Genomic DNA, 258,804 nt, shown 5'->3' on the forward strand with positions numbered 1-258,804 from the left:
GTTTCCTTGAATAAAGTCTTAAGGGAGAGAGAAAGGAACAAACAGGTGATCCTAAGCTTGAACAGGGGGTTCCTTAAGGTGTTGAGGACCAAACTGAGGTCCCAAGGAGGTGTGGGGTTTTGGATATGAGGAAACAAATTAGATAAACCCTTATGGAATCTGGCTGTGGTATGATGGGTGAAGACTAAAAGGCCCTCAATAGACAAATGGAAGGTTGTAATGGCTGCCAGGTGCACTTTAACAGAGCTCATTGATAGTCCCCGTGTTTTCAATTCCAAGAGGTAATCGAGGATTCTCAAGAGAGGAGCTCCAGAAGCGTACACAGAGTGACAGGAACATCAGGAAAGGCAGCATTTCCACTTTTGCAAGTAAGTTTTTTTTGTATGGTAGGCTTCCTACTATTTAGAAGTACAAACAGAATCTCAGCCGAGCAGTCAAATTATAAATTCAAGAACCATTGAGGAGCCAGACCTTGAGGTTCAGAGATATGGGCTGGGGAGGTTCATGATGCCTAATTTTTGTGTCAGAAGGTCCAAGCTAAGTGGGAGGCATCAAGGCAATGTTACAGAAAGGTGAAGAAGATCTGAGTACCAGATTTGTCTGGGCCAAGAAGGTGCTATTAAGATGAAACTGTTCCTGCTCAGTTTGAGTAATGTTTTGAAGATGAGCAGCATTGGAAGATTGGCACAGAGGAGAGCACAGGAGCAGGGAACTTGGGCGGGTGTCTCCTAAACACTGCAGCCTCATCCTCCCGGGAACAGAAGATTTGGCATTTTGTATTGTTTGGGGTTGCAAACAGATTTACTACGGTGAGGCTCGATGCTTTGCAGATGCTGTGAAAGATCAGGTTGTTGAGCTCCCATTTGTGGTCCTGACAGAAGTTTCTGCTATGATGTTCTGGAGGCCTGGCATGTAAACCGTGAAGAACTCTGTGTGGTGGGCAATGTACCAGTTCCTATTGTTTTAGGGACTCTGCGCATAAAGACTAAGATCTTGCTCTCCCTTTTCGATTTATACAGCACATCACTGCCCTGTGGCCTATCATTACTCTGACATGATGGTCCTGCATGTCTTGGAGAAAGTGCTGGCACCCGTAATGAACTGCTTTTAGTTCTGAGATGTTGATATGAAGCAACGTTTCCTGTTGGGATCACTTGCACTGTGCAGTTGAACTATGTAGGTGAGTCTCCTAGCCTAGAGGAGAGGAATCTGTTGTGATAATGCATGTTGGTGGTGGGTCTGAGAATGGGACTCCCACACAGACCATCAGGGGGTCTCTCCACCAGCTGAGGGAGTGTAGTACCCATGGGAGTAGGGAAACTCATTTGGCAAGGCTGTGTCTGTTTGGCATGTACATGGTTTTGAGACAGACTTGAAGACGACAGAGATGTAATCTCATGTGTGGTGTAATAAATATCAAGGCCAACATGTGACCTAGGAGCTGGAGGCCGGTTCTTACTATTGTCTGAGGACTCTGCTGTGAAAGAATGTAGGTGTTCAGATTCCTGAGGTTTAAAATTGACTTCCAGCCTCCATTTCTTTTGGGAAATGGGAAATATTTGAAATAAAACTCTCTTCCCAAAAATTTTACGGTAAACCAGTTCTATAGCCTCCTGATGCAGAAGGGATCAAGTCTCTTGCTTTAAAAGATCCTCATGAGAGGGGTCCCTGAAGAGGGAGGCAGGTTGAAGTATTTGTGTTCAGAGAGTCTGGGGCATCTTCTGGGTACACCACAAGCGGCGTAAAATGGTATAGGGAAGGCCCTTGTACTGAAATCTCAGAGTCTGAGGTGTCATCCCCGGAGTCCAAAGGCAGGGCTCTCATTATTGGTGCCAGGGTCAGTTCTGGGGGGCCAAGAAGGTGCCAGAGGAAGCAGAGGATGGGTGAATACCAGGAGCCCAGCTCCTGCTGTCAGATGGAAGGAGGTGGTAAGTGGGGGACATAATAGTACCAATGGGGAGCTTTTCTCTGTGCTCTTTTAGAGGGAAGACTCCGATTCCTCTCAGATGAGCAGATCCTCCTGTGAGAAGAACCTGGAGGATGCCAAAGGACTAAAGTAATAGCCAATCGGGACCAGGGGTGGTACTGGAGCTTTAGCTGCGGATGGGAAGGAAGTTGGAGTTGACAACGCTGCTGAAGTGGCAGCAGAAATGGTATCTCTGTGCTCCAAGTGCATGCGAACCAAGGATGATGGTACCAGAGAGAGCAGAGGCTTGAAAGGATTCCACGTTATTCTGAGAGGGTGTCTGTACCAATGCCTTAGACTTTCTTGAATCTTTAGATTCAAATGAGTCTTGATGCCTGGATGGTGCCTCTCAGCACTGTTCGCTGGCAGGTTGATCTTGGGATGTCTGCCTAGACAGTACTGATGCCTTGGTCCCGATGTCTGTTGGAGCCTCGGAGGAGTTTCAAGGACTTTCTTTTAAACCCAGTGCACTTGGACGGGATGTGAGAGTGTCCAAGCCACCTGAGACAGTCGAATGCCTGTTGCTCCAGGGGAAAAATCTACTGCAGGTCTGCCAAGGAATCAGTCCTGGAGAATGGGAAGGGTAAAAGTGAGGAACCCCCCTTGAGCAGAAACTTGTGCAAAATTAGAAGAAGACAACGACAACCAAATACTGAAAGAGAATACAGTAAATAAAACATGAAAAAAGCTTCTAAGAGGCAGTCTGTTTCAAGGTGCAGCTGGTTGACATGGATTCGGAATGGCGGGTCCACTCCTTTACATTCCCTGGTTCTGGAGCACGAGGTTGTGCAGTGCACCGGCATGGACCACAGATGCTGCTGATTCAAATCTCCGGTCAGGAGCACAGGGATGCGCACAAATCCCACAGTGGAACACCCATAGGGACATATACTCGAAGAAGTGCATAACATTAAAACATGAATAAGTTACAGAGCTGTTGTACAGTACATTATAAGCCTTACAGTCCAGGTAGTAGCTCATATATTGGAAGAAGAGCTTTGACCATAATAATAATCAGTGTTTCAATGCATCTGATGACATTTACTGTGGCTTTAGCTTGAGGTGATAGAAGATTCATTAATGCAAAAAAAAAAAAAAAACCCCAAAAACCCCATCCCTTCTTGAGAATGTAAATTGTCTGTTATGTTAATGCGGTTGGTGCCATTACAAAGAGAATGCCAATAATCCTTCAGCATATGCAAGCAAACGTGCAATGCTCCCAGCTCATTAAGCTAGCAAGGCATCTCTCTCTCGGCTAGCCCTGCATTCGCAGTCGGGTGACTCTGAGGCAGAGTTTATGTAATAGCCAAGGCTAGCACTAGATGACTTGGGGTGCTCTGCTGCTGCTGCCTGGCAGAGCTGAGGTCATGCCCTTAAAGGGTAGAACACATAAAGCTGTTTCGACTAGTTAGGAGCGGGCAGCTTGGCCAGATATGCTGTTCCACCCCAAACCACACAGTGTTCAGCCCTGGGTGCTGCTGGTGTAGGGCGACGATGCCCTGAAACAGATAGATTCTCTGAAGCTCTCCTTGATTGTGGGGCATGTCTGGGCTGGAGCCACTTTGGTGCAGTAGCTCTCAGAAGCAGATCTGACCCATCACTGATAGAAGTGTGCACTATATCTTTGGGAGGGGTGACACAGCTCTCACACCACAACAGCAGGTGGCTCTGGTAGGCACTACAGAGGACAGTCATTAATTACCACAATCTGGCCCTCTGGTTTGTTTGTGCTAAATCATTTTTCAGCATGTGTCTCGGTAAAGTCCGTTAGTATCCATTCACATGCTGCACACTTGGTCTCCAGTTGCCTTACCTAGCTCTCTTAGCTTGTCCACAACTGCTTCCTTCCTTAATATTGTAACTTCTAAGGTATCCCATGAAGAAGGGGAGACCTTTTACAATATTAATCCACATCTTTCCCATACTTTGAGCTCATCTATCCATAGATTACAAAGCCAGAAGGTACCACTATGATCATCTAGTCTGACCTTCTTCGCAACCCAGGCCATAGTTGTTCTTTGAATTAATTCCTGTTTGAACTAGAGCATGTCTTTTAGAAACACATCCAATTTGATTTAAAAATTGCCAGCGACAGAGAAGCCACTGCAGCCCTTGGTAAATTGTGCCAATGATTAAAAATGCACACCATATTTTTAATCTGAATTGGTCTAATTTCAATTTCCAGCCACTGGATCTTGTTATACTTTTGTCTGCTAGATTGAAGAGCCCATTATCACATTTTTGTTCTGTATGTAGGTGCTTATAAACAGTGTTCAAATCACTCTTTTAACCTCTTTGATAAGATAAATAGGTTGAGCTCCTTGAGTCTATCACTAAAAGGCATGTTTTCCAATTCTTTAATCATTCTTGTGGATCTTCTCTGAACCCTCTTCAATTTATCAACATTTTTCTTGAATTGTGGGCACCAGAACTAGACACAGCATTCCAGCAGTGGTTACACCAGTGCCTAATACAGGCATCACATAACCTCCCTACCCCTACTTGATATTTCCTTGTTTATACATCCAAGATCATATTTGCTCTTTTGGCCACAATGTCAATTATCGACCATGACCCCTCACCCAAGTCTTTTTCAGAGTCACTGCTTCCCAAGATTGATTTCCCATTGTGTTGTTCCAAGGTGTATGACTTTACATTTGGTTTGATTGCACCCACCACTTTTACCAGTACCCCAAGTGTATTTATTACAGTGTGGTTACCCTGCCTCTCTACTGGGAGGCTCACACCTGGCCACATGAACGACTCACACCTGGCCACATGAACTGTCAGGTGTATTGTCCCCACCAGCTCTCTGAAGCTGGATCTCTCCTTGCTTCCAGGAAATGGGTGAAGGGTCTCCCCCACACAGCATCCTGGGGATACTGTGAATGTCCTGCTGCTGGAGGTTCCTGGCTCAGTGCTGTTTTGGGGGTGGGTGGAAAGGGCTAGAGCAGGATACCGCTGACCCCGAGGAAGGAGGAGGAGGGAGATTGTTTTGCTAGACAGAGGGACAGGGCCATGATACTGGCTCTGGTCTCTGCACTCAACAATATCTTCAGGGCTGAGAGGCCTCTCTTCCTATGAACACCGCAGTGATCCAAACACTGGAGAGGATGGTTTGTAGGTAAACCATGCTGTGATGGGGTATTAAAATCTCACATTGGACCCAAAGGGTTAAAAGGCTACACCCCTGCCCCCTCCAGCCCTGCCAGGAATGCTCCAGCTGGAGGAGTGGGTCAAAAGAAGCTCAGAAGCCAGGCAAAGGGTGGTGGACAGGCTGCAAAACAGAGGAAGCCAGACGAACGGTTGAGCCTGCGAGGGGACCACAGAGCAGGTAAGACCCACAGGCAGAGCCTTCTCATACCACCACCCCCTTTGAGAACCTTCAGGGCCCTGATCCTTTGGCCTCATTTGGTTGTAAGGTGGTTGAGTGTTTGGACTATAGGGGATACACCCTGAAGTGCAGGGATCTATAGGTAGGAAGTAACCCAGGGAAGCAACTTAGACTCCTAGGGCAGACCCTGCTGCTGATGTGCACAGGGCCCTGGGCTGTGAATTGGTGGAGTGAGTGGCTCCCGGTCCCCCTTCCACACCGCTTCAAGTGCCTAGATCCAAATGTGGGTGGAAAGCTAAAGATCCCCAGTTTAAGGTCAGGAACAGGTACTTCTACCACCTTGTCAGAGAGGCCTGGGGCCAGAAGTTGGGTGCTCTAACCACAGGCCACCCAACCCTCTGAGCTCCCTATCACACATGCAGTTTCTCTGCCCACCCGTCCTGGGGGATTATTACATCCAGGCCTTTAGAGCTCAGGAGCCAGCTTCCACTGCTGGTCACATGAAGACCATCCAGCAGCACATTTGTCATGCAAAGGGGGCAGAGCAGTGCTCTGTGGTATCATCAGAGACTGTTACTCTGATTGTCTCTTGCTGCCTCTACCACCCATTCCATAAAGAATTTAAACTGGTGTGTTAACTGTAAAGAAGATAGGACTCTGGAGAAAATCAATTTATCTGTGAAAAGGATCTGATAGTCCTTAAATCCCGAAGATTATAAATGCCTCCAGGTGCTCAGGCAAAGTTTTAGCACTTTCACCCTTCCCCATAACACTATGAAAGTTTCCATGGCCAAAGGGATAAGACTGCATATAATATGACAACTGGAGTGCACATTTACTCCAAGAAAACTTCTACACTTCGGAATGCATGGATAATTTTTGTACTTTAGGCTGGCTTAGTGCCTTTAAGCAAATGCCAGCCATGCAAATAAAAGTACAGTTGATGGACGTACCCTGTACTCCACACCAAAAATGCATAATAGCATGTAACAACTTTTTCAACGGACTGCAGTTTCTATATGTACCAGACTGTCCTGTAGCAGAAATACGTTGAGCACAACTGAGGTAAGGAAGGGAAACATTTTTTAAAAATTGACCTTTTCTTGAAATCATAGAAATCAGTGATTACTGTGAAAGATGTAAATGGGCTCTAGTGCCCCCGGCACACCCTACACATGGGTGTGTAAGGAAGGCATTCACAGTGGGCTTATCTTGGAACCTTAGTGGGCAATACTAGAAGCACAAGCTCTGGCCTGATGAGGAGCATGTTATTGCATATAATATCATTACGAGTTGCCTGGGAGATGCCAGGAGGTGTTTGAGCAAAAATGATACACAGTGGACACTGAAGCTGCACAGCAATGCTTAGCTGCTACATAGCACTTTTCATCCCTAGATTTCAAAGCATTATGTAAAGGTGGGTAAATATCATTAGCCCCATTTTATAGATGGAAAAACTGAGGTGCAGACAAGTTAAGGTCCCAGTCTTCTAATCCTGGGTGCCTCCAGTTCTGGGTGTCCAACTTCAAACACCAAGGATGAATCCTGGCCCTACTAAAGACAATAGGAATTTTGCTTCAGTGGGGTCAGGATTTCATCCCAAGAGCCTGATTTTTCAAAATTGCAGAGCACAAACAATTCCAACTGTTGCTCAGAGCAGACAGTGTTGAGCACTTCTGAAAATTAGAGTCAGAGAAGGAGTGAGTTGAAAACTCATGAATTTCAAATATTTGGGTGGGGGAGGGATACATATTTCATGAACATCTGCTCAAAAATGTCCCTATTTATTTTAATCATATCTAGTAAAAAAAACCCCTCACACCCATGTAAATCAAGAGTAAGTCCACTGATTACAGTGGTGCTCCCATTAGATTTTAGCAGTGTAAGTGAGAAGAGACCCAGGTCCCATAAGTCAGAAAGTTGCATGGGTGTAAAACTGGTGTAAGTGTGAGACTCCAGTCCAACAGGCACCTAAAGAACTTTATGTGCACCTGCTCTAGTACCTAAGTGGAAGGTAGGTGCAGAAGTGACTTTCAAATGTAGGAATGGTGTGATAAGCATCTGCAGGACCTCTATGAAACCAGCATTAGCTGCACCCAAACTCTGAGCATTGTGGGTGGGTCCAAGGGACAAAGTGGGATTTTCAGTATGGATGGGGGGGCATGGGAGAGCAGTGCTTGGCTAGACCTGGGCACCCTGAATTTTGGCATGATCAGGAGATGCATAAGGCACAACTGGAGGAGGAAGCTTAATGATAGGCAATGTGTGTCAGGCACCCAGTGGGTTGGGGAGACAGAGAAGAGACACAGGCAGGGTTTGGATGGAGGAAGGAAGCAGGAGGCTAGCTGGCCACAGGAAGGAGGGTTGGGTTAGGGACGAAGGAAGATTGGGGAGTTCTACAGTCCTGAGGCAGCTGTGAGAGAGCGCATGCTCTTCACCCTCTACCAGTGCATAGCAGTTATGGTTGTGTTTCCTGGGGCTCACCGAGCTGGAGGCCAAGCATAGAAGCACAGACTCCATCCACTAGGATGGCATCCAAACCCTCTGTGGTGAGCTCAAGGACAACCTAGATACCAGGAGCCAGCAGAACCTATAAACTATCTGCGGCTGAGAATGTCACCATGGTCCTGGGCATCACGGCAACTGGCCTTTTTGCAGTTAACAATTGACCAGACTATGGCCATCAGCCAGACTGTGCTTTCTAATGGTAACAAGCTGCTCCAATTACCATCGTAAGCTGATGCTCACTTTCCTGTCTCGTGAATTTTTTTGTTTCACGTCACAGCTAAACCCCATTTATCTCCTTTATTCTTCTTTTATTGTTGGAGGAGGCAGTTTCCACTCCTGCTAACACACTGAGCTGCCAGTCATCATGCAGCCACTAATATTTCCTTATCCCAAAGCCATTAGCCATGTCTTGACAAATTACAAATTTGGATAAGCCTTGTTTTTTAAATAGATACTGCTGGTAAAAAAAATACTATGGACTTAACTGGGCAGAAAATTGGGGTGTTGAGAGAAATGATTTGCAGCTGTAGCACCAAAAAGATGAAATGACAAAAGTTTTGGCGGTAAAGCTCTTAAGCTGCAGTCCGTTAGTGATTTTTCAAGAAAGTCCCAATCCTATGAAACACAATGTAGGCCACTTTGGGAAGACACAGATTATCTGGGGAAAATCTGATCACTGAACCAAGGAGGGAGAGCTTAATTTCTGCTTTGATTGAGAGCTCTGCCTTCCCCACACTGGCAGGCTACTCCTGCCTTAAACTCAAAGTCAGTGCAAAGGGACCCTGGCTGATTTTATTCTACTAGGTCTCAGCATTGCAAGTGTTTCCCACTGAAGAGCTGGGCATCCCAGATGAATAAATGAAAGGGACAGCACAAAAGAAAAGGGGACTTGAAGGACATCCCTCAGGGAAGGGAACAGGCAGGAATAGAATTGGTTAGTTAAGACCCACCAATTGTCCCCATGTACCATGACCAATATGTTTCAAATTTAGGTGCCCCAAATCAGAAACCTAAATTCCATATACAGTGTCACCTAAGTAAGAAGACTATTTTTAAAAGTTGTTGGAACATCTGGAAATCAAGTCACTTTTAATAGATATTTAAAAATATATTTACGAGCCTAATGTTAGGAACCTACACATGAATATTTTGACCTACATGTTTCGAATGAAAGACTGGAAATGCAAAATATATATTAAAAACACAAACAAACAAAGAAGCATAAAAATCAAAGTGTGTAGCAATTTCTTTTCCCCACACATCTGTCAAAGTGATATGTCTCCATGGACCTGTCTTAGCCTCTCCATCCCCATGTCAAATAGCAGATTGCTTCTAAGACAAGGAAACAAAATGAGACTGCACTGGAACAGATGTGCCATAAATCTATTTAGGGCTGGTAGTGTCCCCACAAAATGAGACAGTGCTTCGGCAGAGAAATGAGGAATAGCATATGTTACTACATCAGACACGTTGCCAGCAACTAGTACAGGAGCACACTTTTGCTTTACTTACAGTACAATCAGCACAGAAAAATATCTATTTGTTGTTAATATTGAGCTGCTTTTATTGATAGTTTTCAAAATACTGTACTCTGGTGAGTAATTAGCATTATCCCCATTTCCCAGAGAGGGGAAACTGAGGCACAGAGCTGTGACATACTCAACACTGCATAGTGAATTGGTGGCAAACCTGAGATTTTCCCATCTGCAAGTCCAATGCCCAATCCACCAGACCATGCTCTCAACCCTTAAAGTCCTTTAGAATTTAACAGAGATGAAACCATTAAAATTCTTTAGAAACTGCTGTACTAACCTACTGATTTTAATAGAGTGAAGAGCCATACTATAGCAGGGATATAATGTCTATTCAATAAAATTCCATAGGATTTTTGATAAGGGAAATTTTTACCATCCAGGGACTAAAAAAACAATTTCTATTTCACTGAAATGAAATAAAATGTACTTATGGGACTTAGTTCTGATTTAAATTCTATGCCTTTATTCACTGAAAGATTATAGTACCACAGAGAACAGCATAACAATCAGTCAAATATGGCAAGAAACAGGCACAGTAAGATACATTGGGATTTTTTGACGAGGCAAAAGTTGGCGTAACAGCTGTTATACTGAAGTTCTGTACTCTGCTATTAACTTAATGCAGCATTTTTACATTACTCTAACTGATGGACTGTTTACATTACAATTTCAAACAAACTGATAATGTGTATTTTATAAAAGTACAATATGGCAAAAGTGCTTTTCCTCCACTAAATTTTATGTCTGACTGGAGGGCATATTTGTGTCCACTGCTTTAAACTGTATACAAGTTTGAGGCTTAGTTCTTTATATTGTTTAATATCCTCTCCAGCTGTACCTTTGATTGTGCAGCACCTTTCTGAGAGCTAGTGAGACTTTATCTAACACGAAATGAAAGCCACTGTGCAAAGTGACATTTTCCACTTTGAATTTTTTTTAAAGCAGTCAGTTAATATCCTGATGAATTCTGCACCACCTTTACACAAAAACTACTTTATCAACAGAAAAGCTACTTGCTGTCTGTAAGGAGGTGATGTTCACAATTTGGCCTGGACAGAATATACTCACATTTTATAAAGTACAAATTTAGGCCTCAATCCTACAATTGACAGTCTGCCCACATGATGTCAGATCCCAGATCTGAGTCTTACCTCCTTCCTGGAAGGTAACTTTATGGGTAACAAATATCAGTGAAAAACATACTTCAATCTATGCTGCTTTCATCCCCAAATTGGCTGTTCATGGGGTTTGCCCTGCAGATCTCATCTGTCCCAGCCACTCGTTCCTTCTATGTGAGGGAGAGGCTCCAACCCATCTTATATTTCTTGAATGGAACTAACTGGACCTCTTGTAACCTCAGAATGACTCAGTAAAAACACCTTGTCAGATATATGTACGGTCCAAGCATCTGACTCAAGATAATGCAGCAGAAAAGCCCTGGAATCTGTCACCGTTATGCCACCTTTCATTAGTCCTTCATTTGCAGCTGTCACATTATTTAGCATGGATAACATGAACAGTAGCCTACGACATAGAGGAAGGCTGCTTGAGTATCTGTTTGCACTGCTATAAAAAAAACCTAACCGGTTCTACTTACCATTGCAACAAACATACAGCTTCTCAGCCTAGCCCTTCCTATCATTTCTCATTCAGTATCAAGATGTTGGCTCCCACCGCCATCCTGAGCCCAGGATACCAGCCTCAATTGCCCACTTGTTAAATTTTCAAACAAGCACCTTTGTGTGTTCTCCCATGCTGCCCCTCATGTTTGGAGGCGCTCCCCAGAAACATCCACAGAACTACCTCCTCCTCCTCTTCCTCCTTCAAAACCCTCCTTAAACCTCTTCTTTGCTGGGATGACTATAAGAAACTTTACAACAGTTTATCAGTTTACAACAGTTTAGGCTGCAGGTATGCTGAGATCACTTCCTGTCATGCTGACCAGCATTGTCTCATTGTGTCCTTGTACTCCCCCATTGGTCTGTCTTTACCTGTTATCTCTTGTCTAATACTGACGTTGTAAGCTCTTTGGGGCAGAGATAGGGGTTTTTTGGTTCTGCATTTGTATTGTGCCTAGCATAATGGGTTTCTGGTCCGCGACTAGAGTGTCTAGGCCCTATGGTAATACAAATAATACAAAAATAGTAAGTTCAAGTAAAGTAATGGGTTGTATCAATAAAGTTTTATCTCAAGCAGGTTAAAAATAAAAGTAATAGGGATTATTCAGCTGGTTGTGGGTGGAGGTGCACACACAGGATCACCAAATATGTCATAAATGACCCTTTACTTGAAATGCATGCATTGCCTCCCGCCTTTCCCTAACCTATGCCGTTTGGCAGTCCTAGCCTCAAACAGAAGGTTACTGGTGGTAATCTATAAAACAAGGAGGTGGGAACTAGCAAACAATTGCTGGTAAAAACCTGGCAGCTGAGTTAAGGAGACAGACTGTGATTTGAAAGACGCCAAACATAACTTGGGCTATGACTACACTACATCATTTACAGAGGCGCAGCTGCACCGATGCCGCTGTAGTGCTTCTGGTGAAGACGCTCTAAGCCTATGGGAGAGAGCTCTCCCATCAGCTCAATAACTCCTGCCTCCTCGAGAGGTGGTAGCTATGTCAACGGGAGAAGCTCTCCTGTCGACATAGCGCTGTCTACACCGGCACTTAGGTCGGTGTAACTTATGTTGCTCAGCGGTTGTGGCTTATTCACACTCCTGAGCGATGTAAGTTATACTGAAGTAATTTGTAGTGTAGACATAACCTCAGTGAAGTAGCAGGTCCATAGAATATAGCTAGCTGGAATGACTGTGTTACAGAGGCATATAAGGCTATGAGAATCTGAAAATCATTAATATTACACACAAAACAACATATATAAAGTTGTCCTTAAATAAAGTATCTTTTCTTACAGTTTATCTTAAAACAAGTCTCAGAGGTATCGCTGGCAATAGAAAAATGATTATTCTTACACGTATTTAAGTACTAGTAACCAAGTGTCAAGTAACACACCCAAGTGTAATTTGTGAAACTGCATCTACTTTGGGTTCACTTGTATTTTGCAAAACTGTTGAATCTCTCATAAAATTACAAGTGTATTTTTTAAATTATATATAAAGAACTAGGGGTTTCCTTCTATTTTGCAACTGCATAATCAAGAACTAACTATGTGGCAGCAGAATCATTTGTTACTGAAAGAATTTCACTGTCCTGAAAGAGAGAATCGGAAAGAAAATTGATTGCACCTCTAGCCATCTGTTCCATCTAGGCACCCATTCCAGCTATCTAATCATGTACCCATCCTGTGCTCATCAAAGTGGTTTCTGAGCAATTTGGCAATTACAGCAAAGTGACAGCAATTCAGCTTTGTTTTTAATGCTATTTCTTTTTATTTATTCTTCATAACTATAAGGTTCGTTAGCAGAACAACCCTTATACCTAAGTGGAGTTAATATAATGCATCTTATTCTGATGACAGACAACAGTTGAATGATGTAGTGTAGTATTTCAGAATCTTTGGAAAAAGAGATTTTTCTCCTCTGAATCAGGATCCCTAAGCTGTGCACAAAATCTCCTCTTTTATCAGTTAGGTTTGTGCTGGTAGTCTGCAAAAAAGCAGTAAAGCTAAAAGTTGTAACGGAGGCACTTCAGATAAATATGGAACAGCAACAAGAGGCAATGCAAAAGCGGATACGCTCCCACTGTTGCCTCCTACTCAAAATCTTCCCAGAGGCCCTACATTATAATTGAACATACTTCTAAATCAGAGGTTCTCAAACTTCACTGCACCACGACCCCCTTCTGATAACAAGAATTACTACAGGTCCCCAGTTGGCGGGGCCGAAGCCTGAGCCCAAGCCCCACCACCCCGGGCGGGAGGCCAAAGCCCAAGGGCTTCAGCCCGAGGCAGGGGGCCTCTAACCCAGGGGTCTCAAACTCAAATGACCACAAGGACCACAAGAGGACTAGTACATTGGCCCAAGGGCCGCATCACAGACACCCCCCCCCGCTGCCCCTGGCCCTGCCCCCACTCCACCCCTTCCATGAGGCCCCGCCCCTGCCCTGCCTCTTCCCACCCCTTCCCTGTCCCCATTCCAACTCTTTCCCCGAAGTCCCCACCCCAACTCTGCCCCCTCCCTGCCCCCAGGGGGTGCAGGAGGAGTGCGGGGTGTGGTGGGGGCTCAGGGCAGGGGGTTGGGGTGCAGAAGGGAGGGTGGGGTGTGGCAGAGGGTTGGGGTGCAGGCAGGGGGCTTAGGGCAGGGGGTTGGGGTTACCTAGAGTGGCCCCGGGGTGGCAGCTCCCTGCCTGCCGGCCCCGGCCCCAGCCCCACTCCGCTCAGCAGCCAGAGCCATGTCCCTGCGGCCCAGGGGAGGGAGGGGTGTGGGCGAGGGCACAGGGCTCCGTGCGCTGCTTTTGCCACTCCTCCAGGTACCTCCCCCGAAGCTCCCATTGGCTGCGGTTCCCCGTGTCCGGCCAATGGGAACTGCGGGGGGCGGTGCCTGGAAGCCAGGGCAACGCACGGAGCCCTCTGCCCCTCCCCCCGGGCCGCAGGGACGTTGTGCCGGCCGCCTCGGGATTCGGCCCACGGGCTGTAGTTTGCTCACCCCTGGCCTGGAGTTGGGCCGGGGGGGGAGCACGGCCCGCAGGAAATGCGGCCCACGTGTTTGAGACCCCTGCTCTAACCTGAGCCCCTCCACCCAGGGCTGAAGCCCTCAGGCTTCGGCCCCAAGCCCCAGAAAGTCTAAGCCAGCCCTGGCGCCCCCACTCAAACAAGGTCGTGACTCACTTTGGGGTCCCGACCCACAGTCTGAGAACCATTGTTCTAAATCAAATCTAGCTGAAATGCAGCCAGTCTACTCATCTAGTATCCTCTGCTGGGCTATCCCTGGTGCAGCTCTGGCAGCAGGGCCAGTCTATTACCCTCTGTCTGACACAAAAGGTGCTGTGACTGCAATGCAGCTTCAGTTGGACCTGGAGGGAGGGGGAGACAGACACAGACTGGGGAAAAAAAACCCCAAAAAACTAAACAGCAAAAAGTTGACATTGTTATGAAATATAAAAAAATCCCTCCATTTCCAAAAATAAAGTTAGTTGCTCAAGTTACATTATCCTACAGTCATGAAGATATTTCTGTTAAACTAAGAATATCTGGGATGACTATGTAGAGGATGCCCTGTTACTGCACGATGCAGATTGTGGAGCTACAAAAGAATGTTTTTACAAACATACTGCATAAAAGTAGTAACACTTTAAAAAAAAAAATCTTGTCCAAAAAAACCAATAGAAAATATTTTTTTCTCTTCTCAGTTAAGAATTATTTCAAGGTAGATTGAAAAGTGTCTCAGGCAGTGACCTTGCTAAAATTCATCTCAATTTAAGGCATATCAACATGAACAGAGAAGGAGGCTATAAATATGGCCCATTAAGCATGCACAGGTAATACTGACACTGATACACGTTGAAATGTTGCTTCTCTAAATTGTGCATTAAGGCAAAGAGAGTGGAGACTTTTAGTCTTCAGTAAGAGTCCATTTTAATTCTTCTGTGTAGACAGCAGGTAAAAATCATCCCACCGCTCTGTGTTTAAAACAAAACAAAAATAGATTAGTGCACCACGTCAGTAGTGGATGGGAAACACTAATGCATTTTAGAAGATCTAATCCAATTTCCTTGAACCAAAAGAAATTTTTTAAAAGACCTTTTTATTTGCATAGTAATCAAATTTCCATTCAGTCAGATATGGATTTTGTTTTTCCATTAATACTGTATTGACAAACAGAACTCTAAAATGTCAACAACAACGATTCCTTATACAGAACAAAACGAGCTCTTATGATGCCTGATTTCTATGTCTGCCACAGGGGTGGACTTTAGGCCCAAGCTCACTGCACATCCAGGGGCCCTTCTTCCTGCTGCCAGACAATTGATGGCTCTGGTAAGGTACTGCTTGTTGACCTGCACCCCTGCAAGGTGCCGAGCACATCCTGGGAGGCTCTGAAAGCTACCACTCCCACTGAAGTCAATGCATCTCATCCTGCTGCCACTGTGAAGTCAGTGTGAGTGTCCCCATTGATTTTAGTGGGGGCAGCATTAGGGCTAACAGCTCAGTATCTCAGACCAGATTCATTGACCATCTGCTCTCCCAGCTCTCTTAGACCCCTGTTCCCTTCTCAGCTTCTTCCCATTCATCTGCACTCAGGACTGACACACACTGTGCTGGAAACCAGTCCTTCCCCCCTATACTTTGCTCACTGCACTCTGCTTCGGATCAGCCTTTGCCGTTGCTTGGCAGCTGGGGGATATTGTTGGTGTACGGAGGTCAGGAGTCCAGTCACAGGTAAAATGAGGCTGGATGGTGTCCTGCCTGTCCTACTTTGCCCAAAACACAGGTGCTGTCCTGCCCCCAATTTGCATGTCAGCTATTTCCTTTCAAAGTGGGACAAGAGAAGCACCAACCACCTAATCCTCGTCCCTCAACGTACGATTTCCGTTGGTGTTGGGAGTGGGGTGGGGGGGGGGAAGCTTACGGGATCAGGCCCTGTCAAGGAGAGCCAGGTTGACAGATTTCTCAAAGACAGCATCTGTGTCCTGACTGGAGTCCTTGGCATCCATCTCCTCCGCTGTTTTTTTCTTACCTTTGTCTTGTTTGTTACAGTAGGTTAATTTCTGGCAGCTATTTTTCCAGGCTCCAGCATGTTAACATCACCGTTCTATTTATAGTTCCCTGTGCTGCCACTTGGTAATGAAAATATATTTTCACGACTTATATGCAGTTCTCTGGCTTTCTCCTCCCCCCCACCCCCCCCGACCCTATTGCTTATTTCTTGGATGACTGAGACTTTTCATGCTGCCAGGCAAAATTAGATGAGAAGAAGAGTATTTCCAAGTTGAAAATGATTTAACCATCCCCCAAACCAGTCTCATTTAAATTTATGAGATCAATCTAATTGTTCCTTGAGCGCTGACCATATTATCAGAACTCTGGATATCTCCAGAGATGTAGATTAATAAAGAACCGCAGAGATTAGGCAAAAAAAAATCCCATTTCAAATCCAGATCTTGCTTGTGCTTTGACAGAACATATACAGAAGCCTAACCATAGCTAGGTTAGGCAGCTGGAACGTCATTCAGAGGAAAGTAGACACAGAATCTTGGTCTTGGAGCTTGGCAAAGGTGCAAATGATCTTTTATGCTTCAATGCATATCTGAGCTGTAAATCAGCCCAATGCAGAGGACCCAGTTCAGGCCACACCCACCACTTAAACCCATGTGGCCAAATTCTGATCCTGCTGACACTGATGACCTTGAGAATGGGACCTTGTGCTAAAGCACAAATGTGGGTCCCAGCACCTTTTCTCTGTAGCTAGGCCAGGCATAGGGCAGATGTGGGGGAGACGGGTGAGGAGTCTTCTTCCTCAGATTATGGGGCAGTTGAGGAGATGCTCCACAAAAGTGGCTTCGGTCTGATGGTCATGGTAGCCACCGTTGGGCCTTATGCAGTCCTCTGTGGGGCAAAGGACCAGAGGACCTGAACTGGGTGGGACTCTCTGGCCAGCCCATGCCTCGACCCTGCAGCGATGAGCACTGTGCTGAGCATGAAGTTTGCTCCTCTGGCATGGCTCACCCTCCCATTCCCCCCCTTCGCAACAGGACTCCATTACTCCCACTGCATGTGGCCAAGATCTCTACCCCATTATGCAGCACTTCAGTGATGTGGGGGCCCTGAAGTGGCTGCCTCTGCTCTGGGGCAAATTTCATCTTGAATGCTAGAGAATCTCAGCGAGTTTGCTCATTTGCTAAAGCAGGGCATTCGCCCTTTGAATGTGCATGTGGATCTGCTGTCACGTCCATTTTCTGCCTCAGCTGCTGTTACTAATAAGGCTTTGATGCACTGGGTCACATCTTGACTTAATTGCAGTCAGACTCTCTTGGCAGGTCATTTAAACAGAACATCTCCATGAAGCTGAAGCAGGTGCTTGTTTTCCAGGTCCGTGACAGGGGGGGCGGGGGCTGCAAAAGCTCTACAACCAATTCACAGACAAGACAGCTTATTACTAGTTTGACAGTGCAGAGTAAACACATAGGGCTTGATTCTCATTTACACCAAAGCCACTTTATACAGCTCTAGGAGTGGAAAGGGCCTTAGAGTGAGTGTAAATGTCATTTACTCCCCCTTTAAGGTCTCTCTGCGCTGTAGAGCAGCCTTTGTGTATACGAAAATCAGGCCCACAAACCTGAAAGCGCTGCTGGACTGCACGCAGAGGCTCGGCTCTAAACAGAAATAACAAAAAGACCTTTTTGTTGCAGGAGAGAGTTCAGACTGAGGTCCAGTCCTGGCAATCAGAGATGGCTCCACACACCCCGGGGTTGAAAAATGGCACACAACTGATTACTGCTGGTGCCATGGCTTCATTATTATTTGTATTGCAATGGCATCTACATGCTCCAGTGAAGGAGCAGGGGCCCATTGGGCTAGGCCCAGTACACACACATATAAGAGCTCACAATCTACATCTATGATGAGAGATGACAGGTGGATATAGCAAAGAGATGGGGAATACAAGTTAACAATGAGATGGCCATAATCTGATCCAGAGACCATTCAAATCAATGGAAAGACTCCAATTTACTTCAGTGGGCTTCGGATCTGTCCCCTCATGCACAGAAATCACCTTTGCATCTTTGGATGGGGAATGCCCCTTTTTTAGTTTTGCTTCCTCTCGAGGTCACTTCCAGTCCTATGATTCTGTGATGCCTGTTACCATCATGTATTACACATGCCCTGTGCCAAAGGCATCTGTGATACCTGCTGGGGATCCGACCACCTTGTCTGCTGCCTGACTCATTTTAAAACAACACCTTTATTGGCTCATTTTAAGTTCTGTAATTATCTGTGTGCAGGTCAGATTCCATGATGCTTTGGGGACTAGTCAGGATCTGACTCTCGTGCTGCCTGACTTTAACGGGTTATCACACTTTAATGAGCTCATCCATGCTGCTCTGTGGGCTGCTGAGTAAACAGGAACTGGGTGAGGATGTACTGCTTTCGAGATCAATTTTTGCAACTGAAAAAGGCAAAACCTGAAATTGTTCTCAAAACCTCAACTGCTTGAACTTCGAAGTCCATCTACCTCTTGTGTTATCAGCAACAATCAAAAGCACATTTGACGTGTGGCACTGTTTCTACTTGCAAGCAAAGAGGAAAGTTAATGCCAGAGGTGGGTTGAGCAATTATTATGTCACGTTTTTTTATACTAGGTAATGGTGCCCAATACGTGCCATAAGATGCTCGAGCCATCAGAGGCATTTTCGGGGAGGAAGTACCGTCTAACTGTTAGAGCAAGGATGATGAAGGGGAAGTTGAGCTAGAGGGAGAGAAGGCAGGCCGTTAGGAAGTTCTGAAGTGGTGGCGGTGGCAATAACAGCAGCGGTAGTGCAGTGGGAGTGGGACTGTGCAAACCACAACATCAGTCCAGGTTTGTTAACTACTTGTGACCCTTGGCTAATGTTCATGAACATATTAGAACAGAACATAAGAACGGCCATACTGGATCAGACCAATGGTTCATCTAGCCCAGTATCCTGTCTTCTGACAGTGGCGAATGCCAGGTGCCCCAGAGGGAATGAACAGAACAGGTAATCCTCAAGTGATCCATCTCCTGTTGCCCATTCCCAGCTTCTGGAAAACAAAGATTAGGGACGCCATTCCTGCCCATCCTGGCTAATAGCCATTGATGGACCTATCCTCCAGGAACTCTAGTTCTTTTTTGAACCCTATTCTAGTCTTGGCCTTCACAACATCCTCTGGCAAGGAGTTCCACAGGTTGACTGTGCGTTATGTGAAGAAATATTTCCTTTTGTTTGTTTTAAACCTGAAGCCTATTAAGCCTGGACTCCCCCTGCTTTTGAAGGGGGTCACTGGGAGTCTTTCCATTAACTTCAATATCCTATGTGAGTGTTTGTCTCTGTCCTATGAAGAATGCATTGCGCCGATAAGAATATGTGTCATTTGGAACAGGATAACTTTGATTCCTCTGGGCTTCCACTGGCTGAACTCCTTCTCCAGTCATATAAAATGCATCTTTAATATGCAGTCTTACCCTTTGCAGGTAGATTTAAGGTTCCCAATTCAGAAAACTCCCATCCCAACACAAGAGTTTCAGTACAAATTCTTCTTTAAATACCTCACTTTTTCCCTTTCCTCCTCTGAGTTTTATGTATGATTCCTAAACACATTTCTAGTATCCCTGCCCAACTGATCAAGATCAATCAGTAGGATACAACACTTAAAATTATCTGAAAAATATCAAGACATTATATTTATATTACTACTGACATTTCCAACTGGACCATGTCACTAAGGATGATTACAGGCCTTATTATTATTATTTACTCCCACTTTAAGGCCCCTTTATCCTGGCCAGAGGGGTGTGAAGGAGCCTTAGTGTTAATAAGAATCAAGCCTTATGGCAATTGCATGTAAAAGAAAAATTAAACTCATAGTAAAAGTTAGACAATTCCAGAAAATCTATTCCAGTTCTACTGACATCAAAAACATCATCAAATTAGTTCTGCTGGTAATTGAAGAGATTTTTTTCTTTGTTTAGGGCCTGATCCTGCAATGAGGAATCCTTACTTAAAAGAGTACAGTGGCCTTAAACGTTTGTAGGAACATAAAGTTGTATCCAGACCCCACTGAAGTTAATGGGTATTTTGATGCTGACTTCAATGGGATCAGGATTTCTCCCATTTGAACTGCCATACAAAATAAGCCCAATATTCTGTTGCTGACAGTAATTCCAAGGAAGATACAAGAAACTGTGAAATGGACAATTAAGGAATAACCAGCCCATAGGGAAAATTTATAAGCATGAAGGTTTATATCCCTTGTAATTTATTTTATCCTGTCTAATGTAATGGTGGTTCTTCTCATTATCTGTATAAACATCCAATCCTTTTTTTGGAATCCTGCTAAGCTCTTGTCCTTTGCAATTAGGTAACACTACTGCCGTAATACCTATAGCAAAAGGAATACTTGGAGAATTCTACTAACATTGCTATACTGTTAGTTAGCTACAAAAGCCATTCAAAAGTAAAAGGGAGCCACTGTAGGCCCATTGACTTCAGTGGAATTGCTCCTGTAAGGGTTGGTCTTGGAAGGGTAGGTTTGCAACATTAGGCCCTATGTTGTGTTTTACAAACATATAATAATCCTTAGTGCTTATTTGCTCTTACACAACTCCACAAAGGCAGACAAATCACATGCAAAGCCATTACAAGCTCTCCTTTCAGTTATAGGTTGTGCTGTGCAGAAAGAGCCAACAGCCTTTTACCAAGCATCCAAGAAAAACAAAAAGAATCATGCAAGATGGTCACAAGCCACAAGAGCATTCCCAGGCATGCATTTAAAAGAATAGCACACACACCGTACCATAGTAGGGGTAAAGAAGGCTAACCAGTCACATTACAGAATACGCATCTTCTTCCTCTTCCTCATAGAGAATATAGATAAAACAGGTGGTCAGGCCTGCACCAAGCAGCTAGTACACCATAAACAAAAACAGTCAGGAAAACAAGTTAGATTGGATTGGACAGATTAGCTCAGTGCAATAATGTCAAAGGATTGAACTAGCTGCCCCCAAGTCATTCCAAATTAGCACATGACACAATCTCTAATTTCCTCGCGACGAGGATTGGAGCTGACCACAGGAAAGTAGCAATTTGGGCTTTTCCTACACATAGCTGCATGTTTGGAAACAGAGAGATTGTCAAAAATTTTCACCCTTTGATGATAAAATAAGGAAATTAAAATAGCGAGCAACTGTTTCGATAGTTTAAATCATTCAGTCTTCAAAATGAATACAAATTCATTTACAGTTCAGCAGAACCACACAAAGGGTCCCATCCAGCAAAGCACTTGAACACGTACTTAACTTTAAGCACATGAATCATTGAATTGACTTCAATGGGACTGCTTGAGCAGCAAGCTGCTACTCAATGTGAGTAAGGGTATCAGAGGCTGGTTCTAATTTGCACAAGTCAGTTATTCACAACAGTGCAGTCGTTAGCACAAATGAGCAAGACTCTACTGTAATTGGGTTTTTGAAACTGTACAATATTATTTTTTTAAATCCTATTGCTTTCTCTGTAGATAAACTACTCCTCAGAGAGAACAGGGGGAACCTACACTGCCTGGGAGTTTTCTCTCACCTGACTACCCAAGATACAATCTTTGGCTTCTTTCTGCTATTTGAAAAATAAAAATTAAACATTGATTACATTTTATTTAACATCAGGAAAATAATTCCCTACTTGAGCAGAAGCTAGACAATGTTGAGATTCATGAAATCAAGTACTGTCTTTCTTGCAAGTTGTCTGGATAGACCTCATTTCTCCACTCCTCACTTGGCCTACTTAGTGCCACTTTCATGACTGCAATGTCTGCTATAGGTGAGGTAGGTACATAGACCTCATTTGAAGCCCATCATAGTTGATGGAAGGACTCCCATTATGGACTATACTGAGGGACCAGAGTGAATGCACCATTAAAGCAGCAACTGGCCTTGGAAAAGAGAGCTATGGCTGATTCATAAAAAATACCACACAAGTGCATTCACATTCAGCTTTGGCATCAAATGGGCAAAGAGCTTGTTTCTACCACACAAACCAACTCTTCCAGATTAACAAACTAGCGTGAATTTAGGCAGCTGGAAAGCAAAGCATGAGAAAACATCATCTGCTGCAAAACAAGTGTTTTGTGGGGACAAAGTGTAACCTTATAAAATGAATATTAAAACTGCATGAGAATTAAAACAGCATGGAATGCACCATCCTCCTAAATGATTGTTAGACATGCAGAATAAAAGAAACATGCATATCCGTGATAGAAGGAGGCAGTTCCTCTTACAATCTACAGCACTGATTTTGGATGTGAGCTTGAACTTTGAGAGGTCAACAACAGAAAGGCAGAAGCAGAGTGACACTGTATTATACAAGGCATTAAGTCTTTATTTAGACTTTGGTGGGGGGTGAAACTAAGGGATAAGTAAACCTCCTGTAGAGCTTGATTGTGCTTTGTATGCTTCCTTGTCTGTTGTTCATTCCTATCAGTTTGAGCACTTGTTTGTTGATTGGATTAGAAAAGCCATGGGTGTGCAGAGTGCACCGTAGCAGATATCAAGCTGTGAAAGACCTTATCCGTCATGCATGACAAATCAGAAGAGCTCCTGAAAACTCCCAGGTTTGCTGTCCATTGCATTTCTGGATGATAAGCCACTGGAGGGCAAGAGTGAGGTGGTTGAACTGAATTAGAATAAGAGCTAGACTATGACTTTCCCGTATAATTAGAGGTGTGCAAAATATTTGAAACAAGAAATGAGAAACATTAGCAATTTACAGGGTGGTTGTTTTTTTTTTTTAAAAAAAGAACTTGCTAGAAGTAGAGTGAGACTTATTTAATGGAGAAAAAGACTGTTTTTACTGTTCACAATGAAGCAGTGGGAAATGGTGGCCAACATTAACAACCAGTGTGTATATGGAGAACTTAAACCATGCATTTCACCCCAGTGTGTAAGTAGAGCATATGCTCGGTGCCACGAATAATTGAGCACATGGGACACATTCAGTAATACTTTGCCTGCACATTTTCAACACTGAAAAGTGAGCTTGGTTGCAAATCGGATCAGAAGGTCTGTAACTTTGCCACCACCTGAATTTATTATTTTGTTTTAGTCACACCCCTGACTGTGCATGAGCTGGGCCTAAGACATGAGAACATTAGTGCATCCTGGTAAGGAACAGGCCAGATTTGCTGCTGTTGCTGCTGCAGATGCTCTTCTGTATGTGCAATTGTGAATACATTTCTGCATCTAAACACTGACTGCTCTTTTACTCTGCCTTCTCCTGAGGTAAGTTCACCTCTTCTGATCTAGTCCCTGCTTGGCATAAACTCCACTGTAAACACTTCATGGCCCTCTTGCTTAATGAAAAGTTGGTTAAAAAAAAATGATGGCACTTCATTTATTGCTGTTCTCAATGGACACACAACACAACTTGATAAGGCTCAACATGGCTATGCAAGCAAGTAAGGGGGGGTGCATTTGTGTGGACTACCCATAGCACTAATTGAAGCAAGAGTGGGGAATCGAACTTCACAGAATGGCTACCTCTCCCCCTGCACAGATGGATAAGAGGGGCTGGGGACAATACAGAGCTTTGGCTCTAATGCTAATGTGCTTGCCTGTGTAGCTGGCCAACATACCAAGTATAGGCCTGATGCAATTTCTTTTTTCCTGGAAACAGAGGGGAGTCTGGGAGAGAGATTGTGACTCTTTAAGTCACACTTTTCCCCAGGTTGCTCGTGGGGCAGCAGAACAATATGCTGCAGGTCACAACGTGACAATCTAGCTCTAAATCTCAACAGGCATGTGGTCCAGGGGTCAAACCACTGGCTATTTATGGATGAGCATCGCTGGGTCAGCTTTGACAGAAGAAACTTGGGGAAGGGAGATGGGAGAGTCAGCAGTAGTCGTGCCATATATTTCACCCTGTCTTTCCTGCCCTCTTTCCTCACTTACAATGTACAAAAGAAAAAAAATCAGACAGCTACTATTCCATGGCTGCTGAAATTTCTGAGTGTGCAAACCAGACGCTCAATATTTTGCAGAGAAATGAATTTTCAGTGACACGAAACTGCGTGAAATGAAAATGGTAAAATTTTTAAACCAAAGCACCCCACCCCCACCTCTACTTTTGCACAGTTCTAGTTATCACCTAGGAAAGTAGAAGAAAATGAAGTTTGCCTTAGTATAAGGAAGTAAGCAGGTGAATGGCACTGATTTTTTTGCCTCCAGTGCATAAGAGGAAGGGAAGCACTCATTAAAGCTGAAAATGAGTGGATGAGTTACATAGCGATAAACAGGAAAAAACGAACACACAGATGGTCATACCAGAACAGATCCCAAATGCACTCCAATGTAAACAGGACTAATTCCTAAAAATGAAAGTAAATCCCAAACATAGGAGCATTAGTAGAGTGCTGTATTGACAGGAAACAATACACAAAAGTGCAGCAAAAACATGTTCAGTTCAACTAATACCTGATGAGCCGAAAGAGACCATAAAGAAGGTACATATACAAGATAAAGGTCTCAAAAGTGCCTAAGTCAAAGTTCCATTTTTAAAAGTGACTTAGGGTATGTCTCTATTGCAATTAAACACCTGTGGCTGGCAAATGCCAGCTGACTTCAGCTCGTGGGGTTCAGGCTAAGGAGCTGTTTAATGGTGGGGTAGACATTTGGGCTTGGGCTGGAGACCAAGCTCTAGGACCCTGCAGGGTTAACCAGACACTTTGCCTGAGCCCTGTGAGCCTGAGTCAGTTGGCACAGGCCAGTTGCAGGTTTTTAATTGCAGTACAGTCATACCCTTAGGGACTTGAGTCTAAGTCCCATTGAGTTTCAATGAGAATTAGCCTCCTAAGTACTTACGGTCAAGATTTTCAGAAGTAACTAGTGATTTTGGGTGCTGCCCACCCAATATCTAATCTAACCCCTTTAAGGTTTGAGCACCCAAATACTGAAGCTTGCAAAATCACTAGTCACTTCTGATTGTGTTGGTCTATGCCCAGAGGTAGGTATTTGTAGGATTTGGCTATAAAATGGTACCTTCTTGTACCTTCTTTGTCTATGGTTCACACTGGCTTCTATACTGACAGACATTTTTAGTACCTTGAGTCCTGCAGAGACTTTCCCTCAGCAGCATGATTAGCAGCTGAATTCTGATTGCAGGATCTTTATTACTGGAGATGGCTTCAGAGCCAGAACCACGAAGCTTGATTTTCAGATCAGGGAAACAAATCATGTAAATTTTAAATTGAGCAAATACTCTCCAAATCGTAAATATGTAAACCCTGAGAGACTAATGATAGTAGTTAATAATGACATGTATGGACCGGATGCAACATGTGCAATAACATGCTTAAGAACACACATGCGTATTAGACTCAGCTAAAAGGGAATACTACTACTACTATTTTTCACTTGCACATATGAAAGGCACAGTGTATCTCAGAGTAACTAATTGTGCTTTGAAGGCTGAGCCAAAGTCCACTGAATTAATGACTCTAATGGACCCTAAGACCCCATTGGAAGCGATTATCCCCATTTTACTGAGCAAACGGAGGCACAGAAATGTTACGTGACTTGCCCAAAGTCACATAAGCACAACCGTGGCAGAGGCAGGAATAGAATCCTGGAGTTCCACTTCCTGCTTCTTTGCTCTAGTTGCCTATTAGCATGATGCTGTATCTCAGGCAGACAAAAAATATTTGTGCAGAATGGACAGGACAGCAGACAATGGAGAGGCATAAATAAGAAAAGGAAACAAAGGTGGAGTAAAAGGTTAAGTGGAATGATCAGCATTTTACATTATGTGATTGGAAATCCCTCCAAGCTGCACACCCGATGAATTAAAAATACTGAAGGCACTTTCTATGTGCTGGGCAGCTTGTGGTTAGGCTGAGTGTGCAGAAGACTCTTACATCCCCGTGTTCTAGCGTCTCCTCCCATTTGTCCCAGTGGCCTGTCTACCATCACCAAGAAGACATTGATAAAGCTGTGTGTGCAGCACTGAAGTTCAGAGCAAGCTCCTGGGGGAATTTCACTGCCTAACTGTGGCTGAAACCTAACTGTTTCAAAAGAAGAACAACTAAAATTGGTTAATGGAGCAAGAAAAAGATTAAGAACCACAATCTCCATCATGCTGCTCCCTTCCACCTGCACGTGGGAGAAGGATGCCTCAGATCACACATTCAGCTGCTCCAACCAGGTTCAAGCTAGGGAAAGTAAGGAGACTTGTGGATAAGACCCAGGAATGGGACTCAGGAACAAGGCTGTCTGGAAAACAACAATTCTGTTTCATGAATGGTTTTGAGGTTTTGAATTTTGGTTTCTTTCTGCAGCAGAATGCGATTGTTTGAAATTTGTCACGGAAAAAAAAAAGGGTGAGAGACACTCTTCAGCCCAGAATAGCAGGGTGGGCAGGGCCCTCACTTAGGATGTAGAGAACTCAGGTTGAAGGCCCTGCTCCAAATCAGGCTGAGCAGGGAATAAAACCTGGGTCTCCCACATCCCAGGTGAAGGTCATGAGTTCAGGTCCCTGCTCTGCCTGACTTGAACCTAGGCCTCCCCACATCCCAAGTGAGTGCCCTACCTATAGGTTAGAGGTTCCAAAACTTTTCTTATTGTGTATCCCCTTCCAGATCTACCAGCTGCATGCATACTCCTACCCTTCTCATCACGATACTTTGGGTGTTCTTTTTAACACTACCTGCTTTTAGTCATCCATCCATATTTCACTGTTACATACAGATATAGTTACAGTGCGATGTATACAACTGAACACCCTCCCCCCCGCTCGCTAAGTTCTAAGCTCAGTTAGACTGAATACTTGCTGGGCAACTGAACCCACTCTGCATGAAGACTGGAGGTGAGGGCTCTCTACGTCAGCATCTTTGTGTATCTGTGTTCTCACTGGTACATGTTGAAGTAAATTATCATTTTTTAAATAACAAATTCCCACAGAGTTTTAAAGCTTCATCTGAGTAGCCTATTATGAAAATGCAATAAATAAAATAATCAATAAAATCCACCATTACACAATTTTGCCTGAGTACCCCCAGAGATGTCATGTGTACTACAGTGTGGGAACCCCTGTTTTGCTATTCAGGAGTCTCTTTCCATCTCTCTTCTCCTCCATTCTCACCGTCTTTCTCCCTCCTTCTGCAGTCTGGAATTGAGACACTTCCCAATGAAGTTTTCATCAAAACTTGTTTCCATGAAACATTTTGATTTAGACAAATTGGCATTTTTTTGACAGAAAAAAGTTTTGCTGGGCATTTTTCAACCAGCTCTACTCAAAAGAACAGGACTCTGTTTGTGGCTCTGTTCAAACCTGCAGCTGGGTGCCCTTGGGCAAGTCATGTAACCTATCCATGCTTCAGTTCCCCATCTGTAAAAGGTGGCGCGTGATGCTTCCCTTCCTCACAGAGGTGCTGTGGGGATAAATCCATTGTCTGTGAGGGGCTCCAAAACTGAACTGATGGGGCCATATAAACAAGTACATAGTAAGGAGAACTAGATCAAACACACAGCCTCAGAGGGGCATAAGCAGCATTTTATTTAATGATTGATTCTTATTAGAAGGCCTCTGTAGTTAACACACTGGAGTATAAGGAGGTGCTGTGAGACATGGCTCGTGGAAATGGAATTGAAATAAGATCACATAATTTACGTTCCTCTTAATCATCACCCCTAATGGCCTACACCTGATAATGCTTCCTTGGCACAATACCATAAGCCCTGTCTGACTGAGTTAACGTGTTTGGCAGCTGTAGGACTATACAGAGTATAGCACAGCATGTCAAAGGCCCACAGGCAGAGTCAGGGTTTATGTTATTTTATTTTAATCTGGGGTTAAAAGAAACCTGGGGAAATAATAAAGTAGCAATTTCAGCTTAAAGCCTTCATTTTTATTTTAAGATATAAGCCTGGCAGTTAGCTGCCAAAATCCCATTGAAAGTCCTTTAGAAATCCCCAGGGAGTTAGGCACCCAACTCTCACTGAATTTCAGTGGGATTTGGGCACCTCACTCATTTCGGTTCCTTTGAAAATCCCAGCCTCTGTATTCAGGGGTTTATGTGTAAACTGCTCAATACAAATAATCCAGTAAATTTCTAGCTCCAAGGCCCATTGCATCATCAAAGCACGTTTCTTCATGCAGGGCCACTACCATCTGTGACAACATTTATGTTCCAACCAGGGATGAGAGTGCTCCAACCGCCCCTCCCTGTGAGGTGGCAGGAGCTCATATAACTCCAATGGCTGTTTATTGCAAGCTAGCTGAGAGCCAGCCTTGAAATTTAAGCATCTGGCCTCCTGGTTAGTCAGTTATGCACCACCACTGACAAACAGTGTGGTCAGCTTTCCAAAATGACAATATGGCATGTGTGTCATGGTGAGCACACGAAAAGTATCAGTGGGGTCGTGGCATTAGGCACAAGAAGGGCTTGGCAGCCAGGGAGTAAGGGAAAGGGAAAAAAATGCACCCATTCCTCCTTCACCTTATCCTGTGTATTTGACTCTGGGGGTAGGATTTTAAAAAGCGCTCAGCTTTGATGTAACTCTTGCTCAATGGTAATCGATGACTTCAATGGGAGCAGAGTTAGGCCAACACTGAGTGCTTTAGAAAATCCCATACTAAGTGTATCGGGGGGACTTACTTGAGAACTTGTGTAGAGTAGCTGACTGGGAGGTGTCATGGCAGGTGGGAATGGGAAGTCACCAACACGTGACAGAGTTGGGGTGGAGGCTTCAAGCCACATATATGGAGAAGCCAGTCTATCATCACTTTCACCACGTCCCCTGGCTGGAGAGAGGGTGGCAGAACTGGGCTCATGGTATAGTATAAACATGTTGGCATTTTCTGAACATTAATAATGAATCCTCACCGTTATGTGTTAATTATCTCAGTGCTGTACAAGACACACAAATAAAGACAGGCCTGGCCCTACAGAGCTTAGAGTCTAAGTGACCTGCTCAAGGTTACAAAGAAGGTGAGTATCAGGGCCAGGTTAGAGCTCCTGACTCACAGTTCTTTAATCAGTCCACCAGGCAATGTTATCATGTAGTTTGCACAGGAGCAGAACAGCTGGCATTTCTTGTGGTCTCTTGTGACAAACAGGTTGATTGTTGGGATGCTCCACACTGCAAAACTGGACTACAAGATGCTGGCCTTCAGGGACCATTTGTGATTCAGGGAGAAATTTCTGCTGAGGTGATTTGCCACATGATTCTGGATCCTAGGCAAGTGATTGGCCACAGGGGCAATGTTTTTGCCAATGCAAAACTGCCAGAACTTGATCGCCTCCTGACACAGCACATTGAAATGTGCTCCCCACATTTGTTCACATAATACATCGTAGTGATATTGTCAGTAAGGATATGCACCTCCGAGTCCCTGATGTGATCTCAAAGGGCCTGACCAGCATTATAGATGGCATGAAGTTCCAGGACCACTAATATGCAGAGAAGCTTCCTGTTCCAACCACAGGCCTTGAGTCCACTTCCCAACCTATTAAGGAGACACTGGTGACAATCAATCCAGGTTGGTAGGGACTGCACAAAGGGAATGCCCTGGCACACATTGTCCTGAACCATCTATCTCTATAAAAGAGTCCAGGATCAGCAGAGGAAGTCAGATCATACTGTCCAAGGGATGATGATGCAGATGATAGATTCTGACTGTGGCATCCACCATAGCCAGAGCTAACAGCAATGAGGTTTTGGCCACTGTACAGTCTTCCGCACTAAATGCCTAGAGAGTTCTGGCAACTTGTCCACAAACTTATACCTGGCTGCCCAATTGATTGTCATATTTAGAGAGCAATACCAGCTGGTTTGCGATACACATTTGCAGGGAAGAGAAGGTATAAATCTTCCTCTCCATTAAATCCATCCTCTTGGATTCTTTGTTCTTAGGGGTGGACTAATACCTTCCCTGCTGTGCCCTGTCATTTGCTGCGGTTATCACCAGAGTTAGGGGCAGGGTGGGAGAAGTGACCCTCAAAACCCTGTATGGGAATGAAGTGCTGCTTCTCCAAATGTTTCACTGTGGGAGGCAATGCAGCTGGAGAATTCCACAGGGCCTTTGCAGGTCCCAAAAGAGCCTCATTTATTGGGAGGGCTATTCTTCCAGGAGCTCATGATTGGAGAATATCCAGTATCTTATGTGTATTCTCCTGCAGGGATTGTGCCTTTGGATATCCAAAGTAGTGACCCTATACCTCAGGAGGGCTGGATATGCCTTAAAGTCCTTAGGCACAGAGGGATAAAACAATTCCTGCATGGTAGAGTCAACTAGGGAGGAGGAGGAGGCGGTTTCCTGAGCAAGCTATGGGTCCTATTCAGGATTTAAATACTCATTGAGTATTTCCCAGAGCTCCCCATACCCCCCCTCCCATTTGGGGCTCTGGCCTCAGCTGCAGGTAGAGGGCTTCAGCCTTGCGGAGTCCTGTGGACCCCCTGCAACTGGCTCACAGCCCTCCAGAGGGCTGAGGACCTCTGGTTGAAAACCAACAGCATCAGGCTGGAGTCAAGGGAAAATATTTACCGGAGCATTGCTCTGAACAGCTCTGGCTGAATTTACGCCTATTCTTGCACTAGACTACAGGATCTGGTCTGAATACCCCTGGAGGTCCAGGAGGAATGGGCTCAGGGGTTGCTTGCAGCTAAGATGGTTTGGGAGAGGAAGTTACGGTCAGACCTGGTGATCTTGCTCTGGAGCGGATCAAGGAGTGAGACTGCAGGGACTGAGGAGCATCCTAAGGATTCCAAGGAGGTCACTGGCCATATGGATAAGGCATTGGTGGCCAGCTGGCACTGGGCCAGGAGTCCCTGTCCTGAATGCAGGACAGATGCTATTCTCAGTACTGATGGTACTGGGCCTTGTGCAAGCCTTGACTCCCCAGTCTGAGGCCTGGGTGGTGCGAGCTGCAGTGCACAACAGAGGATGAGGTGGTAGAAGTCATGGCACCAGTGAACTCTTGAACCAGTGGAGAGTCTGGGACTGAGAGGCAAAGCAGGTCTGATGCCTCCTGGTATGCTGCCAGCACGGAGACAGTTGGCATCGGTGTTGACGTCATCAGTACCAGACTCAACGGATGCCCCAGGGCCAGAACCGGAGTCGATGGTACGGGTTCTTGCTGCTCTCTGTGCAGTATTGGAAAATGGGTGGGGACAGACCTGCTCCTTCTCATGTGCCAAAGGGAGAACGGTACTGGTCAGCACTCCTCTTAGAAGATGAGAAATCTCCTCCAGCCTTGGAATGGTCCAGATTCATTTTATGGGACTTCTAAATTCCTGTACTAGAGGAAGGAGAATGACTCCTGAGCATGGTGACTGCCAATCAGACATGGACCTCTTGGACTGTTCCAGCAGGTCTGCTTCAGCCACAAGTCTCTTGCCACCTGAGTCCTCCTGGTGAGCGACTTGCATATGGAGCACTGCTTTTTAATGCATTCTTCACTGAGACACAACAAGCACCTTGTGTGGGGATCACTGTTGGGGATGACCCTCCGACACACAACAGACAATGCCTGACCCCTGGTGAAAGCATCGCACTGGGCAGCCAACTACTATTACTATACTAACACAACACTTAAACTAAGGTACTACTAACTACTGTCTCAGACCAAAAGCATGAGGAGGAAACCACCACATGGAGCTCTGACTCTAGCCATGGGCAGTGAGAAAGAATGGAGAGGATTGCAGCGGCAGCATCCTTATAGAGCCGGAGGAGGGGCTAGGGTGCAGGGCATGAGCATTGCCCCTCAGGTATTGCTAAGCAAAGTACTCTGGCTCTAGTGTGCTGGGTGTGCACACGCCTAAGTAGAGTATACGGCGGCATCTACTCAGTGAATAATAAATATGAATATTTTGGAAAACCCTGGCAAATAAACTTGCCTGATGCCTTACAGCTGGCTCTCTGCCCCAGTAAAGTTCTGTGGTAGCTATGCCATCAGAGTGACAGAATTGCGCTGGAGTGGAACCTGGATAGCAGTATGGAGCATGGACCTAAAAAAAGCAAGCCAAGTGAGCTTCTCGGTAATGTACTGAATGCCACCTTTATCCCAACTATTGGGAATATTCAGCACACTTTGGAAATTTAACCTGAGATTCTGAAAATGACCTAAGGGATTTGGATGCCCAATTCCCATTAAAATGAATGGGAAGTAGGTTTCCTAATCCTCTCATCTGAGATTTTCAAAACTGCCTTTCTGTAATAAGGCATTTCACGTTTGCTGGTGATCTTCAAAGATTTTAGCAATGGCTATAAAGAAAACCCTGTTAGGCGCAGGTTTAAAAGGGAACAGTTATTTCCACTGGGGTCTGCATCTCCTTACTGAGATCTTTGTCATTTATTACATGATAGCCTAGGTTTATTACATAGCCTAGGTTACTCCCAACTTTTTGAGACCAGAGACTCCATGCAAGGAATGAGGATTGGTTTGAATGGGTTATCCCAAGGCAAAATGAGTGTGGATTGAACTGCTTGGCTGTTGTGCTTAACACCAAGCACAAAATCTCTCTCTCTCTCTCTCTCCTTTCATTCTATTCTCTCTGTCTCTCTCTCCCACACAGACCCACAAACAGAAGTGTTTTTGAACGCTGTTTGTGACAGCCACACCCTGCATGTTATCCATCCACTGCAGAAAGGCAGCAAAGTCTATGGGCTGTGTACAGGACTGTGCTTCCGGCACTTTTGTGTTTTAATGACAGCTCTTCACTTGCCTCACTGTATAGTCTTGCAAAAAGTCACATATGACTAGTGACTGGGCTTCCATAGCTGTGCAGGGAGGGGTAGACAGAGTCTCCTTCATACCCTATACAAAGGCAAGTCAAAACAGAAGTACCGGCACTTGAGGGAGAGCAGAGACTGCTCCTTGTGAGCATGCCTGGAGAGTGCACATCACTAATGTAGGATGTGTGGACTTGTGGGGTGCCTCACATATGGACTGCAAACTTCTCCTATACACCAGGAAGCAGGGGTTAAATTGTGACTCCCTGAGCTTTCCCCTGGAGCAGTGTGGCTCTGCACCGCTCAAGGCTGAACCCTAACAGCTCCTGACCTTGGAGTGACTGTACCTGAAAGGCACAATTTAGCCCTTGACCTCTCTGGGTCTGATTTTCAAAAGTGCTGCGTACCCACAACTCCAAAGGAAGTCAGTGGGAGCCATTGGTATTCAGTACCGATGAAATCCAGGCCTTATGTATCTGTTCCCGTCTTTAAAATGGGGATAGGACTTACTTGCCTACAGATTTGTGTTAGGCTCCAAGAGCTATATTTGGCCAGAGCTTTGAAGATGTAAAGTGCTAAATATTATAATTAAGTTTAAAGGTGTCCCAAGAAAAGATAACGCCTATTCCGAACTACAGAATACCATACCTCATTTTGCCTGTCTGTGTTACACTTCGTTTTTCCTAATTTTAAACTAAAAAAAGAAAACATTAATAGGGAAGTGAAAATGTATGTCCAAGCAAAAAATTGCAAGGTATGAGAAACTGACGTAAGCTCATTGTGGCTGGCCAGGAGCTTGAAAATTCTGAGTATGGGGCCACCCAGAGCAGAGGGATTATAGTAGCTAATCAAGAGATTTTCATGTTCACACTATGGGAGAGAAATCTCTGTAGTATAATGTCTGTCAGCCAATCAGAGTGAAGGAATCTGCATACTGTAAAATGATGGAAATATAATTGTAAATGATTATGCAAAATCAGATACATATACCAATTAGAGTAAAGGAAACTGCATAACTGAGAAAAACAACAGCTGAGCATCCATAAATGTGTAAAATCCCTGAACTCTGATGGACTGAGTCAATCCCATGTCAGTACTGTTTTCCATAATACATTTTTATGACGAGAGAGTAATATGAGAGCGCTATGTAAATAAATGATAAAAAGAGATACAAAGGAGGGGTAAGTCTCAGTCTGAGAATAGCCACAACTGTAATATAAAAAGTAATGGTCTGTAGATAGAAAGGAACAAGTTTCACTTAGTGAGAAAGAAAAGCTCTCTGAAAAAGCAATTTGACAGTGGAACAGCTGCCATGAGAGGGCATTGAGGCTCCATCAGTGGAAATATTGAAAAACTAAACTCACTCTAGGCAACAGTGATACTAAAAAAGGGAGAGCTACATAAAATAGACTATATTGGTGAGTAAAATCAAATGTCATAAGGGAAGCCAGTTATGTTGTTAAAAGGAGATAGTGCCCTGCAGTGCCTAGATGGTGCAACAACTAGCAGCGGGAAGAGACAGTCTGCCTGTGTCTGTCTGTCTAAAGGCTGGTCTTGATATGGAGTTATTCAGGAAGAGTGTATACAAGTCCTAAGAAAGACTCTGTTGTCCAGCCTCTAGCATATAGATAAGGACTAGATGACGACCTGAGGTCCCTTCCAACCCTGATATTCTATGTTTGTCAGATATAGACAGATATGACATTAAGGGGCAGCAAAACCCATCTGTCAGTCTTCTATGTTGTCTTACAGCTATTTATTATTATGAGATTTTGCTGCTTTGGGACCTGAAAACCTGTGGAGTGTGACTCGTGTGGATTCAGTGTAGCAGAAAAATTCCCAGCCCTTGTATTGAAAGCCCTGTTGTGAAGCCAACATGCAAGAAGAAAGAATTAAAGTTGTTTAGAGAATCCAGCCTCCTGACTTTTATACAACTAAATCCTCACCTTCTGTGGTGCAGTAACACAATATTGTCTACAGTGAAATTCCCTAAAAGGAAAATGGGGATTTGCATGAAACCACTTCATAATAAGCTGAGTGTCACTGCATTGTCCCACCTACTGCCTCTCAACTCTCCCAAGCCAGAGGAGCAGCTCCACCATCTTTTCTCCACAGCCCCAACCCTTCAGAAGCACCAGCAGCTCTGTCCTCCCCTTCACTCCTTTGCTTTACCCTTCCTGCTGCGACTAGAGGAAGGTGTAAAGTGTCTTGCCAACGTCCTAAATGCTGTGAAAGCCACAAGGTTGACTTTTACAAGATGCCCCTCCTTAACAACTCCACTTGCACATGTTGGAAAATGTTCATTCTTAGATGGAAGCCGCAGCTGGCTAGATCGCCTCTCTCCAAAGATTACAACTGTGATTACATCCATCCTTCCCAACTGTGAGAAGCAAATGGCCAGTGGACTGTGCGAAGGATTAGTTGGGATAGATAACTTCTGATAAAGCACTCATAACCTACCTGATAAGTGCTGAACTTAACAATGTAACCCACTTACATGGCAAGCGGAGGAAAACTTCACTCTGGGACAAAATAATCGTGCAGTTTTTAGTTAGGGAAAATGCCCACAGAAGTCAAGTCCTACTCATTATTCTCTTAGCACTTTTAGCAATGGAAGGATTTTAGATCCCAGTATCCTGGCTAAATTCCAGCATGGGTAATTGCATTCTGCCTACTGAAAATTCCCAATAGTTGCTTTTTCTTGGTAATACAATCTTCATTTCTTAACTTAAAGCTTAGTTTATTATGTTGGGAATGCTTGCTCCTGGTTGCAGAATTCCACCCCAGAGGAATTTGCAATTTGGTGGTGGGTGAAGCAATGGCTACCTGTATATGCAGATGGTTGCAATCCTGTAAAGTGCTTTGGAGCTTGTGACTCTTATAATAATAACAATAATATTCAGAGATGGATCAGCTTAGAGGAAAACATGCCCTTCTTTTGATTTTAGGGAGGAGGGGAAAATCTCAACTAGCCAATATTACTAGTAAGCAACCTGTTTGTGCTAGGCAATACCACCTGAGTCTCTGGAACCCACCTGTTTCCTCAGCTTGTACTTGTAAAAATACCCTCAGATAACCTGGTGCACAATTCTGCCTATTTTTTGGGCAAGTCTCCAGAATTAACATATTTTGCATTATTAATTAATAAACTAAGAATTGAAATACTGAGCACTTTCATCCAACTATCTCAAAGTGCTTTATAAACACCAGTTAAGTCAAGCCCAGTGACAGTAGTATTCACTTTACAGATTTGTAAACCAAGGGACTGAGAGGCTAAGAGACTTGCCCAAGCCCATTTAGTAAGACAGCGACACAGCTCATGCTAGAACCCACGATTAAGATATCCAGAAATAGTTACCTAGAGTTAGGCTCCTAAATCCTTTTCTCAGTGCCTAAATATCTTGCCTGATTATCAAAGGGGTTGAGCACCCAGCAGCTCCCACAAAATTAATGGAGGAGCTGTTGTGTGTGCAGCACCTTTGAAAAATCAGGCATGATATTTAGGTAATGAAAAATGGATGCAGGAGCCTAACTGGGGGCATTTCTTAAAGTCTTGCCCAGGAGTCTTGACTCAAGGTTTCCTTCTTTAACCACTAGACAACATTCCCTCTTTTCATACATCTCTTCTGTGTTCACTGCACCAAGAGTCAGAAAGAACTCCTTTAAAGGAGCAATGACAAATCAATTCAATTTAGATGTGGGGGAAGATTATAAAGTAGCAATAGACTCCAATACAAGAAAAGCCATTTCACACAATTTGTTACCAAACTTACGGTTTCAGATCTATTTTTACAAGTAGAGAGTCGGATGACTTGAGAGAGCAAGTTAAAAATATCACATGGGGAGAAAATCACATGGAATGAGGAGATAAAGTGAAAATAAAATGCTGCTGCTTTCTTTTTTTTTTTTTTAGCATCTGTGTAAAGTGTTTGTCTTTCATTGAGTTACATGTTTACATGATTATATTGACATCTCCTGTCCTCCAAAATTGAATTTCAGGTTTAAATCTGTGAACCTTTCCCGCTATCACACACCAAATCAGTGTCTGAAAAGTGTCTGTGAAGCACTTATAAAATACAAGATGTGCAACTTTCTGATAATTTAGATTGTAATACACCTTGATCTATAAGGTCTCATGCCCTAGCATGACAGGATTTGACCTCAGAAAAAACAATTAAATAGAACAGTGAATTCAATAAGCCACATTAATGGAACATCACATTATAGATTTCAAACTCACAGGAGTCAGGCAATTGAGATTTAAGGTTCCTAGGGCAACCCAAACTCCCCTCTGTGCATGTACCGTATGCACTATGCTTATCTTTTCTTACAAGACTGACCAATACGGGGCAATGAGACATACTACTGGGCAAACGTGTTGTTAATGAAAAAACGGTAACTGTTGTTCTTCGAGATGTGTTGCTCAGGACCATTCCATTCTAAGTGTGCGTGCACCCACATGCGCTGCCATCAGAGATTTTTGCCTTAGCGGTACCCGTAGGGCCGGCTGTGGCGCCCTCTGGAGTGCCGCACTGATTCTGTGGTATATCAGGCACCACCAGCCCTACGCCCTCTCAGTTCCTTCTTGCCAACAACTCTAACAGAGGGGCAGGAGGGTGGGTAATGGAGTGGACATAAGCAACACATTTCGAAGAACAGCAGTTATGAAAGGTAGGTAACAGTTTTTTCGTCTTCGAGAGCTTGCTCATGTCACTTCTATTCTAGGTGACTCATAAGCAGAATCAATGGAGGTGGGCTCGGAGTTCAGAGTCTTGCAGCACTGCTCTGCCAAAGTCAGCATTGTCTCAAGCCTGCTGGGTCAGCGCGTAGTAGGACATGAATGTGTCGACGGACAACCAGGTTGCAGCCCGACAGAGCTCTTGGATTGGCGCCTGCGCCAGGAAGGCAGCTAATGACGCCTGCACTCTAGTTGAATGAGTCGTCATGATCGCTGGCGAGGGCACCCTTGCCAGCTCGTATCAGTAGCGGATGCAGGCCGTAATCCAAGATGAGATTCTCTGGGCTGGGCAACCTTTCATCCTGTCATCTACAGCAACGAACAACTGTGTTGACTTATGGAAGGCTTTCTTCTATTAATGTAGAAGGCCAGCACCCATCTGATGTCCAAGGTATGCAAGTATCTGCCTCTGTGCCAGGCACACTAGGTGTGGGGCAGGCAGGATCCAAGTGTGGGGCAGGCAGGATCCAAGTGTGGAGGGGCTCAGTGTGGGGGGATCCAGGTGTGAGTGAGAGGATTCTGTGTGGGACAATCTGGGTGCAGGCAACTCAGTGGGGGAATCTAGGTGTGGTGAGATCTGGATGCACAGAAGCTCATTGAGGGTGTGGTTCCAGGTGCAGGGGCAATGGGAGGCTGCAGGGGCTTCCAGGTGAAGGTAGTTGGGGCTCAGTGGAGGGTGTGGGGGTCTCAGCTGGGGAGTCTGAGGGAGTGGGGCTTGGTGGAGTGGGGGTCTGAGTGCAGCTAGTTGGGGGTCAGTAGTGTGGGTGTCTGGATGTGGGGGCTCAGGGTGGTGTGGGGGGTGGGTCTCATCAGGGTGGAGGTTTGAGTGCAGGGAGGCTCTAGATGCAGGGGTTGAGGTTCAGTAGGGTGGGGTTTGGGTATGGAGGGTTAGGGGGGTTCTGGGTCTACGGGGTGAGGCTTGGCAGAGGTGTTTGGGTATGGGAGGTCTAGATGCACGGGGGTTGGGAGGATGGGGGAGCAGCTCCTGCACAGTGACCCCTCCCCCCACAGCTGAGGAGTGATGGGGGCAGGAAGCAGGGGAGGATGCTGAGCTTCCTGTAGCTGGGGGAGATTTCTGGGAGTGGGTCTGACACAGCCACAGCCACTCCTTGCAGGGGAAGAGGACATCCCATCCTCTTCTGTCTCCAGCCCAGCCAGACTAGCAGCTTATCCTGGCTCAGGGTAGGAGCCACTGGCTGAGGTGTCCCTAGTCCCGTTGTGATTTACCTCTCCACCAGTTGCTTCAGATGCCTGAAACAATGTACCTGTGCTGCTAGGGAGTGCTGTGTGACTGCTCTTGCAGCTTCCTTTTGCTTCCCTATCAGAAAGTCATTTTTCTGCAGGGAAGCAAAGAAATCTGTGGGGGACATAGCATCATACCATCCCCTCCATAAACTTGTCGAGCTCAGTCTTGAAACAAGTTAGGTATTTTTTCCCCCACTACTCTCCTTGCAAGGCTGTTCCAGAACTTCACTCCTCTGATGGTTAAAAGCCTTCATCTAACTTCAAGCCTAAACTAATTGATGACCAGTTTATATCCATTTGTTCTTGTGCCCACACTGGCCTGTAACCTTAAATAACTTCTCTCCCTCCCTGATGTTTATCCCTCTGATGTATTTGTAGAGAGCAATCCTATCTCCCTCCTTTGTTTCATTAGGCTAAACAAGCCAAGCTCCTTAATTCTCCTCTCATAAGGCAGATTTTCCATTCTGCTGATCATCCTAATAGTCCTTCTCTGCACTTTTTCCATTTTAAATTCATCTTTATTAAACATGGGAGACAAGAATGCTCAGAGTATTCCAGATTTCCAGCTAGGGCCTGCCTCAAAGCCTACTGAAGTCATTAAGAGTCTTTCTATTCACTTCAGTGGGCTTTGGATCAGGCAAATACTGAGGTTAGCAAAAAGTTACAGAATACAGCCCAGTGATGCAGCGTGTGATTGTGTACTGAAAGGTCCTATTTCATCATATCTATGCCAGGGGTAGAGTTAAACTTGCCATAACAAGATGAACTCTGAATTTATTGGTTTATAAAGATTTAAATTATCATGTTTAACACTGAATTAATATATATGTGTGTGTGTGTGTGTGTGTGTTGAGTTGAGTTGGTGTTAAGGGAATATTACTGCTTTGCAATTGTTTTTCATAATCTTCTTTTCTCTGATCCTACCAAGCAACAGCAATGATTGACAGCAGGATGACCCCATCTACACCAAAAAGAAAGCAGGAGGCAAAAGAACTGAATCAGAGCTAATATGGAAGTGTCAGCCTCCCCACTTCAGCGTGAGATATTCAAAGCTGTATGACAATGCCTAGGTAGTGCACTCCCCAAGGGGAAGGAATATATTTGGATGTCGAAAGGTACTAGAGAAAACCACAGCAGACAGAAATACTGGTAAGCAGTTTTTCTTTGTCATCAGTCACTCCCTTCCTATTCTGCCTAGCAACATCAGTGAATGACATATGTATTAAGCAGAGACTCATGAGAAGTGTGTGTGAGAGGTGGGAGCGTTGTGTGTGCTTGAATCACTTTCTGACCTACAGTAGCAGTCAGGTCCAATGGGTTGCGCCAAACAGAGGGTATGGAGATGACCAAGTGGGAACAACAGGAAGAAAATATGGCCCAAAGATGGAACATAAGAAAACTCAAATGTTAGCTGGTATTGAGGAAGCCTAAGGGGTTGTAGTTCCACTTGCCTGAAATTAATGAACATTCTCTTTTCCCCTATAGGTAGCTGATCTCTCTTTCCCCTGTAGGTAAACCAGTCAAAGTGAGTGGAGATAGCTCTCCACCCAGAAGAGGCTCAAACAGGTGCTCACTTGTCTGTTCAGAGCTCTGCTCTCTAGTCTGGTAAAAAAATGATGGTTCTGAAGCAGGGGTCCCCAAGCTGGCTGGGCGAGGTGAATTGCTTGGAGTTCCGGGAGGCTGACGCTGAGACTGTGTTCCCAGGAGGAGTGGAAACCCTGGATGGGAAGATGACCATCCCAAGATACTAGCAATAATTAGGACACACAGATTGGGTTGCAGGGAGGAAAAAGCTGCAACGGCTGTTGCAACATAGGGTGAATGGCACCACTATGCAAGAGGCTCTCAATACCAATAGAGGGAATATTTGGCAGAAGAGAGGGAATTTTCTGGAGAGGATTGAGAGGTGTTGAAAGAAGACCCTGACTGGGACAGAGGAAGAAAAATGAGGCATAGCAAGTGATCCCTGAGTCTCCTAGCAGGGACAAATATGGGATTTCTACCATATGATTAGACCAGATACTGTAGTCCTTGTCCACTCACCACAAGCATTTTAGCAGGGAGGCCTGCGGAAGAGAAGGCAGGTGCCAGCCTAGGATAAGAAGAGTCAGATGCAGAGAGGGAAATAAGGTGCAGGCCTGAGGAAAAGGGGCCACAGATTTCCAAGTGGGGCCTAGATAAAGCCCTGTAAATCCTGTCTAAGAAGACTGGTCCCCAGAAGGGATGAAAGAGGAAGGCAGACCCATTTCCACTGAGAAAGTTACAGCAATGGAGAAGGCAGAAGTTTTCCCTTTGTGTGCAGAGGGGAATGATGCAAGCCAAACTGATTCAGGCAGCACCAGCGGAAACACCACCAGAGGGAAAGGAGCTGCTTAAAGCATTCTGGAGAAGGAGCTGAGGCTGAGAAAGCCAGAGGACGTCTACAGAAAGAGATGTGCCCATTATAGCAGGGCTTCCCTGACTCACTGGGAGCCAGGAAGCATCAAGGTGCTGCATCATCATCTTCTTTCTTGCCACTATTTGGGGTGACTTCTATAACCTTCTTCCAAAACTCATGATCATATGACAGGCTGCCATATAGATTGGTCTCTCTGAGGTCCACTGACATCCGGTCTCTGCACCAAGTCTTCAGTTTTCCTCTTGGTCATCTTCTGTCCACAGTCATCGCAAGTGCCATCCGACTGTTGTAGCTCTCTGGTCTCCACTGGATATTGGCCATACCCACATAGCCTAGACTCATTCGAGCTTCACTTGTCTTTTGTTGGAGCAACCTGCATTAGGCCCCTTAGAACCTCAATTTGTTTCCTATCACGGAGAGTCCAACCATTTGACCATCTCAACATCTTCATTTCTGTGGTGGAGAGCAGCCTGATTTCCTTTATTATGGCTGGCATGTCTGTTCTGTACATTAAGATAGGTCGAATGCCTTTACCTGTATTGGCATCTTGTCAGAGAACTGGGTTCAGCTTCCACATTTGCTCCACATAGCTTTAATACGATGTTGGGCATTATTCAGAAGGGCACTGATATAAGGTATTTAAATTTTTTCACTCTTCTAAGTTCTCTGACTGTGATAACCTTTTATGGTAAGTCCTCTTCCCTCAGTTATCCTAGCCTCATTTTACTCATGTTCACTCTTGGCCCAACCCACTCAAAACTATGTTGCCACTGCTCCAAGTTGGCTGGCAGGGTTTCACAGTCTTCCACTGATGACTTACTGCTAAGTGCGAACAGCATGTTCCGAGGCAGCTCCCTTTGTATATTCTCACATATCACATCCATGACAACTGTAAACAAAAAGGGGCTGAACACTGACCCCTGTTGCAGGCTAGCGTGCACTGGAAATTCTCTCTTGTAGCTCCATTTAGTTTGGGCTATGGAGTCATTCTGTCATACGTACCCCGGATAAGACAGACATATTCTTCTGGCACTCCTCTCTCATAAATTGCACTAAACTAGTTCTGTTGGTACACGCCCATTTTTAGGTCCACAAAAACCACCCAGTTGCCATCTCTTTTTTCTCTGAACTTCTCTATGAGGATTCATAGCGCAAATATGGCATCAAATGTGCTCCTTCCTGGCATGAATCCATACTGACCCTTCCAAATTTCAACCATTCTGTGCAGATGCTTTTCAATAAACTTCTCCCACACTTTCAGACATATGCCATCAGCTTAACTGGGTGATAATTAGCACACAGTGAACTAACTCCTTTATGTTTAAAAATAGGCACCACAAAGCTTTACGCCATTCACATGGCATTTTTTTCGTAAGTATATAATTGAACAAACTTGTAAGACATGTAATGCCTTCCCTTCCCAATGACTTCACAGCACCCACTGGTACTTCATCAGGCCCAGGTGCTTTTCTCCTTTTTCATTTTCCTAAGTGCCTCCGGAACCTCTGTCTTGTGTATGTAATCTTTCATGCTCTGGTTTGGTTTACACGTTCTTAATTCCTCCCTTGGATTCTTCTGATTCATCACTCTTTCAAAATAATCACACCAAACTTTGCTGATTGATTCAACATTCATTTGCAATATACCACATTCATTTGTAATATAAGCAAACACATTCACATCCTTTGTCATTTTCTCTCTTGCCTTGGCAAGTCTATCGATGGTATTCTCTCCTTCATGTCCTCCCCTACTCAATTATAGAGGACGCCATATTTTTAGCTGTTGCAACACTTCCTTTGGACTCCTTTTTTGCCTCTGTATGTGCCATCTTATCACAGCTCAAACCAATAGCCTGCCATTTTTGGAAAATTATCTTTTTTCCCCTTCAACGGATTCTTGAACTTGAGGATTCCACCACCAAGTTTCCCTTCTTATCCTTTTTGGCATCAGTTTCGTCGCTCCTTGGACTTCATGTATTGTTTCTAGAAAAGAGGACTTGAGTTTGGACCAACTGTCCTCCACACCTCTCTTGTGTTGTCAAGAAATCTACACATTATTCTTGGTTTGAAGTGTTTTTAATTCCTGTCTTTACATTTCCTCAACCTAGTCCTTTCTGGTGCCCAGAGGTTCAGGAGCTTCCAAAGTCTCTGCATTCTGAAGGCAGAAAGGCAAGGTCTGTGCTGTCTCCCAGTGCACTCATAGGATGTTACCTTACAATAGATTTTACATGATCGGTCTTTTTCTTATTAAAGGGAAACAGATTTCAGTCTTGTTTCCTCTAATTTTTCCCACGCATGTGTGGAATGAATTTTGTTATGCGCGCCAACATGGAGGTGTTGTGTCACACATCACCTCCATATTCGCAAAAAAGAAAAGGAGTACTTGTGGCACCTTAGAGACTAACAAATTTATTTGAGCATAAGCTTTCGTGAGCTACAGCTCACTTCATCAGATGCATCACGCTCACAAAAGCTTATGCTCAGATAAATTTGTTAGTCTCTAAGGTGCCACAAGCACTCCTTTTCTTTTTTGCGAATACAGACTAAAACGGCTGCTACTCTGACACGTCCATATTGATGCACATAACAAAATTCATGTCCTGGGGTAGGGCTGGGGGGTTTGGAGTGTGGGAGGCGGGCTCGGGATTGGGATGTGGTGGGGGATGCGGACTCTGGGGTGTGACCGGGGTTAAGGGGTTTGGGATGCAGGCTTCCCAGGGGCTCAGGCAGGGAGAGAGGATTCCCCACAGCAGCACCTGGTCTGGGTGGAGGGAGAGGCGCCTTTCCCCCAGCTGCGACAGGTCCGTGTTTGGGCTGGCGGGGAGAGGTGCCTCTCCCTGGAGTGGCGCCTCTCCCTGGAGTGGCAGATTTGGGGCTGGGGGAGAGGCATCTCTCCCCGCTGCAGCCCTGAGCCCCTGCACGGGGCTTAATAAGCGGTAGCGCAGCTTAGAGGGAACTCAGATCTTGTGTTCTTTATTGGCATAAGTAATGATATGGATTTCCCTCTTCTGAAAGTGTGTGCTTATGATCACTAAGCCAGACAAGTCGGTAGGGCGATTTCCTCCCCCCCCCCGCCTGCTACCCCCCCATAAGTTTCTGGTTCTAATGTCATGGTCTCCATGGACTATTTCATATCCAGCCTTTGCAGTTATTTTAGATCTGTTCTGATAATTATCTTCTTGTTGGACGGTATGTTTCCAATAAGGCACAACAACTCATCAAAAAAACTCCTCTTACCTGTGATGCATAGTCACTCACTATATGGATGTTACCTCTTCCCAGCACATTTTAACACATCATTTGGCCCAAACTTCTGGTAACCTCTATCATATGACTCTGCAAGGTTTCATCCAGAATAACTCCAACACTGTTTCGGGGCGGGGGGGATGTTGGAATTCCCTGAGTAGTAGATTTTGTAATCTTCCTCCAGCACCTTGGCATTTCAACCTTTCCATTTGGTCTCTTGTACACATTTACTCTTCTTCTCTTTAGGATCTCAGATAGCTCCTCCTTCTTCCAATCAGTGTGTGTGTCTGCCTCCACATCTGAGCTTACTCCGCTTACTCACTTGCTTCTTTACCTTCAGCGGCCCTTGCACAGTTACAACAGTCAGGTAAGCATGTTATACATTGTTTGCGGGGAACGCCCTACCCCTCTGGAATAGTTGTGACATGGCCACCAGTTCACAGGATTATTATCTGTTGGATGGGCTTTACAGGTTGGCTGTTCAAATTGGACTTTCCCCTCTCCTGAGTGAGCTGCCTGCCAAAGCTGACAAGCCCCACCTGCCCCAGCAAGACTTATTTTAAGACATTCTTTATTTGGCTTGACATCCTCATCATAGGGCCTAAGTGGTCTTTTATAGTGGTCTCTACACCACCAACTACTTCATCCCACCTTACTAAGAGATGCTTACAGTTGGTCTGCAACTGCTTTATTGAATATTCGCAGCTGTCCAGCATATCTGCAGGAAGTTCCCCTATCCACCACCCAGGGATGTACCTTATTGGAGTTGGTCACTTCTACACAAAAGAGCTGCAAGTCTAATATAAATGCCTCAGACAGAGAGGGGCTGGAGGTATTTGAATAGGAGAGCCAGCTGTTTGAGTGTAAGGGAGACAGGTCTCAATCTCAGAAACAGAACCCACTCTCCAAGCAAAAAAAGGTTTGATGTCTGGTTTCATCTGAGAAACAGAGGTGGGTGGAGGAGATATGTGACTAGATCCCTGGGTGATCCCTGCAGCACTGGATTCTTCACCCCCAGATGCAGGCTCTTGGACAGAGTACTGCTTCTCTTCCCCTGCCTTTTAATTCTCTTCTCACCAAGTCCTTCATTTTTCCTCTTCTGAGAGCTGACATTTCCAGGAGGCAGAGGTAAAGAGGAAGGCGCAGACCCTTTAAGGCATTTAGGCACCTAACTCCCATTGATTAGGAGTTAGGTGCCTAAATACTTTTGAGGATCTGGGCCAAAATGGGCAAGCTGAGGCTTATGTACCAGCATTGACTAAGGTTGGCATGCCTCCTTTTTTCCTGGTTGGTGGAGCTATAACTGCACCACTGCTGTTGGTCATTGCTGTTGCCAGTAAGAAAGCAATATATATATTTGACCAGCAATGCGGTGGATGCATTTGTCTGCACCCACACATCATTGCTAGCACGGTATGTTATAAAACAATGGCCTGGGGAATAACATCATGTCTCCCGCTAGTGCCTGGATCTGATGACTATAACAGCTTATTAATTTCCCCCGGCACCGTTCTCCATGGGCAGTGGGTCTAAAAGGCCAGGGGACGCTAAGCCGCCACCTTTGGAGGGTGCCCTGGCCGTGCTCCGCCCCGAGGTCCTGCTCCCACTTGTCCTCTTCCCCTTCAAGGCCCCTTCCTCCCTCTGCCTCTTCCCATCCCTGCTCTGCCTGCATGGGGCCCTCGGGGGAGGGGGTGAAGAGGCATGTGCGAGTGGTGAGCGGCCGGAGGGTGGGGGCAAGCAGGGCCAGGGGTGAAGCGTGGGCAGGGCTTCGGCAAGGAGGCTGAGTGGGGATGAGCCTTGGGCGGGGCCACGGTCTGGGCGTGCCCAGCCTCCCCAAATGGAGGATTCGCATGCCACCCATGCAGTTCTCCTGGAGACCAAGTGACACATGAGGTTTTAGTCCTGAAGATTCCTAGTTTGATTCTAGCTGAAGACCACAGTATTCATACGTAATATACGCTACCAAGGTTCATTATGGGTGGGATTTTCAAAAGCACACACCACTGACCTGTTGCTGATCCAGTGAAAATCAATGGGAGTTTCAACACTGATTTCAGGGCTAGGATAGCACTGAATGCTTTAAAGAATCCCGCCCCTATCTATACATATGTCCAGAGCTAATATGTTCTTTTTTTCAAACTGATGCTCTTAACTTTCTCACACTAGTGGTTTATATTCCCCCAGTTTTTAAACCTATCTAAATTTCCACTTGACCTACAGGAAAAGGAAGACACAACTTTAAAGAATAAAGGCTGTGACAGTGTCTTTCAAGAGATTTTGCTTTAAACAAAAAACTCTATTCATTAAAAAAGAAGCTGCTGCTAGTCAATGTCTGGGACAGGGGTAGACCGCCTTCAAATAGGCCTGGGGTGTATTCTGCTCATGCTGGTGACCCCGAATATCTGTGTTGCCTTCACAGCATGTCTAGTTAGTGTTGCAGCTTGCTCTTAGGTGAAGGGGCTAAAAGGAACGTTGCTGGAGATGTGTGTGCACTCGAATGAAGAAAATTCATCTCCAGGTTTTGCAGACTAAAGTTACTGGTACAGAAGTTACAAAATTTGCAGTCATAGGGAAGGATCATGGAACTGTTGGGCTGAAAGGACCTCAAAAGGTCATCTAGTCCATTTGCCCATGCAGATGCAGGGCCAAGTATACCTAGGCCATCCCTGACAGGTGTTTTTCTAGAATATTACAAAAAACCTCCAATGCCAGAGATTCCACAACCTCCTTAAGTAATCTGTTCTAGTGCTTAACTATCCTGATAGTTAAAAGATTTTCCAAATATGTAATCTAAATCTCCTTTGCTGAAAATTAAATTGATTACTTCCTGTCCTACTCTCAGTGAACATGGAGAAAAAAATGGTCCATAACTGTTGTCCTTCAAGATGTGTTGCTCATTTCCTTTCCATGTTAGGTATGCACGCGCTGCATGCACCATTGTCGGAGATTTTTCCCTTGTGCCAGTATACAGGGCACTGCAGGCCCTTCACCTTCTCTGTTCCTTCTTGCTGGCTAACTTCAACAGGTGGGTCATGGAATGGACATGAGCAACATATCTTGAAGAACAACAGTTACGGAAATGTTAGTAACTGTTTTTCTTGTTCAAGTGCTTGCTTATGTCTATTCCACATTAGGGGACTCAGAAACAGTACATCAGGAAGTGGGCTCAGAGTTCATGGACATGTAGATTGCAACAGTGCTCTCCCAAAACTGGTGTCATCTCGAGCCGGTTGGGTGACAGCATAGTGGGAGAAGAAGGTATGCACTGATGACCAAGTTGTGGCTCTGAAGATGTCTTGGATCAGGACCTGGGCCAGAAACACTGCTGAAGAGGCCTGAGCTCTCGTGGAATGAGGAGTCAAGACAGCAGGAGGTGGAACATTCACCTGTTCATAGCATGCCCGAATACAGGGGGTTATCCAGGATAAGATTATCTGGGCTGAAACCGGTAGGCCTTTCATCCTCTCTGCTACTGCCACAGAGTTGCCTGGATGCTGTTTGTCTTGACCAATGCCCTTGAAACATTTAGTAAATGACATGTTCAAGGATATCCTGGACCAATACACGATTATCTACCACGATTACATGCTGGAATTTTCTGAGAATCCAGAGCAGCACTACCATCATGTTGGGTGTGTCCTGGGGAGGCTACGGAAGCATGGGTTGTATGCCAAACTGAAAAAGTACACCTTTGAACAGGCCACCATTGAATTGTTGGGGACATCATCTCCCCAGAGGGAATCCAGATGGATCCACAGAAGGTGGCAGCCATCCATAACTGGACAACACCCTGGACTCTCTGGGAACTTCAGTGGCTCCTGGGCTTTGTGAATTTTTACAGGAGCTTCATTGCCAACTTCTCCCGATGAATAACTCCTCTGACCTCCCTCCTCTGCAAAGCCATGTAATTCACTTGGTCACCTGAAGCCCAGCTCGCTTTTGATTAGCTAAAGGCCACCTTCATTTTAAGGAACTGTTCGCCATAAAAAAAGGCCTTTGCAGAATGGCGTCACCACCTGGAGGGGGCTCGGCGCTCAGTACAGGTCTTCACCAATCATAAGAACCTCAAGTACCTCCGCAAAGCCCGAGTGTTGAACCAGAGGCAGCTAAGGTGTGCCTTGTTTTTTTCTTGGTTTGAGTTCACAATTACCTACCACCCAGGAAAGCAAAATTGGAAAGCCAATGCTCTATCATGGAAGGGATAATATTACTGGGGAAGTGAAGAACTGACTTCTGAACACCCCCACCTCTTCAGGCCCGGTAACTTTGCCAGAGCCACAATCCTGCGAGACCCGCTTTCTCTCATCTGGTCCTCCCCAAAGAAAGACCCGCTGGCCCAAGGGACACTGCTCCTGCCATTGGGGGCTAAGAGGTACCATTCCATGACAGATGGGGGTAATGTACTTAAACAAACACATATATGTGCTCCATGGTGCCCCTGACTGGAGGTGCTTCATCTGTGCCATGATGCTCCATTAGTGGGTCACTTTGGCCACTGAAAGATCTCTCACCTGGTTGCCCATTTTTTCTGGCAGCCCTGCATGCTGGTCAAGGCCCAAGAATATGTGGATTCCTGCAAGTGCTGTGCATGTACCAAGACACTCTGAACCCGACCTAAGCCAGACTCTGTATAGGTGCCTCCCACCTGTATAGGATATGTTAGACGCATCCAATTTTCTTGGAAAGAAAACGTTTGGGGTTTGTTTGTTTTTTGCTAGACTCTAAAAATCTATTGTCATTTTACTGTAATTTCTTTTTTCTGGAGACCACTCGAGTCAATATTCAGTGTGAAATACTTTCATTCTTGGTTCCAAATGAAAAGAATCATGCTGATTTATGGTGCAATTCCTTGTCACTTATGGAATCTGGAGGATTTCCAGGACAAGCTGTAATAACCCGGATTCTTCCTTTCTCTTTTCCATTCATTATAGTGCCCATATTGGAAGGGGACTGTGCAGTTGTTTAGCTGGCATTAGGAATACATCCTCCCATCTCTGCCAATAAGGAGTAATCAGAAATACTTTCCTTAACACGGCTGCTAAAATGACTAGAGATGGGGCAGGACCACACACCATTTCCTGGGGTGTATTGCGAGACACCAGCAGTACCTATTAGTAACCACTGAACGAGGGGAACAAACAAGCCTATTTCCCATTGTGACTTGAACAAGAGATGTCCACACCCAAAATCATTTCTATATCACACGTGCTGGGATCAGTTCCATAAATTCTGGGAAGACTCCTGCATATTTAACACCACAGAATCAGTAATATCTTGTGTTGAACAAAGAACTGAAGGAAAAAAATTTCTCCCAGGTGTCCCTACTTAGTAGCCACAGGCCTCTATATAGCAACAGATACTAAATTAGCTGTTCCAGGATTACATGGAATTTCTGATATTTCCCCTGACATCTACAAATATCTCAGATCTAAGGCAGACCTAAAACTTCCTGTCTTTTTTTTCTCTACTGAGTCTCCAGCTTGTGAAATATAAAAGGAAAGCTTTACTAGACCTCTGAGCAGAAAAGTACTTGTAGTTCTGCTATAAGAATCTGAGAGAAATGGAGTCTAACACCAATTTTTCAGAAGGGAGAAAACATTTTTAAAGGGAGCAGCATTGTCTAGTGGTTAAAACACAAGACAGAGAGACAGAAAATCATGCCTTATAGTGATTGACTCAAGGAACTCGATCTAGTTAGCTTAAGAGTATTAAGGGGTGACCTGATCACAGCCTACAATTACCTACATAGAAAACACATATTTGATAATGGGCGTCTCAATTTAACAGACAGAGGTATAATATTAACCAGTAGCTTGAAGCTGAACCTAGACACATTCAGACTGAAAATAAGGCGTGGATTTTTAACAAGGAGGGTCATTAACCACTGAAACAATTTATAGAGGGTTTTGGTAGATCTTCATCACCAGAAATTTGAAAATCGAGATTGGATTGGTTTTATTTTTTAATGATATGCTCCAGTTCAAAAGGAACTCTTTTAGGGAAGTTCTACGGCCTGTGTTATACAGGAGGTCAGACTAGAGGATCACAATGGTCCCCTTCTGGTCTTGAAATATATGCATCCATGAAAAAACAAAAGTCTGGGTTCTTTTGTCAGTGAGTCAGTGATTTACGGTGTGACCTTGGGGCAAGTTGTGAGGAAAAAGGTAAATTAAGAGGATAAAAGAATATTGCGGCCTCATTTCTACTAGAGCTGATCCCAGACAGCTTTCTTATTTTTTAAGATAATACAGCTACTTGACACTTGAATAGTGTAAACGGGTGCTATCCCTAGAGGTCTGAAATGATCTGTTATTCTCTCTCTGTTTCACTTAATTGTTCTGTTCACAGAGAGGGCTGGGGGAGCTTGTTTTCCAAACAAACTTTCCCATCCAGAGACAGGAAACATGTTGACCAAGGAATCTCCCATCCACCAAAATGATATTTTGTTCAAGACTGCCATCCATCCATCCAAATACATGGAGACTGAAGGAACTGTCTGTCATATTGACCTGTTCTCTGCTAGTCACCCATACATGCTGTTTTCATAGAGAAATATCTGCTACTGTATCTGCTCACTCTTTTAAAAAAACCCAAAACCTGAAAGTGGTTTAAGCCGGCCTCAAAAGCCACTCAGTCAGAAAAATTCTGTTCTAAGGTCACTGCCTGATTTATCATTTAATAAAACAAAAAACAAGAAAAACCAGGCAAATGCTGTTAGAAGAAACTATGGGCCAGAGCAGTATTAGAAGAAGCCTATGTTGCATCAGCCAGAAGTCCCAAATTTGAAATCCTTGTATCTCCTATTTATGCCAAGCACAGCTGTAGATATCAGCTATTAGACTAAGATCACACTGTTTAGAAAAGTGAGCTTTACATGTAAATCCAGATGATCTCGTGTGTAAGTGAAACCACAGCACTGGTTCCAAGGAACAAATGACAGAAAAGCACACTCAGGCCTTGTATACGCTAGACTTATTTTCCTCAAATTTCCTGCCGCTGCTGCTGTCAGCAGTTCAGCTTCACCAGTGGTAATGCGAAGTGCAGACAATATGCTGGTGCTGCTGGGATTCCAATCAACTGTGTCAAAGACCTGCTTTGACCATGGAAGATGGCACATTGGTTAAAACACTGGCTGGTCTACACTAGTGCTTCGCTAGTACAGCTATAGAGATGGTAGGGAATTTTAGTCAAGAAGGTACCCCTTAGATTGGAGGGTCTAGTGAGTTGGAAAAATATCCCAGCATTTGATGTGCTCGTGGGACTTACCTGAAGGCAAGCTACTCCTATGCCAACAGCTCCCATAATCAAAAGGTGATCTGCCAGGAACTGTTCCAGTTTTGTAATGCATCCTCCCTGCAAGCAAAATCATTGTGTTTACTATGAGGGATAATTCAACGATGTTGACAAGATTTAATCCCCATTTCCTCCCTCTCATACAGAGCTTTTATAGTTGTTACAGACAGGAAATAAAAGCTCATTAGTATGTATAGAGTTACAGCCTATAGCCTTAAAATCAACAGGAATGACAATGGGGGGAAAATTCTACAGTGACAGTAAAGCCAGGGAGGGTCAGTTCTGTTTGTTGTGATGGTTTTTAACTCTGCAGATGGTCAACAGCATGCCCAAACTTGAATCCCCTTTGTAAGTCTTGGTATTGGGATTTGCAGATTGTTAGCTGCCTAGTGGTCACAGCATCCTGGTGACTCAATGTGTGCTTTATAGGGAGTTTATTATTTTGTATGGCACTGCGTGTGTTTTGTGCTGTTAAAGAATAATCACATGCTAGGCTCTGAGCAAAGCATCTGTGTGTGTTACAGGTTTGACACTTACCAGGCAGAGATGGATTTACAGTAATACACAGGGAGCTCTGGCACAGGGCCCCCCGATGACAGGGGGCCCCAGGTCCAGGCAGCTGCAGGGGCAGAAGCCTGGTCCTGCTGGCTCCTGCTGCAGGCTCCCCACCCGCTGGCAGCCAAGCTCCCCGGCTCTTCCCCACCTCCTCCCCTGAGCATGCCACATTCCTGCCCCCCTGTCCCTCCCAGCGCTTTCCCCACCACCAAACCGCTGTTTGCCAGCACTCAGGTCACTCCAGGAGGGAGTGGGAGGAGCGGGGCTGCAGTGCACTCGGGGGAGGAGGTGGGGAAGAGGTAGGGACAGGGCCTTGGGGCAGGGGTGGGGGCAGGGGCAGGAGCAGGGGCAGGGGCAGGGGCGGGGCAGGGCGGAGCAAAGGCAGGGCCCTCACATTCCCCTTAAACATACACCCCCCCCAACCCCCTGCCGTGAGAGTACCTCCATGACCCCAGCCCCCTGCCCTGACTTCTGTACCCCCTTCACACACACCCCAACCCCCCCAGACTCCTGCACCCCCGACACATACCCAGCCTCCCCACACCCTCGCACCAAACTGGAGCTGCCCCAGGTAAGCGCTCCACACCCTGAGCCCCCTCCCGCACCCTAACTCCTGGCCAGACCCTGCACTCCACCCCCCAGCCTACTCCTGCACCCTAACTCTCTCACAGACCCTGCACCCCCAGCCCTGAACCCCCTCCCATACCCTGCACCCCAACTTTTTTTCCCTTTTTTTTTTATATAAAGTGTTCTTATCCAAAGAACTTTACAATAGTTAGCTAACGGTACAAACAATATTTGGAAAGATCATTAAATGATTTGCCAAGATCCCCAGCAATTTTCAAGTGGTCTGGGGAAAAATAAGTTAGACTACAAAAACAATCAAGGTATCTCACTTTATTTTCATTTACTTCCTATTACTTATAGGAAGAGGGTGAAGAAAAAAAATGAAAAATGGGGACAGGGAGGAGATAAGAGAGCATGTTCTTTTTCTTGGCTGGGTCCCAAGGAGGGGCCCCAAAAATGAAGCTGAGCACAGGGTCCAACTAACTCTAAATCCACCACTGTCACCAGGGGCATCCTGAGGGAGCTAAATGGCTCACGTCTTAGTGGGTGTCTAGGAGAGGGTGTTCCTAAGCTATGGGGGAGTCTGAAGGGTCATTACTGGGTTCAGCAGGGCAGCAGCTGGACAGCAGGTTCCAGCTTTCAGGAAGGGGTCCTAGACAGAGGGTCTTCACCCTGAGAATGTGCCTAGGAATTTCAAGAGTGGGGCAGTGGCTGGGCTCTGTTCAGGCTCCAGATTTAAAATGCTTGGGGAGCCAGCAGTTGAGTTCCCTACAGCAGTCTCAGAGTGGGGGTGGGGGGCTCAACTGAGATTTTTGACAGATTGGTATAGATACTAGAAAAAGGGTAGGTAGTCCACGGAAGCACAGGTATCTGTTTGAGGTGACAACAGCCTGGAGCGAATGTGTGGAAAACCCCACCCATGATCTCCACCAGAGAACTAAGCACTGACAAGAATCTCAGGGGAGGCACAATGCTACAGAAAGAAGGATGTAAAACCCCAGTGAAGCCATTTTTTCCTTGTTTACAGGTCATAGGCTTTTGCTGCCTTTCCACCAGGGAAGGGCAAAATATTGTCATTTACTCTTTTTAGCAACGTGTCACAAATCTGCTCACTTTTCCCTACAACATCTCTGCATGATTATTGAATACAAATATTGCAGGCATATATGCATGTCATGAACTTGTTCCAAATACTGTAACTGGGGCAAACATATTTTCATTCCACACTGGATGTCATTTTCACTATTTAAAATGGTCAGAATGGACAGCTTCTTGCTAAATCTAAGATGCTAGCGGTTGCCAGATAGAGCTACCATTTGGTTGGAACTCTCCCTGCGCTGGAGATTACGCTATTTTGTACCTTCAAACACACTTTCTTGTTAGTGAAGTTCCAGTAAGCTTATTTGGAACATCTACTGCAAGCAGCGATATGGAATTCTATGCTAGTAACAACAGAACAAAGGCTGAGAGCTGAATGTTCCCGAGCAACTGTGCAATAATAAAAACTGGAATGGCAGAGCTCATTTACAGCATACATACTGGAGAGAAAAAGAGAAAAATGACTGCATAAAAATGGCACTTTCCTAATTAACAGATCTCCTCTCCGTGTATATTTAGAATAATTTTTCACTCAAATCAGCAGCTGTTAGGAATTTACTACAGTTTTATTTGCATTAGTTCTGCACAACCAACACAGCTTGGAGAGAAGGAGCGGGAGTCTATTCTTCCCCAGCAACTCAATTCCAATTAGTGACACCCATGTAACCCCCCTGAAGCTAATGGATTTGCACTGGTGTCGTTGAGGGTATGCTTTGACCTGCAGAACCTTTATTTATTAGTAGTTGTACTGAGATAGCACCTACGGTACCCAGGCATGGCCCAGGACTCCACTGTGCTAGGCATTGTACAAAGTCCCTGCCCTGAGGTGCTTATAATCTACTTGTTCACATAAGAGACTTGATGCTTCTCTCACTTTCAATAGTGTAAATCAGGAGTAACTCCATTGAACTCAATGGAGTTATACCAGTTTAAGAGGAGCAGAACAGTCAAGCATAGCACAGGCAGTGGCATGGAAAGCGTTCCACACTTCTGCCCACCAGTGTGCCTCAGTCCCCTCACCATACAGGCCCCCTGGCTTTCTGTTTTACCTATGGTTATTTCATTCAACAGCATTGTGTAAATCACAATGATATCAATGCTGTTTTGAGGTTAGAGTAATCTCTAATACTTTTGGAATGTCTGTGTTACATAGAAACTCTCTTTTTTAGACTGCATGAAATTAAACTAGTAACTAGTCACAAATCACAGAATATTGGGGGTTCAAGTGAATTTTAATAGGTCCTCTGTCTACCCCCCTGCACTGTGGCACCTTGATTTTATTTTCCCTAACACATTCTTATTAGAAAAATCTCAATGGCACACATGCAAAGAACAGAGAATAATCTGTACACTTCAAAGTACAGTTTCACTCTGAAATGTGACTCTAATAATGGCATTGGGGGCAGGAGGGAGAGAGGTTTCAATATTATTGCCGGTCAGACTCCTGCTTAGTCATGCAAGTAAAAAGCTGTTAGCCCTTCAAACTCCACCTGGGCTCTGAGAGGCAAGCTGGACACGTTCATTCACACAAATCAGCAACTGTAACAGAGTCAATCCAACCCTTTTCACTAGCATTATATTCACTGTAGAGGTGACCTGAAAAGGAAAAGAAGGTTGGTCTGTTGCCTTTTTGGCTTCATTATAATGCAGAGAGAAGGCCTGAAAGGATTTAGATATGTTTGTTGTTTAAATGAGTAATGCAGGTCTTGTCTATCAAATTTATCATAGAAGACTCTGTGGATGCCTGAAGACCAAGTAGAATTAAGGCATTAAGGACACTAAGGATGTGAAACCTAAGCGCTTCAGCAGAGAAGTGATTTTTTACTCAAGCTGTTTTGTTCATTTTAAATTCATTTAACTCAAATGCCTGAAAAACAGTTGAGAGAAAAGTTCTCTTTGGTAAAGATTTAATATACCCACCCTATTGATTAAAGGCTGAGATAGCACCCAACCTACCAAGCCAATTCTCTGATTCCTTGAAGAAGCCCTCCAGCAAGAAACAGGGGAGAGCAGATTTGATGTTCCTGATATTTCTGAGACAAAAAATTAGCAGAAATAGCCCCTTTCTATTTATATGTTTTTGTAAAAACCCATGAGTCCTTCTTTATACATCACAGTGAACTGAAACACAGGCACATGTAATGTGAATGACTGACAACTGCTGTGATACCAAATCTAGAACTGACTCCATCTCTATGATTGGGTGGGGCAGTCTTAAAGCAGCTTCTGGACAGAGGGTGGTACAAACTAATGAGAACTGAATTTTGATTGGCCAACTCTCCCCCACCCAGAGAAGCACATCCATTACGGTAACTTTTTAAAGTGCTTATCTGTCAGTGTCAACCAATAAGCTAAGGACTCCCATTTTTTCTCCTCCAGTGTTTGGAAATGGGTTTTCATCCGTTAGTTCTGGAAGCAATAAACTGAATGTGTATTAAAAGGAATGTTTATAAAGTGACACTGTACTTTGTAGAAAGAAAAGGAGTACGTGTGGCACCTTAGAGACTAACAAATTTATTAGAGCATAAGCTTTCGTGAGCTACAGCTCACTTCATCGGATGCATTTGGTGGAAAAAACAGAGGAGAGATTTATATACACACACACAGAGAACATGAAACAATGAGTTTATCATACACACTGTAAGGAGAGTGATCACTTAAGATAAGCCATCACCAACAGCAGGGGGGGGAAGGAGGAAAACCTTTCATGGTGACAAGCAGGTAGGCTAATTCCAGCAGTTAACAAGAATATCAGAGGAACAGTGGGGGGTGGGGTGGGAGGGAGAAATACCATGGGGAAATAGTTTTACTTTGTGTAATGACTCATCCATTCCCAGTCTCTATTCAAGCCTAAGTTAATTGTATCCAGTTTGCAAATTAATTCCAATTCAGCAGTCTCTCGTTGGAGTCTGTTTTTGAAGCTTTTTTGTTGAAGTATAGCCACTCTTAGGTCTGTGATCGAGTGACCAGAGAGATTGAAGTGTTCTCCAACTGGTTTTTGAATGTTATAATTCTTGACGTCTGATTTGTGTCCATTCATTCTTTTACGTAGAGACTGTCCAGTTTGGCCAATGTACATGGCAGAGGGGCATTGCTGGCACATGATGGCATATATCACATTGGTAGATGCGCAGGTGAACGAGCCTCTGATAGTGTGGCTGATGTGATTAGGCCCTATGATGGTATCCCCTGAATAGATATGTGGACAGAGTTGGCAACGGGCTTTGTTGCAAGGATAGGTTCCTGGGTTAGTGGTTCTGTTGTGTGGTGTGTGGTTGCTGGTGAGTATTTGCTTCAGATTGGGGGGCTGTCTGTAAGCAAGGACTGGTCTGTCTCCCAAGATCTGAGAGAGCGATGGCTCGTCCTTCAGGATAGGTTGTAGATCCTTGATGATGCGTTGGAGGGGTTTTAGTTGGGGGCTGAAGGTGATGGCTAGTGGCGTTCTGTTGTTTTCTTTGTTGGGCCTGTCCTGTAGTAGGTGACTTCTGGGTACTCTTCTGGCTCTGTCAATCTGTTTCTTCACTTCAGCAGGTGGGTATTGTAGTTGTAGGAATGCATGATAGAGATCTTGTAGGTGTTTGTCTCTGTCTGAGGGGTTGGAGCAAATGCGGTTATATCGTAGCGCTTGGCTGTAGACAATGGATCGAGTGGTATGATCTGGATGAAAGCTAGAGGCATGTAGGTAGGAATAGCGGTCAGTAGGTTTCCGATATAGGGTGGTGTTTATGTGACCATCGCTTATTAGCACCGTAGTGTCCAGGAAGTGGATCTCTTGTGTGGACTGGTCCAGGCTGAGGTTGATGGTGGGATGGAAATTGTTGAAATCATGGTGGAATTCCTCAAGAGCTTCTTTTCCATGGGTCCAGATGATGAAGATGTCATCAATGTAGCGCAAGTAGAGTAGGGGCATTAGGGAACGAGAGCTGAGGAAGCGTTGTTCTAAGTCAGCCATAAAAATGTTGGCATACTGTGGGGCCATGTGGGTACCCATCGCAGTACTGTATTTTTCTGTTGCCACTTGTAATGCAAAACCAATACAAAATATTTATACACAAGGAGACAAAATATATGATCAGTGCATTACACTGAAGCAGAGAAAATCTTAGGAAGAATGATGCCTTCAGAATTTTAAAGGGCTTCTGAGCAAAGAATCAAGTTTTAAAATTAGTTTCTGCTGTTGGATGTAACACACACTGTGCCAAAAGAAACCAGCAATGTGAAACAGAGAGTGCTTCTGGTGTTAAAAGAAAGAGAGAAACCCTACCCCAGGAGGTAGTTATGTAATTTTCGTTGCTTCCGTCAATGCAAAGTACAGCAGGGACTTTAAAAAAAACAAACCCCCAAAGCAGCCTACACTTTAATACTTTCAAGTCCTTTATTGCCTCTCTCATGTTTATCATTAAACAACTGCAAATATTGGCACTGAATTTAAGATCAGTTGAATTTCAAGCCTGCAAGCAAAGACTGAAGCATGAATATCTCTGAACATCTGGCCAACATTCATAAAAAGACTTCTAAGGAGATACTTTAAAAAGATCTGTAGCTAGGTTTCTTTAATATCACTTTAAGAAGCCTGAGTCAGATCCACAAGGAGGTTTCTTGGTACTTGTTCATTTGGTAGTCAGTGCTGTTTAGCTGGGGAGGGTGTGTGGACTAGTGGGCAGAGCGCAGGACTAGGAGCGAGACCTCTTTCCCAAAATTTTCAAACCCATGTGCCTAAAGTTAGACTCCTAAATCCATGCTTAGAATCCTAAATATAAAGTGGCCTTATTTTCACAATTAAGGTAATGAGAGATGCAAGTGCTAAGCATGCCTGAAAATCAGGACATTTTTATTTGGGAGCCTAAATATGGATTTGGGAGTCCAACATTATGCTCTATCCCTGCCTCCTCAACTGACACACTGAGTGGCACTGGGGAAAGCCACTGATCCTGATCATGCCATCTATTCTCCATCTCTAAAAAGTGTTGAATCATGCCTGGAAAAATCTTTCAGCTAATGTAAGCAGCTTTCTCTGGGAAGTAGGGAGGAGGTAGGCCATCAATTGCTGCTGGATTTGAGCTTTTATTAAGAAAACAAGTTTCTACCCCTTACAGTTTTGATGATAACCTATAACCCAATGCAGCATGGTCTTCATTGGTTCATTGACAGACAGCCCCAGTGTCTCTCCTGCTGCTCACCACTGAGTGAAAGGAACATGACTGGTCAGATTCACAGCAGCTGTTTGAGACTCCTGTGGGCAGAACTAACAAAAAGCCTGACCATTTCACGCTGCGGCTTGGCTAAGCTACAGGCAGCAACAGAGGCAGGGACTGGAGTTACATCTGAGGCAAGTTGAAAGGGGGGGGGGGAGATTATGTGCTAAAAGCAGGAAGGGGAGAGCAGTATAGACCCAACTCAGCAGTGAGGAGGTTCTGAGGACAGGACGACAGAAGAACAGGCACAGAGAATTGCATCTCTCTCCTTGCAGATAGGAGCTCCAAATTTAGCAGACTTCTACTAGGTAGAGGCTGATGGAGCCCTGTAGAAGATTCCTTAACCTGCTAGCAGGAATCCAAGCACCCTCCCCCTATCTAGCAACTACAGGGATAAGCGTCTCACCAGGATGTCATCCCTGGATTTTGTTAGTGGCGTCTCTCCCATACCCAGCTTTCGGATCGGCCCCTTGCCTGTAGGTTTAATTTTTTAGCTAGTAGGTAATCAGTACATTTTCCAGTTCCTGGGGACAATAATGGATGGGAAGTGGCATCTCCATCATTAAGTTTGCTACCACCTGCCATTATAAAATCCAGTTTTTGTCCCCTCCCTCCCATCAGAATGGCTTGGGAAATGGGTTTGGCCTGAAAATGGCCAGATTTACTCTGAAAGCAAAGACAAACATTGGTACAAAGTTTGAATGAAATCCAACACAACATTTGAGATACAGTTCAGTAACAAAGGTCCCCAGTTTAAAATGTTGACTTGTTTCCTGTTTCTTTTCTTTCCTCCGATGTGAAAAGAAGCAATTTACTGTTTCTTCAAAGCTCCTTGAGAACTCATGCACCAGCAATATGAAAAGAAAATGGATTGTTAGTTACAATTTTTGTTGCAGCCGTGGGTCAAATTGTGCCCCGGGCCAAATTCTGCCCCCATTGATGGGAATGGGACTTTTTTCCTCCACTGAGCAGGACCATGTACTATGTCCAGAATTGTCAACAGTGGCCGCTGATTGTGGTTGCCTCCCCTTTGGGTATGCAGATTGAAATGCCCTGGACCTACTATAGCAGACCTTTTATCTATCATCTCTTGATCTCTATAAACTGTTATTTCCCTATTAGCCTTAATTTGATGTGACAATTTGGGGGATTTATCTGTGCTACTTGTGAACTCCAGTTTATGCTATGTCATTGTTATGGAACTGTTGTACCATGGAATAACTATATGCAGATGCGGAATCCACTATTTGCCGACAAGGACTGTATCACTACAATGGTGAATTGTTAGCGGTTAATGGCCACCTAATCAGGTGGAAGCACCTTGAGACAATGGGTTAGCTCAAGCTTTCCTCTTCCTTGTCTGCAGGGAGCTGACACTGGACGAGTGGAAAACACCAGCAGCAGAACAAAGGAACCACATGTTGGTAGGGAGATACATAAACTCAAGAGACTCACTGAGACAGGAATAGGAAGTTTTGGGCAAAAAAGAGAAGAAATGGGCAGGCTTTTGTAGAGGGGGTGGGATAGGAAGACCTGATCTACACTGCTGACCAGCAAAGGTCCGAGAGACAAAGCTTGGTAAAGAAAGCTCCATGTTTTTGAAGAGAAGTCATACAGCTGCAGGCAAAGAATCCTGGGCATCCTAAGGACTTTGACAAAGCCCAAAGAACTCTCCAAAGTGGCAAGAAACTGAGACAGGGAATTGCGTACAGGAGCATGTATTATTTTGTCTAGATATGTGTATCCCCCATGTTGTTAAGTAAAGAGCCATGGTGTTTTAGAATCCTGTGCAAGTCTGTCTGTGCGCCCCTGAAGAAGTAAACTGTACAACCAGAGCACCCACATATCTGGAGTTCTGGAAGAGGTGTATTTAAGCTACAAGAGAGTCTGAGCGGGTCAACACTGGCCCAAGGGTTAGGCAGTTGGACCACAGGGTCTCAGCTCTCAGAAGGGGGTGCTAGGCAGAGGATCTGCAACCTACAAGTATGTCTAGAGATTCTAAGTCTTGGACAATGCCTGGACTCTGTTCAGACTATGGAGGCTTAAAGCAGATGGGTTCCAGTGAGGGGCATCACCTCACAGCAGGATGGTGAGTGTCCAAGAGGGAAGCTCAACTAGATATGTGACACTTTTAAAAGAAAATATTAAAATATCGAAATCAAGATTGCAAAGATAGGAAATAAAATTCTCAACAATCCAAAGGTGAGGGTTAAGATTGTGATAAATGCATACTGTAGTTGTTAAGAATAATGTGTTTATTACGTGGGCAATGTAAGATTTATGAGGCCCTTAGCTATGCTTTTAGGTGCTCTAGTTCTGTAAGTGGTGTGGCAGGTATGTACTACACATTGTTGACAGTCAGCAACATTAGCTCATTTAAAACCCATTTTTAGTGTTTTAGAATAATTAAATTATTTAGAGATGCTCCAAGATTCCATTAATTGCTGTTTGCAATTCAATTTGAGATCTTCGGATGGAAGTTGTGGTAAGCTTTAAGGGCTGAGCTTCCCAAGATGGAGTGTGGGTGAGGTGCTGTGAAGCTCTTGTGTTATGCACAGCCAGATGGAACCAGTCACAGAATAAAGCAGATCTTTTGCAAACACCTGAAGCACTGAACATAACAGGGTACCAGAAGTATACAAGGACTAAGAAATACCCCGTGTAAAGAATGGAGCACTTAAAAGCCCCATCAGAGTGAAATTCCTTCAAAATGTGGGAAACAACTGGAAAAGGTTTACACAATGCTTCCCTCTGAATCTGCAAAGCAATGGATGCTAGCAAAAGAGAAAACTGTCAGAAAGTAGCTATTGTCAGAAATGAGGGTGTCTCTGAAGCACTTTATGTGTTTAACAGTTTTCAGTTAACTCAGGCAGAGGAGGTTAATTATGAAATTGTATTACAGAAATGTGTGGAGTACTGCACTCCACTGAAAAATGAATCACATGAGAGAGAGAGGTTTTTATGCAGTGGTGTAGCTTTGTTAGTCCCAGGATATAAGAGAGACAAGGTGGGTGAGATAATATCTTTTATTGGACCAACTTCTGTTGGTGAGAGAGACAAATCTTCCAGAAGAAGAGCTCTGTGTAAGTTTGAAAGCTTGTCTGTCTCATCAACAGAAACTAGTCCAATAAAAGATATTACCTCACCCACCTTGTCTCTCAAGAGATGTTTTTAAACAGTAGTGTAGAACAAAGGTAAAACCATAGAAGACTTTGTAACCGATCTAAGGCTGAAGAGCCAATCTTGCAATTTCTTGAGGGGTGGAGGATGGGGTCTGAGCCCCTGAATAAAAAAATAAAACAAACAAATTGCGACTGGGATCTAGAACAAAAAAAAAAAACTCAGAGAGACTATTGGGAAATCCAGAATTAACCCTTGACAAAACAACTGGAATTGACCAACCAACAGAAGTCACCCAAACTGGAATGAAGCTTATAGAGCATGGATGTAGAGATTTGACACTACAGACGTGATAGAGAATCCAAAATACCACAAGAAAAGTGACCTGAGGCAGAAAGGCACATGGCACACAAGTCAGAATCAAGCAAAAATAGCACATGGAGCTGCACATTCTGTGACATTTACCAAAAGTCAGGACAATGCCTGACATATAGGAAAAGATGCAAGAAATGTAATGCATTACATCACTTTGCAAGAACCAGCAGTGTGTGCACCCACTAGTTCATGTGAATTCATCTTTAGAGTGATGGACAACACTGCAGCAGCAGATGAATGGACTGCCAGCTTGCAAGCAAACGGGACGTATATTAATTTTAAGTTGGACACTGGTGCACAAGCCAAAGCATTTCCAGAAACAGTGATATTAACACTGTACAAAAGCCACTGGTATTGGAGAGTAAATGGATAAAATTCAGGGATTATAGTGGTGAGTTTATCCCCACTAAAGGCATGTGAACTAGATGTACAGGTAAATAAGTTCGAAAAGTTGCAATTTGTAATAATACCAGGGAAAAGAGTACCTGTTACTGAGTTAAAAGCATGTCAAATGCTTGGTCTCTTCAAGAGGGAGCACTCTGAGAGATAGAGAAACAAAACAATTGAGGAAGAGTTTGAGGAGGACTTCCAGAGGACAGAGAAGCTCTCAGCAGAGTACAGAATAAACCTGAAAAAGCCCAACTATCCAACAATTCACATCCCTAGGAAAGTTTCGCTTGCCTTAGGGCAGAGGTTAAAATAGGAGCTGGATTGGTTCGTTGCTCTGGGAATCATAGAACAAGTAGAGGAACCAACAGGGGTATGCTCATTGGTCACTGTAGAAAAATCAACAACAAACCTTCACTTATGTACAAACCCAAAAGAATTAAATAATTACATGAAAAGGGAATTTTCCCCACTACCTACAAGGGGAGAATTTTTGGAGGAGACGACTGGTGCCAAATATTTTTCATTGCTTGACATATCAGCAGGATTCTGGCAAGTGCCCTTAGAAAAACAGCATATTTGTGCACTATCAGCACCTGGTTGGGGAGACATTGTTTCTACAGACTGCTATTTGGGTTATATTCAGCATTCAAAGTGTTTCACTGGAAAATATAGCATGATTTTGATGGTCTAGAGGTTTACATAGATAATATTTTGATCTGGGGAAAAACAGTAGAAGAACAAGACCAGAGGCCCTCAGCAGTTCTGGAAAGAACCAGAGCAGCTGGCCTAAAGCTAAACAAAAAAACAGTTTGTAAATAGTTTGTAAACAAAAAAAAACCGTTACCTACCTTTTGTAACTGTTGTTCTTTTGAGATGTGTTGCTCATGTCCATTCCATTGTAGATGTGCGTGCCCCCATGTGCACAGTCGTCGGAGACTTTTGCCTTAGGGAGTGCCGCACTCATGGCATGGTATATCAGAAGCCGCTGTACCTGCGTCCTCTCAGTTCCTTCCTGCTGACAACTCCGACAGAGGGGCAGGAGGGCAGGTAATGGAATGGACACAAGCAACACATCTTGAAGAACAACAGTTATGAAAGGTAGGTAACCATTTTTTCTTCTTCCAGTGCTTGCTCACGTCACTTCCATTCTAGGTGACTCACAAGCAGAATCCTTTGAGGTGGGCTCGGAGTGCACAGCTTTGCAGATTGGAGCACTGCTCTGCCGAAACCCAGCATCATCTCAAGCCTGCTGGGTCAGCGCATAATGTGAAGCGAACGTGTGGACAGACGACCAAGTCACAGTCCGACAAATTTCTTGGATCAGCACTTAAGTGCGGAAGGCTGCCAAGGAAGGTTGCGCCCTAGTTGAGTAAGCCGTCATGACTGCTGGTGGGGGCACCTTCGCCAGCTCGTAGCAGTAGTGGACGCAGGCCATTTTTGATCCAGGACGGGAGTCTCTGGGCTGACACCGTGCAATCTTTCATCCTGTCAGCAACAGCCACGAACAACTGCGTTGACTTATGGAACAGCTTTGTTCTATCAATGTAGAAGGCCAGTGCCCGCCTGACATCCAGGGTATGCAGCCTGCGCTCTTCATCCATTGCATGAGGTTTCAGACATAGGACCGATAAGAAAATATCTTGGCCCATGTGGAATTGGGAAATGACCTTGGGCAGAAAGGCCGGGTGAGGATTCAGTTGGACCTTGTCCTTATAGAAGACCATATAAGGGGGCTCTGACCTGAGCGTCTTGATCTCAGACACCCGACGGGCCAAAGTTATAGCGACCAAGAAGGTGCCCTTCCAGGAGCAAAGAAAAAGGGAGCAGGACGCCAAGCCTCAAAGGGAGGGCCCATAAGCTTTGACAGCATGAGATTGAGGTCCCAAGGTGGGACCGGGTCCCTGACATGCGGGTAAAGGTGCTTCAGCCCTTTCAGGAACCATGCCATCATGGGATGGGCGCAGACCGACCTGCCTTGAAATAGAGGGTGGAACATGGAAATGGCTGCCAGGTGAACTTTGACCAAAAACAACAACAAGTCCTGGAGCTTGAGGTGGAGCAGATAGTCCAGGATGTCCTGCAGCGAGGCCTCCTCTGTATAAATGAGCTGATCCGAGGCCCAACATGTGAAGCATTTCCACTTCGCCACATAGGCAGCCCTGGTGGAGGGTTTTCTCATGCTCACAGAACTCACTGGACACCAGGAGCACTACTGCTTCTCCCCGCTCAGCCATGCAGCAGCCAGGCTGTCAAGTAAAGCGCCGTGAGGTCTGGGTGTAGCAGGCTGCTGTGGTTCTGGGACAGCAGACCTGGTCGAAGAGGTAGCTGCAGTGGGGTGGCTGCTGACAGGCTCAGCAGCATGCCAAACCAGGGTTGCAAAGGCCACTCTGGGGCAACAAGGATGATCATTGTGTTGTCTTGCTTCACCTTGAGCAGGACCCTGTGGATTAATGGCACCGGCAGAAAGGCGTACATCAACGCTCCCAACCACGGAATCAAGAAGGTGCCTGACAAGGAGCCCTGGTCCCTGCCCAGTGGAGAGCAGAACTTGTGGCACTTCCTGCTCTTCCAAGATGTGAACAGGTCTGCCTAGAGAGTCCCCCACTGGCAGAAGATTAAACTGGCCACTTCTGGATGGAGCGACCACTCATGGCGAGACGAGAAGGACCTGCTGAGGCGATCTGCCAGGACGTTCCTAGTTCCAGGCAGAAGGGCCACTACCAGGAAGACGATGTGCTGTACAAAGAAGTCACAGAAGCTGAGAGCATCCTGACAAAGGGTCGAGGACCCGGCACCGTCCTGCCTGTTGATGTAATACATCGTGGCCGTATTGTCCGTCAGGACCTGTACCACTTTGTCCTTCAGATGGGGTAAGAAAGCCTGGCAAGCCAGATGAACCTCTCCGAGTTCCCTGACTTGATGTGCAGGGCTTGGTCATGTTGCAGCCAAGGCCTTTGGGTGTTGAGCTCGCCAGGTGGGCCCTCCACCCTGTATCAGACACTTCCGAGACCAGGGTGAGCGAAGGGGACGGGGTCACGAAGGGAACCCCTCACAGCATCCGTTCGAGGTCCTGCCACCAGTCCAAAGACTGTAGGACATGGCTCAGCACCGTGACCACTCAGTCCAGGGGGTGCCTGCTGGGAATGTAACTGAGGCCAGTCACGTTTGCAGGGGCCTCATATGGAGTGGGGCATGGCTGACCATAGCTGTACATGCAGCCATGTGGCCCAGTCACAGGCATGTATGGGCCGTAGTGGGCCCTTATGCGGGAGATTAAGTCCGCCCTGGCCTGAAACCGTGCCTCTGGAAGGAAGGCCTTAGCTTGCGTGGAGTTGAGAACTATCCCTATAAACTCTATGTGTTGCACTGGTGTTAACGTGGACTTCTCCACGTTTATCAACAGGCACAGGCTGAAAAAGGTGGAGCAAACCAGACTGAAGTTTCTTTGCATCCACTCCAGAGACCTGACTTTGATGAGCCCAGTCATCGAGATACGGGAACAGGTGGACCCCACACCGCCTAAGGTAAGCTGCTACTGGCGCCATGCACTTGGTGAACACCCTTTGGGCTGACGATAGGCCAAAAGGGAGCACCGTGAACTAGAAATGCCATCCTACCACTATAAAACGGAGGAAATGCCTGTGTCCTGGGAATATGGAAACATGGAAATATGCGTCCTTCAGGTCGAGAGCGGCGTACCAGTCTCCCAGATCCAGGGAAGCGATGATGGAGGCCAGGAAAACCGGGTGGAGCCTCATCTTCTTGAGAGACTTGTTGAGGCGATGCAGGTCCAGAATGGGTCTGACCCTCAGGGTGTTTAGAGGGCCCAGGCTGTGCAGGTGAGTGGTCAGAATAGGGGTGACGCTGACTGAAGCTAATGTCCCTTCTTCTTACAGAACCTTGGTGGGGCTGCCAAGGTCTTGGCGGCGGGGCGGCCGGAAGGGCTTCCAAGCAGGCTGCAGCGTATGTATGCGCAGCGAACGAAGGGTGGCGTGGTGTCTGTCTGCTCAGAGAAGAGACCAACCCTGAGGTCTTGGACTGAAGTCTGCAGCTCCTGCGAGAGGCCTGCCATTTGTAGCCACGAGCTATGCCTCATCACCACTGCCTACGCGACTACCCGAGCCATAGAGTCTGCCGCATCTCAGGCCATTTGCAGGGAGCACCTGGCTGCCACTGTGCCGACCTCAACCAGGGTGCCAAACCCCTGGGCCAACCCTTGTGGGTGTGACTCCTGGAACTTGAGGAAGATATCCCACAAAGTTGTACCTTCCCAGGAGAGCAGTGGTTTGCCACCTGGAACTGTAGGCTGGCAGTTGAATACATCTTTCTCCCAAAGAGATCCAGGCTTTTGGCCTCTTTATTCTTGGGAGTGGAGGAGGTATGGAGCTGTTTTGTCCTTTTCATTGGCTGCGGAGACGACTAACGAGCCTGGAGGCGGATGGGTGTATAAAAGCTTGAACCCTTTAGCTAGGACAAAGTATTTTTTCCTCCACCCTTTTGGAAGTGTGAGGGATGGACGAGGAGGTTTGCCAAAGGGCCTTGGCAATCTTTAAGACACCTTTGTGGACTGGCAAGGCGAGGCGGGCCGGGGTGGAAGCGGAGAGGACATTGAACAATGAGTCCGTCTGCTCGGCCATGTCCTCTACCTCTAAGCCCAGATTGTCCGCCACTCTCTGGAGCAGAATCTGATGCTCCTTAAAGTCATTGGGAAGGCTAGCCCTCAAAGTCCTGCCACTGCCTTGTCTGGAGATGAAGAGGATGCCAGGGTTACTGGATGGGGATCCGTGGCTTCTTCCCCCCAAGGGGAGGGAGGTTTCGGGGTGGGTAGTGCTTCCTCCACCTCAGCCTTCAAGCGGTCGGCATGCACCGAGCCCAGTGCCATTGGGATCACCAGTGCCGCCCACACTGCTGGCACCATGTGGGACACTGGTGCCATCTGTTGTTTCACCAAGGCAGCTGCCGAAGATTGCTGGGAAGGGGGCATAGCCATTACTGGCATTCCCCACAAGCTCCAATAAGGCCACTGGGCTGGCCACTGTCCCTGGTGCCACAGCTGCCATGTTGTGGCTGATGCAATGTTGGGACCCGAGTCATGCCGGTGGGATCTAGGTGAGGGGCTAAACCAGGCCTCTAAGCCAGAGCAATCCCCTTCTGGTGACCATGGAGGAGCCATCAACACCTGGGTGCATCTGCTGACAGTCGCTGTCGGGGACCGGTGACCGGAGTGAGACAATCGATGACGGTATCGATGCGAACAGTAGCGACATGTAGGAGACTGGGGCCTGGATGGGGATTGTTCTCACGTGGCAGGCGATAGGGAACGGTGATACAATGTAGGAAGACGAGCGGAGGTACTACGGACACCGAAGCCGGTCTCTAGGCGAACCTCATTGAGGTAGCAGTGACCGCGAGCACAGCAGCTCCGGGGATTTGCGCTGCAGGGGAGAGAAGCTGTTTCCCCTCGTAGGATTGACTGCGCTCTGCAACTCCCCCCGAGGCCATAGCAGCTGGCTTGCCATCATGGGGAGTCTTTGCCGCTTCCTGTTGCCCCAGCTGCGCCGCCAATACCAGCGGAGGTCTCTGCTCCCTTCAAGCCAGGGAGGCCTCGGAAGGCGCCGGTGCCGATGGGGGCTTGGGTCCCGAACCGCTTGAGTCAGTGATGGAATTTTCAAGGGGCTCAGAGTTTCCGCCAGAAAGGTGTGCCCTCACGGCTCCAGGAGGGCCAGGCAGGCCGAACCAGGTCCCTTGCCCGAAGGCCCTTGGGCCTTTTTGCCTGGTACTGGGGAGCCGTACTTCTGGGCCTTCTTCTTAGGCACCAGGAAATTCTAACGGTGCCGGGCGGAGTCTGTTGCCGGAGGTGCACTACACACCAATGCCGAGGTACTTGCTGACTCCTGGCGGGAAGGCTTGGACGCCAGGCAAAGGACTGACTCCATGAGAAGAGCTTGGAGTCTAATATTCTGCTTCTTTCTGAGCTTGTGGCCGAAAGTTCTTAGAAATATGGCACTTCTCCTTGATGTGTGATTCACCCGAGCATTTGAGACAGCTGTGGGGATCACTAACAGGCATAGGCCTGCTATAGTCTGTGCAAGGTTTGAACCCAGGGGACTGGGGCATCACTCACCTGGGGCAAAGTCCCACTAAGACAGGGGCGGGCAAACTACGGCCCGTGGGCCACATCTGGCCCATCAGACCTGGAGCCTGCACCCCGAGCCCACCCCACCCCTCTCTGGAGCAGAGTCTGATGCTCCTTAAAGTCATCGGAAGGGCTAGCCCTCTAAGTCCTGCCACTGCCTCCTCTGGAGATGAAGAGGATGCCAGGGTTACTGGACGGGGATCTGTGGCCCAACCCTCTGCCCCCAACCCTGATCCCTCTCCTCCCTCTGAACCCCTCAGTTTCAGCCTGGAGCCCCCTCCTGCACCCCAAACCCCTCATCCCCAGAGCCCTCACCCCTCCACACACCAACCCGAAGCCCCCTTCTGCACCCTGAACTCCTCATTTCTGGCCCCATCCCAGAGCCTGCACCACTACCCGGAGCCCTCACCCCCTGCTGCACTCCTACCCCCACTTTCATGAGCATTCATACAATTTACATAGCCCGCCATACAATTTACATACCCCGATGTGGCCCTCAGGCCAAAAAGTTTGCCAACCCCTGCACGAGGAACTCTAACTATCAACTAACTACAAAGAAACAATTAAAACTATTTCATAGAATCATAGAATATCAGGGTTGGAAGGGACCTCAGGAGGTCATCTAGTCCAACCCCCTGCTCAAAGCAGGATCAATCCTCAACTAAATCATCCCAGCCAGGGCTTTGTCAAGCCTGACCTTAAAAACTGCTAAAGAAGGAGATTCCACAACCTCCCTAGGTAACCCATTCCCCTGCTTAACCACCCACCTAGTGAAAATGTTTTTCCTAATATCCAACCTAAACCTCCCCCACTGCAACATGAGACCATTACTCCTTGTTCTGTCATCTGCTACCACTGAGAACAATCTGGATCCATCCTCTTTGGAACCTGCTTTCAGGTAGTTGAAAGCAGCTATCAAATCCCCCCTCACTCTTCTCTTCTGCAGACTAAATAATCCCAGTCCCCTCAGCCTCTCCTCATAAATCCCCTCATCATTTTTGTTTCCCTCTGCTGGATGTTTTCCAATTTTTCCACATTCTTCTTGTAGTATGGGGCTCAAAACTGGACACAGTACTCCAGATGAGGCCTCACCAATGCCGAACAGAGGGGAATGATCACGTCCCTCGATCTGCTGGCAATGCTCCTACCTATACAGCCTAAAATGCTGTTAGCCTTCTTGGCAACAAGGGCATACTGTTGATTCATATCCAGCTTCTCGTCCACTGTAACCTCTAGGTCCTTTTCTGCAGAACTGCTGCCTAGCCAGTGGTCCCTAGTCTGTAGCAGTGCATGGGATTCATCCATCCTAAGTGCAGGACTCTTGTTGAACCTCATCAAATTTATTTTGGCCCAATCCTCTAATTTGTCTAGGGCCCTCTGTATCCTATCCCTACCCTCCAGCATATCTACCTCTCCTCCCAGTTTAGTGTCATCTGCAAACTTGCTGAGGGTGCAATCCCCACCATCCTCCAGATCATTAATAAAGATATTGAACAAAACCAGCCCCAGGCCTGACCCTTGGGGCATCCTGCCTGATACCGGCTGCCAACTAGACATGGAGCCATTGATCACTACCCTTTGAGCCTGATGATCTAGCCAGCTTTCTATCTACCTTATAGTCCATTCATCCAGCCCACACTTCTTTAACTTGCTGGCAAGAATACTGTGGGAGACCGTAATAAAAGCTTTGCTAAAGTCAAGGAATAACACGTCCACTGCTTTCCCCTCATCCACAGAGCCAGTTATCTCGTCATAGAAGGCAATTAGGTTTGTCAGGCACGACTTGCCCTTGGTGAATCTATGCTGACTCTTCCTGATCACTTTCCTCTCCTCTAAATGCTTCAGAATGGATTCCTTGAGGACCTGCTCCATGATTTTTCCAGGGACCGAGGTGAGGCAGCCTGGCTTGTACTTCCCTGGATCCTCCTTCTTCCCTTTTTTAAAGAAGGTCACTACATTAGCCTTCTTCCAGTCATCCGGGAGCTCCCCCAATTGCCATGAGTTTTCAAAGATAATGGCCAATAGCCCTGCAATCACATCCACCTTTAGCACCCTCGTATGCAGTGCATCCGGCCCCATGGACTTGTGCTCGTCCAACTTTTCTAAATAGTCCTGAACCACTTCTTTCTTCACAGAAGGCTGGTCACCTCCTCCCCATACTGTGCTGCCCAGTGCAGTAGTCTGGGAGCTGACCTTGTTTGTGAAGACAGAGGCAAAAAAAGCATTGAGTACCTTAGCTTTTTCCACATCCTCTGTCACTAGGTTGCCTCCCCCATTCAGTAAGGGTCCCACACTTTCCCTGACCTTCTTCTTGTTGCTAACATAGCTGGAGAAACCCTTCTTGTTACCCTTCACATCCCTTAATAGCTGCAACTCCAATTATGCCTTGGCCTTCCTGATTACACCCCTGCATGTCCTAGCAATATTTTTATACTCCTCTCTAGTCATCTGTCCAAATTTCCACTTCCTGTAAACTTCCTTTTTGAGTTTAAGCTCACCAAAGATTTCACTGTTAAGCCAAGCTGGTCACCTGCCATATTTGCTATTTTCTTCACTTTGGGATGGTTTGTTTCTGCTCCCTCAATAAGGCTTCTTTAAAATACAGCCAGCTCTCCTGGACTCCTTTTCCCCTAATGTTATTCTCCCAGGGGATCCTGCCCATCAGTTCCCTGAGGGAGTCAAAGTCTGCTATTCTGAAGTCCAGCATCCGTATTCTTTATTTATATTTACAAAGCCTTAAGACTGAAGAGCTCTTAATGAGTGAGAACAACCACTAAGCACTTGCGAAGCAAGGGAGAGAGACGCTCCGACTAACCACCAAGACGGTAAGAAGGAACTGAGGGCGCGACGCTCCAGGGGGCGCCACTGCCATCCCTACGGATATCACTAAGGCAGAAGTCTCTGACTACCGTGCATGTGGGCACACGCATACCTGCAATGGAATCGACATGAGCAAGCACTCGAAGAAGAAATATAAATTCCATGCAACATAAATAACATACTTGGGAGAGAAGTTAACACAGCAAGGTGTACAGGTAGAGGCCATCATCACCTACATGCCTGCCCCAGCAGAAAAGGAAGGGCTACAAAGATTCCTTGGAATGGTGAACTGTGTAGAGAAATATATGCCTAGTTGTGCAAGACAACAACCTAGGAGAGGAACTGTCCAAAGGACATGGGATGCAACTCTTAATAAAGAATTTGAGAAACTGAAAGCATTAATTAAAGAGGCCCCAGTCCTGAGTAAGAGTAAGCGCAAAAGTGAGCTGTCCACAGACACCTCCAAGGGGGGTGTTGTTGTGGTTGTCTTACAACAGTATGATCAAAACTGAAGATAAGTGGCATAAGCATCACAGGCGCTACCAAAAACAGAGAGTCAAGATGCCGAAATAGAGAAGGAGGCTTAGGCCTTAGTCCACAGCTGTAAAAAGTTTCATGGCTTTATTTATGGGAAACTAATCTTAGCTGAAACTGACCATAAACCACTTATTGCCGTTGCCAAGAGGGGCCTGGCAAACACCCCCTCAGAGAATAGAGATTATTTTTTCAGCTATAAAAGGTAGTATTTGCAAATTGAATGGGAGAGATTTGCTGGTTGCAGACACACTCCCTACAGCTTTCAGAGTAGCAGCTGCGTTAGTCTGTATCCACCAAAAGAAAAGGAGTACTTGTGGCATCTTGGAGACTAACAAATTTATTTGAGCATAAGCTCAGCTGTAGCTCACGAAAACTTATGCTCAAATAGATTTGTTAATCTCTAAGGTGCCACAAGTACTCCCTCCAGCATTTGACAAAAGTTCAGTGGAGCTAAGTAGGCACAGACTTGTTTATGTTAGTTGCAGAAAAGCTATGTACTTGTCCTAGACTATTATTCTCACTGAGATGGCTTTACTAGAAAATACTACAGCTAAATAGGTGATTAGATTTGACATGCACATTTATGCTAGACATGGTACACCTGATAAAAAGGGCCACAGTTTAGTGGGTATGAGTTTAAACTGTGAAGTACAGATTTAGACATGTAACTATTAGTCCCCATTAACCCCCATCTATTGAGTTGGTGAAAAATGGTGTCACAATAATGAAGTGCTTAGTAAAAAACGATGAAGAGTCAGGCTTTGATCCATGTTAAGCATTGTTAAATTACAGAACGGCACCAAGTGTCCAACTAAAACAAGAATGCCTGCACTGTTAGAAACTGATGTCTGAGTCACTGGGGACTTGCAGATATATAAAGAGACAAATAAGGCAAAAAAACAACAAGAAGAAACCAGTATGATTTGGGGTACCCGGAGCTGACACTTCATGAAAATGATGCTGTGAATACCTATGACGGAAACAAGAGTCCCACACACCAGTGGTGTCTTGAGAGGTAGCCCCATGGTTGTATGAGGTCATCACCCCATTCGGATGCATCCTACGAAGGAATAAATGATGCTTTCTTCAAATCCCAGGAGGGAGGGAGACAAGAGGCACAGAGCCTGACATTTGAATCAAGAGGGTCTCAGACAGGCAACAACCTCAGCAGGTTGAGACCACAGAGACCCAGGACTTGGAACAACCTGCCACCTTCTGACAGCAGTAGTGCTGATGTTATAGGGGAGCTGTATAGGTTCAAGTGACTGTTCCAAGCACCTCAAAATCTAACTGAGCACGTTTAGCAGTTTAGCTAATAGGTTGGTTAAAAGTATTTGTCTGTTGTGTTAATGTTGCTTTTTAAGTGTTCTAGTTATTAAGTTTTGGTTTGGAAGGGGAAAATGTACCATTGAGGACTGTGCCTTTAAGGGCTGGGTTCAACAGAGTCTGGGCTGGACACTGGGAAGCTCTTATGGTTACGCACAGGTCATCGGAACCGGACACAAAATAGAGCAGAACTCTTGCAGGCACCTTAAGGACTGAGTGATCACAGACCACTACACGTCATCATAAAAGTGCAATTATTACTGATACTTCCATCCATTTCCATCCCTTCATTTTTCTGTAAGATAACAATATTTATTCTTTGTTCAACAAACAGTAGGAAAAAACCCATACTGACAAAATGACATTTTACCTCCACCTTGTAAATGTTAGATGGATGATCCCTCTTCCCACATTTGAAGGTGACTGTTTTACAGCAGCTATCTGGTACCACTCGGCCACTGGACTCTACGGACAGGATATAGATACTGTGCTGCCAATCAGCAGAGCTATTGCTGCCACAGCACTTCAACTGCAATGGAAAGAAAATGCCGACATTCAGTGGATGGCATGACGTTATTCTCATGAGAAGACAACAAAGTAACGTTGAGCCACTTATCAATTAAAACGTACATCCCTTATCAGTTTGTAGATACACCAAGGGGATGGATGTGTTAGCTACTCAGTTTTGTCTCTGGCCATGTCAGTGATCACTCTCGGGGGCACACACTTAATCATGGGGCCCGATTCTGATCTCACACTGGTTTTACAATAGTTAAACTCCACTGGCTCCAGCAGTTACTCCTGATTGATACCAGTATAAATGAAATCAGAATCAGGCCCAGCGACCGTAACCGTTGCAAAAGCCAATTCAGTCAAATTTACAGACGTAATCACTGATTTGGAGTCGCCTCTGTTTTTGCATCTTGACTTTGAGAACAGTAAGGGTAGCTATCTGAAGACTCAGACTTTCAGATAAGCTTCTTTCAGAGGTTTGCCTGAACTTCTGTGGTCTGGGAATTAGAATCAAGCTCAGGCCATCTCATGAGATTTCCAGATTTAGTAATATTAAATGGAACATGAACTGGGACAAACAGCTAGGCAGCAGCAGTGTGAGAAACAGAAGGTTTCCTTACGTCTTGCTGCAGGCGATCGACAGAATGTGTGATGTGTGTTTTCCCAGGAAGAGCATAATTCTCAGTCAGGGTCTGGGTCAAGTGCTGTTTCAGCGCCTGGCTTAGCTGTACACCAATGAGAAAAGTCATAATGAATACATTCTAGAAGGAAATGTGCATTTTTGCTTTAGGTTTTAGATCCCTCCAAGGCATGATTCAGAAATTTCTTATTTCAGTGTAAATCAGGAATAAGTCCCCAGTGTCAGTGGAGTTACACTGGTGTAAAACTGGTGTGAAATTGGAATCAGGCCTGATATATTTATATATTAAAATCCTAAATTGGTGAAATCTGCTTTTAAAATGTGCTTAAAGTGACATACGCCCTAAACAAATAGGACAATCAAAGGCCCAGATGGGCCCAAGATCCTAAGTATCCATAGATAGAAAACAAAAAAAAATAAACAAGGTCAGACACCAAACCTTCTGTTCCCTGAACTATTGTTCTGTATCTTATCTTGTGTTTGCTTGATTCGTTAGGTTGCATAAGCTCTTCAGAGAAGAGATCACATATTAATCTAGATTTGCAAAATGCAGTGTTAAATTACAGTGCTATGTAAAATGATAATAATATAATAAACAGGAAATGAAAAATATAATTGATATTAAGACCAGATCATTAACTGTAATCTAAATTATTAAAATAAATTAAAGGCATGGGGGATGAGCAACATTATGAGGCTGGTAATAACTTCATAGAGCATTAATCCGATTGATGGGACTCTGGGTTCGTACTACAGGCCTTTGATTACTGTTTACTCAAAGTCAGTGTGAGCTGGCTCCTTATCTATGATTAGACTACTGGGATTTAAAATGTGAATAAAATAAAAAGTGTTTCAGAACAGACAATGAGCCTGATTCTGATCTCAGGAACGCTGGTTTAAAATAAGAGGTAACTCCTTTGAAGTCAGTGAAATTACACTGGTGTGAGATAAGAATCAGGCCTGAGATTTCCAGGACAGAAAAAATACACAGAGCGCATGGAGGGATTCTGCAGGATGGAACAGCAAAAGAACCCAAAATCGCCTTTCAAAGCAGAAAAATAATAGCTTCACTGTTGTATAACATGTGCAACACTGGCCAAAATATAATACTCCCTTCATGGTTTATGTGGGAGTATTTCTGGTGGGCGAATGGTGTTTTTTGGAAAGGCATCCACAATTAAAGTCAGCAAGTGAAACGTTGTATAATTCTACAAAATTAAACCCAATTCCCATTCATACAAATACGCTTTTTTTTTTAACTGATAAAATATACCAGCTAGTGGGAGGGAGAACTGCAGATTATGGCTTGGGAACTGGTCCCACACAATATGTGCCCCAGTTTAACGTTGCCTCTCTTCTAAACCAGGGTAAGGCTGTTGGCTTCAGAGATAGTTCAAGATAAATGAGATTAGAATCTTTACCTTTCTGAGCGCTTGTGTATATTTATAGCGCTGCAGCACTTAGTGAAGATGCTACCTGTGCCGAACAAGAGAGAGCTTCTCCTGTCGCCATAGCACTGTCTACATTGCGGGTTGGGTCAGCGTGGATTTGTAGAAGTGATGAGATCATGGAAAGTCCTCCCATGTTTCGTCACTACCAGTTCTTGGGGATGTAGGTTTCTCAACTGTCTGCTAGGTGCCATGCAGTTCAGAGAGTTGGAGAAACTACCCCATGGGGAGAGGGACAGAGGAGCTTGAACCCGATCTTTGAGCTAGATTTGTTTTGTTTTAAATGCAGTTCCCCAGGGCTAGCAGTGGAGATAGGGAGCTCAACTAGATTGCTGAAACTGTGCTATGGGGCATCCCTCTCCAGTTGGAACAGGGCTTCTAGGGGAGGAGGGAGCTTTCCTTTGTGTTGGAAGAGATGAGAGGTTTTCTACCCAGCAGTAACATTTTGTATGTGTTGGTGAGGCTCAGACCGTCATAGGCAGGACACTGGACTAGATGAACCAATGTTCTGAATTGGCTTATTTTCCAATTTATGCTATGAACAAGTTACAAACTTACCCAGCCTCAAGCACATTCCTTTGCACTGTTACAGTCTGCAGCGTTCTCAAGGGGTTCCCCCTTTTGTAAGACGAGGGCTGAAACCCAGCAGAAATGCCCAGAGGAGTCAGGCAGCAGCAACATCTAAAGGGCCACCATAAACCCCTTTTTGCTGAGCTCTGCCTCAGCGCCTCATCTGTAAAATGGGGAGAACAGTGCTTCTCTACCTCTTGGGGTGCTGAGAGCTGCTTAGATACTATAGTAATGGGGGCCAGTTAAGTAGCTAACACAGGGTCACATGGAGGGAAGATGGAATGGCCGATCAAAGCGTACACTGTACAAGTTGGCTTGCCCCAGAACTTGGGGAGAGGAAGAACTAGGGGTTGTATCTGCTGCTCTTCTCCCATATCCTATGGGGGAGGCAGAGCTAAACTAGATGGGACTGGGATTTGTGTTCCTCAGCCCAGCAATGTTTTCCTGTGGTTTAGAGCCTTGTTATGTGGCCTTGCTTTGTGCAACAGTATTTGGCCCTATGGATTTAAGAAAATACTTTGGATAACTTTTACAAAACACTAATATTTTCAATGAATTTCTATTGAGCTCTTATTAGAAGGAACTTTCTTAACCCAACCTTGCCAACAGATATTTATTGCTGTAACATCAAAAATATAGATAAAACAAACCTTCCAGCTTACCCTTTGATAGTAAACATAGGCAAGAACTCCAGCAACCAGCTCAATAAGGAAGATCAAAAGGAGCATGGAGAAATACTGCAAGGGGGAAAACAAAAAATAACCCCGGTTGTATCTCATTAGAAAAACTGGACAACATAGCTTCCCAAACGAAGTGAAAACATGTTCCTACAATGTCAGGAACTCTGACACTCTTATGTTTGAGAGATGGTAATTCCCTGAAGGTCTGAAGTAACTTTTCCACAAAGAAGCAAGTAGAGAAAGACAGTTCAAGGGCTAGGGGGCCAAGGACTTGGGAGATTTGGGTTCAAATTCCTTACTCAGCCACAGACTTCACGTGTGACCTTGGTCTCCCTGTGCCTCAGCGCCTCATCTGTAAAATGGGGAGAATAGTGCTTCTCTACCTCTTGGGGTGCTGAGAGCAACTTACACACTATAGTAATGGGGGCCACTTAAGTAGCTAACACTGATCAACAGAAACATGCTGAGCAGGAAATGAAGGAGTTTGGAACCAAAGAGAAGACTACCAAAAGAAGAGCAAGTGGGGATGAAAGGAAAAGATGGGAAGGCCATTGCCAATGGGGAGAACAAGGAGGAGGATGCTAATGAATTCCTTTATCAGAGACACTGGCTTTAACAAACATTTGTCTCCCTTGTTAAGAAATCATGGCTGGTTTGCACCAATTCATATGATTAGGAAGATCCTTTAGGAAGGTACCTAGCTGAGCATGCTTGTCTAGTGCATCTAAGGCTAACATCATAGTTTAGAACCTGCTTCAGCAAAGCACATACACATGGGCTTACATCCATACTTACTTAGCAAAGCAATTATGCACATACCTAGTAGCCAATGTGCTTAAGTGCTTTGATGAACTGGGGCCTTAAACATTAACGGCTTTTCACACTAAGCATGGCCCAAAGCAGATTTTATAAGTTCATAAGCCTATTTTGCAGCCATTTAAAAACAAAACCATAATAACAAAAGCAATCTAGCAAAGCAAATGTACACTGAGTAATCTGCACTTGGAAAATTTCAAGTTCAAGACTTTGGCTGGTTTCACGCTCGCTCTCTCCTACACCCTATTCATCGGTGGGGTGGGGGGGGAAGAAGGTTTTCTTAACAGTGGGAAAACTGCACTGTGTGTCTCACCCCTTTCACAGATTAAAAGCAGTGATTTCTAGAAAGATTAATGTCAGCATAGGCCAATCGTGAAATTTCAGCCCCAAAGATGACAAAAATCGCTAAAAATTATGAGCATCTACAAATTGGGATTAGAATGTAAACTGTTTTACAACCTTAATTAATGTATAATGATCAACATCTATGCCCACTGTAAAGAACCCAATCCTGGTCATTTATTGAATTTAATTTCTCAGTTTATTCCATTGCCTCTTTTTGACCTGTAAAAAATAATCCTGAGAGAGGCATTTTCCCATTACCCAGTATAGAATATAAGAATTAGAGGGTCTCAGAACCTGAGCTCCAGCCTGAGCATGAACACCTACCCTGTTATTTTTAGGTCTGGAGTGAGAGCCCTGCAAGGACGAGTCCTGTAAGTGTCAATGATGCTACTCATAGGCATAAAATTAGGCAGGCCTATAAGAGTTTGCAGGATCAGGACCCAACGTCTCGGCTTTGAGAATCAAGCTGGGTTCTCTCCTTGCACATCAATTGTAATGGGGATTCTGCAGGCTGAAGTATGTGCTCAGAGACACATGCATAAACATCATTGTCTTCAGTAAGTTTGCAAAAGTGCAACTAATTGGCCCTGTAACTGGAACCTAAAACAGTTCTGTTGTTGATGCTCAAGAAGGAATACAATCCAGGTCCCTCTCTGTGAGCTTTTCTGGTTTTGCAGCGCTAACATGCTGACCACCTGCTTGGCTCATCAGCAGGCGCTGAACCTGGGATCTTCAGCATGAGGCTTAATTGCTTGAGCTAAAGGAAAAACTCCTCTAGCTGGCCACCATAATAGAGTCTTATCCTCTTATGAGGACCAGCCTCTAGGGCTGGGGTAGTCAGCAAGCAAACTGCAATCTGGACTGCCAGATGCTTCTGAACAGACCCCAAAATCTTTTTATTTACTTATTATCATTATTGGGTTTTTTTAACTTTCTCTGGAGTCTGGACCTTTACTATAACTTGACCAAGAAATTTGGACCTTGACAAAAAATAATTGACTACATCTGCCCTAGGAGGGACAAAAACAACCATTGTACAAGTCAGGGTTACACTGACAAGAGTAAAAAGGAAAAAGAAATAATTTGTCACTAAGATTATGGCTCTGAATATACGTAGGCAGCAGATTTACAAAGGGTTGTTTTCAAGGTAGAACCAGAGTACAAAGAATTCATTGCTTTTATACCTTTGGATATTTGTTCTTCAAATTTACCTCCTTCTATACAAGTGTATGTGCTGTTCTATTACCAGCTGCAAGGCTAGATACCCACTTTTGAAAGGATGGTTGTTAGGGCCAAATGAACGTTTGTACCTTACCCTCTACCATACTGGGGTCTTCCCCTCCACCCCGGGTATGCATTTTAGCCATGACACTAATATAGTATCCTTAGGAGTAGTATTTTCACTTTAGGTTGTTGCTAACAAGGTGACCTCCTGTGTTTTTCTTGCATATCTCCCATTTAAGTATTGGCCAAACACAACTCTGCTTAACATACAAGGAGAGAAAAGAGCTCAACCAGAAACGTGACCACTGCAGGCTAAGGCAAACCTGACTGTATGACTGCCATCAGTGGCAGACTTGGAAACAGGGGAAATTTGTGGAAATTGACTTCAGTGGAGCTATGCTGAGTTATACCATCAAAGCATCTGGCCCTCCAACTGCAATTAAAGACTTACACCAGAGTAAGAGGGAAATCAGGGCCTAACTCCATTGACTTCAGTGGAGAGAATTCTGATTTACTCTAGTGTAAAACAGAGGAGAATGGGGACTTTGTTTTCAAAACATCACCCTGTTCATTTATATTGAGAACTATTGTTCACCTTCTTCACTTGCAGAGGACTGAGATGAGCAAAACTGGATACACTTTGCTCTTAATGATACTATGTGAAAGGAACTCCCTGCAGTTTTTTTCACAGCTATTAAAATAACTCTCAGAGTCAGAGCCATGTCAATATCAGCATTTTACCATGACTGCATTCTTTTTCTTAGTACATAGAATCCCAGTCAAAGAACACTGTCAGCTTGATTCTCCTCACTGTACGCTGGTGTAAACTGGGAGTAACTCTGTTGAGTCAATAGAGCAATATCAGGGTAAAATCAGAATCAGGCAATCTAAATGTTCACAAGGACCCATTATTAACGGAATGTTACAGTACACAAAGCACCACTGAAATGGTCTTTTTGTATAGCATTTATAGGAGGTCCATACTCATGGTATGACATTATGCATATTAAAAATTCTGGCTCAATGTAAATACTGTACATGCACTTAAATTGACTGTATTAGTGCTTTCTAGAACATAAAAGGACCAGTACTACATTATAAACCCATAGAGAGAAAATTTTCATTTTACAGTAATACTCCTCTATGTTTATGCAGCACCTGTCAACCCAGAGAACTCCCAGAGTGCTTTACCAATTACCTACCACTGAAACACGTGCTTCTGGGGAGAAACACAGCAGCTGTTTTAACAGAACAAAGCACAGAACGCACAGAGTCCAAGGGATGCCAAGTGAAGTGTACCATATCCAGTTAAAACTGCAGGAACATCAAGAAGGCAGAATGTAATTAACAGAACTGAAACGAATCCAAGGTGAGAAGGGTTAACAAATAATCCTACTTACATTAAGGTTACCATTCAGGACGTTGGTGTTATGACTCATTAAGCTCTCTGGAGCCAGGACCATCTCATTGTTATATGTCTGTATCGTACCTAGCACAATGGGGCCCTGGCCTCTAGGTGCTACCATAATTAAAATAAAATGAATAATAATAAATAAATATGTTGGCTAGAGAAATGCCAAGGAAGCCTGGAACCTTTCAATTGCTTTCTTTTGGAATTGGACAGCAACAAGGAAGCCAGGGATTCTGTAAGTTTTGAGGTGTCACTCCTGACCGCATCTGCAGAAGAAAGGATGAAAGGGCAGAATCCAACCTCCCCAACCCTATAGACGTATAAGAAAGAAACTCTTCAAGTTAAAACTCATGGAGTTTCTTCTCCCCTTTGTGGGTTATTCCAGCATCCAATGGACCCCTATAGTAACAAAAGTTAAAATAGTGAAACTAAATATAACCATGGCATTAAAGAGCTGTTCCTCTTTAGAAAGCACATGGAAAAAGTGCTGGGATGCTTTGTTTTAATACACCTATTTTACCCTTAAGAATACAAAGCAGCTTGCCAAAATCTGGGAAAATGTTAAAAATTATTCCTTTCCATTAATCTTTTTTTTTTTTGAGCTCTGGAGGTGGATCATTATGCTGGTAATTTTACAGTTGATGCATTTGTTACACGGGAATCTAAGAACAGTGATTAGAATGCTTGCCTCATTAACTTGTCACTTCTCCTGCTAACCTCCTCCATACCTGCGTGTCTTACATATTGAAAAATAGTAATGTTCTGAGAGTATTGTGAGAAATTAACATCCAATAACATCTAGGTCAAATGATGAGAATTAAATTTTCATGCTAGATTTTTTTGGAAAACCACAAGCTTACCAAAACCCATCTAGTTTCTCCGTTTCAGTCCCAAATTCATTTCTGACACCACCTGGGACATCAAATGCATATTGAAAAGTAGTACTTGTGGCACCTTAGAGACTAACAAATTTATTTAAGCATAATCTTTCGTTAGCTACAGCTCACTTCATCGGCTGCATGCAGTGGAAAGTACAGTGGAGAGATTTTATATACACAGAGAACATGAAACAATGGATGTTACCATACACACTGCAATGAGAGTGATCAGGTAAGGTGAGCTATTACCAGCAGAAGAGAAAAAAAACCTTTTGTAGTGATGATCAACGTGGGCCATTTCCAGCAGTTGACAAGAATGTGTGAGGAAGTGTGTGTGGGGGGGGGAGGTGGAAACAAACATGGGGAAATAGTTTTACTTTGTGTAATGACACATCAAATCCCAGTCTTTATTCAAGCCTAATGTAATGGTGTCCAGTTTGCAAATTAATTCCAATTCAGCAGTCTCTCGTTGGAGTCTGTTTTTGAAGTTTTTTTGTTGAAGAATTGCAACTTTTAGGTCTGTAATCGAGTGACCAGAGAGACTGAAGTGTTCTCAGACTGGTTTTAGAATGTTATAGGTTCCAAATACTCACCAGCAACCACACACCACACAACAAAACCACTAACTCAGGAACCTATCCTTGCAACAAAGCCTGTTACCAACTGTGTCTACATGTTTATTCAGGGGACACCATCATAGGGCCTAATCACATCAGCCACACTATCAGAGGCTCGTTCACCTGCACATCTACCAATGTGATATATGCCATCATGTGCCAGCAATGCCCCTCTGCCATGTACATTGGTCAAACTGGACAGTCTCTATGTAAAAGAATAAATGGACACAAATCAGACGTCAGGAATTATAACATTCTAAAACCAGTCGGAGAACACTTCAATCTCTCTGGTCACTCGATTACAGATCTAAAATTTGCAATTCTTCAACAAAAAAACTTCAAGAACAGACTCCAAGGAGAGACTGCTGAATTGGAATTAATTTGCAAACTGGACACCATTACATTAGGCTTGAATAAAGACTGGGAGTGGATGTGTCATTACACAAAGTAAAACTATTTCCCCATGTTTATTTCCACCTCTTTCTGTCCCCGTTCCCCCCCCCCCCCGCCCCGGTTCCTCACACGTTCTTGTCAACTGCTGGAAATGGCCCACCTTGATTATCACTACAAAAGGGGTTTTTTTTTTTCTTTCTCTCTCTCTCCTGCTGATAATAGCTCATCTTACCTGATCACTCTCGTTGCAGTGTGTACGGTAACACCCATTGTTTCATGTTCTCTGTGTATATAAAATCTCCCCACTGTATTTTCCACTGAATGCATCCGATGAAGTGAGCCGTAGCTCACAAAAGCTTATGCTCAAATAAATTTGTTAGTCTCTAAGGTGCCACAAGTACTCCTTTTCTTTTTGCGGATACAGACTAACATGGCTGCCACTCTGAAACCTGTCAAATGCATATTGCATTTTTTTTTAAAGGGGAATGTTAACGAAAGGATGGCTTCATTTTGTCAGCACCAATTCATGTGTCACTGAAACAGCATTACAAATACAACTCCAGGGTTCTCCTAAAAGAATATAATTGCTATGGTTGCTATTGAAGAGAAAAATTATACCTTCTTTTAATGGCAGTCTAAATTACTACATGCCATCACCTCACAGGGATTTTTAAAAAAATCAAGTTTTCTATTAATACTTAGTCAATTCATCAGAAATCTTTCTAGAAATGTAAAGAGTAAAAGAAATATCAGACAAAAGTGTCTTTTAAACGCCTCTTTCTTTCCTAGTAAATAAATGTGCCGAGGAAGCTAGTGGCACGCTCAGAATAAATACACTTGCCTCATGAGAAATGCTGTTTGTTTGGTGGTAAAAAATAAAGCCAGGCTATTTTTTTTCCAACAGCTCTTGAAGTTTCTTTCCCCATCAACACAGAGTTCTGATTCATTAGTTAAATGAGGATGGCAATTATGGCTCACACCTCAAGCCCAGCATCCAGTCTGATTAGTTTGGCTAGACTCTGATAGATATGCAGGGAGGTGGGGAAAGAAGATTCTGCTACAGAGCTGCTCACTAGACCTACTTCACCACTATGGAGGCTGACCTGGAGGCCTACTGAAGCCCTCTCTTGCCTGAGAGTGGGAAAAAAGGTGATGGGTGTGGGAAAGGATCATTACAGCAGCCCCTCTCACTAGCCTTGTACCTGACTCATGCCCGTGCATGCTGCCACACAGGGGCCTCACGCAGAGTGGGGTCGTGAATAGCACAGGTTCCATTGCAGAAGGACCCTCTGTCTATGGAGGAAGGAACTGGATTGCATCCAACTGATAAAGTATCAGAAAAGCCACTGCTGAACCAAGGCCTGATCTGCACACAGCCTTGTATCAATCTAGTTGCACATATACCTACACTTAAACGTGTCTCCCACTGACATAAGTGACCTGTTACAGAAACACAGTAACACCAAAAGAAAAGGAGTACTTGTGGCACCTTAGAGACTAACAATTTTATTTGAGCATAAGCTTTCGTGAGCCACAGCTCACTTCATCGGATGAAGTGAGCTGTAGCTCATGAAAGCTTATGCTCAAATAAAATTGTTAGTCTCTAAGGTGCCACAAGTACTCCTTTTCTTTTTGCAAATACAGACCAACACGGCTGCTACTCTGAAACAGTAACACCACTTCCCCAGTCATGTTGAGCCATGATCAATGTACAGAGATCGATACAGCATGAGTGTAGACACTACGTTACCAATGTTGACCCTTACAGTCCTCCGGCAGCTGTCCCACAATGCCTGACACTGACTGTTCTGGTCACAATTGTGAAATCTACTGCCCAGGGGGTCACGGAGACCAGAAAGCTTCCCTCTCCTTTAAAGCCCTGTGAAATGTCTTTTCCTGACTGTCCATCTTGGCAAGCACACCTAGCAGCTCTTCACTGTTGCATACAACTGTCCATGCGTACTACATGCTCCAGACTAACTCTGGCTTGTGACAGGAGATGTTGAATCTCCTGGGCCTGGGGGGAGAAGAGGCTGTGCAGGCACAGTTACGGACCAGCCATAGAAATGGGGACAACTACGAGCACATTGCACGGGGGATTCAGGAGAAGGGGGCACAACAGGGACCAAGAGCAGTGTGGCATGAAAGTGAAGGAACTGCGGTAGGCCTCCCTGACCTTCTGATATGCCTAACAGTCAATCCAGAGCCAAGCCATGGATCTGCCATTTTTACAAGGAGCTGTGCTGTGAGCCAGGATCCATTTGAGACTCAATCGCGATCCAGTCAGTCCCAGCAGTTGAGCATGGGCGAGCTCAATGCAAACGAAGGATTCTTGGGTAAGCGTGTAAATTTATTTCCGATTATAGTAATGGCACCCCCAACTTAACATGGCACAGCTATCGACTTTGCATTAATTTACTCGTACTAGAGGTGGCAGTGGTACAACAAAGAGAGGTAGTGCTGTTTGCATTTCATTCCCCTGTAGAGTCAGCCAAGGGGGCGCCATGCAGAACAGTTTGTTCATGTACACAGGGATGTTTCTTAAATCCTCCTCAGAGATCTGGATAACACTTTCATGGAGGCACTGTGCAATCCTCTCCCAAAAGCTTCCAGAGATGACAGCCTTATTTCTTTCTCTGCAGGAGGACACTTTCCCACACCAGTCAGTGATAACTTCAGCGGGCATCACTGCAGTACAGAGACTAGCAGCATATGGGCCTCGGCTGCTTCAGGACGAGGCTGCACCTGTGTTCTCTCTGCTTTTGTTACCCTCACAAATGAGGTATCAGCTAAAATAACCACCACTTGTGGAAAATGGTGCCAGTATTCAAGGCCATTGCCTAAAATACTCATAGCTTCATGCAACCGAGCAATTCCCTCTTCATTTCCCTCATCCCTGGTGGGCCAGGCTCAACATGGTTGGAGCTGTGAGTGGCACTGTGCACAAAACTCCAAAGCAGAAGTGTCAATAAGCAGGTCTTGTGCAAAACGTTAGGGTAGCAAGGGAGGGAATTCTGAACCTTAACATTTGATTTCTGTTGCAACTATACTGACAATGGTACCTCTGTGCATTTTATCTGCAGCTGCAGCAGCCTTGAGGGTTCCCCCTACACACTCATGGAATGCCAGAGCCAGATAAGGCGGAGAAAGAAGAGGACTTGGAAATGACATGTTCAATGAGATCCCGCAAGCCAGTGCTGCATCAGACTGTGAACAGAGGGCCTGGAGGGTGAACACTGAACACAGCCTGGAGAAGGAAAGAGCAGACTGGAGCAACGCCCAGGACTCCCAGCGGGGAAAGGAGACGGAGCTGCACAAGGATATAACGGGGCTTCTCCGGCAGCAAACACAGATGCTGCAGACTCTTGTGGACCTACAGGTTCAACAATCACGGGCTCATCTCTTTTTGCAATCCATGCAGCACCTCCCTACACCATTCCACGTCGAACTGGGGATCACAGACATACCCCTACCACTTCCCACCGGGGGACATTAAGGACAACTACAGCTTCACGTACATGACATGCGAAAACTAAACTAAACTGGATATGAGTATTCTTTCCCCTGGTCAAATTCTAGTCCATTAATATATTAAGTTTTTAATGTATTTGCTTTTAAATTGCACATAATTTTTTTGCACTTATTTTATTACTGAATAATTTTGAACATAATTCACCTTCATTAGTTCACATGTGCTGTAGAGTGTCCAGCAGTTCTGAAAGCACCTGTTTACTTATTCCTGTACAGTGTGACACAACTCATAGAATCAGTGACAAACAGTTTAATAATCACAAATGTACAAGTGCTGCACAATTCATATCAGGTCCCAAAACAGCAGGGTCAGGCAGAACATGGTACACTACAATGCATTACGATGGCTCATGGTAAAAATGTTCTTTCAAAGCCTCCCTGAGCAGCATAGCTCTACATTGAGCTAGGGCAGAGATACGTAAACTGCGACCCCCGGGCCACGTCTGGCCCATGGGCCATCCTGCCTGGCCCTTGAACTCCCGGCCAGGGAGACTAGCCCCCGGCCCCTCCCCTGCTGTCCCCCCTCCCCCGCAGCCTCAGCTCGCCATGCCAAGCTCTGCAGCTCTGGCCCGCTGCTCCTGCTGGGCAGTGCAGCTATGTGGCTGGCTCTGGCATGGTAAGGGGGCAGGCAGCGGTGGTTCCCGGGGGACAGTCAGGGGACAGGGAGCAGGGGGAGGTTGAATGGGTTGGGGGTTCTGGGGGAGAGGGGCGGTCAGAGAATGGAGGGGAAGGATAGGTGTGGGAGTCCCGGGGGGGCCTGTCAGGGGGCAGGGGTGGATAGGGGTCGGGGCAGTCAGGGGACAGGGAGCAGGGGGGGTTGGTAGGTCAGGGATTCTGGAGGGGATAGTCAGGGAACAGGGGTGTGGATAGCAGGCGGGACAGTCAGAGGACAGGGAGAAGGGGGAGTTGGATGGGGGTGGGGTCCTGGCGGGGCGGTCAGGGGACAAGGAGTGGGGTGGTGGGAGGGTTGGATGGGTCGGGGATTCTGAGGGGAGCAGGAAGTGGGATGGGGGCGGGGGCCAGGCTGTTTGGGGAGGCACAGCCTTCCCTACCCGGCCCTCCATATAGTTTTGCAACCCCGATGTGGGCCCCAGGCCAAAAAGTTTGCCCACCCCTGAGCTAGGGTGACCAGATGTCCCATTTTTAAAGGGACAGTCCTGTTTTTTGGAACTTTTTCTGATATAGGTGCCTATTACCCTCCACCCCGTCCTGTTTTTTCACAGTTGCTATCTGGTCACCCTACGTTGAGCTCTTCTCATAGCCCTTGTGTCCGACTGTTCAAACTCAGCAAACAGCCATCCTCCCTCCGCCCGAGCAGCCGCTTTTTCCGTTTGGTTCACAAATATTATGCCGGACATAACAGGCAGCTATAACCACTGGGATATTTTTTTCATTGCGATCCAGTTTTGTGAGTAAGCAATGCCATCATCCTTTCAATCTACCAAACACACTTTCAATTGTCATTCTGCACCTGCTGAGCCACTAGTTGAATTCTTCCATGGCACTGCCCAGCTGGCTGGCATACAGTTTCATGAGGCAGAGGAGCAAGAAATAGGCTGGGTTCCCCCATGATTACTACTGGCTTTTATGCATTGCTACTGGTAAACTACCATTTGGGAAAGAAGTGCCCTGTTTATAGCTTTCTGAATGGTCCTGTGTTCTTAAAGATGTAAGCATCATTCATGTTCCCTGGCCAGCCCTCACTGATGTCAGTGAAATGTTACCAGTGATCCAACAATGCTTGCATAGTGACAGAAAAGTAGCCCTTTCTGTTCATGTACTCTGTGGCAAGATAGTCGTGTGTCAAAATAGATGTGTGTGCTGTCTATTGCTCCACCGCAGTTCAGGAACCCTACTGCCGAAAATGCATCCACTATGTCCTGCACATTGTGCAGAGTCAGTCTTGCTTAGCAGGAGATGATTAATGGCCCTGCACACTTGCATGACAACAGCCCCCACAATGAATTTTCCAATTCCAAAATGATTTTCCACTGACTCAGCAATCCAACACTGCAAGTTTCCACAAATGCGATCGCCACTTGCTTCTCCACGATCAGTGCAGCTCTCACTCTGGTGTCCCTTGTGCTGGGGTGAGCTCGGCACACAGATCCAGGAACGTAGCCTTGTGCATCTGAAAGTTCTGCAGCCCCTCCTTGTCATCCCAAACCTGCATTATGATGTGAACCCACCAGTCAGTGCTCATTTCTTGAGCCCATAAGCAGCACTGCATGATTTGCAGCTGCTTTCTGAATGCCACCTGCAACCGCACGTCCCACAGCGATCTGTCCTCCATGAAACCATCATGTTCCATGCTGATTCGGTTCTTCTTATGGTAATGCAGATACCAGAATATTCTGCATTTGGTGCTTGCAAAGCTCAAGACAATTGTGCAGAGCTGTGCAGGCCCCATGCTTCTGTCAGAGATGGCAGACAGTGATGAGGGCCACGCAGGTTAGTGAGATTTTTTTTTTTAAAGTGCAAAAATTATGGGCTATAGATGACATTATGGGATGCAGACAGCTGCACACTGGGAAGTTAATTCCTTGCTCCCAGTCCCCGATTTGTGACTCATTTCTGCCCCATCAGGCATTGCCAACACTTCCCAAAAGACAGTGCACTGGATGGTGGTGGGTGGCCCACTGCGCTGTCCATCAACACAAGCACTCCTGAGGATGCACAAGTGACATATGAATTGCATGGCCAAATTATGGGGGCCATAGTTTGTAGTGCAGACATGGCCTCAGACTACTCACAAACACATGGAAGAGTTAAGAACAGCAGGTCAAATGCTGTTCAATTTACTTCAACTGAAGAGAATGAGGCTCCTTACATGAGTACAGTGAGAAGCAATGTAGAAGAGGACTGTGGCATACAATTAAAGCCTGGGTTAAAAAACAGTCCAAGGCACTGATCCCACAAGCAGCTCCACCAAGGCTGACCACACTGGGATCAGGACTCTTGCTCTAGGGTTACCACCGGTCCCAGTTTTCCCAGGATCAGCCTTTTATTATTAATTATTAATTAATTATTATTATTATTATTATTATTATTAAAGGTAGCTGTCCTGGGAAATCTGTAAGTCTTCCTGGGACACAAAGTCCCATTTTTGTTGGTCTTGCCCAATCTTGTTCCCCCAACCCCTAGTGACTGCACAGTGTGCATGGGGAAGGGTGAGGCAGTCAGCTCCTGCACAGATGGATCTCTAGCTCTCGAGGGTCTGGGAGCCGAGACGACGGGGGAATTCAGTGGATGGGACAGAGGGAGCGCGGCACCAGCAGCACCCAATCACCACCACACAGGTAACAGGGGTGGGTGTCACTGCCATGTGGGAGTGGGATAGATCTGGCTGGCACCAGGTCTTTCTTGGAGAAGTTGGTCACTGGGGCAGCCCCATGAGCAGGAACCCATAAGGGCTGCTGCCCTTTCCCGAGAGTGGGATGGGTGGATGTCTCAATATTCAAGAGGTGGCAAGCTCCATAGAATAGGGGATGAGGAGGCTGAGGTGGGAGCAGGGAGAGGAGGTGGTGGTGAAGGGACCCACTTAAGGAAGCACCCAGAGGTGCTTGGGGTTGAGCAACAATGATCCCCTCCCAGGGCCACAAGCTCCATCATACCAGCTGCCACTGCCCACTACAACATCAGGTTAGCTCCCCAACCTCTGTTCCCTTATATGCCCAAGTGCAGCACACACCACCATGCCCGGGTCAAGTCCGAGGGCATGGTTGCGCTTGCTGTCCTCCTTGGGGAAAAAGGCGGAGCTCACTCCAGTGACAGGCCAGGAATGCCCACACTGGGAATGGAGGGAAGCTTTCCTGAAGGGACAAGCCAAGACTATAGCCCAACTTTCCAGCCAGGATGTAACCTCAAGCACTGAAGCATGGAAGAGTAAAAGGAGAACTGAAGGGCTGGTTCACTTTTTGACTTCCTTTAAAAACACACACAATGCCTCCCAACTCCTCCCCCAAAAAATATGTTTGTTTTGTTTGTTGAATGTTATTTGTTTGTTAGTTAAGTTAGTTCTGATTCTCTGTTCTTTCCCTGGGGACTACATCTTCTCATGGTGGGAAAGCTTGTGTCTCCCAATGACCCTGGGAACTGTTGTTGTTGGAATTTTGTCTCCTGGTAGGGCCTCCCACGCTGGACATGTCAAAGGGTAGGAACCAGACGAAAAGCTATCCGCTAGTCCTTCAATTTGGGGGTTGAGCACTAGTCCAACAGCCTATCCCTGTAAAAGCATTAAGTTATAGAACATAACAAGGATTCAGATTCAGATGTTTTTCTGTTATTTGGTTGCTGCTCCACATTGTGTGTGTGTGTGGGGGGGGAGTCTTAGTCTCTCTTTTCCTCACACAATTCCTCCCGAATTACCTCCTCCCCAGTTCTAGCAAATTAAACACATCACAAACAGCAGCAATATTAGTTATGTCAGCATGCACACACCGAGTAAACCAAATGTGATGCAAAATCACTTGCTATTCCACATTATTTGGAATAAAAGTTAAAGAGGTGAGGTGTGGTTCTTTAGACAACTCCTCCCAACTCCCTCCCCCAACATCAGCTTAATCACAGCAGCAATATTTGTTCTGTGACTGCAGTGCCACACACAGAAAAGTAAAAAAAACCCTAAGATTATTATCAGAGGCTGTTAACAAGGGCAACTACTTGCTGCCCTTTCCACCTTATTTGGAAGAAGGTAAGTTAAAGGGCAGGAGAGAAGATGTATTCCCTCCAAAGTTACCTCTGCCTCCCACAGCACACCAACAATATATGTTCTGTGAACAGTCAGCACCACCCATAATAGTAAACAAAGACATTAAAGAGTAAAATCACTTGATCTTTATGCAGTATTTGGAATTCAAGACAGCTAAACGTGTGTGTGTGTGTGAGAGAGAGAGAGAGAGAAAGGTGTGTTTCCTCACACAACGCCTTCCAAATCCTTCCCCAGGCCTAAGGGGACCTAATACATGAACATCCCCTCAACAATATCCTCCTCCTTCACCTTTCCAGCCATGTCCTCAGGATCTTCCTGTAGGCTGCAACCTGGTGTCCTGTGTTACACTAAGGTTGTGTTCTAGGGGAAGACAGTGTCTATTTGTTTGGATGAATGAAAGCCTCTCCACATTCCCTGTAGAGCAAGATGTGTGCCTGTTGGAGACAAAAGCATCCGCTGCACTAAAGAGGTGCTCCAAATAGATGCTTGATGGTGGGCAGGAGAAGTAGGTGACAACCACCTGATGCAATGTTGGCCACACATCCTTCATCAGCTGCCAATAACAAAGAGGGTCTGAGTTAGTGGGTACCAGTATCACATCTTGAAAATATCCCTCCACCTTCCTCTCAGCAGCAGAGCATTCCTCCTCCTCAGGGTTGGACCAGGCAATGTGGACCCCTCCAAAGTTCTCCAGTCTGGGCCAAAGGGAGGAGGATTTTTTGCTCTCTGCCTCAGTAACATCCATGGTGGTATTCTCCTCCTGCTGCAGCATCTGCTATGGTATTAGGTCTTGGTGGTGAAGGTATTTTCAATGACCACAGGCAACAGCGTCAAGCCACAATGTCTGTCAGTGTCTTTTTCACCTGGATTGTTCTTGCCTCACTGTACCGTGCCTCACTTTTCCCAGGAAGGAAACCATGGTGCTTTTGAATCAGGTCTAGATATGTTGCCACCCAGTACTGCTCCTGCTCCTTGATGCCCTGGAGATGGCAATTTTCCAGACAGCATGACTCCCACCAGGGATTCCCCAGTGAAATCACTGTTACTGGAAGTGGGTCTGTATGCGTCTCAGTTCTCTCTCCAGCAGGCACAGCAAGAGAATTACTTGGCTGACCCTAGCATCATCCTCACTGACTGGCTGTGTGACTTCACAGTCCTGTAAGAGATTAACTTCTTCATAACCAGCCAATGGGCAGGTACAATTTGGAGGCTGGTGTGGAGCCATGGAGATAGAATGCTGCTACGGAGTCCCTGCGCATACAGACATGCCAGCATGTGAAAGGTGGAGTTCACCTGGTCACCATCGCCTGCATCACCTGGTGGCGTGGCAGTTTGTATGAGTCCTGCAGTTGTCTAAGTGTGCAGCACATTGCACAGGATCAGCTGAAGATGATGCAGAGCTTCCTGGCCATTGTCAGTAGTGTCTGCACCGGCGCATCATGATCTAGAAATTCCTTACTTACTGCCTCAGTCTGTCAAGGCAAGGGACATGCTGGAAACCACTATCCTGCATTATTTTGTGATTTTGCTCCAACATCCATTGGCACAAACCCAGCAGAGATGGTGTGGAGCCCAAGCCCTTCCTCTGTGAGAGCACACATTTTGTCCAAGATGTCACTAGAGGTGTGCTCTTTTTCACTCCCACACATGGAGGGTGGTGTGATGTTGAATGAGGGTGTACATGTTGCCAATGCTGTTGCTAACCCAGTGGTTCTGTAACAGACAGAGACCACATGTCAGTGGTCAGGTACACATTCCCGCCTTCACACTACCCAGCCCATGCTGTACTGCGCTTCTCACAGCAGGACACAGATCTGGCGCTGCCTTTTTAGCAAAATAGGAGAAGCTGCCTAGGGATTCGCCACCTGGCGCAGCTGCAGCCACAAAGCATCTGAACCCTTCACCTTCCACCTTCCGGGGAGAAAGGAAGCATGTCCACGGCCAGCATCCTCACACGTTCTGTAGCCAGTTTCACTGCCATAAGGGTCTTGCAATGATATTTTTGCCCGCTTCTGAAAAGACTCCACTGTGGTCTATGGAGCGATCCTGCCTGATTTAGCAGATGAGATCATGGAAAGTGTTGGTGGTGTCAGCCTCTCTGACCCAGTAGACCCAGTGCTTGTTTGCTTTCCTCCTGAACTAACATTTTGCGGCATGTTTGTGTTCCATATGTTAGCAGGCCCAGTGTCACCAGTCTTTTGGTTTCATGGACCAGATTGACTCTATATCGGTACAGGTGGCCAATGGCAGAGGCACTGTCCCCAGCATCAGGCTGGGAATGGTTCCAAACCCAGAAACTTGCCTGTTTGCCTTTGGCAGGAAGGGGTTGGGGTCTTATAGCTGGTGATGATTGCTGCTGAGTTAAATGCAGTGTAGAAGCATTGCCTACTTCCCCCTAAACAATGTCCAGCAGAGGTGGAGGCAGTGACCTGTTCCCCACCTATGGGCTGTGACTAACAATCACCTTTCCAGAACTGATTGAGCTGATGGTCTCTGGACAGTAGCCTGCTGCTGCTGTGCTGGCTCAAGAAAAAGAAACCTCATGTAGTGACAGACTAACCTCTTTTTTCTTCTCACTACTAGCATCAGCATTGCCTGTACATGGAGTGGTCCATTCTGCCCCAGGATCCTCTTCAGAGGAGCCTCATGCCTCTGGGAAAGTCAGATCTACTGGTTCCCCTACCATCATTTCTTGGAGTTCACACTGCAGCGCCAACACAACAGCTTCTCCACTGAGCAATATTCCAGAAGCAAAGGTCTTCCTTCCTCCTCCCCCTTCTGAATCACTGCACAAAAGAATCCTGCTTGTGAGAAGCCTCAAGCTATGGTCTCCTGGATCAACTAACACAGCTCTCAGACTGTGGCTGTAAGAGCAATGAGGAGACATTGCTGCTTGAACTGGCAGCGTTGTCAGAGACCGATCTTTTTCTTTGATGAGACTGAAATAACTGCTGCTTTACGGTCCCTGTTTTCATCTTGCAAAAAAGTGGGGGGAAGGCAGGCTTCATGGAAGTGAGGTGAAATCAAGGAATAGTTGCTGCTACACACAACAGTAGAACCATCAGCCAGCGCAGGTATAGGGTCAGAAAAAGAATACCTTACTGTCTGACTGCTGGGAGAATCTTCTCCAAAAGCTACGGCTTCCTGTATTTCTTTCCCCAAAGATGCAGTCTATTCTGCTGTGGAGCTCCAGGCAGAGCTTCAAACAAACTTCAGGTGGCTACACTGAACCGACTGGAGATAATGTGCCCTCACTCTATGAAAACATACGCACGGCAACACGTGACAGATGACACAGAAGTGGCATTTCCAACATCAGCTCGAAACAAAATGGGAAACTCACAACAAAAAGCTAAAGTCAAAATGAAACAGAAACTCAGAACAGAATGATAAAGCCAGAATGAAACAAATGAAAATTTCAGAATGAAATTCCAAAGTTGGAACAAAACAAAATGGTAACATCAAAACAATGTAAGACAGTTTACAAATTTCTCCAATTGCTCTGAAAATCTCTTGTTGAAAGTTTCGTTGAGGCCGATTCAAGTTTGCAAAAATATTCCTTTGATGAATTGATATCTTCTGATGTAAAATGCTTTCATCAGAAAATTCTGAACCAGCTCTCCACAGTACCTATGTGGCGCCTCACAGAAGTCAATGGGACTCTGTATCGATGCAGGAATCCGAGGGCATGGAGCAGTTTCTAAGATAAGGGCCTAAAACATGACGATGTGTATGAAGGAAAACTAGTAAAAGAAAACAGAACTCTATTCTGTATTTAATAATAATGGCCACAGGTCAGGTTTTTCCTGGCCATTAATAACAAGCTGGAGGAGTTGAGGCTAGAGGCAGGGCAGGTCTTGCTATCTTTTTCCTGTGGATTATGGCATGTAAAACAGGAGTTGCTGGTTGTTAAACAAACTGCTATTACCCTGTTCATTAAAAAATAAATAAAAAGACTATTCCTCTCCCAAACTCTCCAACTGTAAATTCCCACTGCAAGAATGATGAAATGCCAGATCTTAAATAAATAAAGCCAAGAAGTCACTGTTTCTTTTGGCAGACCAGAGATGAAGTAATGGGAAGATCTAAAGAGACAAAGAACAGTTAAATGTGACCCCAGATGTAAATTCTGTTTAAATAGATAAATAAATAGCTGTAATAAACTCTACGAAAACTGCATCAAAGTTTCCATGACATTAAACAACAAATAAGGAAACAGTTTAAAAAGAAAATAGACATCTCCCTCCAGCATTTGCAATGCAATTATCGCAACATAATGCAAGTGAATAACAACCTGAAAATATAAATGTCAGGACTGTTTTTGGTGATCAGGTAGAGAGAGAGTAATGATCAAAATAAACAGAGTCTCATCAGTGAAAACTAAATTACTTTTTAAAAAGTAGTTCCGTTTAACTTCCAAAAGGTGATGGCAGTAAAATAGAGATGGGAACTTTAAAAAAAAAAACTTAACTAAAAACAAAAAGTCACACTTGCAGTATAATAATCCTCTGCATTTACGCAACATCTTTCATTGAAAAAAATAAAAGTAAAAAAAAAAAATCACAAAGCACTCACTTGACCATCATTCTTATGCCCTATCTTGCTGTGTGCTTTACAGACACCTAATGAGAGACAGTCTTGCCCTAAAGCATTTACAATATAAATAGACAGGACAGACAAAGGGTGGGAGAAGAAACAGAGCCACAGAAAAACCAGGTGACCTGCCCAACATGATACATGGCCAGGAACAGAATTCAAGCCTCCCGACTCCCAAAGCAATGTCCTATGCACTACATGTGCTACCTCTCAGATTAACTGATTCAGCCCCATGGCATTCCTGAGATATAGAATAAGTATTTATTATACACATTTTACAGAGGAGGCACCTGAGACAGATGTTAGAATATGCGTTCAAGGTCACACCGTGGGGCAGTAGCAGAACTGGGAACAGAATCCAGATGTTTTGGGTTTCAGTCATCTGTTGCAGTTACAAGATACACTGCTCTCAAGTAAAAGACGATTTACTGGGGATATTCTTCAGCGTAACATCTGTGCTGGCAAAGCGAGGAGCTAAGTGGGGAGCAGCGCCTTTCCACTGGGACCCATCAGAAAGGTCTGAACCCAATGCACAGCATGGAAAATTCACTACCTTCGTTAGAGACCACCGGCGTTGCACACACACAAATAGGGAACTTGCTACGGTGGTGGAGATGACAATTCAACCAATAACTATTACCAATAAGTTTTAAAATGTCACATCACTCACTTCCCAACACAAACTTCCTGCTACCCAATTCTTTTCCGTAGCCAACAGAAAAACCCCATCAAACCTTTCTCTTCAACAAAAAATGAAAAGTCATTTCCTTTTTCTTCTGTAGTGAAACAATGCTTAAGAAAACTGCGAACTCTGTTCCACCTAGCTGATTTGCAGGCCTCTGTAGACACAAACTTGTTGTTGGTCCAGAATTTTCCCACTCCTTTGGCTGACATCAAAACAGAGCTGGAGAATGGGAATCCAGATGTTTGGCTTCACAGATTTCTGTAATTCAGCACTTAACCCACAAGGTCAGAACTCTTCCTGAGTTTGAAGCTACATTTCTGAGGTAGCAAGGTAAATAAATTAATCCAGGTTATAGAATCTCTCCTGTTTCTTAAAATCCTATGGGTAAAGACTCCGGGCCCGAGTCTCATTTACAGTAAGACTCTGGCAGTGTAAAGGAGTGTTAAAATGGCCATAATCTTTACACTGTGACATACCACCTCCTTTGCCTGTTGTGCTCAGTGTTCCCCCCTCTGGTGGTGGTGGGGACCTGGAGTAAATCAGCATCACTCTAGAGAGCTTTTATTCCTCGCTTGGGTTTCTTTTTCAGTATTAACAAGGTGGGCCTCAAGATGGGCCTCAGGAATACTCTTCAGCAAAACCAAAGAAACAAATTCATAACACACAAAAAAGGAATATCTTTCCCTGTCCCCTTTCTGGGGTGTTGTCTTGTTATGCATGGCCCGAGGTGCCAGTCCTTCCCCAAACAGGCAGTTATCTTAGTTGCTTTCCCTATAAGGAGGAGAGCAGCCTTCCACCTCTGAGCAACCTTTTCTCCCTGCTGCCTCTAGTCCTGCTACAGCTTGTCTCTCCTCCTCCTCTCTTACCAGAGAGGTGGTTTTAAAGGTCACAGGCAGCCCTTAACTGGACAGAGGTGTCCCTCGTTGACTGAGGTAACCGCTTTTCAGCTCATGGGGAAAGGGCCTTTATCATTCTAGGGCTGACATACCTGCCTCCCACCACTCTCTTAGAGCTGTCTGGCCGGACTTTGTCACAACACCCACTTTAATGTTTTTGTTCCCAGTCCAGCCACTGAACTAATAGTGATGAACAAGTCATGTAATCTCAGGTTCCTCATCTGTAACTTAGGTGCAATAAGGCCAGAACAGTGTAATGGGCCCTTAGTACAAATGAGGATCACACAATCTAGGTCTGAGTCTCATGTCGGGTGATCTTACTATACTGGTAAAAGTGCCGCTTTGCCAGTATAGCTGTGTCACACTACAGTGCTCTAGTACAGTGCTATTCTTATACCAGCAAAGTGCTCCTAATGCAGACATGGTCTTATGGACATATGAAAAGGATGAAAGGGCTTGTAGAGCTAAGCAGAGATGTGCAAGGATCTCAGGGCAGGAACTGGGGCAATTTCAGGATTGAGCCTATTGCAAAATTGGGACATATCTAAATCACCTTTGATTCACTTTTCTGTCACTCATGGCTGCATAATAAAGAAAGAGAAGAGAGTCTGGTGTCTTAGACAGGTTCCTAGGGCTACATACAGACCGCATTCCAAAATGTTACACATTTTAGGTCATTTGAGACTTTACTTGAATTCCTAATCATTGAAAAATTCAGGCTTTGCCCTAATGAGAGTCAGTCAACCCTCACAAAAATATTTCTGGGGGACATTTTGCAACAGAATGTGTCATTGGTTTCTTTACACTTGCCCAGATCTATTGTCAGCATGGGTAGTTTAAGAACAGCACTCCGGCAATTCTGCCTAATCTCACCAGTCTAGTTTGCCTAGTCTTAAGTGTCTTGGCAAGCACGTGGAAGCATTTAATGAGAGACTTCTACTGGAAAATACCCCCAAATAAACACTTTCATGAGGGTCAAACTGACTTTTGCAAGGGCACGTCCCAAGATGCCTTGGGAACAATTTCAATGTTACAGAGACATCTGGGAATTTGATCAAAGAACACAATCTTTGGGTCCATAAATGATCCTCGTACTAAGGGAACCTTATTGAACTAGAGATTGCTTTCTAATCCAGAAGGCAAATCCTGAATCCAGAAGTTCCTGGAAGTTTGGCTGTATAAGAATCTTTTGCAACACATGAGCCATTTAAAGGGCTTATAAGAGAAACTACACCCAGTCTCTTTTGGAACACAAATAGGGCCTGATTCTATTCTCACAATAGTTCTAAATCCAAGCAACTTTTATAACAGTATAAGTGAGAAGGACAATCATACCCATTGATTGTAGAAAATAGCATATGCTGGAAAATTATATTAGGTACACACCAATACCTGGGCTAGCCCATATATTAAAAAAAAATTCCCACATTTCTTGCTATTTTCATCACAAATATGACTTTTTCTAAAAACTTTTAAAAAAAATCACAGCCCTGATTATCTTACATTTTATCTAGATACGAGAGCAATTAATCAAGGTCTAATAAGAAGAACTTTAATTTCACTTAACAGAATGAGATCCGGAAAGCTGACATCCATCTTCCAATGTTAATCGTCTATGATAACAAAATGAGATTTGTCTTGGAAAAATGCAATGTAAAGCACATGGGGGGAAATAATCTGAAACTGGGACACTAAGAATGATAAGGAGGGACCTGGGGCGGGGGCAGTCGATGCAAATTGAAATATGCAAAAAAAGGCCAATGCAATGTTGACCAGCATACACAGAAGCATAATGTTATAGAGATGAGAGTTATGGGAAGACAATAGCAGGAACATGTGTTCCCTTCTGGGCTCCTGAATATTAAAAAGGTATTGAGAAATATCAAAGAACAGCAATAAAAAATTATCAGAGGGCTGGAGGGACTGATCCATGAAGAAAGATTAAGGCCCTGATCCTGCACTTTCCACCACACAGGCAGGCCCATGATGTGTCCCATTGTGGTGTGTCGAAGTCACTGTAGGTCAGCAAGGGAGCAGGAGTTTGCCCCCACATGACTTTTAATGCAGATTTCAAGGCCTAAAAGAGCTGAATTATGTTCATTATAGCTTGGCTAAGGGGAGAAAATTAGGATCTACAATGATACTAAGGATCTAAATGCTTAAAAGGCTGGATTGTAACCCTCCAATCCAGACCAAGCAAAGGGCACTACATAGCTGGGCTTTCCCAGGAGCAGGAAAAGAACCAGATGGTGACTCAGTCACAATATGGGGTGAAATCATAGCCCGAATGAAATCAATGGCAAAACTTCTATTGACTACAGTGAGGACAGTATTTCACTCCTGGTTCGTGGTCCCCCCTGGCTCCAGTGGTGAAGTAAGCTAATGAAAGGTACAGAGTTAATTCCCTTTCTGCAGTGGCTCTGATTCACTGGCTTGTGCCTTGGAGGCAGAACACTGATTTGCCCTCTCCCCACCGCTGCCTGTCCACTCCCTGCTCTCCCGCACAGGGAGTGGAGTAGCCAGCAGCTGCTCTAATCCTTCCCCTGCCAGGTTCCAGTACCATGGATAGCCCACAGAGCAGTAAAAGGGGATGCCTTACACCCCATTTTTCTCCCCCATGGGTACACTGGAGGGCTCACGATTGTGCCCTAAACAGGGAGAAGAATTATTTAGTGCAGTACAGCTGTGTATAACACTGAGCAATAGGATGAGATGAAGAAAGGAAATGTTTAAGATGAGTATCAGAAAGAAGTTCCCAACTGAAATTCAAGGCAGCAGGGGAAGCACTAGCATTTGGGCTTTCCAAAGTACACTGGCCAAAACACCAGAAAATGCATAGGAAACACATTGCCCTGGACCCAGGCAAAGGGCAAGGTAACCCACTATGTCTTTTCTATCTCTAACCCCTAGGACTGAATGAGAAGGACACTCTGCAGAAGCCTAGCAATGACAGAAACTCCTTTCTCTGCAACAAACCCTTCCCCAGTTACTCAATCAAAGGCCCAGTTATGGAACACAAATCCATGCTAAAGCTGTATCAACATGATTCAGAACTAATAAATTTAACTTGAAACATATGCTTCAATCTCTGTGACTTGATGTGCTTAAGAATCCTTCCTGAACAGGGCTTTTCTGAACTGGAGCTTATAAAAGTACTATGCTAGTGCATATGCACCAGACACTGGGCCTGATTCTCCTCTGACCCACACTTGTATAAATCCAGAGTAATTCTATTACAGACATTGGAATAAAACCAGTGTGAGTAGAGCATCAGATCCCCTGACTAGATATACAAGTGAAATAGATTAGTTCCACTGTCTATCACGAAAGGAGCACAGAATGCAAGCGAGCAGCATAGACAGTGGAAAGTAAATTATATATCTTAAAACTGTTTCACTATTCTAAAATATTATTCATAAACAGCAGGAAGGCTATTTGTTAAACTATGATTAAGTGTCCGGTTAACTACACCTGATCTTCATTTGGGTTTGGGGAGGTGAGTGCTTTAAAATTTTGCCTAATTCAGAAGACGTCAGTTTCAAAGGTTTCCAAAGAAAAAGCCCAGAGACAGAGGAAAGAGTGTGTAATGTACCACCAGTCTTGCCATTTTGATGTAGGAGGTAAATTTTCCTCTTCCAAGTTGCAACTGATGATCCAGATGATGCAGTCCTAAAGCTTCATATTTGCTTTAGTGAAGCACATTGTATGGCCAATGCACGTTAAGTGACTTGGTAACATAGCTATCTATTCTCTTCATGGAAAAAAAATACCAGAATCAGTGTGACTGGGTTAAATCAAAGAAATGCTGACAGGTCGCTTTCCACAATAATAAGATATCATATTCCAATTAGCAATGGAAAAATGCTCCCCTAGTGAGCCCACACATGCTGCAACATGGCCAAATTGTATGTGTAATTACTGAGGTTTATACACAGTTTGTCTGGAATTAAGTATTTCCATGGTTGTTCATATGGACCCTGATTCTCCGGTCCCTGTGTCTTAAGCTGCCTCTCATCAAGAAGCTACCCCACCCGACCCCCAGGGAGGGACAACTGCAGAGTAGTGAGCTCTCTACAGATGCTGGGTCCAGAGCAGTAGGCTCCCGTCCACCAGATAGAGCTATAAAGGGGCAGTGATGCAAGGTGCAAGGGGTAGGAGCAAATGCCTATGGCTTGAGATAGTCGGTGTGGCCCTGTACAAAGTGAGATATTAGTTATGGGAGTCAGGAAGCTTGTCTGATATTGGAGATAAAGGAGTCTCCACTTGTTTTAAAATGATTAATGTATTTTTGCTTTTTTTGGACCAATATTATTTGTACGTTGCAGGGAATCTATCCATCTAATCTGTTTATTAAGTGCCCAATCATGGTATAGCATCTAGGCTTGGGAATACAGACTGACTGATGTTGCCATTAGAGATATTAGATCTCTGTGCTTCCAGTTATTAATGGTTTTTAATTCAGGGTGGGTTTTTTTTCTATTCCCATAACCGTGTAAAGACGTTTACGTGAGAGAACTAAATCATGAATTTAAGATTTGTTTACTTACAAACAGTAGACTGTTATTCTGTCTCCCCTCAGCCCCTTCCCCGCCCCCCCCCCTTTCCACTTAGTGGTTGTTTAGCCAAGGTAGACATATTTATAAGCACTCTTTTATAATCTATTTTAGAAAATTAATTCCTCCAGCCCTGTAATAATTGTTGCTGTCTTTATCAAAATGCTTTTTGGATGACAATATCTGCCTTGCAGTGAGACCAGAAAACAATATTCCAGGTATATTTTTACCAGAACCATAGAAAGGAACCATAGCCTCCCTGCTATGGCATGACACTTCTGTTTACACAACCCCACATGGGGTTGGCCCTTTCTGCTGCCATCCTGCACTGCAAATTTGTCTGCTTTGTCACTTCTTAGCCTCTTTCACCATTACTGAGAATTGATACAGCTTCCCAAGTGTCTCCCAAAATATCTGGCTTTCAGATCATTTTCCCCCTCAAATTGCATTTCTCTGTTCCTATTCTTAACTTCTCACGGTCCCTCTGTATTATTTTTCTGTCTCCATGGCATTTGCAGCAACTCATAATTTATATTAACCTGTGAATTTAACAAAGGTTCTGTTCACCCTCTTTTCAGAGATCAGAGATCAAGAAAGGAAACAGCTTGGATTCTGGGGTTCTGGGTCACTCCTAGCTGTACTGTATTTTGGAGTTCTTGTTTTAGTGCCTAATTGTGACGGGGTGTCAGTTCCCTTTAAATGAAGCAGGTCAAGCTTACCTGTGCTAGAACTGGTGCTCTCAGTTTGGCCAATTAAGTGGGCAAGCCGTACTTGGGGCTATAAAGAGCCAGGCCCTCAGTAAGGAAGGGGAAGCAGGAGGTTCCCTGGGAGAGGCCTCCAGAGTTCCTGGGGGAGGGGAGGAAGCAAAGCAGTGGAAATCTGTGGCAGAAAAGGGGCCTTAAGGGAGAAAGTCCAGGGAGCTGGTGCTCAGTTAAAAGAGCATGGAAGAATCCTGCAGTTGGCCCTGAAACAGGAAGGACTGAGAGAGGCAAAGGGGAAAATCTCCTGGGAGCCGTAGTCCAGGGTGGGCTGAAGAACAGTTTTGTGTTTTGCTTATGTTTAGGAAATAAAATTGTACAGACGCTCCCCGGGTTATGCAAACCCAATTTATGCAAATCTGCACTTACAGAAAAAGTTCCGTAAGCTAGAAATAGGGTTTTTGGTTTTGCATAATTGTTGGAGATACGTTTCCGACTTATGCAAAATTCAAGTTACAAGACATTGCGGAACGGAACGCTTGTGTAAGTCGAGGAACGTCTGTACCTGGAAAGAGAACCTCGGTGTGGCAGTGGGGACCTTTCTGGGTTGGGGACAAGCCAATACCTTACACCCCTGTATTTTCTTCCCATATTGGGAGGCAAGGCCAGTTCTAGGGCAAGCAGGCTGGTTACTCTGGGCACTGTACTTCTTGGGAGGGGGGGGTTTGGGGGGAGGTTCTTTGCACTCTGATTGGTTGGCTTTTTTTTCGTTCAGACACGGAGTGGAGTTGAGGGTGCTGAAAATTGTTTCCATGCTCGCCAGCAAAGGCTAGAGCTGCTCCTGTTGGCAAGGTGTCCCCTAACCCACTGGTTCTGGTATGTGTACCCCTGGGGTACGCAGAGGTCTTCCAGGGGTTACATCAAATTCTTTAGGTATTTGCCTAGTTTTACAAGAGGCTACATAAAAAGCACTAGTGAAGTCAGTACAAACTAAAATTTCATAGAGACAATGACTTGTTTATACTTCTCTATATACTGATATACAAGTACAATATTTATATTCCAATTGATTTATTTTATAATTATGTGGCAAAAATGAGAAAGTAAGCAATTTTTCGGTAATGTGGTGTGATGCTTTTGTATTTTTATGTCTGATTTTGTAAGCAAGCAGTTTTTAAATGAAGTGAAACTTGGGGGTTCGCAAGACAAATCAGACTCCTGAAAGGGGTACAGTAGTTTGGCAAGGTTGAGAACCACTCCCCTAACCTGTCTTACAGGGTGTTTTGATAAATGAAAAGGGCTAAGAAAAATGAGGAAAAGTATGCCACCACCTGGAGAGCCTAAGCCTTTTGCTAAAGGAAAATGGTTTCCTCTGTCGGCCCTGGGTTCTACTGTTAGGGATATATTTGAAGCCCCAACTGTGGTTTGGCTGGATAACGAGGCGTGAACACAGCTTCCATCTCTGACTATGGTTTTACAAGAGTCACATGATGTATTGTGGCTGCTGTTTCCAAGTTACTGAACCTCATGATTTATGAGTCTGACTTTCCTTATGACCTCATAGGAGGTCATTTTACCAACAGATTTCACTCTGGGCTATTAAATGAAAAGAATACTTAGTCCCCAGGCTTTAAACACTTGCAATGCAGCTAGCTTGGTATCTGCTTGTGTGCTTTTATTGAGCACCAAGTAATTTCTCTTGTACAGAATGCCCAGGTGTGTCTAATCTCGCTCACAGTTTAAGCACATACTATAAAAATGTACTCTCCCACCCTTACCATGACAATGGAAAGAAAATCATTTTGCTTATATGTCAAAAAACATTACTCATCCCAGGTGCGTGGGTGAATAGGAGTTTTTAAGGCTGTATTAAAGTATGCTTCTGCTCTGAAAATGGTTATGTAAAAATAGCACTTTAGTACTCAACATCTGCTTCCCGAGTATGTTGAGAGTAACACTTATTCACTTTAGAGACCCTAATAAATTTTCACTCCTGATAGCCCTTCAGAGACAACACAGCTCAGAGAGATGGAGTTGGATTTTATTTTGGCCTCACAAACAGATTTGATAACCAAATTCCAATTCTAGTGCCAAATTCTGCCCTCATTTACACCCGCAAAATCCTATTAAAGATAATGGGGTGACATCGGTATAACTGAAGACAGAATTTGAAGACAACTAAGATTGTAAAGTGACTCCAGCATCTGGTCTGCAGAATCTTTTATTAATAGCGATGATGCTTGAGTCAGAAAGAACCCAGGCTTGACTTTCAGGGCTCAGGCTTGGGCTTCAGTTCTGGCTACTTTGCACAGTACCCAGAAAGCTGCCCTAAAGAGGGCAATGGAGATTTCCTCCTGTCATCTTGGCATAGAAGGCTTATCTGGGATGGGAAGGAATAGGGACAGGTGTGCCCATGTGGGGACAGGCAGGGTAAGCACACAGCAGGCTGCCAGATCCTCAGTCCCTGCGGTCTCTGGAGCAGGCAGCATAATTTACAGCAGCCCTGGAGCTGCTCTAAGTCAGGGTTTCTCAACCCATCGGTCAGAAGCCAAAATCAGATTGCCAGAATGTTTCAAAGGGGTGCGTGGCAGCTCCTGTCCCATGACTGGACTCACCTCCCTACTCTAGGCACTGCAACCTGTGGGGTCCCAGTGCCACTTAGGTTTGGCCCAGCTCTCGTGATGACAGGAGTCCAGATAAGCCAAATTTGAGTGGCTCTGCCACCCCATGAGCCAGGTTACAACTCCACTCACACAAATTTGGTCCAGTCAGGGAGGCGGAGCCAAAACTGAGCAGCACTGCAGCCCTGGAGGTTGCAACACCTGGAGTGGAAAGCCAAGCTCAGCCAGCCCCCCAGCACAGCAGCTGTAGGAGTTGCCACTGTGGGGTGAATGCTGAGCAGGATCCAAACCCCTGGAGGTCAGGATCCAAGCAGAACCACCTCAGGGCATCCACCCCCAAACTATTTACTGGTTCACAACAGGCCATAAACATTTATAAATGGACCGTGATCCCCAAAAGGTTGCGAACCACTAAGTTATATGAGGGCCATTTTGGTCCTCAGCCGCCCCTCTTTGTCAGTGTAAACTCGACATACTGGAGGACTGAGCCCTCAAATTTCAAGTAGAGAATGCTGAGTCTTGGAAAATAGTATTTGTGTTTTTAATCTGAGCAAATCTGATGAGGAATCAGTGAGACACAAAATGCTCAGAACTGCACAAAGCCATTTTCCACAACACAGCCACCCTTTTGGGGCCAGCCTGGAGACGGCTATACAATTAGTTTGTGTGTACAGTTAGCTGATGGGCATTGATGAAATAGCTTCCTGCATCCAGCGATGAAACACAGTCTTCCTTATGAGAGTGCAACTCATTAAAGCCATTGTCAAGTGTGCAAAAATCAAACAGATTACCCCATAACAGAAGCACATCATGCCAAACAAAGAGCAATTTCCTTACCCATTTCAAACAAGCTAATCAAATTAGACAATTAGACACATAGGCTTTCCGACGACATTTTCACACTCCTGGGGGATTAATTCATCTTTAAAGCCCCAAAACTACTGTGCACATCCATTACTGGAAAAAACATGTCACTTACTCCTAATTTGATTAACATGACCAATAAGCTAATTTCACATTGCTTCCAAATGGTTAGAGATGCACACACTATTTTATCATACAAAAATAAGTGATAGAACAATCTTTGGGATTGAGAGATAGCATAGCCACTAGCTTTGGAAGTCACTGATCATGGGTTTGTTTTAAACATTGAGTACATCGTATAATTAATAAACTACACACAAAGCATTAACTGGAAAAAATGGGAAACCAGTTTAAGCCACAACAGACACTAAGGGAGTGATTTTTAAAGGCACCTAAAGATGCAGAGATGTGTCTAATGGGATTTTTAAAAGGAGCCAAGCACGTATCCCCCACTGAAATCAATAGGGTCTTAGGCACTTTTGAAAATCCCACTTAGCACTTCCATGCATCTAAAATGAACATAAGAACGGCTACACTGGGTCAGACCAATGATCTAATCTAGCCCAGTATCCTGTTTTTTGACAGTGGCCAATGCCAGACGCTTCAAGGGGAATGAACTGACCAGAGTAATTATCAAGTGATCCATCCCCTGTCATCCAGTCCCAGCATCTGGCAGTCAGAGGCTTAGGGACATCCAGAGCATGGGGTTGCATCCCTGACCATCTTGGCTAATAGCCATTGATGGACCTATTCTACATGAACTTATCTTATGCTTTTTTGAAACCAGTTATACTTTTGGCCTTTACTAAAACCCCTGGCAGCGAGTTCCACAGGTTGACTGTGCACTGTGTGAAGAAGTACCTTCTTTTGTTTGTTTTAAAGCTGCCGCCTATTAATTTCATTGGGTAACCTCAGGTTCTTGTGTTATGAGAAGGAGTAAACAACACTTCCTTGTTCACTTTCTCCACGCCAGTCATGATTTTATAGACCTCTATCATATTCCCTCTTAGTCATCTCTTTTCCAGTCTTTTTAATCTTTCCTCATACGGAAGCTGTTCCATACCCCTAATAATTTCTGTTGACCTTTTCTGAACCGTTTACAATTCCAATATATCTTTTTTGAGATGGGGTAACCACATCTGCACTCAGTATTCAAGATGTGGGTGTACCATGGATTTATATACAGGCAATACAATATTTCCTGTCTTATTATCTATCCCTTTCTTAATGATTCCCAACATTCTGTTCACTTATATGGAAGCTGTTCCATACCCTTAATCATTTTTGTTGCTCATCTCTGTACTTTTTCCATTTCTAATATCTTTTTTGGGATGGGGTGACCGGAACTGCATGCGGTATTCAAGGTGTGGGTGTACACAGATTTATGTGTACATAAATTAAAACATATATTATGATATTTACTTCCTTATTATCTATCCCTTTCCTAATGGTTCCCAACACTGTTAGCTTTTTTGACCACTGCTGCACATGGAGTAGATGTTTTCAGAGAACTATCCACAATGACTCCAAGATCTCTTTTTTGAGCGGTAACAGCCAATTTAGACCATATCATTTTGTATATCTAGTTGGGATTATGTTTTCCAATGTGCATTACTTCACATTTATCAACATTGAATTTCATCTGCCATTTTGTTGCCCAGTCACCCAGTTTTGTGAGATCCCTTTGTAACTCTTCGCAGTCTGCTTTGGACTTAACTATCTTGAGTAATTTTGTACCATCTGCAATCTTTGCCACCTCAGTGTTTACCCCTTTTTCCAGATAATTTATGACTAATGCTGAACAACACTTGTGCCAATACAGATCCCTGGAGAAAACCACTATTTACCACTCTCCATTCTGAAAACAAACTTACCCTTTGTTTTCTGTCTTTTAACCAGTTAGTGATATGAGAGGACTTTCCCCTCTTATCCCATGATATCTTACTTTGTTTTAAAATACCTTTTGGTGAGGGACCTTGTCAAAGGCTTTCTGAAAATCCAAGTACACTATATCCACTGGATCACCCTTGTCCACATTTGTTGACCCCCTCAAAAAATTCTAATAGATTGGTGAAGCACTATTTCCCTTGCCTAAATATCTTTAAAATCTGGCCACTATTACCCACAGAAAAGGGTGTTCAAAAGCCTAAAGACATTTCATGTTAAAATATCCATCCAAAGAACCAGAATGTGCAGAAACAAGCCTGTAGAGTTTTGTTTTGTAGGATAGACACCCTCTGCTACCTTACATAGGCAGCAAGCACTCCTTGATTCATCCTGTCCATCTCTACAAGCACACTGCCACAAACAAATGAATAAAAAACAAAACGCTGAAGACTCAAAAGAAAAAACCAATCTAAGGGAAACCTTTCCGAAACTTCAACAAGAGTTCAAGAGCTGCTCCCACACCACCCGCAGCGGCTGGACAGCTGTGGGGGCCCTGGCTCAGAGCTCCAAGGGCCTCCATCTCACACATCGGATGGGAGCTGTGGGGTCCCCCCCGCAGCCCAGGGCAGCTGAGAGCTCGGGGCCCCTCTGTGGGTGGCAGGGGTACCCTGCAGTTCCCAGTCACTGCAGCCTGAAGTCACTGAGGTCTCTGGAAGTCACTGATTCCGTGACTCCTGCGACCTCCATGACAAAATCGTAGCCTTATTAATAAGATATTAAAAATGAACTCACGATAATTCTGGAAAACAACATACTTTTTTTTTCTTGATAAGATAAAACCAAAAGTCCCCAAGAGGCGTTCCACTCTCAAATGTGTAATCTCTGTTAACGGTCTCCACAGAAAGGCATACAAAAGAAACTGTAATATAAGGAACCAGTTTATCATTTGTATTTGGTTGTGTGTTGTTTTGTCTAATATTTTATTTTCCTTTCTTTAATAAAATAGCCATGGTTAATAATTGTGCTCCTTTTGCTCTGTCTTAACTACAGTGTTCCCTGTAACTAAATAGTGAGAGCCACACCTCTGAGTTGGCAGTAAGAGGAACAAATAGTAGAGCTGCCTGTCATTTCTTGTGTCTCTAAACATTTTAAAAACAAAATTACTTAGCGACCAACAATTTAAAACTAGCCTTTTCCACCTCACGGATTTCATCTCAGATATTACAATGCTCTGCTAATTTCCAAAAAGGGTGGACTCCGATTCGTGTCTGCATTTTGTCCTAGTAACATCTGGCCCTCGTACAAAACTGAGTACTTATACCTCTTCACAACAGGATTGTTGGTGCACTAGAGGCACTGCTTATACTTCCATTTGTGCCTCCAAATGAATTGCAAGTGCAAATATGAAGGTACTAATTAGAACTGGTAAAAAATTTCAGTGGGAAAATTGTGTTTTTGACAAAATGAGTTTTGAAAGTTGCTACTTGCAAAAAAAGCTTAAATGGAAACATTTTTGCCAGCCCTAATTAGTACCTTCATGATTGCACCTGCAATTCATTTGTAGGCAAATAGGCTAGTACTTCACACAAGCCCTAAATTCAGTAACAAACAGATGATTTTGGTGTAGCCATCCTCTTGTTTGACCCGCCAGAGGATTTGAGTCAGGTCTTGCATAGCTTAAAGCTGCAATTTATCTATTGGAAAAAGCTTCCTTTTTTTTGTTGTTGATAATCATTATGTGATGTTTGTTCGCTAGAGAAAATCCAGTGGAGGCAATTTGCTTTTATGTTCATTATGACTTTCATTTTAATAGTTATTCAGTGTAGTCTTGCAACAGGCTGAAATATAATTTGGCTCATTTAAGGTGAATACCCATCTCTCTCTCTGTTATAACAAATGCATAGGGATAATGAATGGCTCCATATGGCAGCCTTCTTGTACAATACATTACTCATATTAGTTATAGATTTTATCTTGGCTCAGAGCACGGCTGTGCAGCCAAGGTTTGTTCATCAGTTCATTTGCCTTTATAATATGCAGAGTGTCAGTAGTATGTTAGTGCTCAAATTTGAAACAAAAGTGAAGGAAAAGAAAATGAAATGAAAGATGACGACTTTTCTATGGAAGGATTTTTTGTGGGTTTTTTTAGGGCTGGGGAAATAAAAACAGCAATCAATTATTATTTAACTAAATAACTGTTACATACTGTGAAATACCTCTGCTCTTGTTTTTACATTTGAGAGTCACTTACACATACATTTTTGGTTTTGCAACGGATATAGTTCCTGATTGTTCCAGGGGTTTCAATACCTTTAAATATCTTTCTGGGATAGAGAGAATCTCAGTTTAGTGACTAGTAAAATAGGGCACAGGATTAGGAGTCAAAAAACTTGGGATCTATTCCCAGCTCTGACACTGACTTGCTGTGAAATCTTAGGAAAGTCAGTTCACTGTTCTGTGCCTCAGTTGCTCCGCCTTAAAAATGGGGATAATATACTCTGTGTCCCCCCCCCGCATACCCTTTGTGATGCACTTAGAGTTCTATGAATGCAAATTGCTAAAGAAGTACTAATGAATAAACTTTTATAAATAAAATAGTCTGCTGAAAATCCAGTTTGAGTGCAATTAGGTAAAAAGCATAATCTAAATCTTCCCTTAAGAACTTTCACCATTTTAGCAGACAAAATGTTTCAGATTTAGATTTAATTGTGTATCCGTAAGCAGTGACTCTACAAATTCTTGGGCCGCTGCTGCTATACAATCCTTCTTCTTAAGATAACCATATGTAAGCAAGCATGACTAATAGCCTTACAGTTAAAATAGTCACAGTATGACATATTTGGCTTGCACCATGCTTATTTTCAAGCTGTTATAGTGGACCCCCCTGTATCTAACTGAAGCCATTTCATGGGCGTAAGCAGAGGTCATGATCCTGAGAGTTTCTGAGCACTTTCAAACCCCAGTTCTTGTCAACCGCTGGAAATGGCCCACCTTGATTATCACTACAAAAGGTTCTCCCCCTCCCCCCGCTCTCCTGCTGGTAATAGCTCACCTTACCTGATCACTCTCATTACGGTGTGTATGGTAACACCCATTGTTTCATGTTCTCTGTGTATATAAATCTCCCCACTGAATACATCCAATGAAGTGAGCTGTAGCGCACGAAAGCTTATGCTCAAATACATTTGTTAGTCTCTAAGGTGCCACAAGTCCTTTTCTTTTTACTGAAATCAGTGAATCTAAACTAGAAGTCCTTACTCAGAACTTAATCACTCAAAGCTAGAGCTGGTCAACCTTTTTCAAACAAGAGTTAACAGCCACAGAAAGAATAGCTTATCGCTGTAGAGAGTAGTTATATGGAATTTGAAAAAAATTGGACCTCATTTCTAGATACATCGGGATGAAAAAAGTGGAAAGATAGCTCAAATAATGTGATACCCTCTATTCCTTCTAATGCCTCCCCTGTCCCCACTCCTTGTTCCCTTCTTTCCTCTTCTACTTATTCATGTGTCTTCTTCTATTTTATTACTGTTACCACCACTTCACACGTATCTGTATAGTGTTGTCCGGTTTTGTGTTGTCTGGTCTTGTAGATTCGGTAAGCTGTAAAATTGCATAATTGCACGGATATCTTGTGAAATGTGCAGTATTTGGAAACATTTACAAGCTGCAAGTTATTTACCTTTTTGTACTTTTCACTGTCTGTTATGTATGAAAATCAAAAAAAATTCATCAGAGAAAAATGGCTTTTTCTCAGAAATGATTTCCCCCAAATTTACATAGTTGACATTTTCCCCATGAACCATTTCTTTCCCCTTTCCCCACCAATTTTCTCCCTACAAATTCATTCAAACACCATTATCAAGATTATTGGTATTTTTCATTGTAGCAAACTTTATTTTTAGTATACAAAAATATCAATACTCATTTCAATATTATTTCTGATAATACTTTCAATAACATTTGGGGGGAAAGTGTCTTTAAAAAAGTCATAAAAATTGGGGGGGGAGGTGGGGGAGGGAATGAAAAATTTGTCAAGTGCAAACAACTTTGAAATTTCAAATTTTTTCACAAAAATAGTCTTTGGTGTTTCATGGAGTTTTATTTGAATAGGCATTTTAGAATTTGGCCCTAAGTTTAACTAAATAATGCAATAAAATTCAGAACAAAGTGTTAAAAAGCCCATGTGAATGGGAGATCTGGCACATTATAAGAGAGCCATTAACATCTTGTGGATAACTGAAGTTCATTCTGTTTATATGAGATCAAAGCAAAATTGTTCCTAATTTGCTGCACAGATGAACCCACATTTTCAAGACATCCCATGAGACATAAAATAAATAAGAAGTTGAATAATTAGAGTTAAGGATGAATTAGATCAGTTCCTGTTCATTTCTGACTCTGGAATTATATCCCAATTTTGGAGAGCTAGAATTAATATAACCACATTTTACTTGCATTTCCCTCCCATTTGTGATTATTTATATCTTGTAGAAGGGGCACCATGGTCTCCAGAGTATCCCCTTGCAGTGGAGTATGGCTCTAGTAGGGACTAATCAGCCTTAGGTCTCCTGGGTTGAGAGTTTCTTCTCCAACAGTCTCTGACTGGGGTAGGTAGGGGAACCCAGAAGCAAGCCTCCACTCGGTTCTAACTCAGGCCCTTGTTTGGAACACCCAGAACCAATCCCTCTCAGTCCCTTGCTGTTTTCTGAGCTACTTCCTACCTCTATAGTCTTCCCCAGCCTCCTGCCCTGTTTCTCCCTCTTTACAGACTCAGGGTATGTCTGCACTTAAGGACTACAGTGGCCCAGCTGCAGTAGCACCATCTATCCTGGGATTAGGTCGGCCTAACTACATCTCTCTGGGCTGTAGATTTTTCACACCCACCAGAGAGACCAGTATGCTGATGTAAGTTCCCATGTAGACCAGTTCTGAGTTTGCCTGGAACAGTCTCATCCATCTGTGGCAGGATCCTCTCTCTACAATCCCTTGTCTCTCCATCAACCACCTGTCTCCTCAGAAGCTTTTCCTCTAACTGACATCCTTACCGTTTTATCATTCCCAGGTGCTTCCTTGCCTAATTAACAGCCTCCCAGTTACTCAGTGAGTTAACTACTCCCAGGTGAACCTGAGCTGCCTCATTCTCCCTTCTGGAGCCCTGTCAGAGGTGGCTGGGCCCTGTCCTGATTCCTTCAGTGGGCCACTACCCTCTGACATACCTAATGAAAAGTCCCATATTCATTTCTTAAAACTTTATTTACTTCTGCTACTTGTTGCCTCCCTGAAGTCACAATACTCTTTGTTATAACACAAATGGTTACTCTGGAAATAAGAAATTTGTCTCCCAAGCCTGTAAATACCTCCTCTGGAGATAATGGATCTGATTCTCATTTACACTAAGGCCCCTTTACACTGTATGCAGTGAAAAGGGGTTGCGAAGCAAATGTAAGCGTAAAGGGGCCTTAGTGGAAATGAGAAGGAGGTCCAGCATGTCTGGCAGTCCTGGGATGTGGTAGTGAGAAGAGGGAAACTGAAAAGGAAGGATGTTGGGGGGAAGAGAAAAACTCACTACAATCCCAAGAAACTTCAGAAAATGGCAGAATGTTTAGGGGAAAGCCCTCTCAGCCACTCTAGAGGCAGGACTTTTGATGGTCTTCCAGCAGACAGGGCCTTAAGAGAGGAGAGGGCTCTGTGCTGGATTCATCTCTGCATGTACATGTGCAATATCTTTAAACCACGATTTAAGGACTTCAATAGCTCAAACATAGGTGAAGTTTTTCGCATGAGTGGGTGGGTGAGATTCTGTGGCCTGCGTTGTGCAGGAGGTCAGACTAGATGATCATAATGGTCCCTTCTGACCTTAGTATCTATGAATCTATTACTTTAGTAACGCTTTTGACAGTAAGAAAAGGAGTACTTGTGGCACCTTAGAGACTAACAAATTTATTAGAGCATAAGCTTTCGTGAGCTACAGCTCACTTCATCGGATGCATTTGGTGGAAAAAACAGAGGAGAGATTTATACACACACACAGAGAACATGAAACAATGGGTTTATCATACACACTGTAAGGAGAGTGATCACTTAAGATAAGCCATCACCAGCAGCAGGGGGGGGAAAAGGAGGAAAACCTTTCCTGGTGACAAGCAGGTAGGCTAATTCCAGCAGTTAACAAGAATATCAGAGGAACAGTGGGGGGTGGGGTGGGAGGGAGAAATACCATGGGGAAATAGTTTTACTTTGTGTATGACTCATCCATTCCCAGTCTCTATTCAAGCCTAAGTTAATTGTATCCAGTTTGCAAATTAATTCCAATTCAGCAGTCTCTCGTTGGAGTCTGTTTTTGAAGCTTTTTTGTTGAAGGATAGCCACTCTTAGGTCTGTGATCAAGTGACCAGAGAGATTGAAGTGTTCTCCAACTGGTTTTTGAATGTTATAATTCTTGACGTCTGATTTGTGTCCATTCATTCTTTTACGTAGAGACTGTCCAGTTTGGCCAATTTACATGGCAGAGGGGCATTGCTGGCACATGATGGCATATATCACATTGGTAGATGCGCAGGTGAACGAGCCTCTGATCGTGTGGCTGATGTGATTAGGCCCTATGATGGTATCCCCTGAATAGATATGTGGACAGAGTTGGCAACGGGCTTTGTTGCAAGGATAGGTTCCTGGGTTAGTGGTTCTGTTGTGTGGTGTGTGCTTGCTGGTGAGTATTTGCTTCAGATTGGGGGGCTGTCTGTAAGCAAGGACTGGTCTGTCTCCCAAGATCTGTGAGAGTGATGGGTCGTCCTTCAGGATAGGTTGTAGATCCTTGATGATGCGTTGGAGAGGTTTTAGTTGGGGGCTGAAGGTGATGGCTAGTGCGGTTCTGTTGTTTTCTTTGTTGGGCCTGTCCTGTAGTAGGTGACTTCTGGGTACTCTTCTGGCTCTGTCAATCTGTTTCTTCACTTCAGCAGGTGGGTATTGTAGTTGTAGGAATGCATGATAGAGATCTTGTAGGTGTTTGTCTCTGTCTGAGGGGTTGGAGCAAATGCAGTTATATCATAGCGCTTGGCTGTAGACAGACAATGGATCGAGTGGTATGATCTGGATGAAAGCTAGAGGCATGTAGATAGGAATAGCGGTCAGTAGGTTTCCGATATAGGGTGGTGTTTATGTGACCATCGCTTATTAGCACCGTAGTGTCCAGGAAGTGGATCTCTTGTGTGGACTGGTCCAGGCTGAGGTTGATGGTGGGATGGAAACTGTTGAAATCATGGTGGAATTCTTCAAGAGCTTCTTTTCCATGGGTCCAGATGATGAAGATGTCATCAATGTAGCGCAAGTAGAGTAGGGGCATTAGGGGACGAGAGCTGAGGAAGCGTTGTTCTAAGTCAGCCATAAAAATGTTGGCATACTGTGGGGCCATGCGGGTACCCATCGCAGTGCCGCTGATTTGAAGGTATACATTGTCACCAAATGTGAAATAGTTATGGGTCAGGACAAGTCACAAAGTTCAGCCACCAGGTTAGCCGTGACATTATCGGGGATACTGTTCCTGACGGCTTGTAGTCCATCTTTGTGTGGAATGTTGGTGTAGAGGGCTTCTACATCCATAGTGGCTAGGATGGTGTTTTTAGGAAGATCACCATTGGACTGTAGTTTCCTCAGGAAGTCAGTGGTGTCTCGAAGATAGCTGGGAGTGCTGGTAACGAAGGGCCTGAGGAGGGAGTCTACATAGCCAGACAATCCTGCTGTCAGGGTGCCAATGCCTGAGATGATGGGGCATCCAGGATTTCCAGGTTTATGGATCTTGGGTAGCAGATAGAATACCCCAGGTCGGGGCTCCAGGGGTGTGTCTGTGCGGATTTGTTCTTGTGCTTTTTCAGGGAGTTTCTTGAGCAAATGCTGTAGTTTCTTTTGGTAACTCTCAGTGGGATCAGAGGGTAATGGCTTGTAGAAAGTGGTGTTGGAGAGCTGCCTAGTAGCCTCTTGTCCATACTCCGACCTATTCATGATGACGACAGCACCTCCTTTGTCAGCCTTTTTGATTATGATGTCAGAGTTGTTTCTGAGGCTGTGGATGGCACTGTGTTCTGCATGGCTGAGGTTATGGGGTAAGCGATGCTGCTTTTCCACAATTTCAGCTCGTGCACGTCGGCGGAAGCAGTCTATGTAGAAATCCAGGCTGCTGTTTCGACCTTCAGGAGGAGTCCACCCAGAATCCTTCTTTTTGTAGTGTTGGCAGAAAGGTCTCTGTGGGTTAATATGTTGGTCAGAGGTGTATTGGAAATATTCCTTGAGTCTGAGACGTTGAAAATAGGATTCTAGGTCACCACAGAACTGTATCATATTCGTGGGGGTGGAGGGCAAAAGGAGAGGCCCCAAGATAGGACAGATTCTTCTGCTGGGCTAAGAGTATAGTTGGATAGATTAACAATATTGCTGGGTGGGTTACGGGAACCATTGTTGTGGCCCCTTGTGGCATATAGTAGTTTAGATAGCTTAGTGACAGTGTTTCACATAACCATCTCATAAACAAACTAGGGAATACAACCTAGATTGAGCTACTATAAGGTGGATGCATAAAAATCGTCCCCGGAGAGCAGTTATCAGTGGTTCACAGTCAAATTGGAAGGGCATATCAAGTGGGGACCTGCAGGGCTCAGTTCTGGGTCTGGTTCAGTTCAATATCTCATCAATGATTTAAATAATGGCATAGAGAGTACATTTACAAAGTTTATGGATTATACCAAGGTGGGAGGGGTTGCAAGTGCTTTGGAGGATACAATTAAAATTCAAAATGATCAGGACTAATTGGAGAAATTGTCTGAAGTAAATAGGATGAAATTCAACAACAACAAATACAAAGTACTCCACTTAGAAAGGAACAATCAGTTGCACACATACAAAATGGGAAGCGACTGCCTAGGAAGGAGTATTGCAGAAAGGGATCTGGGGGTTACAGTGGATCACAAGCTAAATATGAGTCAACAGTGTAACTCTGTTGAAAAAAAAAAAAGTGAACATCATTCTGGGATTTATCAGCAGGAGTGTTGTAAGCAAGACACAAGAAGTAGTTCTGCTCTGCTCTGCACTGATAAGACCTCAGCTGGAGTATTGTGTCCGGTTCTGGGCACCACATTTCAGGAAAGATGTGAACAAATTGGAGAAACTCCAGAGAAGAGCAACAAAATGATTAAAGGTCTAGAAAACATGACCTATGAGGAAAGATTGAAAAAACTGTGTTTGTTTAGTCTGGAGAAGAGAATATCAAGGAGGGAGGAACACGATAACAAGTTTCAAGTACATAAAAGGTTGTTACAAGAAAGAGGGAGAAAAACTATTCTCGCAGCCTCTGAGGATAGGACAAGAAGCAAATGGGCTTAAATTGCAGCAAGGAACATTTAAGTTGGACATTAAGAAAAACTTCCTGTCAGGGTAGTTAAGCACTGAAACAAATTGCCTAGGGAGGTTGTGGAATCTATGTCACTGGAGGTTTTTAAGAACAGGTTAGACAAACACCTGTCAGGAATGGTCTAGTTATTACTTAGTCCTGCCATGAGTGCAGGGGACTGCACTAAATGACCTCTCAAGGTCCTTTCCAATCCTACACTTCTATGATACTACTTCACAAACTGAATGGAGACTGCTGGACAAACTGCTACCAAAGAATTTTTCTTCTAGGTTGACATTCACCCTGTGCTTACAGCGAGCCCAAGGTCTATAAACCACTCAAGTCTGACTTGGTGTTTAATCACTTTTATAAACTGCTAATTTCCTTTTATACTCCTCCACCAGGAACATCAGCTCTTAAGCCATGGTTTATCTCTAAAAACTGACACTGCGACAATACCATTGCAGGGTGCCATGTTTCTGGTCTTTCGGTGACTCCAGGCAAATGTGCTCAGTTTGCAAGTAAAACGTAGTTTTTCTAACTACCAGCCCTGCAAACTCAGCCTGGGGTCTGACAATCAAGCTGGGATTTCTGTTTCTTCAACACTATCAGTAATAAAGATTCTGGTGGCTCAATTATGACTTCAATCAGGGGTGGTAGAACCGGGGGATAAGGAGGCAGCAAGCACTAGCCCACCATCAATGGAAATATCATGGGGGCTGATCTATGTTTCCTGCCCCTGTGAGTTGTTTTGCTACACATTCTGGGAAACAGTGCTCCCTGTAAACTGCATGTGTGTGTGTGGCAATCTTCCATACGCTTCACATACTCAGGCTGCTAAGGCAAGGTAGGGCTTTGCAGCTTCTTGAAGTAGAGGCAAGACCGGGATCCCAAGGGGCTGGATTGGCCACTGCAGTGTCTGGGATCAGGCCAGGTAGAAATTGGGGAGATGTGACTGGGCCGGGAGCAGCTAGCTACCCCGGCAAGAGGGACATGAAACACTGGGAACTCCCTTCCCAGTCTGGAGCTGGCCGATCTCCCTCCATCAAGTCTCAGGAGCTTCTCTTGCTTAGCATGCAGAGCGCCAACCCTTTCTTTCCCCTCTCTGCCCCGATTCTCCCCATTGCCTATGATTAGTACAGTGCTTTGTTTGTTTAGGTTTCATTATGTACCTCCGTCCCCCACTCAAAGAGAGCTTCCACTGCCTCTGACTTCAGTGAACATGTGCAACTCATTGTCTTCAGACCATGCCCTCAGTGAAACCTGTGCAGTTCCTCTAATGCCAATGGGTTTGCCCAGCTGTAATTGAATGGCCATTTAATTGGCATTTAGTTAATAATTGTGTCAATAATGAACAAGCCAGAATAGACTCCCCCTTCCTCCCTCTGAACTACATTGGCTCTGCATGGTGAACCGAATTAAAAAGCAAAACACACACTTTTGTTACGGAAGTTTTGGATAGAAATAGGAAGCAAGACAGATGAGAAAGGAGTTGCAATTTTTCTGCTGTCATTTAACACTGAGTTTGGATGTGGCAGTCAGCACTTTTCACTTTTGTGTCCATTTCACCAGTAATTTTAGAGCTTTTCTGAAACAACCTGGATTGGATAAAACTGCTAAAAGTTGCTTTAGCTGGTTTTATTTTATGGGTATCCAGTAATCGTTTCTCAATTGCATCACAAATACAAAAGAAAATGCTTGGCATAGTGGGAAGCTGCCCTCAAAAGATGTTGCTTGTTTGGTTAAGGATACACTTCCTCATGCCATATTCCACCTCCAGGCCAAGTAAAGGCACTAGCAGAATGTTGTACCTCCTCTTCTTTCTTCAACAGAGGGATTATTAGAGCCTTATTAGTAAGAGTCTGCTTCCGTTAAAGATAAAATCCAGTTACTTACTGCGGAAAGACAGCTCCTTTGCTCCCTGATGATTGCACAGAATCCCAGAAAACCTGTAATCACCACAAGACCTCCTGCAAAGATCAGGATGTATGCAGACACGGCAAATGTACTCGATGCCAGGATATTCAGATAGTCGCTTTTTTCAACTAGGGTCCATATGCCAACAGCCATCACTGCAGCACCACCCACCTGTGGCACACAAGGAGGAGGAAATGTACACGGTGAAGCCACACTTTGAAATATTTTAATCTGGCATTTAGAATTTGTATCTTGCTTAATCTCTTTTTCAGCTAACTGGGCAGCTCTAATAAATAATTAGGAGTCATCAGGTGGTGCTGTTACACAGTCTTCCAAGTTCTTAGTGTGCAAGCACGTTTTGACACTTAGGAAGACATTATGTGTTGCTGTTACTTTTCAGTTGTACAATGTTTTGTGCAGAGGCAATTTTGGGAGAGAGGGAGCTGTATGAGTAATAGGAGAGTTCGCCCTCTGCCCTGGGTTCTAATCAGAGACAATTCTTGAGGCAGAGTTGATCCCTGGGAATTGGCCACTGGTGTTATGCTAAAATTCCTGGAAGTGGGGACTGATTGGCACACTGTTTGACTACATCATTTCAGGGAAGGTATACATGTGTAAATAAAGTAAGTTAAGTGTAATATATAACCAGATTCCACGCCACTGATTTCTTCTCCACCACAAAGCTGACCTTCAAGGCCCTGGATTTCTGCTACTGATTAGCACAAGGGTGACGACACTTTCAGAATGGGACACTGATGTCAGAAAATGGCAAGAACATCAAAAGCACCACGACCAGATTAGAAGCCAATCCATTATTTCAATTCCTGCGTTGTTGGTAACAGCAATGTAGGAACTGACATAATGGCCCAGCACCTAATGTTATTTTTATTATTAGAGCTGGTCAAATAATTAAAAAGATTAATTAACAGACTTATTCTAATAATCTAATCTTGTTTTTAAATCCTGAATCCATATTGTAGTATCACAGCACCTATCTGTGGTATAGTTACGAATAAACAGAGTGTTTTCACTCTGCTGCTATTCTTTGCGTCATATAATAATATTCAAAGGACAACCAGCTCAGTATAAGAGTCATTAACTGATCCATCCTCACTTTGCTACAGAACCTCATTTCCCCCCCAGTACAATACCCCCTAGCCCAAATATGTGCTTCCCCACCAAGTTCAAGAAACTGGTTAGTCCCACTGATGTTTACTTACCAATCCACTAAAAGTTAAGCAGTTTGTTTTCCAAGCCACTTAAAACTATACAGTGCAGGTTTGACAACTGAGTGATTAAAATAATTAGAAGAGTGTTTATCACGAAATAGGTTTCAGAGTAGCAGCCATGTTTGTCTGTATTCGCAAAAAGAAAAGGAGTACTTGCGGCACCTTAGAGACTAACAAATTTATTTGAGCATAAGCTTTCGTGAGCTACAGCTCACTTCATCGGATGCATTTGGTGGAAAATACAGTGGGGAGATTTATATACACACACAGAGAACATGAAACAATGGGTTTTATCATACACACTGTAAGGAGAGTGATCACTTAAGATGAGCTATTACCAGCAGGAAGGAGGGGGGGGAAGGAGGAAAACCTTTTGTGGTGATAATCAAGGTGGGCCATTTCCAGCAGTTAACAAGAACGTCTGAGGAACAGTGGGGGGTGGGGTGGGGGGAGAAATAACATGGGGAAATAGTTTTACTTCATGTAATGACCCATCCACTCCCAGTCTCTATTCAAGTCTAAGTTAATTGTATCCAGTTTGCAAATTAATTCCAATTCAGCAGTCTCTCCTTGGAGTCTTCAAAAACAGACCTTCCCCCCCTCCTTCCTGCTCATCTTAAGTGATCACTCTCCTTACAGTGTGTATGATAAAACCCATTGTTTCATGTTCTCTGTGTGTGTATATAAATCTCCCCACTGTATTTTCCACCAAATGTATCCGATGAAGTGAGCTGTAGCTCACGAAAGCTTATGCTCAAATATATTTGTTAGTCTCTAAGGTGCCACAAGTACTCCTTTTCTTATCACGAAATAGTATTTAGGGTGTCGTCAGAAAGAAAACCTAACAACTGGGGAAACTATTCCATGAAACCCTGCACTGCAGAACAGACTGAAGTTCTACAAGACAAGCATGTCTTATACATGCAGCTCTAGGAAGCACAGTGTTGGCTAAAATTCATAAGCAACAACACAGTATATTTTGTTTTAATAATGCCAACTATCCACTCTCCCCACTGCAAATGTATTGTCTTTGCTATTGTATTTTAGCATTTTGCTGTCTGACAAATCATCTATTCAATCCCAGACAGAGAACAAGGTGCTAAAACAAATATCCTCCTTACCCTCAGCCCTCCACAGTTCCAATCAACTCTACCTGCTCCTCTTCCCCTCTCTATCCCCCGCTCCTCCATTCTCCCAGCAGCAGAAATCCAGGTCCCACATCCACACCCTCCTCAGTCTCCTTCTCCTCAAGTCTGGTGACATTTGCTCTATTCCTGGCTCTCCCCACCCTCTCCTCCTCCTACACCCATCCTTGCCACCACCTCCAGTCGTTTCATGGCACCATTCCTAACCTCAAATCTATTCCCCCCTTCTCTCCTTCTCTTGCTGTCTCTGGAACTCACACTCAATACCCAAAAAGATCAAAACAATCCATGACCTCCTCATATCTCACTCCCTCCAGCTTCCAACTCTCACAGAAACCTGGATCCCTTCGGCTGACACTGCCTTTGCAGCTGCACTCTTTTATGGAGTCCTCAGCCATGATGGCGTGTTGGGCTTATCTTCTGTTTCTCCTCTTTCGAACACCACTGCATCTGACTCTTCTCTCCACTCCCCACTCCATGTCCATCTCTACCATCTGCCCAGCTCCTCCTCATCCGCCTTCCTCTCTGATTTTGACTCATCTCCCCAGGACTCTTCTCCTTAACTTCTCATGCTTCTTTGGCTCTTTCCCCTCACAATACAAACATGCTTTAGTCTCTTCTATCTTACAAAGCGCCACCCTTTGCCCCATTTGCTTCTCCACCTACTGCTACATCTCCCTTTCCTCTCTTAGTTCATTGAATGTGCTGTTTGTATTTGTTATCTGGAGTTCCTCTCCTCCAATTCCATTCTAGACTCTCTCCAATCCAGTTTTCACCTCTTCCACTCCACTGAAACTGCCTTTCCCAAAGTCTCTAATGACCTCTTCCTAGCTAAGCTCAAAAGCAGTATCCCATTCTCATCCTCCTTGACTTCTCAGCTGTCTTCAACACCACTGACCATATTCTTCTTCTAAAAAAATAATCTCGTCCTCCCTTGGCATCCGTTACTCTGTTTCTTTCTTGGTTCTTCTCCTACCTCTGTAATCCTCCTCATTCTTTCTTCTTTCTGTGGTTGTTCCACAGGGCTTTGTCTTGGTCCCCTTCTCCCTCTACATCTTATCTCTGCATAATCTCATCCACAAACACAAATTCAGCTGCAATCTCTGTGCTGATGACTCACAGATTTCTAGACCTGTCTTCTTCTGTCCAAATTAACATCTCAGCCTGTCTCTTTGACAGCTTCTCATCAGCTCAAGCTCAACGTGGGTAGAACAGCTCAGTCTTCCTCTCCAAGCCCTCCTCACACCTCTTTTCTCAACCACTAAGGCCACCATCCTGCCTGTCACTCAGGCCCACAAAAATAACCTGGGTGTTATTTTCAACTCGGATCTCTCTCTAGGTCTGCATCCAAGTTATGTCTAAATCTTGTAGATTTTTTTCTACAAAAATCTCTAAAATATGGCCTTTTCTGGCCATCCACACAGCTAGAACTTTTGTCCCAGCCCTCATCATCTTATGTCTCAATTACGGCAACATCCTTTTATCTGGCTTCAACAAATGCAATCTTGTCCCACTCATATCCATTCAGGATGCTGCTGCAAAGATGATATCTCTAGCCCATGTCACCCCTTCCTTTGCATCCCATCATAACATACTTGTCTTCATTTTAAGGGCCCTTCATGATCTATCCCCATCCTACCTATCATCTCTCATTCATTACCAAAATGTCGGCTCTGCCTCCGATAGACCCAGGATGCCAGTCTTGTAAAATTCTCAAACCTGTATCTTTGTGTTTTCTCCCATGCTGCCTCACACACTTGGGAGGATCTCCTTGTAAACCTCTGCAAAGCAATATCATTATTCACCTTCAGATCCATCCTCAAAATTGTCCTTTGCCATGCTGGCAAAAAAAAAACCTGATAACGGTTAGGCTGCCGGTGTGCTGAGACCACTGTTTGTCATGCTGACCAATACTGTCTCCTTGTTTCCTTGTGCTCCCCCGTCTGCCTGTATCCATCTCTTGTCTACTGTATGACACTTAGATTATAAACTCTTGGAGGCAAGGACTTGTTTTTTGTTCTATGTTTGCATAGTGCCTAGCACAATAGGGTCCTGGTTCATGATTAGGGCTACTAAGTGCCACGATAAGCACAAACAACAAATTTAAAACTGTGCAACAGTGATGATGTTACCAAATTCTACTCTGGACCATAGGGTTCTGGAACTAGGAGTGCTACCGCACCCTCTGGCTTGAAGTTGCAAGAATAACCCAAATACATGGTTTCAGCCTTCAGCACCCCTACTATAAAAATTGGTCTGGCTCTCCTGCTCTGGACAGTTACATTCTGCTTCTCAAAACTCCCTCTGTAGTTCCAACTGGACACAGTAATTGGGCCTGATTCTCCTCTCACACCAATTTTACACTAGTTTAATTCCATGGACTTAAATGGATACGTGCAGATGATAATGGCCATGTGAGGTTTCCACAGAGGAGAAGAAACAAATCCCACCTGTTGATGCAAGGAGAGGAGAGGGATCTGTGGGAAGAAAATAATCCAGCAAGTTCTTCCTCTTCAGCCCCTCCTGTGACTGAGCTCACAATCATTAATAAGCATTTGTAGAAGCCTAGAGCAAAGCTGTCATGGAAATGAACTAATCCAGGAACAAAATCAACTTGCCTCTCCTTTGCCAGGTTGAGTGGAGTGATGTTAATGAGAAAAATCAGATATTTTACTCACGACCCACTCCCAAAAATAATTATGCCTCATCAAAAACAAAACACCAGAATGACTCACTCCGATCAAGTACAACTGTGCAAGATTGATCAAATGTAGCACCACAGCGTTGCATGTTCCTTTACAGAGATTAATAAAAGACACATTCCCTTCCACAAAGGCCTTGCAATATAATTAAGATAATAGACAAAGAAAGGGGCTAGAGAAAGAAGGAATGAGGGATAAAACAAGAAATAGAGAGAGCCATATCATAATTAGACAAAATTGTGTAAATTCTCATCTTTTAAAGAGGGGAGAAGTAGATAGCCCAGGAGTGGATTTCTAGAGTGGAATGCAAGACCAAGGGAGTGAGTTTTGAGCAGCAGTTTGCAAGAAGATGGGGCACAGGAAGCTATTGTATATCTACCTCATGGCTATTATTTACTTTTGTTTTTGTTACTCGGGTTTCGTTGAACTCGGGAGCAGCACTTTGCCAGAAGTAGAGGCTATTGGTTTTCCTGCCTCCTGAGGAGGACCTTTTAATTATTATTTGTACTACTTGAGGCACCAAGCAGAGATTAGGGCCCATTCTGCTTGGCACTGTATGCACCTGTAACAAAAAGTTTGTCCCTGCCCCAGAGATCTTACAATCCAACAATAAAATGAGACAATAAGTAGACAAGAATCAGAAGGGAGAAGCACAAGGTAACAGTGAGACAGATGTGAACAGCAAAATAAGCTGCAATCACCTCCCTCAACTGCCTAGCCAAGTGTTTTGTAGGCAACACGGCTTCGGTGGGTTTTAAGGAGAGATTTAAAGGAGGATAATGCAACTGTCTACAGCGGTAGCACATAAGACTGGGTAGGTTATACTCAGGTGTTGCATTATTCGGGGGTGTTTAAAGGGAAACTTTAATATGAAACAGTATTATTATGGTAGAAACCGATGAATTTGTAGTAAAAACCAGTAGATATTAACATTCAAAAGAAAAAAAAGATTAGCTTAAGCACCTGTGGTATTGTAGCCTTTATTATTAATTATTTTAATTACTGTTTATTTGTAGTGCTGTAGCACCTAGGAACCCCAGTCATGGATCAGCCTCCCTTTGTGCCCGGTGCTGTACAAACACAGAACAAAAAGACCGCCCTCTACCCAAAGAGTTTCCAATCTAACAGGTGGCTACAACATCCTGGTGGCTGCCATCTTTTAGGAGGGAGAGCAAACTGCGCTGTGTCTTATTCTCCCTTCTTTGCACTGGCCTGGACACCCCTCTCTCCTCCACCCAACTTTGGCAGCCAGTTACATATCACAGCTGATGCCTCCCCTTATTAGAATCCCAGGTAACTTCCTCCTGAGGGCCTGATCCTCCCACTGATTTCCATGGTATCATGGAATATATATTTGCTTGTATTCTGTGGAGGCAAAGGAAGACCTTTCAATCCTGTTAAGTAATCTCTCCCCTTGGAACTCCGCACGCACTTCGAGCGATGACTAGTATTCAAAATATTAACCTTTCTAACTGCTGTACTAACTATAGCTCAGCTCAATTTCCTGAGAGAGCATTATGCAAACTCCAGTAGCTTTAGCTCACACTGACCTCCCACACCAAGCATTCAGAGCAGATTTCCCTCAAGCACTGGAAATTTTATGTTGTTTTTCTCTGTAAACAGCATATTTGAGAACATTTGCCATGCTTCGCCCATACAAGAATTTTCATGGTCTCAAGTCTTGTGTCTCCCTGGATCTCTTTAATGCTGCTCTCAGTAATAGAACCCCAGATTTGCTGATGCTGCTCTTTCAGTGGGTCTCACTTTTCTGTTTGAAGTCTTAAGGACTTTTAGCTATATGCTTTCATGTTATAGATCTCTCCACTGTGCCTCCTGGGGGGATGCTCTGTCAAACCTACTGAAGGTCAAAACTTAAAACTTCGCCTATTTATGGCTGATAAATGCTTCCATAATGATCCACAGTTTCTAAAATGCACTGGTGTGAAAGGGCACTAGAAGTCAAATCCTCAGCACGAGTAGCTGGACTGGGCAGATAGGGTGAGGAGGGAGTCTCCCCACCAAAATGTGGCACGGCTCCATGGAGATTGCTTTAGCCCAAGAGCTGAAATACTCTTCTGCAGCCTCAATGTGCTACCCCCACAATGCACTTTGCAGAAGCAAGGATCTGGGGATCCACAATGCGCTGAATCTTCTGGCCCCACACTTTTCCCATCCCTATGTGCCTTTGTGTGATGCTGCATAAGGAGTCCCCAAAGAATAGGGCTTCACCACTTGCACAGCCTCCCAAAACTTATCCTCACCCTTTGCATAATAGATCTGCTCCTGGCATCCTTTTCATCTGCTGAAGAAGGGGGTAATTTACTCTGTAGGCAGCAAGTTTAAAAACTGCATTGTGATCCACTGGAAATGTCCCACCTTGATTATCACCACAAAAGGTTTTCCTCCTTCCCCCCCTCCTTCCTGCTGGTAATAGCTCATCTTAAGTGATCACTCTCCTTACAGTGTGTATGATAAAACCCATTGTTTCATGTTCTCTGTGTGTGTGTATATATAAATCTCCCCACTGTATTTTCCACCGAATGCATCTGATGAAGTGAGCTGTAGCTCACGAAAGCTTATGCTCAAATAAATTTGTTAGTCTCTAAGGTGCCACAAGTACTCCTTTTCTTTTTTGTGATCCACTGTAGTTACTCCACAAAGGCGGGGATGGTCCTGAACTATAGTATTGGGCCAGATCCTCAGCTGGTATAAACCTCACTGAAATCAATGCAATTGTTCACAGGGTTGAAGTTATGCACTTGCTTAAGTAACAGGCCATAGTCCATTGAGTATAAAGATGTACATTCTACAAAACAGCCCAAGTCATTTAACACAATATCAACTGCAACTCCATTTAATCTTTATGAATGCAGGCCAAAAGGGTGTGCTTTTTCATTGACAGACTAACTTTTTTACATAAACAGTCAATCTGAAGAGAAAATAATTGGCAAGGCTTAATAGGAAAATGCAAGATACTTTCATGACACTCTGAAACCGATGGAACCCAGTGTGAACAGAAAAGAGCTATTGATTATGTTAACACCACAAAATCCCAGCACTTTGCCAAAGCACTTTCAGGTAGATTAAAACTAATTAAGTAAAGACCCCTGAAATGCACCAAAAATTTGAAAAACATCTGCAGCTAGTTTTGAAATCATTGAACTTGCTACCAAACTATTACTCAAGTACTTATAACCCCACATATGAATTGATACCCTGTATATTTTCTAGAATGTTACTTGGATGATAACTTGAGGGTGTGTCCAGATAATGAAGTAATAATGGGAACCTGAGATCATCTAAATCTGAGACTGAAGCCCAAGGTATTTATAAGTTTCAACTCCAACAAATCCTGTGGGCCAGGTTGCCAAGGTTCCCTCCCCACTCTGAACTCTGGGGTACAGATGTGGGGACCCACATGAAAGGCCCCCTAAGATTAATTCTACCAGCTTAGGTTAAAAACTGCCCCAAGGCACAAATTCTTCCTTGTCCTTGGACGGTATTGCTGCCACAACCAAGTGAGTTAGACAAAGATTCAGGTAAAGGCCCACTTGGAGTTCCCGTTTCCCCAAAATATCCCCCACCCCAAACCCCTTTACCCCCTTTCCTGGGGAGGCTTGAGAATAATATACCAACCAAATAGGTAAACAAGGTGAGCACAGACCAGACCCGTGGGTTTTTAGGATACTAAAAACCAATTAGGTTTTTAAAAACAGAACTTTATTATAAAAAAAAGTAAAAGAAGCACCTCTGTAAAATCAGGATGGAAGGTAATTTTACAGGGTAATAAGATTTAAAACATAGAGGTGTCCCTCTAGGCAAAACTTTGAAGTTATAAAAAAAATGGAATAAACCTCCCTCTTAACAGAGGGAAAATTCACAAGCTAAAATAAAAGAATCTAATGCTTATTTCCTTGCTTTACTTACAATTTTTGTAATCTTGGAAGTTTATTTAGGAGATTGTTTTTCCTGCCCTGATCCCTCTCTGTCCCGGAGAGAACAACAAAAGACCACACAAACAAAACCTCCCCCCACAGATTGGAAAGGATCTTCTTCCCTTATTGGTCCTTTTGGTCAGGAGCCAACCTGGTTATTTGAGTTCTTAACCCCTTACAGGTAAAGGAGGGATTTTATGCTACCCTTAGCTATATGTTTATGACCCAGGTAATCTAGGAGAGTCACACATACAGCATAGTACGTATCCAATTAGAATGGCTAAAGCTATTTAAATTAATCCTCAAATTTGGAAATGTCCTTCAGATGTGACCAGAAGGACTAACTATCTCAGTAAGGAAAAAGGAGACATCCTAATCCCAAACTACGGTAGTGATTTCAGTGTTGGGAGTAAAACTGGTTGAGTTATTTGCTGGAAACAAATTTGTTCAGAGAATTTAGCACTTTTTTGCCTGTTTGTAAATTGGTCATGAAAAGACAATGATCTTTACAAAATGTATTCTTATTCAAAATGGTATGACAAAGCATTCATGAACGAATTTCAGCTCATGGATTACGTGAGCTTCACACTGAGTATTTGCTAGATTATTTGGATTTCATTATCAAAATTGTGTGATTGGTCATCTAAAATCACATGATATTGATTCCATCCCCTTCTGGATGACCTAATATAAATAAATACTCCTGAGGGCATTCTGCATCAAAAAATTTGCACACAGTATTTTAAAATTCTGCAAATTTTGTCAATAAATAAATGTGGCTCCAGCATGGCTGTGGGGAGCACAGGACACTGGCTGCACTGAGGTAGGAGATCATCCTAAAGCCCCCATCTCCCCTGATACAGGGACTCAGCAGTGAGGCTGCACCCAACCTTGACATATTGCAAGGGCTGGGCCTGCTCCAGAAATACTCCAGGGTCCTGCCCCTCTGCGCCAGGTGTGGCTGGGCAGGCTCAGCCCAGCAGCTTCCAAGTATGGAGGGACTTAGTGGGGGGGGGGGGAAATCCAGGTGTGGGGTGAGAGGGTTCTGTGTGGGCAGACTGGGTGTGGGAGACCTGGGCGCACAGTGGCTCACTGCGGGGTTCCAGGTGCAGGGGCAATGGGACTCTGCAGGGGATCCAGGTGAAAGTGGTTGAGGCTCAGCAGAGCGGGTCTGGGTGTGAGGGGCTTGTCAGGGGGGTCCAGGTATAGGGCTTGTCAGGGTGTGGGTTCGATGGGCCTGTGTAACAGGGGAGTCCCAGCTGCTGCCAAGGGGATGCCGCATACCAGACTCCCGCTTCCCCTATCCCCTTTTCTTCCCCATCTCATCCCCCTCCCCCCACTACCCCCTTTCTCTCCCCTCACTCCCACATTCCCTTCCCCCTGCCGTATTCCACCCCCCTTTCCTTCCCTACTGCCTCTTCTCTCCACCCCCACCCCTCCTCCTTCCCTCATTTCCCCCAGCCCCACTGCAGGCATTCACTGTTGCACACAAAACAGGAAGGCTCCCAGCACACAGATGGGGAGCACGACTGGCACTAGGACCCAGGAGGCGGCGTTCAGCTTCAGAATCAGTGGAGCCAAGACGCAGTCTCCTTCAGCTGGGCAGCTCTGCCCCTGCATAAATGAGTGGGGGCAGTGGAACAGAACCCTGGGAGCCCCGCCACCATGCCTCAGTTTGGGGGGGAAATACCCCCCAAAACTGCACCCATGTTCGTCCCCATGCCCCCTTCCCTCGCCTCTCGTGTGGCTTCCCATTTTCTGCAGGGAAGCAATGAAATTCTGCGGGGGGGGGGGACATTTTCTGCGGGTGCGCAGTACCGCAGGATTCCCTCAGGAGTAAAACAATTTTCATCTGTGCCCGAAATGCAAACCTTGACATTTGGTGAAGGGATGAATTTCCACTTTTGCAAAAGTGAACATTTGTTGCGTGAAGGAATGAGTTTCTGTGGGTTGGTGAGGGCCAGCATGACCTGAGTTAGCCCCAATACAAATACCGCAGTCCTTAATGCTATATTTGTATTCAAAGTAAGGTTCTGGTTCTGGTGCACGTGTAATGCCAATAGACCCCAGTCGTTGTCAGCTGGGATCAAACCTGGGACCTCTGGAGCCTCTACTGCATGAGGCCAAAAGACACAAGTCTTGTAGCCAAGGCTGTAGCAGACACATCAATCTCTAGCTGGTCTAGCTGCCACTTGGGGGCAGGGAGGAGGCACAGTGCCACACCAAGCAGGTGTGGGTTACATATGCATACCTTCAGAAGCTCCACAACCCCTCCACATTTTCAACACTCATCACCTCTTTTAATGTTCACTTTGACTTAAGTGTAAAAGAGTTCACTACATCCTGAGCCAGATCCAATGCTCACTGAAGTCATCAATGGGAGTCTTTCCATTGACTTCAGTAAGCAACAGATCAGGCCTCACGTCTACGTTTTTGTTAAATGAAATGGAAACACAAAAGTGTGCAGCAAGCTGTTAGACCAGTGGTTCCTAAACTTGTGCCGCTGCTTGTGCAGGGAAAGCCCCTGGTGGGCCGCGCCGGTTTGTTTACTTGCCGCGTCTGCGGGTTCGGCCGATTGTGGCTCCCAGTGACCGCGGTTCGCTGCTCTAGGCCAATGGGAGCTGTTGGAAGCGGCAGCCAGTACGTCCCTCAGCCTGCGCCGCTTCCCACAGTTCCCATTGGCCTAGAGCAGTGAACTGCAGCCAATGGGAGCCGCGATCGGCCGAACCTGCGGACGCAGCAGGTAAACAAACCGTCCCAGCCCACCAGGGGCTTTCCCTGCACAAGCGGCAGAACAAGTTTGGGAACCACTGTGTTAGATATTACTTCCAATAGTATTCCCCAGGCAGGTCTTTATTTTTCAAGGCTCCTTTCAGAGGTCTTTGGGAAGTCTCAGTACAAAACTGAGATGATATGGTTGACCAGATGGACTGCAGCCTCAGCAAGTCTGCAGATGACACTAAGCGGTGGGGAGAGGTAGATATGCTGGAGGGTAGGGATAGGGTCCAGAGTGACCTAGACAAATTGGAGGATTGAGCTAAAAGAAATCTGGTGACGTTTAAAGACAAGTGCAGAGTCCTGCACTTCAGATGGAAGAATCCCATGCACTGCTACAGGCTGGGGATTGACTGGCTAAGTGGCAGTTCTGCAGAAAAGGACCTGGGGATTATAGTGGACGAGAAGCTGGATATGAGTCAACAGTGTACCCTTGTTGCCAAGAAGGCTAACGGCATATTGGACTGCATTAGTAGGAGCATTGCCAGCAGATCAAGGGAAGTGATTATTCCCCTCTATTCAACACTGGTGAGGCCACATCTGGAGTACTGGATCCAGTTTTGGGCCCCCCACTACAGAAAGGATGTGGACAAATTGGAGAGAGTCCAGCGGACGGCAACGAAAATTATTAGGGGGTTGGGGCATATGACTTATGTGGATAGGCTGAGGGAACTGGGCTTATTTAGTCTGCAGAAGAGTGAGGGGCGATTTGATAGCAGCCTTCAACTACCTGAAGGGGGGTTCCAAAGAGGATGGAGCTCGGCAGTTCTCAGTGATGGCAGATGACAGAACAAAGAGCAATGATCTCAACTTGAAATGGGGGAGGTCTAGATTGGATATTAGGAAAAACTATTTCACTAGGAGGGTGGTGAAGCACTGGAATGAGTTACATAGGGAGGTGGTGGAATCTCCATCCTTAGAGGTTTTTAAGGCCTGGCTTAACAAAGCCCTGGCTGGGATGATTTAGTTGGGGTTACTCCTGCTTTGAGCAGGGAGTTGGACTAGATGATTTCCCAAGGTCTCTTCCAACCTTAATCTTCTATGAGTCTATGAAAACTGCTGCTAATCTAGCATAACTGCCAACTCTTACTCATAATAAATTTAAGGCCTGGACCTTCAGGTATTGCAGAGGAATTGGTATTTCAGCAGATGTTTCAACAGTGGATACTGCCAAAAGGATGAATGTTTTAGACCACATGGACCATGCAGTTCACCAGATGATTTATTAATAAATATTTTCATGGATTCTCTGTGATCAGGAAAAGGTTCTTCTCTCAATCCACTTTTTCCATCATGTGCATCTATTCCTGAAAAAGCGATTACAGCTGCCCCACAGAATAGAGTCTTCTTGTAACTGGAAGAGTAATTGAAGTTTAGTTGCTAAATAAATGAAAATTTCCTGGAAGCAATGACCAGAGGGAATGATGCCTGAGAATATATAATAAGTAGATTCCAAACAAAATGATAATGGAAGAGATATAGCAGCTCCTGCTCAGTGTGAACTAAGACTGGAGTATTAACAGTTACATTTTGGTGCCGAAGTGCTGTCTGTCTGAGAAGGACTGAATAAAGGCACTTACTAACAAAAATGGGGAAGATGGGCAGGGAGGAGAAAGATTTGCCTCTTCTAAACCTTTAAGAAAGCTTTTGACTCAGTCTGGTACCTAGGGCTATACTTAAAACTGGGACAAAACTGGAATTGGAGGGGGAAGACAAAACACATGACATGATTAAACCTATGTCCCTAGCCATCAGCCCTGCAGGACAAAAATCAAATAAGCAACAAGAAAGAGGAATAAGACACTGGAGGCATGATTGCAGCAGGCGTAGACATACCTGAGCTACCTTTAATCTAGTAGCTCGGATACCAATAGCAGTGAAGCCGCAGCACCACGGACTACAGTGTGGGCTAGTTGCCCACAGAAGTACCCTTGGTCCTAGGCAGACTTGTATAGCCTGCACTAAAGCCCATGATGCTGCAGCTAGATTAAAGCTAGCTTGGGTATGTCTCCACGTGCTGCAATCACACCTCCAACTGCAGTGTGTATACCCACAGATGAAGCCTCAGTCACGCCCTGTGAAATTTATACATCAATGACCCTTCCCGTAAACAGTTCCCAAATGCAGAACTAACATGAGACAATCTCAAAGCACAATGCTTGCTAAGTGCACACTACCCTGCAGTACCACTGCTCATCTATTTGACTGAGACATACTGCAGCACATACATCTTAAAATCAAGGAAAAAGCAATATAATCTTATGAAAAAGCTTCATAACAATCAGAAGTCAAACCAAATATTCCATTGCTGACACAGGACTAGACCATATTGAATGTAAACTATACAGGTATCAGCCTCACTATAAAACATTAGGAAGCTTCAGAAAGTCAACAAGACCACTCGGAGAAAGAGCATTGCATGCTTCCTACACCATAAACATCCCTCAAGATGCTCATTACTCCCCTATTACATTCATGCAATAACTATTCAACAGTACAGTCAAACTCACTCTGCTATACATGAGGGGAAACTCGGGGCCTAGCAATAATTGCAGACTACCATGGGACCTGTCAGAAACACAACAGAAATGCTGCATCTGCAATGCTGTGTACACATACACAGGAATTTCCCACCCGCAGCCATAGGGCAGACCTAGGACAATTCTCCTAACTTATCGCCATACAAAGAAAAGATGCTCTGCTTATGGTGCCATCTCCACCAAAGCAGCATCCCTAAGCAAGGGTTTGAAATATTTAAGACACTTGCTAGCTAGATGACAAAACCTATTAACTACAAGCAAGTATGGAAGACATGGAGGGGTGGGCACTGACAAGAGCCAGAGGCAGTGCCCTGGGGCAAGAAGCCTTCTATGATTCCCAATCTCAAGGAGAAGGGAGGCTGAGTTAACTGGGGTGACAGGGTGGGAGATGCCAGAAGCTGAGATGGCCATTTTTGTTATGGTCACAGGGATAGGAAGTTCCGAGATCAGTATCCAATCAATCAGAGCACAGGATTGAGAGGACGGCAAGAATGTAAGATTACAATAATAATTATTTAAAGCTGGTCCCTGTTAACTGAGTACTAAACGTACCCCAAGCTAATAAAGTTCTTAGCTAATAAATACTTCTGCCTCCAAGTTTATTTAGCCCCAGACAAGATTATTACCTTGCAAAGAAGAAGCACGCTCAAGTTGTTATTAAAATATTGTATAGATCATGTTGCATGTATACAAACAACATTATATATATATATATTATACACACACACATACACACACACACTGACAGGACAGAAATATAGAGAACCCAGAAGATTGTTAGTATGAAGACAAGAAAATATACATTTTGAAAGAAACCTGGAACACAATAGCTCTGCAAGGGAAGAAGTACTGATGAATTACTTCGGTTAGGATTTGTATTTTTAGTGATTAGGCATCCATTATCATCCCACATCTGAATGCCTGCAGAAAAATCTCACTATTAAAGACCACACAGCCAGGGCCACCCAGAGGATTCAGGGGGCCTGGGGTCTTCAGCGGCAAGAGTCCTTCCGCTCCAGGTCTTCGGGGCACTTCGCTGAAGACATGGAGCGGAAGGGCTCCCCACCGCTGAATTGCCTCTGGAGACTCTTGTGGGGGCCCCTGTGAGGCCCGGGGCAAATTGCCCCACTTGCCCCCTCCCTCTGGGCAGCCCTGCGCACAGCCTATCAACAAAGCTAACCGCTCTCCTCTCCTCCCAATGACATCATCATATTTGATTCAACATGGCTTGACTTTATAAAAGATTTTCTGGAATATTAACTACAGATTTCAAGTGCATTGCCTACAGCTAATTTCTATGTGTTGTATGCAACTGAAGTGAAAGAGAGCAGTTATGCATTAATTCATGTAAATGAGTTAGCAAGACAATTTTAGCAATACCAAAGGTGTCAGAAAGCCCAGAGATATAACCTAGATTTGAAAGATTTGCAGAAAATGAGAATTAAACTTATTCCACATTTTGTCCTGTGATTATTTTACTATAACCATTGGGGTAAATTGGCCAGTGATCCAAGTTGCACACCGAGTGTGTATTAGTCAGAAAATGAGTGTAAGTGGGGCCAAAGTGGTCTAAACTGCACCAATCTGGAAATCATTTGGCTGTGCAAAATGAATGCAACTCCATCAAGTCACTCCAAATTTCGAAATACATATGCATGAATGTGCACATGGGGGGAAAGAGGAGAATTATAGTTGAAAGTATGGCTAGTCAAGGAGGATGTACTGGGGGTATGTCAAGGGGAAAGACCTACTGTGGTTGCTCAGAGATGGTGTAAGCAGTTGAACAGTGGCTCGTTGGAGGGATCAAGATACAACAAATCCCCTGCCTCTAATAATCCTTGCAATATGAAGTCCACACAGCCTCCCTTCTGACAGTGTTGTACAAAAATGCTGTCTGTCCAAAGAGCTTTCAACATTGGCAAAGCCTGGGTGAGGTAAAAATTAGGGTTAGACATGCAAGCTAGCTTCCAAATAGATTTAATTTATTATTATAAAATATGCTCAAGGAGGTTTTCCCGATTATAACAAGTAAGAATCATAGAATCATAGAATCATAGAATATCAGGGTTGGAAGGGACCCCAGAAGGTCATCTAGTCCAACCCCCTGCTCAAAGCAGGACCAAGTCCCAGTTAAATCATCCCAGCTAGGGCTTTGTCAAGCCTGACCTTAAAAACCTCTAAGGAAGGAGATTCTACCACCTCCCTAGGTAACGCATTCCAGTGTTTCACCACCCTCTTAGTGAAAAAGTTTTTCCTAATATCCAATCTAAACCTCCCCCATTGCAACTTGAGACCATTACTCCTCGTTCTGTCATCTGCTACCATTGAGAACAGTCTAGAGCCATCCTCTTTGAAACCCCCTTTCAGGTAGTTGAAAGCAGCTATCAAATCCCCCCTCATTCTTCTCTTCTGCAGACTAAACAATCCCAGCTCCCTCAGCCTCTCCTCATAAGTCATGTGCTCTAGACCCCTAATCATTTTCGTTGCCCTTCGTTGTACTCTTTCCAATTTATCCACATCCTTCCTGTAGTGTGGGGCCCAAAACTGGACACAGTACTCCAGATGAGGCCTCACCAGTGTCGAATAGAGGGGAACGATCACGTCCCTCGATCTGCTCGCTATGCCCCTACTTATACATCCCAAAATGCCATTGGCCTTCTTGGCAACAGGGCACACTGCTGACTCATATCCAGCTTCTCGTCCACTGTCACCCCTAAGTCCTTTTCCGCAGAACTGCTGCCGAGCCATTCGGTCCCTAGTCTGTAGCGGTGCATTGGATTCTTCCATCCTAAGTGCAGGACCCTGCATTTATCCTTATTGAACCTCATTAGATTTCTTTTGGCCCAATCCTCCAATTTGTCTAGGTCCTTCTGTATCCTATCCCTCCCCTCCAGCGTATCTACCACTCCTCCCAGTTTAGTATCATCCGCAAATTTGCTGAGAGTGCAATCCACACCATCCTCCAGATCATTTATGAAGATATTGAACAAAACGGGCCCCAGGACCGACCCCTGGGGCACTCCACTTGACACCGGCTGCCAACTAGACATGGAGCCATTGATCACTACCCGTTGAGCCCGACAATCTAGCCAGCTTTCTACCCACCTTATAGTGCATTCATCCAGCCCATACTTCCTTAACTTGCTGACAAGAATGCTGTGGGAGACCGTGTCAAAAGCTTTGCTAAAGTCAAGAAACAATACATCCACTGCTTTCCCTTCATCCACAGAACCAGTGATCTCATCATAAAAGGCGATTAGATTAGTCAGGCATGACCTTCCCTTGGTGAATCCATGCTGACTGTTCCTGATCACTTTCCTCTCCTCTAAGTGCTTCAGGATTGATTCTTTGAGGACCTGCTCCATGATTTTTCCAGGGACTGAGGTGAGGCTGACCGGCCTGTAGTTCCCAGGATCCTCCTTCTTCCCTTTTTTAAAGATGGGCACTACATTAGCCTTTTTCCAGTCATCCGGGACTTCCCCCGTTTGCCACGAGTTGTAAGAATACAACTTGTCCAATAAAGTGATTAACAGCTAGGTTAGTGGCTCCCAGTGGGAACAGTGGATTGCTAATGATATGAGGAACAATTGGTGGTGACCTTAGAACTGTCAGGTCACATGGCACTGCCTCCTCCTCCTTCCTTCCATGTGGTTGTGCAAGCATCCAGGTTCTTTACTGCAACTTTTATTTTTAAAGGGTAAACAGTGCTTCACACTGAAGTTAAAAATCAGGCCAGATTCTGATTCCAGTTACTTTAGTGTAAATTGAGAGTAACCCCATGGACTTCAGTGAACTAAATCTGATGCAACAGAAATCAGAAACTGGCTCATCGTTTGTTTGGTTTTTTTTTTTATAAGTATTACTGCCGCCAGTGCCACAGAGATGTTGCCCAGTTGGAAATGGGAGAAGTCCATGTGATTGCACATGGAAGGAGATGTGTCCAGCAGGCAATCTCTGTTAAGACGTGGTCCAAACTCTATTAATATGTGCTTCAAAAGATGTGGTCCAATAAAAATAAAACTAAAAATCCCTGAGCTATGTGGATGGAACTAAAGATCTCTACTCTTTCCCATCCCCTAATACAGCAGTTCCCAAACTTTTGAGGGTCACATCCCCTCTTACCCCGAGCTGGGGCCGGAAGTGGGGCCGCTACAGGGGATGCGTCTGAGGCCGGGCGCAGGTCTGCAGCCAGAGGCTGAGGGTGGGGAGTGGAGCTACGCCAAGGCTGGCGACAGGGCCAGGCATGGTGCCGGGAGCCAGAGATGCGGCTGGGGGCAGGACCAGAGCAGAGCTGGGGGAGGGATTGAGTGGTGCTCCCTCTCCACCCCCATAAGGGCTAGGCTGGGCTTGCCATGCCCCCCTGACATTCCTCCATGGCTCCCTAGAGGGGCGCACCCTACTCTTTGTTGAACTCTGCCCTAAGAAACAAGAACACACTCAGAATGCTGAAAAAGTCATTGATCTCAAACGTTCAGCCACATAATTGATTTACTTTAGCATTATTCATATTGATGGAGTGTTGTTTAAGTGATGGATAAACTATAATATTACTGCCCATTATTCTTACAAAACAAAGTCCCATTAAAATCAAAATAAGTACTTTATGCATTTCAAAGAGAATCCGTAAATATAATACATAGTAAAACTACTGTACTACACTAGCTGCTTACTCAATAATATTTTTATCTCATAAGAAGCAGCAGCAGCCGCCATATTAGCCTTACTTTATAGTACGTTTTAACTTAGCATATCAGAACACAAAAGGAGAGCAATCATCAGCATGATGAAATACTTTGAAAGGCACATCGTGACCTTCACATGGAGCAGCAAGGACATACAATGAATTCTTCCTCAAGAGGAAACCTGATGGAACGTGCAGCTCTAATAACAGAACAGAAATTCCCCAGTGAAGATCAGAAGGGCTGTGTTTTAAACCACAAGTTCCTAAATTACACCTACAAAATTTGTGCACCCAGGCACACCCAGACGATTCTGCACATATAACATACATTTGCACGTACAGAATTCTTACCTATATGCATACATGTTTTACTGTTTTGCATACACCTTTACTAGTTTGCATGTGAGTGAAGGAATAATTTGGTGATGGAATTGACTTGGAGGCGCTGGAGTTTGAACATTTTAGCCCTGAATTGCTCAGATCCGTTTGTGACACCAGAAATATTATATGGAAGAAATATGAATTTTAAAATTCTGCATTTAAGACTATTTTGTATATGGACCTCACAATCTTTGTATTGTTCTCCAGATGTTTAAGGCAAACATTTCAAAGCAGTGTCGAAATTTGTAAATTCAAAGCTGTTGTGCTCCTCCATTCCCTAGCACAAAAACACTTATTCCTGGAAGCCAGTCAGGCATTTGCAAATCAAAATAATAGTGTGTCTAACTAGCCAGTTTGTGCAGCAAATGGACTTTCTAGATGCTGATGCAAGTGTTGAGGTTGTTTTGAAAACGTATCCCTTTTAGAACCATAGGAGATTTAAACAGATACGTGTAAAAATAATCACGACTAATACAGCTAATCTCGAGTTGTGACCTACTGCCTTTCATTATCAATCTCAAGTGTCAAAAATCATAGTCAGGACCCCAAAAATCATGATACTGGCTTACAAATCATGAGATTTCAAAACTAAATAAATAAATTGGGGTTCTTTTTGTATATCTCCGTTTTCTGAGCCTGTAGGGTGCACTAGGTTCATTTTTTCAACCTATTCTTCACAACAAGGGCTAGGGAAACTTTCTTGGGGGTGGGGTGGGGGAGTAACTGTTTCTCTTGCAATCTCTTGATTCCAGCAGCTGGGGCTTTAAGAAAGAACACCAAAGGTTGCATGACTTGTGATAAAAATAGCCTCTTAAATGGGGCACAAGCACTCAAAAGGGAAGACAGGCCTTTTATAAATAAAGATCTTATCCTGGCACAAGGAGGTAGAATAGCTTCAGAAGCATCTTGGTGCATAAGTGGACTGTTCACATTGCCTCCCCTTCTATGGAGTGCAGCATATTTCAGCTCCACTGGCCAGTACAATGGGGGATTGAGCTGTAGCTCCACATACCCTCTGTCCCTCCCTGCCCATCCCCACATCCTGGGGGGAGGTCTGAGGGAAGGGGTGGGGGAGCACACTGACCTGAGCACACAGACTGCAATTCTGTCCAGCCTTTTCATGAGTCACAGAACATTGGGGTGGAGAGAAAGGCTCCTTATTGCCCCCCCTCATTGTGCACCTAATGTAAGGGACTAGGTGAATCCATTCGAAAGTGAGCAGGTTACAAATATTGGAACTGGACAAAATTATTCTATTTTTAAAATATCATTAAATATACAGCAAATAATACTCAGCCATCTCTAACGTTAGTTGTCCAAGAGCAGACGTTAGCCATGCAGCAGTGCCTCACAAAAAGCTCCATTATACATTTCTGTCACCCAACACACCCAGGTACTTTGTTTTTACTTGACCCAGGAACTTTAGAAACACAAAGGGTCTAATATAAGCATGCGGCATTTTAGCAGGAAAACACAAAGAAAAGCCGTGTTACGAATGAGAGGAACACCAGATTGAACAGAGACACTGATTTATATGGTCAAAATGTTGTACTGCCAAAAAATTAAGCAAATGTCTCAATAAAACACTGCACTAGTTCCAGGGTGTACAGCACAATCTAATCATAAAGGCATATTAGAAAAAGGTCTCTGTATCAGGAAGAAGAAACGGCAAGCAGAATATACAGATCTAAAGTAAATCACACTGAATGGAAACACTCGTTTTCCATAAGTGCCAAACAGGTGGCAAAGCAGAAACGAGGGCAGTGATGAATTACTCAGGGCTAGAAAAGAAATAACCAATTAATTTTTCCTTGTAGTTGATTACACGGAAGTGAGTTTTAGCTAATGAATTTAAAAGTTCAGGGAGGAACTCACACATTCCTCAGTGCCATATTTATAATGCGCTCTACAGCCTGAGTAAGGTTTTTCTAAATGTTTCTTCCCACTGCATGGCTGTGAGATTCTGCCCTTCAAGGTATCCTCAATAGTTCATCTCTTGCTTGGTATCACACTAAGTTTCTATTCAAAGGTCATTTCCCTAAGTAAATAGGTTCTCAAGGTAATGCAGTACTACAAACTTTATCTCCTAGTATGTGCCAGTAAGATCTTATAGTCCACGCTTACTACGAACACTTACTACCAGGCTCAGGGCCTGATCCAAAGCCTACTGAAGTCAGTAAGAGCGGTTCCATTGATGTCAATGGACTTTGGATCAGGTCCACTTCTGAAATCCCACTAGCTGCCTATCTGCATCTTTATGCACTTAAATATCTTTGAAAATCAGGCAGGTCATGCTTACTATAAAACACGTCATTTTTAACCTGGTCTTTTAAGCACTGAAATATGCTGCAGCAATCAAAATATTCTGTGTTATTAAATTTGAAGAATTTTCTTAACAGGAAGAATTAAAAGCACAGATTTTTACCCTGCTTCTTGTTAGACATTCTTACCTCAGCAGGTTAATTAACTGTCAAAACATCAGCAGAAAGGCTTTTGCAATCCTTTTCCCTGTCCCAGGAAAATCTGCATTTGCACTGGATATGGAGACCATGCTAACAGCTGAATTTCATAACAAAACTTGATCTGCCCCAGGCTTTTACCAGACTTCATAATTAAGTAGAAAGGCCAGTAACTATAAATGCCAGCTACAGTGTCGGTATTACAGCAGCATCCACTCTGCAAAAACAATCTGCTGTTCTCTGATCCATTCTGACATGCTGTGGTTTGTTTCAAAATCACAATTGGTACTGTAGTAAACAAACATGAGTTTGTAAAAATTACCAACACTGTGCTTTGATTCACTGAGAAATTTTCCATCCCGTACACCAAGGATGACCAACACTGAAACTGGGTTGGAGGCAAGCTTTGTCACAAGGATCGAAAATTGCCTGAAGGATCAATTAATTCATACTGTGGAATGGAAAGCAAGAATGACCCTGGTCCAAAGGATATGGAAGGGGACTGGGACTCAGGAGAGCTGGGTTTTATTCTGGGCTCTGCAAGGGAAGTGCTCTGTGACCTTGGGCAAATCACTTCACCTCTCTGTTTCCTCACCCATCCTTGTCTCGTCCATTTTAATTGTAAGCTTTTCCAGGCAGAGACTGTACAGTGTCTGGTGCAATGGGTCCTTGATCTCATGTGGAGTCTCTACTTGCAACTGTAATACAAACAACAACAACAAGCATATACAGCAAAAAGTGTAAGGTGCTCAGACACTAACATGATGAGCATGTTATCAAGAAGATATCTGCCCAGACAGAGATGAGGTACTCAGTGATCAAAAGCAATGCATCATATCACAGTCAAATGTCTCTAATGACATGCTCCAGAGATTGTAATTGGGCCCTGTTTTATTTAACATTCATGATTTGGAGGGGAAAGTGGATAATCAGCACATAAATGAAATCCACAAAGGATAGGGGTCTTAAAAATAAATGAGACAATACATACTAGCTGAAAAAAGCTGGACATTAGGGGAGCAAAATAAGCTTCAAACTTGAAAAATGCAAGCTGGGGAAAACTCATCTAAAAAAAGAGCTATTTAGCTGGTTTTATTTGCTTCCATTTTAATAAGGATTGGTCTTATGTTTTTATTTTACCATAATTATTCCCTTAATATGTTGTTCAGCTCCCTTGACAGGGTTTGGAAGGAAATTAACAGGAGGAAGAAACTCAGAAAGTAATAATACCAAATGACATCTAAGGAGGGACAGTGGACAGCCAACAGCAAATTAGATGCAAACTTAAAATATGATGCGGCAGCTAAGGGGGAAAACCAGTGTGGTTTTGGGCTACATGTTCCAAAGCATCATTTCATAGACCTAAGTTTTGCTACTCCTCTATGGTCCTGATCCTGGCAAAGTACTTTAGCGCACGTCTGACTTTAAGCACCAGAATAGCCCCATTGATGAATCACATGTTTAAAGTTAAGTGCACACTTAAATATTTTGCTGGATCAGGCCTATATGGTCTTGTGTGATTATACCTAGAATACTGAGCTTCACTCTCTTTTCACATTAGTTTTAAACTGGTGTAAGTGAGATCAGAATCAAGTCCAGCGTGTACAGCCCAGGCACACTGAATGATGCCCATGCACTCACATTCTGCTGTGGGAGATAGAGAAACATAGCAGTCAGAACCAATTGTGATCCTGAGCAGATCGGTCACAAAGCTGATAAAGCTTTTAGCTGGGGCTGCTGTGCCACCTGCTGCTGTTCTCATCCCAATTCCTATTTCAAAGGAGGGCAAAAATCAAACAGAAATGTTGATACCAGGTTTGAAAGCAGACTCTCTACACTAGCCTGAGGTCTTTGAGCTTGTTCTGGAGTTCTGACACCAGGATAAACAGACAAGCAAATGACTCACTATAGTTGTTAACACTCATTGTAGTAGTCAGACCGGGTTGTTTGGGTATTGAGATATCTGAAAAATGCTGGAAGACAGAACGTATCTCATTAAAATATTCAAATGACTTACTAGGTAATAAGATGGCTGGGAAAACTTTATAACCACAACATTTTCAGTCAAGAAAAAGTGGAGAACATTATATTTGTCATTCTGGAAAAGTCCATTGGTCTAGCTAGTCCAATATCCTGCCTAGGACAATGACCAAACTGAAGAGGCTTATTCATATAAAAATGTACGCTTTTTTTGGGGGGGGTCTTACTCACCTATTTGCCAGAATTATATCTGGAGGCAGAGAGTTACACTGCTTGTAAGTTACACAAAAAGTATTTCCTTGTATCCCATGTCAGTTTTGCCTTTACATTCTGGAATAGGGTGAATGGCAGAGTTGGGCAATCTATTCATAGCAAACAATTTATTTGAGGCCTGATCCAAATATCACTGAAGTTAATTGAACAGCTCTGTTTAACTTCAATGGACACTGAATAGCTCATGGTGAATTTAGCATCATATTCTTCCTATGCCAGCTAACTGTGGCATGACTTTTAGGAACATCCACCATTTGGAGGTGTTTATTATTTCTAAAAGCTATTCATGAAAGAGCTTTTTTTTTCCCCCTTTTTTAAGCCCTATAAAAGCATTTCAATTTCTAGATAAAACCACCCATGAGTATTTATTTTCACTATTGTTCACAATGGTTTTGTTTTTTGCAAATGTTCTTGCACTAAATATTCATCAACAAAAAGAGTCACCAGCAAATGGAATCAGCTGGCTTCACTGGTGAGAATTCTGTTTTGCTACATTTCCCTAGCTCTAGTAAACAGGAACCCAAGTGTTCTTTTTATGTATATTAATTACAGTAACTACTGTAACTAGCTAATCTACTTTTATTCCTCCCACATAGACCTAGGACTTGTCTACATGGTGGGGTAATGCACAGTACAGGGGTGTGATTTCTAAAGCGCACTAACATGTTGCACATTAGTTGGTCCATGTAGACCCTGTTGGTGAGCACTAAAGGTTCCCTACTGTGCTTTAAAGTAGTACAAACAGCAGTATATTAAACCACATTAGCGAACCTTTAGTGTGCACCCGAAGGGTCTAAATCAGGATTCTCAAACTGGAGGTTGGGGCCCCTCAGGGAGTGGCGAGGATATTACATGGGGGTCATGAGCTGTCAGCTTCCACCGCAAAGCCCACTTTGCGTCCAGCATTTATAATAGTGTTAAATATATATATGAAAAGTGTTAATTTATATGGGGGGGTGTCACACTCAGAGGCTTGTTGTGTGAAAGTGGTCACCAGTACAAAAGTTTGAGAACCACTTATTTAAACAGACCAATTAACATGCAACTCATTAGTGAGCGTTAGAAATCACATCTCCGTGGTGTGCATTACCCCACTGTGTAGACAAGTCCCTAGTGTTTTAATCACTTCTTGTATAGCAGAACCCTTTACACTTCTACTCATTTTTATTGCATGCCTCTGGAACTCTTTTATATCTGTTATGTCTTGTAGGAGATTAACAGAGCATTGAAGGTTGGGACACACATTCCAGCTACTTATATTGTGACATAATGTTTTCTGTTACTCACAATAATATTCTTAAAATGGTCTAATATATGATTTCTTAATGCCCCTGCGCATCAAGAATATGTTTTCATTGAGCAGTCTGGCATTATGTTTATTTCCTCCCTCTCCCAGCCCCAAAAGCTTACTACTAATTTATATTCCATCATTATATATGAAGTTGTTTCTCGTAAGTGGTATGAGCTAGGTGAAATGACATGAAGGGTTGGGTTAACATCCCACTGAAATTGATAACTGAAGGGTGAGTTCACACCTAAAAAAAAAAAAGGTACACAAAAGCCTCCACCTAAGACAAAACCGAATGTGAGAGTCCTCCCAGAAGCTTTTGGCCGAGTTTGTGTGTGGGGGGGGGGGGGAGGGAAGGGTGTGTGTGTGTGAGAATGTGTACACAGATCAGACCAAAGACAACAACAGTCAAATGTGAAAAGGAAGGAAGCTGAGCAGTAGCCTGTGAACATAGTGTGACCCTGAAAAAAGCTAGAGAGAGCTTTTGGGTTTTTTGCGTAAAGAGGCTCGGGGATACAAGCTGCTCCATTTGTTCCTGGTTCCTTCTGCATTCAGAGAAGAACTTTGTACATTCCTTGTAAATAGACAAGATTTTGCACAAAATAAAATACCAGATTCCATCAATTTCTACTTTCAACTACTTCTACATCCCTAAGGCCCCAAATTTTGACTAGCTGTTCAGATAAAAAAAAAGGGGCAACATAAGAAATATTATAAAAGTACAGGCCTACATTTAATTTAATCTGCCATTGTTACCTAATTACCTAGTTTTGTATGAATTTGAATGACTTAATTTTTTTCCAGAAAACTTTGTACCTCATGATTCATCCCTGTTTCAGATCATAAATACAATGAAAAGTACAGATCCTAGTATTTATCCCCACATTTATAGTCCTACCTTTTACCCACATTTTAAAAAACCCATGACAGGTTTTTAATTTTTACCTGGTGGTTACCAATTTTCTGAAGGATTCAATCAAAAGCCTCTAGAAAGTCTAAATAAATCATTTGTTTATTATTTTTAGTGCATTTAAAACACTTCTCATCTAGCCTTTAGTTTGTTAATTCCAATAAGGCAGAGAAGCATGATTTAGTAAAAGCTGGGATGGTTTGATCCTACCAACTTTTACTCATCAACATGCTGTATAATTAGTAATCCTCTCAACTATATTTCCAGATACTGATTTGTAATGGCCTATATTGTTCACTGGTCTATCATGGCCCAAGTGCAGCTAGGGTACTACACCGGCACTTAGGAATGGACTTGAGTTCTATTTTTGCTCTGGCACTTGCTTGCTGGGTGCCCTTGATACTTCCCTCCTTTGTGAAGCATTTTGAGATCTAGAAAACGAAGAGCGCTATATTAAAACTATGCATTATTATTACTGACCTCTTTTAAAGCTTGTTTCCTGAGATACTGAACCCCCTCAACTCCAGCCTGCATCAGTGTGAGTTGAGGCAGCTCAGCACCTCATAGGATTAAGCCCTGAAAGATAGGTATAAAGTGCACCACACTCCTGGTGTCTTGCATAGTAGCTGTTTAAATATGACATTTTTGTTAGCAGCTGAGATGCTTCATTCTTTATTTCCTTAAGAATGCTCAGATGAATAGAATCCAGTCTTGATGACTGAATGCAATTTAATTGCCTGAGTTATTCCATCACTTCTTTCAACTTGTAAAGAATAACCCGAGGGGAGGTACTTCCCCATCATGCTGTGTTCTGAAGACCAGTGCAAAGAAATCATTTAGCTACTCTGTAATCTAGTCTCTGATTTTCCCCCTGCAGTCTAGTGTATCCACAGCCTCTCCTGCAGGCTTCTGATTCCTGATGTACTTTAAAATGTCTAATTATTGTCTTTATCTCTTTTGCTACTTCATCTGGTCCAAAGTTCCCTTTGCTCTCAGTGTTACATCTTACCTGTCAGAGTTTGTCTTCTGTTTTACCTTAGCATGGGCTGAATTTTACATTTTTAAAACATTACTCTAGGGTGTCAAGTACACTTTTATACCTTGCTATTTAGCCGTACTTTCCCCCCCGACAGACAAAACACTGTTGCACCATTTTTTTGTTCTGTGCTATGCATAACTTCTGTGATACTAATGAGGTATTCTTAATTAGCTACCATGCTATGGGGTTTAATTTTCTAGCTTTTTCCTTTCAGATTATTGAAAACATCCTGAATTCTTTAAAAATCTCCTTTTCCTTCTGTCTACTAATGTCACTGGTTCTGGCACTGTAACCAGTCAGTCAATCAGAAAATTTAATGGCAAGATTATTCTACATTATTCTCCACATTGGTTCCTCCTCCTCTTGCTTGAATCATTTGGGGCACTGCCCCAAGTCAGAAAAAAATAATAATAAAATAAATCAAAATAGAATACATTTACTTCCTCCAAATGAATCCTCCATTCACAGCTCTTAATTGAAGGGACTTTTTTGTCCAATTGAAGGAGCCATGCAAAGCAACTGTGTAGTGCCAATGTGTATATTTTAGTAGAAGGCTGCAGGAGCACTTCAGAGAACAAGCCTAGGAGCACAGCATAACGCTAAGGGTATATCTACACACAGGCTATCCTCCCCAAGCTAGCTTGAATCCAGCTAGTGCACTTAACGGCACTAGTGAAGACAGTGCAATGTGGGCTAGCAGGTAAAGCACGTACCCAGGGTTTGTGCCAGATTTGTATTAGGAACTTTCAAAAGTTCCCTTAAGTAATGAGAATGTGCAGAGCTAAAGGCAAGTGTTTCACCTAAAATTTTGACCTAGAGCAATCATTTCTCACCTTTCTCAGACAATCTGAGCTAGCACAATGTACCAAACGCAACTAAGAGACGCACAAAAGAGCATAAAATAAACACACACTTATATAACACTTTACATCCAATAGCTGCAAAGCGCTTTACGAAGGTGGGCATTATACCCCCATTTTGGAGATGAGGAAACTAAGGCCCAGAAAGGTTAAGACAAAACATTTTCATAAGCATCCACTGATTCTGGTTGTCTCCATTTTTGGTTGTTCAGTTTGAAATACCTAGGGCCTGATTTTCAGAAGCACTGAGCTCCCACAATTCCAAATGAAGTCAACAGCAGTTGTAGGTACTCGGCCCTTCCAAAAAAAAAACAAACAAACAGGCCCTAGGTGTTTCTAGTTGAACACCCAAAAATGGAGGTATCCAAAAGTAGGAGCCACTTTTGACAATGTTGGTCTAAATGATTTGCCCAACTTTGCACACAGTCAGTGGCAGAACTGAAAATAGAACCCAGATCTCTCAGGACCCATCTCCAACTCAAACCACCAGACACAGATCCTTCAGGGACCCATTCTGGGGCAAGCAGAAGTGTGTCCACACCAATGCCTTGAAACCATTCACACTGACAATATATCACTATTTGAGCCCTGTCTAAAACAAAACATGAATTTCTAATCCCACATGAGACTTTTAGAACCAGCTGGAAACATGATCTCACTCTTCAGAACAGCAAAGCTAAAATGCAAGGATGTTGGCAAGTGTGGAGAGATTTTGAGCTCATGTAATGCAGACTCCTGTGGTGAATGAATGTAGGATGATCCACACTTTTACAACAGGGCATTGCATCTGCCTTACAAATCCCACAGCTATACTCCCTCCTTGCATCCTTATTCCTTCCTCAGGAAGGAGTCACTAATCTAGTCAAATGAACTTTTGCTTTGGAAGGCAAATATTTATGGGCAGGGTCTGTTTTCTAATGTGGTTCTGTGTTTGTATGGTGCAGAGCATAATGGGGGTCCTGATCTATGATTGGTCCCCTATGTGCTACCGCAATACATATAATAACAATGTGCAAAGAGTTTAAATGCAGTTACAGTCTAGATGTCCTAAATGACAAACCATTTCCCCCCTTTCCGAAAGATGGGGGTTTTCTTCTTTTCTCTAGGTTTCATCAATTAGAAATTGGACTTTGAAAGCAAAGGCCTCTTAAATGAGCCTGTGGTACCATGTCCACTGACCTTAATCAAGTCTCCCACCTCTCTTTTTGTATTTATTCAGTCATCCCATATGCTGAAATCTGAACCGACTGAATGCAGCATTGTTAAAATTCCAACAAGGTTCGGGATTAATCCCTTTTTAAATAAATAAATAAATGCTTGGATACCAAATTCCTGCTCTGAAAATCCAATGGGTGCCAAAAAAAGTTTGAATAATGAGGCAGATACACCATTTTGTGGAAAATCAATAGAAAATTTATTTTAGCAGTGCTTTAAAAGCAAATTCTATTTAAAAATGTTACCACCTAGCCCATCTGTGCCAACTATTTCATAGTTTGCAATTTAAAAAAAAACAACCCACCACTGTAGAGATATACATTTGAGTAAAACTATATTAACAGCACCATTGCATTCATGTAGTGGGTCAAACCTGGCATCCTTATTCAGTGTTTACTCAGGAAAAGCTCAGTTGATTAAAAATAGAAACTGAGACAAGGCCCCAGGGTTTGACCCCTGAGAGTATGTAGCTACAACTTTGCCGTAATCGAAAAGCAGTTTGGTCTAGTGGATAGATCTGGGTTCTACTCAAGCTCTATTACTTACCTACTGTGTGTGACCTCTCACTCTTTATCTTCTCTATTGAAATTGCAAGCTATATTGGCTAGGGATTGTTTCTTACTACGTATCTATACCATTTAGCATAACGAGGTTCTGATCTTGGTTAGGGCCTATAGATAGCTCACTAATACAAATTCCTAATACTTGTGATGTTAATCATAAGGCCAACTTGCCAAATTCATTCCTGGTGTAAAAACAAGAATTTGACCCGTGGTCTCTAAACAATAGTATTATAAATGTATAAAATTTATCATTCAGTCTGAAGGAGAGGTAAAGTACATTATGTGCTTGAACTTCTGCATGTGATAAGTTACAGGTTTTTAAAAAACTAGCCTGTGTGTGTTTTCTGGCAGCAGCCTGGATCTGTGATGCGAGTAGAGATGGCTCTGCACAGGCAAAACAGTTCTCTGTAACATAGATGGTTGTTGTGGGGAAGACACTCTGAAGAATATGGTGCTTCTTCTTATCTCCTCCATGGCATGCTTCCTAGTATTCTACCTGCATACGTCTTCTTAGCTTTAACATTGCCTCAGCATGAAAGATGATCACTGTTCATCTGCTCCAACTATGTGGAATCTCAGACCTGGAATCTCATGCCGTCTCTTCTCCCCATTCTTCCTGCAAAAGGGGGAGATCTGTGCATATAAGGTATCCCCCACATGCAGATTAAGTGGACACGATCAGATCTTTAAGACCCAGTGGGGTAAGACTTTACTTATTGTGGTGAACACTTATTCACTCAAGTAGTCTCTCTGACTTCGGTGGGTTTACTCAACTCAGTAAGTTCTCATCAAGGGGAGTAAGGGTTGCACAACTGGTTACAGTGATTAAACTGACAAAAAGTAATAAATAGTGATAGTACCTAAATCTTATGTAGCACTTTACATCAGTAGATATGAAAGCACTTTACCAAAGAGGTCCATATTAGGGCTGTCAAGCGATTAAAAAAATTAATCGCGATTCATCACGCTGTTAAACAATAATAGAATACCATTTATTTAAATAGTTTGGGATATTTTCTACATTTTCCAATATATTGATTTCAATTACAACACAGAATACAAACTGTACAGTGCTCACTTTATATTTATTTTTGATTACAAATATTTGCACTGTAAAAAACAAAATAAATAGTATTTTTCAATTCACCTCATACAAGTACTGTAGTGTAATCTCTATCATGAAAGTTGAACTTACAAATGTAGAATTATGTACAAAAAAACCTGCATTCAAAAATAAAACAATGTAAAACTTTAGAGCCTACAAGTACATTCATTCTTACTTCCTCTTCAGCCAATCGCTCAGACAAAGAAGTTTGTTTACATTTGCAGGAAATAATGCTGCCTGCTTCTTGTTTACAATGTCACCTGAAAGTGAGAACAGACATTCCCATGGCACTGTCATAGCCAGCGGTGCAAGATATTTATGTACCAGATGCACTAAAGACTCATATGTCCCTTCATGCTTCAACCACCGTTCCAGAGGACATGCATCTATGCTGATAACGGGTTCTGCTCGATAGCCATCCAAAGCAGTGCAGATCAATGCATGTTCATTTTCATTATCTGAGTCAGATGCACCAGCAGAAAGGTTGATTTTCTTTTTTGGTAGTTCGGATTCTGTAGTTTCCACATAGAAGTGTTGCTCTTTTAAGACTTCTGAAAGGATGCTCCATACCTCGTCCCTCTCAGATTTTGGAAGGCACTTCAGACTATTAAACCTTGGGTTGAGTGCTGTAGCTATCTTTAGAAATTTCACATTGGTAACTTCTTTGTGTTCTGTCAGATCTGCAGCGAAAGTGTTCTTAAAATGAACACCGTGTGCTGGGTCATCATCCGAGACTGCTAGAACATTAAATATATGGCAGAATGCGCGTAAAATAGAGTAGGAGACATACAATTCTCCCCCAAGGAGTTCAGTACAAATGTAATTAATGCATTATTTTTTTAATAAGCGTCATCAGCATGGAAGCATGTCCTCTGGAATGATGGCCGAAGCATGAAGGGGCATAGGAATGTTTAGCATATCTGGAACGTAAATACCTTGCAAATGCTGGCTACAAAAGTGCCATGCAAACACCTGTTCTCACTTTCAGGTGACATTGTAAATAAGAAGTGGCCAGCATTATCTCCCGTAAATGTGAGCAACCTTGTTTCTCTTAGCGATTGGCTGAAGAAGTAGGACTGAGTGGATTTGTAGGCTCTAAAGTTTTACATTATTTTATTTTTGAGTGCAGTTATGTAATAAAAAAATCTACATTTGTAAGTTGCACTTACACGATAAAGAAATTGCATTATGGTACTTGTATGAGGTGAACTGAAAAATACTATTTCTTTTGTTTATCATTTTTACAGTGCAAATATTTGTAATAAAATAATATAAAGTGAGCACTGTCAACTTTGTATACTATGTTGTAATTGAAATAAATATATTTTAAAATGTAGAAAAACATCTAATATTTAATAAATATTTAATAAATTGCCATTAGTATTCTATTGTTTAACAGTGCAATTAATTTTTTAATCGCAATTAATATTCTTGAGTTAATCACGCGAGTTAAGTGCGATAAATGGACAGTCGTAGTTCGTATCATTATCTCTATTTTATAGATTGGGACACTGAGGTGAATGGAGAGGTGAAGAGACTTGCCCTAGGTCAGCCAGCAGGCAAATTTCAAAGAGAAAATTTTCAAAAAGAGAAAAATAAAACATACAGCAAAACTGACAAATTCTTCAGACACAGCTCTCAAAACATTTTCAGCCAATTCAGAAAGCTCCATACCAATAAAGTCTGAAGAGAAGAAAAAATAAAAAAGTAACAGGAGAAGAATGCTGTCCATGCTGGCTAAAAAGCAGTGCTGAGTTAATATACGTGAAATGGTACAGCAAAGCGTACTATACTATTGAAATCCAGAGGTAAAGAAGCTATTGTAGAATTGTTTTCTAGCCTATCTAGACTTTCGTTACTAGGTATTTCTATTTCAGCAGGTGAGACATTTAAAGGTTTACTAATCATTGCAGTTAAAAAAAAAAAAAAAAAAAAAATCAGAAGTTTCTTTCCATCTGTACCTGATGTTTGCATGCACTCTAAGTTATGCAGAAAGAAGCATTGATATAAACAAACTGATGCAAGCTCAGATTTTTAACACCAGTAGCTGTTTTTTTGTGATTCTATGGAGCACCATCAGGAGAGATGTTCAAAAGTGGCCTTTCATCAGAGGTGCCCATATTTTGACATGCCCAATTTGAAGGGCCTTACCCTCTCCCATTCAACTAGCGACATAAAAGTTGTTCTCCAAGTACAATATAAAACTTAATTAAAATGAGAAGTCTGAAAGGATCTAGAAGGCATCAGGAAAAAGATTAGTAATCTGCAATGATGGCTCAAATGTCTTCTCCAATATTGTTTCCAGAAACAAGAGGAACTTAACATGAACATCCAAACTATTTAAGTCTTGTACAAAACTATCCTTCTAATACTAAAAGCTTTTAAATATGATTTTCAAAAACCTCTTCTTTCATTTGATGTAGTGGATTGTCCTTTATTAGTACACCCACTAGTGTTCAAACTATCCGATATAATTTGCAGTTCATTAGTTTTCACACACAGCTTTTTAACACATTTTTCCAAAGAAATTGATATAAGAACCACTAAGTTCTATTTGGAGTCAAGTAGTTCAAAAGAAGATTCTAAAGCTTGAACAGCCGTTAAGATTAAATATAATGATGTACTAAGGGATAAGGTGAATAGAAGCAATAAGTATGAAAAGCCTCCAAGCAAGCTGTGGCTAAAGTGATTCTGAAAATAGTGAGGAAGCAAGGGAAGCCCTTCATTTAACCCCATAACTTTCAGGTCCTGTGAATCAGGAACTTTCTCAACCACCTGTTAGAAGGCATTTTTATGGAGCTGAACAGAGCACAAAGAAATCAAATGTTCTTTTTTAAACACAGCCCAGTAGAATTAGGAATAGTTTTTAGAAAATCTAAAAAGATATCGATTTTGCAAAGTGGGCCTTGATGCTGTATAATAAAAGGCAAACTACATAAATGTGGCAAATCCACCCTACACAAAACAACACATCAAAAATATAAATACAGCTAAAAGAGCAATTCATCAATTGCAACCATAAATAAAAAGTGTAAAGTCTCCTGTGACTAGGGCTTAAAAAAAAACAAAAAACAAAAAAAAAAAAAACACACCCCCAAACCACACACTCCTGTTCAGCCACTGTCATTATGGGTAAGTGAAGAAATAAAAGTCCAAGCAACAACAGTAGCTCCCTACCCTCATAAGGGGATTTTAAGGGTATATCTGCACTGCAATTGTGGGGTGTGATTGCAGCTCATGTAGATATACATGAGCTAGCTTTAATTTAGCCAGCTTGGGTCACAAAGCAATGAAACCACAGCAGCGTGTGCTTCAGCACAGGCTAGCCCTGTGAGTGACTATCCAGGGTTCCAAGTGGACTTGTATAGCCTGCACTGAAGCATGCACTGCCACACTTTCACTGCTTCAGGACCTGAGCTAGCTAGATGAAAGCTAGCTAAGGTACGTCTACTCCTGCAAACTACCGTACCCCTGATTGCAGGGTAGGCATACTCAGTCTTTGTTCACTCAGGGCACACACAGGACTGTGAATGGATGAGGGGTTTATTTGCTTAGGGCCAGACTGTGAACTTTTTGCTCACACTGGTGAGTAATTATTTACCGGAGAAGTCAGTGCTCACTAATATGAGCAAGGGGTTCACAATCTAAACCCCAGGGTATATCTACACCACAATTAAACACTGCGGCTGGCCTGAGTCAGCTGACTCGGGCTCGCATTTCGGGGTTGTTAACTGTGGTGTAGATATTCGGGCTCAGGCTGGAACCCAGGCCTTGGGACCCCACGACGGGGAGGCCCTCAGAGTCAGGGCTCCAGCCCAAGTGTCTACACGGCAATTAAACAGCCCAGTAGCCCAAGCCCCGAGAGCCTGAGTCAACTGACATAGGCTAGCTGCAGGTGTTTAACAGCACTGTAGACATACCCTAAGCAGCTATGCCACTAAAATGCTGAGTGCCTGAGGGAAAGTCACTTAGGATTAGTGGGATTTTCTTAAGTGCCTAAGCATATTAGGTGCCTAACTCCCATTGATATCAATTCAAAACATTTAAATATACACTTAAGTCCATATCTATTCAGCAAAGTACTTTAAGCATTAGCTTAAGTCCCACTGAAGTCAATGATTACGCACATGCCTAAAGTTAAGGATGCTTTGCTGAATAGAGATGACCTGCTGAATCAGGAGCAAAGAAAAAGTGTCTTTCTAACAAGTTTATTCCGTAGAATTACCAAGAAGTCACACTTACCCAGAAGAAGAAATTAAACACAAACAAGAGATACTTCAGATAAACAGTCATCCAGTCATCTTGCTCAGCTTTGTTGAAATGAGACATTGTTGGAATCTCTAGAAACAAAAACATATATTATAAAAATAAATAAAATACACACACACACACACACACACACACACACACACACACACACACACACACACACACACACCCATCCCTTAAATTTTCAAACAGATTATTCCTCCCCTAAAAACCCTGAGACATACCCTTTTCTTCTAGAACAGAATTTAAAGTGAGGTCCTACTCTGAAAAGTGACTTTAAAATGGCATTATGAGGCCCCAAATTTCAATGATTTCTGTATCAAATATGCTCAATTTGCAAATAAAAAAAGGAATTTTTTCTAACTCCCAGCCCTGCAAACATACGTTGAGCTCTTAGCATCAAGCTGGATGTTCTTTTCTTTTTGCGAAGTTTGTCACCTGTAATAAAGATTCTGCATGCAAATCTTTAGTGACCCCCATTGTTCTCAGCCACATACGTAAAACCCCCATTGCCTTCAGTGGGTTAAAACAACTGTAACTATAGTACAATTCTAGTTATCCAGCTTTCCTTTATCCAAAAATCCTAGTTATCCAAATCTACAACATGGTCCCCCATGTAGCCCTATGTTAGTTAATAGGGCTTCTGGTTATCTGCAAAACGAAAGTCTCCGAGGCAATTCAGATAACAGGAGTGTACCATACTCGGAATTCAGTCATCAGTTTTGTTGACGATACACAGGAAGGACTAGAATCCAGCTCCCTCTCTCTAAGCGTGTTGGCTCTGTAGGGTTAATTAGGTGTAAAATGCAATAAAATATATAATTAAAGTCAGAAGATTGAAATTAAGGAACAATTTGTGAAAGATCAATCATGTTAAATATATCTATTGGTCTAGATAGATGGGAAGTATTAATGTTCCCAGTAAAAACTTTGCTAACCGGAAGTTAAGGATTAAATTAAATGATGGATTCTTTCAACCACAAGAAATACCCTGAAGAGAACATGCAAATGTCAAGTTAAGATTCATCTTTATAAACTACACTGAACATTCCAAAGTATGGAAATGCTTGAATTAAAATTATCCAAGTAACCCATTGCACCACATTAGAAACACAAATTCTGAGACAACCTTATCTATTCCTTATATAGTTTCATCTATCTCAGGAATATCTCCAGCCTAAAAAAAGCTTTGGGAGAATGTGAATGAGAGGGAAATTTTAAAAGCTTGGTATCTCTGAAACTTTGTATGATTTGGTCCAAGCTTTCTAGAAACATTCTTTCCCAGGTTAAGATGTGCGATTGGAACTCTGAGGTGAATTGGTTTCATTCTGATGAGGTCAAGAGGTGATAAAATTAGATTTTACAAGAGGAAGATAACTGACCAGAACAACAGAAGGAATTTTCACTCCTCCAGAATGTCTGCATTTTCAGAAAGTTTTACACAATGTATTAATGTGTATACCAACAAAATATGGGTTAGCTCAGTGGTTCTCAACCAGGGGGATGTGTACCCCTGGGGGCACATTGAGGTTTTCTAGGGGGTACATCAACTCATCTACTTATTTGCCTAGTTTTACAACAGGCTATATAAAAAGCAATAGTGAAGTCAGAACAAAACTAAAATTTCATACCGACAATGACTTGTTTATACTGCTCAGTATACTATACACTGAAATGCAAGTACAATATTTATATTTCAATCGATTTATTTTACAATTATATGGTAAAAATGAGAAAGTAAGCAATTTTTCAGTAATAGTGTGCTGTGACACTTTTGTATTTTTATGTCTGATTTTGTAAGCAAGTAGTTTTTAAGTGAAATGAAAGTTGGGGGTACACAAGATAAATCAGACTCCTGAAAGAGGTACAGTAGTCTGGAAATATTGAGAGCCACCGAGTTAGGTAATACATTATTAAAATGGATTGGGGACTGATTAGTAGGTGGAAAACAGAATGGGAATTAAAGATATGTATTCTTTGTGGAATTTGGTGAGGCAGAGCATCATGGGGTTCTGTATTGGAACAGGTATTGCCAACTGACCAACAGGAACTGGTCTTGTATTTTTATTAATAATTCAAAGATACAATATGCAGATGATATCAAAATAGAGAAAATAATTAAGACTTAGAGGGATGGATTAGGCAAACAAACAGACTCCGAGGTGGAATACGAAATTTAATGTAAAATGATGCCCTTAGGTAGAAATAATGCCCAAAGTAAATACAGTTTTATATTACATCAAATGAATTAATGTGGCAGAGGAAAAGGCGCTGGGTGTACTGGTAGACTCAAACATTACATTTTTGGTTCACTGTAGCAAAGAAGGCAACAGAGTAATATTATATAAATCCAAGGATATTCTGCTAACATTGATAGCATGTCATTTTACATAGGACTGATTAGATAGTATTTGAAATGCAGCGTCCATTTCTGACCATCAAAGCAGAAGACAGTAAGCATAAGGCAAATAAATTGATAAGTTGAAAGGATGGATTTACCGATGAGATGAGATTGTTAAAAAAAAAAAGATTGGGGATACTTTGTTTTCAGAGAGGACGGGATTGAAGTACTTACATTCTCAAAAGATTATAAAACTGAACTTGATGATCTGAGGACATTGAGGAGACCAGAATTAGAGGAAACACAGGTTTAATTGAAGAGGCATTATAGGGAAGCAGAAATTAAAGTTGTATTATTTTAATGAGAACAGCAGGAATGAACATCCTACTTAGGTAGTGAAGTCAAATGGTACTAATGTATTTAAGCAAAAATTAGATGACTCTATGGAATTGGATAAGTTCTATTTTGAAAGTGATTATGTAAAAATTGCACCTTTCTCCCCATAGATCTGCTCTGTGTGCATTCAGAGTCAGATCTATTTACATGGAACATAAAAATAAGTTTTTACTACTTTTTATTCTGGTTATCCCTGCAGAGCCCACACAGTTCAGAAAGGGAGCTGGATTCCATTCCTTCTTGTGCATCATCACCAAAGTCGTATAGTAAGTTTCAATCAGTTACACCTGTGCTACAGGTTGGAACTTAGGCTACTACAGCAGTGGCCAACCTATGCCTCTGGAGCCAGATGCGGCTCTCAGAAGTTAATATGCATCTCCTTGTATAGGCACTGACTCCGGGGTTACAGGCACCAACTTTCCAATGTGCCGGGGGGTGCTCACTGCTCAACCCCTGGCTCTGTCACAGGTCCTGCCCCCTTTCCTTCCCCTCCCCTGAGCCTGCCGTGTCCTCGCTCCTCCCTCTTCTCCCCCCCCCCCCAGCCTCCTGCATGCCACGAAACAGCTGATTGGGAGGTGTGGGGGGGAGGTGCTGATTGGCGGGGCTGCTGGTGGGTGAGAGATGCTGGGGGGCTGCTGACATATTCCTGTGGCTCTTTGACAATGCACATTGGTAAATTCTGGCTCCTTCTCAGGCTGAGGTTGGCCACCCCTGGGCTACTGGGTAAAATTATATGGCCTGTGGTATGCAAGAGGTCAGCAAAGATTATCATAATGGTTTCTTCTGGCCCTAAAATGCATTGGTGAATCCTGGCACCATTGAAGTCAATGATTTTTACCACTGACTTCAATGGGGCCAGGATTTCATGCTATGAATCTAGGAAACTCCTTTAAGACATCATACATAGGTGTCACAAGAGGGAAACGACAAAAGACAATGGAGTTACATAGGTGTAACCAACAGCAGAATTTGGCCTCCAGTACTTTTATTTACTGGTGACAGTTAGGAAATAACCTAAACTTAGTCTCAGCGCTTAGGCTGAGTGGGCAGGGCTGATAATTAAAATCCTCCCACAACCCACCAGTTTATAGATGGGAAAACTGGATTCAGAAAATTGCGATGGTCACGGTCACACACTATCAGAACCAGGATTAGAACTCAAACTGATTTAATTTGCTTCTATTTGTGGCCAAAAATAGCTTCCAATAGATGAAATTTGAAACCACATTAGAGTATGAGGCTATTCAGATGACTACTTAGATTGTAAGTTATTCGGGGCAGGGACTTTCTGTTTTGCTTTGTGTTTGTACAGCACCTAGTACAATGGGGTCCTGGTCCATGACTGAGGCTCCTAGGCATTAACACAATACAAATAAATTCCCAAATGACAGTACCCTTTATAGTTTCTTCCCTTACTACAGATTCTTCACAGGAGCAGAGATTATAAAACGTAACCCTCCCCAGTTTTCCCTAACACACAGGAATATAAAAACTGATCCTATATTAAAATTAACACAATCCCTTCCCTTTTCATCATTCGGTGCTTGAATATTCCAATTGATCTGTGGCAACTGAAAATTAAAATCCTTGGTTATTACTGAAGTTGCTAATGATACATCCCCTAGCATCTCTGAAAATGCTTCATTACTCGCAAGTAAATATTTTCTATAAAGACACTTCAATGCCTTAGGTACTTCAATCTAAACTGATTGAACACTTTTATCATTTTAAAAATCTTTGCTATCTGCCACTTGACGTTTATCACTTCACTGCAAAGTTTCCTGAACCTCAGCAACAGTTGGCTTGGGTTCAATTTGCATCATATAAAATAAAACAAACCAAACCACCCCTTCCTATCCATCCAAATGCTTCAGAAAGTCCAAGCTTGCTGAGTTCTGAGACATCAGACACCTACCCTACCATCCACAAGAAAAGAGAAAAGATTCTATTAAAAGTGATCCTTTTCTTATGGGGAATTGTCAGTTACAATGTATGCTTTTCCGTAGTTTCTGCTTTGAAACAGCGGTACAGTAAGCCAATGCACACTAGGAAATTTTAGTGCATGGAAGCAAGGTCCACACAGTCATTCTGTACATAGCATGCTAGTGCACGGTAGATTAACATTCCAGCTTGCCACACACTAACTGCACATCTAGATAAGCCCTTAGCTTAAAAGAAAGTCCAATCACAATTGCATATTTGTGTAAAAAGCTGCCCTCTCCCAATTGGAAAGCCACATATAGGATGAAATTCACCCCTCTGTCAAGAGCCCCACATAAGACATATGCACCACTTAAGTCCTCAAAAAACGTCTTACTTGATGGTGCATGGGCCTCTGCTTGGCCTTCTGCTCCCAGTGAACAGGGTGCATGTTACATTTTCCAATGCCACTTAAGCCTACAGAGCATCTTGTCAGGACCCATAATGTGGGGGGTGTTACTTAGTGGTCAGAGCCTAGAATAGAGAGTCAGGGTTAGAAGCCACACCAAGGATCACAGCTGGAGTCACAGTTAGAAATCACGCCCAGGGTCAAGCTGGGGTCAGTAAATGGAGTCAGGGCCAGGAAGCAGAAACCAGGAACAAGGGGTTTTAACAGGAATAATGAGCAGGAACCAGGGGATGAGGCAGGGACTTGGTCTCCGGGGTCTGGCTAGCATCAGGTGTAGCAAATAGTTGCTCAAACAAGAGGTGTGGCAGGAACAAGCAGCTTTATGCTAGGAGGTATCCAATTAGCTGTCTGCTGCTAGTCAGCTGATCCCGCTGTGCCAATGGGTGCATCCTCTATTTGTGGGGCGTCGGCTGCAGTTTCTTTGTCTAGCCTCACAGGGCAGTGGCAGGGCGCAGAGGGTAAGGCTCTCGCTCAGCCAGTTTTGGGGACTTGCAACACATGACACTGCTACCAAATCAGGCCCAGTCTTGAAAGTGAGGTTGACTACACTCTCTGGAGGTGGGCACAGCCCAAAGTGTTGGCCAAAGCAGTCTCTAGGTTGCAAGGTTTTGTCACAACGTTCTTTCCCCGAGCACAGAAAAAGTACTCGGACCTTCCCAGGGAAGGGGATGGTGGGCATGGAAAATGCTTCTCTTGACAAAAATGAGTGCATTTTCATCCTATGTAAAGCTCAGTCTGTGAATTTCTCTTGCTTTCTGGGTCATCTTCGGTTTAAACGAAGCATCTCCTACTCAGTATTAAATATGTAGTACCGTTGTCTACATTTTCTAAATCCTCAGCCAAAAAAAAAAAAAAAAAAAAAAAAAAGCATTACCATGGAACACATTTACAGTGGTTTTGGACTTTCACTTCCATTCACTGTATTTCAGCTCCACTTATAGGCACCGACTGAGCAGTCCACACCTATTCAACAGTTACCTTTAGCACGTTTGACTACAATGGGATTTAAGCATAATGTTTAAAATTAAGGTGGAGATGACAGGATAGTCTCAAAAAGATTACAGATTACTCAGCATGGGCTAGTGTATGGCATCATGGAATAAAACAGATGGGGGTTTGCTTTTATAGTCAGAGTCAATGGATACTAGCTGGCCAATTTCACGCAGGCCAAAGTAAGTCTTGAGGAGGAACTTAAATGGGGAAAGGGTAGAAGCCTAAGTATCAATTTAGGAAAGGTGTTCCATATGCAGAGGGTGGCATGGAAGAAGCATGACGACATTTGTGGGAGAAGCAGACAGGGTATCAAGGCTAGAAGCATTGAGGGGTCAAGGGATGCAGTGATAAAACACAAGGTCAGCTAAGTGGGAAAACTGAGCTTTGGAAGGCTCTGAAAGACAGCACAAGAAGCTTGAACTGGATGTTATGGAGAAGGGGGAGCCAGTGGAAGGATTCAAAGGGGAAGGCAGATCTTAGGAGTAGAGTTTTGAATAGACAGAAGACAAGCAATATGGGTGTCAAGGAGCCAGACAGGAGGAGGCTGAAGTAGTCAAATCAGCAGATGATGAGGGCTCAAAACAGACAGACAGAAAAGTTGCTATCTTGGAGATGGTGTGGGGGAAGAAGTGGTAGGACTTGCATACAGCCTGGATGCGAAAGTTGAGAGTGAGGGAGGATCAAAGGTTACAGGCCTAGGTAACAGGGAAAGAGGTGGCATTTCATCCAGCAACAGAGAATGTTCATGTAACTTCTTTTGCAGAGGCTAGTGGTTGGAGGAGAGTAGGAATTGCATAAATCAGACAAAATTGCCACTATATCAGGCATTGAACAGGAAAGACTAAATTTTACCTTCATTTCACACATGGAATTCCCACTAATATCAAAAGGATACAGTCCTGATCCGGATTACAGCAACTTTACACCATATAATTCTATTTTCCATTGAGTCACTGTTGATACACACTTGTGTGAGATCAGGACCCAGGTCAAAGACAACAAAGAAGTTGTTCCTAAAGATGTTGCTCCTGAGAGCTCAGAAAAGCTCCAAAAAAGATATAGATGTGACAGGTTCGGTCACAGAGACCTCCTTGAGACTGTCACCTGACATGCTGAAATTACCTCTGAGCCCGTTTTCCCAGCTTGGGACTCCAGAACCTTGTCTTGTTGAGCCAGACATGCCCCCCTGCTGCAGCACAGACCCAGGGTCTGGGCCACACCCTCAAAGCTGCAGACTAAACTGGAAACAGCTCAGCAGGTTTACCTGTCTCCAGCACCCAGACACCCAGTTCCCAATGGGATCTAAACTCCAACTAAATCCAGTTTACTCTGTATAAAGCGTGTACAGGGTAAACTCATAAATTGTCTGTCCTCTATAACACTGATAGAGAGATATACACAGCTATTTGCTCCCCCAGGTATTAATCACTTACTCTGGGTTCATTAATAAACAAAAGTATAAAAAGTAGGATTTAAGTGGTTTCAAGTAATAACAGACAGAACAAAGTAAGTCACCAAGCAAAATACAGCAAAAACATGCATGTCTAAGCCTAATACATTAAGAAACTGATTACAGGTAACATCTCACCCTCAGAGATGTTCCAATAAGCTTCTTTCACAACTAGACTCCTTCCTAGTCTGGGCCCAATCTTTTCCCCTAGTACAGTCCTGGTTAGTTCCAGCAGACATCTTAGGTGGTAACTAGGGGTTTTCTCATGACTGGCAGCCCTTTGTCCTGCTCCACCCCCCTTTTATAGCTTTGGCACAAGGTGGGAATCTTGTGTCTCTCTGGGTCCCCACCCCTCCTTCTAAATGGAAAAGTACCAGAGTTAAGATGGATTTCATCATCAAGTGACATGGTCACATTTCCTGTGAGACCCCAGCCTCCATTCTTCCTGGGCTGGCCCACACGTACACAGGAAAGTTTGCAAGTAAACAGAGCCATTTACAGTTCATTGATTCTGAAGCACTCTTAATGGCTTCCATTTAGTATGTTTACAATAATAATACAAGTTTATATCTTATTCTCCTATTCTCTTTGCCCAGAGGTGGGCAAACTACAGCCTACGGGCCACATTCAGCCCGTGGGACCCTCCTGCCAGGCCCCTGAGCTCCTGGTCCAGGAGGCTAGCTCCCACCCTCTCCCCTGCTATTCCCCCTCCCACCGACGGTGCAATGCTCTGGGCGGTGGGACTGCGAGCTCTTGCTGGGCAGTGCAGCTGCAGAGCCGCAGCCTGACCCGGTACTTTCTGCTGCATGGTGGTGTGGCTGGCTCCAGCCAGGCAGTGCGGCTGCCTGTCCTGGTGCTCTGGGTGGCGTGGCTGTAGCACCACCAGCCACCGGTGCTCCAGGCAGCACGGTAAAGGGGCAGGGAGCAGGGGGAGTTGGATAGAGGGCAGGGAAGTTCAGGGTGGTGGTCGGGGGCAAGGGTGTGGATGGGGTCAAGCAAGCAGAGGGTGGGGAAAAGGGGGGGGTTGAATGGAGGCAGGGGTCCCGGGGGGGGCAGCTGGATACAGCAGCAGGGGGCAGTTAGGGGCAGGGTCCGGGTGGGATAGTGGGTGCGGGCCAGTCCGGTCCGGTCCGGGCCACACCACGCCTGGCTGTTTGGGGAAGCACAGCCTCCCCTAACCGGCCCTCCATACAATTTCAGAAACCCAATGTGGCCCTCAGGCCAAAAAGTTTGCCCGCCCCTGTCCTAACTCCAGACATACAAATAATAGATGCAAGCAAATAGGATGAACACACTCATAGGTTATAAGCTTTGTAATGATACCTTACAAAAGACCTTTTGCATAAAGCATTTTTCAATCATATCATATTCACATTCATAAGCATATTTTCATGAAACATATGGAGTACAACGTCACAGTAAGTTCTGGTTCAGAGACTGAAAACAAAATGGAGATTGGGCTGGCAATGTGTGTTTCAGCGTTGCTGTGAGCTCTGCATAAAGGCCAGCAGTGCAGATTAGTGTCAGAATAAAAAGTGGACTTGAGGAGTGAATCTTGTTTAGCAGGTGCCAACGTGATTTCTTTGTCCAACACAGATAAGGCCTGAACCATTTTTACAAACACTAGAGACTAGGGAGACCAATTTAAAACTGGTTCTTGCTAACGTAGTCCCAGCGGCAGCATAGACAAGACCATAATATAAGATTTTAATATTAATTAGTCAAAAGGAAATACAAAAAACTTACAGGCATGTTTACAGCAAAAATGAAAGAACTGAAGTTTTTCCAAGTGACGGTCACGAGTTTGCTCTAAGACTGTGAAGGGTTTTCACAAGGACATTACCTTTTATTTAATTCCACACAAATATGTTTGGATTTGTTTCCAAAAACTAAATTTAATTTCTTGACTTGTTTCCAGCACCACAATCTCTAAAAAAAAAAAAAAAAAAAAAAAAAAGCTTTCCTACCGCAAAAATCAAATAGTCACAATAGGAATAATTCTAAAGAAGACTGGAACTTTTGTTAAGTATCATTCAAGACTCATAGACTTTAAGGCCAGAAGGGACTATCATGATCATCTAGTCTGACCTCCTTCACATTGGAGGCCATAGAACCTCACCCACCCACTCCTGTAATAGACCCCTAACCTCTGGCTGAGTAACCGAAGTCCTCAGATCATGATTTAAAGACTTCGAGTTACAGTTTAAATCTTCTGTATTTCCAAAAATTTGCATTTAGAATGTTTTTGAAAAATTAGAGTACTTTAAAAACAAAAGAGTCCAAAAATTCCAACCAGATTTCTGGATCATCTGTCATCTGCTAACAAGGAAGTTTTATTTTCTGGATCAAAGCTAACAGCTCTGTCAGTAACTCTAGGGTAAGCGATATGGAGTTGGGAAGTTCTATTTACTAGTGGGCCACAAATCAGGAGACAAGTCCTGAGCCAGTAGAAGGGGCAGACCCTAAAACAAATGGCACCCTGCCTCCATTAAATTTTTGAATACCTTATTTTTTATTGCATTTGTAGCCCAGTTCACGACTTGGATGCATGATATGCATGCATGATTTGTCCCTGTCATATAAGACAACAAATTTGCACGCTAGAATCTGTAAATCTGTATTTATTCATGGCATATATAAGCAAATATTTTCCCCCTCTAATCTTATAGAAACTTTTTAAATTAAGAATCACTGAAATGTACAAACATCAAGAAATTGAACTGTGCACTAACATTGAGTGGACCAGTATTTAATAGTGTTACAGTAGGTGTCAGTCTTAGAATGTTAACCCTAGTCCTTTAGTTCAAAAGGTTGCTTTTCTTGCCTTTGCCCTTGCAAACTGAAGCACAGCATCAGAGAGATCCAAAGACTGGTCAGCGGCATTTTCAAGAGATAAAATAGCAACAATGTGAGTTTTTCCGTTGGCCATCGTCAATCAAAGATATGTTTTAATGAGCCTGAGCTTCGAAAAGCTGAACTCACCTTTTGCGACTGGGACCAGCAGTATGAACAGAATCCTCAAAGCTCTCCACACATTAGGAAAAGTGTCTTTCAGTTCTGCATCATGAATGAACTGGAATACTTGGAGTGGAGAGTGCTGCCCATGTCGCAAAATGTGACGGATATTGTCCAATTCGACAGAGGTCTTTATCACTGACATGCGAACATTCCCCATATGTCAGTGTCCGGTGAAGGTCTGTAAAATTGTTAAGAGTGTTTTCCTGTCTGCAACTTACTACGGTCATACAAATACCTCCAGGTCTTCTTGTGGTGCTTCATTTGTCCAAACCTTTCTTTGATGGACACTTGAGCAATGTCAACGAGGGAGCAAAAAAACTCCCTTTTGAATTTTTCTTCCAAGCTTCCCATCACCTCATCTCTAACCTCAGAACCGACTCCCCATCCCTCATATACACACGAGGGCATGGTTGACAACAGTCTAGGAGATTTGAGGAAAAATATAGTTCTCAGAAAGTCTGGAAGGTTCCACAAGATTCTACAAAGATTCAGAGCATTCTAGGAGTGAAAAATGAATACCTGAAACATTTTATTTCAAACATTCTATTTTGCCTTTTGTTGCTGATAACAAAAACAGCACCCCGAGCCTGGCACGCCCGCAAGCCTGGCATCCCAAGCAGGCGCCTCGATCACCTGCCCCTAAATCAGATCCTGCAGAAGTGGTGCTGCATTCAGACCTTTGCACCAAAAGGGAGATGGCCTTGGTCTGCTTTTTTTACAATGTAACAGAAGGAGCACAGTGTGTAATCCATATTTATTGAAGAATAGTATGAACTGTTGATGCCAACCTACAGAAGCGTGTATACAGCCCTGAAGAAGTAACTTCTGGTGAAGCTCTTAAGAGGCTAGTTGTTTAGAGAACAACCATAGTCCTTATTAACAGTCTGGTCAGTCAGCTCGCTCTACATCTGCTCAGACTTCTGGACACATCTAGTTCAGATATTCAGGCACACTCAGAGGCTTAACACAATTATTAATGTAGTCACTCCCATATTAAGATCACCTCATTAGCATAGTCACACAGGATTTGTTTCCTGTTCTTACAGATCTCTGTTAATGTCTCCTGGCCAGAAGAAAAATCTTCACAAGGACATTTAGAAAAGTAAAATAAAGCTCTCATGAAAGTGCAGACCCACCGAGAATACGACACTGTCTCATTCCCGTACTTCATGAACAGCTGGGTTCATACTATCTGGAATGATCGTAGTCTGTGCTGAATAAGGGAAAAGGCAAGTTCATCTATAGCATGGAATACTGATAGACAGTATCTGTGAGGTGTTGGGAAATGTTATGGTATGGGGGAAGGTGTTCAAGGGTTTGAAAAGAAAGATAGCAGCATATTTGGGGCCATTTTGTGACATCGCAAAGCAATTTTTTACTGAGCCAAATTCTGCTGTCACTTAAATGAGGGTAGAATTTAGCACGCTCTGACTCTTCCTCTCATTTTCAAGGTCCCAGTGAGAGAGACCAAACACCCTGCTTTCTTGATGCATGCAGTTTTGCAAGTCAGTTAGACAAGATGTGGGCCTGGATCCAACAGAGCACTTCAGCAAGTGTGCTTAAAGTTAAATAAATGCTTAAGTGCTTTGCTCAATTATTGGGGCACATTGGGCAAAGAGCTGGTTCTTGCAACTCTTTCTGAAAGATGCCAGGCTCATGCTTAATGGCATTTCCAGTAGCACAGACTGACTACCAAGAAAGCTCATCTAATGACTTAAGTAAGGGATCCTACAATTGAAGAAAAGTAACTTTCAAATCAGTTTTATGTCCTTTTACTCTTAGTTTTTGGGACATAAACCCACAACGGCCTAATTATTTAAACAGGTTTTACAGAGCCTCATTGAGATGTTTTATTATAAGGGTAGCCTTGCCTCAAAATAATGGGCCTGATTCTCCTCTCACTTCAGTCAGAATCAGGATCAAATCCATTGAAGTCAATGGAGTTACACCAGTGTAAAACTGGCATGAGGAAAATATGGCCAATGCAGTTCTGCTGCCAGTGAATCTTGATGATAAAAGCTTTTCCATATGTAAGGTCTTAGAACATAACATAAGAATGGCCATATTGGGTTAGACCAAAGGTCCATCTAACCCAGAATCTTGTCTTCCGACAGTGGACAGTGCCAGGTGCCCCAGAGGGAATGAACAGAACAGGTAATCAGCAAGTAATCCATCCCGTCACCCATTCTCAACTTCTGGCAAACAGAGGCTAAGGATAAAACTTTGAATGTGAATGAAATGAACCTCAAATCTTTTGAAATTCTGTTCTCCATTATTTTTGTTTTGCTTCATGACCCATTCTAAGAGAAGAAATGTCAGGAATTTGGGTCTTGGGTCAAGCTCCTAACTATTCATTTTGGGACATACAGCATCATGCATTTGCACTTGGTAGTTTAAAATCAGAATTTTAAACCATATTAACAATGAGATTTAAAATAGTCTCATAGACTTTAAGGCCAGAAGGGACCATCATGATCATCCAGTCTGACCTCCTGCACATTGCAGGCCACAGAACCTCACCCACCCACTCCTGTAATAGAACCTTAACCTCTGGCTGAGTTACTGAAGTCCTCAAATCATGATTTAAAGACTTCAAGCTACAGAGACTCCACCATTTACACTAGTTTAACCTGCAAGTGACCCATGCCACAGGCTGTAGAGGAAGGTGAAAACCCCCCAGGTCTCTGCCAATCTGACCCAGAGGAAAATTTCTTCCCAATCCCAAATATGGTTATCATTTAGATCCCGAGCATGTGGGCAACGCCCACCACCTCCCCGTCTAGTGTCCCAGTCATTTCTGGGAATTTTTTTGCTATTGTTCGCCTACTGACTGTAACACTGGTCAGCCTTCGTCAGACCCTTTGCTGACCCTAAACTAGATTTAAAAACAAAAACAAAAAACAGCAGCTCTTTACTAGCAATACAGCACTTACATTTTAATTAATCACATGTAAGTGAAAATCTAGAAGATAAAAATAAATCAAGTCTCCTTATCTGTAGATTTCTATATGCAGACTATCCAAAGGATCAAGGGATAATTAAAGAGTCCTCTTTGAGTCTCTGGGAGAAATGAATCTCTTCATTCCCAGCTCTGGGAAATAACACAAATTTAGCAAGCTCTATTTTAAGCGTTCATCTTAGAGACACCAGGCAAACCAATCCTATTGGCATGGATTGTCACTGGTGTAAGTGATTAAACTTTAACCTGGAATTTAGTAAACCATTTATTTGATATATGAAAGATCACAGAATCCAGCTCGCTCTCCCTGAGTTGGGCTGGCTCTGGAAGGTGAATGGGTTTGAAAAGAAGTAAAAAATGTACTTTAGTCACTAAAGTGAGGAGATGTGCCTCTGAACACACATGGGGAGCAGCAGGTCCGTTTGGTAACAAGATGCTATTTTTACATGGTCACTTGTCAGAACAGAATCACGCTTTAAAAAATCTAGAAAAACTCAAGTATTACAAAATTATGAAATCAATTAGAGATATTAATAACTCACATGCAATACCAAGCCTAGGTCATAAGAAAATTGTCCTCAGAGCAATTAGTTTATTAACTGACAGACAACTCTGTGCCATGATTTGTAATTTCAAATGTATTACACATTGTACAACATTTGGAATGATGTGAAGATTTCAGTATTTTTGATCAGCAGTTCTTCAATGGTGAAATCACAGGTTTTAAAGAGTAAAGAGACAGTGCAAAATATCCCCATCTGTGAATTAAGAGTTGCATGCTTTCATGACTGTATGAGAGAATGGGCAGTTATAAGAATCTGAAATAAAACGGGCAGCCTATTACAAAAGCCACTCAATTTACCTTTCCGAAGGAAGCTCAGTTAGAAAATTTACCTTTCAATCATGTTTAGCAAAGCAAGAATGGGATTCTGTTATACCAAGATTTAAGGCCCAAGCCCAGGAAGTGATAATTAGCCGAAAGGTTAATTCCTGGATGAGGTCATTCAAAGATGGCCAGTAGTTGGACTACTGACTTTTATCAGAAGTTGAAACTGTATACCAACTAAACAGTGCATGGGAGAACAAACAAGTATAATCAAACGAGTCAAAGAAGTTACATTGGCAGCTGAGATACTGCAGTACAGAGAGGTCAGTTTGCTGAGATAATACAGATTTCCTTTTAAATTAGAAAAAAAACCCAAAGATTTGGGATTAGATTTTGCTTCTTATCACAAATGTGTCTTGTGATTCTCTGTCCATTGATCACTGATTCTGTGTGACTAACCTGATGTTATTGTCAAATTTAAAAGTGAACAGAGTTCTTTTTCTAATATTTTGCAGTATAAAATTTTTATTTTTTCTTTTTAAAAAAGATTTTGAAACATATAGAACTGCATTGGGGCAAATAATGAATACTCATGAGGCAGGAATACAAACAGGTCAAAACACATAGGTATATGCACTGGGCCAAACAGTTAATATATGCAGAATTGTGTTGTTTTTATTAGTGCACAGAGTGGTATTAATTTCACATTTAACATAAATCAGAGTGGGGAAAAAAGTGTCCCCTATTTCAGATCACCAGAAAACAATCAATAGTTATTTATGTGGCTTTCTGCCAGCTGATCCCTTAAACCAACAGATACTCAAGGTGGGACATTACAGTACTACATATAGAGCACCATATTCTGTTTGAGGAAGCTGCATGCTTTACAGTTGCTGTAAAACTTGCAATTTTGGTTTTTTAAATTACCTTATAGAACGTTAGGTTTTATAAATCCCCAAAAAGCAAACAGCCCAGTTAAGACTTTACATACCTCTAATCATTAAGAATCATAAATGCAACAAATATGGAGTGCTTCATGTCAAGAAGAAATAAAAACAAAATGTTTACACCCTTTATAATAGAAACTGGTTGCTAGATTATTACAGAGAACAGTCTGGGTTGATATAACACTAAAATATCAAAACACTCTAACCTGTATTGTCTTTCATGTGTGGCTCTCTAAGCTTTTCAAAAACCGTGACTAATTAAGCTTTGAAGAACACTTGTGAAGTATTGCAATTCATTTTACAGATGGGCAAACTGAGGCACGAAGAAGTTAAGTGGCTTGACCAAAATCAAACATTGAGTTAGTGGCAGAGGGAGAGAAAGACTCTGCGAGGCCTAAATCCCACACCTCTGCTAACCAGCAGACTAAACTCCTTCCCCCACGGGGCAAAATAGGTGGCATGGCAAAAAGGAGACACTCAAATCCAATTTTTATTAAGAGTCTCCACTGCAAACTCTTTAAAAAGAGCTTGTCTTTTTAACGGAGTTTGTTTAGTCAGTATCTCTCCATTGATTAAAAGAAAACCTATCTTTCCCTAATCACATTTTAATTTTTCATGTAGCAAACACATATTCTTGTAGAGCAGTAACCAACGTGCTTTCCCTTTGTTTATACCCTTCTGCTTGCTGTAAGTATAAGTGGAGCTTGGTTGAGCACACTTGATTATCCAAAGCCTTGTTCTGATTGTCTGATGGTGCATGGCTGTAACATTACCAGGCAAGCTCTAACACCCAATGGTGTATAATGGGGACATCACCACAAAAAATACAAATCTCCATCCCTAGGTCCATTATTTTATATCATTTGAAAGGAAACAGGATGGAGACCTTTCTTATATGTTTCTCATAATATCATTTTAACCCATTTTCCATCATTTTCTGGTTTATTAAACTACTGTGCCCCTGACATTCAAGAAATTGAACCAGGAGCCTTAATGCAGGGACAATAACTCTGTTTATACAATGCTGAGCACAAATGGGCCCTGACCTTGCTAAGGCCTCTAGGTGCTATTGCAATATATATTCCTGGGGGTATTCTGCGACAAAAAAATAAAAATTCTGCACCCAAAAATTTAAAATTCTGCACACAATATTTTAAAATTCTGCAAATTTTATTTGTCAAAATAACACTACATAATAATGGCAGTTTCATTTATTTTGATAATTTATTTGAAAATACCTTTCAGCAAGTATGTCTGTAACAATACAGACACACACTAAAATTCCCCCAGGAATAGAGAGTTAAAGAAACCCCCATGACAACCCAGTTCCTGTTTCCTCTGCCCCCCATCTTCTCCCCCCACCCTGATTCCAGCCAGGGGGGCCAGACACCCACAACCCCTCCCGCGAGAGCCCAGCTGCAGGTGCCCCCCCCGGCCCAGATACCCGCATCCCCTCCCCCCCAGAACTCAGCCATGCCCCGCCCCCCAGCCCAGACCATCTCCCCCCTGAGCCCAGGGATCCAGAGAGAGAAACATGCAGGGCATGCGGGGAACTGCAGCTGACAGGAACCCCCTAGCTCCCTCCCCTTCTGCCGGGTGGTGTCTTCTATGTGCGAGCTGGGCTCTGCCAGGTTCAATGGCCCCTAGTGGCAGCCAGGAGCACTGCAGCCCATTTCTGTGGGGGAAAGGAAATTCTGCATACACGTTAATTTCTGCAAAATTCTGCATTGTGCAGTGGCGCAGAATTTCCCCGGGAGTAAATATAGCTGTTATATAAGAACAATGGGGCTTAAAGCAATTTGAAAAGGGCCAGAAAAGGCAGCTGCAGAGATAAGTTGCAAATATGTTTAAAAAAGGATCCCACAAAAAAGTCCCCTTATTAGCCTGTGCTATGCTGTGTTGGGGCAGAGATGTGGGCCTGAGGAATCGATTTCTTTTCCCATTTAAACACAAAGGGCGATAGCCTGACTCCACTGATGTCAGTGAAGCCCGAGTTTCACCCAAACACTGTCTCAAAAGCAGAACTAAGAAGTGAGACAACGCCACCCGGAAAACAACCCAAAACAACTGCCTATTCAGGGCACTCTGCTGGAAATGGTTACCACCACCGAACAGCACCATCGTGTACGTGAAGAACAAGAGCACATGTTTCAAGGGAAATCCAGGCAACATGCTCCACTGGGACATCTTTTTTTAAAAACACCAACTACCTGACATTCGATACATTCAAAGGCAAAACACTGGCTCTTCAGAATCAGTGTTAAGCCCCCTTTGGCAGGGAAGATCTAGTCATGTCCAGAAATGGGGTGATTCTACTGGAAGTGGGGGAATCACCCAATCTTCCCTTCCTTCTGATGGTGGAATATTAGAAAGAGGCTCTTGCAGTCTTCTCTCCCTACCTCCTCACCCCAGAGCTCTCTCCAGCACATCATGAGAGGGCTGGACTTATAGGAATAGAGGTAGAAAAGGGAAAAAAAGCACTTTAAAACTGCCACTCATCTTTCACAGAAGCCTTTCCTTGCTGCCTCCCCCTTCTCATCCGCCCCCTAAATTTGCCCTTTTCAATCAAGAAACTCAATTCAGAGCCTTAATACAGCTTCTAGTTCAGCTTCCTACACAAGACTACACTTAAGAGCCCAACAGATTGTCTAGTGGGGTGGCCTGGGCTGGAAAGCACCAGTTTGTCTTTTGAAGTGAAGTTCTAGCAAGCAGGACTTCAAACAGAAATAGCCATTTCCCCACGCATCTCGGCTGCAGCACTGACGGGAATTGACAGGAGAGCTCTATAGGGTCTCCTTACTGGAAGATGAACCGCAGGCTACATCAAGTCTCATTCCAAGTTTAGTTTCTTATTTGAAAAGGGCAGGTTTAGGTGGATGAGGGTGGGGAGGAAGCAACAGACAGGAATGGAGGGAGAGGACTTGGTTTGTGTGTCCCAGTTTTTCGTTGCCTTTTCCCTCCTTCTCCAACTTTATTCCATGAGCCCAGCTGCCCTTTCTAGCCATGATGGTGCAAGACAAACAGGCAAGGCTGGCGTCAAAGGTGGGGCGGTGCAGGGCTCTTTATGGGGAGACATTTCTATCAACACCTTAAATACCAAAGAACCTCATGTAATTTATGTGCTAAGATTCACAAGTGCAGCAAACCCCAAATCCACGCCTGGCTTGAATGGGTTCAGTGCAAATGTTTTGCACAGTTCTACCATGAACTGATCAACTAAATCTGGGTGCCAGTTATGGATTCCCACAAACAAAGCACAGATGTATTTCTCTAGCAAGATCCATTTTATTTCAGATTAAGAAAAACAACAATGATAAAAGAAAGAACAAATATGAAGTCAGCTGAAGAGAGACAGAGACTCACTCTGTAGCACTGTATATCTGAAATTAAATGCAAAATGACAGCTGCTTTATAGCAGCCTTTGCAGTAGGCACTGGCAAGGACAGGGTGGAAAGGAGACACTCCTCTATGTTTAAAGGAGCAGTAAACAGAAAACAGAATGACACCACTTTTCATTTGCATAACTCCATAAATCAAAAGTATCCAGCTGGAACACCAATGATGACAAAATTAAAATTTTACTCGCAGGTCCACTAAGCTCTCTATTGGGCATACAATAGTTTATTACTAAATGCCACCTGTCAAAAATTTTACAGTACACACAATTGCCACTTTTCCACAGGCCGGATGAATACATCTTTTTGAAAATGTAACCCTAAAATGAAGAGCCTGTGGGTTACAGAAAAGATTTTTTAAAGCAGCACATTGGATACATGGGTTTTGTACTGTACCTTCAACTTCCTTCCTACCACTCCAGAAATTTCTGTACAATAGTTGAGATATACGCATCTTAAGTTTGAACACACTGTCAGATCATAGCTTGTTCCATAAGGGTGAAATTCACCCACAAACTGCATTGGCTTGTAAGGTCCCAATTCAGCAAATAAAATACTTGAGCACATGCTTAATTTAAGCAAGTGACTTGCCCTAATGAATTCAATGGGTCTATTCACATGCTTAAAATGAAGCATGGGTTTAAGTAATTTGCTGAGTCAGAAAGGAGGAGCTAAAGTGATATGGAGGGGTCCATGCAGCCAGTCTGCATTGTGAGGTATTTCACCTTAAATTGTCATAGAGGGACAGCTAATATTTAAAATGGTTTTGATAAATCGCTCATTTTCTCTGCAGACAGCCCAGACACACAGCTCTAATTTTAACCCATGGAGCCTCAGAAACAGCATTTACTGTTCTTAACAAAACAAGATTCATTTACAGCAAGTCATACCGTCCACAATCTTTTTTACACTCATTTTATTTTAAATCATTCTGATTTCACTGCAAACGGGCTGGGGAAGGAATTTCCTGAGGCAACAGAAGCTCCCAGGAAGCAGGCAAGCACAGCTGGCTGACCCTACCACCCATTGCTTGCAGGCCAGGCTTAGGAGTGCTATACAGGGTTCCTCTGTGCTTATCCCTCATCCCTTTTTGTTATTCCTGTGCTCCTGCAACACTGCTGATGCAAATTCTCCCAGTATTGAGAAACATCTGATAATTGCATTGCAACATACAGTGGAAAACTAAGAAGTACTTTATCAGGATTTTATTAGTGTTCTGCCACTGACATCCAATTGATTGCTTTGGCCAGGAACACACAAGTATCAAGTTGATATCAAATACACCTGTAGTCTATCCTAGAGCTATAGATTTGAGAATACCAGAAACATTTAACTGCCATCAACAAGCTTAATTTATAGGATATCAGAGTGGGGGGAAATAGTTAGCATAGGAAACCAACCTTCTTTTATGGTAAAATTACCTTATTTTCTTAATTCAAAGAGGCACCATCAATTTGAAAGTCACATTTCAGCCTGAACATTGTCTACTTTCTATAATTCCAAGCAACACATAAAATGGCTCTAACTGAAAAGGTAGCAAAAATCATCATTTTAACACCCCTCTCCTGATTTGTTCACTTGACAGCACTCCACACATTGTCAAAATCACTGTTCTCTTGAATGGCCAGTTATTTAGAATCTAATCATGCAACTTTCTCTGCACACATGCAGAGACTGACCTGAACAGATTCATTTGCAGGATCAGGACCTGAGTCGGTTTCTCCCTTGCATCCGCAAGGAAACAGAAAATCTTTTATAAAGGACATTTCTTTTAATTGAATAACAATTGGTTATTTAACGGAAGCTTAAAATTAGTTATTTAAAAGAACATAGAATTTTTTTTAAAAAATTCTATTTATAAGAATATGTTGGCAGTGTCTCTTTAAAAAATAAATTTCGGATGAAGCAGTCACTGATGTTAAAAGGAAGTACTTGCTCCTCTCTCAATGTACCCCTACCTAAATCTAGTCTAAATCTATATTTTTAGACTGTATCATCATGGTACCCTATGAGCATGTGTGTGGGTAGAGAGGGGGGGGAAACAAAACATTCTCTCCTCTTTCTCTCCCAGCCCCCCTCCAAACACTACAGGCATAGCACCAATAGAATTGCTCTGCATTCACACCAGGATAAATGAGAGCCTACCCCTTAAAAAGGGCATGGGCCTAATGTTCATGCCAGGTGTGTGCCTCCACTGAAGTTAGTAGAGTCACATCAGTGCAAATGAGAAGACTTAATACTTTTATTTGGACATGCGGAAAGCTGAGCGTGTAAAACCCTGCAGACGGAGAGGAGAAACTAGCTTCTCGCATAGCCTTTAACTTCTAACAGAGCTTTGTAGTCCGTAATATTTAAAATGTTTCTAGTAAGACATCAACGAATGTCAGTTTTTAATGGCCTTTTGAAGTCAGCCACTACCAAATGGTGCTGAGGTACTGCCAGGATATCGACACCCTTTGGCTTTTCAAAGCCAGTCAGATTTAAGAATTCCTTCTAGACTTTTATCATAGGAAATATACATCTAAAGCATCAGGAGGTATGGAAACAGGAGCTGTATCCCCAAAGGAACATTAGACAGATAGAAAGTGAGATCACCAGTTAGCTGTATACATGAGAACTGCCAACTAACATCTCACTTACTGTCGGCACAATATTCAAAGTATGAAGAAAAATACAAGAGGATGAAGTGTTATAAGGCTGAAGCGCATTTTGAGGGGAGTAGACATGAAAGGTGGAGAACACTTACAAGACGAGACAGGGTACCTGGGTTTGGGAGCAGATCACAGGGGGAAGCTGGAAAACCAAAGGAACCTTTTTACTGCCTGAAAGGCAGGCTGGAGCTGGGGAGCAGAGCTGGGGGGTGGGGGGGAAGAAGCTGGGAAGAGCCTGTATTTGCAGCACTGGTCTGAAGGAGCAGAACAGAGGGGACACGGGATAAGGGAGAGCAAGGGGGACTCCTGTAATGCTGGGGAGCAGAGAATATACGGGAGAGTAGGGAGCTCACTCAAGGCTGCAGAGTTCTGCTTTAAGTTGGGGTTGGGGTGCTGGGATGGGCAGGCAGAGGGGACAGCAAGGATACTCAGTCTAGCCCAGGGAAGGGGGGGTTGGGGTGGGCAGGCAGAGGGGACAGCAAGGACACTCAGTCTAGCCCAGGGAAGGGGGGGTTGGGGTGCTGGGGTGGGCAGGCAGAGGGGACAGCAAGGATACTCAGTCTAGCCCAGGGAAGGGGGGGTTGGGGTGGGCAGGCAGAGGGGACAGCAAGGACACTCAGTCTAGCCCAGGGAAGGGGGGTTGGGGTGCTGGGGTGGGCAGGCAGAGGGGACAGCAAGGATACTCAGTCTAGCCCAGGGAAGGGGGGGTTGGGGTGCTGGGGTGGGCAGGCAGAGGGGACAGCAAGGACACTCAGTCTAGCCCAGGGAAGGGGGTGCTGGGGTGGGCAGGCAGAGGGGACAGCAAGGATACTCAGTCTAGCCCAGGGAAGGGGGTGCTGGGGTGGGCAGGCAGAGGGGACAGCAAGGATACTCAGTCTAGCCCAGGGAAGGGGGGGTTGGGGTGGGCAGGCAGAGGGGACAGCAAGGACACTCAGTCTAGCCCAGGGAAGGGGGGGTTGGGGTGCTGGGGTGGGCAGGCAGAGGGGACAGCAAGGACACTCAGTCTAGCCCAGGGAAGGGGGGGTTGGGGTGCTGGGGTGGGCAGGCAGAGGGGACAGCAAGGACACTCAGTCTAGCCCAGGGAAGGGGGTGCTGGGGTGGGCAGGCAGAGGGGACAGCAAGGATACTCAGTCTAGCCCAGGGAAGGGGGGGTTGGGGTGGGCAGGCAGAGGGGACAGCAAGGACACTCAGTCTAGCCCAGGGAAGGGGGGGTTGGGGTGCTGGGGTGGGCAGGCAGAGGGGACAGCAAGGACACTCAGTCTAGCCCAGGGAAGGGGGGGGGGGCGGTCGCAGAAGCAGCAGGGGGCACCGCACAGCCGGTCTCAGCAGCCCTTGCCGTAAGCTGCTCATCACACTTGCCTTCCTTCAGGTTTATTTCCCCCCCTGTCAGTCTTTCCTTTCCGCCCCCCGATGAACTGGGAAGAAAGTTCAGTCGCTCCTGGGCAGCTGCTGGCGTGTAAGATGGCCGCACAGCAGCCTCTGCTCTCCTCCGGCCACCTCTGGGCTAACCCGGCTGCTGCCCCCCACTCACTTACCCCGGCGCGGACCTCCCTGCAACTCCAGCCCCGGGAGCGCTGGCCACACTCAGCGGGCGCAGGGCGCGGGCACCCCCCGGGCAGGGATGCGATGGTTCCGGGAGCCCCCCTCCCCTCTGAGGCCACGTGTATGCAGCCTGGGCAGGAGCGTCTTAAAGAGGCAGAGCGCTTTAGAGCTGGGACGCTCCTCTAATATTTCAGCACGGGCCCGATTCTGCATCACTCCCCCCCCCGCCCCCGCGCGCGCCTTGTCTGCTCAGTCACACGCGCCCCCCCCCGTCTGAGTGCGCACCCCGCTGCACAAGGGTGAATCAGGCCCAGCGGCTCCGGGCGGAACGATGCGCTCTCAGATCTAGGCGGGGTAGGGTGACCAGACAGCAAGTGTGACCCCCCCCCCCCGGGGATAGGCGCTGATATAAGGCAAAATCCCAAATATTGGGACTGTCCCTATAAAATCGAGACATCTGGTCGCCCTCATGTGCGGTCAGATGAAGGAAGCAGAACAACGTTCAGGAGGGGAGGAAAGCAGTGAGATCTGGGACAAAAGCCCTAATTCTCTTCTAACTAACCCCAGGGTAATTCTTCCCGTTCCTCCTGATTTACAGTAGTGGAAGCAAGAGAGGCATCAGGCCTAAGTGCCTCCAATTCCTGTTGGGAAAAGGGCTTGTGAAGATCCAGAAGATCCCATGTGACATATTCTCAGTATACCAGCGAAGGAGGGAAATACGGTACAGCAGGTTTCATGGGCTCAATACTAAATACAATAAACCCTGTTTCAGAGTAGCAGCCGTGTTAGTCTATATTCACGAAAAGAAAAGGAGGACTTGTGGCACCTTAGAGACTAACAAATGTATTTGAGCATAAGCTTTCATGAGCTACAGCTCACTTCATCGGATGCTTATGCTCAAATAAATTTGTTAATCTCTAAGGTGCCACAAGTCCTCCTTTTCTTTTTGCGAATAAACCCTGTGTTTGGGACTTAAATACCCCACTCGCAATGTGCCAAATGTGTAGTTTAAGGTGTTGTGGGAGCCCTTTATTCCACCACCAAATGGGAGGTGAAGGCTGGGATGATTTTCTGCTTCTGTTAAAGGCATTCACCCTCTGTCTGGATACTGCTTGGTCTCCCCTGCTAGAGATAATTTATCCCTGGGTTTCATAGAAATACCACTAAACAACAGAATGTTGGGCTTTTCAGTGGACTATATGGAACCAGAGAACAGGTGCTCTGCAAACATTTCCTGGGGAAGATCCCTAACACTCCCCCACACACGCTCACTTCAAGATGACACTGCACATCTATTTACTTAGTACATATTGCAGGAACAAAGTATACTTTTCCCTCAACAAAACACACTTAATATAAGATTGTTTGTCCAGTTATTCTGCTTGCCTTCTTAAAGCCGATTATGAGAGAATCTTTTTATTTAGAGCAGGGGTGGGCAAACTATGGCCCGGGGGCCACATCCAGCCCTTCAGAAGTTTTAATCCGGTCCTCAAGCTCCTGCTGGGGAGCAGGGTCAGGGGTTGGCCCTGCTCTGTGCGTGCTGTGTCTCCACACGACTCCCAGAAGCAGGGGCATGTCCCCCCTCCGGCACCTACACGTAGGGGCAGTCAGGGGGCTCCACATGCTCCCTCCCCCGCAGGTCCCATTGGCCAGGAACCATGGCCAAAGAGAGCTGCGGGGGTGGCACCTGTGGACGGGGCAAAGCACAGAGTTGTCTGGCCACGCCTCTGCATAGGAGCCGGAGAGGGGCCATGCTGCTGCTTCCGGTAGCTGCTTGAGGTAAGCACTGCCCGGAACCTGCACCCTCGAGCCACCCCCAACTCCTCATCCCCAGCCCCACTCCAGAGCCCGCACCCCCAGCCAGAGCCCTCACCCCCTCCCACACCCCAACCCCCAATTTCATGAGCATTCATGGCCCATCATACAATTTTCATACCCAGATGTGGCCCTCAGGTGAATGCCTTTGTTTTAAATACGAAAACAGATGAATACAATGCCCATTTCTTCTCCCCCACAACACATGCTCTTGGTGGACATGGAGTTCATCACAGGCTAATAGGAACATAGAATTCCTATACTTGATTCACCTCACCCAGTATCAGATGCTTCAGAGGAAGATGCAAGAAACCCCAGAGTAACAATTATGGAATAACTTGCTTACAGGGGAAATTTCTGCCTCACCTACATCAGCTAGTGCATGGATTTGGCCTTGATGCATAATTTATCTGTTAATTTTTTTAACCCTATCAAATGTGAATGTTCTAATAATCAGTGGAGGATGGAGAATTTTTCCACAATTGAACAATCAAACTGCTTATAAATTAGATGGTTTGTTTTTGTTTTTTAAAAAGGTGTTTTTCATAATTATCAACTTCTAACACATTTCTGCAAGATACTAGCTAAAAAATGGAAACTAGAAGACAATTCAGATTAAGTTTACAGGATTCATTTAGCCAAACAGTAGAGCACAGGGCTGAATTTCTGAACTTTACAGTCAAATTTAGAATTATTATTAAATGTTGAACTAGGAATATTAGGTTGGCAGGTTGGGCTAGGATAACCTTCCAAAGGTTTCCTGGGAGGCTCTGATGAGGCTTAAGAAATTTGTCAGGGTCCTGGTGAGACTTACTAGCTTTGCCAGACCATTGATACTACATGCATGAGTGAGTACAGTACTACTACTTATCATGAGTGAGGGTGGCAGAATCCTAGCCTCAGGGGATGACAAAATGAGAAAGAACAAAAGTCAAGTCTCCATATGAGATCACAGAGAGAGAGTGTGTGTGTGTGTGGACTCTGAGTGCACTGAGCTCTGGGAACAAAATGGTTCTGAACTCTGCAGGGGTTCCCTTGTTCTGTGTCATTTTTATTATTTATTTGTACTATTGTAGCACTGCCCTGTGCCTGCATTCTGCGCAGGCATGTCTATTTGTGGGAACATAAAGGAAGCTTTAAGCTACCTTTTGCCATCCATAGTCTAGGGCTTTTCAGGACCCCGCCCTCCCCCACCCAATATAAATTAGAGCAGCCCGATGACTGCTCTAAATTATGCTCTACTTCTTATGCCTCCTATGGGCTGGGGGAAGTAGAGAAGAGCCAGAGTGCAGATTGCTCCGGCCATTCTCCGTCCCTCCACTTCAAACATCTCTTCCTGGCCTTTGCTTGCCCCCAATGCACCCCTCTACACCAGGAGGAGGGACGGTGTAGGGCCACTCAAGCAGCTCTAAATGGGTTGGGGAGCTCCCTTACACAGGGGCTATTCCTTAGGGGTAATTTACAACCTCTTTATGCCACTGGAGCAGCGTAAAGGGGCTGCAGCACAAGACAGAATCAGGCCCAGGGAGAGTTGCTTAGAAATATAAGGTGCAATACTCAGAAAATAAAAGACATCACAGTTGCATGCCATGCCCTCCCCTGCATCCCAGCCTGGATCAGCTGAGGAGAGAACGCTCTGCTCTCAGAGAGGTTGCCGGCTCCATCCCCTCCCTGCAGGGCTGCCCAAGGTGGGGAGCAGGACAGGAATGACACTTGTGTTTGCAGGCAGCCTCCTCACTCCTGGCTCAGGAAAGTGCATGGACAAAACTTCTGTAAGGGCAGCCACAAGAGCTGAATGGGCTTTGAAGCCTGAGCAGGAGAAGGTAGCTCTGCTGTTTCACCCAGGTTCCCCGAGGGAGAGGAAATACAGCCTCCTTTTGCCTGCCACTTCAATCACCATAAGTGACCCACCAGGCTATTACACTTGCAGGGTAGTAGCAACTGCAGTGGTTCCAAGCTGTGCTGAGTGGGCAGCAGGGAAGGAGCAAGCCCTAAACAGCGTCTCATCCGCTGTGCTGCACACACCCTGAGAGGTCATTGGAGGGGCAGCAGACCTAGGAGAAGAAATTCTCCAGCCAAACAGACCCCTCTCCTCACATTCTAGGGTGTGAGAGCGAAGGCAGCAAATGGGGAAGGGAGGCTGGGAATAACCAAATTTAGGAATGTATGGAAGTTATAATCAGCACTTGGAGAGCCTGTTATCAAACCTGTTGCTTGTAGCCTTCAAGCCAGTGATTTACATGGTGTGAGTGTTGGAGTGAAATCCCTCCTCTAAGTTATCTGTTTCTTGGCACCATATATTTATTGACTTTCCAATGCAAAAGAATGGCCTTTACCCTTGTCTGCGTGTGTCTCTGCAGCCCGGTTTCCCTCCCTCTATCATTCCCCCTCCAATTTAATATAATACATCATCACAATTTACCTCAGACTCTGGCATCAAGACCTTACTGTGGCTCTCCCTACCTCCTTTTCCCAGAGGAGGAGAGTAAGTCATTCTCTCCAGTCCCTGAACTAGCCCTACACCACTCTAGACCTTCCAAGTCTCATTTCCTTTGGAAGAGGGAGGCTCCCTCCTTTGCCATGCATTTTAAAGGATTTGGGCCACACTCCTGCCCACAGGTGCAGGTGATGTAATTTGCGGCCCAGGGAGGAATCACTCTGGGGATTCTACCCAGAGAGGGCAAGATTTCAGATCCAGCTGAGGCTCCTATGGAGTTCCATCAGCAAAAGCTACTGATGAGGTGTCACATTCTGGCATGTAATCCAAGCCAGTGAGGGGTTGTGTTGTTGCCTGCTCTATAATCCTGGGTGCCTTAAATGCTATGCTGCTGTAGCTCACAGCCTGGACACCAAAAGGCAGCAGACAAGTATGCACTGAGTGTCTGTGTGTTCAGCACTCTGATTCCAGTACCCAGCTTTTTCCACCCCAACCACACTCTGGTTTCTACCAGCCTTGGTTACTACTAGTCAAGTGACTCCATCATATTCCCAGTCACCTATTTTCCCCAAACCACATGCTCTGCAACGTCCAGCCCTTTCCTGGACCATTTAGAACAATATGAAGTTTTTTTCCACCTTTAAAGAATCAATACCCAGCATCTTGCCCCATTAACTGGAGTTAACAATCACTTCAATTCAAATACAGCCCTGGGTTGGTTCTCTCATCAGTCACTGTTTGTCCAACATCAATGGCTGTCTCGGAGTCAGGACCTTCCACAGAAGTACAGAGTGCTTGTCTTTCTACGTGAAAGATGACCTGAGGGTCCTTGCCCCTCTCTTTTATAGTCCAGTGAACCTTTAAAATGGGTTCTTCTGAAGGTAACACCTCAAAATAAAGTTCATTCAGACTGTGAGAAAGGAGACCTGGGGTCTCATGGTAAAGAAAGTTCCATGATAGTTTCATCCCTTGATGGTGTTTGCTAAAATGCTCTCTTCCTGCCCTCTGTGATGCAAATAGGGAATGGCCACTTGACATATCATTGCTAATTGATTCTGATGATACCTGACTGGAGGTGTCAGCTTGTCTTTTGTCTAAGAGAAACCTGATTATCCACTTTTCAGACTGGTCTGGTAAACACATTTTAGTTGCACATTTCCTTCCTATTTGTGTGGTCCCTGGGGTGTTTATTGTGTGTACATCGCACAAGAATATTAATGATCATTGTGTTATTAGTTTTCCAATGACACCTTACATGACATATCAGATACAATTTATGACAATAATAAATTGGGGCACACTGAACTGGTCAAGCCAGATGAAACTCGCTACCAGATACCAGAGAGTCCCTTTCCCTCTTGCATTGTGATGCAGTTAGGGTTACATGAGGGACACCAAATCAGCACATCTCCTGGCTGTCTGGGTCTTATTATTCCCATGGCCAGCCCAGTTAACTTACCATCAGGGCTGGCTGGGTCTGGGTCCCCCAGAAGATCAAGGACTGCTGCTGGGATCTGCAACCCTGTCCCTCTTATGCTTAAGAGGAGAGTTTAAAGCTTTGTTACAGCCATGCAGCTTCCTTATAGCTATGAATACTGTGTGCCATATTCTCCTCACATTTACCCTAGCTTTACACCACTGTAATTCCACTGACCTCAAAGGAGTTACTCCAATTTTATACCAAGGTGAAAGAATCATCAGAGCCTACATATGTAAGCCCCATATTGAAAAGAGAAACACAGCAAAGACTAAGAGAGAGGTGAAGGAAGCTAGCTTCCAGGCAGAGTTTCTTTACCATGCATAAAGCTTGCTATGGCATTAGTTTGAAGATTTCACATTTGTGATGGCAATATTTTATACTAAGCGGTAACTAGACAACACCAGGCTTGTGTGGGATGGAGGTAAATATGGATCTGAAGCAAGTGAAATACCTAGTGATGAAAAAATCTGTGTGATGACTGCGTCACTTCCATATGGCTGAGCTTTTGTAAGGTTTTTGGGGGGGGGGGGGAAATCTTAGTGAGATGAAAAAGAAGATTGTCCTCATCTTTTGTATTTTAGTACTTTTAGAGTCTCGGAAGTTAAGGTGCATTTTAACAGGCCTTTCTTCTGAAGTGAAGATTCTTAAAAGTGGGATTCTGCAATCACTCCTAATCATTTTAGAACACAAAGAGCCAGATTATACAGGTGAACTAGAGGGTGGAAGGTGCAAGGATCCATGCTGGGACTAGGTACAAAGGTAGTCCCTATGCTCTCCTGAGTGCAGGGATTGCTCCCTGCTAGGACCCCACGGGATAAAGGGACGCAGTTTACCTTTCCCACAGCCATGGAGTGATAATAGAAAGTAGGAGAAGGGAGGAAAGGAAGGAAAGAGAAGAAAAAAGGTTAAGAAGGGAAACAATAAAAGAAAATTCTCCAAGCAGCCTTGGGGGGAAGAAGGAAATAAGCTGTGGTGATTATCGTGTGTGTGTGTAAGTAAAAGAAACTGTGAAGCACGTGCTAGAAATGCCATTAGAAAGGGGAGTGTGGAAGACAGACAGGGCCCACCCTTACTGGGTTGCATTCTGTCTGGCCACAGATTGAGGCATATACTGTGCCTTCCTAAGGGACAGTGCAGTGGGAAGCTCTGGAAGGCAGTAAGCTACTCCCTGAGGCACAGGACCTCCTAGACTTCCCCCTTGGGTACTGCAGTGCCACGTTGCTCCCAGTGTGGACCTGTGCCTAATATAGGCACAATCTGGCTCTAAATACAAAGCTCCCTTATTATCACTGTGGATGAGGTCTCTGGGATCATCTACATTTTAAAAATAATCAAGTGTGGGAATAAATTCTGCGTTCCCTCTCAAAACCATGCTCTGCCCTGGCATTGACGTCAGCCTGTCAACTCAACTTGACTGCCCACCTGAACCATAGAAGGGGAAGGAACAATTTATTCAGCCAGAGAAAAGGATTCAAGGATGCCATCCGCCTCACTGCCAGATCCTCCTGCCAGAGCCATCTGTTCAAGAGACATCACAAATTGTTCCATTCTGCTCCAGTTTTACAAATTAAAGTGACAGGAATATACATTTTTTTTGCAGAGCAGGGTATTTTATTGGTGCTTCTGTTGTACTAGAAGTCGAGCATTTTAACTTTAGTAAAAAGCTAATTTTGTAAAAGAGAGATTCCCAGGGTTTCAGGAATCTGATTAGAATTCTACTCTGTCACTGGAAAAATGAAACAAGGGTTTCAATACTTCCCTCATTGCTAAAGAACTGAGCCAAAGCCCATAACTTTCAGCTATTACTCTTAGCTAAATTCTGCTTGCCTTTTTCACATGAGCAGTCTCATGGAAGTCTCCTGTTACATATACCAGTGTAACTACATTGATTTCAATGGAGTGGTTCTTGAATTAGACCAATGTCAGTGAGAAGTGGTTCAGTTCCAATTTGACTGTAAAGGGACAGGATTTGGGCCAGTATATGTATCAAGACCTTTGTGCTTGGTTAAGTCCTCTTTGCATCACTCAGCAGTATAAAGGGGACTTAACGTTGCCTTAATCAAGCAGCTGAGGATTTTCTCAGTAGGGGATTGTCCCAATATGCTAACTGGACTGATATCAAGGAGAGGGACTTTGTAGTGTCTTTGACTCCCCACTTCTATCCTTCTGGGCTGATTTGGAGGCAAAGGCCTTTATAGGGGTCAGCACTCTTGATTACTCAGTTTATGTCAAGGCTGTTTGCAAGTCATGGGCTTCTATGAGCTCACTGGCTCAGCACCTCTAGTTTGCAGGTCTGAAATGAAAGCACAGGTCTTTGTGAGATTACAGCAAATGGAGGAAGGGAAGGGAGACAAATTGTTTTAAGAAAGGGGAAGGAGGAGAAGTGCACAAGGGAAGCACAGCTTATTTTAAAAGAAAAAACTAGGACAGAAAATACTCTTTAAGGAAGGTCTCTAAGTATCTTTGACATTGTGGATGCAAGTATTGAAATGAATTCTGCACAAACTAATCACCTGGAAAAGGGAAATAATTGTGTACAACATTTCACACAATGAGCCAATGTGTAGTCTCAGTTATACACGGGACATGATTTTCATGGGTGCTGTAGCAGTATATCTAATAAAGAATATTTAAAAAAAATACCAAGTACTTCTATGGTACTTTTCATCTAAAGACCTCAGAGAGCTTTACAAGGTTGGGAATCAGTATCCCATTGTACAGGGAAGGCAGCAGAGGTACACAGTGATTTGCCCAAAGGCATAGCAAGCCTGCAGAACGGCCAGGATTAGAACGTAGATGTTGTTTTCCACTCCACTAACCTGCAATGCTCCATCTAGATGGAGAATATTCAAAATCAATCAGAACTGCCATTCAAAGAGAATTTTATTTGCAGTTGTAAAAAGAAACAGTTACCTCATCTAAAAAGGGATAAAGCAGCAGAAAGAAAACAACCCAAAGGAGTTATATATGTATAAAATATCACATTTAATGATCACTACAACAAAGCAAAGTGCAACTGCACAATCTCCTTCACCTTACCCAAGAGCTGCAGGATGCTTTACAATAAAATATTTAACACATGTCAGTGCTTACTTTTAAAAAAGTCTAAAGGAACAGCAAATAAAAGTCCCAACAGTGAGAATTCTGCAATCATTGGGCACGATACAAAGGTTCCTAATTCCCAAGGACTTAAGCTCAAAGGAAATTAAATATTACCTGCTCCAGTTGACCTCATTGAATGTGCAGGAACATATGGTGACAAAAGATCTATCAGGCACGTTAGGCTATGACTTATGACTACTGAATGCCTTAAAACTAAGTGGTAAAAACCTTAAAATCAAAACACAATTTTACTGGGTCATTGTAAAGATTGTAAAATAGAAGTGATATGTCCAAGCAGGTGAATGTTGGCACTAAGTATAGCACTAAAACACTACATATGGAGTAAATACCCCTAAACTTCATACCACTGTTAAACATGGCTAACACTCACTGCAGTACAAATGAAACTTTTCTACCTTTCTTGAACAATTTGCTTCCATGGATGCATTCCTTCCATTTCCCTTTTAGTTGACTGGTGAGGTACCTGTTTATAACTCACGTATTTGGACAGGTTGCCTACCTTAAAGCACTGATTTGCAACCATTAGGACATGTGCTAATACTGATACAGGTTTTGTGACTTAAAATTCCATCTACCCTGCAGGATGAATTCCAGTGAAAAAGACACTCCCCTCATATAGGTCAGGTGAAATTTCAAAAGTCCCATGTGTCCAATTCTGCACCCATTGAAAATAATGGTGATACTACCACAATCTTCAAACAAGTGAAGGATTGAGGCCCAGCACTGTGAATCAGACTTTTTAAATTGATACTCCAGACTTTCCCTCCTTTCTGTGGGGCCAGATCCAGCAAAAGCATCTCTTACAAGTTGTGGGCCAGTAACTTCCATTGAATTCAATGGGAATTGAGCACACTCGACATCTTGTAGGTTCAGGTCTCTGTGACGAGCCCTAATGTGCTGCTGATGGCCATCTCACAATCATTGGTGAAGACTGAACTGCTCTCACAATCAGACCACAGGGGTTGGAGCAGCCCAGGTTACATTACAGGCAAGTGCAGGTACAGATTGAAATAGATTGCACACATTGTTGGGTTGGTAACAGAGCTGTTGAATCATCCCCCCCCCCCCCCCCCGAGTCATTATTTCTGAAGATTTTAGGCAATTATAGTAGCAAAAAGCTGCCAGTAGCTCAGTTCTAGCAGGGACTGTCCAAGGTTTTGGAAACCCATGACAGATGTCCTGTCCTAGCCAGTCTTGCTAACTTTGCCTCTGCAGCCTGAGGCTTTGCTCTTATTGTTGTTGCAATGGTGTCATCCTGCCATGAGAGGCTGCTGTGCTGAGCACTCTCTCTGCCTACCTCAGCTGCTTTTCCTCAGCTGAACTTCCTGCTGTACAGACTAGCGGCCTTCAAATCCCCATCCCTTGAGCTGCATGCATGAGGGTGAGTGGCACACAGGATAGGGCCATATTTCATCACCTCCTAGGATCTGGGGAAAAATCAGTGAATTTAATGGGGAGCAAGCCTTTTTGGGGAGATGCAGAGAATCAATGGGGGACAGCATTACTGGGAGAAGGGGCAGGGAATCAAGAAGATAGCTACAGGCAGTGTGGAACAGAGGTTGTCGGTGGTGGATGGGGGGAGGAGGTGGGCCTGTGGGAAACATCCTTTGGTTCAGATAAGCATTCAGATTTTTTTATCCAACCCCCAAGCTTTTTTTTCCCCTGGTGTTCAGGTATTCTTATAAGATCACTTAGTGGTTCCATATGGGTGAGATCAGCTTTGATCCCCCAATAATTAAGATTTATAATTAAAAAAAAATAACCTAAAGGTTGCCAGGATGCACATATAAGCTCCCTGGTCACTGGGAACCTAAGTGCTCCCAAAATGTCAGCCTATTGGGTGAACAGTCCCTAGAACACTCTTCCCCTCTCCCCCTGCCCCAAATCCTGGCAACTGCACAAATAGCTTTGCAGTGATCTGCAGGATTGCTTTATATTATAAGCAGTCAGTGAAAATATCAGATGACAGCAAAGATCCCACACACACCAGATTTGGTGCCTAGATCTGTTCCCACCAAACCTCCTCTTGCCCCTCTCCAATTTGCTCCCCAACTATCAAGACCTTCTCCTGCAAACCCTGCTGCTCTTGCTAGTCTGTACTTCTGATAGCAAAATAGTCCCCATTATTTTTCTTCTTCAGGTGTTTTGAGCAACCCTCACAAGGATAATAAGAAAATGGAGAGGAGAAAAAGAAAGGGGAAAGAGGACTGAACAACTTCTGGAATTGGTAATGGGATACAGGACCCTTTAGGTTGCTGGTTAGAATTCATTTTCCACTCGCTAGCAACCAAACATTGGTGGCGGTTTAGTGGACCATGTAAAATAAGTTGCTATTCATTTTGGGAAGAGTGTTGACATGACGAAGTCACTATCATAATGGCACCCTTGTCTTCAGTCTCTCTTCGGAGCAGTCACAGGAGGAATGGGCCTAGAGATAGCCTCTCAAGGTAAAGGTGAAGGCACATTAACTTGAGGCAAGCGTGCACTCGTGCCCACGTTCAAGTGGTTCTGTGAATTAATGGATGGTTCTAGCTTGTAGGACTGTAGATATGTCATCTTTCACAGCACTAAGAGAGAGAGAAATGAGAGAGCGCCATTAAACAGGCTTCACTCTATGACAAGGAAAGAATAAGTACATGTGGAGATTCCTATAGTAGAAACAAATGCATCTAAACATAAGGCTACCTGCTGCAATGGATATTTTATACATTATACATCACTAAGTGGAGCTTGTGCTGCTATGAGACTCACTAGATAAAGTAAAGGCTGCTATGGGATTAGCACTGGGTTTTGTCCCCTTACAGGGTTTTATTGAACAACAATATTCAGAGAGCAAAGTGCCGAGGAGCCCAATCAAAAACTCGCTGAAGTTAATGGGAGGTTTTCCACTGATGTGAGTGGGCTTTGGATCAGGCCCTAGAAGAGAGCAGATCATGGGGCTCCATGAAACAAAATGAGATTTAATGCTAATAAATGAGGACTGATATGTCTCCTCTGGTATAGGGGAGTACATTTGGCTCCTCTCTGGGCCACTGAAGGCCACTGCTCCCAAGGAAGGGGGGGAGGGAGTGGGAATGTATTTGTCTGAGCACCTCACAAGTATCTTGTGTCTTAAGTGTCTCTCCCCCACCTGTTGTGAAACAGTGAGATACCCGGTCACGCTGATGTGCTGCGAGACCAAGTTCCACAGTTGGGAGGCAGCTGCCAAGAAAGTTCTTTCCCCCATACTCATGAGCATAAGTAGAAACGTAGTTTCCATAGACACTCATGGTTCTTTGGCCAATCCAGTGGAGAGCACTGAATGGTGAACCCAAACCCTTGGCTTTCATTCTGTATTTCATGTGGAGTCAACATATAAAGTGAAGCACTGGGCTGTCATGCCCATGGAGGTTGAATAGGAAGCTTCAGCATTCTGAACTAAATGGAGCTTTTCCAGGATTGGGCAATTGACTTTCATTCATAGGTATAATGAACTGCAATAATCCAGGGGAGGGAAGCTTTTGTCTCTGCTGTAATCTCTATAGTAGCTCCACATATAGAAGCTTTCAGGGATGTCTCTCATGGTCATGCAGCTCCCTCAGTCAGCACCATCCATTCTGGGGTTGCCTTGGCCAATCCCAGAAGAAGGGGAGGTTACAGGTACCTTGCTCTACTGCAGCCCCACCTTCTACTAGACTTTCTGCCACTGAGGTTTGCACAAGTGGCTCTGGTCATAAAATCATGTACCTATATAGCACATATCACTGGAGTCTCCGAGAGCCACCTAACAGCCCTCTGAGGTTAGGAGGTACGCAGATGGGGAATCGAGACAGATGTATCAGTGGCTTCCTCAAGGTCACACAAGAAGCTTCTCACTGAGCCAGGCGGTGAATGCAAGTCACCCTAGTCTCAGGCCAGTCTCTTATTCACTAGATCATCCTTTCTACCTCGGGAAGGGAAATAAACAGCACAAATACAAGTTGGGGAAGGGCTATCATGAAATCACTAAGTCTGGAAAAGAGCTAGAGGTAAACAGATCTTTGATTAAATGCGAGCTTGCAGGTGTGACAATATTGAAGAAAATAAGCAAATGCTATTTTTGGATTCACAGACCCAGAGGGCGGTAGTACAAGGAAGCAATGGTCTGATGTTGGGGGAAGGAAAAGCTTCGGCTAGACAGCAGGAAAAAGCTCTTAACAATAGTGGCTAGACAGCAGAACCAACACCAAGAGAAGAGGCTGAGGCTGTAGGATTTCACAGAGGTGAGAATCCATTAGATAAGACATTAGTGGGAACGACAAAGTGAACAGTCTTGTAAAATGCAGGGCTTCTCAGTGACTGATGAAAGAAGCAGGCTTTTGGGGCCCTACTGTCTATGATCACTTCACCACAAGGAACAGCAGTGCTTAATGGCTGTTATAATTAAGCTCAAGGAAAAGGGCTGGGTCAAGGAGAAAGCTGGACACTAGAGAAACAGCATAAGACAGGGAAGTGCAGTAAAAGGGGGAAAGAGCTGTGACAAGAGACAGAGACTTGCATGAAAGAAACAAACCCGCAAAGGAGCCGCGGCACACAGAGAGCCTGCGAAGGAGGGCTCCAATTTACAGAGCTTCTAAAATAGGAGCAGGGCCTACGATGGGGGTGAAATCCTGTGATCAGGAAATCAGACTCATCTATGAGCCTCTATAAAGGGCCAGGGCATTCACTCAGAGGCCTGGGGAATTCCTGTGCAGGGCCAGAGGCTCCCTAGTCACTCCTTGTCAGCTGTGGCAGCGTTACTTCTTCATGAAGGTTTGCTGGGCAATGCTCATGTGGCCAGCACCTTTTTCTCATATTTGCCCTCTCCCAGCCTGCCACATGTTTCTGAAGCTATATAGCTCCAAATGTGTGGAGTTTACACAGAGGGGTGTCTGTGGGGTGGAAGGGAGGGATGGTACTGGGTTGGCTCAAACCCCTCTCCCTCTGATAGAGAAATATTTACTGAATACCAGTTCTGTATTTGAAAAGAAGCAGGATGATATATTTCTGTCTTACAACAATCATGAAATACTGAAGGAATAGGAAGTAACTAGAGAGAATGTTAAACAGCAGATCCAGATAACCTGCACTCAAGAGTAAGGGCATACGAATGATAAAAATATCTGGCACGTAAATACCTTGCAATGCCAGCTACAACACTGCTATACGAATGCCTATTCTCACTTTCATGTGACATTGTAAATAAGAAATGGGCAGCATTATCTCCCGTAAGTATAAACAAACTTGTTTGTCCTAGTGATTGGCTGAACAAGAAATAAGACTGAGTTGACTTGTAGGCTCTAAAGTTTTGGATTTTATTTTTGAGTGCAGTTATGTAAAAAAAACAAAACAACAACTCTACATTTGTAAGGGAAGCTTCGAATTACAGACATGGGCCCCAAACCATCCTGGTTCAACAAAGAATTTAAATACATGCTTAACTTGAAGAGTGTGCTAAAATCCCATTGTAGTTAAGTATATGCTAAATCAGGGGCAGGCAAACTTTTTGGTTTGAGGCGGGCCTGGTACCACACCGCCCCTTTGTAGCGGCGGTGGGATTGGGTGTCAGAACCTCACCACTTCCAAGTTCACTTGCCTGTCTCTCTGTGGTCAGCTAGTTGCAGGCCTAATGGCCTCCTTCCCCACAATCACCCCTTGGTCAGAGTAGTGCAGCCTAGCAGCTGGAGTCTAGATTACTTACTCCAAGTGTCAGGGCAGTGTGGCCCAATGGCCAGGGTTCATATAAATCACTCCCCATGCTGGAGCAGTGCAGCCTAATGGCCAGAGTCTATACAATCCCCCTCACAAGCAGTGTAGTGCAGCCTAGCAGCCAGAGTCCATACTATTCCCGCAGTGTGTGTGTGTGTGTATGTGTGTGTGTGTGTGTGGGGTGGGGGGGGTGTAGGGGGATCTGGGTCCACCCTCTCCACCAGCTCCCAACTCAAGTAATGGCAAGCTCCCTTTGCCACTAGCTTGGCAGGGATCTGCCCGCAACACACAGAGTGTCCATGTAGCTCTAATGCCATTTGCCTCTAAAGTCCCACGGGTCACTTCCTACCATAAACACTGGGTTGTCTGCTTCGTGGGGTCCTCCATTCTCTTTCCCTCCTGTGACATCCTCTATCTGGGCATCCAGGTGCATCCCGGCTTGGCTAGCCTCCAGATCCTGGCATGCAGGCTGTCCCTCCTGAGGAGCTAGCAGGGTACCTCCTTCCCCTCTAGTGGTCAGTCCAGACCGAGCTGCTCTGCAGACTTTTATACCTGTTTTCCAGTTGGAGCATGCCCAGCAGAGCTTCCGGGGTAGGGCTTCCTCTGCTAGGAAGGAAGGGTTAACCCCCTGTGGTACCAGTGCGGGGCTGCTCTGCCCCATCACGGGGCCACATCAGGTTTCTAAAATTGTATGGAGGGCCGGTTAGGGGAGGCTGTGCCTCCCCAAACAGCCAGGCGTGGCCAGGCCCCTGCTCCCTATCCGATCCACCCTGCTTCTCACACCCTTACGGCCCCCCCAGGACTCCTGCCCCATCCAACCCCCACCATTCCCTGATGGTCCCCCCAGGACCCCTTCCCCATCCACACCCCCCCACTCTCTGTCCCCTTACCGCCCCCGGATCCCCCACCCCTAACTGCCCCCTGCCGCCCCATCCAACCCCCCCCTTCCTGACTGCCCCCCTGGGATCCCATCCAACCACCCTTTCTCCCTGACCGCCCCCAGAACCCCTGCTCCCATTCAACCCCCCCTGTTCCCTGCCCTCTGACCGCCCTGACCTCTATCCACACCCCCGGCCCCTGACCACCCCCTGAACTCCCCTGCCCTCTATTCAAGTCCCCTCCCCTGCTCCCTGCCCCCTTACTGTGCTGCTGGAGCACCGGTGGCTGGCGGCACTACATCTATGCCACCTGGCTGGAGCCAGCCACGCAGCACGCAGCACAGAGCACCGGGTCAGCCCCGGCTCTGCAGCTGCGCTGAGCCCAGGAATTCACCGTCCTGTCCACCCAGAGCATTGCACCGGCAGCACAGTGAGCTGAGCTGCGGGGCAGGGGGAACAGCAGAGGAGGGGCCGGGGGCAAGCCTCCTGGGCCAGGAGCTCAGGGGCCAGGCAGAACAGTTCTGTGGGCTGGATGTGGCCTGGGGGCCATAGTTTGCCCACCTCTGTGCTAAATGCTTTGCTGCATTGGGGCCTTCATTTAGAAGTCTGTAGCTCTAGCTAAACATATTATTTCTTTGTTTAGAATCAATCTATTATTGTTTCAGAACACAATATTATTTCATGCTATCATAAGTACATTAGTTTCACAACCTTTCGCATATAGTACCATCACCTTTTAACACATTACTATGATTCATGAGTTCTTTCTTCCTATGATGCTCAGGGGTGTGAAAAATCCACAGCCTTGAGTGATGCAGTTAAACTGACCTAACCCTTTGTGTAGACAACTCTCCCATGGACCTAGCCACCACCTCTTGGGGTGGGGAATTACCTACACCGATGGGAGAAGCCCTTCTATCAGCATAAGTAGTGTCTTCACCGAAGCGCTACAGCAGTGCAGCTGCGTCACTGCAACATTTCAAATGTAGACAAGCCCTTACACACTGTGCTCTCTGTCTTCTGGAGACTTTGCTTTTGTTCTTTTTTGCTTAGATATGTTCCTTAATCTAAAATAAAATTATTAGTTTATCATTTATTGTTTGTATTATGATAGCATCTAGGGCAAGGGTGGGCAAACTATGGCCCACAGACCACATCCAGACTGCCAGCTGATTTAATTTGGCCCTCAAGTTCCTGCTGGGGAGTGGGGTTTGGGGCTTGCCCCGCTCCCACGCTCCAGCTGGGGATGGCTCTGCATGTGTGTGCTGCAGCTCACGCAGCTCCTGGAACCAGCGGCATGTCCCTCCTCCGGCTCCTAAGCATAGGGTCAGCCACGGGACTCCATACACTGCCCCCGCCCCAAGCACAACCCCGCAGCTCCCATTGGCCGCAGTTCCCGGCCAATAGGAGCTGTGGGGGCAGTGTCTGTGGACAGGGCAGCATGCAGAGCCACCTGGCCTTGCCTCCACATAGGCGCCAGAGAGGTGGAATGCTGCTGCTTCTAGGAGCTGCTTGAGGTATGCGCCACCTGGAGCCTGCACCCCTGACCTCCTCCCATGCCCCAATCCCCTGCCTCAGCCTGGAGCGCCCTCCCAGACTCTGAACCCCTCGGTCTCAGCCTGGAGCACCCTCCTACTCCCCAAACCCCTCATCTCCAGCCCCACCCCAGAGCCCGCACCTCCAGCCAGAGCCCTCACCCACCCCACTCCCCACCCCAACCCTCTGCCCCAGCCTGGAGCCCCCTCCCACACCCTGAACTCCTCATTTCTGGCCCCACCCCAAAGCCCGCAACCCCGGCCAGAAGCCTTACCCCCTCCTGCACCCCACCCCCAGTTATGTGAGCATTCATGGCCTGCCATGCAATTTCCATATCCAGATGTGGCCCTTGAGCTAAAAAGTTTGCCCACCCCTGATCTAGGGCCTAGGTCACAGAACATGGCTTCATTTTGTAGCTGTTGTACAAGCACATAACAAAAAATCAGTCCCTATCCCAAGGCGCTTACGAGCTAAGGATGCCTTTAGAAAGGTCATTCAGATCCATATGCTATTGCTGTTTGTGTAAAGAAAAATGTAACAGAAGCATCCTCTGAAAATAGCATTATCCCATTTCACAAGGATTTTCAGTAGCTTCCTTTCAGAATAGAAGGGATTTCTGAAAAACAGGGAGTTTAAATTATCCAGTGTTCTAGCACATTATCTCTGGCTCTGAAAAACTCTAGCTCTGATCTAAGGTTCAGGGGGAAAAGGGGAAAGGGGTGGAAATCTGTAAGGACATTTTTCCTTTTATAAACTGAAAGAAACCACTTGTCAAAGCTCTTTCACAAGTTGAAAGTGGTAGGATCTCACTTTGAAAAATCTCCTATTGTGTGCTAGGGGGCTTTGGACCAATATATAAAATACATGTGGACTACATTGCTTTGCTCTTTTTTTTAAATTCCCTGTCTTTGCAGAGAAATGTACTCTGCTGAAAGGATCCGACTGTTCCTCAAACTTATATTAAAAATACAAAAGCATCAGGTTTTGTCTTCCAAATGCCTTTGTGGCACCTCCACATCCTCTTTGGACAGAAGGGATCAGAGTCCCTCTTGCTGATGCAGGGAGATATAATTTACATCATCCTAATGCTGCATGGCCACCCGTGTCAAATAACATTGCAGCCACCTCCTGTGGCATTTCCGCTTTAGACTACAGAGCAGTTCTATAGGAGCCCCAAATGACAGAGGCTCCACAAGAGATGCCCTGAATCAAAATATCCCCTGACTGCCCTGGCCACGCATAATTTCTGGCATTTGTAGGACTGAGCTGGCTTCTGGCAAGCCCACTTGTAGGCAAGAGGTTGTGGCTACTTTGCTCCACTGTAGCCTTGCACTCAGAAGAACTTTCTGCCACTGTGGGGCCTCCTTCCAGGATCTTACCCTGCTCCTGCTGGTGTAGACTGGGCTGAATTTAGCTGAAGAAGTCATTTTGTGAAAACATGGATTCCCTAATGAAGCATATGAACCTACTCCCATTGAAGAGAACATCTCTGATTTCAGCGGGAATAAGATTAGGGCTATAGTGAGGTGACAGACACCTTCAAAATGTGTGTAATAAATAATATTAGTGATTGATAATTAGTATGTTGCTGTTACATATACTCACTGGGCTTCCATCTCCTCTCCATGCCAGCTGTGTTCCCACACGACTCTAACACATCTGTCTGGTCACTCAGGAATTGAGTGTGCCAATAAAATTCTCAGTTTTTATGAGACGAAGTTTAACGATGCCAAATTTAAGTTAGGTTAGAAGTACTGAGGGAAAAACTAAGTGGGTGGTTGGGGGAAATGGAGGGAGCAAGATATGCTGGGTGTTTGATGCTCTGGTGAGGGATTTCCAAAGGAGTCTAAGTGAAACAAACCATGGCCACATATGTACAGACACTCCTGAGATGAGGATATAGAACCTGGGTCCTCCAGTGCCAAAACACAGGCCTCTATCACTTGAGGCAAAGCAAGAACAGTGAATAAACAGTGGGCTGGTCTACTAGCTGTGGCCACCATAAAAGGGAGACAAGCTCAGACCATTTAGCTAATGGTTATACAAGCTCTTCTGTTTGGGGAAACTCATTCTGGGCACCTGAGATCTCACAAGTCCCATCAGGTGTGCAACTTTATAAGAAGCCCTAGCACCTCATGTATCACTAGGGATTGACCCCAAGGCCTTCAGCACAAACAACATAGGTGGCCTCTTCCATTTGAGCTATGGAGGAACTCCTTTGGTACTGTGTAAATAGCAAGTTGGAGCAAGCTACTTAAAGAGATAGCATCTTTGCCACCACCACATATGGTCAAAAGATTCCAAGTTACTCATGTTTGGAAAATTGAAGATGATGTTTGAGATAGTTCATGTAATATGAGATCCCCTGTCCCCGATCTTTAGCTGGTTTCTCTCTGAACATCAGGTGAATGTGGCAGGTGAATGTCATGGGAAAGATCTTAACCACCCAGTTTCTTCCAAAGTCACAAGGGTGTGGAATGATTTGACAATTGACATTCTCATGTGTTTCCCTGCAATCTTCACAAAATCATCATGGTCCCTGTAACAGCAGGTTACCTCTCCTCAGTGTGGAGATGCGGCTGCTGCTTCAGTTTCTTCCCTTGACGATGGCTTTCTTGGTCTGGAAGAGTGATTTAGGGCCCCAAAAGTCTATTCTTCTCCAGGATCCAAAAAACAACCATCAGCCTTTCTCCAGGCTCACTACTTCTTCATCCCTCTCTGGCGTTGGTAGTCTCCCCCCTTGATCCTCCCCAAACTTATCAATAATCCTTTCCTCAATGGGGTCTACCCTCTGTTTACACAGGGATTGAAGACAAACTTCCTCCCCCTAAGAAGAAGGTGCAGCTTGGGTCTAGTACTAATACAGGGCCTCTAGCCCACATAGTATTGCATTGCCCTAGCCCTTTTCCTTCTCTTGCTTCACAACTTTTTAGGGCCCTTCTAAGTCCTGCCTTCTTATAGATCTTTTCCTTAGCCCATCGTGGGCTGAGTGCTTTCTCAGTTCTTTTGGTGGTGAGCCCCACAACAGGTCTGGCCTTTCCCCCAGCAAGCAGCTGTTCTCCTTCAGATCTCCATCCACTTTGAAGGAAGGCTGCTTTTTATATCCCTCAACAGGCCTGGCTCTCAGTCGCCTTCTCTCTCAGTTGTGTGATCAGGGAGAATACCAGGCCTGGGTAAGAGCTGAGACTTGCATTCCTTAAAAGTCCAACTCATCCTGTGACAATCCAAAGCAGGGCAGATAACATAATGATGTGTTCTTAAGTGAGAGTCTGAAATATTTCCTTTCAGCTTTTGCAATGGTCCTGTGGCCATTCTCTCTGCAACCACATAGAGAAGGTGTTTGGAGGTGTGGCATGGCTAATAGCTATACAGTTATGTGGATCCATTGACCAAAACCCCCATGTATATAAAGCATGGGATGAAGAAAAGTGGAACAGCAGCCAACAACCTGAGGAAAGAGAATTCCATTCCCTCCAGACACTTCTGAATATCCCCTATTTAAGTCCAAGACATTCAGGCTTCATGCAAAGATCTTCAATTTAGTGCTTTTAGAAAATAATTGCCTCTGATGTATTTCTAAATGCTGCTGTCTCTGCAGCTGTGTAATCTTCTTTACATTTTCCCAGTTAATGTTTTTAAATGTATGATTTATATTTCATATAACATGACTATCAACAAAACAACTACATAAAAATCTTACCTAAGAGTCCCTAAAAAGCACAATGCAACGCAGTGCCTAAGTTTTTTCGAGAAAGTATTCACTTTTAGGAAAATATTAACACACGAATGAAAGAATCTGATAGCTATATTAGGGAGCAGAGGACTTCCATAGAAAACACAGGAAATATTCAATTACAGGCCATTTGAAAGAAGCACCATCAAAAAGAATTATTCAGGCAGATATTAACTTTATCTTTCATAGTTATTTCAATTAGTAGTGCCAAGCACATTAGCTGCACTCAGTGAAGTTTTGATGATATATTTCCAGCCTGTAATGTAGACAAGTTTGTCTTTCATGGGCAGTATCAGAATCTATTCCATACAGCTGCTGCTTTACTTCTCTTATAGTAACTTGTATTATTTTTTTCAATGCCAAGTTGAATATAGGATCTTTTTTAAAAGAGACTTGACTGAGATCTCACCGAGGTATGAATCAGAAGTAGCTCCACTGAAATCAATAGTGTTACACTGGTGTAAAGGAGAGAAGTATCAGGTCCCATAGGCCAGTTCTGCTCTCAGCTACACCAGGGTACTGCAAATCTAGAGTAATGCTACTGACTCCACTGGAGTATTGTACTCCAGATTTACAGCTGTGTGAACAAAAGCAGAATTTGGTCCAAAGTCTTTCATAATTTTTTTTTTCTGGTTACAATCATTTTAAATTTAATTTTCATAAAATGTTTTTTAAAAACACTTAAAGATGCCATGAATTTCACCTCAGATCTCTTAAGGCAATGGCTTGTCAGCTTAGTTTTCTGCACCACAGATTGTGGTTGCTTGGTTGGTATATAGAGCAACTGCAGCAGTTGTTCCGTCCCTCCCCTTCCCCCTCCTCCCACATTTTTTAATGTAGTAATTTCTTTTTCTAGTAATGCTTAACTCAGATTACAGCTTGATTGAGTGAGGCACACCAAGGTCAATTGGCTTTGCTCAGGTCACCTAATGACTGAGTGGCTAATTCGAGCGATGGAGCCAGAATCCTGCTGGTCCATAACACTTTGCTGCAATCACTAACTACGTTACCTCCCTCATATTCAGGACAAAAGTATTAGCTGAAAAACAAAACCAGTAACATTTTTTGTCAAGTTAACAGCATCTTAGTCACTTGGTGGCAAGTTCATGAGGTAAGGGGCTTGGGAGTAAATAACCACTGCTAGCTAAATTCTTACAGTGAATAGCACTAATGTAGACCTTCACTTCCAAGGATGTCAAACCACTTCCTTAAGGGGAAAATCCTGTCTCTGTCTCTACAGTTGTGGAGAGTTCCCCGGCAGTGCAATCTGTATGGTTCTAGTGTGTGGGGGATTCAGGGGCGGCTTTGGTGTGGTGTAGTGCTTAATGCCAGATTGGCTTCTTGCAAGCCAGCGCACAGGAATCAGTTGGGTTTGAGGCAGTCCAGGTGTGGAACTGTAGGATCTGCTACCACACAAATCCTCTTAGCTTTTCTGCAATTCCTACAGGAGGTGCAGGAGAATCTCTCCTCTCCCCTTCCTTTCACACATTGGCCTAGAAACTAGCCCAACAACAGAGCACCAAGGCATAGATTTGCTCCAAACTGAATCCCTCTTCTGAAGTATTTTTGCACACACATTACAGATTGGTAAACTGAGGCACAGAGAAGGGCAGAATACTTAGACAGATTGTGTCTAGCATTGCATGGCTGTGCAGAGGAGGTGAGCACAAGGAGCCTTCTTTGCCTTTGACATGCAAAGAGGAGGGAGTTTTGCACTGACAGTAGTGCTAAAAATCTCATAGGTGTGGGATGAGTATGGGACCAGCAGTATTGCCAATGCCAAGAATTCAGAAATCATGTGATTGACTTAAATATCAGGAATTTTAAAAAAAATTCTTTTTTTAAGTTTTTTAAAGTTCTTTTTCTGATCCTTTAGTCACATTTTCAATCTTTTCTCTACAACCATAAGGGTCAGAAATTTAATTTAAAAAAAATAAATAAAGCAGCTAAGGTTCTTATGTAATCACTTGATTCCAGGAGCTGGAACTTTAAGCAAAATACCAAATATTGTGAAACTCATGATAAAATCATGGAAGTTGGCAACACTGAGCCAATGGAGCTGACCTAGCAGGAATAACTCATGTTGAACCCTATTAAAGTATGTAGTACATGCCACACAGCTGGGTGAAGTAGCTGTTTAAGAGCATGGGAGGGACTGCAGAGACCAAAAGATCATGGTCCTGTTTGGACAGTGGGGTTCTGACTGCTATGTGTGTGTGCACATGTGTGTGAACAAATTGCTGTTTACAACAGACTCGTTGTTGCATTATGGAATGTTTAAATAAAAATACTGTAGTTGTTGAATACAAGTTCTCTTTGCTTTATTAAGAACACAACCACCGTATATGTCCCTCTCTGTCTTGGGCACAATGACTCAAGATGATGCCTCTCCCCCCCAAACCCCTTTTCTCCCCATCCATACAGGCAGTGTCTCTCACTGGTGGTCCAAGTGTGGCCATAGGCATGGCCCATGGGATGATTCCATCTGGCCCCAGTATGCGTCTGCCCCCTCAGCAGATCTGCTCTACAAAATGGTGTCCTCTGTGCAGCGTGACCTCGCACACGCCACACCTGAGGTCAGGCCACATGGAGAACACCACTTTGTGGAGCACATATTTCTGTATATGACCTGTGGAGGTGCCCCAAAACTACCAGCCAGCCCACAGCCCTGAAACCAGTGGACCATTCTTTGTGGTTAGCAGTGTTTTCCCCAAATAATTTGTAAAGCCATGAGACAATTTCCCTTTCCAAGCATCAGGCTGTGAGCATGCATGCAAATGAACCTTGTTAATTCAATTTCCTTGGCTGGATAGTGCAGGTAACATTTATTATGAATTGACATTGTCAAAGTTCAGTAGATCTCTATTAATAGAACAAAGATGTAATGCCACAAGTGATTTGCTGAATGGGAGGACTAATACAGACAGACCGGCTTCTGAATCAGTCAGCAAACCTCATTTTTCTGTGAATTAAGAAACTTATCTTCACCAGTAATTGCATTACTGCACTGTAAGGGCAACAGTGGGAAATGCTGGGGAGTGCCACATGCATGGAAGATTCAAAAGCCGTGCTTGAAGGTGAAAAACAAGGTTATTTTATCTAGACTGAATCTGCTGTAATGTCCCAGAATGATACCCATTCAATACAAATGCACTCTGTGACGGCTGCCGTCATCAGGACTAACAGAGAGATTCTTCCCACAGTGGGGAGAGAAATGCATTTCCTTCAGGCTAGGGTTTATTTGAGGGCATCCGGGAGCCAGGGCAAAGCCTGATCAATTGAAACCCTGGCTGCAAGATCATCGATTCATTGGGTGCCTAAGGGTATGTCTACACTGCAAGGAGACACCAGTGGCTCATGTGGCTCAGACTAAGGGCCTGTTTAATTGCAGTGTAGTGTTTGGGTTTGGTCAACACACTGAGCTCTGGGCCCGCAGAATCCACTTCGCAGAGTCCTTGAGCCTGGGCTACAGGATCATCTGAGGTGAGAAGGTTCCAGAGCTTGGCCTACAGCCTAAGCTCGGATGTCTACACAGCAGTTAAACTTAGTCTTTAGTCCGAGCCCCGCAAGCCCAAGTCAGCTGACACAGGCCAGCTGCAGCTTTTCAGTTGCAGTATAGACATACCCTAAGTATTAGTGCAGACAGTGTTTTTACCATCATACGAGCACCGGTTTAAAGCAGATGTAATCCTTCCCACTCCCAAGCTCTGTCTAGACAAGCGCTTAGCACCACTGTACCACTGATGAAGCTGCCCCCATGATGTAATATGAGTATTAATTTTTCTAGGGCTGAGAATGCCTTCGAGTGGTGAGCAGTGCTATTCCGAGTGCTTTGTGACCATGGAGTATGTTCTCTCTGGTGGTATGCAGTGGAGAGTTCAGTAGCTGCAGGTCCTGATGCTGTGGTAGCACTGTGTCAGCCAAGGAGCCAGGATTACTTTACAACCCTAGCTTTTCTGGGAACCCCCCTGCACACAGTCCATTTACTTGGACTACATGCAGAGGCCAGGATTTGTCCTTTCAGGCATGGTTCTGTTCTCAGAGCTGCACTTATAGATACTAGAACTAGGGGTGCTGCTGCATCTCTTGGCTTGAAGTGGTTTCCATTATATACCGGGTTTACAGTTTGGTTCAACGGCTCTCAGCACCCCTGGCTGCACTTATGTGTCTTGCAAATAAATCAAATAAATACATTTTTAAAAATAACAAAATAATGTATACCTTAGAGATGCTGCCAAAAGCTCATGCATTAAAATGCAGATCTACTGGTTTTCTGCTTTCCTCCTGGGAACATATAGCCCCAGATCTACAACTGTGATGGCAGGTCTCTCCCCCACCCCTCCCCAAAAGGCCTCAGTTTAGCGAAAAGTAAAAAGGCTTCAGCCGATTATACAAGTTATACCTGAAACAAGCAAAATTCTTAAGCCTAATTTTCTTGAATACCTTTGCTTGAATACCTAGTGCTCCTGACTTTCTCAGATACAATGAGTCAGATTTTTAGAGATGCTGGACCCCCACAGCTACAATTTAAAAGTAAATTTTATGCTGGTGAAAGGTACTGCATTGACCGCACTAAAGAATGACATTCTCTGTTTAGTCACAGGACAAGAACAGCATGAGCATGAGCAGTCAAAGTTTGCTCTAACCTCCCCTCTCCTCCCCAGCCTCTCTTTAAAGAAGTAGCTGTAGATAGTTCACTGGACTGTGAATCAGGAATGCTCTTGAAAGTACAGACCACTGGATTGGAAAACAACAAATGCAGTTTCCATGTAGCTTTTTCAGGAGAACCCAGCAAGTGAAAGCTGCTTTCTCTAAATGTAAGAGAGGACCTCATGCCCTCCACTTGGTACACACCATAGCAAGGACTTTGCAATATGGTGGTCTAGAAGCTTGAACCCCGCTGAAATCAGGGCAGGGATGGCTACCAGCCACAGACCCCAACCCAGGTTCATGAAGCATTTTCAGCACATTAGGGTTTATGCTATTCACAGAGTCCCCTCTTTCTTCCTATCTCAACCAGTCCCTAATCAGCAAACCACTTCACCTTCTGTTCCTCAGTTTAGATAGGTATAAAATTTCCTTTCTTGGCTATACAAGATGTTTGGACTGGTGATCTGTTTCTGGTAGAGAAATAACAAGGAAGTGCTGCAATGGGAGAGACATGCTAACCATGTGCTCTCACATAACCATGTAAGCGGAAAGATTTTGAGGGAAGAGTTTTTCATTATTTTTCCAAAGTTAGTGTTCCTGATTTTACAAGATGTGAGGACTACAGGTCAGAAAACAGTTTTGTCTTCAACATGCCCCTGAAGGGTCTTGTTAATGGATGTTTGGCAAAGCTCACTGTATATATTGTGTAATCTTGAGTAAACAGCTATAAATGAATAAAGCGCTATCAAATAGATATTCCAGTTCAATATGCGCCCACTGCAGACAAGCAGCTCCCAGTGACTTCAAGGCATATAGTTTGTGTGTAGCTTGAAAACTTGCATGCAGTGGCTGCAGCATCACACCTATAGTATCCAGTGCTATTGAAGAGTCTTACTGTAAAGAAAGAGTACATTGGACTGTATTATGTCCTCTACCTCCATTCTCTGCTCTTGTTTTATTTTCTAACCTTCCTCTTGATTAAAAAGCCAGTTGCCCTATCATCTCCCTGCAGGATAATGAGTAGTGGGAATCACTTGGATCCAGCAGAGAAAGAACTGGGCTCCTGGACTACAGACTTTTCAACTAGGTCTTGTAGCTCTCAATTATTCATTCAGTGGGAGTCTTGGCTAGCAGAAGCTGCCCAGGAGGTGACCTGGTCCTTTTCTGATCTTGCCCTATTCCAGGGACTCTAAAGAAGGAATTTTCCTCCAGGGCAGATTGGAAGAGGCCCTGGAGGTTTTTCACCTTCCTCTGTAGCATGGGGCATGGGTCACTTGAGGGAGGCTTCTCTGCTCCTTGAAGTCTTTAAACCATGATTTGAGGACTTCAATAGCTCAGACATAGGTGAGGTTTTTTGTAGGAGTGGGTGGGTGAGATTCTGTGGCCTGTGTTGTGCAGGAGGTCGGACTAGATGATCAGAATGGTCCCTTCTGACCTTAATATCTATGAAAAAAGTTGGAAGTTCAGTGCTGTAGGTGGATTTTCTCTAGCCAGAGGCTCACAGCCATGGTTTTGCTGTCAAAATGAATTAGGCCTAAAGACTAAAGCTAAAAGTCCTGCTATTTTCATGAGCTAACAACTCAACTGCCTGGAAGTGTTGTTGCAGAAATAGTAAATATGAGCATTACTCAAAGGCTAGAGTGACTGCATTTGTTAGTCCTGTCAAGTGAGACCTGCTGTCTGGGTGAGTGGCAAAGAGGAGAAGGAGGAATGACATGGAGAGTGAAGAAAGCAGCTGACTGACAACAAGAGATGGAGTTGAGTTACTTATTCTTACTTTTTGCTTTTCCTTTGCTTCCTGTTTCTCTTTTATAAAAGAATTGTAACATCGGTAAGTGGTTTGAATGAAAGAAGAGGTTGGACTCTAAATTGTGTTTTCAATCTTCTATACCAAATTTAAAAAAGAGAGAGTTCTTAATATCAGAATAAACTACAGCCATTGTACTATACAATCCATGCTAGTTATTTGGTTCAAGCCGGGCCTATTATGAATGAAGCCTGCACTGCTTTAGACAGCTAGGAGGAGGCACATTGAGATGACAACAGCCCCAAGATCTACGTTATTAATCTAGGCTTATCCAAGCGTTAATGGTTTTCAGCAGAGGAATGATAAGCTATGAAAATTAGTGAAGCCAAAAACCAACAGCACAAAGATTCACAGTGAAACCTGGAATGACAATCAAGAAGCTTACTAACCACACATTCCTGCACTGTGTATGAAAGACTAGCATCCTTTTTATTTTGCAATAGGATTTCAGGGCCTGATCCAAAGAAGGGAACTGATTAAAATTTCAGAATAACTCTAGAGAGAGTTAAGGGCTGTAAAAGATTTAATCAGAGTCACGAATCATGAGTGCCTACAACAGCTAGAGTGTTGATGTTTTCCAGCTAATGCACGATTTCCTAATGGACAGCTTTTATACAAAGGCTTCAACACAATAACAGGTTTCAGAGTAGCAGCTGTGTTAGTCTGTATTCGCAAAAAGAAAAGGAGTACTTGTGGCACCTTAGAGACTAACAAATTTATTTGAGCATAAGCTTTTGTGAGCTACAGCTCACTTCATCGGATGCATATAGTGGAAAATACAGTGGGGATATTTTATATACACAGAGAACATGAAACAATAGTTGTTATTATACACACTGTAAGGAGAATGATCACTTAAGATGAGCTATTACCAGCGGTGGGAGGGAGGGGGGGAAGAAAACCTTTTGTAGTGATAATCAAGGTGGACCATTTCCAGCAGTTGACAAGAATATCTGAGGAACAGTAGGGGTGTGGGGGGGAAATAGTTTTACTTTGTGTAATGACTCATCCATTCCCAGTCTCTATTCAAGCCTAAATTAATTGTATCCAGTTTGCAAATTAATTCCAATACAGCAGTCTCTCATTGGCGTCTGTTTTTGAAGTTTTTTTTGTTGAAGAATAGCCACTCTTAGGTCTGTAATCGAGTGACCAGAGAGATTGAAATGTTCTCCGACTGGTTTTTGAATGTTATAATTCTTGACGTCTGATTTGTGTCCATTTATTCTTTTACGTAGAGACTGTCCAGTTTGACCAATGTACATGACAGAGGGGCATTGCTGGCATATGATGGCATATAACACAATAATACTCATGCAGTATCAGAGCCGTAGAAACCTGAACCAGCTAGAAACAAATCCAACTAGATAACACTACCTTACTTATCTAGCCTATTCCCTTCTGTATTTAGATACACTTTCGCTGAACTGGAATTAAAAAGCTTACAGATTGCTGGCTACCTCATGTATTGTATTGTTTGCATTGGAAGTTGTAGTCTAAGTGTAAGGACATGATTGCAGTGAGAGGTTTTTTAACTGAAATCCAATGTCCAATGCATCAAACAGCTCTGGGGGAACACCAAATATTTCATAACAGCCTTTTCAGTTTTTCCATTAATTTTTCTGTGCATAAGATAAAACTATTAACTTGGTATTTGATATTTGTGAACTATATGTGAACTGGAAACCTGTACCCAAAAGAAAAGAATACTGTTTTCACAGTCAGCTAACTCAATACGCCAAGTACCAAGGATTACTCATTTCAAATGTTAATCTGTAAATCTTGATGGGAAATGAATCACAGATTTCAATAAAAGCCCATGTCAGACTAATTCTTACAAAATGAAGAAGTTGATTTTAACAAAGAGCAAAGACAGTCATTTGTTGCTTGGCATTATAATAGAAAGGAAGAAAAATGGATTGGGTAAAAATAGAGATCTGACACTTTGTAACAGAGAGAAAAGTGAAAGATAGGAATATAATGACTGTTAGTAATGATTATTCACCCATCCCACAAAGAAAGTGGGGGGGAAATATTACATCCATCAATCAGGAATAAAAGGATCCATTAAAGAAAAAATGTGGCTAAAGTATTAAAAAGGGAATGTCTAAAATTAGGCTCCTAAGTCCTTATTTAGGCTTCTAAAGGAATGGTCTGATTTTCTATCCCACAGCTCCTGTTGACTTAAATGGGAGCAGCAGAGTGCTCAGCGCTTTAGAAAGTCAGCCTAAAAATGGACTTTATGCTCCTACTTTTGAAAATCTTGGCCATAGTTTAATAACTATGGGGAACCAGGTTATTTAACCTCTCCCCTCTCTGATGTCTTGTGCAAATCTAAATCTCTCACATTACGTTACAATATAGAAACAAACACACAAACAAAAACTCTCCAAAACAAAACAAAGGGAAAGCAGATGCTAGCACTCTGATTTTTAAAACCATGAATCAAAAGTTGGGAACAATTTAATTCTGCCACAAGACAATTCAGAGGGGCCATTAAATTACCTCTTATGTTTTTGTAAATGATGGTTGTAGCTGTTGCTCGCTACTTCTCCAGTACGTTGCTGAGATATCTGGAACCCAAAATGAGTGATTCCTACTTGCACTGCAAAAGTACTGACAGAGCAAGACTGATCTGGGCTAAATTCTAACTGGCAAACCAGAGAGGATAAACTTACAGTTGATTAACAATCCTTCTGTCATTAAAACTCTTGTAATTTAAAATATTTGTTCAACACCAATGCAGACAAATATCAAATAATTCAAGGGACAAAATTTTATGAGCAACTTCTGAAAATTTGGCTTTAATAGTAGATTTCTGTTTTATGTTACACTTATGTTTATCTGGAGCAACTTCATTAACTTCAGTGGAGCAGCTCCATGTTTAACTTAGTGTAACTGGGAGCAGAATTTAGTCTTAAGGTCCTATCTAATGCTAAAAAGAGCTAACGCATTTAGTGTTAACACTAAATCCTGTCTCCAAATTCCTACACTGTGCTCAGGTATAACAACATATATATGCCTGTCAGTGAGAGGCACATTGCACAGCACCATAATAACAGCTTTCAGACTAGCAGCCATGTTAGCCTGTATCCGCAAAAAGAAAAGGAGTACTTGTGGCACCTTAGAGACTAACAAATTTATTTGAGCATAAGCTTTCGTGAGCTACAGCTCACTTCATCGGATGCATGTAGTGGAAAATATAGTGGGGAGATTTTATATATACAGAGAACATGAAACAATGGGTGTTACCATACACACTGTAACAAGAGTGATCAGGTAAGGTGAGCTATTACCAGCAGGAGAGTGGAGGGGTGGGGGAACCTTTTGTAGTGATAATCAAGGTGGGACATTTCCAACAGTTGACAAGAACGTGTGAGGAAATGTATGGGGGGGGAATAAACATGGGGAAATAGTTTTACTTTGTATAATGACACATCCACTCCTAGTCTTTATTCAAGCCTAAGTTAATTGTATCCAGTTTGCAAATTAATTCCAATTCAGCAGTCTCTCATTGGAGTCTGTTTTTGAAGTTTGAAGCAAATACTCACCAGCAACCACACACCACACAACAAAACCACTAACCCAGGAACCTATCCTTGCAACAAAGCCCGTTGCCAACTGTGTTCACATATCTATTCAGGGGACACCATCATAGGGTCTAATCACATCAGCCACACTATCAGAGGCTCGTTCACCTGCACATCTACCAATGTGATACATGCCATCATGTGCCAGCAATGCCCCTCTGCCATGTACATTGGCCAAACTGGACAGTCTCTGTGTAAAAATAAATGGACACAAATCAGACATCAAGAATTATAACATTCTAAAACCAGTCGGAGAACATTTCAATCTCTTTGGTCACTCAATTACAGACCTAAAAGTGGCAATTCTTCAACAAAAAAACGTCAAGAACAGACTCCAATGAGAGACTGCTGAATTGGAATTAATTTGCAAACTGGATACAATTAACTTAGGCTTGAATAAAGACTGGGAGTGGATGTGTCATTACACAAAGTAAAACTATTTCCCCATGTTTATCCTCCCCCGCCGCCACTGTTCCTCACACATTCTTGTCAACTGCTGGAAATGGCCCACCTGGATTATCACTACAAAAGGTTCCCCCACCCCCTGCTGGTAATAGCTCACCTTACCTGATCACTCTTGTTACAGTGTGTATGGTAACACCCATTGTTTCATGTTCTCTGTGTATATAAAATCTCCCCACTGTATTTTCCACTACATGCATCCGATGAAGTGAGCTGTAGCTCACGAAAGCTTATGCTTAAATAAATTTGTTAGTCTCTAAGGTGCCACAAGTACTCCTTTTCTTTTTGCAAACACCAGTATAGAGGCTCAAATTAAATATATCCCCCAAAGTAAAAAAAGACAGTAAGAGAACCAAAAAAGTGCCACCATGCCTAAACAACAGAGTAAAAAAAATGGATAGAAGCAGAAAGGCATCATTTAAAAATTGGAAGTTAAATCCTACTGAGGAAAATGGAATGCACCATAAACTTGGCAAGTCAAGTGTAAAAGTAGAATTACGTCAAAAAAGAATTTGAAGAGCAACTAGCAAAAGACTTAAAAACTAATAGCACAAAAATTTTTAAGTACATCATAAGCAGGAAACCTGCCAAACAATCAGTGGTGGACACTAGATGATCAAGGTGCTAAAGGAGCACTCAAGGAAGATAAGGCCATTGCAGAGCAGCTAAATGAATTCTTTGCATCAGTCTTCATTGCAGAGGATGTGAAGGAGATTCCCACACTTGAGCCATTCTTTTTAGGTGACAAATCTGAGGCACTGTCCCAGATTGAGGTGTCAATAGAGGAAGTCTTGGAACAAACTGATAAATTAAACAGTAATAAGTCACCAGAACCAGATGGCATTCACCCAAAAGTTCTGAAGGAACTCAAATTGAAATAGCAGAACTACTAACTGTGGTATGTAACCTATTTCTTAAATCAGCCTAGGTAACAAATGACCTGAGGATAGCTAATGTGACACCAATTTTTTCAAAAAAGGTTCCAGAGGTGATCCTGGCTATTCCAGGCTGGTAAACCTAATTTCAGTACCAGGAAAATTGGTTGAAATTATAGTAAAGAACAGAATTATCAGACATATAGATGAACACGATTTATTGGGGAAGAATCAACACAGCTTTTATAAAGGGAAATCATGCATCACCAATCTATTAGAATTCTTTGATGGGGTCAACAAACATGTGGACAAGGGTGATCCAGTGGATATAGTGTACTTGGACTTTCAGAAGGCCTTTGACAATGTCCCTCACCAAAGGCTCTTAAGAAAAGTAAGGAGTCATGGGATAAGAGGATAGGTCCTCTCATGGATCAGTGACCGGTTAAAGACAGGAAACAAAGGGTCGGAATAAATGGTCAGTTTTTAGAATGGAAAGAGGTTAATAGTGGTGTCCCCCAAGGATCTGTATTGGGACCAGTGCTGATCTAGAAAAAGGGTAAACAGTGATATGGCAAAATTTGCAGACGATACAAAATTACTCAAGACAGTTAAGTCCAGAGCAGACTGAGAAGAGTTACAAAGGGATCTCACCAAACTGGGTGACTGGGCTCCCCTGGTGTAAATTAGAGTAGCCCAAGGGCTGCTGTAACTCAGGCCAGCTGTCAAAGATCCCTTGGGCCAATACAGCAACTGGGAAGCACCAGGCCACAAGGAAACCATGGTAATTGTCTCCTTTTCACAGACATATCCCTTACACTGGTAGCCAGGAGGGTGGATAGCATAGGAAACTATACACCAGTCCTACACCACTCGAGGATGCCTTTATGTTGGGACAATATTCCTGTGACTGATTACACTGCCCTTAAGCCCAACACCTGCTAGCAGAACAACACAAAGCAGCAGCACCACAGTGCAGCATCGGATCCGGTCTAATCTTGAACTCATCATTTGGTCAAAACTCCCACTGAATTCAGAGTGTGTTTTCTCATAGTAAGGTATTAAAGCTGATCAGAAAATAGTTTATTTTTTCCTCTATGAAAATTTCAACTCTGGTAAACCCCACCCCCCAAAAAACAGAGAAGTTCTTTTTCAACCAAAAGTTGGGGCTTTGGTTTTTTTCTTCCCTTCCCTGTAAAAAGCACAAAGTCAATGAGCATGCTGGTGTGACTTTGTGCTGCTGTTTGAGTGTGAAATCTTCTTTTTGCCCACTCTAACTGCTGGTCAACAAAACTCTCAAACTTTTCCCTTGTCTTCTCTCTTCCTCTGCAAGTCAGAATTGTGCTCCCTGTAATGGTGTCTTACAAAATCTATGGAAATGGAGTTAATGCCAGGCAGCATGGTGCATAGGCCCATGTTTCTAAAAATTTACGAGAACCTTTTCAAAGATGCCTAAATGACTTTGAAGCCCAAGTACCATTTTCAAAAGATACTGAAGCATTTAGGGTACATTTACACTGCAATATAAACCTGCAACACCAAGTCTCAGAACCTAGGTCAATTGACTTGGTCTCACAGGGCTTGAGATGCAGGGCTAAAAATAGCAGTGTAGACTTCAGGTTCAGGCTGGAGCCTGGGCTCTGAAACCCACCCTCTTCATGGGATTTCAGAGTCCAGGCTCCAGCCTGAGTCCAAATATCTACGCTGCAATTTTTAGCCCTGCAGCCTGAGCCCTGAGAACCAGAGTGAGCTGACCCAGGTCAGATGTGGCTGTGCCACAGGTCTTTTATAGCAGTACAGAAATACCCTGAAAAGTCTAACTCACACTCAATTTCAGTGAGAAAGAGGCCTGGTCTACACCTAAAACTTAGGTTGACCTAGCTATGTCACTTAGAGGTGTGAAAAATTCACGCCCCTGCAAGATGTAGTTTAGCCAACCTAAACCCTGGTGTACACAGTGCTTCATCAGTGGAAGAATTCTTCTGTCAACCTAGCTACTGCCTCTTGGAGAGGTATGTCACTCTGTCTGAAGTAGCTCATGACCATGAGTGCCTACCTTGGGGCAGAATGTCAAAAGCAAGGTAGACACCCCAAACTGGTGGTGTGTTCTATAATTAGATTTCCCCAACCCAGTACCAAATGTGAACTCCCAAAGTACTACAATAGTCTTATAATGGCATCACAGACAGTCCCCTAAGACACTCAGACAAGCCACTCAGACAAGCTGGACTATGTGATAAATGGTCACTAACAGTAAAAAAAATCACAGGTTTCAGAGTAGCAGCCGTGTTAGTCTGTATTCGCAAAAAGAAAAGGAGTACTTGTGGCACCTTAGAGACTAACAAATTTATTAGAGCATAAGCTTTCGTGAGCTACAGCTCACTTCATCGGATGCATTTGGTGGAAAAAACAGAGGAGAGATTTATATACACACACACAGAGAACATGAAACAATGGGTTTATCATACACACTGTAAGGAGAGTGATCACTTAAGATAAGCCATCACCAACAGCAGGGGGGGGAAGGAGGAAAACCTTTCATGGTGACAAGCAGGTAGGCTAATTCCAGCAGTTAACAAGAATATCAGAGGAACAGTGGGGGGTGGGGTGGGAGGGAGAAATACCATGGGGAAATAGTTTTACTTTGTGTAATGACTCATCCATTCCCAGTCTCTATTCAAGCCTAAGTTAATTGTATCCAGTTTGCAAATTAATTCCAATTCAGCAGTCTCTCGTTGGAGTCTGTTTTTGAAGCTTTTTTGTTGAAGTATAGCCACTCTTAGGTCTGTGATCGAGAGACTGCTGAATTGGAATTAATTTGCAAACTGGATACAATTAACTTAGGCTTGAATAGAGACTGGGAATGGATGAGTCATTACACAAAATAAAACTATTTCCCCATGGTATTTCTCCCTCCCACCCCACCCCCCACTGTTCCTCTGATATTCTTGTTAACTGCTGGAATTAGCCTACCTGCTTGTCACCATGAAAGGTTTTCCTCCTTCCCCCCCCTGCTGTTGGTGATGGCTTATCTTAAGTGATCACTCTCCTTACAGTGTGTATGATAAACCCATTGTTTCATGTTCTCTGTGTGTGTGTATATAAATCTCTCCTCTGTTTTTTCCACCAAATGCATCCGATGAAGTGAGCTGTAGCTCACGAAAGCTTATGCTCTAATAAATTTGTTAGTCTCTAAGGTGCCACAAGTACTCCTTTTCTTTTTAGTAAAAAAAATATTCAGGTTACACCCAGTGCCAAGAGACCAGTCATTCACCCAGGTCAATTTGCATCCTAGATCTCACACCACTCCCCACGAGGTCCCCACTGCCCGCCGCATTCTTCCTCTCCTCCACCCCTCTCTATAGATGCTGACTTTTGTTTTTGCAGGTGGGTGTTTTGAAGAGGTGTGTGTGTTGGGGGGGGCACTCTGCCAGGTTTGCGGGGAGGCTATTTTCAGCATATCTATACACTCCTTTCATATTCTAGTTACTGAATGTGTCTATCAGTATCTTTAGTATTTTAATAATAATTAAATTGTTATGAACTACATAATTACAGTATATTAAAATCATTGTGATCACCTACAAGCTGCTTCACTAATGTCCCAGTTTAAAGACATTATGTCTCACTGTAGCTTTCTGGATGAAACTGTCAGCAATCTTATTTACATCTAGTTCTCTGGTATTATCTTGATGCACGTTAAGCATAGCTACATTATTCAGTTGCATCTGTCCCACTGATGACTGGAGATCATTTTTAAGTTTTCTGAAGCTGGAGTATGAGTTCAGGATGATACAGGCACAGTGAGAAGGATTCATATAAATTTGCAATACTCTAGAACCATAGTGCTTCCAGAGTACTGCAAATGACTCCACGATCTTTCTTGATGGGAAGAAAACAGCTAATTTAGGCACCATGATTCTGTATGTATGGTTGGGATTATATTTTGCCATGTGCATTACTTTGCATTTAACATTGAATTTCATCTGCCATTTTGATGCCAAGTCACCCAGTTTTGTGAGATCCCTTTGTAACAGTTTGCAGTCAGCTTTGGATTTAACAATCTTGAGTAGTTTTGTACCATCTGCAGATTTTGCCACCTCACTGTTTACCCCTTTTTGCAGATCATTTATGAATAGGTTAAACAGCACTGGTCCCAGAACAAGCCTCTGGGAGACACTACTATTTACTTCTCTCCATTCTGAAAATGCACCATTTATTCCTACCCTTTGTTTCCTGTCTTTTAACTGGGGTGCCTGGCAATGCTTTCAGGGTCATCTAACAATCCTTTTTTAATTTAATCACAAGCCTTTTGTTATCTTAATCACCCTGCCTCTGTTTATAAACAAATTCCCTGCCCCAAGGGCAGAAGTTGTTAGCAGCACAGAACTCATCACATTCCACACTGAAGCTCTGGCTCCTGGGTGCTAGCAGCCACTATTTTTTTTTCCATGGGTGCTTGAGCCCTAGAGCACCCATGGAGTTGGTGCCTATGTCACAGACCCAACAATTCTGCTGAACTACAGATGGAAGCCCAGCTGGCATGGTCAGCTGGGAAGATGCTATGTGAACTCTGTACGCTAAGCAAACAGGAAATGGAATTTCAAAAATTCCCAGGGCTTTAAATGGGCATGGGCACATGCCTGTGTACCTGGCTGCAGGGCAGCAGAGTTGAAACTGCTGACCAGAGCGGTCATGATGGGCATTGTGGGATTCCTCCTGGAGGCTACTTAAGGTGATATAAGCAAACTCAGTGTCTACACTGGTACTATGTTGCTCTAACTTTGTTGCAAAAAGCTCTAAGCCGCTCCTCGAGGTGGTTTATTATGTCAGCATAGCAGGAGAGTTAGATCAGCGGGAGGAGCATTGCAGTGTGTACACCTCCACAGTTTTGTTGATGAAATCTGACTTTTGTTGACAAAATTGGGTAGTGTAGACAAAGCCAAAATCTTTGATCCTTGATCTCTCACAATAGTTCATTTAATGGACAGGATTTAACATCTTCTTAGAGACTGTCATTTGCTCTACACGAGGCTTTCTTCCTGTTTGATGAGTTACATAGTCACAGAGGTGTACAATGCAAATGCTTGCTATCACTTTATAACATGGGGCATAGTTGAGAGATAACAATACATGCAGTATCCTCCAAGCATTTTATAAAACACTAACCACATTCTTATCAACTTAACATCTAATATCTATTTTGATAAGCTAACATATAGGTAAGCAAGACTGGTTTCCAGCTATGCATTTGTATGCGTTCAGTTGGCATGAGCTGGCATCTGGTCTGCCAGCATCACAGGGTGAATTTACTAGAGCAATGGAAGAATCCTTCCGTTGCTGCAGTTAAGAGTCAATGCAAACTGACTCTTGAAAATGGGACTTCTTGAAAGTTTTACCCTTAATTTTGTTTGGAGCAAAACTGCAGGGAACTCCACAATTGGCCAGAAATAAAATGTCATAAGCAACCATTGATCCACTGGATCATGGTATATGCATAAGAGGTCTAATCAGGTGACCCTATGGGGAAAGCAGGAAGCAGTTTTTGATAGCTAGGGGCTGTGCCTTGAACAGAGTTGCCTATTGTGATAGCACCAGCCTAGCAAAAATCAGCATTACAAAGTCTAGTCACTTGTTCTAATATGATTGTCTTACTGAGTCAAGCCCTCATCAAGACAGCAGAAAAGCTGAGCGTTTATCTTCCTTCCTGTAAAGGAAAAGTGTAAGAGCGTGAGTGTGTGTGTGTGTAAAGGGTTTGTCTACACAAGTGGTTATTCCGGAACAGCTGTTGAGCTTTAAACTCACACCCTACCTTAATCTGAATTAACTTTCAAATGTAGACAAGCCTAATATTTTCCCTCCCTATTTGTGTTTTCCTGTTGTCAATCTTCCTCATTTCATATTTTTCTGGGTTCTGATTTTAATCAGGACACCCTGTTTCTGACAGGATCCATGAGCTCATTTGAAGTGCTCAAACTAATACCTCCCTGGTTTAAAATCAGAAGTGCATTTTCTGGGAAGCGTCCTGATCTATGGAATTCACATGTCTCCTGAGTTCATAGAACCCGAACCTTTTAACCTTCAGGTCATGTTGCAAGACCTATCTGTTCTCAGAAACTTATTCTGTGGTGAAAAGCAGTATGAGTTGGTAGAAAGAGCTCTGGTGGGATCTGGAAGAGTTTTTATGACTTTTTTTTAGCAACATCCTAAGATTTGTTGTTTTAATTTTGTAAGATTTGTTCATGCACCTAAAGAATAGGCTGGTAACAAAAAAAAATACACAGAAATACATAATTTATAATATGTACTGTTGCCTGTTCTTAATGTTTCTTCTGAACCACTTCATTGTATAAATCTCAGTTTAGATATGTTTGTTAAGTGTGGCATTTACTCACAAAGATGGAATATTTCTAAAGATGCCTATTATTTACCCTCCATAGAGCATGGTTTTCATTTGAGCAAGGCATTGCTGTTTGCATTGCTGAAGGCCATTCACCAAAAATACAAGAAATTCATGACAGGAAGACTTGATCAACATTTTCCAGCTATATGAATTGCAAGTTATTTTTGTCCTGGAGCAGAAAGAAAACAACACTGAAAGGAATGCAATTCACATTTGCTTATTGAACATGACAATAGACCAGAAGAAAACAATTCAGACAAAAGCACACATTTCTTCCCCAGATCTGTTGACCAGTGAAAAGCCATCTGCTGAGATGGCAATTAGTGCAATTTTTTGTAGTTCATGGTTACTTCAGAGTATTGTTTGAAAATATCTTCACTGAAAAGACAGGTTTCAGAGTAGCAGCCGTGTTAGTCTGTATTCGCAAAAAGAAAATGAGTACTTGTGGCACCTTAGAGACTAACAAATTTATTAGAGCATAAGCTTTCGTGAGCTACAGCTCACTTCATCGGATGCATTTGGTGGAAAAAATGCATCCGATGAAGTGAGCTGTAGCTCACGAAAGCTTATGCTCTAATAAATTTGTTAGTCTCTAAGGTGCCACAAGTACTCCTTTTCTTTTCACTGAAAAGAAGTTGCCTTGCCATAGGTCTATTTCTTTGATTTTGCCATTTATGTCACGGTTAGCCCTATTTTTAGCCTCATGGCTAACTTCTACATTGAATATTTGAGAACTCAAGTTACTGACACTTTTCAGGGTTGTACAATTCTATTTGTCTTTTGATGTATACATGTAAATCTCATTACCATAATGTATTAGCATAGGTATGCGGGAGACTAGGCTTCCGTGCTGTTTTATCCCTTTGGCCCAGCAAGGTTCAAACACTACTGAAAACTCTCACTGTCACCCCTGCAGTTTGTTTGAATATAACTTGGGAGCAAAAACTGATGTATTCTACACTTGAGTACTGATTTTACCCTATTTTTATAATGTTCTTTTTGGCTGAATAGGTCACAGAAATTCCTGCAGTTCATTTCAGTGACCTCTCATACAGACTGTTTCACTGCATGGATGGAAGCAGCTTCTGAACAATGGATCTGTATTTTCAAAGCACATGGGCCAAACTTGGGTGCTGAAGGTATGTTATCTAGGCCCATGTTTTTTTAAATGAATGCTTAAAGTTAAGCTCCTGAGTTTGTGTTTAAGCACCTAAATAAGTGTCCTGATTTTCAAAAGTGTTGAGCACCTAGCATCTCCTAGTGAGTTCACTTCAGCAACTCAGAAAACTGGGCCACTTATTTAGGTGCCTAAATATGGACATAGATGCCTAATTTTAGGCATGCAAGTTTGCAAAATTTGGTCATTATGTTGAGACAGAGTTGTGTGAAATCCAATAATGTTTGGTTTGTGAGCAATGATGAGAGACTTATTTTCTTATGTTTTTAAATTTGATTTAGCACTTCAATATTTCCATTTCAATCAATGAAATCCTCTTTTTGCAGTGAAAATACTGAAGTTCTATTTTGTGGATGAAATTGAAAATTATCCTACAGGCAGGAATTCACTTTCTTTTATTTTTTTTGGTAGGAAAAATGGCATAATTTTCCCAGTGAAAAATAAGCCGTTCACAGCAGTTTGACACTTGCAATTGCACAAAAAAAATTGCATTTAACCTCAGGGTTATTTTCAACTTCTCTTTTCACTGAATAGTTGCCTGCTGCTCAGTCTTATTAGTTTTCCCTACTACAATATCTTGAAAATCTGTCTCTCTTTTGCCATTGTCTCTGCCACTTTTCTGTCCAATGCAGAGTCATATTTTGCACAGATTTCTGCAACCTCTTCCTCTTTGGAATTCCTTCTTCTGACTCCTGCAAGTTGTTATTTTGCAGAATCCTAAACCTGATGAATTTTGGTGATATAATGGCAACTCTGTATTCTTCTCCAAGCGTGCCGTGCAATAGTAAAGCAAACAGTACATAGCAATCTCATTGTCCTGGTAGCCAAAAGTGGACTGGCAGAATCATAGCTGAGGATGGTGGTCTACAGCTCTAGGACAGTGGCCATGCAAGTGTGTAGTCTGAATAAGGTCTGATATTTCATGAATTACCAAACCAATGTTGTACTGTATTAGGGTGGAATTCACAAGGGGGATTTAGGTGCCCTGTCACCTAGTGGAATTCACAACCCTGGATTGGACACCCAGGCTCACTATGTAATACATGGGAAGAGTTAGGCACCTAGAAATGGGATTCACAAAAGCCAGCACTCTGAGGGTATATCTATACTGCAGTTAGACACCCACGGCTGGCCTGTATCAGCTGACTCAGGCTTATGTGGCTCGGGTTAAGGGGCTGTTTAATTGTGGTGTAGATGTTTGGGGTCGGGCTCCTAGGATCCTAGAGCCTGGGCTGCAGCCCAAGCATGTATGCCACAGTTCAACAGTCCCTTAGATTGGGCCCTGAGCACCTGAGTCAGCTGGCGTGGTCTATTTGTGGGGTTTTAATTGAAGCGTAGACATAGATCCATAGATACTAAGGACAGAAGGGACCATTAGGATCATCTAGTCTGACCTCCTGGATAACACAGGCCACAGAATCTCACCCACCCACTCCTGCGATAAATCTCTCACCTATGTCTGAGCTATTGAAGTCCTCAAATCGTGATTTAAAGACTTCAGGTTGCAGAGAATCCTCCAGGAAGTGACCCGTGCCCCATGATACGGGGGAAGGCGAAAAATCCCCAGGGCCTCTTCCAATCTGCCCTGGAGGAAAATTCCTTCCCGACCCCAAATATGGCGATAGCTGAACCCTAAGCATATGGGCAAGATTCACCAGCCAGATACCCAGGAAAGAATTCTCTGAAGTAACTCAGATCCCACCCCATCTAACATCCCATCGGGCCTATTTACCATGAATATTTAAAGATCAATTAATTGGCAAAATCATGTTATCCCATCATACCATCTCCTCTATAAACTTATTGAGTTTAATCTTGAAGCCACATAGGTCTTTTGCCCCCACTGATTCCCTTGGAAGGCTATTCCAGAACTTCACTCCTCTGATGGTTAGAAACCTTCATCTAATTTCAAGTCTAAACTTCCCAATGGCCAGTTTATATGCATTTGTTCTTTTGTCCACATTGGTACTGAGCTTAAATAATTCCTCTCCCTCTCTGATATTTATCCCTCTGATATATTTATAGAGAGCAATCATATCTCCCCTCAACCTTCTTTTGGTTAGGCTAAATAAGCCAAGCTCTTTGAGTCTCCCTTCATAAGACAGGTTTTCCATTCCTCGGATCATCCTAGTAGCCCTTCTCAGTACCTGTTCCAGTTTGAATTCATTCTTCTTAAACATGAGAGATCAGAACTGCACACAGTATTCCAAGTGAGTCTTACCAGTGCCTTGTATAACAGTACTAACACCTCCTTATCTCTTCTGGAAATAGCTCGCCTGATGCATCCCAAGACCGCATTAGCTTTTTTCACGGCCATATCACATTGGCGGCTCATAGTCATCCTGTGGTCAACCAATACTCTGTTACTTCTAATTGATACATCCCGAGCTTATAACTAAAATTCTTGTCATTAATCCCTAAATGCATGACCTTACCTTCTCACTATTAAATTTTATCCTATTACTATTACTCCAGTTTACAAGGTCATCCAGATCCTCCTGTATGATATCCTGGTCCTACTCTAAATTGGCAATACCTCCCAACTTTGTATCATTCACAAACTTCATTAGCACACTCCCACTTTTTGTGCTGAGGTCCGTAATAAAAAGATTAAATAAGATTGGTCCCAAAACCGATCCCTGAGGAACTCCACTGGTAACCTCCCTCCAGCCTGACAGTTCACCTTTCAGTATAACCTGCTGTAGTCTCCCTTTTAACCAATTCCTTATTCACCTTTCAATTTTCATATTGATCCCCAACTTTTCCAATTTAATTAATAATTCCCCATGTGGCACCGTATCAAACACCTTACTGAAATCTAGGTAAATGACACCCACTGCATTTCCTTTGTCTAAAAAATCTGTTACTTTCTCAAAGAAGGAGATCAGGGTGGTTTGGCATGATCTACCTTTTGTAAAACCATGTTGCATTTTGTCCCATTTACCATTGACCTCAATGTCCTTAACTACTTTCTCCTTCAAAATGTTTTCCAAGACCTTGCATACTACAGATGTCAAACTAACAGCCTGTAGTTACCCAGATCCCCATTTTTTCCTTTCTTAAAAATAGGAACTATGCAATTCTCCAGTCATAAGATACAACCCCTGAGTTTACGGACTCATTAAAAATTTTTGCTTATGGGCTTGCAATTTCATGTGCCAATTCCTTTAATATTCTTGGATAAAGATTATCTGGGCCCCCTGATTTAGTTCTATTAAGCTGTTCGAGTTTTGCTTCTACCTCAGATACGGTAATATCTACCTCCATATCCTCATTCCCATTTGTCATGCTACCGTTATCCCTAAGATCCTCATTAGCCTTATTAAAGACTGAGGCAAAGTATCTGTTTAGATATTGGGCCATGCCTAGATTATCCTTAACCTCCACTCCATCCTCAGTGTTTAGTGGTTCCACTTCTTCTTTCTTTGTTTTCTTCTTATTTATACGGCTATAGAACCTTTTACTATTGGTTTTAATTCACTTTGCAAGGTCCAACTCTACTTGACTTTTAGCCTCTCACTTTATCCCTACATGTTCTGACCTCAATAAGGTAGCTTTCCTTGCTGATCCCTCCCATCTTCCACTCCCTGTATGCTTTCTACTTTTTCTTAATCACCTCTCTCAGATGCTTGCTCATCAGCTTGGTCTACAACTCCTGCCTATGATTTTTTTCCCCTTTCTTGGGATACAGGCTTCCGATAGCTTCTGCAGCTTTGACTTAAAGTAATCCCAGGTTTCCTCTGCCTTTATATCCATAAGTTCTTCAGTCCAATCCACTTCCCTAACTAATTTCCTTAATTTTTGAAAGTCAGCCCTTTTGAAATCAAAACCATAGTCGCAGATTTATTTTTGTTTATCCTTCCGTTCAGTTTGAACTGAATTAGCTCATCACTTGAACCAAGGTTGTCCCCTACAACCATTTCTTCTATGAGGTCCTCACTACTCACCAAAACCAAATCTAAAATGGCATCCCCTCTAGTCGGTTCAGCAACTACTTGATGAAGGAACCCATCAGCTATCGCACCTAGGAAAATCTGAGCCCATTATTATTACTAGCACTTGTCCTCCAGTCTATATCTGGGAAGTTAAAGTCTCCCATGATCACACAGTTTCCATTAGTATTTACTTAATTAAAAACATTAAAGAAGGCTCTATCCATATCCAGATTAGATCCCGGCAGTCTATAGCACACCCCAAGCACTATCACAGGGGAGGCTCTAGTAGTTTTCTTCCCCAATGTGATTTTTGCCCTGACGGACTCTGTCTTATCCATTCCATCACTTCTTATTTCTTTACATTCTACCTCATCATTGATATACAATGCTTTCCTAAACAGCACATACCCTTTAATAGCTGTAGTCCAGACATGACTACTATTCCACCATGTTTCTGTTATCCCTATAATATCTGGTTTTACTTCCTACACCAGTAGCTCTAGTTCCTCCATTTTGTTACCTAGGCTCCTTGCATTGGTGTACAAAATCTTAATTTTTGCTGTTTGGCCTCACTCACATTCTTTACCTGATTAGGCACGGTCATTCTACCGCCAGTATGACCTATTAGACTGGTATCCACACTGCCCTTCCTTCTTATGTCCATTCTCCTACCCATGGCTGTATCCTTTCTTACTTTGTTTTCTTCCCTCTCAATGCTAAAATCTGGCATGGAGATTACCTGGACATCTCCCAACCATCTCCCCCAAATTCCTAGTTTAAAGCTCTCTTAATCAGTTGTGCCAGCCTCCATCCTAGAAGTCTATTTCCTTCCCTACTCAGATGAAGTCCAGAGAGAACTGTCTTCTGTCCATGAATGCCTCTCAGTGGCCATACATCCCAAAGCCCTCCTTATAGCACTACTGCCTGAGACATCTGTTGATAGTCATACTCTTGTCACGCCTTTGTTGCCCTTCTCTAGGAACAGGCAGAATCCCACTGAAGATCACCTGCTGACCCCCTTCTTCATTTTCCAACTCTGCAAACCTATTCTTGAGCTCCATTTCTCCTTCACTAGCCCGTCTTTTCCTCTGCCTGGTTCTCTTAGTCACATGCTTCCACTGTCCACTTTCCTCACTCAGCAGTCTCCCCTCAGAGTTCTTTGGTCCTGCTTCCATCTGCAAGTCTGAGCTTTTCCCTTCAGCTGCCTCATATCTTTGCTCCATAATCCGCTCAACCCCCCTTCTAAACTCAACCAGACTTTCCACCTGCATCTCCAATCCTCGGATCTTTTCCTCCATCAGCTCTATCAGGCGGCACTTCATGCAGACAAAACTCTTACCAGGTCCCCCCTCCAGGATCATGTACATGCCGCAGCCTCCACATCCCGTCATCCTCATTGTGTCTTTCACTGCATGGGTCACTCCCACCTCTGTATCTGTCATCGCCTTCCCACCTAAATCCTGTTAATCTGGAAACACAAACCACACAAAAACCCACCCCCCACAGCAAAAACAAACCCCGAACAAGCACCACAACACAAACTCCCCTGTTTACAGCTTTGTTTGCTTTCTCCTGTGCCGCTACAGCTGTCTGTGCCGCTGCCTGGCTGGCTGGCTGCCTTTATAGGATCCCTTCTCCTCCAACAGAACTCCCACTGAAACTCCCCTGATTACAGCTTTGTTTGCTGGCTCCATACCTGAGGGAGTTGCCTAAACTAGCCAATAGGAAACGCTGAGGAGGGGGTATGGCCTAAACCCTGCCCCCTCACATGGACTTAGGCACTTTTCTCCACTTGGGATTCACGGGCATGAACTCTCTTATAACTTTAAGACCCAGTGGTTAGCACACTCACCCAGGAGATGGAAGACCTGGGTTCAATTCTCCAGTCTGCTTGATGTAGAACAGGAATCTTCCTGCTTGGGTCTCCCACCTCCCAGGAGAGCGTCCTAGCCACTGGGTTACAGGGTACTCTATAAATACTTAAATATTCATGGAATCAGGGGGGGTGGGGACCTGGATCTCCCCACTCCCAGGTGGGTGCACTAACCAGCAGGCTATAGAGTCACTTGCTCTGTCTCTAGTCTAATGACACAGACACACAGCTTCAACAGGAGAGATCAAGAGAGACCTGCCCCAGAGTACCTCAGAGCCCATTGGTTAGGGCATGAAATATACTGCCATAGGTGAAAAGGTGACCATATAATTCCCCTCAGGCCTCAGCTGGTAAAGCAATCGAGAATGGCCCAATCTGGGTAAACCATGCCAGTTCCTCAGGTGGAATGCTCCTTAATAAAGCAAGAAACATGAGTCAAAAAAATTAGACTGAGAAATCAGATTCTTGGTTCAAAAGTATTACTTCTGAGCTTAGAGAGCCCACAGTAACTCACATGATTTGACTAACAGGCTCAAAGTAGCAAGATTTTGCCTGAATAGGTAGACACAGAATATTTGGAGCAGCTATTTATTGTCTTATGTGGAAGATTTCTAGCTCAACCAGACATTTGTAAGTGCTTCCATTATCCTCCTGCTTCAGTGTTGCAAGCTGGTTTCAGCATGCACTCCAGCGAGGAACAGATGGCTCCAGGGACTGTAAGTGGAGAAGGGAGCATTTAGCTTCCTTGTCACAGACTCGGATTTAGCCCAGGTTAGTAGTAACAAAGTTATTTCCATCCAACAGCTAGTTGGTAGGTTATGTGAAATGAGTTGGTCTCAGTCCTGTTCCTACTGGAGAGAGTTCATATCCATTTAATACCCTTATTGAAAGTCTCAGCAAAAAAGACAAATGACAGAATATGGGCACTGGGATTGAATTATTGTCTCACTCCTAGGAGCAGTTCTCCCAGGTCAGGCCTGAGGCATATCTGTGTGAGTACCAATGAAATGTGGAAACTAACGGCACTAATGTATTTTCCTTTATCCAGGATGTTTGCAGTATCCCTATACTTAGAAAGAAATATAGCACATGACCAACAACCAAATCAAGGATTTCAACCTCTACTATTTGCTTCTTTTGGGATCATTAAATTTCCTTGGAAAAAACCCCAAATTATTATCCAATTAATTCCCCAAATGGGAGGGCAAGCATAACCTTTGATATAAGACTTCTTGAGAGCTCACTAGATTTCAAAACTGAAAACAGGTTTGAAGGGTAACAAATAAATAGGAGTATTTCTGTTTTTGACTATTTAAGGTGTCTAGGGAGAACTGAACCATCACACTGAGGAATTATGGAACAGTAACAACTGAATTTTTCATAAGGGGACATAAAGGCAAAGTTTTTTTTTTTTCAAAAAAAAAAAAACAGGAACCTAAAGTTATGCTCCAAAATTCACGTTTAGGCAACTGCCAGAGCTTTAAAACTGCTGGGCACTGAGCAGTTCCCACTGATTCTTATTTCTGAAAATCTTGGCCAAAAATATTAGCATGCTTCCAGATGCTAAATAGGTAGTTCAGTTAAGTAGTGAGAATGCAAATACTAATGCGGGTAAGAACTTTATCACTCCCTGGCACTACAGGCCATAGAAGTCGTTGGCTGCTCTCACAATTTGCTCCCCTTTCTTTCAATCAAGGACATATTTTTCTCACTGATGATAATTCATCTTAAGCACTCTTAAGGAGACGCTTAGCTGGTCTGTCTTCCATCATCCTAACCACATGCCCTGCCCCCGAAGGACTTAGGATGTGAAATCATGAATGGGACAGGAGAGAAAGTTGATGATAACTAGGGTATGGCATCTGTTACAAAGCCATGTATAAACAAATATTCAGCATATTATTTGTGTGTCTACTGCAAGTTAAAACAGCTTTAGTAACCCATATTGTCTCACTGTTTCTTTCTACTCTCCCATCAGTCTGTCTGTATCTACCTTTTTGTCTCTTGGATTATATTTAGATTGTGAGCTCTTTGGGGCAGGGACAATCTCTTTGTTCTGTGTTTGTCCAGTTCCCAGCACAATGGGGTCTGTGACCAGGGTCCTAGGTGCTTCCACAACACAAATAATAATAAATAAAATAATAATAATTACTTATTTTTAAAAAGTTAATCATTCATTAATGATTACACACACATCTGTAAATGGTATTGATCGGATTTTTTCCAAGACTTTTTCCACTCAGTTCCCAAGAAATTAGCTTAAATCTGGAATCATCACTGAGGTTTTTTTTACAATAGGCATATAGCAACACTCACTGAGGAGATCAAGCTCAGATACAGTGGGGTGGCTATAAGCATTTGCCATAACTCCAAAAAGCACATAATAATAAATCAGATTATATATATCTAGACTAAGGCCTGCACATTACATAAACAAATCCTGAAATATTCACAGGCTGCAAAAATATTCTAGTAAACAAAACTGCAGCCGAAAACTTTACACACATTACTCTTCTTACTATTCCTTTATCTACTAACGACATGTTATTTACAAGGCCACTTGTGAATTTATGCTTTGTCCATTGTTAACTTCTGTTTCCATACCTCTATTTTTTTCATTGTTGATGCAAGGCCTCCAGATTCTTTTTATTTACAGGAATACTCAAAAAAGGATAGCAATGTTAAAGTTCAGTATGATTGCTAATAAACCAGTGGATGCATTCCTCTAGTTTGGGGAGGCTATTTAAGCTGAAACCACTAAAACCCTCCTCAGCAATTCATCACTTGGCACTGACCTCCCTGTGTTGATCCCCAGTCAGGGTATTAGGTAGGCAAGGCTTTTGCTTTGCTGATGGGAAGCTGAGAGGACAGAATATTTGCTGATGTGTTATAAATGGACTTTTGAGTATTATACTTGCCATTGTCCATGGTGATAAGATAATATTGAAACAGATTAGGGCAATGGCAGATCTTAGCATCAAAAAAGATCCCCAAACTGGGGACTTGTATACATGTTTGTGTTTGCCTTATTAAAAAAAAAAAGGTGAAAAATGAATGGTGCATTTTGTGCGTAAGCAGCAAAAGATGTTACAGCTGGTCAGGAAAAAAAACCTTGTTTGCAGTATCATTCACTGTTGTACTGCATGAGAATGGTTTCAGTGAACTCAAGGGTGTATCTGTCAGCTGGCAGAGCCACCACCCTCCACATCCACTCCAAAGGTGTCCCTCTTCTTTTTTACACCCAATGTAAACACTGCTACACTGGGTACATTTTGAGATCTGGCAGCGTATTAATAAAAGATGGGGTGAAGAATACAAATCCTGTCAGCTGCCAGGGTAAATGTTGCTCTCAGGAAATTAAAATGGCATTGGGTAGCATGCAGGGGCCAGATCCTGGTCCCTGTTATAGGCCCCTTCTTGCTGTTTTGGTGGCATATGGGAGCTGTAAAGCTGTCCAAATAGGGCAATTGAGGATTCCTCCCAGTGTGAGGGAATCCTTGGGTTTCAACGTTAGCACAGCATTTTGGCTCCCTGGCATAGAGCACATGTTAGGGTGTGTACAGGAGAGGGGTGTGGCTGGAGCACTATTGCACTCTAACAATCCCCAGATGGTGTAATGGCCCTTTTAAAATGGTTACCTCCCTGCATAAGTTAGAGCAACACCAGAGCTATTCTAATTCATCCTACATGCTGCGTGAGCACAAAGAGGGAAAACAGCTATCTTTGCTCCTCCCATCCTCCTTCAGGTCCTCTGCTGGATGGAGCTCAGCCAGACTGGGGATTGGGAACAGGGTGTTTGCCTGCCTATATCCTGGTATGAGCTCTATCCCTGTCCATGAAGAGACATACCAGTGTCTGGTATATTATGGTGTCTTCTGATTTCTGCTGAGTTCACTAACTGCCAAGCCCTAACGTATGCCAATAAACGAGTCACTTTTGAAATAAAGATGGATCTGAAACAAAGCCCAGGAACTGAATACCCTGAATGCTGGAGAAACTAAGTTCCAAAAAGCTGTAGGCTGGCACTGGCACTGCTTAAATTTATTGATCTCCCTACAGAACACTGGCCCATCCAGCTGAGGCAGTCAAATAATGGTGTGTGCTAGTGAAATCTGTTGGAGTAGTGGTTATTGCCCCCTTTAAACTCAGTTATTCATATAGCAGAGAATCCTAAACACTTAGACTCTGGTCACTGACCCCTATATTTTCAAAAAATGTGGTGGGGATTTACGGTATGTGAAAGTGTTTGTTGGGGTAAGTACTTATTTACATAGCAGTACTTCCACTTATGTGGCAGCACTGTGGGTGAGGTTTTTAAATATGCAAGGAAGAAAAAGTTCAGTGTGAGCTAGAGTATGTGGCCGAAACATGTGCAGCTCTGATTCCTTGGGCTAATGGCTCCTCAGTGCTACTAGGTTTTCCCCAAGTGGTGAATTTCATTTGGAATGCCCAAATCCACAACACATACAGTGCCAGGTTTCAGAGTAGCAGCCGTGTTAGTCTGTATCCACAAAAAGAAAAGGAGGACTTGTGGCACCTGAGAGACTAACAAATTTATTTGAGCATTAGCTTTTGTGAGCTACAGCTCACTTCATTGGACGCATGCAGTAGAAAATACTGTAGCTCACGAAAGCTTATGCTCAAATAAATTTGTTAGTCTCTAAGGTGTCACAAGTACTCCTTTTCTTTTAACACATACAGTGATTACCTTTAAAAACTTGCCAGGTGATAAATATACTTACTATAGGAAATACCGCAGTGATGTTATCTAGTTATATAAAATAACTGGCAGGTATTGAAGTGTGAATGCCTTGCAGGTGCTTGACAAACCAATGCTGAATGGTTAAAGAAAATCGGAAGGCTACAAATAAACAATTAGACAAAGCTTGGAGGTTGCTATTGTAGTTTGGTGACGCACGCATAGGTGCTTATTGTTAAGGTTGCCTGACGCTTTCAATTATATGACCTTGTTTTCAGATGCTTATAATTTTGTCAAACTTCAACCATTCTTGTTCACTGAATGAGGCACGGGTCCAGGGGGGTGGAGTATGTGATCATGTAATTAAAGATTGCATCATTATGCATCTGGGGACAGAATTAAGGTTCTACAGGCAACCTAAGTTCAGGCATTTCCTAACTTTTGAGTGCTTGACTTTTACATTGAAAGAGAGGGGTTTTTAAAGTATATTAAATAAGTGAATTAAACTCTCAATTTAAGAATTAAGCCCTCTGGATGAGGTAGTGGTTTCAACAGTCTCATCTATTAAATGTATCCATGACATACCAAAATTGTTATACAGTGCTTGTTGCCACTATGCATTAGATATAGCTCATGGGTACTAATGAGTGAAGGTGATGTTGAGTTATATAAGGCAGCAATGAACTATATTCTACAGTCACTGCACTTAAATCCCTAGTGAGTCAGCAGTGAGAAACATTCATTCAGTCATCAAGTGCATGTGGAATGATCCTGATGTCTTTAAGGAAAAGAGAGGCATCCATTTATCAGCAGCAACTGGCCCAGCTGTGCACTGCTTCAAATGCAGAAATGTCTGCTGTGAAGTGTATATTTCAGTAGAATCTGCTTAATAGAAATTCCCTAGTGAACAACTTTCAGTTCTGATTAAACAGAGTTCTTTGTTAATGGAGGATGTACTTCCAAAAATAATGCTGCTTTCTTGAGGCATTGCCATGAGCCCATCTCTTTACCTGATAAGTCCAAAGAAATGGGAGGAGGCCTGAGTCAATGGTTTTCTGCCTAGCCACTGCTGGTTGCAGAATCTGCTGTGACATACTCTGCTTGAAGAAATGGAGGACTTGTGGCACCTTAGAGACTAACAAATTTATTTGAGCATAAGCTTTTGTAAGCTACAGCTCACTTCATCGGATGCATCACTCTGCTTGGTGCCATAACCAGAGAAGGAGCAAGATAATGGCCACAATCCATCAGTGTTGCATGAAAATAAGACAAATTCATTTAATTCTTTGACTTTATTCACTTTCTGCTTATATCCTAGCTAAGAAGGGACTGAAAGCTGTGGTTTTAGAGAACACAGTGTATATCTGCATATGACAGACAAAGACCTAAGTGACACTCAAAAATGTCCCAGTTAAGCAGCACACATTGCCAGTTATCGTCATTTAGACTTAGAACAGGTCCCTGGTAGAGATCCAAATTAAGTGAAATTCCCAATTAAGCAAGTTTTGATTATGTGAAGTGCACATGCGGGCCAGATCTTCAGCCAGATCTATCAGATAGCTTTACTGAAATCAATGGACTCTGCCAATTTACACCACTTGAATATCTGGCCCAAAGGGATTTATCTACTAGGAAACTACAAGGCCCAGATCCTGATAGGTGTTTAGATGATTAACTCATTGAAGCCAATGGGAGTTAGGTGCCTAAATACCTTTGAGGATCTGAACTTAAGATTCTATATAATCAATAGCTGCATTATGCAATGTTTCCAAGCAGAAGAATATATAGAAACAGGCACGTCTATTTTCCCTGACTGCAAAATTTATTGCTGAATTCATCCCTGGCTGCAGACTTGTGCTTCCAAATCTAGGTTTTAATTTTAGAAAGAATTACATTTTTCATTCTTAAAGTTGTCTTTTAAATGGTAATATTTTTGCCTGGTCCAAGGAACCAGTGGCTCTATCAAGGTCTCAACTCTCATGCACCATCAGTAGGGCCCTATCAAATTCACAGTCCATTTTGGTCAATTTCACGGTCATAGGATTTTAAAAATAGTAAATTTCATTATTTCAGCTATTTAAATCTGAAATTTCAGTGTTGTAATTGAAGGGGTTGTGACCCAAAAAGGAATTGGGGGGTGTCAAAAGGTTATTGTAGGATGGGTTGCGGTACTGCTACCCTTACTTCTGCACTGCTGCTGGTGACAGCGCTGCCTTGAGATCTGGGAAGCTGGAGAGCAGTGGCTGCAGGCTGGGAGCCCAGCTCTGCAGGCAGAGCTGCTGTCAGCAGCATAGAAGTAAGGATGGCATGATATGGTATTGCCACGCTTACTTTCGTGCTGCTGTCTGCAGAGCTGGGCCCTCAGTCAGCAGCTAGCACTCTCCAGCTATTCAGCTCTGGTATTGCCTCCCTTACTTCTATGCTACTCCTGGAGGGATGCTGCCTTCAGAGCTGGGCACCTGGGCAACAGTCACCACTCTCCAGCTGCCGAGCTCTGAAGGCAGTGCAGCAGAAAGGATGCCAATACTGCGACTCCCCCTTAAAATAACCTTGTGACCTCCCTGCATCTCCCTTTTTGGCTGGCCCCCCAATTTGAGAAATGCTGGTCTCCCCCATGAAATCTGTATAGTATAGAGTAAAAACACCTAAAAGTCTAGATTTCATCGGAAAAGACCAGATTTCAGAGTTCGTGATGTGTTTTTCACGGCCGTGAATTTGGTAGTGCCCTAACCATCAGGGATGGAAACTAACGACTAGATTCACAAAGAGGCCAAGCCACCTAATTCCAACATTTAGGTGCCATTGGCAGTCAGAAAACCCCTGCTCAGCTGCTGCCTAACCCTGTAAGTGCCTAAAGCCTTGTCTGCACTACACTGTTTTGTCGGCAAAAGGCAGCTTTTGCCAATAAAACAGCAGAAGTGTACACACTACAGTGCTACTTTTTGCAGCAAAACTCCCATTTTGCTGACAAAATAAAACCACTGGACGAGAGGCATACAGCTTTTTGCGGCAAAGTTAAAGCGACGAAGCATCAGTGTAGGTGAAGGGTGGGCAAATTTTTGACCCAAGGGCCACATCTGTGAATAGAAATTGTATGGCGGGCCCTGAATGCTCACAAAATTGGGGTTGGGGTGCGGGTGCAGGCTCTGGGTGGGGCTGGGGATGAGGAGTTTGGGGTATAGGAGGGTGCTCTGGGCTTGGACCGAGGGGTTTGGAGGGTGGGAGGGAGATCAGGGCTGGGGCAGAGGGTTGGGGGTGTGGGGAGGGGTGCAGGCTTCAGCTGGAGGTGTGGTTTCTGGGATGGGGCTGGGATCAAGGAGTTTGGAGGGCAGGAGGGGGATCAGGGCTGGAGTAGGGGGTTGGGGCAGGGGGAGAGGCTCAGGGGTGCAGGCTTCGGGTGGCGCTTACCTCAAGTGGCTCCTGGAAGCAGTGGCATGTCCCTTCTCCATTGGAACGCTGGAGGGGGCCATTGGAATGGGGCCATTGGAGCGCGTAGGAGCCAAAGGGCGTCCATGCTGCTGCTTCCGGGAGCCGTGTGCAGCGGGCCCCGACCTTACTCCCCAGTGCGAGCTCAAAGGCCGGATTAAAATGGCTGGCAGGCCAGATCCATCCCACGGGCCGTAGTTTGCCCATCCCAGGTGTAGACGCTGTTGTTCATTATGTCGACGTAACTAGCCTCCTCCAGTATCCCACAATGCCTACCATGACTGGTCTGCCCACTGTTTTGAACTCTGCTGCCTTGCAGGCATGCACCCCTTCTCCTTTCAAAGCTCTGGGAAGCTTTGACATTCCTCAGCATGGAGAGCTCACATGCTGAGCATGCCAGCAGGAAAACCGCAACATGCTCTCCTGCCTGGAGCATAGGGGAGGGGTGGAACATTGGTCTGTGGAGGATGTGGGAGAACGTGGAAGGAATCAGAACCATTAATGTGGATTCCTGCTCTCCCTGGCATTAGGAACACGGGGCAGGCAGAGGGGAAGAGAGTGCTGTGCTGTGCTGTGCAGAGCCGAGCTGAGCCGAGCCAGGGAGGGAGGTGGGGGCTGATGTGTGTGTCTGGGTGTCCTCCTCCCACTGCCTCAGGATTGGTTGGTTCTGGTTATTGTCTGAACTTAAGACAACATGCTAACACACTCACTGTCTCCCACAACACACACACTCTGTCTCCTCTCACACACACTCCCGGTCGCACACTCTCCCCTCTTCCGTTGACACACTTCAGTTGAAAGCAGCTGGCAATCTAGTAGGATGCCCATGGAACGATGGGATTGAGAAACCTGCATCATGTGACGCGGTACCTGCAATTGTAAACCCTTCCCAAAGCACCCTGCGGCCAGTTGCACAGTGGGATAGCTACTCACAGTACACTGCTGTCTGTGTTGATTCCAGAGCTGCTAGTGTGAATACGCTCTGCTGCCACAAGGAGCATAGCGAGGACATGCAACAGCAGTTTACTTAGAGCAGCATAACTGTTGTCAACAAAATTCTGTAGTATAGACAAGGCCTACGTTTACACTGGTAAAGTTTCTGGGATACCTAAATTTTGGTAGCTGGGCATGTGCACAGTTGTCTCAGTCCTGACATCACCCCAGCAGCTTAGTGCCCCAGAAGGATTCTCAAACTAGGTGTTCGCTTGCCCATCTTGTCTTAGGGGCCTGATCTATAGGTCTGCTTTGAGCACACCTAAATTTGGGGTGGTGCTCCCCTCCCACAAGCCCCTCATAATTTTTAGCTCAGTGATTACAGCACTCACTCTGGCTGCGGGAGACCTGGGTTCACTTCCCCCCTTTGACTGATATGGAGTAGGGATTTGAATTAGAGTCTCCTACCTCTCTGGCGGTGATGACAGTATATTTATGCTGAAGATAAAATAGCCTGTGGACACTCCAAAATATCACTGAGAGGGGCAATGTAATTGACATCTAGTCTAAAGTCACATAATGTATTATTTGCAAGGAAGCACAAGCACTCCAAGGTACCTGCCCTCCATTTAAGAAGTAATTTGAAGAAGACTTTGTATATTCAAAGCACTCTACAAACATCAATTAATTAATCCTCATAACACACCTGTGAGGTAGATGAGTAAGTATCTCCATTTGCTAGATTGAGACACTGGGACAGAGAGAGGTCAACCAAAACTACTGATTATGTCAGTAGCTGAGATAGGAGTCAGGAGTGCCCAGTTTTAATCCTAAGTATATGCTCATCCCACTAGATCACAAGTTAGATGTTTCAAGAAGCTTTCCTGTCACAATATCCATCAAAGTTAGATCTTCTAGTTGAAAATGCATAATTGCAGGGACCATTTCACATTTCAGTACAGGGTCTCTTAGTTATTATGGCAACAAACAAGAAAGTGGTTTACAATGTGGTGAGAACGATTAGCTCCTGATTGATCCACCAAGGTGTTTCAACGCCCACCGAAGCCACATACGCCTAATGAACACTATCTGTGACCTTTCATGGCCAGCTTTTCAAAGCTGTCTGAAGCCAGGTCTGCACGACAGACCTATATCCATCTATAACTACATTGCTCAGGGGTGTGAAAAAGCCACAGAATTTTTCCCCTCGACATAAACTACTGCCTCTCAGGGAGGTGGATTAACTACACTGATGGGAGAAGTTCTCCTGTTGGTGCAGGAGCGTCTTCACTAAAGCGCTATACTGGTGCAGCTGCTGTAACTCTTTTAGTGAGGACAAGGCCTTAGAAACTGACTGATAAAATGGGCCAATTAAATATCATAGAATAATCATTTTTATCTGACTGGTAATTAAGCAGCTGCTTATCTGCTGTCTAACTCTTTAAATTTAGGGGATTAATAGGTAAATGCCTAGATGGGTTTACTTCTTTTGGCTATCATTATACATGTCTTCATGTAGTGCAAGCTGGGTGCAGTGTTTGTGTGGCTCTGTAAAAAAAGGTGCTCATTTTGTGTGCTATCTAGAGATTACTCTGTTACTGGACACTGGGTACCTGTAATCCCTATACTCAAGCACCTCTCAGGATTGGACCGCAAAGCTGGCAGAACAGATGAGTAATTATGTTGTTATTTTAAAAGGTTAATTGGGGTTACAGAGCTTCTTTCACTGCTCTGTCTTCCACATCAACTTCTTCCACACCTTGCACGCCTTCTGTTCTTCCTGTTCATGTAGGCACAATGTTCTCAATTAAAGTGATGCTTACAGAGATCAGTGCAAGTTTTTTGGTGCACTTTTAGTGATAAGAGCACAGGATCAGTGGTACAGAAGCCAGCCAAAGGAGCTGAAAACAGGGGAGTTTGGGGAAAGGTGTGAGGGGCATGTGATTTTTTTTTGACACGCGTTTCAGTGGGAAGGCTACAGAGGCACCAGTGGTAGTGACCCAAAGAATGGAAAAGACAAAGATGATTGAATCTGGAATCTGTGGATACATACGTTATTCTAGAGAGGGTACTTGACCTTATGAGGACTGTTCTCATGGGATGGACTCCACCTGAGTAGGGAGGGAAAGACTTCTGCAATGGAGATTGGCACAATTGATTAAAAGAGCTTTAAACTAGGAACGTGGAGGTGACGGCTGGCAGATGCTCATGCAATCTCCACACCCGATTCTAACATTGTGCAGGAGGAAAAGTCAAGTAAATGAGGAAGCAATGGAGAAAGGAACAACAGAGGGTAGGAGAATGGACAAGAGGAAATATAATGCCAATACCAATGACAGTAACAGTCAGGTAGGCAATACTGTCAGTAAAATGACTGTATTTAATCTGGTGAGGAATCTGGGTAATGCCAAGCAGAAACAACTATGTCGTCTTTACATCAGTGCAAGGAGCCAGGGTAACAAAACAGAGAAACTAGAACTACTTGTGCAAGAAGTGAAACCTGATATTATAGGGATAATGAAAACATGGTGGAATAGTAGTCATGACTCAAATACAGGTATTGATGGGTAAATACTGTTCAGAAAAGACAGAAATAAAGCTAGAAGGTTGTGGAGTAGCTTTGTTTATTAATGACAAAGTAGACTGTAAAGAAATTAGAAGCCATGGAATGGATTCAACAATCTGTTCGGGTCAAAATCAGTTTGTGGAAGAAAGGTAAAAGATGCTCCACTGTGATAGTGTATGGGGTCTGCTACAGACCACCAGGATACAGTATGGATAGACCTCTACTATTTTAATGAAATAAATGCTACTGGACTTGCGTGATTATAGGAGACTAATTTACCAGATATAGATGGCAGGTCAAATGCTACTAATAATGGTAGGGCCCAGGTGTTCCTGGATGTGAACAGATTTCCTTACCAAAATAGTCACTGAACCAACAAGAGGTGATGCCATGTTAAATTTAGTATTGGTAAGTAGCAAGGACCTCACAGAAGAACTGGTTGTAGAAGACAACCTTAGTTGATTTCAAAAGGGCAAAATTTCCCTTAAATATATTAAGAGAATTGGGGGAGTGGACTGGACTGAAGAGCTCCAGGACCTGAATGTGGAGGAGGCTTGGAACTACTTTAAGTCAAAGTTGCAGAAACTATCTGAAGCCTGTATCCCAAGCAAGGGGAAAAAAATTGTAGGGAAGGTTGTAGACCAAATTGGATGAACAAGCATCTCAAACAGGTTATTAAGAGAAAGCAAAAAGCCTACAAGGCATGAAAGAAGGGATGGCTCAACAAGCAAAGGTACCTCTTGTATGTCAGAAAGTGCAGGGGGAAAAATGAGAACTGCCAAAAGCCAAGCAGACCTTGAAAAGAAAATGAAAACCAATAGTAAAAGGCTCTGTTGCCTTATAAATAAAAAGAAAACAAGGAAAGAAGATTAAAGATAATCTAGTTATGGCCCAAGACCTGAAATGAATGCTTTGCCTCTGTTTTTAATAAGGTTTATGAGGAACTTGGGGTAGTGTGGTTAATGGGAACAAGGATATGGAAGTAGAAATTACCACATACGAGATGAAATCCAAACTCAAATAGCACAATGAGACCGAACTGGGGGCATGGATAATCTCCATCCAAGAATATCAAAGGAACTGGCACGTAAAGCCAAATAGCAAGGATTTTTAATGTACCTGTACACTTGAGGGTTGTATCCTATGACTGAAGGATGGCAATTATATTACCTATATTTAAGAAAGCAAAAAATGTGATCTAGGAAACTTCAGGCCTGTTAATTGGACCTCAATTGTATGCAAGGTATTGGAATAAATTTCAAAACAGAGAGTAATTAAAAGGAGAGGAAAATGGTAATTAAGATAAAATACAACACGGTTTTACAAAAGGAGATCCTTCCAGACCAATCTGATCTCTTTCTCTGAGATAACTTGATTTTCTAGACAAAGGAAATGCAGTAGATCTAATTTACCTGGATTTCAGTAAAGCACTTGTTACAGTTCCATATGGTAAATTATTAGTTAAATTGGAGAAAATGGGGATTAATACAAGAATCAAAAGGTGGTTAAGGAACTGGTTAAAGGGAAGACCTCATGCTGAAAGATGAACTACCAGTGGAATTCCTCAAGGATTAGTCTTGGGACTAATGTTATTTAATGTTTTCATTAATGACCTTGGCACAAAAAGTGGGAGTGTACTAATAAAATCTGCAGATAACACAAAGTTGGGATAGATTGCCAATATGGAGGAGGATCAGAATATCCTAGAAAAAGATTTGGATGACCTTGAAAACTGGAAAAATAGAAATGGGATGAAATGTAATAGTGCATGACCTTGCACTTTGTACTAACAAGAATTTTTGCTATAAGCTGTGGATTTAGTTGGAAATGGCAGAGGAAGAAAAAGACCTGGGTATGTTGGGTGATCACATTATGACTATGAGCCACCAATGTGATGCAGCCGTGAAAAATGCTAACTCAATCTTCGGATACATCAGGTGAGGTATTTCCTGTAGAGATAGATAAGTGTTATTACCATTGTACAAGTCACTGATGAGATCACATCTGGAATACTCTGTGCAATTCTTGTCTCCTATGTTTCAGATAGATTCAAACTGGAACAAGTGCAGAGAAGGGCTTTTAGGATGTTCAGAAGAGTAGAGAACTTGCCTTATGAAAGGAGACTTAAGAAGCTTGGCTTGTTTAGCCTAACAAAAGAAAGGCTGAGGGGAGATATGACTGCTCTCCATAAATACATCAGAGGGATAAACACCAGGGAGGGAGAGGAGTTGTATAAATTAAGGACAGTATTGGCACAAGAACAAATAGATATAAAAAAGTTTAGGCCTGAAATTAGATGGTTTCTAACCATCAAAGGAATGAAGTTGTACAACAGCCTTCCAAGGAAGTAGTGGGGCAAAAAATCTAAAATTGTTTCAAGACTGAGCTTGATACATTTAGGGAGGGGATGGTATGATGAAACTGCCTACAATGGCATATGGCCTATCCATGAGTACTGGTAGCAAATATTTCCTATAGCCAGAGATGGGACACTGGATGGAAAGGGCTTAGAGTTACTACAGAGTTTCCCAAGTGTCTGGCTGGTAGATCTTGCCCATATGCTCAGGATCTAACTGATTACCATATTGGAGTTGGGAAGGAATTTTCCCCTAGGTCAGATTGGCAGAGACCCTGACAGGTTTTCTCCTTCCTCTGCAGGAGTCAGTTATTGGTATGAACCAGAGTAAATGATGACGTCTCTGTAACTTGAAGTCTTTAAAATAAGATATGAGGACTTCAGTAACTCAACCAGAGGTTATGGATTGTTACAGGAGTGGGTGAGGTTCTTCAGCCTGCAAATTGCAGGAAACCAGACTAGATGATCATGTTGGTCCCTTCCTGCCTTAAAGTGTATGAGAGTCATCAACAGTACTGTGTAATTTCCTTGCTCTCAATTTTCAGTAATGAATCCTTTTGATTCAGTAACTTGAAGAAATTCACTATTGTTTCCATTGATCTACTGGAAGTTTTTCTATCTTACTAAGAGAGAACCTGCTGCTAGTCCATGATTATGAAAGCTGGTCTTGTGGTTAAGATCCCATCCAGGGCCATAGTAATTGAATCTAGATCTCCTGGTTCTGTCACAGAGGGTAAAAGTTTTTTTTTTTTTTTTTAAGTAAAAGTAATTATCCTCCTTTCCATTGTCAAAAGAAAATCTGTAACTGCCTTAATTTATGATGCTTGGAGCTTCGTCAGTTGCTTTCTAGAAGGTAAATGTCCCAAAACACACCTAGCTTCTTTACAGGTTTTTGCATAGAGTTAATTTATGGCAGAAGTGTTCCACTGTTGTATTCCTCCTGGAAGGTTTTTGTGATGTCAGGCAACAGATCACTTAACATTGAGAGTAAGAAATTATGCATCACTATTGGTGAAACTGCAGTTCTGATCCAGAGAGCAAAACGTGCACATGAAGCATGTATCCCCATTATCCCTCGTAATATTTATTCACCCCATGATAATGACTAAGAATGTACATGTGACATGGTAGTTCTTTTGGGAACTGCTATTATTTCTTTAAGAGTTATTGCAAGTGTTTCTAAACCAGCCACCACTGTAGTATCTGACCAATTTTAAACATAGATTTATACAGGGGAGTTCCTCCAGTGGGAGCATGGCTGTCCTCCCGCAGAGCCTCTTGTTAGAAGGGTCAGACTCCACGCAGAGTCAGGGAGACTGACAATCCACTTCAAAGATTCCTGTATCTTACAGTGTAGTCAGAAGGAGGTAAGGTTCAGGCTGATTCTAGTCTCTTGCAGAGGATGTTTCACCTCAACAAGCCCCATGTTGAGAAAGCTTTAGCCCAACTCCATATAGCAACTCCAGCTTGCCTGAACTCAACTGCCATTCCAGGGTGTGGAGCCAGAAATCATCATCAAGATAGTTAGACCCAAGCAAACGTAGGCTTTTGTAGGTGAATACCAGGAACCTGAATTGGACTTTGCACTGGATAGGCAGCCTGTGAAGAGCGTGAAGCCCCGGACGGGTATGTTGTCAGAGGTTTGTCTTGCTAGCAGGTGGGCCTCTGCATACTGTACACAATTTAACTTCTAGGGGGCCTTCATGGTTACACCTGGGTGTGGTGTATTATGACAACATAGACTGGAGTTGGCAAAGGTGTGAATCGCTGTGGCTAGTTCATCAACCAGCAGAAAAGGGCTCCTGGCCATCTGTAGATGGTAAAAGGCATTTTTGGCCATGGTTGCTCTATGGGAATCCAGAATAAGAGAGGAGTGCCCCACCTTGACAACTGGGGGGCATAAGACCTCAGCTGGAGAGGTGGTTCCAGACTTTCCTTCCTCAGAGTGTTGCTTTATATCAATCTGCATCACTTCTCTTTTGCTTGGATTGAATTGAGCCAACCCCCACTCTCTCCCTACTTCTTTCAGACATGGGAACATAAGAGTGTCTGCAGTTGACGAGAAAGAATGGGAGTGGTGGATGTCTTTGGCATAAAGATCACAGCATCTTACAATCTCCTTTGGTAGACAAACATTCGTTCAATGAAAAAAGTGACAGGACTGAATCCTCTAGCAGTGCTCATTTACGGTTCTTGGTGAGGATGGGCAGCTACCCATTACCACTCTAGAATTCTGAAAGGGGAAAGAACAGAGACTGCTTAACAAAAGACCAGCTTCCTCTGCCAGGTCGCAGAGATGAGCTAGCAGAGTCTTCCAAGTAGAGGTGTCAAAGGCCACAACAAATCTAAGAGCAATAGCATTAGAGACCGATCTCTGTTCATAGCCAAGAGGAGATCATCATGGGTGCCACCAGTGCTGACTCCATACTCTAACTTGGCCTAAACTTGGGTTTAAGATATTGAAGAATATTAGGCACTGATGGAATCAAGCATGCTATGCATGACCTAGCTTTTGCAGAGCTCTGGATTGCTTTTGGTTTTGGAAACAACTTTAAGTCATTTGTAGCCCGTTAATTACTTGTAATACTAGGCAAAGATCTCTCCGCTTTTCATGCTTTTCTAGAATGCGACAAAATCTTGACACTTACTGGAAGAAAAAGAAAAAAAAACCCTGTGTGGGAAGAATAAAATATCAACCCTGAAGTCACAGAAACACTCCTTGACTTGTCATCACCAATTGCTGGAGTCACCTGTACTTGTCAGAAGGAAACTGTGCACAAAGGGAAGAGCCATCGGAGACACTGAAGTTGAAACAGTGTATTAGATAATTCTGGAAAAGCAAGAAATTAGGTGACCAAGTGTAGATTGAGGTTTTCAAAACAATTTAAGGGTTTTTTCCATTCAAATTATTCCTCTAGACAGTTTTAAAAATCTCAACCATGCAACTAAGAAAGATGGGAAGAGAATAAACATCTATGAGGTCTTTCATCTAACTTGTCAGCAATAGATATTCTACCATTGAAGAGGAGGCAGATAAGGAGCGGGAATAGGCTGAGAATGGGAGTGTAGCAGGTTTCACTTAGGGCCAGGAAGTTGCAGCTCAGCAGTCTCCCAGAGACTTGGGATGGCCCTACTGGGCAATCTCAGAGTCTAGCAACTGAGTTACAGTCTGCTGTCCCCCAGTGCTCCCCGAGTTCCCCATGTCAGCTGGAGGAGAGGAAAGCAGAACCCGGGCCCTCACTCTCCACCAGGTCCCAGCCCAGTGGGGGAAGGGGTGAGAAATCCCCTCTAGATGGTATCTCAGACCAGCCTCCCCTGTTCTCTCCTCAGTTTGGGGCATGGTCCCACACTCAGCTTCCTTCTCAGTGAAGGGTTGCTCCCACAATCTCAGTGATTCAGACAGTTAGTTGGGGCTTCTCAGCAAATTTTTTAGTATCCAATTATTCCTCCTTGTCAGGGAAGAGGTGGAGAGAAAAGGGGGTCAAGGCTTGGCCTCCCGGTCAGGTCTTACCCACAATCCAGACCCTTGCCCTGTAGATCCCTCTGTTCCAGAAGCTGCTGCCTTCCTGCAGACAGTCTCTCCCTGCTTTCCTGTCAGAGTCCCCTTTTAAGTAAGACTTAGATTAAGTTACTCCATTTGGAGTAAGCTGTGCAGCTGTTGAGAGGCACAGCCTTCTTGGCTCAGTACTGTTCCATCACTCCCTCAGCCTCAGGGCATGGCTACACTTACAGACGTAGAGCACTTTGAGTTAAACCAGCCTTCACAGAGTGCAGTAGGGAAAGCGCTGCAATCTGTCCACACTGACAGCTACAAGCGCACTGGCTTGGCCACATTAGCAGCTCTTGCAATGGCCACAGAGAGCAGTGCATTGTGGAAGCTATCCCAGAATGCAAGTGGCTGCAGCGTGCTTTTCAAATGGGGGTGAGGGTGGGGTGAAGTGTGACAGGGAGTGTGTTGTGTGTATGTGTGGTGAGAGAGAGTGGGGTTTTGGGGGGCTGAGAGCATGTCAGCATGCTGTCTTGTAAATTCAGACAGCAGGAGATCCCCCTCCCCACCTTTCTCTCTCTCATACACATAGCATTCCACACGAATGGTCTCTTTGTCTCGGAGCACATAAGCAGCCGGCTGTCAGAAACTGAGCTTTCAAAGGGCATATCCGCATTCCTGCAGCAACTCCAAAACAATGAGAAGAGCGGCCACTTGACTTAAGGGGATTATGGGACGTTTCCCGGAGGTTGATCAGAGCGCAGTAATGCAACACCTTGTTCACATTGATGCCCGGGCATTTCAGCCAAGGTGCAACAAGTGTTAATCTTCTCGCTGAGGTAGAGTACCAGGACCGCGCTAGCCATGGAGTCAGAGCGCTCTACGTGCCTTGCCAGTGTGGACGGGTAGTGAGCTAGGGTGCCCGGGGCTGCTTTAATGCGCTCTAACTCGCAAGCGTAGCCAAGCCTTTAGTGTTGGATCTGTAAACCCCATCACAGGGAGGAAGACGGAAAGCAATCCAAACCAGCGACCAAGGTGACACAAAGGAAAGAGCCACTAGACAGAAAGAAGAGACACAGGGAGTCATCTATGGCCCAGATAAAGAAAACAGGATGGTGTTAGTCTCCTGGTGGGCACACAGCCATCTCTTGCAAATGGGTAACTCATAGATGGGTTATCTTGGGGTTTATCCCTCCAGCCAAACCTGTTAGAATCCTTCCCTTCTTAGGGCACCAGAAAAGTCTAGCAACAATACAGTCCTCCTCATCTGTTGAAGCCGAGATGCCCAACCCCAGGCTGCAGCCACCAATACACCCTGTTGACACAAGGGTGTAAATCCATAGGCTTTTCTCCTCCCCAGGCTCACTCAACAGTCCTTTTGCTATCACCAGACAATACAATGCCTTACCCTAATGATGCATGGCTGAAGTGGGAGGAAACTTCTTTCTTTCCCTTCTTCACTGGATGCCTCTGGCCTGGGAATTGGCCCGAGCACCAGGCCTCCAGCACTATATTGCTGGAAATTTTTTCTGGGCTGCGTGTTTCTCTTCTCTAGGTTTCACCTCCAACCCTTCTCTCCTAATGATCTGAGAGAAGTTGTATTTATAATTTGACCATCACATGATACTGTCATGTGATCTGGAATGACACCTTCCCTTCATCTCTCCTGGAAAACTATACCTCCCAGAATTCCTCTCCCTTAAAGAACTGAGCCCCAGTAAAAGGCAGGACTGGCTCCCATTTAGCACACTCTGTTTACAGGTATAATTTATACACAAGCCAAAGAAAGGGAAGCAGAGATGGAGGGTGGTGCTACATGTCAAGTATATTAACAATGCAAAGGAGTTACAGTATAATAACTAAGACTGGGGAAGGAATTCTTTGGAGTAAGATTACAGGAAATGAAAAACCAAGGAACAGCTATCTATGTTCATACAGTGCTTAGTACAATGGGGTCCTGGTTCATGACTGATTATTTTTGTAGTATCTAGAAGCCCCAACAGACAGACAATAGTTCCCTGGAAAAAAAACAAGTCCTGAAGTACTCATATTTACACTAGAAATGCTACAGTGGCACAGCCGCGCCACTGTAATGTAGTCACTTACGACAGTGACGGAAGGGGTTCTTCTGATGCTGTAGTAAATCCACCTCTCTGAGAGGAGGTAGCTTGGTTGACAAAAGAAATCTTCTGTTGACTTAGTGCTGTCTACGATGGAGCTTAAATTGGCTTAATATGCCTCAGGGGTATTAAGTTTTAGGTGTGGACCAGGCCTAAGAGCAGTCAATATGGGCTCAAACTTCTGAAATTTAAAAATAAAAACTGCACTGGAAATTAAAAGGGGGAGGCAACCAAAATGGAATGTTAAAAGCAGGGAAAAGGGCAGGGAGGTAAAATAACTTAATGCTATAGCTAAAATGGTTAATAGAAATGTGAAGAGTTTTTATGAATATGTCAGGAAAGATAGAAGTACAAGGGAGGAGTAGATACTTCAGTAAAATAATGACTCAGAAATTACTGAGATACTGAACGCTTTTAAAATCCAGCTACGGTACCAAAAAAAGATAGAAAAGAAGTTTGAGGCTTGAATGAATAAGAAAGGAGGATCTTGAAATTCTATCTCCTGAAAAAGATGAAATAAGGGAGCACTAGGAAAATTCAAATGTACTCTGATCAGCTGGCCTGGATGATATGCATCCCGGAGAATAAAGGGAATTGGATAATGATAATGTCCTGATGATAACCATTTTTGAAAACTCAGAGAATGAGGAGGTGCCCAAAATCGTATACACAGTTCCAATTTTCAGACAGAAAGAACAGATTATGGCAATTCAATCCCATAATTTTAGCTTCTATCTCTGCTAAAATAATAGAAGAGAGGGGAAAAAATCACTGGATTACATTTCAATGGAAGCTAGGAGACTGAATATCTTTGTGGATCTGGGCCTAAATGCTTAGAGGATAATGGAAACATAAACAACCAATGGGCCACTCAGTAATTTATGGGAAGCTTCATTTTTAGGGGCCTGATTGTTAACCTATTGAAATCAATGAGACTCTTTCCACATCATAGATTCATAGATATTAAGGTCAGAAGGGACCATTATGATCATCTAGTCTGACCTCCTGCACAAACACAGGCCACAGAATCTCACCCACCCACTGCTGCAATAAATCTCTCACCTATGTCTGGGCTATTGAAGTCCACAAATCATGGTTTAAAGACTTTAAGGTGCAGAGAATCCTCCAGCAAGTGACCCGTGCCCCATGCTACAGAGGAAGGCAAAAATCCCCAGGGCCTCTTCCAATCTGTCCTGGAGGAAAATTCCTTCCTGACCCCAAATATGCCAATCAGCTGAACCCTGAGCATATGGGCTAGATTCACCAGCCAGATACCCAGGAAAGAATTCTCTGTAGTAACTCAGATCCCACCCCATCTAACATCCCATCACAGGCCATTAGGCCTATTTACCGTGAATATTTAAAGATCAATTAATTGCCAAAATCATGTTATCCCATCATATCATCTCCTCTATAAACTTATCGAGTTTAATCTTGAAGCCAGATAGGTCTTTTGCCCTATGAACTTCAATGGGCTTTGGAACAGGCCCTATAAACCTGATTTTCAACTGCACCCCACTACTTTCCCTACTGGCAAACTGATCCTCCTGAGATCTCACATGCAGGTCTGTCCTTACCCATACCCAAAGCATGCAGCTGCATAGGGCATCAGGAAATTTGGGGCATCAAATTTTCTGGTGCCCTGCGCAGCTGCATGCTGCTCCAGCCCCTGCTCCGGCTCTTGCCCAGGGCCCCTGCCCCTACCCCGCCCCCAATCCTCTGAGGAATGCAGCAGGGCTGGGCTTCCACTCACCAGCGGCGGGAAGTGCAGCAACCCGGCCCCAGCTGCGCCACCAGTGAGTGCTGGGGGTTGGTTCCCATCTGCCCCCTAAGCCAGCCCCCACCCCTGCGGAGGCCTGGGGCCAGCCCCCTGCTCCTACCCCCGCAGAGGCCTGGGACCCACACGCACCCCCCCATGGGGGAGGCTGTGTAGGGCCCCAGAACAGCTGGCGGGATGGGGGCTGCTCACATGGGGAACCACATGTTGGTGGCCCTCATAAAATCTGTAAGAGCAGAACTTTCTTCCTGCAGACCTTATCCCCAGTTATAGACCCCAGTTTAAACTTTTAGCGTTCATTATAAACAAGGAAATTAGTACACGAAAAACAACGTTGAAAAGGTGATAAAGTTGAAGTAGTGTTTCAGTCCAGTCTAGCTAGCCCTTTCCCCAACCTAAATTAGTTTCTTTACCAAAACAAAAATAAAAATCTATAATTTTCAAAATATGTATAAGGTCTGGAAATGAATCTTTAAGTGATCTTTCCAGTTCCCCACTGCCACATAATTCAGCATTCGTTATTACCCTGCATGACATTCATTGCTCACTCAAACTGATCCTCGATCCCTAAAATTAGCAAAATATACAAATGTCAAAGTAAGATATTACTAGTAGATTATAAAATCATATTAAAATTTTCATGGCACCTATTTCCAATATACAATGCCGCTAATATGAACTACAACATTACTCACTATAAACAAAATTAAAATGTTAATTGCTGTACAACACAGCTAGGACACAATTATAACGAAACACAAACTAGCAAGGTCAAAGAGGCAATGAGAATGTTAGCTGGGTAGTGTAAATCAGATGGGGAAGATAGCAAGTGATGAAGGTTTATGTGGCAATAGGGAAATGGCTGGTTCCCTTAACAGTTTGTTGCCATATTTTTCAATGTATTTTTAATGACCTTTAAATGAAATGAGGACAAAATGGAAATAAGTATTGGGAGAGAATAAGGATTATAGTCAGAATGGCAAATGCACAAAATGAGGGTCTATTTGGTCGCCCAAGCTATGAAAAATTTGATACCCTGAGCAAACCTCAGAGAACACGTAACATACCTTAGAGTTCCAAAGAAACTAACAAAAGAAGTGTCTGTACTATTGACGTTTTTGAGAACACAATGAGGACAGATGAGGTACCAGGGGACTGGAAAGGCAGCCAAATATAATACCTATTAAATGGCAAAAATCTTTGTTAGTTCAGAGTTAAGGTTGCCTAGTAATAGCTCATGCCCTTCCAGAATGTCGAGTTCAGCAAAATACAAACTTTTGAAAACAAGGAAATACAGAGTTACGGTAAACCATCATACAACCATAACTCTGTCCCACTGGGAATTATCTGCATGCACTACAGCTGCAGTCACTGTGTTAGGTGTAGCTGTACTGAATGGTGTAAGAATAAATTAGAGAAGCTTGGAAGAGCTCTGATTGTGATACAAGGAGATCTGGGTCTGAATCTCCCTCAGTGTGTGTTCTCAGAGGAAGGAGGAGTTTATATATCTTGAGGGTCGAGCCTGAATCATTTGTGTAGGTTGTGTCAGTAGCAGGGCACTGCAGATGGGTATTGTTAATAGTAAGTTAGGATACGAGAGCAGTCTGTGGATTTAATGATGAGCAGGGGAAAGTACAGGTTTAGGTGATATCCTGTGTGCAAGTGAAGGGGTTGTAAAGGGGTCTGAAGTGGATGTTAAATTTTACAACCGTGATATTCTGTTGGGGAAATAGGATCAGTGTTTGAGAGTAGGGCTAGCAGGTAGCACCTGCCCATTACAGTGAAAAGGCAGCATGCACATATGTGTATTATTAGAGTTGTGGAGTGTCACTCGAAGAGGGCAGAGTTATTTCCTGTATTTTTTGGTTTTTCAGAAGTTTGAGTTTTGCTGCACTCAACATTCTGGAAGGCTGTGAGCTATCACTGGGCAACCTGAACTCTGTGTTAACCAAGGTTTTTGCCATTTAATCTCCTAGTTTTTTTTAAACAGTAAGAGAATTGTTTGTTGGTAGGAGTTAGTGGTCATATAGGCAGCTGTAGTTCTCACCTTGGTTTTCAGTTGATGTGTTTTTGTGGTAGGTAATAATCAAAAGACCTAGCTTTTATATAGTGCTTTTCAGCAGTAGAGCTCAAAGAATTTTACATCATTTCCATTTTACAGATGGGAAACTGAGGTACAGAGCAATGACGTGACTGCCCAAAGTCACCCAGAAAGCCAATGGCTGAGCTAGGAATAATCCCAGTCCAGTAGTCTTTCCACATGGTTGCTATGGGATTCCTGCGTGCTCCTCCCCCTTCCTGTACATTTTGTTACAGTGGAATGGGGATAATGGTCATGCTTTGAAATGTTTGCAATGTGTAGTTGCTACCAGGGCCAGGGAGAGAAATCTCATCCATGGCCTGTAGCCCAAATCCTTGCCAGTTTTATTACATGGTTGTTATAGTAACTAAGTGTGTGAGAAAAGACTGAGATCTCTCTCTCTCTCTCCTTCTCCACCTCTACCCCACCATTTCCTGCAACATGTAGTCCCCTCACCAACATTTCCAGATCACCTGCCCCTTCCCATGCCATTAAGACATTAGGTACACCGCAGAAGCCATTAACATTTAAGAAGTTGCTCCTTGCTGCTGGATACACATATCATAGCAGCAGATCACTGGAGGGCCATATGCCACCTTGGTCATTTCACCCAAGCTGCACACCAAGTTAGACCCCTCACTCCTACTACCTACTCCCAGCTGGGTCTCCTGCCCCCGCTTCATCCAGGCTCCCCGAGACATGCCCCAGGCCAACCCCATCCACCGCTCCAAACTAGGCTTCTCCCTACACACATGCTGGCCAGCCCCCTCAACCTACACAAGGTTGACCTGTACTTTAACTATTCATTTCCTGGATTTCAGATGTTTACATTTATGTTAACTTCAGTCCTCCCATCCCAGATCTCAGCTCACAAGAATGGGCAAAGAGAGAGGCTTGAACTTCCAAAGAGAAGCACGACCCCCTCCTCCCCTAAATCCCAGAACACACAGCAATCAGGGAGAGAAGCTCAGACCCCTGAAGAGGAGTAGGGCCCCCCAGATCCCAGAACACACACACAGAAGGAGAGAATTCACGGTTGACAGGATCTCCCTAAACCACCAACTTCTTGTGCTACCTCACTTATTCTCTAACCCCTCCGGTCTTCTCCCCTTCATCCCTTCTTCTTACACGAGTTCCCCAATACCTCTTCTTTCCCATACCATCCATTCTCATGTGTCCCCTTCCCCATAATACCCACATCCCTTGCTGCAGACCCAACCCCAGTTCCCCTATTGGCACCTACACTTGCACTCCCATCACCCTCCCCTCCCACTAAGCATTCACGAGTAATGTATTTTCTTTTCAAAAACAGTGTCAGAGCCTTCTGAATAATCTGCTGTACTCAGATTACATCTCTTAAAAACAACAATAACAAAAACCAATCACCACCACCCACCTTGACAGAGGTAGATCTTCCCCAAACGTTTACAGTTCAGTCTCAGATTCTGCCCAGCCTGGATTTCAAACTTCAAAGTTGTAGGCCCAGAGAGTTCTTAAATGGTCCATTCATCTCAATGAGACATTTTCAACTGAAAGAGAACACCACCCCATGGAGATGAAACAGATCGCTCTGAGATTCATGCATTGCTCCATTCATGTCAGTGGGTGTTCCCTTCCCCGTGTAGGAGATTTTCTGATGTGTGTCAAGCATACCCGTTCTCAGCAGTATGTTCTTGGTGTATGCTCTGAACATACCAGTTCTAATTTCCCCCTCCTCACCTAGAGAGGTAGGGCTTTTTCAGATCCTGGCGGACTCAGATGCCCCGAGTAAAGTAAGCCCCCCAACCTGTCTCACATGAAGGGGGTAGGGATGGGTGCCAGACTGACCACAGGAGCCCTCAGGTCCTGCCACACATATGCGGGGTAGGGAGTGGGGCTCAGACACCTCCAGGGGAGCAGTGACACCCCCCCCGATCCCATGAAGGGGTTAGGGAGTAGGCTCAGACATCCCCAGAAAGGCCAGACCCCTACAGAACTTGGCTTACACAATGGGGCAAGGAAGGGGAACCACACCCCTATTGATGGGCAGAGCCCCCCCATCCTGGCACATTCACAGGGGCAGGAAGCAGGGCTCAGACCCCACCAGTGGGGACAGGGACCAGCAGATTACATGGGGGATAGGGAGAGGGGCTTAGACCCCCACAGATCTTAGCACACACAGAGAAGGAGAGAATGTGGGACTGACAGCTGCCCCTGCCCCTATTCTCCCCCAGCTCCCCTGCCATGCATCTCCTTGTCCCCTTCCCAGTGTTCCACCCCCTCACCTGACTCTCTCAGCCCCTCTTAACCCCCCATACCCATTCCCGTTTACTTTCTCCCCTTGATGCAGCCCCAAACTCCTCTCAGCCCTATCCACCCCACTCTAAATGCCCCTTCCCGACCAGTAAGCATTTGTGTGTCTAACTTTTTTTTACAAAAATACTTTGATTATCTTCCCCCAAAATTAAAAACAAACAAACCCTCTTAACAGAAGCAGATTTTAGCAATATACCTCCCAACCTTTTCCAGACTTCTTCTGCCCAAGGCCTTAAACCACCTAGTGTTGAATTTTTGAGGTTAATAATCCTGTTAACACCTCTATCTGTGCATGCTGATTATTCTCAATCCTAATAGATTACAAACACATGAACCTTGAAAGGAGCCTAACTGGAGAAGCAAAATCTTTTTCAAATAATGTTTCAATTTGATTTCTCCCAAAGGGCTGGTGGGTGCCCTTGCATGTTGGACACCTAGGTGTGATGCTTTGAGCCCTAGTTTGATCTCTATCTATTAAGAAAAAAAGTCACCAGGATCTGTCAAATTTAAGAAAAGGTGTTTTTTCTCTGGGCACTGTATCTCAGGAACCCCTTAGTCAAATGGGTCCAAAATTGACTCATTAACAAACTCCAACGACCACGTGAGGAACACCACATTTCAAGGCAATCTGATTAACTGTTTGGATTTTAGAGCACTAAGAAGAATCAAGCTTTAAACAGAAAGCAGATCTTAACCTTATCTATAGCTGAGCTGTAATTTTTAGGCAGAGGGAATCAAGGGTACCCTGACAATTACGGACCGGTAATATTAACTTCAGTATCTGGTAAATTATCAGAATCACTTATAAAACAAATTTCTGAATATTCCAGAGGAAAATAAATGGATAAATATTAGTCAGCACCGGTTTATCAACATTAGATCAGGTCAAATTTAGAGGGCAAAATTTTCAGCTTGTATGAATCAGTGTAGCTCCATTGACTTTCTGATTTACAAAGAGCTGTGTCTTTCTTTGATATAAGTAAAGCTGGTCAGGAATTTTTTGATTAAATTGGAAAATGCTGATTTGTAAAACTGAAACTTTTCATAGAAAAAGGTCAGTATTGACAAATTTCCTGTTTTGAAAAACTTGGAATTTTTTGGGGGAAATTGTCAAAATTTTTGAAATGAAAAGATCTGTTTTTGGGTTTGAAGTGACTTTTTGTTGAGAAATTGAAGTTCATTTATAGTAAAATAAATAAATAAATAAATAATAAACAGTCAAAAACAAAAACAAAGAGAAGGTTGGTGAGGTAATATCTTTTATTGGATCAGCTTCTATTGGGGAGAGAAACAAGCTTTCGAGCCACACAGAGCTTTTCAGGTCTGGGAAACTTGAAGACGAGCTCTGTGTAAACTTGAAAGCTTGTCTTTCTCCCGAACAGAAATTGGACCAATAAAAGATATTACCTCACCCCACTGATCTCTTATCCTGGGACCAACATGGCTACAACAACGCAGCATACAATCAATAAGTATCACTTCAAAACAGAAACTGCAGAAGCTCCCTAAAATGGGGGGGCCATGGGCCGAAATTGTGGCCCACCCCCCATGCCATCCCTTCCCCCCAAGGTCCTGCCCTCATACCACCCCTTCTCCCACCCCTTAATCGCTCCTCTCTGTTCCCTTCCCCACGTCGCTTGCCCTTATGGCTGGTCAAAAGTGATGGGGCCATGGTGCCCCTGCTTCAAAATTATCAAAAGGAAATGTCTTGGTTGATCTGATCTGATTTTTTTTCTTCAGATTTTTGTTTCATGAAAAATGTTGAGATTTTGATTTTTTTGTCCTGATTCAGGATAAGAAAAAATTGCCAAATCTTGAAAATTCTCACAGAACAGGAAAACTGTTTCTAGCCCAACTCCAATAAAAAGCTAAATAGATAAAGAAAATATAATTGATTCTATTTCTCACCTTTAATACATTTGTTGTCTCTTGTTTTATATGTAGATTAGGGCAGGGATTGTCTTTTTGTTTTGTGTTTGAACAACACCTAGCACAGTGGGGCCCTAGCCTAAGACTGAGGTGGTAATATGTAGGAGGGGCATGTGGGGTCAAGTGCCCCCCCTGGATTTCAGTGGCTGCTGAGCTGCCCTTGCAGGGCTTGCTGTATTCTGTCAGCCGCTGGGGAAGGGCCGCTCTGTCCTTCCCCTGCTGCACCTCCCCCTGGCACTTTCAGTTCACTCAGCCCCTGCCTTGGGCAGCTGGGCCAGGGCAGGGAGCTGAGGGGGCGGGATGGAGCTGCTTCTCACGCCAGCTGACTTCACTCAGGGTGGCTGTCTGCGAAAGAGCCCAGCTGGGGAAGTGGCGATGGCCCACTTCTTGCCCGGCTGCTGGGAACAGGGGCTGAGCAAGCCAGAAACCTGCTGGGGGGCGGGAGGAGGGGCTCCAGCTCACTTGGCCCATGTCCCTGGCTGATGGGCCCAGATGGGGAGCAGAGGGGCTGCCTTTGCAGCTGAGCTCTTTCATAGACAAGTGTTGTGCTGGCGTGAGAAGTGGCTCTGCCCTGCCTGGGCCCAGCTGCCGGGCAGAGGGGCTAGGCGATCTGGAAGTACCAGGATGGGGGAGGTGCAACAGGAGAAGGACAGAGTCCCGCTGCCGGGTAACTCTGATGGGGTGGGGAGAGCGACTGGATGCAGGGCAGGGTGTTGCTGGGGAAGGTGCCGAGAGCAGGGTCCCTCTGCTTAGCCGGAGGTAGGGCCATTGCCTGTGCCCCTCCCTCTGCTGAGGTGTCTGCGAGAGCATGGGAGCTCTGGAGAGATACTGGTAGAGAAGAAGCTGGGGCCATGTGCCCTCTCATAGCCCAGTTCTTCACCCCCCACACATGAAGAGGAGAAGTGAAAGGGGAATGCCAATGCTTCCTTCTGCTGTAAGGGAAAAAGTAGGAGAAGGATTGACCTTTCCCAGCCTGATCCTTTTTTCTCTTGTTTCTCCCACAAATATGAGAAGTATTGAGGATGGGAAACTTTCCTGGTCAAATCCTTCTCAAACTTGTGGGAAAAAAAGGAATGGGGAGGAGGGAGACTACTCTTCTGTTGAACCCTTTCAAACCTCCAGCCTTCCATTCTCCTGCTGCCACCCTATGCTTCCTTCTCCTGCCCCTTTTGTACAGCTCCGTACAGCTCCCCCTTTCCTTTCTTCCTTCTCTTCCACTCTTCTCTTGCCCTACCTGTCTCCTGTTCTTCCTTCCAGTCTCCTTTCCTCTCTGTGTGAAACCCTTTCCTCGCCTGTCCAGCCTTCCATTGTTGAACTTGATGTTAGTGCCTGGAGCAGTGTCGTGGTCCTATTGGAAGTGCTCCCACACTGGTTGTGGCCATGCCAGCTCCATTTGAACCATCACAGCAGCAGACCTGCTTTGAATTCTTCCAGATTAGTAATTTTACAGGAAAAGCTGCTATCAGTGGTTTGAAATAATTTGTGGTAGTCCATACTCCATACCCATACCACTTTTGTAACTCTAGATGTCAATTATCCTAGCTGTTTTTATACCAGTTGTAGATTAACACTGCAGCCAGGTACTCTAGCCATGCCATTCATGGATACAGATGTGTGTGTATACTTGGGCTGAAAAGTGGCTACCACTGAGGTACAGAGCCCACTGGGAGTCATATTTTCAGTTCAAAGGAGCATTACTTTCCCCCAGGAACTAAAACCACCAGTCAATCTGTCTTTTGTTTTTTAAAGTGTTGTAATATATGGGCTACAGCTTCCTTGGTTTACCTCATGGGGTCATGCGAGTAAACAATAATACATAATTCTTGTACAGTCTTTTTATCAGTAGGTCTCGAATACTTTACAAAGGAAGTCACTATCATTATCCACATTTTACTGATGGGGAAACTGAGGCACCGAGAGGTATGTGACTTACCACAGGTCACTCAGCAGGCCAATGGCAAAGCCAAGAATAGAACCCAAGTTTCCTGAGTCCCAATTCAGTGCTCTATCCACACTGTGACACTCAGCCAATACCAGAGCTCCAGCAATCACAGCACCTACCATCTTGGAGAAATGAAAGTAAAAAATTTCTTGTATCCTCCCCACCCCCCTTTTTATGCTTTATGGACTTCACATGCATTATTTATTTAAAATCAAATGTTTTGGCCATCTCCTGGAAGTGTTATAAATAAATTAATGTACTTTTATTGTTTATATCTTGCTTAATGTCTGAAACAAAGCACACGTACCAGGAATATGCCCCAAGTTCAGCACTTATAGTCAATTTTTCTCTCTGCTGTCAAGGGGAGTTGCATGTACAAATCTGAGGGCAGAATTTAATTCTAGGCATTAGGCAGTGTGTCTTTGCTACCAAAGTGCTGCAGCATCAAAATGTGAGACATTTCCCTGCCTCTTAGTTGGAGTTCAGAGCCCCCCCCCCCCATGAATAATTCACTCTTGCAAGGGATGACTTTTCCCCTTGACTAATACATGTACTTCTGAAGAACAAATCATTTGCCTTTGGTATAAAGTAGATGGCCCCAAGTAGCATGGGGTTTCAAAACATTTTCCTAGACCCCCTCTCTATAAGGTCAGGCCTTCATAGGAGCTCAGCGCTCAACAACTCTCATTTAGGTATCTTAAGTGACAAGATTTTTATTGGAGCTGCTGGGTGTTGAGCACTTTTGAAAATCTGTCTCTTCATTTAACTGCGTAAAAGGGAGCTGAGCTCTTTTGAAATTCTGGGCATACCTATCTGAATGGAAACTACTGGATACAGAACACTTTTAAAAACCTGCCTCTTATTTATCTGCCTAAATACAGATATGGACACAAATCAGACGTCAAGAATTATAACATTCAAAAACCACTCGGAGAACACTTGAATCTCTCCGGTCACTCGATTACAGACCTGAGAGTGGCTATCCTTCAACAAAAAAACTTCAAAAACAGTGAGAGACTCCAGCGAGAGACTGCTGAATTGGAATTAATTTGCAAACTGGATACAATTAACTTAGGCTTGAATAGAGATTGGGAGTGGATGAGTCATTACACAAACTAAAACTATTTATCCATGTTATTTCTCCCCCCCACCCCACCCCACCCCCCACTGTTCCTCAGACGTTCTTGTTAACTGCTGGAAATGGCCCCCCTTGCTTGTCACCATGAAAGGTTTTCCTCCTGCTGGTGATGGCTCATCGTAAGTGATCACTCTCCTTACAGTGTGTATGATAAAACCCATTGTTTCATGTTCTCTGTGTGTGTATATAAATCTCCCCACTGTATTTTCCACCAAATGCATCCGATGAAGTGAGCTGTAGCTCACGAAAGCTTATGCTCTAATAAATTTGTTAGTCTCTAAGGTGCCACAAGTACTCCTTTTCTTTTTGCGAATACAGACTAACACGGCTGCTACTCTGAAACCTGTACATATGGTGGGTATGTCTACGCTGGCAGAGTTACAGCGCCGGCAGTTACAGCACCGCTCAGAGAGCGCTGAAGGGAAACTGCTGTTCTGTGTTCACACTGTCAGCTGCCTGTGCAATAGCGTGTTCACACTTCCACCACTTGCAGCAGTATTCAGAGCTGTGCACTCTGGGCAGCTATCCCACAGAGCATCTCTTCCTCTTCTGCTGCTAAGAGTTGTGGGAAGGCGGATGGGGTCACGGGGCATCGTGGGTCCTATCCCAATGCCCTGTGATGCATTGCTTCGCATCCCAGCAATCCTTGTGCTTCTTTCCGCATTTGGCACCATCTTTCAATGGTTTGTGCACTGCGCGCCCTGCCTCTTCAGTCTGCAGGAATGGATCCCGCACTGTTTACCAATATGCTGCTCACTCTGACTAACACAACACGAAATTGCTTGTGGCATTCATGGAGGTGCTGACCACAGTAGAACGCTGCTTTCGGGTTCAGGAAACAAGCACTGAGTGGTGGGATCACATCATGATGCACGTCTGGGATGACTAGCCCAGTGGCTACAGAACTTTTGGATTAGGAAAGCCACATTCATGGGACTGTGTGACGAGCTCGCCCCAGCCCTGCGGCTCAAGGACACGAAAATGAGAGGTGCCCTGCCGTTGAAGAAGCGCATGGCGATTGCACTGTGGAAGCTGGCTACTCCAGACTCCTACCGATCGGTCGCTAACCAGTTTGGCGTGGGAAAGTTGACCACTGGACTCTTATTGATAGAAGTGTGCAGGGCCATTAATTGCATCCTGTTCCGAAAGACTGTGACTCTGGGCAACGTGCATGACATAGTGGATGGCTTTGCACAAATGGGCTTCCCTAACTGCGGAGGGGCACTAGATGTCACGCACATTCCAATTCTGGCACCAGACCACCTAGCCACTGAGTACATTAATCAGAAGGGGTATTTCTATGGTTCTCCAGGCGCTTGTGGATCACCATTTCATGGACATTAATGCAGGCTGGTCTGGGAAGGTTCATGACGCATGCATCTTTCGGAACACTGGCCTGTTCAGGAAGCTGCAAGCAGGGACTTTCTTCCCAGACCAGAAAATCATCGTAGGGGAAGTCAAAATGCCCATTGTGATCCTGGGAGACCCCACCTACCCCTTAATGTCATGGCTTATGAAGCCATGCATGGGGCACCTTGACAGCAGCAAGGAGAAGTTCAACAACCTGGCTGAGCAAGTGCAGAATGACTATTGAGTGTGCCTCTGGCCATTTAAAGGCCCGCTGGCCCTGCCTCTATGGGAAGCTGGACCTGGCCAATGACAATATTCCTATGCTTATAGCCGTGTGCTGTATGCTCCTTAATATTTGTGAAGGGAAGGGTGAAAGGTACATTCAGGGCTGGACCGCTGACGCTCAGTGCCTGGAGGCTGAATTTTTAACAGCCAAAGACCAGGGCTATTAGAGGGTGCAGCGCAGGGCCATAAGGATCAGGGATGCCTTAAGGCAGCAATTTGAATCTGAAAGCCACTAATATTTGCTGCTGTGCAGTGCTTGTAAGGCTAGGAGGTGATTGTGATTGGTGCAGACAGTGCAATATGAAGGTTTAGGATAACTGTCTGTTGCCTTGCAGGGCTCTGTTTGCTGTCAATTAGTGGTATAACGATTACTTTCAAACTAACCCAATCCTTTTACTAAAAAATAACAACTGGAGGACACAGACACACACACAAAAAAACCCCATCAGCACTGAGGGGGATGGGGAAGGGAAGGGCCCAGGAGGAGGTGGGGTCCCGGGATGGTTAAAGATTTTTATATGTCCAGGGATCATATCCAACCTTCTCCTTTGGAATACAGTGCAGCGGGTGCTGTACTTCAGCAGGGCTAAACTGCAGTGGGTATTGGGAGTCTGCAGTGCTGGACTGTGATGGGGGAGGAGTAGAATACTGCGGGTACAGACTGGAGCCAGGAGGTTGATAAGAGTGTGTTGGTGGTGTCTGGGGGGCGCATGGGAAAGAGTTTTACGACAGCAGCTGCAGGGAAGGGTGGGTGCAGAACTGCTTGGTTTGCAGTGGTAGTATTGCCTGGAGCATGTCCGCTTGGCGCTCCATAATGTTTAAGAGCCACTCTGTTGCTTCATTCTGGCGTGCCACGTTCTCCTTTCGGTCCCTCTTCTCACTGTCCGATCACTCCTTCAATTCCTGTTTTTTGGCCGGGGAGTGCATCAATACCTCATGCAGAAAGTCCTTCTTAGTTCATTGAGGCCACTTCTTAATTCTGCACAGCCGTTCAGCCAGCGATAACAAAGAGGGAGACTGGGCTCCCAAGGTCATCTCTGTGAAGCCAAAATGCAACATTTTACAGAAGCAGTATCGTTTGCAACACACAGAACACTGATTCAATGACTTAAAGCACAGCCACTATTCACATACCTGTCACTAACTGGCTGACCTGAGGCAAGCACACATGAGCCACAAGACCCGCAAAATGGTGAGTAGCCACAGGGGCAGGGGAAATCAGTGTTCCCGGACCCTACTGTATACTGTGCACCTGGCTCTTGGGAAGAGCCAGCACTGTAGCGGGGGCCAGGTAATCATTCTGGTCCCCACATTTTCCACAGGCTGTGTTCATTATGGAAGGTAACTCACTGCTGAGGGTGAGAAGGGAATCAAGGGAGGGTCTTCTCCAAAACTGCAGCTTCTGCCCTGGCCCTTATGCAGCTCACCTGTGTGCAGCAATGGTCGTTCCCCCAAGTGACGGCAGAGTGGTGAGGGAAAGTTACCCTTAATGGGGCAAGAAACAAAGCAGCTCTGCCAAAGAACCTGTGGCAGCAGATTGCCCAGTATCTCCATGAGAGTTTCCTGGAGATCTTCGAGACAGATTCCAGTGAAGTGAGGGAGTCAATCAACACCCTGTTCTGCCATTCAGACTAGGCATATGGTGGTACACGCATCATACAGACACAAGCCTGCTTTCTGCAACCTTCCTGCCCCCAACAACTCACTTCAGTGATTCCCAAAATCAAATCCACTTACTCAAGGCCTCCCCTCCTGTTTTGTGCTTCACCAACATCCAACAGCTGTGACTGGCTAGTCTCCTCCCGGGTAGAAATGAGCTCCTGGCTGCATGCATCTCTGACCTCTGAGTTGTCCTCTGCCTCTGGGTCCCCCTCCACATCCTCGTCCAAGATTTCCTCGTCCTGGCTCGGTCCACTCTTAACTGGCATGCAAGGCACTGAAGTCTCCACAGTGGCCTTTGCAGTGGAGGTGGGGTCGCTCCTGAGTATCGCGTCCAGCTCTTTGTAGAACTGGCAGCTTGTGGACGTGGCGGTTTGCCTCCCGTGCCTTGTGGTAGGCGTTCTGCAGCTCCTTCACTTTGACCCTGCACTGCAGTGTGTCCTGGTCATGGCCCTTTTCTGTTATGCATCATGAAATCTGTCCGTAGGTATCATGATTCCTATGGCTGGAGTGCAGCTGGGACTGGACAGCCTCCTCTCCCCAAACGCTGAAGAGGTCCAGCAGCTCTGCATTGCTCCAAGTGGGGGATCGCCTGGTGTGTGGAGCAGGCATGGCCGCCTGGAGAGATGCGCTGAGACCACTGTACTCGTCACCGAGAAAACAGGAAGGGGACTTTCAAAATTCCCAAGGAATTTAAGGCGTGGGACTCACGGTTGGTCACCTGAGGGCAGGGCAGTAGAGTTCAAACTGATGACCAGAGAGGTGAGAACAGGCGTTGTGGGACACCTCCTGGAGAACAATCGCAGCGCTCTAATCGACCAGGGTGTCTACACTGGCACTGCAGCGCTGTACCCCCAGTGCAGAAAGCCGTCTGCCTCTTGTCGGGGTGTTTTTTTTACCGCGCTGCAACTGCGCAGTTTCTGTGCACTAAGTGGCTTGGCAGTGTGTGCACCTCGGGAGTTACAGTGCAGAAAGCTGCTCTCCTGAGCAGAAACTTGCCAGGGTAGACAAGGCTGGTGTGGTCTGTCTAAAGGAGTTAGTAGCATAATTTTTGGCTGGGTATATTACTCATAAATAGGGAAACCACCACTGAGCTACGCAGATCATCCCAAACTCATGCTGATAAAAACTTCACACCACCTGGTATTCTGTATGTGACAGAGCATTTGGCAACTGTTTTAGATTTAAACTTTTATTGGGTTATTTGATTACTCTGAGTTCAAGTGTACAAAGCTCTGGGAAAGCCAGAAAAAACTTTAAAATGATCTAAAAGCTTTTTAAAGCAAAAATTGTCTCCATTTTAAGAGCCGACATCAGAGGAGCTTCAAGTTCTCTATGTATGTCCCACTGAAAAAAGAGAATGCCCCATTTCTAGCTCTGCCAGGCTGCTTCAACCTCTTATTGGTACAATACTGAATCTTGCAG

General features: G+C 44.0%; 1 protein-coding gene and 2 long non-coding RNA genes across 7 annotated transcripts; 1 reads left to right on the plus strand and 2 right to left on the minus strand.

Moving 5' to 3' along the window:
- The first annotated feature begins 287 nt into the window (after positions 1 to 287).
- Positions 288 to 18,742, plus strand: LOC122460211. The gene is made up of 3 exons (XR_006281358.1): positions 288 to 368; positions 5,170 to 5,300; positions 18,603 to 18,742. It is a non-coding gene; the product is annotated as an uncharacterized LOC122460211 (long non-coding RNA).
- On the minus strand, positions 9,123 to 178,003 carry TSPAN11 (tetraspanin 11). Of its 5 annotated transcripts, XM_043514561.1 has the most exons (10): positions 177,857 to 178,003; positions 160,011 to 160,147; positions 154,930 to 155,027; positions 119,587 to 119,778; positions 77,568 to 77,642; positions 74,868 to 74,972; positions 74,105 to 74,263; positions 51,589 to 51,675; positions 20,776 to 20,884; positions 13,796 to 14,921 (listed from the first exon to the last, which is right to left on the minus strand). In XM_043514561.1, exons 3-9 carry the CDS (start codon positions 155,014 to 155,016, stop codon positions 20,804 to 20,806), a joined length of 786 nt encoding a protein of 261 aa, XP_043370496.1. In that variant the 5' UTR covers positions 155,017 to 155,027; positions 160,011 to 160,147; positions 177,857 to 178,003; the 3' UTR covers positions 13,796 to 14,921; positions 20,776 to 20,803. The 5 variants fall into 5 exon arrangements, with proteins under 5 accessions (XP_043370515.1, XP_043370496.1, XP_038244069.1 ...); XM_038388141.2 differs by lacking the exon at positions 160,011 to 160,147; XM_038388169.2 differs by lacking the exons at positions 77,568 to 77,642; positions 160,011 to 160,147.
- Positions 178,004 to 186,561: 8,558 nt separating this feature from the next.
- Positions 186,562 to 192,960, minus strand: LOC122460212. The gene is made up of 2 exons (XR_006281359.1): positions 192,774 to 192,960; positions 186,562 to 189,285 (listed from the first exon to the last, which is right to left on the minus strand). It is a non-coding gene; the product is annotated as an uncharacterized LOC122460212 (long non-coding RNA).
- Between the last annotated feature and the right edge of the window lie 65,844 nt (positions 192,961 to 258,804).

The sequence above is a fragment of the Dermochelys coriacea genome, chromosome 1 (genome assembly GCF_009764565.3).
Source record: "Dermochelys coriacea isolate rDerCor1 chromosome 1, rDerCor1.pri.v4, whole genome shotgun sequence".
NCBI classification, from domain to species: domain Eukaryota; kingdom Metazoa; phylum Chordata; order Testudines; family Dermochelyidae; genus Dermochelys; species Dermochelys coriacea.

Bases quoted from the DNA above. Each gene is read 5' to 3' on its own strand.
- TSPAN11 (XM_038388141.2), bottom strand. From the start codon at position 155,016: ATGTCTCATTTCAACAAAGCTGAGCAAGATGACTGGATGACTGTTTAT. The intron at 119,779-154,929 runs GTAAGTGTGACT...TGTGTGCCACAG, and splicing joins TGTTTAATTTCTTCTTCTGG to GTGGGTGGTGCTGCAGTGAT. The intron at 20,885-51,588 runs GTAAGTCCCACG...ATGGTGTACTAG, and splicing joins TAGGAGTAGCTTGCCTTCAG to CTGCTTGGTGCAGGCCTGAC.